At 42.0% G+C, this 260,677-nt stretch overlaps 1 protein-coding gene across 1 annotated transcript; it reads right to left on the reverse strand.

Moving 5' to 3' along the window:
• Positions 1-49,877: 49,877 nt before the first annotated feature.
• On the reverse strand, positions 49,878-193,654 carry shank3a (SH3 and multiple ankyrin repeat domains 3a). Its single transcript, XM_069685922.1, has 27 exons — positions 193,576-193,654; positions 163,813-164,016; positions 159,505-159,576; positions 137,165-137,273; positions 136,461-136,612; positions 135,818-135,985; positions 131,906-132,022; positions 123,672-123,749; positions 123,161-123,227; positions 121,486-121,715; positions 121,126-121,295; positions 110,234-110,415; positions 91,135-91,248; positions 70,072-70,147; positions 67,353-67,435; positions 64,890-65,014; positions 64,407-64,542; positions 60,955-61,035; positions 60,754-60,777; positions 60,240-60,367; positions 59,910-60,015; positions 58,800-59,326; positions 58,600-58,710; positions 57,379-58,515; positions 56,796-57,273; positions 56,606-56,735; positions 49,878-51,376 (listed from the first exon to the last, which is right to left on the reverse strand). Exons 1-27 carry the CDS (start codon positions 193,636-193,638, stop codon positions 50,806-50,808), a joined length of 5,439 nt encoding a protein of 1,812 aa, XP_069542023.1. The 5' UTR covers positions 193,639-193,654; the 3' UTR covers positions 49,878-50,805.
• Positions 193,655-260,677: the final 67,023 nt, after the last annotated feature.

Raw genomic sequence — 260,677 nt, forward strand, 5'->3', positions numbered from 1 at the left:
CATTATACGTGTTCTCCTGGTTGTCATCTTACTGTGTCATTATACCTGTCGCCCTGATGTGTCGTCTTACTGCGTCATTATACGTGTTGTCCTGGTTGTCATCTTACTGTGTCATTATAAGTGTTGTCCTGCTTGTCATCTCACTATGTCATTATACCTGTTGTCCTGGTTGTCATCTCACTACGTCATTATACCTGTTGTTCTGGTTGTCATCTTACTGTGTCATTATAAGTGTTGTCCTGGTTGTCATCTCACTGTGTCATTATACCTGTCGTCATGATGTGTCGTCTTACTGCGTCATTATATCTGTTGTCCTGGTTGTCATCACACTACGTCATTATACCTGTCGTCCTGGTTGTAATCTTACTGTGTCATTATACCTGTCGTCCTGAAGTGTCGTCTTACTGCGTCATTATACCTGTTGTCCTGGTTGTCATCTCACTACGTCATTATACGTGTTGTCCTGGTTGTCATCTCACTACGTCATTATACGTGTTGTCCTGGTTGTCATCTTACTGTGTCATTATACGTGTTGTCCTGGTTGTCATCTCACTGTGTCATTATACCTCTCATCCTGGTTGTCGTCTTACTGCGTCATTATACCTGTTGTCCTGGTTGTCATCTCACTACGGCATTATACGTGTTGTCCTGGTTGTCATCTCACTACGTCATTATACGTGTTGTCCTGTTTGTCATCTCACTACGTCATTATACGTGTTGTCCTGGTTGTCATCTCACTGTGTCATTATACCTGTCGTCATGATGTGTCGTCTGATTGCGTCATTATACCTATCGTCCTGGTTGTCATCTTGCTGTGTCATTATATCTGTCGTCCTGGTTGTCATCTCACTGTGTCATTATACCTGTCGTCATGATGTGTCGTCTTACTGCGTCATTATATCTGTTGTCCTGGTTGTCATCACACTACGTCATTATACCTGTCGTCCTGGTTGTAATCTTACTGTGTCATTATACCTGTCGTCCTGAAGTGTCGTCTTACTGCGTCATTATACCTGTTGTCCTGGTTGTCATCTCACTACGTCATTATACGTGTTGTCCTGGTTGTCATCTCACTACGTCATTATACGTGTTGTCCTGGTTGTCATCTTACTGTGTCATTATACGTGTTGTCCTGGTTGTCATCTCACTGTGTCATTATACCTCTCATCCTGGTTGTCGTCTTACTGCGTCATTATACCTGTTGTCCTGGTTGTCATCTCACTACGGCATTATACGTGTTGTCCTGGTTGTCATCTCACTACGTCATTATACGTGTTGTCCTGTTTGTCATCTCACTACGTCATTATACGTGTTGTCCTGGTTGTCATCTCACTGTGTCATTATACCTGTCGTCATGATGTGTCGTCTGATTGCGTCATTATACCTATCGTCCTGGTTGTCATCTTACTGTGTCATTATACCTGTCGTCCTGAAGTGTCCTCTTACTGCGTTATTATACCTATTGTCCTGGTTGTCATCTCACTACGTCATTATACGTGTTGTCCTGGTTGTCATCTTGCTGTGTCATTATACGTGTTGTCCTGGTTGTCATCTTACTGTGTCATTATACCTGTCGTCCTGATGTGTCGTCTTACTGTGTCATTATACCTGTGTTCCTAGTCGTCATCTTACTGTGTCATTATACCTGTTGACCTGTTTGTCATGTCACTACGTCATTATACGTGTTATCCTGGTTGTCATCTTACTGTGTCATTATACCTGTTGTCCTGGTTGTCATCTTACTGCGTCATTATACGTGTTGTCCTGGTTGTCATCTCACTACATCATTATACCTGTTGTCCTTATGTGTCGTCTTACTGCGTCATCATACCTGTTGTCCTGGTTGTCATCTTACTGCGTCATTATACCTGTTGTTCTGGTTGTCATCTTACTGTGTCATTATACCTGTCGTCCTGATGTGTCGTCTTGCTGCGTCATTATACCTGTCGCCCTGGTTGTCATATTACTGGGTCATTATGCCTGTCGTCCTGATGTGTCGTCTGACTGCGTCATCATACCTGTCGACCTGGTTGTCATCTTACTGTGTCATTATACCTGTCGTCCTGAAGTGTCGTCTTACTGCGTCATTATACCTGTTGTCCTGGTTGTCATCTCACTACGTCATTATACGTGTTGTCCTGGTTGTCATCTTACTGTGTCATTATACGTGTTGTCCTGGTTGTCATCTCACTGTGTCATTATACCTCTCATCCTTGTTGTCGTCTTACTGCGTCATTATACCTGTTGTCCTGGTTGTCATCTCACTACGGCATTATACGTGTTGTCCTGGTTGTCATCTCACTACGTCATTATACGTGTTGTCCTGTTTGTCATCTCACTACGTCATTATACGTGTTGTCCTGGTTGTCATCTTACTGTGTCAATATACCTGTGGTCCTATTGTATCGTCTAACTGCGTCATTATACCTGTGGTCCTGATGTGTCGTCTTACTGCGTCATTATACGTGTTGTCCTGGTTGTCATCTTACTGTGTCATTACACGTGTTGTCCTGGTTGTCATCTTACTGTGTCATTATACGTGTTGTCCTGGTTGTCATCTTACTGTGTCATTATACCTGTCGTCCTGATGTGTCGGCTTACTACGTCATTATACCTGTTGTCCTGGTTGTCATCTTACTGTGTCATTATAGCTGTTGTCCTGGTTGTCATCTCACTACGTCATTCTACGTGTTGTTCTGGTTGTCATCTTACTGTGTCAATATACCTGTTGTCCTGGTTGTCATCTTACTGTGTCATTATACCTGTTGTCCTGTTTGTCATCTCACTACGTCATTATACGTGTTCTCCTGGTTGTCATCTTACTGTGTCATTATACCTGTCGCCCTGATGTGTCGTCTTACTGCGTCATTATACGTGTTGTCCTGGTTGTCATCTTACTGTGTCATTATAAGTGTTGTCCTGCTTGTCATCTCACTATGTCATTATACCTGTTGTCCTGGTTGTCATCTCACTACGTCATTATACCTGTTGTTCTGGTTGTCATCTTACTGTGTCATTATAAGTGTTGTCCTGGTTGTCATCTCACTGTGTCATTATACCTGTCTTCATGATGTGTCGTCTTACTGCGTCATTATATCTGTTGTCCTGGTTGTCATCACACTACGTCATTATACCTGTCGTCCTGGTTGTAATCTTACTGTGTCATTATACCTGTCGTCCTGAAGTGTCGTCTTACTGCGTCATTATACCTGTTGTCCTGGTTGTCATCTCACTACGTCATTATACGTGTTGTCCTGGTTGTCATCTCACTACGTCATTATACGTGTTGTCCTGGTTGTCATCTTACTGTGTCATTATACGTGTTGTCCTGGTTGTCATCTCACTGTGTCATTATACCTCTCATCCTGGTTGTCGTCTTACTGCGTCATTATACCTGTTGTCCTGGTTGTCATCTCACTACGGCATTATACGTGTTGTCCTGGTTGTCATCTCACTACGTCATTATACGTGTTGTCCTGTTTGTCATCTCACTACGTCATTATACGTGTTGTCCTGGTTGTCATCTCACTGTGTCATTATACCTGTCGTCATGATGTGTCGTCTGATTGCGTCATTATACCTATCGTCCTGGTTGTCATCTTGCTGTGTCATTATATCTGTCGTCCTGGTTGTCATCTCACTGTGTCATTATACCTGTCGTCATGATGTGTCGTCTTACTGCGTCATTATATCTGTTGTCCTGGTTGTCATCACACTACGTCATTATACCTGTCGTCCTGGTTGTAATCTTACTGTGTCATTATACCTGTCGTCCTGAAGTGTCGTCTTACTGCGTCATTATACCTGTTGTCCTGGTTGTCATCTCACTACGTCATTATACGTGTTGTCCTGGTTGTCATCTCACTACGTCATTATACGTGTTGTCCTGGTTGTCATCTTACTGTGTCATTATACGTGTTGTCCTGGTTGTCATCTCACTGTGTCATTATACCTCTCATCCTGGTTGTCGTCTTACTGCGTCATTATACCTGTTGTCCTGGTTGTCATCTCACTACGGCATTATACGTGTTGTCCTGGTTGTCATCTCACTACGTCATTATACGTGTTGTCCTGTTTGTCATCTCACTACGTCATTATACGTGTTGTCCTGGTTGTCATCTCACTGTGTCATTATACCTGTCGTCATGATGTGTCGTCTGATTGCGTCATTATACCTATCGTCCTGGTTGTCATCTTACTGTGTCATTATACCTGTCGTCCTGAAGTGTCCTCTTACTGCGTTATTATACCTATTGTCCTGGTTGTCATCTCACTACGTCATTATACGTGTTGTCCTGGTTGTCATCTTGCTGTGTCATTATACGTGTTGTCCTGGTTGTCATCTTACTGTGTCATTATACCTGTCGTCCTGATGTGTCGTCTTACTGTGTCATTATACCTGTGTTCCTAGTCGTCATCTTACTGTGTCATTATACCTGTTGACCTGTTTGTCATGTCACTACGTCATTATACGTGTTGTCCTGGTTGTCATCTTACTGTGTCATTATACCTGTTGTCCTGGTTGTCATCTTACTGCGTCATTATACGTGTTGTCCTGGTTGTCATCTCACTACATCATTATACCTGTTGTCCTTATGTGTCGTCTTACTGCGTCATCATACCTGTTGTCCTGGTTGTCATCTTACTGCGTCATTATACCTGTTGTTCTGGTTGTCATCTTACTGTGTCATTATACCTGTCGTCCTGATGTGTCGTCTTGCTGCGTCATTATACCTGTCGCCCTGGTTGTCATATTACTGGGTCATTATGCCTGTCGTCCTGATGTGTCGTCTGACTGCGTCATCATACCTGTCGACCTGGTTGTCATCTTACTGTGTCATTATACCTGTCGTCCTGAAGTGTCGTCTTACTGCGTCATTATACCTGTTGTCCTGGTTGTCATCTCACTACGTCATTATACGTGTTGTCCTGGTTGTCATCTTACTGTGTCATTATACGTGTTGTCCTGGTTGTCATCTCACTGTGTCATTATACCTCTCATCCTTGTTGTCGTCTTACTGCGTCATTATACCTGTTGTCCTGGTTGTCATCTCACTACGGCATTATACGTGTTGTCCTGGTTGTCATCTCACTACGTCATTATACGTGTTGTCCTGTTTGTCATCTCACTACGTCATTATACGTGTTGTCCTGGTTGTCATCTTACTGTGTCAATATACCTGTGGTCCTATTGTATCGTCTAACTGCGTCATTATACCTGTGGTCCTGATGTGTCGTCTTACTGCGTCATTATACGTGTTGTCCTGGTTGTCATCTTACTGTGTCATTACACGTGTTGTCCTGGTTGTCATCTTACTGTGTCATTATACGTGTTGTCCTGGTTGTCATCTTACTGTGTCATTATACCTGTCGTCCTGATGTGTCGGCTTACTACGTCATTATACCTGTTGTCCTGGTTGTCATCTTACTGTGTCATTATAGCTGTTGTCCTGGTTGTCATCTCACTACGTCATTCTACGTGTTGTTCTGGTTGTCATCTTACTGTGTCAATATACCTGTTGTCCTGGTTGTCATCTTACTGTGTCATTATACCTGTTGTCCTGTTTGTCATCTCACTACGTCATTATACGTGTTGTCCTGCTTGTCATCTTGCTGTGTCATTATACCTGTCGCCCTGATGTGTCGTCTTACTGCGTCATTATACGTGTTGTCCTGCTTGTCATCTCACTATGTCATTATACCTGTTGTCCTGGTTGTCATCTCACTACGTCATTATACCTGTTGTCCTGGTTGTCATCTTACTGTGTCATTATAAGTGTTGTCCTGCTTGTCATCTTCCTGTGTCATTATATCTGTCGTCCTGGTTGTCATCTCACTGTGTCATTATACCTGTCGTCATGATGTGTCGTCTTACTGCGTCATTATATCTGTTGTCCTGGTTGTCATCACACTACGTCATTATACCTGTCGTCCTGGTTGTAATCTTACTGTGTCATTATACCTGTCGTCCTGAAGTGTCGTCTTACTGCGTCATTATACCTGTTGTCCTGGTTGTCATCTCACTACGTCATTATACGTGTTGTCCTGGTTGTCATCTCACTACGTCATTATACGTGTTGTCCTGGTTGTCATCTTACTGTGTCATTATACGTGTTGTCCTGGTTGTCATCTCACTGTGTCATTATACCTCTCATCCTGGTTGTCGTCTTACTGCGTCATTATACCTGTTGTCCTGGTTGTCATCTCACTACGGCATTATACGTGTTGTCCTGGTTGTCATCTCACTACGTCATTATACGTGTTGTCCTGGTTGTCATCTCACTGTGTCATTATACCTGTCGTCATGATGTGTCGTCTTACTGCGTCATGATACATGTTGTCCTGGTTGTCATCTTACTGTTTCATTATACCTGTCATCCTGATGTGTCGTCTTACTGCGTCATTATACCTGTTGTCCTGGTTGTCATCTCACTACGGCATTATACATGTTGTCCTGGTTGTCATCTCACTACTTCATCATACGTGTTGTCCTGGTTGTCATCTTACTGTGTCAATATATCTGTTGTGCTGGTTGTCATCTTACTGTGTCAATATACCTGTGGTCCTTTTGTATCGTCTTACTTCGTCATTATACCTGTTGTCCTGGTTGTCATCTTACTGCGTCATTATACCTGTTGTCCTGGTTGTCATCTCACTGTGTCAATATACCTGTTGTCCGTTTGTATCGTCTTACTGCGTCATTATACCTGTTGTCCTGGTTGTCATCTTACTGTGTCATTATACCTGTCGTCCTGATGCGTCGTCTGACTGCGTCATTATACCTGTCGACCTGGTTGTCATCTTACTGTGTCATTATACCTGTCGTCCTGATGCGTCGTCTGACTGCGTCATTATACCTGTCGACCTGATTGTCATCTTACTGTGTCATTATACCTGTCGTCCTGATGTGTCGTCTTACTGCGTCATTATACCTGTCGTCCTGCTTGTCATCTTGCTGTGTCATTATACCTGTCGTCCTGATGTGTCGTCTTACTGCTTCATTATACGTGTTGTCCTGGTTGTCATCTTACTGTGTCATTATAAGTGTTGTCCTGCTTGTCATCTCACTATGTCATTATACCTGTTGTCCTGGTTGTCATCTCACTACGTCATTATACCTGTTGTCCTGGTTGTCATCTTACTGTGTCATTATAAGTGTTGTCCTGCTTGTCATCTTGCTGTGTCATTATATCTGTCGTCCTGGTTGTCATCTCACTGTGTCATTATACCTGTCGTCATGATGTGTTGTCTTACTGCGTCATTATACCTGTTGTCCTGGTTGTCATCACACTACGTCATTATACCTGTCGTCCTGGTTGTCATCTTACTGTGTCATTATACCTGTCGTCCTGAAGTGTCGTCTTACTGCGTCATTATACCTGTTGTCCTGGTTGTCATCTTACTGTGTCATTATACGTGTTGTCCTGGTTGTCATCTGACTGCGTCATTATACCTGTTGTCCTGGCTGTCATCTTACTATGTCATACCTGTCATCCTGATGTGTCGTCTTACTGCGTCATTATATCTGTTGTCCTGGTTGTCATCTCACTACGTCATTATACCTGTCGTCCTGGTTGTCATCTTACTGTGTCATTATACCTGTCGTCCTGAAGTGTCGTCTTACTGCGTCATTATACCTGTTGTCCTGGTTGTCATCTCACTACGTCACTATACGTGTTGTCCTGGTTGTCATCTTACTGTGTCATTATACGTGTTGTCCTGGTTGTCATCTCACTGTGTCATTATACCTCTCATCCTGGTTGTCGTCTTTCTGCGTCATTATACCTGTTGTCCTGGTTGTCATCTCACTACGGCATTATACGTGTTGTCCTGGTTGTCATCTCACTACGTCATTATACGTGTTGTCCTGTTTGTCATCTCACTACGTCATTATACGTGTTGTCCTGGTTGTCATCTTACTGTGTCAATATACCTGTGGTCCTTTTGTATCGTCTTACTGCGTCATTATACCTGTGGTCCTGATGTGTCGTCTTACTGCGTCATTATACGCGTTGTCCTGGTTGTCATCTTACTGTGTCATTACACGTGTTGTCCTGGTTGTCATCTTACTGTGTCATTATACGTGTTGTCCTGGTTGTCATCTTACTGTGTCATTATACCTGTCGTCCTGATGTGTCGGCTTACTACGTCATTATACCTGTTGTCCTGGTTGTCATCTTACTGTGTCATTATAGCTGTTGTCCTGGTTGTCATCTCACTACGTCATTATACGTGTTGTCCTGGTTGTCATCTTACTGTGTCAATATACCTGTTGTCCTGTTTGTCATCTTACTTTGTCATCATACCTGTTGTCCTGTTTGTCATCTCACTACGTCATTATACGTGTTGTCCTGGTTGTCATCTTACTGTGTCAATATACCTCTGGTCCTTTTGTATCGTCTTACTTCGTCATTATACCTGTTGTCCTGGTTGTCATCTTACTGCGTCATTATACCTGTTGTCCTGGTTGTCATCTCACTGTGTCAATATACCTGTTGTCCGTTTGTATCGTCTTACTGCGTCATTATACCTGTCGTCCTGATGTGTCGTCTAACTGCGTCATTATACCTGTTGTCCTGATGTGTCGTCTTAATGCGTCATTATACCTGTTGTCCTAGTTGTCATCTTACTGTGTCAATATAACTGTTGTCCTTTTGTATCGTCTTACTGCGTCATTATACCTGTTGTCCTGGTTGTCATCTAACTGCGTCATTATACCTGTTGTCCTTTTGTATCGTCTTACTGTGTCATTATACCTGTCGTCCTGATGTGTCGTCTTACTGCGTCATTATACGTGTTGTCCTGGTTGTCATCTTACTGTGTCATTATACCTGTTGACCTGGTTGTCATCTTACTGTGTCATTATACCTGTTGTCCTGGTTGTCATCTTACTGTGTCATTATACCTGTTGACCTGGTTGTCATCTTACTGCGTCATTATACCTGTTGTCCTGGTTGTCATCTCACTACGTCATTATACATGTTGTCCTGGTTGTCATCTTACTGTGTCATTATACCTGTTGTCCTGTTTGTCATCTCATTACGTCATTATACGTGTTGTCCTGGTTGTCGTCTTACTGTGTCATTATACCTGTCGTCCTGATGTGTCGTCTTACTGCGTCATTATACGTGTTGTCCTGGTTGTCATCTTACTGTGCCATTATACCTGTCGTCCTGATGTGTCGTCTTACTGTGTCATTATACCTGTCGTCCTGATGTGTCGTCTTACTGCGTCATTATACCTGTTGTACTGGTTGTCATCTCACTACGGCATTATAGGTGTTGTCCTGGTTGTCATCTCACCACGTCATTATACGTGTTGTCCTGGTTGTCATCTTACTGTGTCATTATACGTGTTGTCCTGGTTGTCATCTTACTGTGTCATTATACCTGTTGTCCTATTTGTCATCTCATTACGTCATTATACGTGTTGTCCTGGTTGTCGTCTTACTGTGTCATTATACCTGTCGTCCTGATGTGTCGTCTTACTGAGTCATTATACGTGTTGTCCTGGTTGTCATTTTACTGTGTCATTATAAGTGTTGTCCTGCTTGTCATCTCACTATGTCATTATACCTGTTGTCCTGGTTGTCATCTCACTACGTCATTGTACCTGTTGTCCTGGTTGTCATCTTACTGTGTCATTATAAGTGTTGTCCTGGTTGACATCTTACTGTGTCATTATACCTGTTGTCCTGGTTGTCATCTGACTGTGTCAAAATACCTGTTGTCCTTTTGTATCGTCTTACTGCGTCATTATACCTGTCGTCCTGATGTGTCGTCTAACTGCGTCATTATACCTGTTGTCCTGGTTGTCATCTTACTGTGTCATTATAGCTGTTGTCCTGGTTGTCATCTCACTACGTCATTGTACCTGTTGTCCTGGTTGTCATCTTACTGCGTCATTATACCTGTTGTCCTGGTTGTCATCTAACTGCGTCATTATACCTGTTGTCCTTTTGTATCGTCTTACTACGTCATTATACCTGTTGTCCTGGTTGTCATCTTACTGTGTCATTATACCTGTCGTCCTGATGTGTCGTCTTACTGCGTCATTATACCTGTTGTCCTGGTTGTCATCTTACTGTGTCAATATACCTGTTGTCCTGGTTGTCATATTACTGTGTCATTATACCTGTTGTCCTTTTGTATCGTCTTACTGCGTCATTATACCTGTTGTCCTGGTTGTCATCTTACTGTGTCATTATACCTGTCGTCCTGATGTGTCGTCTTGCTGCGTCATTATACCTGTCGTCCTGGTTGTCATCTTACTGTGTCATTATGCCTGTCGTCCTGATGTGTCGTCTGACTGCGTCATCATACCTGTCGACCTGGTTGTCATCTTACTGTGTCATTATACCTGTCGTCCTGAAGTGTCCTCTTACTGCGTCATTATACCTGTTGTCCTGGTTGTCATCTCACTACGTCATTACACGTGTTGTCCTGGTTGTCATCTTACTGTGTCATTACACGTGTTGTCCTGGTTGTCATCTTACTGTGTCATTATACGTGTTGTCCTGGTTGTCATCTTACTGTGTCATTATACCTGTCGTCCTGATGTGTCGGCTTACTACGTCATTATACCTGTTGTCCTGGTTGTCATGTTACTGTGTCATTATAGCTGTTGTCCTGGTTGTCATCTCACTACGTCATTATACGTGTTGTTCTGGTTGTCATCTTACTGTGTCAATATACCTGTTGTCCTGGTTGTCATCTTATTGTGTCATTATACCTGTTGTCCTGTTTGTCATCTCACTACGTCATTATACGTGTTGTCCTGGTTGTCATCTTACTGTGTCATTATACCTGTCGTCCTGATGTGTCGTCTTACTGCGTCATTATACGTGTTGTCCTGGTTGTCATCTTACTGTGTCATTATAAGTGTTGTCCTGCTTGTCATCTCACTATGTCATTATACCTGTTGTCCTGGTTGTCATCTCACTACGGCATTATACGTGTTGTCCTGGTTGTCATCTCACCACGTCATTATACGTGTTGTCCTGGTTGTCATCTTACTGTGTCAATATACCTGTTGTCCTGGTTGTCATCTTACTGTGTCATTATACCTGTTGTCCTGGTTGTCATCTTACTGTGTCATTATAAGTGTTGTCCTGCTTGTCATCTCACTATGTCATTATACCTGTTGTCCTGGTTGTCATCTTACTACGTCATTATACCTGTTGTCCTGGTTGTCATCTTACTGTGTCATTATAAGTGTTGTCCTGGTTGACATCTTACTATGTCATTATACCTTTTGTCCTGGTTGTTATCTGACTGTGTCAATATACCTGTTGTCCTTTTGTATCGTCTTACTGTGTCATTATGCCTGTTGTCCTGGTTGTCATATTACTGTGTCATTATACCTGTTGTCCTTTTGTATCGTCTTACTGCGTCATTATACCTGTTGTCCTGGTTGTCATCTTACTGCGTCATTATACCTGTTGTCCTTTTGAATAGTCTTACTACATCATTATACCTGTTGTCCTGGTTGTCATCTTACTGTGTCATTATACCTGTCGTCCTGAAGTGTCGTCTTACTGCGTCATTATGTCTGTTTTCCTGGTTGTCACCTCACTATGTCATTATACCTGTTGTCCTGGTTGTCATCTCACTACGTCATTATACCTGTTGTCCTGGTTGTCATCTTACTGTGTCATTATAAGTGTTGTCCTGCTTGTCATCTTGCTGTGTTATTATACCTGTCGTCCTGATGTGTCGGATTACTACGTCATTATACCTGTCGTCCTGATGTGTCGTCTTACTGCGTCATTATACCTGTTGTCCTGGTTGTCATCTCACTACGTCATTATACGTGTTGTCCTGGTTGTCATCTTACTGTGTAAATATACCTGTTGTCCTGGTTGTCATCTTACTGTGTCATTATACCTGTTGTCCTGTTTGTCATTTCACTACGTCATTATACGTGTTGTCCTGGTTGTCATTTCACTACGTCATTATACGTGTTGTCCTGGTTGTCATCTTACTGTGCCATTATACGTGTTGTCCTGGTTGTCATCTCACTGTGTCATTATGCCTGTCGTCCTGATGTGTCGTCTGACTGCGTCATCATACCTGTCGACCTGGTTGTCATCTTACTGTGTCATTATACCTGTCGTCCTGAAGTGTCGTCTTACTGCGTCATTATACCTGTTGTCCTGGTTGTCATCTCACTACGTCATTATACGTGTTGTCCTGGTTGTCATCTTACTGTGTCATTATACGTGTTGTCCTGGTTGTCACCTCACTGTGTCATTATACCTCTCATCCTGGTTGTCGTCTTACTACGTCATTATACCTGTTGTCCTGGTGGTCATCTCACTACGGCATTATACGTGTTGTCCTGGTTGTCATCTCACTACGTCATTATACGTGTTGTCCTGTTTGTCATCTCACTACGTCATTATACGTGTTGTCCTGTTTGTCATCTTACTGTGTCAATATACCTGTGGTCCTTTTGTATCGTCTTACTGCGTCATTATACCTGTGGTCCTGATGTGTCGTCTTACTGCGTCATTATACGTGTTGTCCTGGTTGTCATCTTACTGTGTCATTACACGTGTTGTCCTGGTTGTCATCTTACTGTGTCATTGTACGTGTTGTCCTGGTTGTCATCTTACTGTGTCATTATACCTGTCGTCCTGATGTGTCGTCTTACTGCGTCATTATACGTGTTGTCCTGGTTGTCATCACACTATGTCATTATACCTGTTGTCCTGGTTGTCATCTCACTACGGCATTATACGTGTTGTCCTGGTTGTCATCTCACCACGTCATTATACGTGTTGTCCTGGTTGTCATCTTACTGTGTCAATATACCTGTTGTCCTGGTTGTCATCTTACTGTGTCATTATACCTGTTGTCCTGGTTGTCATCTTACTGTGTCATTATACCTGTCGTCCTGAAGTGTCGTCTTACTGCGTCATTATGTCTGTTGTCCTGGTTGTCACCTCACTATGTCATTATACCTGTTGTCCTGGTTGTCATCTCACTACGTCATTATACCTGTTGTCCTGGTTGTCATCTTACTGTGTCATTATAAGTGTTGTCCTGCTTGTCATCTTGCTGTGTTATTATACCTGTCGTCCTGATGTGTCGGATTACTACGTCATTATACCTGTCGTCCTGATGTGTCGTCTTACTGCGTCATTATACCTGTTGTCCTGGTTGTCATCTCACTACGTCATTATACGTGTTGTCCTGGTTGTCATCTTACTGTGTAAATATACCTGTTGTCCTGGTTGTCATCTTACTGTGTCATTATACCTGTTGTCCTGTTTGTCATCTCACTACGTCATTATACGTGTTGTCCTGGTTGTCATTTCACTACGTCATTATACGTGTTGTCCTGGTTGTCATCTTACTGTGTCATTATACGTGTTGTCCTGGTTGTCATCTCACTGTGTCATTATGCCTGTCGTCCTGATGTGTCGTCTGACTGCGTCATCATACCTGTCGACCTGGTTGTCATCTTACTGTGTCATTATACCTGTCATCCTGATGTGTCGTCTTCCTGCGTCATTATACCTGTTGTCCTGGTTGTCATCTTACTGTGTCATTATACCTGTCGTCCTGATGTGTCGTCTTGCTGCGTCATTATACCTGTTGTCCTGGTTGTCATATTACTGTGTCATTATGCCTGTCGCCCTGATGTGTCGTCTGACTGCGTCATTATACCTGTCGACCTGGTTGTCATCTTACTGTGTCATTATACCTGTCGTCCTGATGTGTCGTCTTCCTGCGTCATTATACCTGTTGTCCTGGTTGTCATCTTACTGTGTCATTATACCTGTCGTCCTGATGTGTCGTCTTACTGCGTCATTATTCGTGTTGTCCTGGTTGTCATCTGACTGCGTCATTATACCTGTTGTCCTGGCTGTCATCTTACTGTGTCATTATACCTGTCATCCTGATGTGTCGTCTTACTGCGTCATTATATCTGTTGTCCTGGTTGTCATCTCACTACGTCATTATACCTGTCGTCCTGGTTGTCATCTTACTGTGTCATTATACCTGTCGTCCTGAAGTGTCGTCTTACTGCGTCATTATACCTGTTGTCCTGGTTGTCATCTCACTACGTCATTATACGTGTTGTCCTGGTTGTCATCTTACTGTGTCATTATACGTGTTGTCCTGGTTGTCATCTCACTGTGTCATTATACCTTTCGTCCTGGTTGTCATCTTACTGTGTCATTATAGCTGTCGTCCTGATGTGTCGTCTTACTGCGTCATTATACGTGTTGTCCTGGTTGTCATCTCACTGTGTCATTATACCTCTCGTCCTGATGTGTTGTCTTACTGTGTCAATATACCTATTGTCCTTATGTGTCGTCTTACTGCGTCATTATACCTGTTGTCCTGTTTGTCATCTTTCTGTGTCATTATAAGTGTTGTCCTGGTTGACATCTTACTATGTCATTATACCTGTTGTCCTGGTTGTCATCTGACTGTGTCAATATACCTGTTGTCCTTTTGTATCGTCTTACTGTGTCATTATGCCTGTTGTCCTGGTTGTCATATTACTGTGTCATTATACCTGTTGTCCTTTTGTATCGTCTTACTGCGTCATTATACCTGTTGTCCTGGGTGTCATCTTACTGCGTCATTATACCTGTTGTCCTTTTGAATCGTCTTACTACATCATTATACCTGTTGTCCTGGTTGTCATCTTACTGTGTCATTATACCTGTCGTCCTGAAGTGTCGTCTTACTGCGTCATTATGTCTGTTGTCCTGGTTGTCACCTCACTATGTCATTATACCTGTTGTCCTGGTTGTCATCTCACTACGTCATTATACCTGTTGTCCTGGTTGTCATCTTACTGTGTCATTATAAGTGTTGTCCTGCTTGTCATCTTGCTGTGTTATTATACCTGTCGTCCTGATGTGTCGGATTACTACGTCATTATACCTGTCGTCCTGATGTGTCGTCTTACTGCGTCATTATACCTGTTGTCCTGGTTGTCATCTCACTACGTCATTATACGTGTTGTCCTGGTTGTCATCTTACTGTGTAAATATACCTATTGTCCTGGTTGTCATCTTGCTGTGTCATTATACCTGTTGTCCTGTTTGTCATCTCACTACGTCATTATACGTGTTGTCCTGGTTGTCATTTCACTACGTCATTATACGTGTTGTCCTGGTTGTCATCTTACTGTGTCATTATACGTGTTGTCCTGGTTGTCATCTCACTGTGTCATTATGCCGGTCGTCCTGATGTGTCGTCTGACTGCGTCATCATACCTGTCGACCTGGTTGTCATCTTACTGTGTCATTATACCTGTCATCCTGATGTGTCGTCTTCCTGCGTCATTATACCTGTTGTCCTGGTTGTCATCTTACTGTGTCATTATACCTGTCGTCCTGATGTGTCGTCTTGCTGCGTCATTATACCTGTTGTCCTGGTTGTCATATTACTGTGTCATTATGCCTGTCGCCCTGATGTGTCGTCTGACTGCGTCATTATACCTGTCGACCTGGTTGTCATCTTACTGTGTCATTATACCTGTCGTCCTGATGTGTCGTCTTCCTGCGTCATTATACCTGTTGTCCTGGTTGTCATCGTACTGTGTCATTATACCGGTCGTCCTGATGTGTCGTCTTACTGCGTCATTATTCGTGTTGTCCTGGTTGTCATCTGACTGCGTCATTATACCTGTTGTCCTGGCTGTCATCTTACTGTGTCATTATACGTGTTGTCCTGGTTGTCACCTCACTGTGTCATTATACCTCTCATCCTGGTTGTCGTCTTACTACGTCATTATACCTGTTGTCCTGGTGGTCATCTCACTACGGCATTATACGTGTTGTCCTGGTTGTCATCTCACTACGTCATTATACGTGTTGTCCTGTTTGTCATCTCACTACGTCATTATACGTGTTGTCCTGTTTGTCATCTTACTGTGTCAATATACCTGTGGTCCTTTTGTATCGTCTTACTGCGTCATTATACCTGTGGTCCTGATGTGTCGTCTTACTGCGTCATTATACGTGTTGTCCTGGTTGTCATCTTACTGTGTCATTACACGTGTTGTCCTGGTTGTCATCTTACTGTGTCATTATACGTGTTGTCCTGGTTGTCATCTTACTGTGTCATTATACCTGTCGTCCTGATGTGTCGGCTTACTACGTCATTATACCTGTTGTCCTGGTTGTCATCTTACTGTGTCATTATAGCTGTTGTCCTGGTTGTCATCTCACTACGTCATTATACGTGTTGTTCTGGTTGTCATCTTACTGTGTCAATATACCTGTTGTCCTGGTTGTCATCTTATTGTGTCATTATACCTGTTGTCCTGTTTGTCATCTCACTACGTCATTATACGTGTTGTCCTGGTTGTCATCTTACTGTGTCATTATACCTGTCGTCCTGATGTGTCGTCTTACTGCGTCATTATACGTGTTGTCCTGGTTGTCATCTTACTGTGTCATTATAAGTGTTGTCCTGCTTGTCATCTCACTATGTCATTATACCTGTTGTCCTGGTTGTCATCTCACTGTGTCATTATACCTGTCGTCATGATGTGTCGTCTTACTGCGTCATTATATCTGTTGTCCTGGTTGTCCTCACACTACGTCATTATACCTGTCGTCCTGGTTGTCATCTTACTGTGTCATTATACCTGTCGTCCTGAAGTGTCGTCTTACTGCGTCATTATACCTGTTGTCCTGGTTGTCATCTCACTACGTCATTATACGTGTTGTCCTGGTTGTCATCTCACTACGTCATTATACGTGTTGTCCTGGTTGTCATCTTACTGTGTCATTATACGTGTTGTCCTGGTTGTCATCTCACTGTGTCATTATACCTCTCATCCTGGTTGTCGTCTTACTGCGTCATTATACCTGTTGTCCTGGTTGTCATCTCACACGGCATTATACGTGTTGTCCTGGTTGTCATCTCACTACGTCATTATACGTGTTGTCCTGTTTGTCATCTCACTACGTCATTATACCTGTCGTCATGATGTGTCGTCTTACTGCGTCATGACACATGTTGTCCTGGTTGTCATCTTACTGTGTCATTATACCTGTCATCCTGATGTGTCGTCTTACTGCGTCAATATACCTGTTGTCCTTATGTGTCGTCTTACTGCGTCATTATACCTGTCGTCCTGGTTGTCATCTCACTACGTCATTATACCTGTCGTCCTGGTTGTCATCTTACTGTGTCATTATACCTGTCGTCCTGAAGTGTCGTCTTACTGCGTCATTATACCTGTTGTCCTGGTTGTCATCTCACTACGTCATTATACGTGTTGTCCTGGTTGTCATCTTACTGTGTCATTATACGTGTTGTCCTGGTTGTCATCTCACTGTGTCATTATACCTGTCGTCCTGAAGTGTCGTCTTACTGCGTCATTATGTCTGTTGTCCTGGTTGTCATCTCACTATGTCATTATACCTGTTGTCCTGGTTGTCATCTCACTACGTCATTATACCTGTTGTCCTGGTTGTCATCTTACTGTGTCATTATAAGTGTTGTCCTGCTTGTCATCTTGCTGTGTTATTATACCTGTCGTCCTGATGTGTCGGATTACTACGTCATTATACCTGTCGTCCTGATGTGTCGTCTTTCTGCGTCATTATACCTGTTGTCCTGGTTGTCATCTCACTACGTCATTATACGTGTTGTCCTGGTTGTCATCTTACTGTGTAAATATTCCTGTTGTCCTGGTTGTCATCTTACTGTGTCATTATACCTGTTGTCCTGTTTGTCATCTCACTACATCATTATACGTGTTGTCCTGGTTGTCATTTCACTACGTCATTATACGTGTTGTCCTGGATGTCATCTTACTGTGTCATTATACGTGTTGTCCTGGTTGTCATCCTACTGTGCCATTATACCTGTCGTCCTAATGTGTCGTCTTACTGCGTCATGATACCTGTTGTCCTGGTTGTCATCTCACTACGTCATTATACGTGTTGTCCTGGTTGTCATCTTACTGTGTCAATATACCTGTTGTCCTGGTTGTCATCTTACTGTGTCATCATACCTGTTGACGTAATTGTCATCTCACTACGTCATTATACGTGTTGTCCTGGTTGTCATCTTACTGTGTCATTATACCTGTTGACCTAATTGTCATCTCACTATGTCATTATACCTGTCGTCCTGATGTGTCGTCTTACTGCGTCATTATACCTGTCGTCCTGCTTGTCATAATGCTGTGTCATTATACCTGTCGCCCTGATGTGTCGTCTTACTGCGTCATTATACATGTTGTCCTGGTTGTCATCTTGCTGTGTCATTATACCTGTCGTCCTGATGTGTCGTCTTGCTGCGTCATTATACCTGTTGTCCTGGTTGTCATATTACTGTGTCATTATGCCTGTCGCCCTGATGTGTCGTCTGACTGCGTCATTATACCTGTCGACCTGGTTGTCATCTTACTGTGTCATTATACCTGTCGTCCTGATGTGTCGTCTTCCTGCGTCATTATACCTGTTGTCCTGGTTGTCATCTTACTGTGTCATTATACCTGTCGTCCTGATGTGTCGTCTTACTGCGTCATTATTCGTGTTGTCCTGGTTGTCATCTGACTGCGTCATTATACCTGTTGTCCTGGCTGTCATCTTACTGTGTCATTATACCTGTCATCCTGATGTGTCGTCTTACTGCGTCATTATATCTGTTGTCCTGGTTGTCATCTCACTACGTCATTATACCTGTCGTCCTGGTTGTCATCTTACTGTGTCATTATACCTGTCGTCCTGAAGTGTCGTCTTACTGCGTCATTATACCTGTTGTCCTGGTTGTCATCTCACTACGTCATTATACGTGTTGTCCTGGTTGTCATCTTACTGTGTCATTATACGTGTTGTCCTGGTTGTCATCTCACTGTGTCATTATACCTTTCGTCCTGGTTGTCATCTTACTGTGTCATTATAGCTGTCGTCCTGATGTGTCGTCTTACTGCGTCATTATACGTGTTGTCCTGGTTGTCATCTCGCTGTGTCATTATACCTCTCGTCCTGATGTGTTGTCTTACTGTGTCAATATACCTATTGTCCTTATGTGTCGTCTTACTGCGTCATTATACCTGTTGTCCTGTTTGTCATCTTTCTGTGTCATTATAAGTGTTGTCCTGGTTGACATCTTACTATGTCATTATACCTGTTGTCCTGGTTGTCATCTGACTGTGTCAATATACCTGTTGTCCTTTTGTATCGTCTTACTGTGTCATTATGCCTGTTGTCCTGGTTGTCATATTACTGTGTCATTATACCTGTTGTCCTTTTGTATCGTCTTACTGCGTCATTATACCTGTTGTCCTGGGTGTCATCTTACTGCGTCATTATACCTGTTGTCCTTTTGAATCGTCTTACTACATCATTATACCTGTTGTCCTGGTTGTCATCTTACTGTGTCATTATACCTGTCGTCCTGAAGTGTCGTCTTACTGCGTCATTATGTCTGTTGTCCTGGTTGTCACCTCACTATGTCATTATACCTGTTGTCCTGGTTGTCATCTCACTACGTCATTATACCTGTTGTCCTGGTTGTCATCTTACTGTGTCATTATAAGTGTTGTCCTGCTTGTCATCTTGCTGTGTTATTATACCTGTCGTCCTGATGTGTCGGATTACTACGTCATTATACCTGTCGTCCTGATGTGTCGTCTTACTGCGTCATTATACCTGTTGTCCTGGTTGTCATCTCACTACGTCATTATACGTGTTGTCCTGGTTGTCATCTTACTGTGTAAATATACCTATTGTCCTGGTTGTCATCTTGCTGTGTCATTATACCTGTTGTCCTGTTTGTCATCTCACTACGTCATTATACGTGTTGTCCTGGTTGTCATCTCACTACGTCATTTTACGTGTTGTCCTGGTTGTCATCTTACTGTGTCATTATACCTGTTGACCTAATTGTCATCTCACTATGTCATTATACCTGTCGTCCTGATGTGTCGTCTTACTGCGTCATTATACCTGTCGTCCTGCTTGTCATAATGCTGTGTCATTATACCTGTCGCCCTGATGTGTCGTCTTACTGCGTCATTATACATGTTGTCCTGGTTGTCATCTTGCTGTGTCATTATACCTGTCGTCCTGATGTGTCGGCTTACTACATCACGATACCTCTTATCCTCATGTGTCATCTTACTTTGTCATTATACCTGTCGTCGTCATGTGTCGGCTTACTACGTCATGATACCTGTTATCCTCATGTGTCATCTTACTGCGTCATTATACCGGTCATCCTGATGTGTTGTCTTACTGTGTCAAAATACCTGTTGTCCTTATGTGTCGTCTTACTGCGTCGTTATACCTGTCTGCCTGGTTGTCATCTTACTGCGTCATTATACCTGTTGTCCTGGTTGTCATCTTACTGTGTATATTATACCTGTTGTCCTGGTTGTCATCTCACTACGGCATTATACGTGTTGTCCTGTTTGTCATCTCACTACGTCATTATACGTGTTGTCCTGGTTGTCATCTTACTGTGTCAATATACCTGTTGTCCTGGTTGTCATCTTACTGTGTCATCATACCTGTTGTCCTGTTTGTCATGTCACTACGTCATTATACGTGTTGTGCTGATTGTCATCTTACTGTGTCATTATACGTGTTGTCCTGGTTGTCATCTTACTGTGTCATTATACCTGTCGTCCTGATGTGTCGTCTTACTGTGTCATTATACCTGTTGTCCTGGTTGTCATCTCACTGTGTCATTATACCTCTCGTCCTGGTTGTCATCTTACTGTGTCATTATAGCTGTCGTCCTGATGTGTCGTCTTACTGCGTCATTATACCTGTTGTCCTGGTTGTCATCTCACTACGGCATTATACGTGTTCTCCTGGTTGTCATCTCACTGTGTCATTATACGTGTTGTCCTGGTTGTCATCTTACTGTGTCATTATACCTGTCGTCCTGATGTGTCGGCTTACTACGTCATTATACCTGTTGTCCTGGTTGTCATCTTACTGTGTCATTATAGCTGTTGTCCTGGTTGTCATCTCTCTACGTCATTATACCTGTTGTCCTGGTTGTCATCTTACTGTGTCAATATACCTGTTGTCCTGGTTGTCATCTTACTGTGTCATTATACCTGTTGTCCTGTTTGTCATCCCACTACGTCATTATACGTGTTGTCCTGGTTGTCATCTTACTGTGTCATTATACATGTTGTCCTGGTTGTCATCTCACTGTGTCATTATACCTGTCGTCCTGAAGTGTCATCTTACTGCGTCATTATGTCTGTTGTCCTGGTTGTCATCTCACTATGTCATTATACCTGTTGTCCTGGTTGTCATCTCACTACGTCATTATACCTGTTGTCCTGGTTGTCATCTTACTGTGTCATTATAAGTGTTGTCCTGCTTGTCATCTTGCTGTGTTATTATACCTGTCGTCCTGATGTGTCGGATTACTACGTCATTATACCTGTCGTCCTGATGTGTCGTCTTACTGCGTCATTATACCTGTTGTCCTGGTTGTCATCTCACTACGTCATTATACGTGTTGTCCTGGTTGTCATCTTACTGTGTAAATATACCTGTTGTCCTGGTTGTCATCTCACTACGTCATTATACGTGTTGTACTGGTTGTCATCTTACTGTTTAAATATACCTGTTGTCCTGGTTGTCATCTTACTGTGTAAATATACCTGTTGACCTAATTGTCATCTCACTACGTCATTATACGTGTTGTCCTGTTTGTCATCTTACTGTGTCATTATACCTGTTGACCTAATTGTCATCTCACTATGTCATTATACCTGTCGTCCTGATGTGTCGTCTTACTGCGTCATTATACCTGTCGTCCTGCTTGTCATAATGCTGTGTCATTATACCTGTCGCCCTGATGTGTCGTCTTACTGCGTCATTATACATGTTGTCCTGGTTGTCATCTCACTACGTCATTATACGTGTTGTCCTGGTTGTCATCTCACTACGGCATTATACGTGTTGTCCTGGTTGTCATCTTACTGCGTCATTATAGCTGTTGTCCTGGTTGTCATCTTACTGTGTCATTATACCTGTTGTCCTCGTTGTCATCTCACTACATCATTATACCTGTCGTCCTGATGTGTCGTCTTACTGCGTCATTATACCTGTTGTCCTTATGTGTCGTCTTACTGCGTCATTATACCTGTCGTCCTGGTTGTCATCTGACTGCGTCATTATACCTGTTGTCCTGGCTGTCATCTTACTGTGTCATTATACCTGTCATCCTGATGTGTCGTCTTACTGCGTCATTATATCTGTTGTCCTGGTTGTCATCTCACTACGTCATTATACCTGTCGTCCTGGTTGTCATCTTACTGTGTCATTATACCTGTCGTCCTGAAGTGTCGTCTTACTGCGTCATTATACCTGTTGTCCTGGTTGTCATCTCACTACGTCATTATACGTGTTGTCCTGGTTGTCATCTTACTGTGTCATTATACGTGTTGTCCTGGTTGTCATCTCACTGTGTCATTATACCTGTCGTCCTGAAGTGTCATCTTACTGCGTCATTATGTCTGTTGTCCTGGTTGTCATCTCACTATGTCATTATACCTGTTGTCCTGGTTGTCATCTCACTACGTCATTATACCTGTTGTCCTGGTTGTCATCTTACTGTGTCATTATAAGTGTTGTCCTGCTTGTCATCTTGCTGTGTTATTATACCTGTCGTCCTGATGTGTCGGATTACTACGTCATTATACCTGTCGTCCTGATGTGTCGTCTTACTGCGTCATTATACCTGTTGTCCTGGTTGTCATCTCACTACGTCATTATACGTGTTGTCCTGGTTGTCATCTTACTGTGTAAATATACCTGTTGTCCTGGTTGTCATCTTACTGTGTCATTATACCTGTTGACCTAATTGTCATCTCACTACGTCATTATACGTGTTGTCCTGGTTGTCATCTTACTGTGTCATTATACCTGTTGACCTAATTGTCATCTCACTATGTCATTATACCTGTCGTCCTGATGTGTCGTCTTACTGCGTCATTATACCTGTCGTCCTGCTTGTCATAATGCTGTGTCATTATACCTGTCGCCCTGATGTGTCGTCTTACTGCGTCATTATACATGTTGTCCTGGTTGTCATCTCACTACGTCATTATACGTGTTGTCCTGGTTGTCATCTCACTACGGCATTATACGTGTTGTCCTGGTTGTCATCTTACTGCGTCATTATAGCTGTTGTCCTGGTTGTCATCTCTCTACGTCATTATACCTGTTGTCCTGGTTGTCATCTTACTGTGTCATTATACCTGTCGTCCTGATGTGTCGTCTTACTGTGTCATTATACCTGTGTTCCTGGTTGTCATCTTACTGTGTCATTATACCTGTTGTCCTCGTTGTCATCTCACTACATCATTATACCTGTCGTCCTGATGTGTCGTCTTACTGCGTCATTATACCTGTCGTCCTGATGTGTCGTCTTAAAGCGTCATTATACCTGTTGTCCTGGTTGTCATCTTACTGTGTCATTATACCTGTCGTCCTGATGTGTCGTCTTACTCCGTCATTATACCTGTTGTCCTGGATGTCATCTCACTGTGTCATTATATTTGTCGTCCTAATGTGTCGTCTTACTGCGTCATTATACCTCTTGTCCTGGTTGTCATCTTACTGTGTCATCATACCTGTCGTCCTGATGTGTCGTCTTACTGCGTCATTATACCTGTTGTCCTGGTTGTCATTTCACTACGTCATTATACGTGTTGTCCTGGTTGTCATCTTACTGTGTCATTATACGTGTTGTCCTGGTTGTCATCTTACTGTGCCATTATACCTGTCGTCCTGATGTGTCGTCTTACTGTGTCATTATACCTGTCGTCCTGATATGTCGTCTTACTGCGTCATTATACCTATTGTCCTGGTTGTCATCTCACTACGTCATTATACGTGTTGTCCTGGTTGTCATCTTACTGTGTCAATATACCTGTGGTCCTTTTGTATCGTCTTACTTCGTCATTATACCTGTTGTCCTGGTTGTCATCTCACTACGTCATTATACGTGTTGCCCTGGTTGTCATCTTACTGTGTCAATATACCTGTGGTCCTTTTGTATCGTCTTACTTCGTCATTATACCTGTCATCCTGATGTGTCGTTTTACTGCGTCATTACACCTGTTGTCCTGGTTGTCATCTCACTACAGCATTATACGTGTTGTCCTGGTTGTCATTTCACTACGTCATTATACGTGTTATCCTGGTTGTCATCTTACTGTGTCAATATACCTGTTGTCCTGGTTGTCATCTTACTGTGTCATTATACCTGTTGTTCTGTTTGTCATCTCACTACGTCATTATACGTGTTGTCCCGGTTGTCATCTTACTGTGTCAATATACCTGTTCTCCTGGTTGACATCTTACTGTGTCATTATACCTGTTGTCCTGGTAGTCATCTTACTGTGTCAATATACCTGTTGTCCTTTTGTATCGTCTTACTGCGTCATTATACCTGTTGTCCTGGTTGTCATCTTACTGTGTCATTATACCTGTCGTCCTCATGTGTCGTCTTACTCCGTCATTATACCTGTTGTCCTGGATGTCATCTCACTGTGTCATTATAGCTGTTGTCCTGGTTGTCATCTCTCTACGTCATTATACCTGTTGTCCTGGTTGTCATCTTACTGTGTCAATATACCTGTTGTCCTGGTTGTCATCTTACTGTGTCATTATACCTGTTGTCCTGTTTGTCATCTCACTACGTCATTATACGTGTTGTCCTGGTTGTCATCTTACTGTGTCAATATACCTGTTGTCCTGGTTGTCATCTTACTGTGTCATCATACCTGTTGTCCCGTTTGTCATGTCACTACGTCATTATACGTGTTGTGCTGGTTGTCATCTTACTGTGTCATTATACGTGTTGTCCTGGTTGTCATCTTACTGTGTCATTATACCTGTCGTCCTGATGTGTCGTCTTACTGTGTCATTATACCTGTTGTCCTGGTTGTCATCTCACTACATCATTATACCTGTCGTCCTGATGTGTCGTCTTACTGCGTCATTATACCTGTAGTCCTTATGTGTCGTCTTACTGCGTCATTATACCTGTTGTCCTGGTTGTCATCTAACTGCGTCATTATACCTGTTGTCCTTTTGTATCGTCTTACTGCGTCATTATACCTGTTGTCCTGGTTGTCATCTCACTACGGCATTATACGTGTTGTCCTGGTTGTCATCTCACTACATCATTATACCTGTCGTCCTGATGTGTCGTCTTACTGCGTCATTATACCTGTTGTCCTTATGTGTCGTCTTACTGCGTCATTATACCTGTTGTCCTGGTTGTCATCTAACTGTGTCATTATACCTGTTGTCCTTTTGTATCGTCTTACTGCGTCATTATACCTGTTGTCCTGGTTGTCATCTCACTACGGCATTATACGTGTTGTCCTGGTTGTCATCTTACTGTGTCATTATACGTGTTGTCCTGGTTGTCATCTTACTGTGTCATTATACCTGTCGTCCTGATGTGTCGTCTTACTGTGTCATTATACCTGTTGTCCTGGTTGTCATCTCACTACATCATTTTCCCTGTCGTCCTGATGTGTCGTCTTACTGCGTCATTATACCTGTTGTCCTTTTGTATCGTCTTACTGCATCATTATACCTGTTGTCCTGGTTGTCATCTAACTGCGTCATTATACCTGTTGTCCTTTTGTATCGTCTTACTGCGTCATTATACCTGTTGTCCTGGTTGTCATCTCACTACGGCATTATACGTGTTGTCCTGGTTGTCATCTTACTTTGTCATTATACCTGTTGTCCTGTTTGTCATCTCACTACGTCATTATACGTGTTGTCCTGGTTGTCATCTTACTGTGTCAATATACCTGTGGTCCTTTTGTATCGTCTTACTTCGTCATTATACCTGTTGTCCTGGTTGTCATCTCACTACGTCATTATACGTGTTGCCCTGGTTGTCATCTTACTGTGTCAATATACCTGTGGTCCTTTTGTATCGTCTTACTTCGTCATTATACCTGTCATCCTGATGTGTCGTTTTACTGCGTCATTATACCTGTTGTCCTGGTTGTCATCTCACTACAGCATTATACGTGTTGTCCTGGTTGTCATTTCACTACGTCATTATACGTGTTATCCTGGTTGTCATCTTACTGTGTCAATATACCTGTTGTCCTGGTTGTCATCTTACTGTGTCATTATACCTGTTGTTCTGTTTGTCATCTCACTACGTCATTATACGTGTTGTCCCGGTTGTCATCTTACTGTGTCAATATACCTGTTCTCCTGGTTGACATCTTACTGTGTCATTATACCTGTTGTCCTGGTAGTCATCTTACTGTGTCAATATACCTGTTGTCCTTTTGTATCGTCTTACTGCGTCATTATACCTGTTGTCCTGGTTGTCATCTTACTGTGTCATTATACCTGTCGTCCTCATGTGTCGTCTTACTCCGTCATTATACCTGTTGTCCTGGATGTCATCTCACTGTGTCATTATAGCTGTTGTCCTGGTTGTCATCTCTCTACGTCATTATACCTGTTGTCCTGGTTGTCATCTTACTGTGTCAATATACCTGTTGTCCTGGTTGTCATCTTACTGTGTCATTATACCTGTTGTCCTGTTTGTCATCTCACTACGTCATTATACGTGTTGTCCTGGTTGTCATCTTACTGTGTCAATATACCTGTTGTCCTGGTTGTCATCTTACTGTGTCATCATACCTGTTGTCCCGTTTGTCATGTCACTACGTCATTATACGTGTTGTGCTGGTTGTCATCTTACTGTGTCATTATATGTGTTGTCCTGGTTGTCATCTTACTGTGTCATTATACCTGTCGTCCTGATGTGTCGTCTTACTGTGTCATTATACCTGTTGTCCTGGTTGTCATCTCACTACATCATTATACCTGTCGTCCTGATGTGTCGTCTTACTGCGTCATTATACCTGTTGTCCTTATGTGTCGTCTTACTGCGTCATTATACCTGTCGTCCTGGTTGTCATCTGACTGCGTCATTATACCTGTTGTCCTGGCTGTCATCTTACTGTGTCATTATACCTGTCATCCTGATGTGTCGTCTTACTGCGTCATTATATCTGTTGTCCTGGTTGTCATCTCACTACGTCATTATACCTGTCGTCCTGGTTGTCATCTTACTGTGTCATTATACCTGTCGTCCTGAAGTGTCGTCTTACTGCGTCATTATACCTGTTGTCCTGGTTGTCATCTCACTACGTCATTATACGTGTTGTCCTGGTTGTCATCTTACTGTGTCATTATACGTGTTGTCCTGGTTGTCATCTCACTGTGTCATTATACCTGTCGTCCTGAAGTGTCATCTTACTGCGTCATTATGTCTGTTGTCCTGGTTGTCATCTCACTATGTCATTATACCTGTTGTCCTGGTTTTCATCTCACTACGTCATTATACCTGTTGTCCTGGTTGTCATCTTACTGTGTCATTATAAGTGTTGTCCTGCTTGTCATCTTGCTGTGTTATTATACCTGTCGTCCTGGTTGTCATCTCACTACGTCATTATACGTGTTGTCCTGGTTGTCATCTTACTGTGTCATTATACGTGTTGTCCTGGTTGTCATCTCACTGTGTCATTATACCTGTCGTCCTGAAGTGTCATCTTACTGCGTCATTATGTCTGTTGTCCTGGTTGTCATCTCACTATGTCATTATACCTGTTGTCCTGGTTTTCATCTCACTACGTCATTATACCTGTTGTCCTGGTTGTCATCTTACTGTGTCATTATAAGTGTTGTCCTGCTTGTCATCTTGCTGTGTTATTATACCTGTCGTCCTGATGTGTCGGATTACTACGTCATTATACCTGTCGTCCTGATGTGTCGTCTTACTGCGTCATTATACCTGTTGTCCTGGTTGTCATCTCACTACGTCATTATACGTGTTGTCCTGGTTGTCATCTTACTGTGTAAATATACCTGTTGTCCTGGTTGTCATCTTACTGTGTAAATATACCTGTTGTCCTGGTTGTCATCTTACTGTGTCATTATACCTGTTGACCTAATTGTCATCTCACTACGTCATTATACGTGTTGTCCTGGTTGTCATCTTACTGTGTCATTATACCTGTTGACCTAATTGTCATCTCACTATGTCATTATACCTGTCGTCCTGATGTGTCGTCTTACTGCGTCATTATACCTGTCGTCCTGCTTGTCATAATGCTGTGTCATTATACCTGTCGCCCTGATGTGTCGTCTTACTGTGTCATTATAAGTGTTGTCCTGCTTGTCATCTTGCTGTGTCATTATACCTGTCGTCCTGATGTGTCGGCTTACTACATCAGGATACCTCTTATCCTCATGTGTCATCTTACTTTGTCATTATACCTGTCGTCGTCATGTGTCGGCTTACTACGTCATGATAACTGTTATCCTCATGTGTCATCTTACTGCGTCATTATACCGGTCATCCTGATGTGTTGTCTTACTGTGTCAAAATACCTGTTGTCCTTATGTGTCGTCTTACTGCGTCGTTATACCTGTCTGCCTGGTTGTCATCTTACTGCGTCATTATACCTGTGTTCCTGGTTGTCATCTTACTGTGTCATTATACCTGTTGTCCTGGTTGTCATCTCACTACATCATTATACCTGTCGTCCTGATGTGTCGTCTTACTGCGTTGTTATACCTGTCTGCCTGGTTGTCATCTTACTGCGTCATTATACCTGTTGTCCTGGTTGTCATCTTACTGTGTATATTATACCTGTTGTCCTGGTTGTCATCTCACTACGGCATTATACGTGTTGTCCTGTTTGTCATCTCACTACGTCATTATACGTGTTGTCCTGGTTGTCATCTTACTGTGTCAATATACCTGTTGTCCTGGTTGTCATCTTACTGTGTCATCATACCTGTTGTCCTGTTTGTCATTTCACTACGTCATTATACGTGTTGTGCTGGTTGTCATCTTACTGTGTCATTATACGTGTTGTCCTGGTTGTCATCTTACTGTGTCATTATACCTGTCGTCCTGATGTGTCGTCTTACTGTGTCATTATACCTGTTGTCCTGGTTGTCATCTCACTACATCATTATACCTGTCGTCCTGATGTGTCGTCTTACTGCGTCATTATACCTGTGGTCCTGATGTGTCGTCTTACTGCGTCATTATACGTGTTGTCCTGGTTATCTTCTTACTGCGTCATTATAGCTGTTGTCCTGGTTGTCATCTCTCTACGTCATTATACCTGTTGTCCTGGTTGTCATCTTACTGAGTCATTATACCTGTCGTCCTGATGTGTCGTCTTACTGTGTCATTATACCTGTGTTCCTGGTTGTCATCTTACTGTGTCATTATACCTGTTGTCCTGGTTGTCATCTCACTACATCATTATACCTGTCGTCCTGATGTGTCGTCTTACTGCGTCATTATACCTGTCGTCCTGATGTGTCGTCTTAAAGCGTCATTATACCTGTTGTCCTGGTTGTCATCTTACTGTGTCATTATACCTGTCGTCCTGATGTGTCGTCTTACTCCGTCATTATACCTGTTGTCCTGGATGTCATCTCACTGTGTCATTATATTTGTCGTCCTAATGTGTCGTCTTACTGCGTCATTATACCTGTTGTCCTGGTTGTCATCTTACTGTGTCATCATACCTGTCGTCCTGATGTGTCGTCTTACTGCGTCATTATACCTGTTGTCCTGCTTGTCATTTCACTACGTCATTATACGTGTTGTCCTGGTTGTCATCTTACTGTGTCATTATACGTGTTGTCCTGGTTGTCATCTTACTGTGCCATTATACCTGTCGTCCTGATGTGTCGTCTTACTGTGTCATTATACCTGTCGTCCTGATGTGTCGTCTTACTGCGTCATTATACCTGTTGTCCTGGTTGTCATCTCACTACGGCATTATACCTGTTGTCCTGGTTGTCATCTTACTGTGTCACTATATCTGTCGACCTGATGTGTCGTCTGATTGCGTCATTATACCTATCGTCCTGATGTGTCATCTTACTGTGTCATTATACCTGTCGTCCTGAAGTCTCCTCTTACTGCGTTATTATACCTGTTGTCCTGGTTGTCATCTCACTACGTCATTATACGTGTTGTCCTGGTTGTCATCTTACTGTGTCATTATATGTGTTGTCCTGGTTGTCATCTCAATGTGTCATTATACCTGTCGTCCTGAAGTGTCCTCTCACTATGTCATTATACGTGTTGTCCAGGTAGTGATCTTACTGTGTAATTATACCTGTCTCCTGATGTGTTGTCTCATTGCGTCATTATATCTGTTGTCCTGGTTGTCATCTCACTGTGTCACTATACCTGTCGTCCTGATTTGTCATCTCACTGCGTCATTATACCTGTCGTCCTGATGTGTCGTCTTACTGCGTCATTATACCTGTCGTCCTGATGTGTCGTCTTACTGCGTCATTATACCTGTTGTCCTGGTTGTCATCTTACTGTGTCATTATACCTGTCGTCTTGATGTGTCGTCTTACTGCATCATTATACCTGTTGTCCTGGTTGTCATCTTACTGTGTCATTATACCTGTCGTCCTGAAGTGTCCTCTTACTGCATCATTATACGTGTTGTCCTGGTTGTCATCTCACTACGTCATTATACGTGTTGTCCTGGTTGTCATCTTACTGTGTCATTATCTCTGTCGTCCTGATGTGTCGTCTTACTGCGTCATTATACCTGTTGTCCTGGTTGTCATCTCACTACATCATTATACGTGTTGTCCTGGTTGTCATCTTACTGTGTCATTATACCTGTCGTCCTGATGTGTCGTCTTACTGCGTCATTATACGTGTTGTCCTGGTTGTCATCTTACTGGGTCATTATATCTTTCGTCCTGATGTGTCGTCTTACTGCGTCGTTATACCTGTCGACCTGGTTGTCATCTTACTGTGTCATTATACCTGTCGTCCTGGTTTTCATCTCACTACGTCCTTATAGGTGTTGTCCTGGTTGTCATCTCACTGTGTCATTATACGTGTTGTCCAGGTAGTGATCTTACTGTGTAATTATACCTGTCTCCTGATGTGTTGTCTCATTGCGTCATTATATCTGTTGTCCTGGTTGTCATCTCACTGTGTCATTATACCTGTCGTCCTGATGTGTCATCTCACTGCGTCATTATACCTGTCGTCCTGATGTGTCGTCTTACTGCGTCATTATACCTGTCGTCCTGATGTGTCGTCTTACTGCGTCTCTATACCTGTTGTCCTGGTTGTCATCTTACTGTGTCATTATACCTGTCGTCTTGATGTGTCGTCTTACTGCATCATTATACCTGTTGTCCTGGTTGTCATCTTACTGTGTCATTATACCTGTCGTCCTGAAGTGTCCTCTTACTGCATCATTATACGTGTTGTCCTGGTTGTCATCTCACTACGTCATTATACGTGTTGTCCTGGTTGTCATCTTACTGTGTCATTATCTCTGTCGTCCTGATGTGTCGTCTTACTGCGTCATTATACCTGTAGCCCCAGTTGTCATCTTACTGCGTCATTGTACCTGTTGTCCTGGTTGTCATCTCACTACGTTATTATACGTGCTGTCTTGGTTGTCATCTTACTGTGTCATTATACCTGTCGTCCTGAAGTGTCCTCTTACTGCGTCATTATACCTGTTGTCCTGGTTGTCATCTCACTACGTCATTATACGTGTTGTCCTGGTTGTCATCTTACTGTGTCATTATACGTGTTGTCCTGGTTGTCATCTCACTGTGTCATTATACCTGTCGTCCTGAAGTGTCCTCTTATTGCGTCATTATACCTGTTGTCCTGGTTGTCATCTCACTACGTCATTATACGTGTTGTCCTGGTTGTCATCTTACTGTCTCATTATACCTGTCGTCCTGATGCGTCGTCTTACTGCGTCATTATACCTGTCGTCCTGATGTGTCGTCTTACTGTGTAATTATACCTGTCATCCTGATGTGTCGTCTCACTGGGACATTATACCTGTTGTCCTGGTTGCCATCTTACTGTGTCATTATATCTGTCGACCTGGTGTGTCGTCTGATTGCGTCATCATACCTATCTTCCTGGTTGTCATCTTACTGTGTCATTATACCTGTCGTCCTGAAGTGTCCTCTTTCTGCGTCATTATACCTGTTGTCCTGGTTGTCATCTCACTACGTCATTACACGTGTTGTCCTGGTTGTCATCTTACTGTGTCATTATACGTGTTGTCCTGGTTGTCATGTCACTGTGTCATTATACCTGTCGTCCTGAAGTGTCCTCTTACTGCGTCATTATACCTGTTGTCCTGGTTGTCATCTCACTACGTCATTATACGTGTTGTCCTGGTTGTCATCTTACTGTGTCATTATACGTGTTGTCCTGGTTGTCATCTCACTGTGTCATTATACCTGTAGTCCTGATGTGTCGTCTGATTGCGTCATCATACCTATCGTCCTGGTTGTCATCTTACTGTGTCATTATACCTGTCGTCCTGAAGTGTCCTCTTACTGCGTCATTATACCTGTTGTCCTGGTTGTCATCTCACTACGTCATTACACGTGTTGTCCTGGTTGTCATCTTACTGTGTCATTATACGTGTTGTCCTGGTTGTCATCTTACTGTGTCATTATACGTGTTGTCCTGATTGTCATCTCACTGTGTCATTATACCTGTCGTCCTGAAGTGTCCTCTTACTGCGTCATTATAGCTGTTGTCCTGGTTGTCATCTCACTACGTCATTATACGTGTTGTCCTGATTGTCATCTTACTGTGTCATTATACGTGTTGTCCTGGTTGTCATCTCACTGTGTCATTATACCTGTCGTCCTGATGTGTCGTCTTACTGCGTCATTATACCTGTTGTCCTGGTTGTCATCTCACTACGTCATTACACGTGTTGTCCTGGTTGTCATCTTACTGTGTCATTATACGTGTTGTCCTGGTTGTCATCTCACTGTGTCATTATACCTGTCGTCCTGAAGTGTCCTCTTACTGCGTCATTATACCTGTTGTCCTGGTTGTCATCTCACTGTGTCATTATACCTGTAGTCCTGATGTGTCGTCTTACTGCGTCATTATACCTGTTGTCCTGGTTGTCATCTTACTGTGTCATTATACCTGTCGTCCTGATGTGTCGTCTTACTGCGTCATTATACCTGTTGTCCTGGTTGTAATCTCACTACGGCATTATACGTGTTGTCGTGGTTGTCATCTCACTACGTCATTATACGTGTTGTCCTGGTTGTCATCTCACTACGTCATTATACGTGTTGTCCTGGTTGTCATCTTACTGTGTCATTATACGTGTTGTCCTGGTTGTCATCTCACTGTGTCATTATACCTGTCGTCCTGAAGTGTCCTCTTACTGCGTCATTATACCTGTTGTCCTGGTTGTCATCTCACTACGTCATTATACGTGTTGTCCTGGTTGCCATCTTACTGTGTCATTATATCTGTCGACCTGGTGTGTCGTCTGATTGCGTCATCATACCTATCGTCCTGGTTGTCATCTTACTGTGTCATTATACCTGTCGTCCTGAAGTGTCCTCTTACTGCGTCATTATACCTGTTGTCCTGGTTGTCATCTCACTACGTCATTATACGTGTTGTCCTGGTTGTCATCTTACAGTGTCATTATACCTGTAATCCTGATGTGTCGTCATACTGCGTCATTATACCTGTTGTCCTGGTTGTCATCTTACTGGGTCATTATATCTCTCGTCCTGATGTGTCGTCTTACTGCGTCATTATACCTCTTGTCCTGGTTGTCATCTTACTGTGTCATTATACCTGTCGTCCTGATGTGTCATCTTACTGTGTCATTATATCTGTCGTCCTGATGTGTCGTCTTACTGCGTCATTATACCTGTTGTCCTGGTTGTCATCTCACTGTGTCATTATACCTGTCGTCCTGATGTGTCATCTTACTGTGTCTTTATATCTGTCGTCCTGATGTGTCGTCTTACTGCGTCATTATACCTGTTGTCCTGGTTGTCATCTTACTGTGTCATTATACCTGTCGTCCTGATGTGTCGTCTTACTGCGTCATTATACCTCTTGTCCTGGTTGTCATCTTACTGTGTCATTATACCTGTCGTACTGATGTGTCATCTTACTGTGTCATTATACCTGTCGTCCTGATGTGTCGTCTTACTGTGTCATTATACCTGTTGTCCAGGTTGTCATCATACCTGTCGCCTTTATGTGTCGTCCTGATGTGTCGTCTTCCTGCATCATTATACCTGTTGTTCTGGTTGTCATCTCACTATGTCATTATACCTGTCGTCCTGGTTGTCATCTCACTACGTCATTATACCTGTTGTCCTGGTTGTCATCTTACTGTGTCATTATAAGTGTTGTCCTGCTTGTCATCTTGCTGTGTCATTATATCTGTCGTCCTGGTTGTCATCTCACTGTGTCATTATACCTGTCGTCATGATGTGTCGTCTTACTGCGTCATTATATCTGTTGTCCTGGTTGTCATCACACTACGTCATTATACCTGTCGTCCTGGTTGTCATCTTACTGTGTCATTATACCTGTCGTCCTGAAGTGTGGTCTTACTGCGTCATTATACCTGTTGTCCTGGTTGTCATCTCACTACGGCATTATACATGTTGTCCTGGTTGTCATCTCACTACGTCATTATACGTGTTGTCCTGGTTGTCATCTCACTACGTCATTATACGTGTTGTCCTGTTTGTCATCTCACTACGTCATTATACGTGTTGTCCTGGTTGTCATCTCACTGTGTCATTATACCTGTCGTCATGATGTGTCGTCTTACTGCGTCATGATACATGTTGTCCTGGTTGTCATCTTACTGTGTCATTATACCTGTCATCCTGATGTGTCGTCTTTCTGCGTCATTATACCTGTTGTCCTGGTTGTCATCTCACTACGGCATTATACATGTTGTCCTGGTTGTCATCTCACTACGTCATTATACGTGTTGTCCTGGTTGTCATCTTACTGTGTCAATATACCTGTTGTCCTGGTTGTCATCTTACTGTGTCAATATACCTGTGGTCCTTTTGTATCGTCTTACTTCGTCATTATACCTGTTGTCCTGGTTGTCATCTTACTGCGTCATTATACCTGTTGTCCTGGTTGTCATCTCACTGTGTCAATATACCTGTTGTCCGTTTGTATCGTCTTACTGCGTCATTATACCTGTTGTCCTGGTTGTCATCTTACTGTGTCATTATACCTGTCGTCTTGATGCGTCGTCTGACTGCGTCATTATACCTGTCGACCTGGTTGTCATCTTACTGTGTCATTATACCTGTCGTCCTGATGTGTCGTCTTACTGCGTCATTATACCTGTTGTCCTGGTTGTCATCTTACTGTGTCATTATAAGTGTTGTCCTGCTTGTCATCTCACTATGTCATTATACCTGTTGTCCTGGTTGTCATCTCACTACGTCATTATACCTGTTGTCCTGGTTGTCATCTTACTGTGTCATTATAAGTGTTGTCCTGCTTGTCATCTTGCTGTGTCATTATATCTGTCGTCCTGGTTGTCATCTCACTGTGTCATTATACCTGTCGTCATGATGTGTCGTCTTACTGCGTCATCATATCTGTTGTCCTGGTTGTCATCACACTACGTCATTATACCTGTCGTCCTGGTTGTCATCTTACTGTGTCATTATACCTGTCGTCCTGAAGTGTCGTCTTACTGCGTCATTATACCTGTTGTCCTGGTTGTCATCTTACTGTGTCATTATACGTGTTGTCCTGGTTGTCATCTGACTGCGTCATTATACCTGTTGTCCTGGCTGTCATCTTACTATGTCATACCTGTCATCCTGATGTGTCGTCTTACTGCGTCATTATATCTGTTGTCCTGGTTGTCATCTCACTACGTCATTATACCTGTCGTCCTGGTTGTCATCTTACTGTGTCATTATACCTGTCGTCCTGAAGTGTCGTCTTACTGTGTCATTATACCTGTTGTCCTGGTTGTCATCTCACTACGTCACTATACGTGTTGTCCTGGTTGTCATCTTACTGTGTCATTATACGTGTTGTCCTGGTTGTCATCTCACTGTGTCATTATACCTCTCATCCTGGTTGTCGTCTTTCTGCGTCATTATACCTGTTGTCCTGGTTGTCATCTCACTACGGCATTATACGTGTTGTCCTGTTTGTCATCTCACTACGTCATTATACGTGTTGTCCTGGTTGTCATCTTACTGTGTCAATATACCTGTGGTCCTTTTGTATCGTCTTACTGCGTCATTATACCTGTGGTCCTGATGTGTCGTCTTACTGCGTCATTATACGTGTTGTCCTGGTTGTCATCTTACTGTGTCATTACACGTGTTGTCCTGGTTGTCATCTTACTGTGTCATTATACGTGTTGTCCTGGTTGTCATCTTACTGTGTCATTATACCTGTCGTCCTGATGTGTCGGCTTACTATGTCATTATACCTGTTGTCCTGGTTGTCATCTTACTGTGTCATTATAGCTGTTGTCCTGGTTGTCATCTCACTACGTCATTATACGTGTTGTCCTGGTTGTCATCTTACTGTGTCAATATACCTGTTGTCCTGGTTGTCATCTTACTGTGTCAATATACCTCTGGTCCTTTTGTATCGTCTTACTTCGTCATTATACCTGTTGTCCTGGTTGTCATCTTACTGCGTCATTATACCTGTTGTCCTGGTTGTCATCTCACTGTGTCAATATACCTGTTGTCCGTTTGTATCGTCTTACTGCGTCATTATACCTGTCGTCCTGATGTGTCGTCTAACTGCGTCATTATACCTGTTGTCCTGATGTGTCGTCTTAATGCGTCATTATACCTGTTGTCCTAGTTGTCATCTTACTGTGTCAATATAACTGTTGTCCTTTTGTATCGTCTTACTGCGTCATTATACCTGTTGTCCTGGTTGTCATCTAACTGCGTCATTATACCTGTTGTCCTTTTGTATCGTCTTACTGTGTCATTATACCTGTCGTCCTGATGTGTCGTCTTACTGCGTCATTATACCTGTTGTCCTGGTTGTCATCTCACTACGGCATTATACGTGTTGTCCTGGTTGTCATCTCACCACGTCATTATACATGTTGTCCTGGTTGTCATCCTACTGTGTCATTATACCTGTTGTCCTGTTTGTCATCTCATTACGTCATTATACGTGTTGTCCTGGTTGTCGTCTTACTGTGTCATTATACCTGTCGTCCTGATGTGTCGTCTTACTGCGTCATTATACGTGTTGTCCTGGTTGTCATCTTACTGTGCCATTATACCTGTCGTCCTGATGTGTCGTCTTACTGTGTCATTATACCTGTCGTCCTGATGTGTCGTCTTACTGCGTCATTATACCTGTTGTACTGGTTGTCATCTCACTACGGCATTATACGTGTTGTCCTGGTTGTCATCTCACCACGTCATTATACGTGTTGTCCTGGTTGTCATCTTACTGTGTCATTATACGTGTTGTCCTGGTTGTCATCTTACTGTGTCATTATACCTGTTGTCCTGTTTGTCATCTCATTACGTCATTATACGTGTTGTCCTGGTTGTCGTCTTACTGTGTCATTATACCTGTCGTCCTGATGTGTCGTCTTACTGCGTCATTATACGTGTTGTCCTGGTTGTCATTTTACTGTGTCATTATAAGTGTTGTCCTGCTTGTCATCTCACTATGTCATTATACCTGTTGTCCTGGTTGTCATCTCACTACGTCATTGTACCTGTTGTCCTGGTTGTCATCTTACTGTGTCATTATAAGTGTTGTCCTGGTTGACATCTTACTGTGTCATTATACCTGTTGTCCTGGTTGTCATCTGACTGTGTCAATATACCTGTTGTCCTTTTGTATCGTCTTACTGCGTCATTATACCTGTCGTCCTGATGTGTCGTCTAACTGCGTCATTATACCTGTTGTCCTGGTTGTCATCTTACTGTGTCATTATAGCTGTTGTCCTGGTTGTCATCTCACTACGTCATTGTACCTGTTGTCCTGGTTGTCATCTTACTGCGTGATTATACCTGTCGTCCTGGTTGTCATCTTACTGTGTCATTATACCTGTCGTCCTGATGTGTCCTCTCACTGCGTCATGATACCTGTTGTCCTGGTTGTCATTTCACTACGTCATTATACGTGTTGTCCTGGTTGTCATCTTACTATGTCATTATACGTGTTGTCCTGGTTGTCATCTTACTGTGTCATTATACCTGTCGTCCTGATGTGTCCTCTCACTGCGTCATGATACCTGTTGTCCTGGTTGTCATTTCACTACGTCATTATACGTGTTGTCCTGGTTGTCATCTTACTGTGTCATTATACGTGTTGTCTTGGTTGTCATCTTACTGTGTCACTATACCTGTCGCCCTGATGTGTTGTCCTGATGTGTTGTCTTACTGCGTCATTATACCCGTCATCCTGATGTGTCGTCTTACTGCGTCATTATACCTGTAGTCCTGGTTGTCATCTTACTGCGTCATTGTACCTGTTATCCTGGTTGTCATCTCACTACGTTATTATACGTGTTGTCCTGGTTGTCATCTTACTGTGTCATTATACGTGTTGTCCTGGTTGTCATCTTACTGTGTCATTATACCTGTCGTCTTGATGTGTCGTGTTCCTGCGTCATTATACCTACTGTGCTGGTTGTCGTCTTACTGCGTCATTATACCTGTCGTCCTGATGTGTCATCCTGATGTTTCGTTTTACTGCGTCATTTTACCTGTTATCCTGGTTGTCATCTTACTCCGTCATTATACCTGTTGTCCTGGATGTCATCTTACTGTGTCATTATACCTGTCGTCCTGGTTGTCATCTTACTGTGTCATTATACCTGTTGTCCAGGTTGTCATCATACCTGTCGCCTTTATGTGTCGTCCTGATGTGTCGTCTTCCTGCATCATTATACCTGTTGTTCTGGTTGTCATCTTACTGTGTCATTATACCTGTCGTCCTGACGTGTCGTCTTACTGCCTCATTATACCTGACGTCCTGGTTGTCATCTCACTGTGTCATTACACCTGTCGTCCTGATGTGTCGTCTTACTGCGTCATTATGCCTGTTGTCCTGATGTGTCGTCTTACTGCGTCATCATACCTGTTGTCCAGGTTGTCATCTCACTACGTCATTATACCTGTCGTCCTGGTTGTCATCTTACTGCGTCATTATAGCTGTCGTCCTGGTTGTCATCTTACTGTGTCATTATACCTGTCGTCCTGATGTGTCATCTTACTGTGTCATTATTTCTGTCGTCCTGATGTGTCCTCCTACTGCGTCATTATACCTGTTGTCCTGGTTGTCATTTCACTACGTCATTATACGTGTTGTCCTGGTTGTCATCTTACTGCGTCATTATACCTGTTGTCCTGGTTGTCATCTTACTGTGTCATTATACCTGTCGTCTTGATGTGTCGTCTTACTGCGTCATTATACCTACTGTGCTGGTTGTCATCTTACTGCGTCATTGTACCTGTCATCCTGGTTGTCATCTCACTACGTTATTATACGTGTTGTCCTGGTTGTCATCTTACTGTGTCATTATACGTGTTGTCCTGGTTGTCATCTTACTGTGTCATTATACCTGTCGTCTTGATGTGTCGTGTTACTGCGTCATTATACCTACTGTGCTGGTTGTCGTCTTACTGCGTCATTATACCTGTCGTCCTGATGTGTCGTCCTGATGTTTCGTTTTACTGCGTCATTATACCTGTCGTCCTGGATGTCATCCTACTGTGTCATTGCAAATTTCAAAATCCGCAATTTAATTCGAAAAGGATAGCATTTAACCAATCGCTGTGAAAATTTCAATATCCGCAATTAGTATTTCAACAAGGTAACATTTAACCAACCACTTTACAAATTGCACCATCCGCAATTTTATTCTTAAAGGTCCCTTATTATACTCCTTTTCAGCAAGTTCACATATGTCTCAGAGGTCCCAGAACAGTCAATTTTAAGTCTGTTGCCTAAAAACCCAATTTGTTCCTGGACTTCAGCCAGCCTGTAACTCCCTCTACTGAGCTCTACTGAGAATAAGCTGTTTCTGTGTCTGTCGCTTTAAATGATAATGAGCTGTGCCTGTCCACGCCCCTCCTGCTCCGGTACCATGCGCTAATTCGGTTGCTATTGGCCGGCTCTGCCTTCAGTCAAAGAGGGACAGGCACCTTCCTTCAACACTGACTCTGGTTGGCTATTGTAGGCTGAGAATCAGTAATGGAAGCTCCTATTGGTTCAAATGAGACCTCTATAGAAAGCTAAGAAGCTCGCCTCCACTTTGATACCGGAACGGAGCGGCAGTTCAAAGGGAATATGAAGTTATTATAGTAAATACACGGGGAAATGCGGCATTTCTGACGGCCGATTAGTAACAACGAACGGCAATCCGTGGATACTTATTGATGGAATAATGCTTTTGGACTAAATACTTTACTGGATTATATCATCTGGACCTTTAGCAATGTACCAGGAGTGAATTTATGAAAATAATCAGTGGAATACAGTGAGCCTTCATCGGTGAGTTACGTCAATTTTGTAAATGTTTGTTAATGTTCTGTTGCCATTGATTGCACCCGCTGTGGTGATTGGATCTTTTAATGGTTAATATCAATCGAATCTTGAGCTTGATCGTAGCTTTCCAACGATGTGACACATGAGTGGCAACATAAAGTTATCATCGTAGCTGCAGGGCAAATGTTGTAGTAATCGCGATGACGGCCCGCCAGCGGGCTGTAGAGTGGTAACGGGTTTTAACGTAGTATAAGGAAACTATGTTACCAACAGTAACTTATCTTAGCTGCTATGCTAAAACCACATTCAACATGCTATCACGCTCGGTAGGCCTATACAGTAAAGCAACATAACTTCAGACGAAGGAGGTAAAAATTGACTCCTGTGCTTGTTTGTGCAGCCAACAACAGAGCAACTGCCGTGCTTTGCCTGTACCTTTGCCATGTTTATTTTACCGGAGCAGCGTTTGCGAGAGGAATAAAATAGCACCCGCGAGGAATATTCAGGGGGCAGACCAAACATTTAACTGGGGCGGGGTCACCAACCTGGAGGAGGTGTTATTGCCCATCATGACGTCATGTAGGGAAAAGCTGCAATCGGGCTGTTTCAGCACACATTTTCTGAAAAGTGGAGCAAGCAAGAGAGGAGAGGATAGACTTTTCTCATTTCGGGGGGGTTTGTAGACAGGCTGGGGGTGCATATTATTGTTAGAAAACCATTCCAAAGTGAATTTTGCATAATATGGGACCTTTAAAGGATAGCAGTAACCAATTGCTGTGCAAATTTCAACATCCACAATGTTATTTGAAAAGGATAGCATTCAACCAATCGCTTTCACCATCCGCCATTTGTATTTCAACAGGGTAACATTTAACCAATCGCTGTGCAAATTTCAATAGCCGCAATTTTTTCCGAAATACATGACATTCATCCAGCCAGGGAAAAAAATTTGCCGAGGTACCTTAAGGACTTTGAATTAGATAGAAGGTATTCTCAAGTGACTGAGTGATCAACACGGGGCAGAATAATCCCCTCACTCAGCTGAAGGAATGGGTAGTCCACCCCACCTTCACAGTAAGGGTTAAAGAGTTACATCAAAATAGTTGTACAAGGTATTTTCAATGAAAACAGCAGACAGCATCACAAATCCAGCAGTGTTGCAAAGCGTGAGACTACCCGATGGACCTCCAGCAGGCAGCATCACAAATCCAGTAAGCACAGCTAGCAAAACAGAGTTCTAAAAAAATGCAGCATTCAAATAACGTCTGGTGTGTTTAGAAATATTTTTTTTCAATGCATTGTTTTGTGTGTTTATATAGCAAAATGATTTTGGTATATTAACCTACAAATTTTTTTAGCTTAGCTCATAGATCATAGGGATACGGGGCGTTGTAAGTGCAATACAATTAAAGTTAAAAATACTTCAAGAAATGACTTGACAATAAGCAAATAAGCAAAAATGTTAATATTTAAAAGCTCAAAAAGGTTCAAAGCTATCATTACAGTCACAACCCATCCGCCAAGGCAACAATATGCTGAGCCAGAAGGTACCATTTTTAAAAATGACTGCTACCTTCAAAACACATCTTACACAAAAAAAACACAATAAAAAGGATAAATGTAAGCTACATAGTGTAGTATAACAGTGCAGGACAGCAGCGATTGGGTTGTAAACAACGAAATAACCTCATTATAATATAAAAATGATGTGTCCTCAAAGCTTATGATAGCCTTCTGACTATGAGCCAAAGAGTGTTACGGTTTCAGTGGAAACAAGAAGGTTGAGGACCCAGATGCAGACTTGGATATGTATCTAGTTAAACAAAAAGGCAGAAGGCAAAACAAAAGACTTACTGATTGAGAGTCCAGGTAACAAAATAATCCAAAGGGAAAAAGCCAAAACACACGGGAACAACAAGGAAACAGGTAAATCCATCACGAGAAAGAGCGACAAAAGTCCACAGGAAACATGACAAAGACAATGAACCAGCGCAGAGACAAGGGAGCACAGAGACTAAATAAACTTAGGAGGTGAGGCTAATCAGACACAGGTGAGACAATCAAGGGGCAGGTGAAAACAATCAGGGCAGGCACATAATCAAACAAGCGGGAAACACAAAGGCAGGAAGTGGACCAACACGAGAGACAAGGTGACAAAGTAAAACAGGAAATGATCTAACCAAAGAGACACAAGTGAAATACTTAACTAAACAAGACTAAATACTGACAAGAACACAGAATAAACTAAATGCAAAAACTAAACGATGAGAACTCATGACAATAGACAAAGTGACAAGGTAAAACAAGAAATAATAACTGAACACCGAAATACAAGACAAAACCAGAACTAAACTAGAAACTCATGACTAAGAGATGCAGTAGTAAAACTCTGTGTTCATCATAATACATTATGTGGTCTACTCATTCACTTTTAATAATAATACTTTAGTTGTGCAGGTTTCTTACAGGGAGCCTTTAAGAAGACTTCATGTGATACGGTGTCTCTGTAGTTTATCATAATAATTCTGACTGACATTTTAATTCTTAATAATAGCATTAAAATAAATTCACTTGATCGGAGTGCAGCACGAGCAAATGAGAAAATGAGTTTAGGATTCAGCTAGTGTGGGTTTAAGTAGTTCTTCATTTTTTGTACTGTTTTCTTTTTCTTAGTTGTTGGAACCTGGGTTATACATTAGGCCAACCAACACAATTTTTTTTATCTTATACAAAAGAAGAAATGTTTAAAAAAAGAAAGCTAAACAGGTTAAAGCACTGTTAAAGTCAATTCAAAAGGGACCAGTGCCATTTAGTGCAGACAAAGATGAGGATCTCTGTCTTTCTGTACAATCCAAGTGCAGACTCACTTTTCTGTTTGACAAAGTTCAGAACAAAACAAACCTGTTACCTGTTACCTGTTGGTTCTGAGATCTGAGGTAGTTTATTACCATTATAATAACCATTAAAAACACTAACATACCAGGTTGACAACATACTGGGATATGTGGACCCATAAGCAGAAATAGCTGCTAACTATCAGTGTAAACCTAATACAGCCTTTATGCACACTATAGTCACTAATCTGCATCACCTGATAGCCCTCAAATAGGCCTCTATTATTTGCTGATAAATGTATAACTTGTAAAACAGATAAGTTAAAGTACTTGTTTCCACGACAGCAAACAGACACGGATTAGAAAACTCCAGGGGCAACCTAATGCCCCTGGAGGCCAAACCTAATGGAGAAGACTTTAGTAGTTTAACAGTGGGCTTTGTGAGGTGAATCCCTCTTTTACCTAATTCATCCAGTGTATCTCTGACAATCTGATGAACCCTGAACTTGATGTTTGACACATAGAGCTGCTAATACATGTTCAAAGGGAGGCAGATGACAAGGCTAAACAAATTCATGACTCCTGGTAGTTCCAAAATATTCCCATACCATGTTACAATGACGTTGTCTGGCAGTGCATTAATGCCACCTGAAACCTCGAATAATTTTTCCTTTAAACATTTAACATGATAGGCTTTCATTGCGTTTTCAAATACGACAACAGTCCAGATCATCTTTACTTTAGATAAATGTTCTCTGTTGAGAAAGATCCATACTGCTTATTATTCCCTTTATACTCTTTGGGAGTGTGAATGTCACTCCATGCTATCTAAGAGGGGACTTGTATCATTATGGACCAGCCAACAGTGGACCCCTGTCAGTCTGTTTTTTTATTCTACAAGTCCAGACTGCACACAGGTTTATAGAACAATTATGTGGCATCCATGGCTTGTGAAAACTGGTCAGTTGAGTATTTAAGAACTGAACTATTTTAATGTCTAGTAAATGTTTGCTAATTAATTTCATTTTGCTTTTAGTTTAAAAAAGGATAAGGACTGCCTGCTGAGCATAATATTAATATTTTTAACCTGGATGAAGTTTTTTTTTTCTGTTTTAGATTTTATTTTGTATTTTATTTTGTATTAGAGCCAAGATGGAAAATGGTCAAACCGTCTATTAAAGCTGAGCTTTTAAATTGTGTTTAAAAAAACACAATAACAAAATGTTTCAAGGATAATTATTGAATTATTAAGTTAAGATTAACACTTTTTAAAGTATGTAACTATTTTATGATTACCACAGGACTTCACACAGGTTTATAGAAAAATGAATTGACGGCTTGTGAAAACTCAGTTACGTATTAGGGAATGAACAATTACAGTATAAGATCTAGTAAAAGTCTGCTAATAAATCTGTTTTAGCTGTTAAATTAAACATTCAACAGGGGAGTGTGTTGAGCATTATATTAATCCTTTTAACCTAGTGATGTTTTTTTTCTGTTTAAGATTCTAAAGTACTTATTTCTCCCTTGCCCTCTGGGGAACTCTTCATCAAGTGTAAAGATAAAAAATGGTTAAGATATCCATGAAAGCTCAGCTTTTATATTTTCTTTAAAACATAATGACACAACAATTTAATAATCGAGTCAAAGCCTAGTGTTAAATCATTTTTTAGTTATTTAACTTTATTTAATTTAGTTATATAATTGAAAAGAACAGATCTTTGTGCTATCAATTAAATTCTTAACTTTATTACTGTTTCCTATTTTTCTTCCTTTTCAAATTCTGAAATACTTATTACTCTCTTCTTCTGGGTACTAGATATTTTTTTTATTTCAGTTATCAGTTTAAAGTTAAGACACCCACTAGTTCTGAGCCTTTATATTTTGTACTTATTTTTCATACAAAATATGAGCCTTTATATTTAATTTAAAAAGTAATATTAAATGTTATTCTAACAAATCCTGTGTTGAGAGACTGCTTTGTTTTCTTAGCACCCTGTGTAATAGCCACTCTCCAGCCTGAAAGACTGCCTGGGGCTGCAGGGCATTCGAACAATAGGTGTGGTAAGAAAACGACGTGTGTGAATCGGTCATTACAATTCCTGCTCCAGCCTGTAGAGACACTACCGAGCATGGTCTTAAACACTCACACCTTTTCAGGTCCCCTCTTGGCAAAAGTTGTAAAAATTAACCAGAGTGGTTTTGACATGATTTCAACTTTATTCAAAGCATGACCTAGAGGGGACCTAAAAAATGTCCCCTGTTGGAAGTTCAGTCTCCTCCAACGCCGAGGTCCACTATTGGATAGGTACGCGAGTGCAAACACACACACACACACACCACTGGAGGTTTACAGACATTCTTTAAGTCAAGTTTTAAGTCACTGCTATCCATCAGTTGAATGACATTGTCAGGGAATAAACCTGTTGAAAAACTAAAAATGTTTTGTTGTTAACTAAGTTTATTTCATACAATTTTGTAAAAAGGGCCAAAAGCATTTACTTCAAATGTAATAAGAATGTGAGTCATTGAAAACTCACACAGAGCAAAGAGAATGTGTGATTATGAACAGTATGTGCTGATCTTTTTGATGTTTGTGTATACTGGCGTGTGAAGAGCCAGCGGGGAGCTGCATCTGTTGGCTGCTTTTGTTGCATTAATTTAATGGTTTTCAGCATCCTTTAAATGAAAATTTAATGTACCATGTAACCAAATTATTATGTGTCTTTTCGACTTGCTGTGGTTCTGCAGTAGGCCCAAGAGCACAGTCAATTTCAGCATATTTTAAGATGCAGCTGCCAGTCGTGTATAAGCAAACATCAGCTGTATTGGACGCTCAACCAGCTGTGTCCTGAGTGATGGATTTAAGTTGGTATGTGCATGTATGTGTGTGCATTCATTCATAGTAGCAGGGAAGCTTAATGTAGTACAGTTTTCATCGAACATACAATTCAATTATTACTTTATAATCATTATGTTTTACACAGAAATTATGTATATATTTTGTCTTTATATTTGACTGTTTCATTTGGTATTTACTTACAATGAATTACACTGAAACATAAATTTACGACAGAAAAGTTCAGTTCAGTTCATGTTTTAATTATAAATTTATTACATAATATAACAAACATATATCTCTGTGGTGGACATATCCCGGGCAACGTCTCAGATCTTGCCTCAAACTTCATTATCACCCTTACTCTGTTTGCATGAAAAATACTAGGTAGCTTCTGGTTTCATGTTATTTTCACTTGGGGGTCATGTATTAAAAAGGAGGGAGGGGGGCTTCGCTTTGAGTGTCCAACTTTTGCTTTGAGAAAGTTGTAAATGATTTTCCTGGTTTATTGGAGGCTGAGAAGGGGAAGTTCACCTGTGAGACAAGACTGAGGCGTTGCAGTGATACATCCACCGTTCTAAACTTCACAGTGCAAACAAGGAGAAAACCAACAATGAAAGAAAAACCCCTTTGATGATAAGATCACTGGTTCTAGTGGGTGACCAGAGCCCAGTGGGTTTTTAAAAAGGTTACACTGCTCCCCCTACACTATGTAGATTGTGCTTTGTTGATTAGAAAATAAGACAAAGATAACCCTTCACTCAACTTATTTGACCTAATGGTGTGTAAGTCTGTTACACATTGCTCTTTAGCATCATTTTGCATCTGTATTTGTGGTAAACATACACAACCACCTGACCAGGTATTCACTACAGCAGTTTTTGTTCTAACCAGGCCAGCCTGTGTGATTCGAGACTGTACACATTCACCTCTAAAGTGTTTGTGTTTAGTGTATTTATCTGGGAACAGTAAGCCAAGCAGGATAATAACCTTCATCACAGTAAAATCAAGCAGTTGTGATACTTTGTCTCAAAATTTAAATAGAAATGTTAATGCAAAGCTCACAGGTAGTTAAACACAGGCTTTATATAATATATAGATATAAGAAATATTATATCTATGTATATATGCAATAGCCTGCTACTTCACAAAATAATAACAATGACTGCATTTCCACCTGTAGGAAATACAGTAGGATCTAACAAATGTCCGTAGTTCTCAAGATTTCCAGGAGATGGCACCATATTATTGAGTCTAACAGCTCATGAATGCTGTAACTAAGATAGTCCTAAAGCAAAGACAAATATACAGTTAAAAGTTAAGTTATTTTTTGGCACATTTTTCCTTTGTGTTGTTTGTTCCTCACTGGATCACCTCATATAGCATCTCAAAACTCAGAAACTGAAGGTCTGAAAAAGGAAAAAGGAGTGCTGCCAGACAGAGTGGAGGGTAAGGAGCGCAAATGCCATCTGGGAATGGGTGTACAAAACAGTGACACTGCATAAGCCGTACATACACAGTTACAAGGTGAGTTCTAATTTCGCAACATAACATGTTACAATGGTTTCATTCATTACTGTGTTAATCTCTCTCTCTCTGTCTCGGGCAGAGCAGTCCACTTCGTGAAGACGTCACTCAGTACAAAACAAGAAAGCAGAAAAAGGATCGATGTGGAATCGAAGATGACTGTATGTGTGCATTTTATGTTTGTGTATGTATGTTCTGTGTATGTGTGTGTGTGTGTTTGTGTGACACAGCCACTGCCGGGAATCTCTGATGGTAATACAGTAAGGCTATAGTGGACTAACTCCAAATATGTGTACCCTAACAATCAACCGTACACTCTCTCACTTTCTCTCAAACTAACACACAGAAAAAAGGAATAAACAAGCATTTACACACACACACACACATTCATACACACATGGTGAAGAGGAACGACCACACGGAGAGATCAGGGAATCCAGATGCACGCATGCGCTTGGACGTTGGGTGGCTTTTATGTTAGCACCTTGTCACCTTGTTTTGTGCAAATCATCCCCTAGTTCATAGTTCAGAGTTCAAAAGTTCAAGAGTTCATAGAAAGAATAAAATCTGCTCACCTTTTCCACAGGTGGTTAACTATGCATATATGCCAAACATTCATATATAGATCTATATACTTTTTTCAAAAATTTATATGAAATCTATCATATATACATTGCTTGTGATTTTAAAAAAAGCAAATATTTGTAGTTTGTTCATTTTTACAAGTGAAAGTACGCTTAGAATGGACAGAATATTTTTTTCATCTCTTTTCTGTCACTCTAAAATTCATGAGTGAAAGATTTAAGTATCATGTTCCACACGCTACAAAATCTACCCACAGTGTCCGAGGGTAACAAATCAACAGAGGAAACAAAATAAACAATTAACACAAAAAGTTCAAATGAGTCAGAGGACAAACTGTAACACTGGAGTCAGAAGAAAAATAATCAGTGAGGTCACAGTGAGGCAGTGAGTGCTATTCCTACAACCCAGATACAGCGTTATTTTCACCACCCGCTTTTACAAACTGCTCGCAAAAAAGAAAAAGGATGCACACGACTTGTCGCCAAGTGAAAGTGCCTTGGCGTACTGACTGGATCTGCTGATGTGCGGAGGTTTTTAGTAGTAATAGAGATTACCTGGCGGCCTTCTGTTAGAGAAAAGCTATGGATAAAATGCTATTTGTTGCGTGAATAAAACTCACTGTTTCTCACTGCCAGCAGAAGCTACTCATGAGTACAATTGTAGATTTTGTATTGTTAAAGGAAAATTCAGTTGTACGTTCTGTTGTTTTACAACCTGGGTCTTATTTTTACAGTTCTGGCTGCTTATGTTTATGATAATATTTTACTCACTTAGTAAACCGCAGAGATACAGAGAAGCAGCGATGTTGCAAGACACAGCCAGGTTGTAAAATACTGAATTTTCTTTAAGACCTTACAGAGGCTTTCCCATCCCCACGGCCTGATCGACTACAGACACATTTCCTGCCAAGGCATTTCAGAAGGGAACATGTTTTAAGTTTGGATCTTTTAGGCCACAAGGAGAACAAATATTTACTAAATTCAACATTGAATTGGGTTCTTAGTAGCTGTTTCCTTCTGCTGTGAAAATAAGATCTGAAAGTGATGACTGCTTTCTGGTTCTTTAACGATCATTTTCTCCTCTTCTGGTGATGAAAAATCTCACTCTTTCCTTGTTTTAACCTCCGTCTTTCGCTTTACCAGACCTCGTGCAGCCTGGTCTGAAAGCAGCATCAGGGGTCACAGGGATGGAAATTTTTTACTAGCTCTACCTCTAACATTTGTGGTGTTAAGTTGTTCTTACAGGCAAGAATAGAAATGGATAATATTAAAACAACAACATCTCCATGCTAGTGCCCCAAACTTCCATCCCTGAGTGATTAACAGGCAAAGATGAAGAGCCCTGTTTACCAAGTAGCTGTATCGGTAGGTGGTCCTTACTGTGTGTTTTTGAGGATAAAGCAGAGGCAGAACCACGTCAGGAAGATCTGTAGCTGGAGCAGTAGGGATGGGTGTCGTCTGGGGTCTCAGCCTCACATTACGGGATGCCCTTTAGTATGAAGGAAGACCGTAAGAAAATAAAAACAAACAACAAACTCTCTGTCCAAGACATGATGCAACTCTTCATGCTACGTTTCAAGAAAGGGTGACCATAAGGAAAGTTGTATACCTATGACAAAACTTTCATTTCCATATCTATATACTTTTTTCAAATTTCAAATATATATATTTTTATATATGTATATATATAATTGGTAGAAATGAGTAAACTATTGGTGGAATAAATTTAAAGATTTCTCTCTGCCTTCTATACTAAAAACCAAAAACAGGCGCAGATTAATTTATTACATTTCCTCTTTGCAACATTGTCTTTTCTTCTGAAAGCTATATTTCAATACATATATATCATATTATATAATACCTATATATAATATTCCCTTTGGAAAACCAAAAAATTGATTATGAAAAAAGCCACGAGTGTTGGTTAAACATTCTCCAAATATTATAGATAGCACAGTCTGGATACCAAGGCGGAGGGGTTTCTCCCATGGTTTACTTTGTGGAGCTCCACCTCTGGGCTCGAAAGTCTTCGGTTTAAAAACAACAGCAGGTATAGAGAAGACACACCTGTTCAGAGCTGTGTCAACACTATGTCCATAGTCCTGTGTTCATCATGATGTTCTCTGTATAAATATTTTGAAAGGCAACTGAGCTTTCTGTCTGGAAAGAAAAAAATTCATCCTCCTCCTCCTTTACTCGAACTGCAAAAGGCTTTCAGAGGCCTACGAGATGGAGGGATAGAGGTAGAGAGGAGAGGAGGGAGTAGTGAGAGAGAACGTGTGGGTGTTACTCTGGGAATAACTGAAGCTTTCACAAATCAAATGTTTTAATTGGAGCTCATGCGATTCTCCTCGGCGAGAAAAGACCAGAGCCCGTTTTGAGGTCTGATCCAATTGGCCGCAGGCAAGGAGGGGGCCAGACCCAAAGGGCCGAGTCGAGGGGGGCGAGTGGATTGACTCCTCCTCTTCAGTGCAGTGCCAAGTGCAGGGTATTAATGCAGAACAGGAACGTAAAGTGTGGCTGAGGACCACAGGTAAACATTTGTGATGCAGAACGTAAAAGCAGCCAGAGTAAAAGAGGAGTGGTCCCTAATGTTTCTCTTTCATATCTTGCAGGTCTTCATCTGTTGCTGTGCCTCAGGGCAGGGGTCAGCTCTCTAGCAGCATTTTTAGTGCTCGTTCAATGTTCATGCGGTGTCCGACGCGCGTCACTCCCAGCTCTGCAAAGTCATCCTTGGTCAGAGCTGGGAGGTGAGAGCCTTCGATCTCATGGTCCTGAAACCCTGCTCTGTGCTCCCCCAGATTGATGCTCTCCAGCCAGTCTCCCACGTCGTACTTATTCCAGAGGTGGAGGGGTTTCTGGTGGAAGGGTCGGAGGGCTAAAAGTGGGGACCCCAGCCCAGGGGAATGGGAAGGCGATGGGGATGGGGAGCGGGAGCGGGAACGGGCGCTGGAGCTCCTCATTACAAAGCGGACCTCTTTAGGCTCCTGGGGTAGGCTGAGGCTGGAGGATTTGAGGATGGTTTGTGGCGGTGTAGTCGGTGAGGTCGGTAGGCCGAAGCCTGAGAAACGTCCAAGAGGGTCGCCCCGGTCAGGGGAGCCTGAACCTGGGCTTGGGGCGCGTCGGGTGACGGGGTAGCGGCTACCAGGGCGGATGGTGAATGTGGTGCCATAACTTCTCTGAGAAATGGTGTGGAGCTCGCCTAGGCTGCTGAAAAGTCTGGTGGAGACAGACAGAGACAGAGAGGGGGTTAACAGAGGAGGTGAAGGTGAACTGAGTGAGAATATAGAAGACAGGAGACATGAATAAACCGCTGTAAGTTCTGCCGAAGTTTAAGTTAGTGAAGGCTCGAGGTTATGACTGTTAGACCAAGCTAGCTTGCTCACGTCACAGCAACATCAAAGCAGCAAGCTGCACTCAGTGGTTGAAAGATATTATAGAAAGAACAGATATAAATCTTTTAACTACTCAATAAGATGACATAAAGTAGGACTCACATCTATAGTTCAATTATTACATTTACTATATCAGGAGCTATGTGTTTGCATGTGAGAATACCATTTGATGGTAGTATTTCCCTTAATCCCCATCCTATACTTGTCCCAACTGACCATGACTAAAAGTCTTTTCTCCAATAATAAATTACATCAAAAGCCACTTCCTGCCAAGGCGTACACTACGCTTCCCTGAAATGAACCGCAAAAAGCAGGAATTACATTTAAATTACAGTATCAAACAGATAGTGTTTTACACTGAAACTGCATATCTGAAAGCACTCAATTTATATAGTAAAAACACGCACACACACTCATGCACAGGCAGCCACGCGCACGCACACGCACACGCACACGCACGCACACAATCACCTACATTCTTATGAGTAGAATTTTATATCTGGTTTTCAGCTATGCACTGCACATTGCTCTTCCAAAGCTCGGCTTCATTAATCAATTGAACAGTTAGTTACCTTTGAAGTGCAGCTAACATAATTCACTGCGGTAGGTTTACCATGTGGGGAATCTCAGTGAGCAACCGACCCAATCTTACCATCTGCAATATGAGGAAGAAGAACTGTACTAATAATTCAGATGCTCCAGTTTCTTAAATGCTCGTTTATTTACCTTTTCACATCTGACCCTCTTTTTAAAATTAAGGAAAACAACTTTGTGAAGAAGTTAAAAAGCGTCCGATTAGCTGATTAGTACACTACTAACACATGGAGGAAAGGATGGAGAGGAAAGAGAAGAGGGATGGATAAGAGATCAAGGCTGACACTAGCTTAGCGCAGGCTGGGAGAGATAGACAGAGAGAGAGAGAGAGGCCTAAATGTGGAAAGAGTTTGTGCAATGGTGTCTGATGTATTCATGCATGTTAGCGGGTGTCTGATGTACAGGTGTGGCACATTTTCTCCCTCTACTGCATGTGTTTGGAAACTTTGACATGGGACTAAAGAATATAATGGAAAAAGGGTAGCTATAGGCAGCGCACAGGCTGGAAAAATGATCAGACTACAGGGAGCCGACGGGTATGAGATGAGCTCCATGCGCACTTACACAGTCGTCCTGCCCTCCTGGGCGCACAGTCAGTTCTAGACCAATCAGATCAGAGCAGCAGGGCGGAGCATGCAAGGTGAGCAGAGAGAGAGCAATGGGAGAGAATGTTAGCATCACTCCATGAGACGCAGCCTGCCAACCAGCCTTAGAGTCCGCATCAGCCGACTCTGCTGTCTTTCCTTAGTGTATGTGTACAGTGTGTGTGTGTGTGTGTGTGTGAATGTGACAGCAAGTACATGTATGTGTCATTGTGTCTCTAGGTGACTTTAACATGACAGACAGCACAGTAGGCCTCAGCACTGAAGGTCTGACCAGTGGGCTACATGAGAGAAATGAGCACACTATTCACATATCAAACACTTCACGAGCTGGGTTGTAACACTGCACAAACAAAGAAAAACAAACAACAAACAAACCAAAAGGCGGGCACACTGGTCCTTGACTTTTGTGGTTATTTTTGTACTTATTCTGATATTTTGTGGACTAAAATAACTATTAATGTTGTTGTCAAACATACATTAATACAGGTTTTGTGCACGTAGTAGATGCGTTGCCCTGTATTCAAGGGATAGTTTGTGTTGTCCAATCAAAAAATACAAATAGCCCAATATTCTGTTCTGGCACGGTTTTAGGAACCTTCAGTGTCCACTGAGCATGACAGTCAGGGATCATGGCCATCCTCAACACAATCACTGAAAAACAAAACAAAGTTATGCAAATTACATGAACAGAGAAGAACAAAAAAACAAAACAAAGGGCACAACTGAAACAAAACGAGATGTCTAAACCACCCAAAGCTCTGATACACAGCATGTGAACATGGTGGAACAGGAGAGACAAATTACAGCAGCATGTGAGGATTTAAATGGGGCACACAGTGGATGGAAAAGTGATGCGATAACTAATTGAGGGTGCTGGGATGCCTATACAGTAGGTGAGGTGAAACAAATGCAGAGGCAGCAAGAGAGAGAAATAATGGTGTGCATGATCGTCTTCGTCACAGCCGAGGGCAATCAACTGTCAGGATGGATATGGTGGGGATGACTTTGATTGCATATTCTCTGAAGGTGATGAGCCCAATCAGAAGTGGGTGTTACATGAAATGTTGAACGTGATATCATGGTCACCTTTTTCATCAACAGATCATGTTGTTAATGAGGGACAGATCAATGTTGGAACAATGGATCGATGCTGAATTTAGCTCAATGTCTCGCGGTGACTTCATTTTTCCTTTCATGGTCACACAGGGAATGCAAAGTCTTAAATAATAATGAAAAATGAGCTCATAGCCCAAATTATTCTGGTAACAGACAGCTATTACTATTAATAGTACAATACTAATAAAGGATGGGACTGCAAAAAAATGCTTATGAGGCTTTTACAGTAAAGAAAAATCTATGCTTACAGAATTGTTTTCATTTTTAAAGCACTACATTTATGGAGGAGCTGGAGGTAAATCCTGCATCCAAGATGTCCAGAAGCAACATCAAGAAGTGGCAGCAGACTTCTGTTGACACAAAACTACACCGTCACTCCCATGAAGAGGACAACAGTTATGGTTAAAAAAAGCTCAAACGTTTTAGAAGGTAGTTTTGTAACTAATTTAGTTGACAGTTGGATGGAAACACAAAAATATGAGGCACTTAGGTCTATGTTGCGTGGAGTCGGTCGGCTGCTCTTGCTGACATTGATACGATGAGGGGGCCGTGAAAGAGTCTAAACACCTTCTAAAATTCAGCTTGTCCCTTCAAATTTTTCAGCTCCTCTTAATCAACAGTGAGCATGACAGAACATTCTTCCACCCTCCTTATTCACAGGAATAGAAATTAGGACAGGGAAGAGAGGAGACACTGCATCTGAAGAGCTCCTACGAACTCCTGTTCTCTTTGAAATACAGATTCTCATCTTAATTGATACTTTACTCTTTTCACCGACTCTCCCAAATAGTGAATTAAACAAACATCACTTAAAGTCATGTAAAACTACAAATGACAATCAAAACAGCAGCAATTTTCAGATGTCAACTTCCACCCAGCCAAACCATAAAAACACATCCAGCCTGAGGCTGTTTTAAGTACACATGAGGAAAAATACTCTGAGTAAATAAAACAAGACTGACTCCACCATTTATTTCACAGTTACTCCACCTCACACCTCCACCATGTGGCACCTCAACACCTTTGATACGGTAATCTCGTCATTAACATGACTGTTAATGCCAAGATCATGAGGGGATGGTTTTAACATGACACACCATTATAGCCGTTCATGTTCAAATATTTGTGAAAATACATCCTTAAGACCTTGAAGTTATCACTGATATTACAGCAGGATGGGCTAAGATGATAAGAAGGAAACTACAGTTTCTGGTCTTATCAACTTTATATCAGTGATGCCTGGAACAAGCAGTGGATGTATTATTGATTATTTGAACAAGGACTCAGGGAGAAGCTGAAGGAGAGGCTGTAGGGTGGCTACTAGCAGGGTCATAGGTGTGAACCCAACAGTGGGAGTGTGTGTTAGAGATGAGGAGAGGCTTTCAGGAAATGCATGCCTCCAAGCCCTGTTACCTTGTTTGCACCACTACACATATACACTTGTACTTCAAACCTAACCCTAACCCTAACAACTACATGCCTAACATGCCAGTGACTCTAATTTTAAAACCTCCATGTAACCATATTCTTTTAAACGTAACCGTCACTGAAAACTATTTTTCACCTGAACCTTAAAACCAAGTCTGAACCCTCAGACTGCGTGCAGTACGAGAGGAGCGGCCTAAATGACCTCACTTTCAAGGTCTAAAAATCTGATTGGTTCCCACAGCAATAGCTACAAACACACACATACAAACTGCACAACAATAACTCGTTGACTACTACTGTCTGCTGTTCGTACTTAGCATTACTTCACAGTAGGCCAAGGAGTACAGCTGTAACTATAGAAACAAGGAGCAGTTTAGACACCCAGACCAGAGGCATCACTTGTAGTACTGCTGCACATTTCCAAAATCAATAATCCTTCTTTAAAAATGGATCCTTCTTGAAATTAAAGTGAAGAAATCTGTTGATGCAAACAAGGTAACAAATTACAGTTAACATAAAATACATAAAACAAAATGCATAAAAGGGTTGTTCTCTAAAATGGCATTAGTTGATAGGCTTGTTAGGAAAAATATATTTAGAAAAAGCTTAAGTTTACCCTAGGAGCTATAACCTTAAGGTTTACTCTCTTCGGTGTCCTCACATCTGCAGAAATGATAAAGGACTTTATTGTACTGATGGTGTGAAAAAAAGAAACCCACAGAAAATAGACAAAAAAACAGCACTGTACATCAGATGCTTCAGATAACCCTGGTGTTGCTATGTGAGAGGCAATTTTGTCTTTTCTGGACTCATGTTGCAACAACAGTTGTTACACTAATATTGTCAGGGAAGCTAATGCTAGCAATGCTGGTTACCTCTAATCCCATTATCCCTGAGCATCACAGTAGACTGGCTTAAACATGGATTCATTTGCATAATTTAAAATGATAGTAAAACCACATAAGTTAATGTACAAAGCTGTCTTTTATTCAGCCTTAAAGGCTTGTTACTGCATGAACCATGAGGGATTGACCATTGTAAAGATGTAAATGTATGTAAATTAAGAGTAAGTTAAGATGCTGATAAACAAGAGAATAGAACGTATTGCCTGAAAAATATGCACAAAGTATGACTCTCCTCTCTGAGACTGGGCACTGGAATCCCTTTAGCTTGCCGACTCTGATGTCTCAGCCACCGTATGAGTAAAATATATGAATGAAGCTTGAAATCATTACTTTTAATGTGACCATCTGTTTTGTCACTTAGTGTTTCATGAAATTTTGGAGTACTCTTACTGGTTTTTCTCTTACCTTGCACCTGCCACCGGAGACTTCCTCCCAGGGTCAAGTGATGCTCCCAGCGGTTCCTCTCCCAATGACCTAGTGTCTTTATTTAGCTGCTGTAGTCGTGAACTGAGCTCCCCCATAACAGATGGTTTTGCTCCGTCGTCTGCACCCAGACCCAGTCCCAGTCCACCAAGATTGCCCAAACTCCCAATACCTAGCCCCACCCCTGGCCCGCGAGGCTCCACAGGGTCCCCCCAAAGCTTGGACCTCCGCTGGAAGAGGTAGCGCGGCTTGGTGGGAGCGAGTCCAGTCACTGAGGCTGAACCACCTGGGGGCAGCCCAGCTCCTCCGGCTGCAGCAGCCAGAGCAGCAGCCTGTTGCTGTGATAGCAGCTCGCTGTCAGAGCTCTGCTTCAGCAGAGGGTCCCTGAAGGTGACGGGGCCTTTACCTATCTGGGACTTGAGTCGAGGCTTAGGAGGCACTGGCGGCTTGTCGAGCACAAAAGTCTGCCCGTCGGCATAGGAGGTGTGCGTGGTGTGTGTGTCGGCAGGCTCGCCGCTTTCTGAGGACAATGTGGACATGCTGGAAACCGTGGAGACGGTGCTGGTGGTCTCGAGGTGGTGGTCTCGCTCTCTCTCACTGGAGCTGCGGGTGTCAGCCTCCTCCACCCCCGAGTCAGCTGCAGAGCCAGACTCGCCCACCTGTGGGGGCTCCAGTGGGTCAGAGGGCTTCCCTGAGACAGCTGCTGCACTGGGTGGAGGTGGGGGCTGGGGAGGCTGAGGCTGCGTAGGGGTCACGGTTGGGGTTGTTGGGGTTGAGGGAGTTTGGGGTGTTGGTGTTGTAGGGGTGGTGGGAGAGGAGGCAGGTTTAGGTGTGGACACTGGCGTCCCCTGTGCCTGTGCCAGCAGCCCGTTAGCAAACTCATCTGGTGGTGGAACAACTCCAATCTTGCGTAGCTCCTCTCTGGTTTCTTCATCACTGGAGGACAACATTGCAGGGGGCAGGGTCACTGTGTAGGGGTCCACATCCTCCTCTGAGCTTCCCTGAGCCAGACTCTTCTCCTGGGCTGGACTGGCAGGACGCTGAGTTTGAGGCTGGGCCTGGAGCTGGGCCTGGGAGACGGTAGGACTTGGGGATTTAGCTCGTGGACTTGGAGATTTGCTGGGCTCTGTGGACGTTGGGGCAGGTGCCTGTTCTAGTTCTGAACCCACCCCAACAGCCTGGCCATTACTGGTAGCATGGACCATGATTAGCCCCGCTGTCTTCTGCTGCGATGTATCCATAATACTAATCAACATACTTTTTTTATCCTCTAGTCTCTTCTCCTCCTTCCTCTCCTCTACTCTGGCCTCCATCTCCTGTCGGAATGATACAGAGGATGGTGATGAGGCCCACTGTGGTTTGGTGGGCTGGGGAACTAGAATTGATGCTGGGGAGGATCCAACTCCATACCCCACTGCCTTGGCGCTTTTAGGTGAGAAAGGGGGAGATGTTGAAGCCCCTTCCCCATGTGGAGACTCTTTGGTCTGAGGGTCAATGAACATAACGCTTTGGCCTGCCCGTTCCTGTTTAGTCCTAGGCTCTGGGCTACCAGTAGGGGACTGGCTCTGGGAGGTCAGTGCCCTCTCCCTTGCGGCCAGCGCAAGAGCCAGTGGAGAGTTTGGGTCCAAGGGCTTTCCTGTGAGCGGATGGATAAAGGTGGTCCCACTGGGCGAGGGGCTCAGGGCCAAGGCAGGGGGAGGCAGCTGTCCTAGCTCTCGAGTGAGCATCCGTTCATCGATGGAGTGAGACTGAGTTAGAGAGGGGGAATCTGAGCTGGTGGGAGACGCCCCCTCCATGGTCCCAACAGAAAGGAAGACAGTGGATTTCCTCCGTTCTTCTAAGCGACGCTCACGATCTTTCACTGCTCCAGCAATTGCAGCAGCGAAGGGGCCCTTAACATCCCTATGAAACATCATCTCTCCCTGGGCACGCAAACGCTCTCGCTCAGCCATCAGCTGCTGCTGGTAGTAGTCTGCACGGCTGGTGTGTGTGTGCCCATGGGCGTGTGGGTGTCGTCCTGAGGGTGAGCTCTCTCTGGAGTGGGCAGCGGCTAAGGCCAAACTAGCTTTTTCTTGTGCATCTTCCACCTGTAGTAAAACAAGAACAAAAATCAACCAAGCACGCTGTACTAAAGTGAAAAAATGGATAAAAAGAGCATCCCAATCATGCAACCTACCTGTAGTTGTTTCACCAGGGGACTTTTCTTCCTCTGGGGCTTGGTGGGGGTGTAAAGTCCAATGCTAAATTGACCCACATTAGCATAAGGGTTGTCAATAACCCGACCCTTCCTCTTGATTCGCTCAGGTGGAGTAGCAGCAGAAGGACGAGGAATTTCTGTGGGTTCTACAGGTAGATGGGAAGAGTCCTGGAGGATTATCATAGAGCGGGCTTTCTTCTGTCTCTCGATGTGTGTGGCCTGCCGCTGGGCGGCCTCGTAAGGCAGGTCCAAAGAGGAGGGCTTGAAACTGGAGCGTCCTCCAGGCTCATGACCCTGACTCTGGGTCCTAGATGGGGGAGGAGGGGGGCAGAAGGCTGGTGGAGGACCAGTGTCTAGGTAGTATGGAGGAGGAGGAGGTGCCATTTGTGGAGGGGGAGGGATGGGATGGGGCTGTGAGTGGTCTCTGAGGCTGTCTGTCATAGAGGAACTGCGGGGAAACCTGTGCTCGGCTGCAAGGGCGGACAGACGATCCTCCTCAGTGGCACCTGATCAGGGAGGGGAGAGCACAGATGACCTGGTGACGGGGAGTAAGCTCAAGCAGAAAGGATCATTTTAAACCAGCCTAGAAGGTCCACAGCTGCTTCATGAGAAACACACCTGCCATCTGTTAATCTGTGAACTCACACAGTTAATCATGTATCAGGTGTATCTCTAACTAGTATTGACTTACTCTAATTAGTTCAACATTCATTTAATACGTGTAGTTGAAAACAAGAAAACTGTTTAATAATCCAGGGAGCATCAATAATATATGTGTAAATCTACTTTTGAAATAGGCTGTGGCCTTGAACATCTGCTCTGAAAATCTGTTTTTGTGAATATCTAATAAGAACATCTAAGTCCTGATCTGTAACTTAAAATATGTTGATGGGGCTGCGGCTTCATCCTCAGTAGCTTCTACTTGTGAACCACTGTCTTTGTTGCTGCAGTGATGCAATTTACAATAAAAGAATGAAGCTTCCTTATCTTATATTGTACATGTCAATGTGTTACCTATAAGCATACTTTACATAAGATACACTATCATTCACCTGATTTGAAAATGTACAGGATGGGTGATTGTTTTACCAAAAGACTTGGTCCTGGACATCCCCTTTGGTACTGGTATGTGACCTCTCTCAATGCCTGGATGAAGAGCTCCATGTAGAGTCATCCCTTGTCTCTCAAACAGTGACTGCAGCAAAACAGAACCGAGAATATACCTTGTTATTAAACACTGTTTTAATGCCAGAATACCACAACAAAGTAGCAGTGCACAGGTATATGCGTGCTTGGGTTTGTGCAGCGCTGTGTATCCCAGGCCTTTGTGTATCTTTGTGTATGTCAGATTGAGTTTGACTGCATGCCAGCATAGTGGCATATGCTGTCTGCCAGCGTGCTTTGTGTAGGTGCACTCACACTGATCTCTGCTGGTGTTATTCTCCTGCTGGTAGGTCGTTGTTTGACAGTGGCTGCTCTGTAATCTGCCTCCAAGGGCTGAGAACGCAACATAGACTCTTGGGAAGCCAACATCTCGTCTAGTCTCTCTGTTGAAAAGGAAAAGAGCCAGAACTAAATGCTGGGGGCATAAGACCAAGGAAATGCTGTTGCTAACACAGTAGAGAATACAAATTGTGATTAAAAAGGCATCTCTAATATGAAGCTACAGACTACAATATGAGGTCATGGTACTATGGTACTGTACAAAATCACTGCACTATCTCAATACAAGTTCACTGTGTTTCCTTCCACTAGGTAGTGAGCACTAAGAGTTGACAGAGACAGACAGAGAGAAAAAAGACAAAAAGTGGAGAAAGATATATAGATATATTTTTCAAGTGTTCTGCTCTAATCAACTTCTGAAATTGACAGAGCAGTGATAAATCATCTTTATGATGTTCAGAGAGGTGTCAATTTCTTGCCTCAGACTCACCTCCTCTTCTCCTCCGAGCAGAAGCTTGGTGGGAAAAAGATTGAGTCAGCAGTGGAGGGAAAATGACAAGAACAAGCCAACAGATGTGACTACTCTAAAAGTTAGAGACAAACCAAGATTTAATGATAAAGGGAAAGCAGAAATATGACAGAAAGGAAGAGGGAGAGTGTGGAGTTTGCATGCCAGCTCTCTGGCACTCACCCAGTTCTTCGAGCTCAGCGGTCATGGACTTAGAGCGCAGAGTCAGGGTGGTGCTGGGAGCCCTCTTGGGTGGCGGGGGAGCTGTGGAGAAAAGGCAGGGTGTTGAGGAAACAACTGAGGGGGACGAAGATCCTTTGGCTTTGCGGCTCAGTGCTCTCCTGGCATCCCCCAGGCGACCAGCCCATCCCATCTTCGCTGCTTTGATCTGGTCAAGTTCATGCGAACTGGACGCCTCGCACTTACTCAGGACCTTGTTCAGGCTGCGGTTGGAGCCCAACTTCTTCATGCTTTGTTCTCTGTAGCACCGACTGCTTTTAAAGCACTTGTCAATCTCTCTCGCAGCCTCTCAGTTTTTTAGTCTTTGTGTTGCGAGAATTCCTCTCTGTTGAGGAGCCCAAAGGCAGTAAATGAACAGCGCAGTCCTTTCTGTAACATCCCTAGATTTCTGAATCCTACCATAACACACAGAGCAGAATTTATCCGCCAAAAAAGGCAGAATGAGTAAAATGAAGGTGGCAGGGAGAGGGAGAAAGTCGTCCATCTTACTTTTAATATGCCGTCTGTCTGGAATTTAGCAGGTATGCATCAGACAGACAGAAACACACACACACGCATATCCTCCCACATGAGGGACCACATGCAGATACACGGGGAAAACTCCCTGAGGGAGGACATAATGACATGTGGGCTGACAGATGAAGAGATGACAGTCGATTCAACAGCTAAGGAAAAAGAAGCGCTGCAGACTGTATCCCCACAATCCCATGGGAGCTTAACAATACTGCTATACAGACAAGGCAACTGGGCTGTTATGCTGTCACGAAAAGAGGTAATACACATTTACCAAATGTTAGCTCCGGATGCTAACTACAGAGTGATAAGTTTAAACAAAAGGCATTAAAGATTAGGTCTAAATAAACACTGTAAATAACCAAATTAAAAATAATGTCATGAAATGCCATGCAGTCTAAACACACATCCTAAAGCCACACAACAGCATTCCAACACGCTATAACAAGCTCAAGTTTTCTAACAAAACCCCCACGATACAACAGGATCAGCTCACTCTCGAGATCAGCGACTGACAGCCAATGCACCACTGTAGAGCGATAGATCTCTAAATCCCACACATGTCCATGTGGCTTACTAGAGCCTAACCATCCTGCTGTCATCAGCAGCTGCAGATCTAACGCTCACACGCGATTCTGGGTACAGTCCATATCAAACATCTTCATTTCCCAGCCAGCCTGCACATTCTGGTACAGTAGCAGGGAGCAGAGGAGATGGAGGAGGATGGGGGAAGAGAGAAACAGAGTCAGAGAGAGAGCGCGAGAGAGAGGGAGAGGGAGAGAGAGGGAGAGAGAGAGAGGGAGAGATGCTTTTGCTGTAATGTAATGCTTAATTCAAACATGCAGTGTAGTCACCATGGCAACGGTGGCAGTAGTGAGGCCCCGCATGGTGCAGAGAGTGTGTGTGTTTTGGATGTGTTTGCTTGCAAGTCTCTAAGTGTGAGCGCATGCGTCTGTGCAAAGGTGCGGCAAAACATGAGGGGTATATCCCACTGGAGGAGCAGCTGGGCGGTGGGGAGGGCGGGGGGGTGTACAACACAGCTTAGGATGTAAAAATAAGACATTAAGGTTCGTGTTAAACAGGAGGGAGAAATCCTGTTCTCTCTTATCTCTGAAAAACTGAACATACTCCATCTTGTCCACAGCTGTGCACTGTGTTTTAGCTGATTTGAAAATGTTTTCACAGGACGGACGGACCAAACACAGACAGTAAAAACTGTATCTGTTCCCTAAAATATATTTGTATATAGGTGGCTTGGTCTACACCAGGGGTCTACTAGTAGCTCGCAGCGTGGATTTTTTTAGCTCACCAAGAGGTTCACAGACTCTGTACAAAAAATCCGACAACAGTAAACGCACCTTAAAAGCCTCTTCCCACTTCAATTCAATCCCCCACTCCCTCCAATACAAAATAATAGGATAGGCCGATCAGCTGTCAATAAAAAACAGTGATGCTCCTGGCAAGTTTGTCAACGTCTGAACCTAACCAATCACAGCAATGTTGCAGCAACAGCATCGACAGGTCGGGTCAGTTATGCTGTACGCTAGTTGAGGTGAGGAGTTTGGTGCTATTAGCAAGCCTGTAATGCAAGTAGCTCTTGGCCACTTTCATTTTTTCAAAGTAGCTCTCATATGAAAAAAGGTTGACCCCTGGTCTACCCAGATGCTACTAAATGATGGTAGATTTTTACAGTGTAACTCTACAGTCTCTATGATCCTCTCGCTCTTCTGCAACTACACCGTGCTACTTGACACTACTCTAGAGAGTGTAGCCAAAATGTAAAATAGTACTGAGTATTTAGTGTTTATAGTTATCATACTAGATCCCATGTGAAACTGACAGAAGGTGGTACTGAGAGAAAAAGGCACAAATCTGCATGCTACTTTAGCACAAAGGACAACACTTTGGATTTATCAACACACAGCACAGGTGGGCCTCTGATATTTCAGTGCCATGACGGGGCCATAGATTGCCCTCCTCCCTCCTCAAATCGCCCACTGGCTCAAGAATTTTTCTGCCCAGCTTTTTGTTCTAAATGTTTCAAACCACAATGCAGGAATCTTCCCAATTACAGTCTTGTATTTCTACCTGACTCTTTCAACCATCGTCTGCATATCTGTGATCTCAGTAGCTCAGACAAAGGCAGTGACAGGCAAGCTTTGAAGAGGAAAACAAGACAATGGCTTTGAGAACAAAAGCACAAATCCAATTCTGCCTGCATATTATACAGTATTTCATATAATGCCAATATGTCTGCACAAATGTCCTAATACTCTGAAATCAAGCAATAAACTCCATGATTGAAAAACAAAGTACATTTTTAAATGCTGACATTATCCATATCAAGTAAAGATAAAACTCGAAGAACTACTTGAAAAATAACGGGCGATGTTCAGAGACTTATTATAAAGGGTGACATAAGAAAAGATACAGAGATAAAAGGGGGAGCAAGAGAGATTAGGAGACCATACGGCCCTGAGTAGCTTGACTATTTGAGACAGTGCCGTCCCAATGAAACTGGGTCAAAATCATTTATCACTGTCTCTACATCTCAATAATCGCAAGGGAGGTGCACACACCACTCTACCACACACACTCACACACAGTTGAAGTGTACACAGTCCTGAGGTCAGAGTGCCAGGACTGTGTGGGAGCCGAGTAATGGCGAGCTGTGGTTGACATGGAAACTACATGAATTTACAGCAGAGAAACGTGGTAGAAATAGACAACGGAAACACACACATTTTCCCAAATCCTCGTCCATGCCTGAATTACATTGCATGTTCTTTAAGCCATTACTATATAACTAGTGAAACATGTTTTCAAGTTATTGTTCAAACATTTCCAGTGATTTCACTAACTGTACGTAGAGAAACCTTTACCTTTCTTACGGACGACTTCCTCAGTCTCAGGTTTCCTCGAGACAGACACCACCTTCATCAGCAGCCTGTTGCCCCCTTGCCGGATCAAGGACACCACCTGCTTATGGCCGACCTTCACTACATTCACGCCATTAACCTAAGAAGAAGTACACAAAGACGGAATAAGAGGTGGATGTTGTTTTTCCCATCCCGAGCACCATATTTACCTTGTTGTGGTAAAGCAGGATGGGATACTTAACATGATCAAACTTCATACTCAGATTATTTTGTGCAAATTATGTCTATTCGTTATCAATCTTCTCTGTCAATCTATCTCATTATTTCAAGAAAATAGATTATTCTTATAACTTCATATAATACTGCAAGGATGAACAACTTTCATTTTGCATCATACCCATGTTGCAGTATCCAAGTGTCTTCAGTAATGAGACAGATACAGGTGAACAACAAGCAACAACAGGTGACAGGCTGTCCTTAACTCACCTCAATGAGGAAGTCTCCCGTCCTCAGACCGGCCCTCCAGGCCACTCCCTCCACATCCACAGACTCCAGGTATTGCAGGGCAGGGAACGCTGGGGTGGGGGTGAACTCTTCAATGGGCGTCTCAGCTGAAAAAGAAACAGAGAAAACCCGTCCAGTACAGAAATGTGAAAATTAAAGCTTCCTTTGATTCATTTTTCTCTTTATCTATTTGGATCAGAACACTACAACAAAACCACAAACAGAATATAAATTACTTATTGTTGGCTGATGGTTTAAATCAGTTCTATTTTATTTTAGAACAACTCCCACTTTCTACATCAGTATCTTCTTTTAAAACACATTTGAAGATTTATTTTTATCGAAAGTGCTTCTTGTAATTTTGTAGTTTTATGTATTTATTGTTTCTTTTAGTCAACCGTTGTTTGAAGTTGTTATTTTGTACGTCTTCCTGTTCTATTCCTACATTGTTGTGTATTTTATTGTTGAGCTTTAAAGTTTTGCAAAGCACTTTGTAACGCTGGTTTTAAGAAGTGCTATTTAGATAAACTACAGTTATTATTATTATTGTTATATTGTGTTGATTTTTCTTTGTTGACTGAACAAATATATAAGAGTATGTAAGCGAGGACCACAAGTAACCCACTAGTTGATGTACTGCTGTTGTGCTTTGCTTAAACAATATAATTGATACCATAGACCAGGGGTCTCCAACCCTCCTCCTGGAGAGCTACCTTCCTGCATGTTTTAGGTTTCTTCATACGCAGACCCCTGCCATAGGCTGTATAAAAAGATGGACGACATGACAGCTCCCCAAAAGTGAAGTCAAAACATTTGGAGTGCCCCCTGCTGACTGGCTGCAGTATAGGTCATAAAGCCCGCCTCCTCCATGTTAACAGATGGGACATGAGTCAAACTATAAAATCACAAGACATGGCAAATACTTTCTGTCATTATAGTCAGTTTGGTAACACATGAACTCATGAACATGAATGAGTCCTTATGAATATTCTATTAGATCTTATCATGCTGATTTACGTCCAAGTGCTAATTAAAAAGTTTATTTTTAATTAGTTACTTGATGCTATAAAAAGGATGATTGACAGCTCTGTTGACAAATACGGCTCCTGCAGCCGATCTGTTCCGGATTAGCAGAGTGGAGGAGGAACGGCGAGAGGAGACGTAACTAAAACAATCACTACGGTCATTGAAGTTTCCATAAACGTGAATAATATCTTCATGCTTCAGACCAACACAAGAAGCTGTTCTTCTGTTGGATACACAGACATGAGGGGTCTTTTTTTCCCGGTAAGGTGAACGTGTGTTTTGGGTAGTGGAAAGGGCGGGACGGCAATACTGCTGGCTCCACCAGCTTGATCCATACTGCGCAGACTCTGGCTCCAAATGCGCAAGATGCCTGCGCCCACTTCTGGGGGTATTGTGGCTTCAGTTTTTTTCAATGAGAGGAGATGGAGATGCGTCGTCCATCTTTATACACAGTGATTGATTGATAAATATATTTGCATACAGTCACATGCTAGCACTCTTCACAAAATACACACACACACATTTTATTAGGTGTGAGTGCTACCGGAAACTCCATTGAATCTTGGAGCGAATCCAACTAAATCAGTGACACATGAGACGTCTCAGCGGACCACTGACTGATCTGCAGTGTGTGTGTGTGTGTGTGTGTGTGTGTGTGTGTGTGTGTGTGTGTGTGTGTGTGTGTTTAAGGGTACCGGGGAGTAAAAGACAGAGTGAGTAAAAGAGAGCGGGGTGAGCCAGGATCCATGGTAGTGAGTGATGAGGCAGTAAAGCACATTCAGACTCCCGGCAAGGTGCCTGAGAAGGGTTGCCATGGTAACCAGCCTGAGCAGGGAGCTGGCACGTGCAGGAGTAAAATGAATCTGTGGCGGTGGAGATGAGCGGGGAGGGCGATTTTTGCTGAAATTCGGAAGGTATGAAAGTGATTGCGTATAAATATTAGGAAGGGAGAATGTATTAGAAGGAAGGATGTGGAGGAGGTGAAGGAGAGAAGAGAGGAGGCGAGGAGGAGCAAAGATGAGAGGAACAAGAAAAGGAGGGGAGAGAGGAGCGCGTCTCGACTGAAGCTGAACGCCATGTGTGGAGAACAGATGGGACAGCTAGCCGACAGCTCAGCCAAGGATGACGCCACCAAAGGGGCTGCGCGTGTTCAAACACACACACACACACACACACTCTCACACTCACTCACACACACACACGGACGCAGAAGCCTGAGTGCATCTGAGTATACAAGCGGAGTGTTGACCAAAGCAGGTCGTGTTGTTGACTCACACAGTAGCAATACAGACTGAGCCGTACTCTGACTCAGATCAACAAACTACTCCTCATTTCAAAACTATCACACGCTGAAAACACGTAGGTAGTGAGTGTGAATGACTTGGCAAAGGTGTGTGTATGTGTGTGTTTGTGTCTCACCTTTGGCTCCCCGCAGGACAAAGCCAAACCCCTCGTTCTCTTTCTTCTGTAAAACAGCATTCTTCTCCTCTATGATATAGTCACTGTCAAGGAGAGAGCAGAGGGAGAGCAGGTATGAATCAAACACCATCATCACTGAAAGAGAGAGAGGGGTCAGAGGGGGAGGGGGTCGACAGGTGGGAGGAGATGCACACACACACACACCTGTACCGCACTTCTTTTCCTGTAAACCGATCGAGTTCAAAGCCACACAAGCGACAAAAGCTCAGGATGCTGTACTAGTATTTTAAGATAAAATAGAACTTTATTAATCCTGATTCTAGCACCTGATTTCTGGCACAAAATAAGTGATACAAAAACACAACTCAAATATAAGTGAAATATAAAATATAGAGTGTATATGGGTTAAATGCAAAGAGACTAATAGGACAACAATAGTACTATAAGATATTTACAAAAGTAAGCTGGGTAGAAAGTCGTGATGGCAGTTACATTGACAGTCGTATTGGCAGTGATATAAGAAGTAATAAAATACTTATATTGCAATTTTGAGGGAGAGAAGGAGAACAGAGTGAGAGCGAAAGAAAGAGACAGAGAGTCCTTGTGATTGAAGTGTCGTTGGGATAAGAGAGAAACAATTTTCTGCCTGATCCCTGTGATGAGGCTTCAGCTGGCGAGGGAGTGGAGCACCTCTGTTAAAAAAGCCCTGACAGAGACGGCTCAGATTTAATTTCATCTACTGACTAATAAAAGAGAAGAAATATGAGGCAAGTGAGTAAGTAAGTGAGCGCTTCTTACGCAAGTGTCGTAAAGGTTTCGGCTGTTAGTGGTGTTAACCTGTGCTTATAGTCTGCACACATTTCAAGCCACACATCCATGTCAAAAGCTCGTTAGCCTCACAAAAAGCAGGGTTAGTAACGCAGTCTTGCATTGCAGGCTGGATGTGTGTGTAAAGAATATGCAGCCCACCTGTCCTGTCATCAAACTGACTGGGAAAGTTCAGTATCTGTAACGGTTTCTATCTGAATATATGCTCGGGAAAGATGTGGACAAAGGGAAGGGATAAATGCAGGAGAGTCAATTACTTTTTAAAAAATATAAAGATGGCTTGAATATGCTGCAACTTAAATATAAACTATAACCCAATTTGATAAGTGTTACTTGTATCCTCCATTGTTTTCACTCTGCACTGTGACTGAGGGGACTGCTGCCAGGTTACAGCCTGAGCACCTTGACAAAAGTTCTGAATTCATTTGTGATTTAAGCATTATCATCCGGCCTCCCAGCAGGCGGCTGATGTAGAGGGCTGGCGTTCAGGCTGTGGGTGGCTGCGGTCTACATTAGCTTAGTTACACTCCACTATCTCAGACTTACCAGGGGAACACAGAGCTCCTGCTGCTGGAGCCAGGAGAGCCAAAACAAACCTTTCTGCAGGAGGGAGGTCAAAGGTTTGCTTTCAGAAAAAGCTATCTATCCACTTTTGCAATTATTATGCACAAAAACAAACCAGTGTGGTTTAAGAGTCGCTAAGATGTTTCGTTTCAGTCCCAACCCTTTTATCCACTACGCTTTCATCTCTGCTTTGCGCCCAAATATGCTCCATTAAGGCATTAAGCTGACTGTCCTTGTTCAGAATTTCAAGACATTTCTCTGAAGAAAGACTCAGAAATTAAAACGGTGTTTCCTGAAAATAAACCACTCCTTTGACTATAAAAAGTCTAGTGTTCCTCAGGCTGCAGCTCAGATATCAGATCACGTACATTTGCAATGAACTCAATATATTTCTGCTCAAATGAGGCTTTTGCTGGCATGTGCATGTGGTATTTAACACAGACATTCAGGTATTGCATCAGGCCCTTAAAATGTCACTCTAATATCTGTAACTACACAGCGAACATTTTACTGCAGTACCCCAGGAAAGCAAGAAAAACACTCTTTATTCAAGTAAAGGTCTGAACTTAACTGTTAAAGGTAATACTACCTCTCAGTTCAAAAATCAAACATAAACATACCACGTAATGTATTTAGAGTATCACAGGCTGTGAAAATGCTTTTAGAAACCAGAAGCTCTGGTAACAAAGGAAACATTTATTCCAACTAAAACCGAGAATAAAAGAATCTAACATTTTATAAAAGGCTGAGAAAGTGGGTGGAAACAATACTCTCTCAGAATAGGCCTGTGTCTCAATCTGACTACATTTGCATTATAACAAAACCACACGGAGCCTGCTACTCCACTCTCAGCTTACAAATCTGATTTAGAAGAAATGGAAAACAACATTTTAAATACTAGCTTGACACAGGGATGGAAAAAAGAAAGAAGGAAATGGACTAAGAGTCAAAAAATGAAACAGAAAGCAGCCTGAACGAGGAAATCCTGGAAGAAAATCAAAAAACACAATGAATGTGCCTAGTCATTCATGGAGAGTACATGTGCATGTAGACTGCACGGTGCACTGATTCACATACAGACCCATAAAAAAGCCTGTAAAAAATGTTATGTAATACAATTTTACACACGTTTTACACTGTGAACTGAGCGCACTGGCAGCCTTAAGCCTTTAGATGGCAGCAGCTGCACAAAACTCCACATGAACCTGAGTACTCCTGTTCTGGTAAGACAGCAGTGATATGACTTACATCGAGCAGTGCTGTTTACACTAATAGACCTGGCATCCATATAGCCCAAGCATGCTTAGAATGAGAAAGAGGCTGGTACCTGTATGAGGTGAAGTTGTCGTAGGATCCCACAGTGTAGTGTCTGAACAATCTCTTAGTGCGGTCCTCTCGAGTCTCTGTAACACAGATCAAATGTCTTTTCAGTTAATCAGGCCACCAGACAATATAGTACTTCAGAGCTCTGCACTTATATCCTCTCATTATATTATATGCATCAAAGGTGGAAAGCATCTGGAAGGCTAAAAAAAATGATAAATGCTTTCACATTCGGTTGAAATTAAGCATTTGAGTTTAAATTCAGTTCATCTGCATTTTTTTGTTTGCATAAGTACACCTGATTTTAAAGACAAGCTGGATAAACTGTGGACACCTGTTTGGGTTTACCTATAACAAGGTCTTAAACATTTTGACTAATCATTATATTATTACCATATTATCATATTATACATTATTAATGTTCTGATTTCATATTAAATGCTCTCTCTCTATTATGCACACACATGCAGTGCAGTAGTGTCCTGAAAGCAAGGTCAGCCACAGTGTGTGCTGTTCCTGCTGCATTTTGTCCCAGAATTGAGTAAATTGAGTAAATGAGCTGAGTCTAGAAAGTTTGCAGAAAAACACTGTTTGAATCTGACTCTGGAAGAACAAAGTTATTGAATTAGATTCAGTTTTGCTTGTGAATGTTTAAAAATGGACGGAAATAGAAAAAGCAGTTTCCCCTCCAGCTCTGAACACGTTAATGTAAATATGTCAGCAAAAGATCTCATTCAGTTAGCAGAGTGACGGACTGATTAAGCTGCCTCAGAGACGTAATTATCATTAAAATGCTTTAATTATCATAATGCACATAATGAGTATTCATACATTCCTTCAACCTTTATCTCAGTCTCAAAGAGTCATTGAGGGCATGCACGTATTATTAATGCCAAGAAAACTTTAAAAACAGAATAAAAATGCACACAAGAAATAAAATAATAAAGTAAATGAATAAGCAGAAAAAAACAGTTACTTGCTGGAATGAGTCAGATGACCATTGGTCTAGTTTGATAAGGAAGTGAATTATGATGGTAAGTTTCCAGTAAGGGCTTATATAAATGAATAACAACCAATGTCTGTCACATCTTACTGTAAGTGATGCTTCATCAACTTTGCATACAAGAGGCAATGAGTAATACCTTTTAAAGCTAATAAACCTCAGGGCAGAGTGATGCACTGAAACTAGTGGTTTAAGATTGGAGGCAGAAAACATCCATATAATGCAGAGCAGACAAAGAGCTTCAGAGTAGCTCTGTTTCTGTAAAAATATCTTTTTTTTTGTCTTTGTCTTTTTTTATGTGAAATCTAAAAGCTCCATTTTTGATCCAGCCAATAAGAAAATCATAACAGCAAAATACTTCTTTTAACGTTTATCTTTTAAAGAGGACAAATGCACAAGGTTTGGACCCAGTGTGCACATTATGTGTGTGTGTGGTTCCCGTCAGCATGTGGGTGGATTTATCCTATGGGAGTGCTGATAGAGATCGATGCCCTCTCCCCATCCCAATAATACACTGCACCTTCACTAAAGAGCAATCTGCTGACTGCACACCCCAAACGCCTTTCAGGACACACAGAAACTCTTAATTGGGCAAAGCTGCGAGAACGAGGGCCGTCCTGCTGCTGATGTGACACACACGGCAGGAAGCCACAAGCCTGTCTTCATGTCACTTCTTACTGTCGGCGAACTAATCAGGATATAGGTGAAGCTGTTTGAGAAATCCTGTATATGTGTGTATGAGAGTGGAAGAGTGGGAAAAGGGAAAGAGATCAAAGTAAGCGAGCAGACTTCAAGTGGCTGAAATCCTCAGATCCACTTCAGCCTGTCCATCTGCCTGTCTGTGTGACTGACAGCCTGTCAGCCGAAAACAACTTGAAGCTCTGATAACTACATCCACTGACAATTGGTGACACACCAAAAGAGCAAAATGAAAATGTTAAAAAGGATTAAGCAGTCCAATCCACATTCTCAATTATATGCTTAACTCTGAACCTTCATCCTCTGCTCTTCCTCGCTCACCTGCCTATTTGAACAGTGTTTGTTTTTTCAGTTTTCATTCTACAAGAATCTCAATCGCCCTGATTCGGACACATTCATTTGTTTTAGCAGCATGCTAAAACAAATTAATGTTTTCTCTTCCCTTGCTACACATGGCTCACTCTAACAAGCTCCATCTCTTCCCACAGCAGGAACCTCCATCAGCTGGTCAGTGAGTTACTTCCTGGTCACCGGCTGTGATGAGATGTAAAATTAAAAAAAATACTTTTCATGATCCAACCCCCGTCTTTGGCGTCAAATCCCTGTCAAGTCCCACAAGCACACATGAGATACTCGCGTGAGGATGTAGAAGAGCCGCGCATGCGAACCAGTCACGCACACATATTATATTTTGCGCGCTCTTTTGCAGCATGAGTGCAATATTGCAGCCTGTGAGGAGGAAACTGTTTTGAGCATGCGCAGAATCGGATCGCGTGCGACTGTCTTCCCAGAGCTCAGTGCTGTCCTGCTTGCAAAAACTTTTACCTGTGCACCTGCTTGCGCGTGAGTAGTTTTTCATTATTGGCAGTGAGTGGGCAGGGGTTAAGTGGTGACGGAGCACCTCAGCATTAAACTGTTTCCGGGTCCAAGCTGCTACCACTTCTCCTATTTACAACATGACAGTGCTGTTTGCCTCCCTGTTTTAACCGTTCTAAGTCTAAAAAACACCCTCAGTTTTATACGTCTTTATACGTGTAAACTTAGTTAAAAACAGTTTTCTCCTCACAGGCTGCAAATCGGCACTCGTGAGCAGAGAAATGTTGCACGCGAGAGCCCTTGCGAAAATAACATGCGCCCACGACCCCTTTAGATCCCTCGCTCGTGCAATTTGGCAGGGATTTGACACCATACCTGTCTGTTTAATGTTGCATTCTGGTTATTTCTAAGGATTAATATCCACAAAGTGCCATGCCAACTGTCATGTGCCGATATTTACAGCACAGCCATTAAAGTGTTGGACAAGTTGTTTCAGTTTTCAGTCCATCAGGAGAGGAATTGTGATCCTTTCTAGAGTCATGCCTTTGGTGCAGTGTTTAATCATACAGGGGGAAATTCAGCTTGACAAAGCAAAAGAGGCATTCGTTTCTCAGCATCTGCATTCAACGTACGCATGTCTTATATTTTCTATTCTCAAACATCTCTCACTGTCTTGCTCATACTTTGCTATCAATTACTGCTCCCTCCACCTACACACAAATGACGAGCAGCTGCTGTTATTGGAGCCGGATCTCTGAAGGGTGAACAAAAGCAATTCTGGGAAATTCACTGAACTTCACAGTGTGGAAATAAAAACCTTAAGTTGTTTATCTGAATTGTTATTTTTTTTCTGAGGAAATCCCTGTGGAGATAAATTCCCCCTTCAAGTGGATGAGGATTTAGTTAAGAACACCAACGCAGACTGTGAATGAGATGTGTGATTAAGAATAAAGCTGAATGGATGTTTCTGAGACGTTAGCGTTGATCAGGGGAGGTAAGGGGGCAAACAGAGGTGATGGGTTTGTATTTAGGGTGGGTAAGAGAGTTACTCTGTGTCTGCTTTAAGTGAAGGAAGATGTGTTAGCACTAGTTGTCAAAGGGAAGTAGTGATGAAGGAAGAGGAAATTTACAAGAAGAACGTTGTAGATGAGTCAGCACACATGCGCTCATTCAGCCTCACTCATCATTAAAAAGCCCTCACTTCAAAAAAGGACAAAAGAAAATCAGCCAAATGCTGGATAACTTCTGCAGCTGATGAGCATGAATGAGTACCACACAGTATTTCGTGTCTGAGTTAGTATACGCATGTGTGCATGTGCGGTATGTGTGCACCTGTGTGCCCACCATGTGATACCAGATGCGGTCTAAGAGTGTGAAATGCAGCTCATTCATCACAGCTGTCATCTATTTTGTACAGCCCAGGAGCATCTAAAGGCAGGGCTCTGATAGCACAGATAACCTAAACTCCACTTCCATCTATCACACACACACACACACACACACACACGCTTACACAGAGGCAGGGAACGAGAGACATGGCAAAGAGGGTCCACTGTAAGTTAATGCTGTTGTTTCAGAGAATGTACATTAGGAGGGTTTTGTATTTTGGTTTGTTTTTGGGGGGGTTGTCGTTCTTGTACAGGGGGCTGTTGTTCAGCACCAGATGGGAATAACACAATGAGAGATATCTTCCAATCTGCACCACAGCTAAAACAGCTGGGCTGTCAGGGAGGAAGATAAGCACACGAAGATTCGAGAGAAAAACGACAAGGCTGAATGTTACACAGTGAACTATTTGTAATGCAGTCATCTTACAATCAAGCATATAAAAAGACCTATTTTGAGCACTGTGGCCAAAGTGGTATTTTTATTGTCCTTCTTCAGCATACAGTAAATTAAATAAAATAATATTGAGCTGTATTATTTGTCAGACAATAAAAAAGTACAACAGCAGAGTATTTTGTGATCACACAAAGGGACAAAGCAAGAGAGGAAGGGAGGATGTAAATTTCCCTCTGAGAACATTGTGAGGGAGGATTGTGTGAGTGCACATCAGGACGCAGCCTGATGTGCACTCAGAGTCTGGTGAGAATGGCATTTTCATTAGACTGTGGATGATGCATCTGGTGATGGAAAAACAGATGGCGGTAGTGGTGTAATTAGAAAAACAATGTGTCGCACATGAAAAGAAGAATGGAAAAATTTAGTCACAGCTTTGAGCTTTCAAGGAAAATAACTCTGTATTGCCCACAAACCTCAATTGACAAGGGATTTCAGGGAATCGCAGTGCTCAAACACCTTGTAGGAAGCAGTTAGGACAACTGATTTAGCTAAAGTAGGTAGTTTTAGCAGACTGAAAGGATTTTTCATAGTGAATTATAAAAGCTCACAATTTTTGCCTTACAGAAACAGCTGTTTCTTTTGCCACCAACAAGAACCACATGACTATAAATCCATCCATCCATTATCTATATCATTTATCCTGTTCAGGGTCATGGAGGTGCTGGAGGCAGGGTTATACCTGGACTGATCACCAGTCAATCACAGATCTGACCTTTCACCCTCACAACTACGGGCAATTTTAGAGTAAACAATGGACCTAACGAGCATGTCTGTTGGAGGAAGCCGGAGTACCAGGAGGGAACCCACGCATGCACGGGGAGAACATGCAAACTCCACACAGAAAGACCCCCTAAAGCCGAACCGGGATTTGAAACAGGAGCCTTGCAGCTGTGAAGCGACAGTGCAAACCACTTAATCCTCTTTTTGTTTTCATTGTTTCTACACACTCATCTGTTTTATTAGAAAACAAAAGAGTTAAAACTATAGGTTAAAGGTATAATAAATAAAATATAGCCTTTTACAAATATAATATAAATCATCACTTATGGGCCTCTATACATCTATAATGGTTTCCTGAGCCAATCACAGCGTATAGGTGAGTAAGAGTTCTGGTTCAGATTAGCAACTGGGCCCCATTCAGACCGGCGAACATGGCTAAAGAGCGAGGCAGAGTTGGCCTTCTTTCTGTTGGACAGGTAGGTGCCTCAAACCGGGTAGGACAAGCTAATCGGCGGTTAGCGTGCTAGCGCAAAGGTAACCGTGATGCAGTCGGTGTTAGCTTGGCGGGGTGCGCGTGTTCTCGCACAAGATAGTGAGGGTGAGCTTATGGTGAATGTCATGTTGACAAAGTGCAAGGAAAAATCCTACGTATTATACCTTTAACTAAACTAAACTTGTTCGCTTCATAATTTCCTCGCAGCTCTGATACGTTTCACTAACTTATCTAAATTCAAAATATGGCATTGATTTAAAGCTTCTTCTTCTGTGGTATAAATGGTAACTCATCCATAAAATGTGAAATAAGCTGTTTATTCTTGGAGGTGATAGCTGTGAACTGCGCATTATATTGGGGATGAAAGCACATTCAGCACATCAGGCTCTGTGTCATGCTGTAACATTGCTGCTCTTTCTGCCACTCTGTTAAACCCGCTTCATCTCTGAGTTCAGCTGTAACAAATGTGTCTTAGCCCCCAGTTGCCTCTCCATTCTGGAAAGATTGTAACACCTTCTCTGTCCTTGTCTGAAGGACGCAAGACCCACATCACACATACACTGATGCACGGAAACAAAAGCCAACTCAGACACACACACACATAGCGTCTCTGAGCCCTCCTGATTGAGAATTAACCTATGCTGTTTACCACTGATAAGAGCTGCAGACAAACATGCACACACTCTCACGCAAACACACACTTATCAAGTGAGCCTCATTGACTTTTTAATTCTTTCCTTCCACACATCCTTTCTTCTCTTTTCTTCTTCTCTCTCTTTTTCGGCTCCTTTATGTTGTTCACGTTAACCTCTTAAACCAGGTGTAAAGAATATTAAGCAGGGGGCGTAGCAAACTCTGAGGGCTCCGAGCAGCTTGAATACAAAAACTTTAAATTAATGAAAACGATGCCAGACTCTGCTTCCTATGAACTCAACGGCCTGTGACGAGATGCTTGTGGCAAAAGAAAAATAAACATAAAATCGTCGTCTTTTTCTTTTGCTTTTGTGCTGCTTGTCATTCCTCGAATGCAGCAGGGAATTACCGGACCATACAGGTGCATACAAGGTTAACCCACTTCCACACAGCAGAGAGGACAGAGCTTAGTCAATGCAGAGAAAGAGTGTTGTAGAGGACAGACAGATTAAAAGAAAGACTCTGCATAAACCAGAGGGAGGGCGGAGGATGACAACACACAGTAAAAATATCTCTAAGAGTTAATAAGTCAGTCGGTGGAAAAGCTTCGAAACTCCCTCAACTATTTCTGTCACTCTTAATTTGCACTACTGAGTACTACGGGAAAGCCAACTCTGAGAAAGTGTCTGAAAATGTGAGCTCCCTTTTTAGACCATTATTGTGTCCTGTTGGCTTTTAACTCCGCCTTCGAGTGTGGGGAACAGCTATTGTCACTTTGATCTAGAAAAGGTTCGACAACAAATTGTGTATGATGAACTAGTTCTTTTCAATCATAACGTAACCTAAATGCAGCCTTCAAACAACGCTTCATATTAAAAGTGTTAAATCAGTGAATTATGAAGCAGCCACAGAAAACAGAACACACAGAATGTATCTTTTACAAATATGCTTATACATAACAAGTAATAATCTTCTGCATTTCCTGAAGTTGTTTGGTTTAAAACATTGCAGGGAGTCAGAAAAAGAAGGAGCAGCGACTGTGAGCCTGTAGGTGAACAGAAACAGGCAACAAACTGCACACCTATAACTCCTCATGCTATCAAACATTTCTGTGATCTGCTGCTGCTGTGTTTAAAGCTACTTATGACTAGAAAAGCATGAAAGCAGAGAGCCTGTTTACACCTGGTATTTACATGCGTCCTGGGTGATCTGATCGCAAGTGGACAGCCCTGAGTATGTCTGTTTACACCTGGTATTAACATGCGTCTTCAGTGACTACTTGTGATTGGATCTCACTTCACTGATCTAATCTCGTCTGACATTGATTTGTGGACACTGGGTCACATGACACGGAAGCTATTAAAAAATACATTAATTTTTCCATCAGGATATTAATATAAAATATTAGCAGCAATGACATTCAATGTAATGAGTTGTGTCTTATTTTTACAAGTAGGTATTAATATCTGACATTGATTTGTGGACAATAAGTCACATGACATGGGGAAAAAAAACAAATTTTGTTATGTAAAACTTTTTATATAAAACATTTGCAGCAATAAAACCCAATAAAAAAGGTGTGTCTTATTAGTCCAAGTGAGTATTTACATCTGACATTGATTTGAGGACACTGGGTCACATGACATGTGACATTATAACATGACCATCAGCCATCAACTGATAAAAAACTGTGATTACAGCAGAGAGAGAGGGGGGGGGGGGGAAGAGGGCAAGCACACCTGTACTGAATTTGAGGCTGTCACAATCACATTGGATCATTCAGGGAACATGTTTTTATTTATTATTTGTATTTATCCTTTATGTGAATACCTATTGTTAAAGGCCCACATTGTAGTTGTAAATATTCTTGACTGATTACTTTATTAAAGCAGTTTTTCAGCTGAAGCTGATCAGGGAGATTTTCCTGCCCTCAGAATTAAAGACCCTGCGTGTTAAACCATACAGTATGTGCTGTTACTGTGCGAATCTTGAGTGGCAGGTAGATGTGCTTAGTGACTTGCCACAGTGGCCCATGAGAAACACAGCTACTGGAGAACAGCAGTACTTATTTACATAATCCAAAGGGGTCATGTGTTGTAAACATAAGCTACTTTATGCTGTCATTTTCCTTGTTCGGACAGTCTGATCCTGCCCCAGCTGATTAAAGTTTTCTCTGTTGAGACTTACAAACACCTGTGTGGAAGCCAAAAAGGATTAGAAAGAGAAAGGGAGTATAGGAGGGCAGACAATGTTTTTAAATATAAATTCAACATGAAGCCTTGATCAGGGTACAGACTTGACATGAGGTGAGATCTAATAATGCCAGAGGAAAATGAAAATGTGAGAGCTGGACATTGTTTTGCCAAGGCTCAAGCCAGATCCGTCCTCTCATATGACATTAAGACAAATTAAATGTTCCCTGATTAGCGGCATATATATTTGATAATCATGACAAGTCAGAGTGGGGCTGAGGTAAGAGGAGGCAAAGGATAGCAAGAAAAAAGTGGACGAATGAGGACCTCAAGTCATTATCGACGTGGACATTGAGAGTATTTAGAGAGTCAATATGACACGCTTTCAAACACTGTAGAAATGGAAAAGGTGTACACTTGCAGTTACACTCCACTGTATAAAGTTACGCTGAGTCATACTAAGTTTCAAACACTTAAAGAGAGGAGTTATTTTTAGGTACTTATACAAGATACCATTTTAACATGCCCTGCAGTATAACAAGCTGTGAGCCATATGTTTGCTTTCTGGGTGCATGAGAACAGTACAAAGGTTCAGTCACTTACCCCAGTACAGTCTATGACATGTGGAGTTTGGTTGCTCTGCCTTCACGACTGTTACCACCCCGTCTATCCTGCTACACATCACAGGCAGATCTGACACCATGACTGGACAACAGTCCATTATATTTCACTCTTTCTTTAAATCTTCCTCCTTAAGACTTCAAGGAGGTGGTCCCTCCATCCTGCCAGCTGCCAGCGTGAATCGCTAAAAAGAGCCATGTCTTCCCTTCTTCACATCGTTGCCTGTAGACGGTTAGAAGAACTCCTTAAACTTCCAGACGGGCATTTACATTTCTTAAAACCCTTTTCTTGTAAAGAACTCCAAGTTTTCTTCAGTTTGTGAGTAAATCAGGACTTCCTGGATGAGAAGCATTGAAAATTGTGCGTCCCATTCTGTTTTGAGCCTCCAGCAAAACAACTCCAGCATATAATTCACATCTGTGGTTCTCTGCGGTCTTTCTCTCTCCTCCTCTCTCCCGCAGAACGGGTTGGTTTGTTGAAGAGCCTTCAGAGAGCTCGTTGTTACCGTGAAAGTGTCGGAGGCAGAGACCAACTGCTAAAAATACCTCTGCTCTGTCAAAGTGCATGCCTTGAATAATTCAGTCAAATTCAGACAACAAGAAGCGACTACTGTACAAGCCCTTCAAACAGTATGACAGCTCGTCACTACACGCCTTTGAGTCAAGGTCGAGATAGAGATGCAGACAAACATGATCTAGGAAAGGGAAGCAGGAAAGTAGGAGGGTTAGATAAATAAACAGATATACCTTTAACACCAAATCTTTAAGTTCAACTGAGTCGACTGAATCGATGACGTTACAGAAGGAATCAGTGCATCCGAACTTTCCTCATCGTCTGTGTGATGCACAGAGTTTTACTTTCTGTTTAAAAGCTCACTGAAAGAGGGTGAAAGTGAGCTATTCGGTGGGTCAAGTGGTTCGTACCATGCCTCCTCTCTGTCACTTCATTTCCCGTAACCTCTCTTCTGTGATGAAATGAGGGCAAGATGGGAGTAACAGAAGCAATCACCCTAAGAGCTATTATATGTAACATTAAACGTGGCTTCTTTATTAAAGAAAGAAATGTGGTTTATACAGACCAAATATTAGGCTGAGCGGAAGACAACAGAAACAAAAATGAACAAACCAACAGCCAGTGTTTCTCCAACATACAGAATTAACTAATTTTAACTAATTATTAATTATTTTTCTGCCTCCGTCTCCAGTAGAGGTGGGAATCACAGGGTAACTCACGATATGATACATGATATGTGGCCCACAATAACGATAATATCACGATACAGCGATGCTGCGATAATCGATATATAACAAGACAATCATATAATGATACATCACGATAACTGAACAACTTCTTCAGCCAATTAATATCAGTTCACGCAACCCTCTTTCCTGTCATAGGCACCATCGCGAAGAGTCATGAAGTAGCGATGCGGTGAGTCAAAATCGCAACCAAATCTGTTTAGAGCGTCCATTCAAAAGTTAGACCTTTGCCACGATTGGCTGACAGTATTTAGAGTGACTGTGTAGCCCCTCCCCCACATGTGCGATCCCACATGGGGGAGCAGCCGCACTGCACTGTCACTCCAAAGTTGTAGAAAACATGGCTGCTATAGGATCGGTTATTCAGCCTTATACGTAAGAGCCAGAATCGCCAGGAGGTATCGGGATGGTAAGTTAAAATCTTGACAACGACTTGACTACAAGCTAGTGCAAGAAGGCAGCCTGAGGTGAATGACGGTGAATGACGGTGAATGGCTGATTTCAGCAAAAGCAAGGTTCTACGTAGAAACCGGCAGCTGTTCTGAACGGCCCATTTCAGAGGCGACCTTTTTAAAAATGTCATCCTGGAAAAACACGGAATTATGCAGATTTCACTTTATCACTGTGAACGATAAACACCCCAAAAATGTGAAACCCATCAAAATATGAGAATATCCATTCAAAAATACGGCCCCTTTAACAGGCGTTGTTACTGGTGGTTTTCGTTATTTAAAACTTCTGATTGTGCTGATATTGTGGCGCTGTATCGTAATCAGCACAGTGTGCTAAGAAGCCAAAACAGCCAAAGAGGAAAAAACTGCTGGAATTTACCTCGCTTGTTTTTTCCCTGCAGCAGAAATGTGTCAGCTGCACTCCTTATTTTTTGTGGCTGTTTAAAAGGTTTTTTTCCCCCCGTATGAATCCAACTTAAGCAAAACACTACAGACATCAGCTGATTATTACAGAAGGTTAATGATATAATTCAGCTACTGATGAGATACAGTAAATTTGTCAGGTCTAAAAGTAATGCACGCCCCTGAGAAGACAAGGTGTGATAGAGAGGATCTGAGTCGGAGTGCAGGACAGGACGAGGAGAAAATGAGAGGGTATTCCTGATTCAAAGTTACCAAGTCATTAGGAGTGTAAGCTCAAATGTTTTTGTGATTTAAGCCTAACTTTTTTTTTATAATTCAGATTTTCTGAAACAAAGAGGCAGTGGTTTTGATTTGCAATGGCGTCCAAAAGAAATTACAGGCTGGATACTGTAAAACACCATACATTAAGTGCAAGAAGAAAATGAGAAATGCATCATAGAAAGTAGCACTTTTACAAAATCTTTACTTTATAAGTTACAAAAAACAAATTTGAAATAGTTAATGGACCAAAGAAATGCCTCAAGCATAAGTTGCTGCACCACCCACACCAGCTATGAGCCCATTGTTTGCTTATGCAAGCAATTGGTTCAATTGTTCATTTTGATGATTCAAATGTAAATACTCCAGCTTTTTAATTACAGAAAAGTAAATTTAACATCTTTACATAATTACTGTCACGTAGGCCAACCCAATTAATGTCTCTATGCCTTGGTCATTACAAACATCGCACATTGAATGTGAAGGAAAACCTGGGACCCTGGATGGACCAGGTCCGACAATAGGCCAGTGAGATCTGTCACTTACTCTGAATTGTTGATCTGAACTGAGCAAAATGAGTCAAATCAAACAAAGATAGACCTTACAACTCCACAGTGCAGGAGTGATGCTGTGAGAGACGGAGGAAGGAGGAGAGTAAAAGAGGGGGAAAGAAAAAAAGGAAAGTCCTTGTGTAGGGGTAGGCGTGAGATTAGTCATGCCCAGTCAGAGGGATGCTTTACAACTCAGCCAGGGCTGTTGGTGTGTGTTGCTACATTTTTGTGAAGCCCAGTAGTTTCCAAGTCATTGCAGGGAAAGAACAAAATGTTTCAACCCACTGCGTCCCCAGATTACATGAAAGAATGACTTCTACGGGTGAATATGGTGTGTAAGTGCAGCCATTACACTGTATCAGGCCCCTGTGTGTATGTGCTTGTTTATTTGTGTGTGTGTGTGTGTGCGTGCAGGTGACCTGCTGTCATCCAATGCGGCCCTTGTCAGATGTGATATGTCTCTGCTCCACTGTGAGACCTGCTTCAGCTTTGATTCATTGTTCAAATAGTGTTGCCATCTATTATGATTTGATATGAATCCGTCCTCCAGAGAGAGAGAGAGAGAGATGGCTCAACACACTCCACTGCCTTCTGATGAAAAGTACAGATAGTGGCCATCACTCTGCTGCCAACAAACAAACACACACACGCACACGCACGCACACACACCTTGAGATGTGTGACACTTTATGTGGATTTTTTTTTTTTTTACAGGCATAAACGGCTGGACTCCTCTTGAACTGCCCGTCTAGAACACTGACTCAGCTAAACCTTAATACCAAAGACATGTCTTCCAACCTGTGGTTTATACTCGCTCTCTCTTCTAATAAGATGGATTAGTTGGCTATGCTAATCTATCTGCTGACTCCACACAGCATAAAGACAATAACTTAAGTGTGTGTGTGTGCATAAGCATTAAATAAGCGTGTGCATATGTATGCACGTGCACACATACACTGCTCTGTGGTGTCAGCATTTGCATACGCACTCTGCATTTTACACGTCGCCGCTACAGAGGTAAAGACTGAACTCACTATGTACGTCATTTGCGATCCGGGCAGGTACTTACAAATTTATTGCACCATGACAGAACGTAACTAAGAGTAGGTTGAGAGAATACTTAAAAACTACAGACTTAATAAATCTGAACAATAAGACATACAATGTATAATTTATATATATTTTATTCAACAGCTAGTTCTGACTGAGTAATCTACAGTAATTAGTAAGAAGCATTCCATGAGTGGCGATGCTGTGTCTCAAGTCAGGGCTGCATCCTTCGAATGGAGGCGGTCCACGGAGGATGCTCCAATCATAGCCTGCATAGACCGCTAAGGCCGAACTGAAATGAGACGGTCTTGTCTATGAAGGATTTCCTGTTAGCGTCACCAGCTGTTCCCGCCCTTACCATTGCGTCACCAAACGCGGCTCCTGCCGCCTAGCAACAGGTAGCTAGTGGGCTAACTAGCTAGCTACCTGTTATAACTAACATTTGAACTTAAACTATTATTTTAAAGGTAATTTGTTTCAAGGGCCCTTTTGTTTTTTATACATGTGTAACACCAGCTATTCGATTGAGTTGAAACCAAAAACTTTTCCTTTTAAAAGTGTATTCCTCTGCTGTGAGTCCGCCATCACGTTTGAATTGCCGCACAATGAATCTTGGCATATGTTGGGCCGCGAAGGATGCACCCGATGGATTCCCAGGAAAAGGAGAACGCATTTGTCGGCCGCATCTGAAGGAGCGTTCAAAATGGGACAGTCTTCATCGCGCAGTCGGCCTTCAAATATGCCCTTCGAATGATGCAGCCGCTGAATTGGGACACAGCTAAAAAGCACAACATCACTGGGACTTTTTACTCAGAGTATCACTCCGCCTCAGCCAGGTGTTCTGAATACTGTTAATTAACATTACAGCACACTGTGTATGTTTACATTGATCAAGCTGGTACCTCTGAATTACGCAGCAGACTCTTATGACATGATAAAAACAGCTGATCTGTGGTAACCTGTAGACACAGAGTGCAGGAGGATGTTTGTGTTGCTTGGCAACAAAAGCCCAGTTTCAGTGAAGTTGAGGAGCAAGTTGAGTTAGTGGAGTAAAAAGTTATCTGCTGTTGATTGTTACAGTTTACTACTATTTGCCGCTTGTATAACTGTTGTATAAAAGCAATATCACACAGCCGTGATGATATTCAGTACAACATCACATCCTCAAGTGTGATATTGCTTTAAGAAATCATGGTCACAGCTAGAAGTGTTTTCATTTTGCAGCTATCACAGATCCGGTCTTGAGCTTTCTGGTTTTCATGATTTTGGATCAGACTTTACTGAATCAAACAGCGAGATGTATCAATTTAGTAAGCTTCCTTTTCAATAAAATAGATCCTCTTGAAAACATAGTTATTAAAAAAAAACATACTATTGGGAGCCATTCAGTTTTGTCTCACTCAACAGCTTTTGGTGAGGTGACATTGAGCAATTCTCTTCAGTCTAAAGATGCATGGTTTCTAAGATGATACTAAATAATAAGGGAGAAATAATCACAGTTTCCTGTCTCGCCCACAGCAGGCAGAGAGATGCTGGTGTTATCAACGTGTCTTCAGTGTGACTGACCCTGTTAACACGCAAAAGCATTCATATTCACAGTGTAAGTGTAACATAACAGGTGTGAAGGTTAAGGAGTGAAGAGCTGTCCTTGAAATGCTGATATCTTGACAAACTGAAAAAAAACAAGGAGAAATACAAAGACGACAGAGGAGAAAAGGAACGTGGGAGAGGACGGCATACAGGAAAGGTTGACGGGCAAAAGAGAGAGGGTTCAGTTTGCCAGGTTCCTGTCAAGTAGGCAAGAGCCCTTTTAGCAGACTAATATGTAGCTTTAATTAACCTTGAAACGAAGGCGTGCGTCTAGGTATACTTTGCATTTTTTGCCTTGTACAGCTGCATGTGATACTAACAACACTTAAAAAAGACTATTTAATAGTACATCAAGTATTCCCCTCTTTACAAGAAATGAAGCTGAAGGACAGCACAATCATTGTGGAATTATGTCAAAACATTACATGAAACAGGCTTGGATGATTACTAAAATCTATCACTGAAGCAGCCGTAACTATTAACCTTGCACCTTATTCATGAAAGGGGAAGAAACAAGCTACAAATGGCCCCCACAGACCCACTGCAGTTGGGGAAATTGCAGGTAGTTCCACAGTTTTGAGTCGAGGACTTCCAGTATGATCCCTAACCAATCCATTGCACCATCTCTCTATCCCCTCTTACCTCACCCCTCCACTCTACCCTCCTACTTGCTCTGCCCATGTCAGTCTCAGCTGCCGCAGCAACGCTGATGTTTAAGCATTCTAGGGGAGTGCAGACACACTCCAAAACTTCTTAATGGGCAGGCTAAAAATAGCTCGCGCTGGATCTGACTGGGCTGATTCATGCTGCTGTGAGTCATTCAACTGTGCCGTGGTGTGAGGAGAGCAAGGGAACAGAGGAGAGAGCACAAAGGAGGAAGAAATAAAAGTTTGCGCGCTCCTTAAGCTATCGAACCATTGAGAAAATCAAGCTTATTACATCCCGGAGAAAAATCTGCACTATTACAGTGCGAGTGTGCACGTGTAGAGGTCCTTAAGGGCATCTGAGGCTGCAGGGCGACCCAAGAAAAATGAAGGCTGATATAATGGAAATTGGGGCTGTTTGATTTACCAATTGGCTGTAGCATGTCAATCTCTTATTGGGGGCAGGATGGGGGAGGGGTCCCTCAGCTGGAGGCCTGTAAGATCCCAACAGATTGTAGCCAACAGATTAACAGTGCAACTGCAGAAATGTGTGGCCCCCGGCAATTTGGTAGCATCATTAGAAAGGGAAGAGCAGTTCATACTCACATCATTATCCCCTCCATTACCACGGGTAAACATCTACCATTAACCTCTGCATACAGGCCAGCAGCATGTGTGCTGTGTGAGCAGGATGGGAGGAGATATTCAGATTTAACAGCTCATCGTTTTAAAAATATCCTGGACAGTGCTTCTGTTTTTTACCTTTAATGTTATAATGATTTATAATCACACATGGACACTATTTGCTCAGAGCTAGCAGCGTTTCACCACTGCATCACTCATTGTACTCTTAATGAATTCAATCAATAGCCTTGGCTTTTCTGCCCTCATTTTCTTCATCACTTGCTCATGCCCTCCTCTTTCCTTTTTTTTTTTTATGTTGACTTCTACACTCCCTCTTTGTCTTTCCTCCCTGCTCTGTCCCCTCGAGCGCCGGTTGAAGATGAACTGTTGGCTGCAGTTAGCCCCGGCCATGCTGCGATAGAGACGAGCAGTGTGGAGAAGATAACAGAAAGAGAGTCAGTGATGGTTTAAACTGCCTCTTTTTCACACGGTCACCTGCCTTCTTTCACTCTCTTTCGCTTGATAGCTGCAGGGGATGGGCCCTTCTTGTTCTCTAAAACTGAAAAAAGCCTTTTCTATCATGTAATTTTTCTGTCTCTCCCGCGTCTCCATCATTGCACTTTTAAACCAAACCTGGCCAAGAGGAGAGAAAAGAGATGGAGGCAGAAATGGATAAAGAGGGATAGCAGTTTTAGAGTCATGACTTTTGGATAATGTACAGAGGCAGAGAGAGAGAGGCAAAGAGAGAGAGAGAGAGAGAGAGCAATAGTATTTGGGTTACTTAATTGTAGACAGGTCTGTTCTTCCTGCTTCACTAGGCTGAGACATATTGCCCTAACTGTCAGTGATGCCTCAATGGTTGCCTTCAGATAAAAACCTCTGTGTGTTTGGTGTGTCCCAGTGTGTGTGTTACTGTGTCATCCTTTGTTATTCTGCTGTTGTATCACTGTTGATGAATCAAGGAGTGAGAGTGAGATTAGCTGTGAAACGCCTCAGCAGATTCAGAAATGTAAATGTTATTAAATCACTCATTAATTATATTAGACTGTTTAATATACTTTCCACTTTCTCTGTAAGTAATAGAACGTGTCGAATTTCAGGCAGCTTGAAAGTTCTCAATTACTCTTAAAGATACAATCTCGAAGATTTCAATTTTTGTGCTCTTGAGCACTTCTCACTGGCGATAATCGGTAATTATGAGAACACTCTTCCCAATTTAACCAGACGTCTACAGCTGGCTCCCTTTGTCACGGTTATAACTCTTGATTTTCCTCGCTTTCCTTTTTAGACTTTGTTTGCCTTCATCTCAGCGTCAAATTTGTTTCTTTTTCTTTGGATTTTCACTTATTTTTGAAGTTGTATCTGTAGTCATCGATCTTTTGTTTGTTCAGCCATGGTAGATTACTGTTTACTCGCAACACTTGCAGAGACCGGAAAAGCAGCCACTTTTAGGTCCGCCAACCCTCTCTGACAGACCAACCACTGCTGGGTGATTGAAAACACGTCACTAACTGGGCGCCGCTTGTGATTTTTTCTGCGAATGTCACCACAGACACCCAGTCCATAATAATACTATATACTGCAAATGCAAAGGCTTTCATCAGTGGGCCATAGGCTCAATCACCACTGTGTTACCTCATTCAGCAATAGATAGTGACTTCACTTCACTTAGTGAACGGACATTTATTTAAATGAAAAAGTTCGAGATTGGTCCTTTAAGCACAGATAATATATAAGGGAAATATTTCATAAGAAAGCAAGCATGTTCTTCTTGGTTCCACTGCTCCACATCTGTTTCTTCATAGTGCCTAAAGAGTCCTTCTCTGACCCAGCTCGTTGAGAGCATGCACATGCGAGACATTGTCTGGCTGACTTTGTTTCTGACGCCATGCACTTAAAAACAGCAGGAAAATAATCTAATAACACAGCTCTTCTAGACTTCCCAAACATTATTGGACCAGATTATTTAAAGAGCAAGTTTGGTGGTACTTGTGACATGAAATGCATTCATGGTGCTGATTGTGAATGGGAAAAAGGCTTTTGTAGAATACAGTGTGGGGCCAACAGGCTGGCAAGGGGTTTGGTTTTAAGTGATTGTGAAGCAGCAGCACTTTATTTTTAAGTAATTTTTTTGATCGAATTGTTTAATTGCACATTGTTGAGCAAAAGCACAGTGATACCTTGCTGTTAAGAAACACCAGACTTTAGAGGAGTGCTGGCCTCCACCAACATCTCCCTCAACCATGAAAGAAGATCATAAGGGGGGCGATGAGATAAAAATGTGTCCATTAGACCTCAAAAACATTAGTTGGAAATGTAAACAGCATTTTTGCTCGTTGATATCGAAACACATAATTCTCCTTTATAATATTTATAGCCCAAAGATCAATGAACCATCAAATCAAAATGTAACGCTTCCAAGGAATGAATGCACATGAACTTGTATTTGGCTCAAAACAAAAGGTAATGGAAAAACTAACAGAGTGACCGACCTTCCATTTAAAGGTGCATGATGTATTGGTGAACCATGAGCCTTTTCAACAGCAACAACTATTGTAAACTGGTGATTACAAACTAACACTGGTTAAGTATTAAAGAATAATAACAATCCATTGCATCAGAGAGGAAGGACAGTGGAGGAAGAGGACACGTTTAATCCATGAGAAATGGGTATCCGGGGGTTCTAAGTTTTCCACGATTTATGAGTAAGTGGGGCACAATATCAGGCCCATCTCCCTCCCTCCCTCTCCCCATTTTTTCTCTCTACCTCTCTGAAAGACACGCTCTGCCATCTCCACTTTGCTGTCCTTTAGAGTATGCTCCACCATCCGTCTCCCCCACTATCTGGCCCTTTCTTCCCCACCTTTCCCTATCTTTTCTCACAATGCATTTAAATGGGGTATTTAGAGATCCTGGCCTTTCTCATATCTTCACACCTACTCTGAGGTAACCTCAATCCCTCAACAACCCTTTGAAAAGGGAGAAAGCCCCAATCGCTCCAGAAATAGGTCCCAGGAGATGCATGATAAACACAAGGAGTAGGGAGAGATTCATGACAAACTTGTCCCATTTGCAATATATGTAGTTTCTGCAGAATCATGCCAAAGTTTTTCACACAATGAACAGATGTTTTTCATGTTGTTGCCCTTGCGAGTACCCCTAATTAAATGTGCCACCTGCTAATCAAATCACAGTCTAAACAGGGTGTGGTTATGTTCTAAGTTTGGTTCCAATCTGTCAAACATGGATGGCCGACTTATGGTCATATATGTTATATACAGTATGTGTTAATTCACACAAAACAAAAAATTCAGACCGTAAAGCAGTTCTACTTCATTCTTTCTAACTGTCTGGATATGCTTTGCATGCATGTGCAAGAGATAGAGACATAATACCAGCACAGACACACACATTGCAAGCCCCTTTATCAGTTTGCTTGCAACAACCATGTCAAGAGTGTGAACCTTTGTTGGTATTACGTCTTGATCTTGTGCACAAGTGGAGGGTGAATATCCAGTTTGATTGGTCACATAAGGTATTCTAAGGTCTGGTGTTTTTGTAAAGCAGACTGCTGCTATAAAGAACAGACTGTTGTGAGCTAAATTGGAGAAGTAAACACTAAGTGGTAGCTGGTATGTGGCAGTGTTTAAAGGCTGGTTGATAGAAAAGAAAATGTGACAGTTGCAGGGCAGAGAACCTCAATCAGTTGATGCTGTGATTCATTCTGTCCCTTTTACCTTGTCTCACTTCCCCATCATTGGAAATATTCATTTTAATGTCGATTACAAAAGCTAAATAGACTGATTTTAAGAAGCTTATTGAGGAAACTGGTGCTGTACAGGCTACGTTCAAGACGTAGAATACAAGGAACTATTTCTTTAGCAGAAAAAAATAAAAATAAAATAATTTTAAATGTGAATCCAAATCAATATTTGTTCAAATGATTGATTTGTTTAGTTAGTAGCCACAGGATAATGTTCAACGAGTGGGTGGTCATAACAGAAAGAAACACAAACATGTTGATGCAGATCTTGTCTCACCCTAAGGGGCAGTATCTCTTGTGTTACATAACTTCTCTGGCAGTCCTCCAGTCATCATAGAACCTTAGTTACATCTGTAACTCTCAATTGTTATCATCGCTCTATAAAACAGGGATTGATCCTAAATTGTGGTTAGTTTTTGTCAGCCTGATGATTTGGTCTAAAGATTAAAAAAAGTCTAAGTAATTACTGAAATGATCGATGAATTCAGGCCAAAATTTAGTATAATGAAGTATGATGTATTTTGTGTCATTTTGAGCATGTACTATCACTCTCTGTGTGTGGTCTGGCAGATAAAAATAGCGCTAATTCGCCCAGACTTTCTTCAGCTACATGAAACATCTGAAAGGTTATTCAGGGAATTCTCAGGTGGCTGTTGACAGACATTGTGGGAAATAAAAAACTAATGTTAAGCTGAAGAGGAAAGGAAGGGGCTTCAAAAAAATTAATTAACATGTCACAGTAATTTCTGGAACATACTCAACATATATCAATAATACCATGAAGAAAGCTTGGTTGGATTTAACGATAGCATTTTGTTCCAAACTTTCATTTTAACAAGGAAGAGGTAAACGTGTCGCCGTTTAACATCAACATTTACTGTACTGAGCTTGCCATCTGTACTGAAGTGTGTGTGTGTGAGAGAGCTTTTAACACCTGATGCTGTATTATGCTACAGGTTTTAAATCACAATGCAATAATTAATGTATTAATACTATACATTTTTAAGAAAAGCATTAATAAAATAAGAACAAACATGTAACGAGTGTGAGAATAATCAAATGTCACGTTACAAGAAATTCACTGGTACTCTTCTGCTGTAAATGTCCCTTAACTTGCAACTGATGCTGGCCCTGTCCACACACACACAGGGTCAACTGGTTGACCCTTTCAGTGCACCTGTGATTAATTAAACACTAATTAAGTGTCCCTAAAAGCTTGATATTCCTTTTTGGGAAACTCAAGAGTCGACGTTTGTGGCTTAACAAATACATAAGCAGATGCTCTGACACTATGGGACTAACTTTGATTTCAGCACCATGGACAGAGCTACACCAGTACAACACACTACAGCAAGATCCAAAACTTGTTTGTGAGAGTGAGAGTGTACCGTATGTACATGTATCTGTATGTTTGTGTGCATGTAGACGTCTTACCTAGTCGTGGGTCAAACTGCCTCATCTGAACTTCTTCCACGTAGTCTGCCGGGAACCAGCCAGTCCTCCCTTTGACCGTCCCTTCCCAGAAACCTCCTTCGCCTATACTCAGCACTGACAGGGAGAGAAAGAATATGGTCTGAATCAGTTAAATATAATCATAAAAAACACCCAGTTGTCATAACGTGAAGCCTGTAGAGCCTTTGATGGCAGACAAAAAGGACAAAGGGCCATGTAGAAGAGTCAGGTATTCAGATTTTATGTTGTAGGTTCATAAATCATAATGGAGTCTGCATAGAAGGAGGAGGACAAGAGAGGGAGTGAACAGAACAGATAAAACACACTGATACAAGACAAGAGACACTGAAACATGAGAACACTGATCCATGACTAACACATAACTAACACTGAGATGCTTGGGTAACATTGGGTTTATCCTCTTTCATGCCACTGAGGATTTTTAAAAAAGAAAAATAGAGAAAAGGGCAAAAGGAGATTTTAAAGTAAAGGGAAAGAGTGAAGAGACAAGACAGAGAGAGCTCTAAAGAGAGGCAGTGAAAGTCAGCAACAGGGCGGACAAAGAGAGAGATCCCTTCTACGTTCCGCTGTGGTAATTAGAGATGAATGTATAGTTGATATTGATCTTCGCTGCAGGACTGAGCCAGCACGCTCATTTCTACAACACTCATCCATTACCCCAGCAAGCTAACAGACACACACAAACACACACACACACACACACACACACACACACACTCCTCAGAGATCACCAGCTGGAACTGAAGCTTTGCCTGAGCGAGCCCTTCTAAACTGGTTGCTAGGATACGGCAGTATGATGTTGCAGCCAGCAGACAGCCCGCTAAATGATGTAGTCTACTTCCTGCAAACTATATTCTTCCCTGGCATGAGGACATGTCACGGTGATGTAACCCGGGGCACCATGAGAGGCGGACAACTGACTTCATCTTCGGTGACACGGCGGTGAAAGTTGAGATATCAGCCATTCGTAGGATTCCTGGCTGCATCTTGAAACAAAAACATTATTTACCCACTGAACTGTTACTGCTGAACTGTGCCCGCATTGAAATTCAAGTCCAGCCACATCTTGTTCAGAGACACACATGTAGAAACAAATGGGAGCAGAGGAGTGTTATTCATTAGACTGCGTGATCAGCAATGTTAACATCAACCCATCAAAACATGTCCAGTAGAAATTAGAATAATTCCTCTCAGGGCTATCGTAGGTAAATAAGCTCATCATCCTGCACTGCTGCTGAAACAAAACAATTAATTTCCATTGCTAAAAATACAAGTCAGCCTAAGTACATGCTCATTATCCTTGAATCTTTCAAACCAAATAGCTCCTCCATGGCTCCTTACCTCTGCCAGGCTAAACTTACACTAGCTAGGAGGGCAGTGGCCTGCGGGAGGGGAGAACGGCTGTTTATCGACTTCCTGCTGTAAAAAAACATAACACTCAGCACACAGAGGATACATGGACTGATCCCCCTCTCTGATCTAAGCTTAACACAACTTTACCCGGCCTGTCTCCTGAGAGCAGACCCCCCTTGTGTCTCTTTTTTTCATGTTTAAACCCTTAATTCTCTCGCTCCCTCTCTACTTTACACTACACTTCTTCTCTGCCTGACCCCTTTCGCTGTGTTTCTGAATGATTTCCCGGTTATCATACTCCATCCCCATCTTTGTCTCTGTCTGTACTGTGACGGTTTCTCTGCAGGAAACAGGTACCGGCTGTATTCTCTGTTCCACATTGACTCTAATGAAAGAAAAGGTGAGACCCCTGATTGATCTTCTAGGGTGCCCCTGCACACTTCCATCACTCTCTTCCCCTACTACGGATCAATTTCGTGTCCCTGACATCAACATCTGGCAATAAAGGCTGAATCTACCACTGAGTGTAAAAGTAAGCAAAATCTGCCTTTTATGCATCTTATGTGTCTCTGCACACCTAAATATATATATATGTTTAATGCGCTTCCTCTTCAACACAACCCAGGCACTCTAAAGGCTGTAATCAAGCCAATTCATTGCAAATGCAGTCAAGAGAAAGCCAGTAAAATATGCACGCACACACACACAGATGCATAAAAACTAACAAAGAGGTATTTTAATAGAAAAGCAGCTTAATAATCTCACAATGCCCTGAGTGTTTGATGGCAGAGAGTCTGCATAAACACACAGAGAAAAATAAACACTTTGAACCAAATCTCACTGCCGCTAACTCTCTTAATAAGTCTTTAATCAAAACAGCTAGGGTTATTATTTTGGCTAATTTACAGTCTTTACAGTTACTGCATATATTCTTATATCTGGTGTAAAAAGACACAATAACCACATGCACATACAGTAAATGTCCACACAGCACGAAGTATGCATGTGTAGTATATACAGTACATGCCCTCACATGTACTTACACATGTCCCTGCTGTGTGTGTATCCTCTACCTTACCCTGCCACTCTGTTTTGGTGCTTGCCAATGCTGTGTTGGCATGACAACTGTGAATCAGATGTGGTCTCACAGGAGCCAAGTGGCAGGAAGGAACTCAAACAGTGCATGTCTGTGCAGGAGGATGTGCGATATGTGTGCCGTGTTGATGTTTTCTACAACCAGACCGCTTTGGGACCACGGCCAGGAGGAGAGCTGCAGTTGGAGATAGTAGTGGGGAAAAGGTCTGCCAATTAAGTGATTTTTTTTTATATTACTAGTCTCAATATGAGACAATGTTACCACAATAACCTGGGCTGCTTGTTGTGCTATAAAGTATTTCCAGCGACGTGGTGGAAAGATCACTTTGCATGGAGAATTAACTTTGCAAAGAGAAGTTCCAATAAGCCAACCTGAGAACGATTTATGACCCAACTTTAGACATCTAATTAGGGGCTCTAAGACGTTTATGAAGGATGCTGACAGGGTGATAGAAACATTTTGTTTTTACAGCTGTCATGTAAAAAAGTCTAAACTCAAACACTGTTACAGCTTAGTATTCTGTCTGTTCAAGTCATAGATTCAGCACACATTAATCTCACAGGCAGACTGTTTTGTGTAGGTTATGGGTGTTCTATGGCCAAAGAAGGAACCAAGAATGATTGAATGCAGAAGGACAGTTATGGGCAATACAGAATGGCTTGCAGGAACCTGATGTTCAGACTGAATGGTAATTTTCTTTTTAACTTCATTTTAAAGTTTGGTCCTGGGTCAAAACGAAGAACACAATTATTCTAAATGGACATCTGCAGGACATATTATGAAATTATATCCTACTAACCTATGAGTGACAGCCGAGCTCAGGCAGAAAAAGAAATACGCTTAGATACGGCAAGTGGGACTCAACTCTGTGTTTTCATGGGTGAACTGTCTGAGAGAAAAGCTGCTTCTAAGCAAAAATGACAAATTGCATTTGTTTTTCCTCTGTTCTTCTCTCTGTGGAGGTGTACTGGGGCACAACTAAACAACAGTTCACTATGAAAGGCAATCAACACCTCAGCTGGACAACAGCTTTTCCTTCTCCAGCACAACAGAGGTCAGCCTATCTGGACTGTATCACAAGGAGCAGTGACCTGTCACGCTGATTTATAAACACCTCCAAAGGAAAGCAGGGAGCAAGGACACAGCATATGTCGACATGCATTCATTTACGTGGGCATACATGGACACACGTGCCACTGCACACATGGTGATAGACTATCATCAAAACAGAGTGCAGATTTTTTTAGCATCAGCATGTTTTCCTCAACAATAAGCCAACAGGACTTTGTCAACAGGTTTTGTGTTATGGCAGAAACATAGCAAACACAGTTTACGATACTTGCACATTTTGATCCGCAGAATAATCTTCCACTAAGAACCACATCTATGCTTATTGAATTGAAAATGAGGTGATAAGCTAGAGTCTGCTAAAGCTAAAAAAAAACTACACCATAGTCACGAACCTATAACCTACCAACTTGTCAATGTTTCGGCTTGATGGTGTTAAATTACCCGAAAAGGGGCTGTGGTTTAGCTCAGTCTGTAGAGCAGGTGCCACATACTTTATGCTGAGGCAAAGCCCTTGTTGCATCGGCTGTGGGATCAACTCCGACTCGCGTCCCTTTGGTGCTTGTCATCCCCACTCTCTCCTCCCCACACTTCCTGTATTTCCACTGTCATATCAGAAACCCATTCACTTTGAGAGAAGGTCATTTCCCTGTTTTAGGACCGATTCATGCAGCACACTTATTATGCAATGTGTTAGGCAGTTGCAAAGTCATGCTGAAACCTGCCCCCTCCATCCATAAGATGCTTAGTAGGGTGGAGGTCCTGACGCTGTGTGTGCTAAAGAAACATCAGAAGCTACTGTTGTGATTCTCAACCATTTGACGGCATCATGAACCTCGTGACCTGTGCAGCGTTGTGCTGGTCGTGCGGACAAACTGCAGCCATGAGGACTTACTAACGGGGTCATAAACAGTGTAAAAAAAAGGTACGCTGTGTTGTTCAGCCATCCTTCAGCGGGCTTTAGTAACGCTAGGCAGCTAATGTGCACCAGAATGTTTTCCCTGACACCATCACACTGCCACAACCAGCCTGTGATGTTTACACCTCACAGGACGGCTCCAAGGATTCCTGCTGCTTGTGCCAAATCCTGATTTTTTTGTCAGCATAATGCAAAAGAGTGCTGAGTATTCCTCAATGCACCAATTTAGATTCTTTCTTAAGAATTCACTATTTTAAATATTACAAACGATACGGAGGAAAAGCATTTTATGACTGAACAATGTACAAAGGGACATTAAAACATTGCAACTGCCCATGTGTGCTTTGCAGTAAGACCTTATAGTGAGCAGATTGTACAGCATCTCCCTGGGCCTTAATGGAAAAATGAACTTACATAAGAAAAAAACACAAAGCAGGAAATGTGACCAGAAAGGAGAGCAGCATAATAGAAGAGCCCCCGAGAATGAAACAAAGGGAAAGGATCTGACTGAAAGAGGCTGCATTCAGCGATGACAAAGAGAGATGAGAGCCATCTAAAGACAGACACAAGCTGACAAAGGGAAAGAGCTGTGTTTCGACAGTCGCCCAGTTATTCATGACAGTCCAAGAAGTCTGCTGTCTGCTGAAAAGTCTGGTATAGTATTATTCTGTGCGTGTGTGTGTGTGTGTGTGTGTTGCTCCTCAGCTTTGCCCTTGGTTAAGTCAGCCCCAGCTCGAGGTTTAAAAATAGCATCGGTGAGGATGCAGATCTATTTATACTCTTCACACACACTGCTAGCATGCTTCAATGCATCCCTGGTCGAGTTTGTGTGTCTGTCTGTGTGTGTGTGTGTGCGTGTTTGTGACGACTGATCGAGCTCATTTTAATTCTTGCTTTGCTCCGCTCTATTGCTTTGTGCTGAGTCATTCATTTTTTCCTCCCTCTTTCATCGTCTTTGTTTCTCTGAATACCAAGCAACCACACACACACGCGCACACACATACCGAGTCTGGGCAACCGTCAACTGCTGAGGGAAAGAGCAGACACGCACACAAACACATTTTTCACAGGTAACAGTGGGTGCGTCAAACTCTTGTTTTTGCCTGCAGGAATGGACAATAAAAGAGGCAGCTGTGTGGAAGGAGGAGGCTGATGGCTCGCTGCCACTGATGCACTCACACTGATTCAGACAGGGATGCCTGAAGACCTGCCAAAGCCAAAATACTGCTTTATTCCAATATAATACCAAAACAGGATTGCCTTTAGAAACAAAGGGAACGTCTGCATCACTCGTGTCAATGCTCACAAAGCGAGGGGAAATATGGGGATGTAGCAAGTTAAAGAAGGATAATTATACATCAGGGCAAGTTTGTGCAGCTATTCACTGAATGAGAGTAGATTTGCTGCTACATGGCACCATGGAGGACAACCTGCCCTTTCTAATTTGTCTCTCTGGCTGCTGCCCATTATGCTCAGAAATTATCTGTCAGCAGCTATTTCATTTTTCCAGTCTACTCCTTTTAACTTTGGTCTCCAACAGACATCAGTGCAGTTATACATCCTTAAAAATACGATTTAAAGTGATAGACTGTACGTTTTCTGTAGTCTTATTCTGTTGCATAATGCAGACATGACACAGACAGTCAGAGGCTGTGTTCGAAATGCCGTACTATATACTACATGCTATATACTGCATACTGCATACTGCGTTTGGTGCTAATATGTAGTATGGAGGAGATTTTCATATATTTATTTAGCAGTATGCTACGCCAGGCAGGTAAACAATAACCGCTGCCCCCTTCTGCTGGAATGCTGTCCGTCATTTCAAGTGCCGCTGTGACGTTCCAGCGCTTTGCATTGTGGGATACAGTAGGCGAGGTAGACTGGTCCGATGCATCCTGGAGATTTTCTCAGAATCAGGGTATTTCTGGCATACTGCACATTTTTCTTTTGTTTGCACAGTGCATACTACATTTGGGCCGTATCAGTAGGTACTACTGGTGCAGTATGGCATTTCGAACACAGCAATTGTGAAGAGATGACATCTATTGGAAAGCTTACTGGTAAATACACTAGGTATGTGCACTTTAACTGTTGTATATACCTCATACTTTTATTTTTATTTATCTACCTTTTCTTATTTTTATACTGTACTTACTTACATGCTATTTTGTCTTTGTACTGCTGCAACACCCAAATAATTATCTTATGTTGTCTTATCTTTAACCAGATAACCGGTAACCAACCATTAAGAACTTTAACCTGTTAATATTACCAGTTAAACGGTTAAATAAAATGTTGTCTTTTTTTACATATACATATGCATACTGTATATTTGGGAAACACATGTTTTGTTGTTAGCTGAGCTGAGAGGAGAGCAAGAAGCTATTTCACCCAAGACAGTGAAAGTGTCTGCATGGGTCCCAGACTTTTTAGCCAATCCAAAAAGTACATTTTAATCTTGTCGGTTAACCGGTTATTAACCGTTAAGAGAAAATTCTAAATGCACATCCCTTACATACACCTGTTAGTTAGCATTCACTTACACACACATGTAAATAGCTGTAACAAGGAGCTGTCTGATGTACTGCAGGCTAATGATATCTATTCACAATTCTGTTGCTGCTCCCTGCTGTTCACTTCAGGCCCACAGCTTTGCTGCTCGTCTTTAGCTTTGTGTGTACAGAACATTCGGCCCACTAGTGTTTAGAGGTTTCAGCATGTGAGACTCACACAGACAAAACATAACCTCAAGTTTGAGTGAATTTAAATGCAGTTTAAAAAATAAAGTCAGGCTTAAAACCACAAAGAATACTTTAAACTCTTCAGAGTATTTACAAAACTTCTCATGACAATATATCAAACTGTTAATGAGTTAGTTCCCCATGTAGGGATCCCTCTAGTCTCTATTAAACAACTGTGTAATGATGCTCTCCTGAAAAAATTGCAGCACTATTGTGTGTGTGTGTGTGTGTGTGTGTAATATAATGTTAAAGAGGGACTTGCTGAGTAAGGCTTTCCTGAATGAAGGGTTAAAGATATGTTTCAGTCTACATTGCTGCGTGTGTATGTGTGTGTGGGTTTTTGTCACATAGTGTGTGACGGTGAGTGTGGAGAGCATTCCAATAACCAGAGTGGAGCTGTTATTAGATTTGGATCCCTGCACTCTTTATTAAACCTCAGTTCAATTCAGTTTAATAGAGAGAGAGCAGAGTTGCATCTTTATGAAACGAGGGGGACACAACCAGAGACATGCAAACACATGCCTACACAAACCAGACACACACACACACACACACACACACACAGGTAGAGGTAGACATGGAATAGGAGATGTGGAGGCGGCTGGCAATTAAACAGGTGATGTGGAAAAGGGCGAGTGGACCCCAGAGTGGATGCAAGACTAAATGAAGTAGAGTGCCGATAAATAAGAGGGAAGGGGGACGGTCACACTGCTCTGAGTCAAATGTGCGCAACGTGTTTGCCCTCAAAGGACTTCACTTGCTTAGAAGAGGGCGAGGGAGTGGTGCAGTCTCCGGCTCATCAGTATTCAACAGAGACGGAGCGTGTCGGAGGGGGAGGGAAAGAGAGGGGGAGTCAGAGAGAAATAAAGACTTGACAAGATTAAAAAAAATAAAATAAAATAAAATATGGAAACAATGAGAAATTGCTTTTTTTGTGAATGACAGCAGAGACAGAAGGAAGAGTGGTTCAAAGGAACAAGGCTACTGACAAAGAAAGGGAAAGCGAGGAGGGCGGAAGTGTTGTAAATTATAGTGGGATGAAGAGGAGGAAGAGAGGAGGGCGGAGGGAGGAAAACTCCACGGCTGACTCGGAGGGATCCCTCTTCTCTTCTCATCTCCTCCCTCCCTCCCAGGCTTCAGGGGAGCTGCACGACATTGCTCTTCTTTCATTCTCCCTTTCTTTTTATTCCATTTCTCATTCTTCCTCTCCTTCTGTATCAACCCTCAGGAGTAGACAAATATAGAACAGGCTACCTAATAGTTACCCTCCGTCTTTTTTTATGTGACATGAAAGCCTTGCTCTGATGGCACGACACAGGAACAAGCTATGACTAGCAGAGAACAAAAACATGGTGGAGTATGCAGGATGGATTAGCTGTAGACCGACCATGGATTGTCTGTTGATCGTTAATAGATCAGTGATAGATTGTTTGTTGTTGAGTCGTTAATCACACGGCTGATCGTTTGATTGACCAGTCAGGGTGTATAAATGATGGTGCTTATGCCGTGATAAATGAACATGCTCTAATGAGCTGACCAGCACTAATGCTCCAGCCTCTGCTACATATTATTACATGACAAAAATGCCTGTTGGTGGCTGAAATTGCTTTTGGCTGCTTGGGTGAGTGGGCTTGGTGAGTGGTCATGGAGCTGAACACAAGGACATTAATAACAAGGGTCGTCTCAGAGGAGACGGACTCCATTCTTGTTTGATTGTTTTTAATTTCAGGGAGATTGTGGGTGCATTTGGAGAGTGGCTTCAACAAGACATGACAAGTTGTTTTCTTTAATTTGTTATAAGCTGCTCTCCCTGACATCACCAGGAAATGACACGACCTTTTGAAGCGCCTTTTCAACCCATGACAGCAAGGTAGGTTGTCACTGTGCTCGACAGAAGATGCTTGTTGCTTACAGCAGGGTTCTCAAAATTTTTGGGGCCAGTGATCCTTTAGAGCAGTGGTTCCCAACCTGGGGTCCAGGCCCCCCTTAGTGGGGTTCCAAAGATCGCTGGGGGGCTCAAGGCTTTGTCCGCACTGAGACTGTCGAGATTAGACGTTACAACGCTAAATAAAATGATTCAAAAAGCACTTATTTGATAATCAAAAGTCTGTTCAACTATTAAAAAATTATTTTTTGTTGGTCCTCATTCAAACATAGTAGCTACAATACTAGGCCACACCTCTATAGCCACTATACATACTGAATATACCAATCAGCCACTATAGGCTGACTGGTGTTTTTTTGGATTTGGATTGAATCACTTTATAGTTTTGGTGTACGTGTGTGCGGGCTAGGGGGGCTCAGCCTTTCTTAGATACAAGCAGGGGGGGCTCCATGGAAAAAAGGTTTGGAACCACTGCTGTAGAGGGGAGAACATTTTACAAGGACCCCCTCATAATCGTAACACCGATTAAGCACATGCTTACTACCATTTGCACTCTTAAATGCCAGTGGAAATATTTGTATTGTAAAACGTATCATTCTAAATACTTCTAAATTCATTGTGATGAACAGAAAAACATTTCCATTTGAATCATGTTCAGACCACTGACAGACTTTAAAACAGGCTCATTTTAGTGCTTGTGGACTCAACTTGACAACACTTATACATTTCAAGTAATTGATCTTAAAAGCTTTCAGATAAGCAACAGTTCGTTGAGACCTGAGTTAGTTGAGTGATTCATGACAGATTGAGGTGATGCGTCACAATCATGTCAGTTTCTATTGGTCCAAAGCTAACGTGGGTGGTGGGAGTAATGGACACAAAATGCTTGTTTCATTGGCACAAATGGTCCTCATCTTTAGACATGCAGTTTTAATGATACAGCACAATTTTACAATTAATTATAAATTTATTATAATTATTTCGCGGACCCCCAGGCTATGATTCGTGGACCCCCCGGGATCCTTGGACCCCACTTTGAGAACCACTGGCTTACACCCATCAGGAGTCCCACTGTCAGTTCAGCCTCGCCGTCGCAGTGCCCGATTCAAACAGCGTGTGCCACTTTGAACATAATGGAGTTACTGAAAATCCAAAGCATATCAGTGTTTCTGTTGAATGTCATCAATCAGTCAAAGGCTCCTGTTTATGCAGCAGGTTTCCTGTTCATGTATATCAATCTATTGATTAACTCTGTGACTGCTTCTAATGAGCTTTTTCTGTGAGGCTGCACCTCATGTATGTTAGGTAAGCATGGGGTTAAATATCAGTGAGATAGTAAGTGTAGAGTGATCCTGAGAGCTACAGTGCACACTCTGGTTATGTTTGGAATACTGTTATAAAAAACAGAAAGATGAGAGTGTAATAGGAGGACAGGTGGCCGGTTCAGCAGGGAGCAGGTAGGTGTGTGGGCGGGACTATGCACCCCGCTGCTACTCTGATTGGACAGCTCGAGGGTTAGCTGTGACATCAACGTCCTTGCCTTAGGCTTGTGACCCTGTCCGCTATCAATTACACAAACACACACACACACACGCACCACATGAACATTATAAACAACCAACAAGTAAAATCTGTTAATAAACTGAGGAGCCACAGGTCCATGAAAACATTCATTTGTCCTGGAGGACATGCGACACACACTGTAAACCCCTCATGCCACTGTTTCCTTTTATGCCCCCATGCAGACTACACTCTGCTATCAAACATCTTTGGGGTCTCTTATATTTAACAAGGTTGGACTGCCAACAGGAAGTAATATGTTTGAAATGTATTTAAATGTAATTATTCGCCTCACAGGCTGTAGCTAGCATGTGTAGGAATCATTTGTAATCAATGAATGAGAAATACAAATTAGGCACTTTGGAACAAGCTCAGAAATGTAGAACATGTTTAAAAAGGGTTGTATCTTTGTTTTAGCCTAAAGGAACAGTGCACACGCCAACCTAAGAGGAGGGAGGGGAGAATATATGAGTTACCAGCAGCTAAACTTGCTCTAGGGTTTTTCTCACGTGCATATCAGTGAAAAAACGTACTAGTACTTCTGACAGATTCTGCCTATTTCTACATGTAACAAGGTCAAACTAGGTCAAAACCTCGTATGTGGCTGACCGCATCAATGTGCGATTTTGTGGGCAATATGTTACAAGGACTGTCCTTATGAGGCCGATGACAACGTGTTTGAAAGCAGTAGGTGACGTAGGTGGGGACAATGGACGAGCAGCGGACGAGCAGCCCCGTCTACTCCCTGAACAAAGTATCCAGAGCCGTACAGACAGAGAGTCGCGTCACTGTGGGTCTGATATGCTCCTTGGTCCACCATTACGATGTCGCAACTCTCTTTATCTACGGCTCTGAAAGTACCGTCACTCACTCAGTCAGTCACATACAGACCCGTGTGTAGGGCCGACCCCAGCGGTCAGCCAAAATGTCACACATGTTGACAGGTCAACAGGGCTTCCCTTTAGACACATGCATGCATTATAAAAAGAGATAGTTGCTACATCTCTAAGTGCAGTCATACTTGAACTTTAAATGCCCTGAATACATTGGTAGCTCAAAGTTTGCATAAGTGATGCAAGTTCGGTCTCACATTGTGCAATTTAAGTGCAAATATACATGTGGAAGATACATAGAAAGTATAACAGCAAAGTGTAAATCGTCCATGCATACAAGGTCAGAAAGTCAGAGGGCAGAGAAGGAGACAGACAGAGCGATCGAGGGCAGAGAAAGACGCAGAGAGAGAGAGAGAGAGAGAGAGAGAGACAGTTCTTCCATATGTGCCTCGGATATCAGGACAGCTGGTTGCTGAATACTTGAAGGATGCTGTTTATCCAACTTGTGGGAGGCAATTACTTACACTATGCTGCACAAAGACAAACACAAACACAGGCACTCACCACACACACATACACGTTTCATGATACAGACAACAATGGAGAGATGCTCATACTTACACATACACAGAAATACCTGCACGTACACACAAACGGTTCACTTCACACTTCTAACAGTTGGAGAGGAATCCTAATTAATTTAACCCTAAGCTCACTGTGGGAAGCTAACAATGATACTTAGTCTGAATTCAACCCTGAGCTCACAGGCTCTCATCCAAGCTGATTTGTAGGAATCAGATAAAGAAAATTGAGGAGTACTTCTTCTGATGAAAGAAAATTATACGCAGGTCATAAGAATATTGTTGTTCAGAGCCAAAAGGATTATTTTAAAAGTCTCTAAAGGCATAATTTTACCGTTTTTATTTCAGTCTCAAAATGACACGTCAGAGCTGTTATGCACTTAGTACCTGTTGCTTGGTAACGGATAGATGCATATGCATTTTAGTCTGAACAATTGCACGCTGTTTGGTCAAAAACATTATGCACTCTGCCTCATTTGCAGAGAATAATCGCTGTTGGACTTATGCAGGACACACATACATACACATACACAGCAATGTACATATGTGTGTAGCCATTGCTAGACAAAGCTAAGAGGATAGGATGAGAAGCATACATTCAGACAAAAGGTTCAACAGAAAGCTTTAGCAGCTCTGTGACAGGTGATCACTATGCCAGCATTAGTAAATGGCGGGGCTATTGTGTGTTCTCAGAGATCATGACAGCAGTAATAGCTGCTTTCTGGACCTGTGTGACGCTACTGTACACCTGGAACAATCCATTAAAAACAGTATGTGTGTGTGTGTGTCTGTGCGTGTTTGTAGTTATAACTGGTCCAGGTATCCTCCACTGCCCATAGCTGTGTTAATATTCTGTACACACTGGGTGCGGCCAAACCCCATTAATCATGTTTGTGAATGTCTAATCTCAACGTTACTTGCGCTGGTTTCATTTTCATGGCTGTCTGCAAGATTTATAATGGCGTTTGGAGAAGGTGAATGTGCTGTGTGTGTGTGTGCGTGTGTGTAAGTGTGAGATGTAATACATTGTTACGGAAGCATGCTCTTAAATGTGTCACCTTGTTGAGGAGAAGGATGTCCTGAGTGTGCAGTTCAAAGCTCCCGGTAAGGGACCAGCATGTTGATTCACACGTCGGTTCTTTTGAATGTGTTTCTGCGTGTCGCCTTTGTGACTCGACTTTATGGAAGTGTGTACATGTGTATGACTAGGAGTATGTATGTGCACTGGAGCACATGTATACAAAGAGCTCGACCAGGTTACAGTGGCATGTGTCCCTGTTTGTTACCATGGGGACAGTAAGTGGCCTTTCAAGAGATGTCCATCCGATTGATGAGATCAGATTACATAAATGAATGGACAGAGCAGAAAACAAACACAGGGGTGAGCACGGGAATGAGTGCAGAGAGGGGATTCATGAGGGTGGGGGATGGGCCTGGCCAACCTGTTAATGGAGCGTACCAATGGCATCACGCAAACACAAGCCAGATACACACATGTTCATAACCAGACCACACAATCCGATAACCTTGGAAGCATCCATTTCTATGAACCCCCATCACTGACCTAAGCACACGTGCACGCACACACACACACCGTCAAACACCCCATGATACCAGGTGCATGCTAGTTTTGTGGTCCAGTGTCGGTCAGCGAGTAAGGAAGGACAAACAGATCTCATTACCTGCAACTAACAGTCTGCCTGGAGAGCTGGACGTGGATGACCCTGATAAAAGGTGGACAGTGGGGCTGTTTGTCTAGACAAAAGCTGTCTAGAGACATTGATCTCAGACAGCAGACAGACACTGACAACCACTGAGTGAAGACTGACTCTTTTTACGAGCAGTTCTTCAAAATGGATAAAACGAGGGGACTCGAAAATAAGCACGAATTCAAGGAGCATCTACTGTTGTTAATGGGGGTTATATAGGCATCTATCAGTGCTAGTCTAAGTGATAATGAAGGATGAAAATGTGGAATCATGCGCCACTTTTAAGCGCCATAAAACTCTTCCTTTCACTTACATATTATTTCAAATATTCCTTTTTTTAATCCGCTCACACTTTAGATCAAGAGAACTTGAAAAGAAGTCTGTCAGTCCCACAAAGGACACGAACCTGTACACTTACTGTGTATTTGTGGGAGCTGAATTGTAACTGAATGTGTCTCTACAGTAATTTACAGTTTGAACCACTTTGTCATCCTTCTTTTAAAATTAATAAGAAACATATACATTTTACCTTCATGTTCATCATCATCATCATCATGTTCATCATCATCATCATCATTGTTAATGTCACTGGCATAACTGGCATTGTCTTCAGTATTCGGGATGTCAGCTATAAGACATCACATGATCAATACATCATTATTACAGTGTTAACACTTAATGTCACAGGTAACTAAACTAGTAAAACCACAATACTTAAACATCAACATACGTATTTGCTGTTTGCAGGTGAGAAACTAGCACGATTACACCACAACTACGTATGAGACACAAGATTTAGTAGAGCACAAAATGAATCAGGGCTCTACGCAGTCTGCAAGTGAACTGTGTGAGCGCACAAGCATGCAGTTGTGAGGCCAGAACTAAATTTAAAGATGACTAAGGATGACTAAACGATTAAGGATGACTAAATCTTGATCAGATGATTTGAGCAGGCAAGTGGAATTGTATAACTACGTTCGAGCCAGCAATAAGCATCCTGATGCTCCTAATGTTCAAAGCTGCTCCCAACCTCTTGTGGCAGTATGAATGAACTCGGCTCAAACCTAAATTGTAGTCTGAACGTCAACTGTTCTATTTGATTTTGAAGTGAAGGGTCATCCTCACAGACTTCCTTTTGCTGTTTAAATAAAACCTGTGACAGTGGCAATTTCAACCACCAGACGCAGGCAAAGATGAAAATGAAAATGTTAATGCTTTAAATTAACAATCACAAACCCAGTCACTGTCTATCGCCGAATGAGGTAACACAATGGTAATTGAGCCTATGGCCCACTGATGAAAGCCTTTGCATTTGCAGTATATAACATGGACTGGGTGTCTGTGGCAACATTCGCAGATAAATCACAAGCGGTGCCCAGTTAGTGATGCATTTTCCATCATCCAGCAGTGGTTGATCTGTCAGAGAGGGTAGGCGGAGCTAAGCAGCTGCACTTCCGGTTTCTGTAAGCATTGCGAGGAAACAGTAATCTGAACAAACAAAGAAAAGATTGATGACTACAGATACTTTAAAAATAAGTGAAAATCCAAAGAAAAAGAAACACTCAGATTAATTCAAACAGTCTACAAATGAAAACGAAAATCAAGAGTTAGAACCATGACAAAGGAAGCCAGTCGTAGACGTCTGGTTAAGTTGGGAAGAGTGCTCTAGTGATTACTGATTATTGCCAGTGTGAGGCGCTCAAGAGCACACAAACTGAAATCTTCGGGATTGTATCTTTAACAATAAATGTATCAAATCGCCTTGAATTGTTGATAAATTACAGTGTTTTAAATCCATAATGGAAGAGTAATTTTGAGAGTCAAGTAAAAGGAAGTAAAGAAACTTGAAAGCTTCCTTCTTCCTTGACAGGACTTATAAAACGGCATGACCCCGAGGCCTGCAGTCGTGTCTTGCTGCAGCTTGCGATTCAAAAGTGTTTTGGAAGTGACCTCTGTGATCTCGAGTGCTCAGAGGCTGCCACAAAAGCTGGAGAAAATTAAGAGAGCAGATTTAGAAATGAGCGTGAGCATGATGGGGATTGCGTGATTAGATCGTATTTGACTCTTACAAGTTCATGCCTGTGCGCTCCCACATTTCACTTGCAGTCTGAGTCGTGCTCGGATAATTCTTTGCACTCTTTCAAATCATTGTTGTCATTAGACTCCTTTACTGCAACAGCTTGGATTTCATACTGTACATTTCCGCTAACGTTTATGGGGAATCTTAACAAGAGATATGTGATGTGGGTGTTACATAGAACTGGTGCTATGGGAAGTGTTTGCTATAACTCTGCTGTATTTACCATCTTCATCCAGATCCATCATGACTTAAACAGTAGAAATCAAATCAGAACACAATCAATGGTCTTCATTAAACCAAACAGTATGACACATCCTTCACTACACAGCATATAATACTCCCCGTCTCAACAGGCCACCAATCTAACCTATTAACAGGTGAGCTAATAGCTCAGAGCTAGTTATGCTAATAAAGCTAGCACACGACACACACAGACAAACCCAAACAGACAAATCATTACAGCTTGGATTTCATAGAGTACATTTCTGCTAATGTTTATGGGGAATCTTAACAAGAGATACAATTTAGTTGTTCTTCAGTTTACATTAAAAAAAGGGGTAAGCAGCTGGTTAACCTGCTTGCTTTCATTTAAGATTAAAACTTGGTCCACTCAATGTGGCATGAATAACTTGCAGTGAGAAAAAAACAACTCATAATCAAAATATCAAGGCTTTTATGTGGAGACAACTGTCCTCCCTAAGTCACATGACACAGTCTAAAACAACTAAGTTCAGATGTGGGTGTTACATAAAACTGGTGCTATGGGAAGCGTTTGCTAAAACTGCTTTATTTACCATCTTCGTCCAGATCCTTCACGACTAAAACAGTAGAAATCAAATCAGAACAAAATCAATAGTCTTCATTATACCACGCAGTATGACACATCATTCACTACACAGCATATAATACTCCCCATCTCAACAGGCCACCAATCTAACCTACTAACAGGTGAGCTAATAGCTCAGAGCTAGTTATGCTAATGAAGCTAGCACACGACACACACAGACAAACCCAAACAGACAAATCATTCAGAGAGAATTACCCAGTGTGATCTCATCATAAAGATGCTCCTCTGGTATGGCTGGTGATGAACAAGGGTGTGAGGATATTAACAGAGATGAGTGTACAAGTGACTGTGTGGGGGCGGGGTTAACAGGGTAAAGAGGCTATTTAACTACAACTGAATCATCAACATGTTTGTTGCCTGAGCAGTATCAGCTTCTGGTACAAACAATGCTGTGGTAATTTACTTGTTCATACATGCACGCTCACACAAGCACACATGGCTTGTTCTGGGTCAGCTCAGGGTCCTTGAAGGTGGACAGGAAGGACAGGAAGAGATGAAGAAATACAGCCTTGTCTCTATTTCACTTGCCTTACCTCCTCTTGTCCTCCATTGCAAATGAACGCTATCACTATTAGCAACTCATCCATTTATGAATGCAGATGAGATGAAATACATTATGTATCCAACCAGGGGTCATCTATCCCTATAAAAAATGGCTTCCCAGGCCTTGTGTATCGGCGCACCAGGAGGGCCGGTCATTCCCTGCTGATCACTGCACTACACAGAGTTTTGTTCCTAAAACAAACAAACTTTCAGAGCTTTGAGATACTCAACAACCCGTTGACATTGATGATGCATTTCTCAGTTTTTATCCCAGGACAACAGATTCATAGTGGATGCCACACAGTACTGGTTACGATGGTCAGTGTTGCGTAACAGAGCCAGATGGTTTACTTGGCTGGGCCGTGGTTCTGGCAGCCGTGCCACCGTAAGCTTGTTTCCTGCATGGCCAACATGAAAGAACGGCAAAACCCTGTGTGTTCACATTTGTTGCAGGGTTATGGATTCGGCTGCACCGACGGAAAAACCAGTGACAGCAGATCCATTCAGGAGATGGAGGCACACTAGCTGCTGTTGAGTCATCACATTTCCGATAACGTTTGTGTCAACATCAGTATGCATCACGGTTCCCCACAATTCTGTATCATTTGGCTTTGTTCAGCGGAAACAACAGTCTGAAACGTTGAATCTGAATTTGTCATCTGTTAAAGTCATTCCTGTAAAATGAAAGCAGTGTTCCAGTGAAGTACACACAATACTGTACAGAGGAGGCATCAAAGGATACAGGAGGAGGTAGAGGTTTTTAATGATAGAGAGGCAGGAAGGGAGAAAGCATCTTGGAAGGTAACAAAACTTCAGTATGTGTCAGTGGTTTCAGACTAGTCTGTGTTATGGTTGTTTACACCAGATCCAAATTGGAATTCCAAATTGACCCTTAATCTGTACTTCCTGTGCCTCCGTAGATCTGAAAGGAACATGAGAGGTCTCAGCATGAGTGTGGCCGCTCTCTCTCCGGCCTCTCTGAGGACATGAGGGAACTGTTTCCATTAAGCTAATGAGGGTTTGATCCATGGTGATGTATGTGGAGTGGCAGGATGTAGGGTGTGGGGTCAACGCAGAGCTCAGTGTCTGTGGACAGGTGATAAGAGGAGGGAGAAAGGCAGGTGTACGTTCAGGGGGAAGCACTATCGGAAAGGAGGAAGGACACAGTGTGAATCTGAATACCAACAACCAAGAGCACACGGGACCTGTTTGAATTTGCATGCCCTCTCCTTGAAGTAATCACAGATTACTACTGAGATCGTACACATGGTTCAAGTGGATTCAAACAGGGCCAGGAACTAACAGCTACACCGTGGTGGTAGGGTTGACACACGGAGGTGTATAGGAGAGATACAGGGTGAGAAGAATATTATGGAGTTTACCTTCTACGTCATTACAGTCATAGTCTGGAGTGAAGCATGGATGGAGACAAAAGCACACACACAAACACATAAAAGCGAAGCCACTGCACCTCTGTGTAAAGCAGAGAGAAGCATATTTACAAACTGAGTGAAATGATACCCCACAATGTCAAGCTCAAATGACACTGAAATGACTTCCAGGTTGAAAGATTACATAACGGCTTTGCAGCCAGAAACAAAGTGAAGTAATGGTGTGCTCTGTATCTGAGAAATGTGGCAGCACATGAAATTCTGCTCCCTAATTCTGCCACAAAACAAGCTCTGACATTCATGAAAGCCACACGTAGCCATGGACTTTACAGGAGATCATACATGTCATTAGTGGTGACAGAGAGTTACTGACATGATCATCAAAAAGTAGTAGTGACACAGTGGTGGGATGAGTAAGTGATGTAGTAACAAATAATAGTTGACAACCTACCTTTGACTCTCTCTCCACGGTTGAGCTGGATCTCTCCCTCCCCCTGTGGCGTGTAGGGCTTGACCACGATGAAGGTACGTCCTGGGACAGCACTGTAGAGTTTCCGTTTGGGCCCACGGGGGCCCGTCAGTGCTGGAGGGGTGTGATGAGGGGGGCTTGGGTCCCGCTGGACAGAGCCCGGGCTGTAAACAAACACATATGTTACTGTGGTGATTCCAGGGAGCTGGTAACTGAAGCCTGTGGTCACCGACATGGTCGTCAGCGGGACAGCAACCTGGTGACACCCCCTGGTTGTAACGTTGGCCAGGGAGGGATTCATAAACAGGTTCCAGTGCCGGCCATTCAACAGTCAATAGTCAGTGTTCCATGAGAGAGTCATGAGAGGGAGGTACACTCCTCCCAACCACTCTCCCCCTCCTCCTCTTCTTACTCCCTCTCTTTCTTCCTTAATAGCACAGACAATATCCTTCTTGCTCCCTTTTACCCTCCCCTTCTATCTCTCCCCTCTTCCCCGCATCCTGACCGAGGTAGAAGCAGAAATGTGAAACGGTAAGAGGGACTGCCCTGTTTCCTTCTCTGTGCAGGTCTTTCAGATCTGCCTGGAAGCCCCCTTAGTCAAACACATCCTGAGTTGGGGCTCCAGCAGAAGCCTCCTCCAGAGAGGGACTGAGATCCCCCCGTGTGTCCCCAGTTCCAGCTGCTCCAGGCTGGGCTACAGATCCTGCCTCGTCCTTGGGTCCTGGTTCACCTGCTGTGGAGGAGAGAGGCTGGGTCTGCTCCCCGACTCCCGCTCCTTCTCCAGGGAGTCCCGCCGCGTCTGCCTCTCCTCTCCCCTCCACCCCTCACACACACACGCTCTCTCACACACTCTCACACACTCTCGGGCAAAGCTGCTGCTACTGCTGCTGCTGCTACTGCTACTGCTGCTGCCGCTGCGCTCCGTGGCTCCCCTCCCCTTTGACGGCTCGCTCACACTCACACACCACAAGCCCTCTGTGTGCATTCTAGCCGTGCGCACAGGCACATACACAGACAGCCCCCTCCGCTCCTGCTAACATTGCACCTCCGCTAGCATGGCATACGCCACCACCAGCATGTCGCTAACACATCGCTGACACTCGCATACACACACTGGTCCCACAGCGCGATTGATCTCCTCCTGCCTGTCTGCCTGCGAGCGTGCATGCGCCATGGCTCCCTGAGGCAGGCTGTGAGAGAATGTGCATGAGTGTGTGTGTGTATGCGTGTGTTTGTGTGTGTGTGTGTGTGTGTGTGTGCTTGTGTGCAGTGGGGCGGGGGGCAAAAGCTTCAGACCATTTGGTTTAATTGTTGCTCCTCCCTCTTTCCCTTCGCCTTGAATCCCCTCCTTCCCTCCTCACTTCCATTTCACCCTCTTATCGTCTCCTTCTCAACATTTCTTCGCATTGCATCTTCACTCTCTCTCCCTCTCTCTCTCTCCCTCTCCCTCTCTCTCTCTGGTGGTGAATTCTAATACACCAGCAGCAGAGCTCCGCCTAGTCTTCATTCATCACTTCTCTGCCTTCACTGTGTAGGTTGTATTCAGTATTATTGTTCTGCTACCTGTGTTGTCAATGCTTTCTCTCAGGCATATTTTGGCAATACGTTAAAATATGTTGTCACACACATTTAATAAAATGAGATGCTGAGCTTGTCTGGGATTTGCTTAAAGGTGGGTTTGTATTATAAAAAGACAAATTAGCCTTTCATTCACTGTAACAGGAGGTTTGATTATGTCCTGAACTGAGACTTTGAATCTATTATTCGCAACATTTCCTTGAGGAACAAGAAATCTCTGAACCCCTTCGTCCCCGTCTGCCCACCTTTCAACCTCTTTCAGTCTTTGCCATGTCTCCCCCAGCATATTGTTTGAGTCACTTTATACCCTTCATTTTTTCATTCACCTGATTCTAACCCTCCTGTGCCCTTTCCCCTTCTTTCCCTCTCCATCTGTCTACCTCTTTCCTTATTTCAAGCCTTGTTTGTCTCCCTTTCTCCCCAACTCTCTAATGCTTTTCATTGCTCTCCCCATCGCACAGGCCTCTCTTTCTCCGTCCCCCCCCCCTCTCCGTCGAAACAACGGCTCGCTGACGGCTTTCCAATTACCGCAGGGACTGAGGGGCCGGGATGGCTGCCGCATGTTAATGTCTGAACCCCGGCACTGAACATCAGCGGCACACACAGCCGAGAAGAGGAGGAGCAGGGATATAGGGCTATGTCAAAGTAACACAGGGAGAAAAAAAATAGATCTACCTGCCTCCTCCTCTCAAACACCTCTGCCATGCCATACACCTGCTGAGAGGTTTTGTACACAGCTTGACCCCGGCTGCCCCCTGCAGTTGAGCTGACGATGGTTGGGTCTACACATGTAAGCTGGGTGTCAGAAAGAAGGGATGGGGTGGGAGAGTGTTTCTGGTATCTACTCATCTTTAATGACCTGTTCGTCTTTGATGGTGTGAGGCTAAATTGGCAAAAGCATTAACATATTCATTGTCATAATACTGAGCTACATTTCAATGACCATAGATCAGATATCACCACACCTTTGTAAGCATTATTATCATGGTCCACCCATGACTCCGCTTTGGTAATATCTAATATTCCACTCCTACGTGATTTGATTGCCTCTCAGACTCTAATACAGCTTATCGGCCCACCTGAAAACTGGGCAAGAGGAAAGCGCAGACTCCTCTTTGTTCTAATAGTGATCAGGAAGTTTTAAAAAAATGTTTAAGGACTTTTTAGCACTAATTTATTCCTCATCTGCTCTCCAGAGGAAGGTGACAGATACTCACCAGCCTTTCTCCTGAGCTGTATGAAAATGTTTTATGCCTCATTAGCTCATGTGTTACTGTTAGATAGTTGCTTTAAATAGTTTTCTCTGGTATATTTCACTCCTATTTTGCCTATGCAATAAATGACCATCATGCATAAGATGCCTAAATCTCATGCCTGACGTTTAGACTGGAAGCACGCCACTTGTTTGATGAATTTCGCACGGTGACGTGCTTCAAAGTCCTTATACGCAGACTTGAGCTGCATGACAACTTTTTTCCCTCATTTATTTATATTCTTTGTTTCTTCTTCTCTTTTACTGTGCCTCATTATAAGAGGCTCCGACGAGATATAGATGTAGGATCCTTTACATGCGCACACGCAGAGTGTATACACACAGTTCTAATGCGGTCTACTACAAAAGCTCCGTCGTTTCTTTGCACACCAGGCCTGCCTCTGTAACGATGGCAACTGTCAATAAAAGGAAAGAAAATATATATATAACATTCTGATAAGTTAGAAATCTAAATATAGATCTCTATAACTGTTGATTTATCATAAATAATTTGCTTCAAAGTACATGGATTTTGATCTTAATTAACTATATCTCTCTATATTCATCACAAATGCTGGTACAATACAGTGAGCTACAGCTAATGAATGAGGTACTACAAAGATCATAGTGACCTTGACTCCCAATATAGCTTTATGTAAATGAGGTGAAAACATGAAAACATGTTATTCTAATAATTGTTCAGTATGTACGGGCTCAAACCTTTTGAAAAGTGATATAGTGGCATGATTTCTTGATTTGGTTTCATTAAAAACAATGAGTCAGAATGGAATCAACATACATTTAACTGTTCTTGAATATTTTTCTAATTTCTCATTTCTAATTTCAAGCTGTATATTTCCCTCTTTGACACCTGTGGAGTAGATTAGCATAATCTACAGTTAAAACAACTCACACTGGTGCTCTGTGCAGGCTCTCATACAGCCTCTGTCTGAAACAGCTCTGTCCCTTTAAGAAACCCCGCCCCTCCGAGCCTGCTTTCTTCTGATTGGCCAGCCTCAAAGTGCAGCGTGTAGAAAAAACAGTGTGAAATCTGGCGTTCACAGCAGCCTGCAGACTGAGCTTGGAATTACTCCAACATACTTTTACCTACAGATTTGAAACTTCACCCACGTTTAGTCTGGAAGTCCAACATTATATATATGAAAAATGTGAAACAGCATAGTACCCCCTCTTTAAATAAAGCAATCCAGAGCTTAGAGATGTATATTTAAGAAGGAGCAGAGGTGGATGATGTTTTGAAGTGGATTTTGTGGAAAAGATTCAGAGGACAGACTTTTGTCCTCTTTATAAGGTGCCTTTCACCTCTTCATCTGTGCTTGAGATTGGACCAAACTTAGAATTAAAGATAAGAAGCGGTTATCAGAAGTCTTAAAGCCATTAATTTGGGCTTGCCAGCTATCAGATGCTAGATTAGAATCAATGAGCCCACTAAAGACAGGTTAACATTTGAACGGCGCGGTAATGAGTCTAGCTTCCTCAGTTTGTGAGTCAAAATCCATGAACTGCCTCCATACGTCTAAAGATTCAAAGGAAAATGTCATTTAGTGCCATTTACACAGATGCCATCCTGCTAAGCCGCTTGAGTGTAGCATTTTCTCACATGACTGCCTTGACTTCTCAGGTAAATGGCTTTTTCCTCAAATAGCACAGCTCTCGAAGGTGAGATGAGCGCATTATAAACATCGGCATAATCAGCATCACACTTTGCATCCCAATGATCATCAGTCTGTCCTTGCTTTACTGCACTTGAATGAGTATATGATCTCTCATTCTTCCTTTCAAAAGTGGGAGTCTTTACGGCTATCAGGGTGGAGGAAGAGTGGATTCATTGCTCAGTGTTGAGAGGGTAGCACATTTAAATGTCATGAGCAACAGATCTTTTTGTACATGGACAGCTTATACTTAGCAGAGACTTTACCATGAGATAAAATTAGAGGAAATGGTCAATTGGTGTGATCAACACATGACCCTAATCTGCAGCTGGATTCAAGAAACCAGGGGCAGATTGGATAAACTAACTAAGCCTTGGCATCTTTTTCAGAGTGCTATTTCTGTACTAGGGGAGAGCTAAAAATTATATCACATATTTCACAAAATTTTGCGATAACGACAGTCATGACGATATGGAAAAACAAAACTTCTATCACATTAACTTCTAGGGCTGGGCGACTGGCTGTAAAGCCTAAATTTGGTCGCTTCTGGCACATTTTAGGCTCTAAAGAGGTAAATCATTGATTTGTTGATTCATTAAGCCCATAAACGTCTGCGTGGCGTATTTGGAATTTGGAATTACTGTGCAGGCGTCACGCCGCTGCCACCGGTGTTTTCAGTGGTTTTCTGAAGCAGCACGTCATGACGATGGCCGCTCTCTGTGCAGTCTTCAGTTCTTTTGCTAATATCTATCAAACTCTCAAGTTTGCTCTCCACCTAATGCGCTCTCTGCTCTCAGCTGAGCGCCCCCGCCTCTCCACACTCACACACATGCAGGGGCAGGGTTTACACGGACACACAGGCATCTCTCATGCTTGTATTGATTTAAAGCGAAGGCGAGCGCTTCTATAATGAACAGGAAAAGCAATTCGCAACTTGTTAGCCGTAATAATTTTCTTGCAAATTTAAATTTTTGATATTGTGATACAAGACTTCCTTATACCATAAAAAAGTGTGCCGTTCTTAAACTTAAAATGCTCGCATTAAGGACTTGAAGAAGGATTCTGACAAAGTCTGGGTGTGTTCTGTGGTTGGACTGAGGGAATACAGTGATCCAGGGCCTTGCTATGAGCCATCTAGCCCTTAAATACAGTACTATGAGGGTTAAAATCAACTGACTTCCAACCAAAGTTAAGTTATTAAAGTATCTTGTGGTCTCGTTCACAAGTGAGAGTAAGAAAGAATCTGAATGTGACAGGTGTTTCATGTGTGTGTGCTGAGCCTGAAGGCGAGGAGGCTCTCAGTTTATCTACTCTCACCTATGGTCATGAGCTCTGGGTACTCACAGAAAGAAGGAGATCATGGATACAAGAAAGCAAAATTAGTTTCCCCAGCAGGGTCTGTGGGATCCCCCTCAGCGACAAGGTGAAGGACTTTGATATGCAGAAGGGGCTCGGAGTAATGCCTCATGGATACATTGAATATGGGAACATCACAGGGCAGACACAGAGCACGCTGAAGGGGTTACATATCCAATCTGGCCTCAGGACACCTTAAATTTCTCCAGGAATAGCTCTTGGATGCGACACCTACACCACCGTTGTTATGCTGTCGCTCCGACCACCCGGACAGAAATGTGTGGCAGAAGACGCTGAAGAGAAGCTGATTGGGTCTTATCAGTCACTATGTCTCTCCTTGATTCGTTATGCACATATCTTTTCTAGAAGAAAATAAATCAGCCTTGAGGAGTGAAAGTGCTTAAATGCTTGTCTAGAAGGAGATGGTTACTGACTTAAAACTGTGTTTTAAAATGAAGATGTATGAGGGTGGAGGTAGCCTTAGTACCAGTTGCTAAGATTGTATAATACTTGTACACTGATAAAGCATCCTTTACTGCATGACTTGACTGTATTGATGACTTATTGATTATTGTGTCAAGGCCAGTGTCAGCATCAATGTTTCCAACAAAGCAAAGAATAAAAAAAACAGCATCACTCTCTAACACAAATGTTTACATGCACAGAGGAAAACTATTTTGCCCTCCTTTGATGTCAGTTCTCCACAGGTGAAGCAGAAGAAGCTTAACTCCTCATCTCCTCCTACTCTTCCTCCCTATTCCTGTCCTCTTTCCTCTCTGAGCACCTCAGCCCTTTGGCTGGGTTAAGACACCATGGGTAATCTCCACAGCAGCAGCCACTGCTGTGACTAAAGCAGAGAAAAGGGGGAAGATACGGAGTGAAAAAGGGGTGAGGAAAACAACAAAGAAAGGATTAAAAGGTGAAGGGAACGGGACATCCCCATGTTCTGCTTGTTACCATTTAACATCACATGAGGGGTTGCACTCTTTTCTTGCTCACTGACCCCACCAGCTAACACAAAATGTTTTAGGCAACGTTGTGTGATTTGAAATGAAGATTTGGTGTTTCCATACTTTTTAGATAAAGGGCAGCAAGATCTTTACATCATTCATTTTGTCCAACCCATAGTCTTGGTAGGTGTTTTAAAAGGAGGGTCTTATGTTAATTTCAAGCTTCATATTTTAATCTGTAATACCTGTGGAGTAGCTTAGCATAATTTACAGTTAAAGAAACTCATCATTTTTCTCACACTGGTGCTCTATGCAGGCCCTCACACAGCCTCCGCCTGAAACGACTCAGTGAGCTCTGTCCCTTTAAGAAACCCCACCCCTACAAGCCCGCTGTCTTCTGATTGGCCAGCTCTCAGCGTGTAGAAAAAACTGTGTGAAACCTGCCGTTCACAGTAGACTGAGCTGAGAAGCCTGGGGATTACTGCAACATACTTTTACCTTTACAGATTCGAAACTTCACCCACATTTAGTCTGGACACTGTAACATTATATAAGTCTTAAAATGTGAAACTGCATAATACCCTGTCTTTACTAGAACCTGTAAGCTGGTGGTGCTTTAATAAACTAGAAGGAAACTTACAATAAGCATCTCTGAACCAAACGATTCAGAAGTACTGTACATTTGTAACATAGTGACTTCTATCTGGCAGCTAAGGAGCTTTTCTGTCAAACCCAGACTGATAACTTGGTCCTAAGGTTCAAAGCTAAATATCACTTATTCTGACACTGACACTGACAGGACAGTGTCCTCTAGCTCTCTTTGTATTGGCAGCACTTTGTGGTAAAGAGCCAATTAACCTTTAATGACACATGCAAATTTGTTTTGTCCTAAATAAAATGCTGCCATGTTATCATATCATCACCCACTGTCATGTCCTATTACATCGTCAACCACGTCAGCTGGATTGATGTCTATACGCACACTTTTCTGCTTTAATCTGTGCTGTTGGGCTTTGTTTGTGTTTATTTTGTGATCTAGTCTAAATAAACCACTCTGACCTTTCTGTATCCTCTCTGTCGTCCCCATCTAAACTTTCTGCTGAAGCCCGGCCAAGCTATTGAACCCTGGCAGCACTGCACACGTGCGACGAGGAGGAGGTGATGGCGGGTTCCACAGGAACTTGCTAGAGTCTGCCGTGAGGCGGGTTGTTGACCGGCCAAGCTAATTTCACACTCCCCTGGTACCCATATTGCCTCTAGAGTTACCATGGGCATAAACAGAAGGTCAGAGAGAGAAACAGAGAGAGGGAGGGAGAAATATTAGAGGGAAAATATTCAAGGACAGCATCAGTCTCACTTGGGTGCAGGTTCTGGCCATGGAGACCAGCTGCTCGTTTTGGGCTTTTTATATATTCACCTCGCTGAAATGTACGCTGAAGAACAAGGTCTCAATACCCTTTGAACAGAGGGACATTTAGGCCAGGACACAGGACTTCTTCTTTTTCACTTTTACCTTATCTTTTTCTTTGCACTCTTCCTCGCAAAGCTACACACTTTTAACACAGGCACAGAGTACAACATGTGTTTCTGCGTCAGTGGACATTAATGGCAATTAAGTGCCAAATATAGTAACATAATTTGTTACCATTTGAGGGCCCAAAATATGTCTGAGAGAAAGAGAGGGGGGTTATTACACAGTGTTTTTTATATCCATCCATCCATTAATTATCTACTCTGCTTATCCTGTTCAGGGTCACGGAGGGGTGGGGGGGCTAGAGCCAATCCCAGCTGTCATTGGGCGAGAGGTGGGGTAAACCCTGGACTGATTGCCAGTCAACCACAGGGCTGACTCAAATACTCTTTTCCCACCAAAATTAGCGCGTTGACGCGGGTTGTTCAGACCTTATAAATGCCGATTGTCTCTTTTCCCATTGCCAGTGGAGTATTCTCCTGTTGGTCTCTTTTCTGCTGCGTCACCGTCTGACACGGCTAAACAGGGTGAGTAAACAGTGAAGATGTTAAGTTGGTTAGGTCTTTATTGTATCTATTACTCATTCAGTCTGTGTATCAAACTCGGCACCGACAAATTTGGAACGATGTTCGAGCGCTGCTCGGATGAAGACGGGTGGAATTTGCAGTAAAGAAAACGGAGCATAGCATCGTGCCGGAAAGGGGTAGGAGATTAGCGTGTCGACACGGGTTTTGTGTTCCCATCAATGCCGATTGGAGCCGAGGAAATAATCACCCGGGTCTACTGCAGAGTCATTGGACCCGGGTCTGAATGCCGATTGTAACCTTTCCCACTAAGCAAAAAGGCCAGATGTCAGCGGGTGTTAGCGGGTTTTTTGACCAGGGGGAAAGTGGCTATCGAGACAGACAACCTTTCACGCTCACACCCACACCTAAGGGCAACTTGGACTCACCTAACGAGCATGTCTTTGGACTGTGGGAGGGAGCCGGAGTACCTGGAGGGAGCCCACGCATCCACGGGGAGAACATGCAAACTCCACACAGGCAGGCCCACTTCGTTCGAACCAGGATTCGAACTAGTAACCTTCTATTTGAATTCAAGATTGTGGAAAATGCCGACATAATTTAGTGTTGCTATGCTGAGTGATGCACTGTACATGTTCTTAAAAAAGATGGTTGCTGTAGATTAATGGCACTGTGTGTACATGTTTGTGTGTGCATGCATGACAGAATGAGAGCTACAGAGAGAGAGAGAGAGAGAAAGAGAGAGAGAGAGAGAGAGTCTTTGATGGATGGAGTAAAGTGACAGGAGAGTATTAGAGTGAGAGGGGAGTGCGGCTGGAGCTGTGTCTGTAATGCAATTCCCCTGTCAGACATCAGACTGCTCCACACAAACACACACACACACACACGCAGTGAGTGGCATCCAGGAATCACATTAGGTGTGTGCTGTGCGTAGGTAATCTTGCCCTGACATATGATCATAATAAAAAGCTTAACAAAACAAGTGTCAGACAACGACTTAAATCTATGGCTCCAGCATGCGATCAGAGCCGCAGTTCACTGTGCAGTTTGTCTAATGGTTCATCTTACAAGGGAGGGGATTTGTTCCAGCAGCACAACTACATCTGTAGATTTATGTATCAATCGAGTGACAAGCTGTTTTGAACTGAGTGGCCCGTCCAATGACATTACTCACAGCTCTAATTTTGGAGTGGATTCTCCGTCTCTCAGTCTCTCTCTCTCTCACACAAACATACATACACACATTCACAGCTCGGCAGCCGTCAATTGGTCCCCATGGTGATCATTATTAGCCTCTTTCTATCTGTATTTCACTGAAATGTACAAACACCCATGCTCTTGGGCCTGTGCAAGTGCTTATACTGTACATACACGTTCATGCATATAATCACACACAGATTTGAGGTATGTTATTTGCCCTCTGTCCTCCCAGCAGGACGAAGGCTGCACTTCCGCCTTGCTTGTTTTATAAATAGAGTTGCTGTCTTTGCCAGAAACACACCTTTCCACCGAACACTACCCCCATACTCTGATAGGAGCACAGGTCACACAACAACTACACCAAATGCAATTATAACAAACCTCACACTGATCAGTGTTTCAATCAGCCAATAAACATCAGGTACCCCATTCAATCCCCAGTTTATCCTTCCTACAGATAACGTTTCCGGGAGGTTGCAGGCACAGTTCTGACAGGGAAACGACTTTTATATGTGCCTGTGGGATTAATGCTTGAATAAATAAAAAAAAGATTTGGCACTGATTGATGTTATGTCATGTTTATCACCAGTAGCAGGCTGTAGCAGATGGAAAGAGGATGCAGAATGTGGCCTGGTGACTAACAAGTGATTCAGACTCATCACATGGGGCTGTTTGCTTTTTGAGATCTTGTTTAAATATCAAAGTGCTTAATAACAAGGCCAATCACAGATCATCTATTTAGAGGGAAAAGCTGCCAAGACTGAATGTGTGACTACGAGACATGAGTTAGGAACAGGGAGAAAGAGATTGCTCTGTAACAGATAGTCATCACTAGAAATAATTTAAGAGGTCGAGGCTAATCTTACAGACCTGAGTCTGCCACGATGGCTGTGTCCATGAGGGTAGCCATAGCTGTGGGACCGCCTGGGAACCGGCTTGTCGTCTTCATGCAGGTGATGTAGTGATGGTGAGCGGGAGTGGGAGGATCTGGAGCTGCCCGTACTCTGGAGACTGCTGTCATGGATTTCTCCGTGACGACTCTGGCAAAGAGCAGGAAAAGAGACAGGTATCATGTGCGCGTGTAAAAAATTGTATGGACAAGCCAGAAAAAAAGAGACTATATGAATAGTGTTACGTCAATTTTTTTCTTCACCTGTGCCTTGTTTATAGTTTCCATGCACGCAATAACAACTCAAACACCTTTTTGAAGAACCACTAGCTCCATCTTACCTCTCCGAGGCTGCTGTGCTGCTGCCCGAAAGCTGGCAGACTGCGCAGTGAGGGGACAGGCGAGTGACCCTGACGTCCACGAGTTTCTCTGGGGGTCTGACCGTGGATGTGATCGTGGTCCCCGTTCAGGTTGTTGTCACTCGCAGAGCGGAGCAGGGAGCGCGGTGAGGGCAGGGGGCCAGTCATCACACGTCGACGGTTGGTATAGGAGGGGGTCTCCCTGAAAGGCACTGAGAGGAGACAGAGACACACGCTGTCCAAGAGCACCTCTGAAATGACTCAGTTTAAAATAAGAAGCTACTGTAGTAAGCAGAGGGAGCTGTGAAGGGAAATAACTGACTCAAGGTCATTTTAATGACTTGGACTCGAGTCGACTCGAGTCACTGTTTTGATGACTTTAAAATAAATTACTTGAGACTGGACTTGGACTTGAAGCATGAAGACTCGGATGACTTGTATGCATTCACAAGTTTGAATGTTAGCTGTTAAATATAAAATTATATAATTCAATGTTGTCATGTTTCTGTCTAACTATCAAATCTGTACACAGCGCAAACTGGTAATCATGATTGGACGACTCAAAAAGCTCCCTGGTATGTGATTTTCATGATTGGATGACTGGCTGTCAGTCAAACTCCTCGCTATGGCAACACACAACATACATACACAACACAAGCTACCTGATATTTTTTCCCCAAAGAGAAGCCTCATCAGTCGTTCTCATTACTACACAATACTGTCTCAGATCAGACCATCATCATGGCTGCGTCAAGATAATACAGATACAATTCAATGTCATACTTTTTGAACAGGTTCTATACATTGGCCAATAATATCATTACTAGACGGGCTACTAATACCTTGTCTTTTCTCTTTATAAAGACCGGATACTACAGGTGAGAGTGCTGGATCTTGGGTGGAAAAAAAGGGACTTGACTCGGGACTTAACTTGCCTTAACTAAGGACTTGACTCAACTTGACTTGACATAACCTGTGACTTGATTTGACTTGACTTGCCAGTGAAAAAATGACTTGAGACTTACTTGGGACTTGTCACAACACTGGTTACTAGGTTGCACTAATCTGATCAGTATGTAGTTATTTCACTACATTTGCTATGTGTTTACCCAGGCTACAGAACAAGTAAAGCTGTTTAGGATTATTAGCATTACTGGATTTTACTCTTATAATGTAAAAAAAAAAAAAAGATGCATTTTACCACAGCACAATCACTGGGTAAAGTGTAGCTATAGTTCAATCATGAAGTGGCAAATCTTTCACATGGATTGAATAAACAAATGTCTACAAACATCCAACACTTATTTTGACCTGTTAATTATTAAAAGGGGTTAAATATTTGCTGGTGTACAAACGGCTGTTAAATTCTGTCCACACTAGATGGCAGAGTTTCCCTGTATTTTCCTGTCACAGAGAAACTGCTCAACTCAGCAGGGATGCAATCGAATCCTGAAACCTTCTCCACATGCACACTCACATTTACATCTCCTCTTTCCTCACACCTGTAGATAACCTGTATTCACACTCCTTGAGCTCCTCCACTATCCAGTGTGCTTGCCTGACCTCTGCATGATAATACATTCAAGTCTATAATACATTTCAATCTATGATATAATAAAAGCAGCCTGGTGATGAGCAACCGTTGCTGTCAGCTTACCAACATCTGATGCTTTGTGGACCTTTATGATTTCAGCCAGATCAAAGTTTCCTGCTATTATAGCCACCTGGAGAAATGGAAGAGGTATGTGGAGAGTGAAGGGAAACAGAAAAAAGGTGATTAAGGGGCTCATAAAACACATGAATTTAAATAGAACTGTTTTTCTTTACTCCATAAGCCTCCCAATAAATAGTCGGAGCAGTGGCAGGTGTGCACAATCTGTATTTATGACAATGTTCTGGGAACTGTGTGGACGAGCCTGCCTTTTGTGCAAACAAATTAACTTAGATCTAAACAGGAAGTGTGTGACAGTGTTGATTTCACACAGACTCCATCAACCAGAAAGGCTGGAACTTAAACAGTGAGGCTGGAGGCTGCTGTTTAAATCTCAATCTACATATTCAGTGAAGCAGCATTAGGCCGGGTAAGACAGGTAGTTTAATCCATCCAGCTTTGACATGTCAGAGAGGAAAGCTATGACAGTGCAGTAGTTCTTGGACACCACATATACCTGAAAGGCGGTCTGGCTGTTGTAGTTCTTTATCTCTTTATTGGCCCCCCGGAACAGCAGCACTCGCGCACAGCTATCCTGGATATTAGCAGAGAGATATATGTTTGTGGCAAGGACTTTTAAATGTCATGGTGTTTGATTTTTACCAAATGAAACAACATATATTTACACAAACAAACACACACACGCATACACACAATGATGGATGTAGCTCCTGTGGGTGCCAAGTTTATAATTGGTCTCTCTATTATAGGGTGGTGGTATACAGAGTGTAAGTCAGGTGTCATGGAATGGATCGGCTGTGGTGTTTGTATCAGAGGAGAGCAGATTTTAAATGTCACATGAGATAAAGTGCATCTGAAGTATCAAACTAGTGCGGATGCTAATAAAAACATGAGCGGAAATCACACTGCTTCAGAGGCAGGATGAAATTACTCCAAAATTAATACAAGAACAAAACTTTGTACAATTTGGACATGATTTGGTTTTTCAGAAGCAGAATATTAAGTGTAATGCAATTATCAACGGGCGGTGCAGTGTGACAGATGTTGCCGGAGGCTGCATTACAAGCAACCTCTTTGATCAAGTCAAAAAGAAACATGCCTCTAAGTATGAGGGCTGAGTGAGAATGACTCTGACAGAGGCAGCTCCGGCGCATGTGCACTGCATGCGGTTGTCTTAACAACCCGTCTTACATAAAATCAAGTAAGTTTCCGTTGCAATGAAGAGAGAAATAACTGAATGACTTGGAACAAGGACCTTAGTTCAATACTTTTTTACACAACCTCTTTCTCCTACTGTCAAAGTGATTTTACTCATTTATTTTTATTCATTTATTTAGCACATATTAATAAAATAAAAAAAACAAAAAAACAACATTTTAAGAAAAGGAGACGTGCAGGGGAAACCCCGAAACCCTCAAGGGGCTTGACAAGTGAGATTCCCTATTAAATGATACATACATTCTGTTACCATCAATCAAAAACAATAATAAAGGTGTTTATACAAAAAGAGAAAAAAGATGAGTACAGAGTTGTGTTGTGATGTTGACATGGGAGTGTATAAGCTACACAACTAACCACAGACCAGGTGAACAGTTGCGTATTCTGCTTAAAATATTGGCAAGAGTACAAACGAAAATGCAGTGAGAGGTCACGATGAGGCGGGTTGTGACATTTCTGAGCAGGTTTAAAAGTAGTGCAGAAAGGATATACAAGAGCCACGAGGAAGTTTGTGTTTGAGAGAGGAAACCTGAATGAACCTTTTATTTAAAAACTATCATAGAAGGTGACGGAAAATGAGCTCATTGCAAATGGTCTTTGGTGCAATAATGTTGAAAGCATAACTTAACTGATGCAAGTAAAACAAAATGAGAAAAAGAAGAATTAAAAGTCCTCTGTGTGATTGTGAAAGCAAGCAGAGAGGTATGTGTTGAATTGCAACTTAATATCAAAGTAATATCACTAACAACAAAAATATGACTGCAGGCTACAGCTGAACTCTGAACTCATAATTTTCACTTCATTTACCGCAGCTCCATCAGATATATCAACACATACCAGCTCTGCCTGCTGCACTCACAGCTGCTTCTTCTCCTCCCTCTCTCTCTCTCTCTCTGTCTGCAGGTTAAGGTGGTTTGTGTACATTTTGTGTCCTTAATGCTTCTTAATATGTCACTTCATCTCAGTTTCATTTCCCATGAAGCTCCTTTCATCCATCTTACCACACTAATGATATCATTCTGTATGTGTGTGTCCACTGCCTGTATCCTCCCAGGCCCAGCTCCAGTTTCACTCGACACTGCTCTTATCTCGTCTTAAAACTCGTTTCCAAGGTGACTGAAGCGTATCAAGTTATTGGCAGTAAAACACACATGCATTCATCGAAGGAAAGTATATGAATGCTCCTGCAAAAAACTTCCATCACGCAATTTTAAGATTCTCCAATGGCTTTAAAGCTACATGAGGCGGGTGTGACAATTAGTCAGCCCGTTTGTGTACGAAGTCGTGGGAAGATGCTTGCCTCGGCTTCAAAAGATTCTTCCTTGGCAGCAAAAAATATTATTGTCTATTGACACAGCTGGTCCCCTCTCTTGCAAAAGCAGTTTCCAGCCAGTTCAATGAGTCGATTCTAAAATTACAACCTAGACATCTTTGCCTGAGTCACATACTACTCAACACTGACCTAATTTAATAATAGCTGGTGTTTGAAGCACATTTTACCAGCTGCATGTGTTTCTACATAAAGACATGATTTCATACTAGAAGCAAAGGCCTTTGAAGCGCTGATAAAACCAATGGATTCACAGTACATAACAGCAGTCTGCACACATTTCAACAAAAGCACAGTAACCCTGAAGTTGTATATAACAGCTGAGCTACAGGAGAGAGCAGAACCATCACACAGATGACCAACACACACACAACGTCCACTCTGCAGAAAAAAGCTCTCATTTCAAACATGTATGAACTCATGTATCAGTTATACCGAGGTAGCTAAGTCCCAGCAAAGTCTTAGTCGAGTACTGCATTCAAATAACAATTTAAACGAAACAAAAAGACGCAATCATGCAGTGTAGTAACATAATCTTGGAATACAAGGTGACTGTAGTAAGACGATGTTTATTATAAAAGACATTCAATGTAGGATCTGTTAGCAAAGCAACTCTTAATATATGATCAGACTTTATTAAAAAGGTTCTGTTCACACATTCTACCATACAATCCCCCTCAAGTGTGTCAGACTATTGCCATATTTCTGTGTGTTTAAATGGGCACAGGCCCCTCTGGCAAAGTTCCAATCTGAGATTGATAGACATGGTAATGTGGCTGTGCGCTGGCTGACTGGGGGTCGATATGTAATTTAACACAGAGCAGAATTAACAGGACTGGCCCTGCTGTACAACCAGCACAGTCACTCGGGTGACTCCTGTCACCACTTTCAGGCACATGCACACGAAGGTCCATCGAACTTGTAGCTCAGTTAATAATGTTCATGTGATTTTACTCATCAAGCTGGATAAACCTGGTGAACCTCTCTGGTGTTACAATGCAATACTGAGCTAACACTGATGCAATGGAGCACCCTCTTCTGGTTAGACACACAGATGGGAGCTATGTGGGTGCTGTGCCTGACTCTGCCCTGCCCTGAACTGAGCACGCTCACTGTGGTGTCAAGTGGTGCGCAAAAAACGTACATTAAGCTGCCAAGTTCATGTAAACATGGATGGAGTCATGGGGCTTTTTGTTAATGGGGCAGGTGTTATGAATAATGCATGATAACTCCTGCTTCTAATAGCAGCAGGAATACAACCACTCAGTCTGAAACATCTAAAAACCTACATAGATAAACGCCTACAGCTGTTAGCTTAGCTAATTGCTAACCAGCCATACATTATGCAATTTTATGCACAGTGCACACACACATGCAGACACACACACACCAGTTTCAATGATCTCCATTTGCAAAGTAATTGAAACTAAAAGTGAGGACCTTACTGTTTATGAGGTATTACATTATATTTCGACAGATCTGTTGGTGACAGAATATGTTTATTTATTGTGTGCACAGCAACGGTGGAACAATAGGACCGTGAAGCATCCCACAGTGCCACTAAACTCACTTTGAGAACCACTGGTCTAACACACACAAGGTTAAATCAGTCCATTTACATGTAAGTCTTATTTTGACAGTGAATGCACGGTGTACATGTTAACAGGAGTTAACTGCTAAAATGCTGGTTTGGGCACCTAAACAGCTACGTCTTTGATTTTGTGCCTCTCCGATTCATTCTACACTCCTTTACACTGATGAATAGCGTGAACAGACATGCATGCAGACACGCCGAGGCCAATTACAGTTGGAGCATCTGTCTTGCTCTTCCCTCCGCTGCTTCCTGTAGGAATTCATTAAGAAAGCCATTCCAGTCGTCCTCACCGCGGTTTGCTAGATGTGATTACATTAGCTACATAGGAACACATGCAGTAGTAAGCTAAGTCGAGTGCCTGACAGTAATAAAGCGGGTCAGTCATGTGTAAAGAGTGTGACAGATGGTAACTCTCAGTGTTCGTTCTCTCATTAGAGATGAAGGAACAGATTCATCATCCTAAACTGAATGTGGAGCTTGTTTTTACTTTGGATTGTGACTAACATGTAAAGCACAAAAGACACATGATTAAATGCTGAGACACTTTAAATAATAGCGTATTTTTTCTTCCATATTGTGCGCAACAACAGCACAATACAATTACTGTAGCATAGAACACAGGCAAACTTCCTCTGTGCAGCTTATTTAAGAGTTTTCTCAAGGTGGTTCTGTGTGTGTCTTACACCTCCTGTCTTTGATTTCACTCATCAGTGTTGTCCCCACTTGGTATCTCCTACTGTGTCCCTTCTCAATCATTCATCCAGGCACCTCCCATGGATCTGTCTGCAGGTAAAAGACCCCTGCCATGCCTTCATTGCTGCTGACCACATCTGCCGAGCTAAAAGCCCACTAAGTAAATATTAATGGCTAGCAACACGCCAGAAATGAGACATTCAGACCATTGATCAAGCTTATTCTGAAGCTGGTTATGTTATTTTCTCATTCATCCACTCTCTCCCTCCTTTATCTATCTGTCCCTCTTTCTGACACTCTCTCTTTTCTCTCTCCATATGGATAAATTGATCATTGCAACTGGACTACTAGTTTCCCAGTCAATTCCACCAGCCCATTTCTCTCTGTAATGGCACATAATCATCCCGGCCCGGCCTGTTTGGAGCCTGCTGGAACCCTGCTAAGCGACACAGTTTCTGGGATCAATCAGCTTAACGTGGTGTTCGGCCCCAAGCTGCAGAATAACAGCCATCCTTAGCAGTGGGAGCACACACAAGCTTGTGCACGTCCATTAGCAGACTCTACACTTACAAGAAGTAGCACAAGTAACTGTAAATTAAACTATTCATGTATTCTACTCTTGATTACATCCCCTCTTACTCCACAGACACACACACCCTCTCCCTGCCTCCACTGAGAAGTGGAACATGTAACAACTTGAGTCACGTGGGTATGTTAGGAACAGCTTGTTTTAAGTTTTGATGTTGTGCTTCCCAAACCCATGCTGACACACACACACACACGCGCGTGCGCACGTGCACGCACACTCTCCCCTCTGTCTCCTGAGACTTGGGTGTTCCAGCCCACTTGAAGCAGGTCATTCCTCATGACTGGAATTAGCAGAGCCGTTCACTGTTACAATTACAACACGCAAACACACACATACATGCATGCACACATTTTTAACTTGTTTGTATGCAAAAGAGAGAGAAAGAAGAACAGAGAGGAAGGAGTAAAGTGCTCATTTAATGTTCATGAACTGAGCACTTCTTTTTTTCCCCCGCAGAAAAGCCTCGTCCATATCGCCCAGTTACATGTTTCTCTTTGAGCAGCCTGGTTTTCACTGCCTTCATCCCCCAATGTCGTCATGCACCTCTCCTGATATAGAACACAGTCATTCATATTTAAAATAGAAACTCTCTATGTCCTTCTCTTTTATCGCAACCTCATAAGAGCATAAAAGTATATTACTACTTTATAAGCTGCTCCTATCATTTAATCTTTCAGGTATCACATACAGTGTGATGCAAATAACACCAACCCGACAATCATCTCAGACTCAGTAAGGGACAGCAATGGTTGGCACATAGACTGTTTAAAAAGATGGACGACATGACAGCTCCCTAAAAGTGAAGCCAACATCTCTCTATCGCCCCCTGCTGACTGGCTGCAGTATAGGTCATAAAGCCCGCCTACTCCATGTTAACAGATGGGACATGAGTCAAACTATGAAATCAAAATACACGACAAATAAATGTTTCTCAAGCATGGTGTCTGTCATTATAGTTAGTTCTTATCATGCTGATTTATGTCCAAGTGTTCATTTTTCTGACATGTTTAGTTTTAATTAGTTATTTGATGCTGTAAAAAGGATGATTGACAGCTCTGTTGACAAATACGGCTCCTGCAGCCGATCTGTTCTGGATTAGCAGAGCAGAGGAGGATCGGCGAGAGGAGACGTAACGAAAACAATCACTACAGTCATTGAAGTTTCCATATCTGTGAACGTCTGCTTCAGACCAACACAAGAAGCTGTTCTGATGTTAAATACGCCAACATTGCTGTTTTTTTCCGTAAGTAAAGTGTTGTTGGCGGAAGTGGCTACGGCGGCTTCAACTGCAACTCTGGCTCCAGATGATGTCACTAGCGCAAGATGTCAGTTGATCGGTGATCTTTTGAAAAATCCAAAAGAGACTTAAAGATAAGGTTTAACATGTTATATCTTTATCTTATTGTCCACAAAACCTATATAGTGTAGCCAAAGCCTGATATAGTGTGTTTATATAACATAACTATTTGTAGTTTAATTTTTTTTTTTTTTGCATTATTGCCAAATAACATCTTTCTGCTGCTGTAAATTCTCAGTAGAGCACAAGAATTGTGAAAATGAGCAGCTGAATTTAGCCCCTCAATATGCACTATTAAACCCCTGGTTGAGTAACATCAGCTTGAAACTAAAGCTGTTTACAAAATGCTGTCCTATTTTAGAATAAAAATACATATCTGAACCCCCCTTTTTAAGATGTACATCTTCAGTATGCGCTAAACCGGGTCGGGCCCGGGGAGGGTAGAGGGCGTATTAAGTGTAATGTAAGTAAATGTAAGAACATTTATAAGTATAAGTATAAACAGATTGTTTTTGTCATTTTTTATGGGATGTTGTGGCAAACTGAGAAATACAAAACAAGTCAGTTATCCTTAAAGACATGCTGTGCAAAAAGAAAATACTTAATAGAGTCCAGTGTAAGCTCCTTTAGTGTGTACTGAATGAAAGCTTGTCACCAGTACAAAGAATCAAAGCTGATCATTGGTCCTAATGAGGACAACTTGATAATAACATAGTACAACTGCATGGGGTCCCAGTCGGGCACTGCCAGGCTCTAAAGTATCAGTTACGTGTTAATACAAAGCACCTAAACAGAATTAACTCCAGAAAAAAACTGTTTTCTCTTTCCATCTGAATGGCAGCTGACAAAGCGTGTTAATGTGCAGTGATGGCAGCCCACATGAGACAAATATTCCTGATCTCTGGCCATATCGGTGCCGCACTCCCACTTGGACCGCTTCTCTTCAATCTCGCCTTTCAGTCCATTATCTCAACAGGCAATAACAGCAGGGATAATGATCAGGTAAAGGATACCTCTGCTTCGGACTGTCACTCAAGTACACACAAGTGTGAATGTTCAAGCACACACACACACACACACACACACACACACAAATACAGACAAAGAAGCAATGCAGGGTATTAATGCTATCCTGCAAATCAGAGGAAACTATGTTAAGCTTTCTTTATGTTGCACTTTTTAATGCTTCACACATTTTCTGGAAGCTGTGAAATTGAATTTTGGAAAAGTGTTTGGGCTGAAACAAAACGATCAGCTTTCGATTTGCAATTGGAGAAGTGGACGGATAAAAAGCAGTGACTGTAGCATCTGAGTGATATCGAATAGAAACGGGGTATGAGGCGATCAGAACTGTTACTAGAAGCGCAGGTCATGCAGTGTCTTACATAAAATCAATAGGATCTTGTAGTATATATTCAGGAGGCCCTAGAGTTATGGAAAGTCTGTGCATTACATAACTGCGTGCTTGAGGAAAAAACTGAAGCCTTGCAGGTTCAATGCTACAGCAGAGTACAGGGCCGCTTCTTCAACTCTTGGAGGACAGGCAACCAGAAAGACTTTAACAGAACATAGCACCAACACGTTACCATTCACATGTACAGATACACAAACCCAACGAACCCACACAACAGACAGAACATTGAGACTGAATGATTTTTCAGGACAGCTTCAATTACAAACGCTTGTGAAAGTCCACAGCAGGGTCGATGTGTGGCAACTCCAGTCTGAGGGAGGCACCGTTAAGTTCAGGTAACTAAAACCATTCGGTTCAGTTTAAGGAAAGTCTATGGTCATGATTAATTATTCAACAGATCCAGCAGACCAGACATTTTCCTCCCTTAGCTCCAACATGTCGCCCTGCTATGTGAATATGATCCCCCCCTTTGGCTTGAGACCTGCTATGTGAACACAACCCCCCCTTTTGCATTGGCACTGCATATTGGCAGTGAATCATGTCTGCATCAACACCCCGCACACAAGCTCTAATACATGTCTCTAATAAGACATACCTGGTTGTAGAGGGCACACACATGCAGGGCAGTGTTTCCAGATGCATTCTGGGCGCTCATGTCGGCTCCGTAGAACAGCAGATGCTCCAGGTGCTGCACATGGCCATAACGGCACGCCTGAAACGAAAACAACCCATGTTTATAAGCATGCACATGAGCAGGACGGCATTATTTACAGTCATATTTGTTGACCTGAAGAGAAATGAGGTGTGAAAAAGGATTTTAACCAGGGATGTAACCAGATGAGTAAACAGCACATGGTGTTTTTGTGAGCTGAACAATCGCAATGAAAAGGGCTGAAAATTGATGCCACAACACATAATTTGAGAGTTTGGCTGCAGCCCCCCTCTGGCTCTTCCTGTGGGTCGAAAACCAGCCCCTTTTTATTCGACCTACCTCTTTTTTTTGGCACAAATACAATTTGAGCAGTGATTTTACTTGATTAGCTTGAATATGCTCAAACACAAAGGTCTGCCTAAATACATTCTGCACACTTAAAGGGTAAATCTTTATTAAATTAAACCATTTAAACCTCAGAATTAAAAACTAATACATTTGTTCCTTGTGTTTTTTCCTGGGTTCGTTCTCCTCTCTCAGGCTGTTTTTAGTCCATATAAAGAAGCTCTTGTTTGTATCAACTGGGGCTTAATCTAGTTAATTTAATTATTCTGACAACAGTGACAATTTTTCTCAGATTCTGTGTTTCACATTACTTGGAGAAAAACACATTTCATCTTTTAATCTCTTTCTGTCTCCACTCCTTTCTCCCTCCTGCTCCGGAGCTTTGTCTTGTATCATTGACAAAAAAGCACACCAACTCTCCCCAGCAATTGTTTCCTCCTCCTGCGTTCTGTCTCGCTAAGAGTGTGTGACAGCACGGAGACAGCGCATAAATAATGCTGGGATTGTTGTTGGTTATCAGACGTTCCGCAGTGTATCCTTTTGTATACGATATACAGCAGTACAATAACAATGCTGAGAGGACAAGAAAAGGCTTAGAGGAGACGAGGAGGTGAAAGAAATTAAATGGGGAGAAAATATGCAGGGCTGAATGATGACTCAATGTACTGTAGCAAATCATGATCTGATTGTGAGTTGAGCTACCACTCCCTTTATTTTCTGTATCTGCACACTGAAAAGACTTATGTCTTCATTACTCCCTGCAGCAGTACCTGAACAAACCAGGATATGATGGGTGATGGAAACAGCATCAGTGTGCTGAGAAGCCCACAGACAGGACACCAGAAACAAACATGGGGCCTCGTACAAGAACATGTATTTTTATCAAAAAATTCATCTCGGATTCACCAAACTCTCTCATGAATATCGCCCGTTCAAGACGGTGGGAACGTTTATGAGATTTGATCATCGGCATAATCAAGGTTGCTACAACATGTTTTCACATTGGCAGGGTTTGTGATGTCACAAACCCAAGGAGCCAATCTCGTTAATGGACATGGTGACGCTATGCATATCATTATCTGCAACCTATGGTAACCACTTCAGTGACGTGCGAGCCAGCTGTAACCGTCATCGTAATTTTTGCAAACTCACTACTGACTACTAACGTGAACATTACTACTACTAATTAGTACATTTCAAGCTAGCTAAGTTTCAATAAGTTGCCACTAAACGATGGCAGAGACGTGTTTTGTTTTCAGCTGTAATTTTACGAAAGGAGAAATGTAGTACATAGTGAGTGGGGACTATGCAGGTTGGGAATTTTGAATGAGGGAGAAGGAAGAGGTGCCTTGGGAGGATTTTTCAAGGTAATTAAACATATTTTGCGATTTGTGATTTACTGCCCGCTGCCTTTGTTTACATTTTCCAGGGCAAAACATTTAAGTGAGTGATACATATGACTGTTAAAGAATGCAGGAGGAGATTATTTGTTAAAAAACACCACTTGAGCACGCACAGGACAAAATCAGCAAAGAGATAAGAGGTATGGCTTTGTCCACAGGGGGCGCCAAACTGAAAGTTCCTCACAGGGGCTTTAAATTACAAATTCATCCAGATTAGACCACTGTAATTTGTAAATCAAACAAGTGTTTTTTCCCTGTGAAGAAAGGATGAGTTTTTGACAGTGGCTCCACAAATTCTCTATAATTGCTTATATGTGCCTAAAATCTAAGCATATGACTGGTTATTGCATGAGGTCAATTTAAAGCAGTGTGCCACCTGCTGCATTTCCATTGGATCTTACCAATAGTTACCCTATTTCACTTATAAATGATATAATTCAAACTTTTGGTTAATTTTATTTTTTAATGCCAGACTACCGAGTTCATTTCTGCTTGTCCAAGGGAAAAACCATTTCATAACTTTGTGAGCTTTTCATCTTGCCCATAATTACTTCACAACAACAATAACAAGACCTTGGGATGAACTACACCAGGCTGATCATGTAGCTGAGTCGCTATGAAAGAGAGAAAAAACAGCTAAAGGGGGAAGTTAATGGGAACATGTAAGTAATAAAAGGTTAATGCACTGATACTGTAAAACATGGTGCCTCTTTTTGCAGTTTTATTTGCTGAGTTGGGTTTTCTCTGCTACTCACACCAATTATTTATAATATCTACAGTGGCTTTAAATAGTTGGGTGTCATCTTTTATGATAAAAATCAATTTTTTCCAGAGAAGCCTGAAGAAAGTTTGCATATTAATACTCCAAATCCGTGAGTTTATTTAACATTAGCCGTCATTACAGCAAAAATGTTGCTATTCAACATTTGCCCTGCACTTACTCACATTCAGTATCAACAGCAGAAGTAGCGAGTCCCACAGCTGTCTGTTTTATTCCATTTACAGTAAAAGAACCTTCAGACCTCCGGTGTCTTCCTGTCACTGCTGCAGTATAAGCTAAAAAACCCTGACACAAACAGAAACAGCATGTAGGCACCAGCCTCCATTATGTTTACCGAGCAGGGCAGGCCTTCAGGCAGTTTGTCTGTAGAATGCCCACAATGTGCCATGTTGGCTTTTTGCTTGTCAGAAGACTATTTCCACAATTAAAACAGACAGTTATACCAGTGGGAAGACAATGACAATGTTTCATTGAACTCCGAAGTCCAGGTAAGTTGCGATGCACGATATTGTATTTCTTCCTGATATCCGATATGCCGATATTTTCCAACCCTTTTTGCTGATTTTGATACCGATATATTAGACACATTTTTTTCCACCCAATTGCAGAGAACATCATGTCTCTCCTGAAGCGGAATTGATATCATGTCTACTCTTATTGTAGTGGCCTCAAACTGCAGACATCTTGCACCCTTCTTCATACTTGACGGAAGAGGAGTTGTATAAAAGGTCACGTGTCTGATCACTCATGTTTCTGAGTGCACCTGAATGCAGCATCTCCTCCGAAACACAGCAGTGATTGCTGACGGACTCTTTTTATCGTGTGTGCGTCCATGAATATGTACGTTAGTTTTGCACTGATGTTTATGTTACACTCTGTTAGCGTCGGCATTGTGCAAGTGTTCTGCATATCTCTCTCTAAATTCAGAATGTATATGTACATGTATAGTAGGTCTGGACAATGCCATTTGTCAGATGAAAAAGTTTTTCAAATATTTGCATTTATTTCTCCTGTATGGAAATGCAGTAAAAGTGCAGATCAATAAAAATAAATCTGCCAAATTGGTGAAGGCGTCTCTTTAGACTGGAAAAAAAAATACACCCTTTAAACGCAGTAGGTCCCACAAGCACATGACCCTCCTGAATGGATTCAGACTCCCACAAAAGAAATTCTCAAACAAAGAAAAACACACACACAAAAAAAATCAATTCAGTGAAACTCTGAAAACCAGACAAGACCTGCTACCCTGCACCTGCATTTTTATTCTGCACACAGCCCATCACAGTTCTGTCTGTGTGTGCTTTTGTTTGTGTGTCTGTGTATTACCTGGTGTATCTCCTGCCAGCCGTTCTCATCCACGCAGCCGACCTGTGCATGGTCGTGCAGCAGCAGCTCACAGCAGTAGGGGTCTCCTCCCACCATGGAGCTGTGGTAGAGAGGAGTCAGCCCCCTGCTGTCTTTATAATCAGGTGATGCACCCAAGTCCAACAGCGTCTGGTGGGCAAAGATGAAGGTTGGATGGGATCATGCTTAAATGACCTGTACAGTCCTTTTGGATGAGTATGACATTTCAAGACTTATTTTACTAACAGCTTTTTGCATGTTGCATGGCCCAGTGGCATTAAATATAGACAGTGCCATAATATGCGGAAAACCAATTTCAATCTCAACAGTTCTTGCTCAACAGGAAATTAATTATATGACTCATTTCATTAAGGTTACAAGCCTCCTCAAACCAGACACATGCAAGGCCATTCAGAGAACATGCCGGCTCATTCATAGAGGGCATGTTAAGCCTCACTTATTGAGTAACTGCTCAAGCACCCTCTGCCAGAGATTGTCTGCCTGCAAACTCTGCCTCCCAGAGGGAAAGTTTACAAGCAGCCAATTGGTGTAGAAAAAGGAATCAAAGAGATGAGTCAGCTTTCTTGTATGAGTGTGTGTGCCTGTGCGTGTGTGCTAGACTCACAATAAGTGCTGTATGGTTCTTGCTGCGCACGGCCTTGTGTAGGGAGGTAATGCCATCCTTTGTTCTGAAGTCCAGATGCGCCCCTCCACTCTTGAGCACCTTGATGAGCTCTGCACATCCCTCCAGCTGTGCTGCCAGCGTTAGAGGACATTCTGTAGAATCCAAGGATGAGCAGGCAAACAATATCAGAAATCGACGTATTTGCAGTGAAATGTTTAAGCATTCTTCTTAGAGAGTGAACATCCACCAACTGAAGCTGTCACTATTTGATGGGAAAATTGCCAACTACAGTAATTAAAACTGTCGGTTCACATTTTCAGTGAATCTGGATTTGGAAGGCGGCTTGGATATTGTGATTGTTGCCCCCGCTTTGTCTAAGTGGCTGCTTCCTGTTGGTGTTAAACCAACCTACTCTCATGTCCCCCCTCGCTTCACAGCTCCCCGTCAGACAACAGGTCACCCAACAGAGAAATCTCCTTTATGGCTGGACAAACATTTGCATAAACATGAGGAGATTAGCAAAGAAAGTAATCCAGCTTTGCCCAGCATGCAGGAGGCTTATTTCAGAAAATCCATAGATGGTCATTTTTTGGGGAGGAAAGAGAGAGACAGACAGAGAGAGAGAGAGAGAGAGAGAGAGAGAATACAGTTCATTAACTAGAGCAAGGTAAGGATGGGGTACTTCTTCGCACAGATTTCCTCACCTCCTGTGTCTGGATCGTGGAAGTTGGGGTCCAGGCCTTTTTCCAGGAACCTTGAGACCTTTTCAATGTTCCTCGTCTGTACATACTCCATAAACTTCTTCAGGTTTGCCTAATGGAGGGAGACAAGGGAATGGGAAGCAGAGGAAGAGACATCTGTGATTGGGTGATGTCAGACTCATGTGGATGGGGATGTTTAATAATGCAAGTCAGAGATGAAAGCTAAAGTCGCTGCACTCTGTGCTCTCCGTGTGTTTGAAGGGTTTATTTCTGCTCTGTCATGCCAAGCTAATGGACCATGAGCAGAAGATACACAAGCTCTAACAGGATTGACTAAAAAAAGACAGGAACAGGGCTATGAAGTAACATTAAAATGAAGCCCTCTCCTTTGGAGATTAATGTCAAGAAAATGAGTACCTGAGGCCAACTTCACATCGGAGTTCAAACGAACCACTCACAATACTGTGAAAAGTCTAAACCGTCATACAGGCGTACACAAACCTACAAGCAAACCCTAATACACACATACTGCTCACACACACTAATACACCTTATTTCCTCGTTGACTTCTGATTAAAAATATTCATCACCTCTGATAGGTGTTAGCCTGTGGAGTACTGAGTGAAAAATGAAGCTATGAGCAAGGTACCAGCACTAACAATTCATAATAGATTACTATAGCCGGAGGAATCGGGGCTTCAATCTATCTTGTGAATGTTACTGAGAGAAAAAACATTACAGCACAGACTGTATCTGTAGTCTTCCAAAAGAAATGAAGTGAAGCATACATTATTAACACGAATGAATTACAACATTGGACATACAAACTATCAAAGAAAACATGGATGAAAGCCTTGTATGTGTCTTGAAGATGTAATTACATACACAGTATCTGTAGCATCCCAAGTGAGCCTCACAGAGAACTTTCATTACTAGTGCATTCTCCCAAGGTTCCTCAGCCTCAGACATTATGTAACATCCACATGTGCAAAAGCCCCCAGACACACAAACATTATTTTAAGCAACTTAATTACCGCATTCAACACAACAAACTTAAAAAGATACATATAAACATGCAAAATCCGGAGCAGGAATACTAACGGTTTGACACTCACCATGTGTGGAAGCATATACTGTAAATCCCTCGTTCTGAGAAGTCACTCTCTACAACACCTCCCGAATCTCACATCACAGACCCTCTTCCTGTCACACTGAGTCCCCTGCAACCCGCTTGCATCTACAAGCCTGCCTCTGGTTCACACACACAACGACACGCTGCGAGGAGCTGCCGACCGCTACTCTCACCATCTCCAAGTCAATCTGAGTGAAAGAAATTCACTCCAGCTTTTTCCTTTTTTTTTTTTGTACAAGCTCTGTGAGGCAGTTGTTATGGTGATAGGATACAAAGACAGCTCCGGCAGCCAATGTACACGAGTGGGGAGAGCACTGAGGTGGTGTTTGTGAGCATGTGAGTACGTGCGTACATGAGTGTGTGTTTGTGTGTCCTGCATCATGCCTTGAAGAGGCTCTGGGATGATTTGCCGGTGATCAGCTGGATGTGATGTGTGTTTTATTGCCTGTTGAACAGAAGGCTGATAAAAAGGCTTTGTTTTATCTGCTCAGCTGAGGGTCTTAATAAACTCCATATTTTCTCTCCTCTGTTATCTCTCTCTCTGTCACACACACATACATTCACACACACACATGCAAAGACGCACATTATTTCCAAGTCACCATGACAGGCTGAGGATCTTCTAAATATTATGAACAATCAAAAGAAGGACAGTCTGTCAAACATTAGATTTGAGAGTCAAAGCTGAGCAGAGCTGCTGGAGTGACAAAACACAATCTGCTCATTGTTATATTTGCAAGACCCACCGTTAGCCATGAAAATGATGCAAGAACAAAGACTTTAATTTATGTTTCACTGTCTTTCAATTACAATGAAAAAGACTAAAGATTATATTTCAAGTTCTAAAATATTAAAAAAATTCTGATGATTGATGATCTGATTTTATCCTTAAAGGGCCAGTAGGCTGATTTTCAACCTCAGTCCTATCATGCTATTATGGAGAGCGAAGCTCCTTTCCTTGGCTCCGTCGAGGTGTCCTTGAGCAAGACACCGAATCCCCCACTGCTCGGGGCGTGTGTCCATGTGCAGCCCCCTCACTCTGACATCTCTCCATTAGTGCATGTCCATGGAGTCCTGTTTGAGCATGTGTTTATTTTTAAGGCCTGTGTGTGTAGCATGTTAGTGAAAAAATGAATTTCCTCTCTAGGATTAATAAAGTATCTCTTCTCTTCTTAATGCCATTATGGAAGGAAAAAAATGCAATGTCGCTCTGTGCCTTTGGAGGACGCTATTGGCTTCTCCAATGGGCCCCGGAAAACCTTCCGGGGGCCAGGGAGCTTACTAAACTACACTTCCTCAATCTTGGATGCCTGCCTCCGATGTCATGTCTCGTTCAAAATCGTCAGGTTTGAAATGTAGACTGCAGAGCTGGAGATTTTTAGACGATCCACAGGTATATTCTCATCATATTTCGGATTCTGTACCGCTCTGAGCCGTTGTCTGCAGCGATCAATGTCCTTGACTGGAAAACGGTAGTATTTCACTCCAGCGCCTCTCGTTGGGACGTTTCTTTCAGAGGGAGGGGCGCAATGCATGCTGGGTGTTTTAGGAATGTAGAATGGGTGAAACCACGAGCTGTTTGTACAACTTTCTCCACAGCTATGGCGCCAATTTCAAATATTATTGCTTCTATCGATTACAGAGAACACCAGCTTCGACCGCCAGTGCCTTCCTCCAGGGGAGAATTGATCCTATAAGTATTTAATAAAAATCACCCCAACTTTAATCCCAGCAGCTGTTGTGCTTTAGATAACGCAAATTCCCTGTTTTTTTTCTGACTCCCTCTCATTTTCACAGCTTAAACAAGATAATGTGGAAAGCTGGTACCCAGAGATGAGTGTGGATCATTTTATCTAAACCATCTGTCCTCCCATTACTGTTTACTTTTAGCAGCATAAAGGAGCTGGGTCTGTCTTTGCATCATCCAGGCTTATGAATGCACACGCAGCAGGGCCTGGTGGTGATTGGAAGTGAAATATTTTAAAAGCAGCTGACAAAATGAGTAGTATCTCAATCTGTTCAGATTTCATTTACATATTTGCCGAGTTTCATTCACAAATGAATTCGGCTACTGTCCCTCACAGGCTTTCATACTGTAGGTCGGATATTCTTTCTGTTGTTCGCTGGGAAGAGAATTACTTATCACAACCTCCCAGTAGATGAAAATATTGCTCCAGTACAAAACCATCAGCAAAAATGAAACATTACATTAAAAATATACAACAGCTGAAGAGTGGATAGTAAACTGGTTAGCAACAAAGACAAGGTCTATAGAACTATAAGATGAGTGATATAACCCTTGGACGTGTTGGACTTTATAGAGCAATGCAATATTTCTAAGAAAAACTAAATAAGGAGCATTACAGAGGTCCTGAAAGGAGATCTAATCATCACACAAATAGGTGATGTTTGGGGGCTGGCTTGGTATGTGTATGTGTACAGCTGCAGCCGGATTGTAGGTAACTATTTCCACATAAAAGCACAATTGGTGCTTAGAGGAAGTGTGCACTGTGCAATATATGCCCCTCATTTTTTCAAGTACAAATCCATTTTTTTTAATTATCTGCCTCAAACTTTCCGGATCGCCGTTGTAGCCCGGGTGCTAGCTGCAATTGGCCAAAGGGGGCAAATATCTGATCCAGCATGTACTTCATTTAAAAACAAAACCCCCAGCAGCTTCAGTAACATCGCCTCCAACAGATGAGGCTTTGCTTCACCTACGTACACATTCTTACAGCTCTACATGTCAATTCAATTATTTTATGTGTGGCCGCCTGTTTTAGTTAGCATGTGAGCTCACTTGTAAAATACAATCACGTACACACGCAATTCTTTTCCGTGGAGAAGCTGCAACCCTGCGAAACACGTTTGTATCTGTGTATGCATGCGTACACACATTGACGTACAAAGAGGTAACTCTGCATCACCATGCCCTGAGTGCTGATGGGCGCTGGATACAAGCAAGCACAGAATAAATCTACAGTCTTCAAAAAGAAGTGATTCATCACGAAATGAAAAAGCTCCTCAGCCAAGACAAACACATTTCCTTCAGAGATAAAGATTGTGCTGTTAGTTATTCCTGAGTGTCACGCTGTTGGCAGATGAAGAAGCAGAACAATTCCTCTTTTCAGTAGCCATTTAATAATGACTAATAATACAGCTGGAAAGTCTCACAGAGCTAATACACATCCCTCGCTTTCAAACAAAAGTAACACTGAACAAGCTAACAAGCCCGGTATGATGGCACAGACACCAACACCTGCTGTTTAGTTCAAACATATCAATTAATTAATTCTGGGATTTCACTCCACAAAAACACTGAAGCTTAGACTTCTTGAAAAGCAAGCCATGTTAATTATTAGAAATAATTCTCCAAGAGGCTCCACCACAAACACGGCAGACGTCACGGCTAGTAGCTTGAATTAACGGAGGAATAGAGCGGACATCCGGTGGCACCCACCTGCACTTCATTGCAAACAGTGCTAGTTAAATACACAACATTTTTAAACAGCCAATCAATACTCTATAACCTGCAACAGGCCAACAATGTCACATTATTGTTTCCTCCGAGCGTTTGAGTCTCATTTCATGCATCTTCCACCTGCCATGATTAATCAGTTTGAGGCTAATCTTTCACAAGTCATGAGTGTATTCTTCTGTATCACGGCCATCACGCAGCTTGCAGGCTTTACCATCGGACGAATCATAAATAGTTCACAAATTTATAGACAGAGACATTTACTCATCATCAGTGATCGAGCCCAAACTTTGACGAACAGTCTGACTGGTGGTGTCTGTATGAGGACGGGTAACCCTGCTGTGCTGGGTCATGAAAAAAACAGATGGAAGACAAACAGAGAAAAGAGGAACAGAAGAGAGAAGGGATGGGAGAAAATGAAAGATGGTGTTTCATCTCGGTGCAGCAGAGCAAGAAACAGCAGCAATAATCAACTCCTAGAATCTATGGCATCTTACCAAGTCTTTAAACCAAGAAAACAGCCTGCAGAATCAGGCTGATTCTCTGCACGAGGTGTCCTCGCCTGCTCTCCATATGATTAGAAATCACTGTTCAGCTACACCATTTGATGTTAGCTGTTCTGGATGTGAATATTATTTCTGTCTCTGCACACTCTACGGCTAAAAACGTCTTCTACTGGAAATGTATTTAACTTGATGCTAAGATCTAAAGATTGGGAATAAAGATCTGAAAAATTCTAATCAAAATCATCTTAAATTTGGAATCTAATATATTGTTGACATTCAGTAACGAGTCAAACACCCTTAAACATAAAACTACAGTGTAGCAGCAGCTGCGGCTTAGGGACCCTCCTGATATTGAGGGGCAGCAACTCACTGCATTTAAGAGCTCGGATATAATAAAATGACAATTCAGTGGACCTCAGACTTCATCCTGACTAATTCAAGATTATGCCCTCCCCTACAGACTTTGTGTGAATACCGCCACATTTGGATATGTGTCCTGAATAATGTGAAGCACTTTGTAAAGGATCTGTGATCAGAGGCAGGAAATGACAGGAGGAGCTACTCCAGCTAGCAGGAGGAAGAGGATAAAGGTTCCTTCTTTTAATTCAGTGCCCTGAGGAGGCTCTTGTCTCCACCACCACTAAGGGGGGATTATCTGGCACTACCTGATAAAAGAGTGGGTTGAAGGCCGAAAATTACAGAGATTTCTCCTGCCTCCCCTGTCTCTTCCACTAACAGTGATCTGCAGCTATCCTCCCTTGATTTCGCCCTCCTTTTATATAAAGTGTTTTTGTCCCGTTCAGTAGCTCGTGGGCATCCATGTGTGATCCATGTAGCATGTACGTTTGTGTGTCAGACGCTATCACTGCCCTATATTCACACTCATTACCACATGGCCACATAGCCCCTGGTCCCTCACAGCTGGGCTGCAGCACGCTGTGCCATGGGTGAGTAGTAATTACAATGCTCAGCATCATGATGCCTATTCACAGGGATCATATATCGGCCTAATGCGAGCTGGCCTGTAAAATACACACATGCTCTAAAGCGTCACAACTGCTTAGGCAAAAAGCACAGTGAGCCAGCACAGTGGGTCATGGGAATGCTCTGTGGACCGTCAGGCAGCAGGATGATATGAGCACAGCCTAAACAGTTAGGAAGGAGCAGAGGCCTCAAGCAGATGTGAAAGTCGAGCTTTACCCCGTCAATACACAGTTTTGCTTTCCTGTGAAGTCAAGCATATGGTTACAGATTTGTCTTTCCAGATTCTAATCAAGGCCTATTGCCTATACATGACACACAGCCATGTGTGTATAGTCGATGACAAGGAGGTCAAACCTCTGCGTGGTGCTCTGAAGTTAGCAGTTTGGGAGCCTAAATATAGCTGGCAACAAAGTAGATGGATTCAAATTGTCACTGATGTTAAAGTGGCTGCGCCTGACTTGCATGATGCACTTCCACTCATCAGGTATACCCTGTCTGCATTGAGCTGTCATATTTGAGTTGCTAAGCCTCTTCAGATGCCAGGTGCCTCGTCTATTCAGCCTGTCTGACAGTGATGCGGAAAACGGTCGTGACATTAACTGATGGTCTGATAAACCAGACCCAACAGTGTCAATGATGAGCAGAACGGTGCAACTGTTGTGGTCAACTTGATTATATTAATTAGTTGTAAGAACTCAGTTCATAAGTAAATATCGGTACTTGTACGCAGTACTTCTGTGATATCACACATTACAATCATGATGAAGGGGGCAGAGATTCAGGAGGTGTCAATGAATGTGTTCCTACCAAAAGCATCAGCTGACTGTGGTCTATATATGTATGTTTAAAAGGAGGAGCTCGCACTACAAATATGGTCACACATAGTTAGCAGAGATGGTGATATCAAATAATTCAAATTATAGCTGTGGGACAATGTTGTAAAATGAGGCCTCAGTCGATCATAGTACCGTGAAAGTTTCTTCTAACACGGGTAAAACGTCAACATTGTGACATAACTTTGTGACGAGTTTGTTACTGAAAAGGGCGCCATTATCCTAGTTGTGGGAGCATCTGTCCCCCAAGGACACATCAACCTGCTGTAGTTTGTCTTTTGCAATGACGCAGTTGCCTGACTTCTTTATTCGAGCACACAGCTGAGTAAGACAAGTGTTTCAAATTGAAGTTGCACTTGACAGCTTAAAAACACCTGTAAAAAGGAATGACATTACCATTAGCAGAATCATTTTCCCATTGGGTCCAATATGAGAGGGAAGGGGTCCTGATGGAAATATGTTGCAGACAGTTGCAGTGTTATGTTGTGATGCCAGTAAACAGGGGTACCTGAAGGATTATATTCCAGTCTGCTCAAGAACCTTCTGCCCACATGTAGGATGAATGCATTGATTATCCTACGGCAGGCATTTCACATACTTCTTAGGGATGCACGATATTGGATTTTTTGCTGATATGCCGATATTTTCCAACCCTTTTTGATGATATGTTAGGCACATGTTTTTTTCCACCTAATGACAGAGAACATCAAGTGTCCCCTGTAGTGGAATTGATATCATGCCTACTCTTATTGTAGTGGCCAAAAACTGCTATAAAGCAGACATCTTGCACCCTTCGTCACACTTGACGGAAGAGGCGTTGTATGAAAGGTCACGTGGCTGATCACTCACGTTTCTGAGCGCACCTGAATGCAGCATCCCCCCAAAACACGGCAGTGAGGGAGACATGCCCGGACTTGTTTACTGCACCTGCTACAGAAGCGTCAGTGATCGCAGACGGGCTGCTTTTATCGTGTGTGCGTCCATGAACACTGATGTTTATGTTACTCTCTGTTAGCGTAGGCTTTGGCCGCGAGTGCATTTTCGGCGGGTTTGATGTTGTTAGGTCCGGTAAAATGAGAATGTGAGCTAACTGTTCGCTAGTTAAGAGTGGTGAAAGCTGTTTAAGGGAATCATCGAGCATTTTGGCTTAATTAAAGCGTTAAAGAATAATTTTCAACCCATAATTTATTACCATTATATTTATTTTTAGGTGAAATCACCCAGCTGTAGTAAGAGATTAGAGGAGACAACTACCTGTCCTGTGTGTAGCCACGTCAGCAAACACAAACACTTATGTGGTACAGAGTGTTCTTCATTCACAGTCTGTCTGTGCTTTGTCGACAGTCACTTATATAAGAGCCGGGGCCAGAGTGGAATGGCCTTGACCTCCATCTCCCAGATGCTTTGTAGAGAGGCCACCCTGCTGCAGGGGCATTGCATTTTAATTAGCCACACAAATCCCGTTTAGATACATACAAAATGTGTCTGTTTTCATACCCCCACTCACACAACAGCTTCAACAGCAGTGAGCCATTTATACCTTTGTTCAGTAATGCACTACTGAACACCAGCATTTGTCATACAGTGTGTTTGTTTTGTGCCATATTTCTAAAGTGTTTTATGGAAATTAAACATCTGTCTCGAGTGACATCAAATTGCAGCGTGTCAGTAAGAAAATGGATTTAAATGAATGTGTTGTTAAAACAAAATATAAAAACAACTGACAGTAAGTGAAGGGAAGATATGATGGGTAAGATAAACCCAAGCTGAATAAGATGAAAGTGAAAGGCAGCATGAAGGCATACTAAGATGTTCTTCAAACAGAGACAGTATAGAGCGTATAGTGCAGCTGTCACTGGTCTGCTGCATCTTCCATTCGACTCAAGGTTCACTATCCAGCTGAGGCTCCTCTTTCTAAACCTCCCCTCATAAGACGGAAAAAAAAACAGGCAAATGGCTTAGCTAGTTTTATTTGTCAGTTTATTCTATAATTCATGGATTTATTTCAGAGTATGAAGGTCTAGAAGCATGTTCCCATAAAATATGCAACACACTGACGTGGTGTGGAAGAAACACAAGCAAATGGGGTCACGTGAGGGGAGGGGAAGGAGGACAGTAGTGCAAAGATATGACAGAAGAAAGGAAAAGGGGGGTGGGGATAATAAATGAGAGCAATGTAAAACAGAAATCTACTGTCAGCTGTGGTATTTCTTATCCAGTCAGATATCTGTGTCTCCTAAAACTTTAAGCAAATAAAAGACAGAGCAGCACCTCAGACAGAAACATCCCACTAATACTCTGTAAGAGTGGCTGTGTAATACTGAATTTACTACTGAAGATATGACACAATTTTAAACTTTAAAACGGTCAAAAGTAAATCTATTTTGATATAAATGCTGTCGTCAGATGAATTGTGGGCTCAGGAAAGGGCTTCAGAGTTCTGTTACAGTACATGTGGTTTGGTCTTTGCCTGTTTCCAGACCTTGTAATTGCTCGTCAGTGTACGTTCCTATCAGACTGAATCTTATCGTAGCAAACTTTGGTTCTAACTGGCTGTCATTTACAAAGGCTGAGCACAAAGATCTAACAATTGAAGTTCTGTGGTTCTTAATCTATTATAAACAAGTAAACCATAAGTTCACATTATACAGTATGTGTGTGTCTGAGGGAGTCTCAATGCTTTGCATTCCATCAGAGTTTTTAAAATGACTTCTTATTATCAACATTTTGTTAATTGAAAGTGTTGTACATAATCTAACAGTCATCAAAATCAGAAAAAAACAGCTTGCAGAAAAATACAGCTTAACAGCATCTGGCAAAATGTTACTGTTAAACACACTGAATCAGCAGCATCTAATAATGATCAACTAAATTACTACAATATAAAATCTCTTTAGTTTGCACACGTCAGCCAAAACCTGCAGCTACTCAGGTTCTTTCTTTTAATCCTTTCAATTTATACAGATGCTAGTTTGTTTAAAAGAAACTTTTTGTAGAAATATTCTGCATCCAGAAAATAGCAAAGTTAAGTATAGTAGTAGTGTTAGCACTGTATCTGTTAGTATCTGTTAGCATATCAACTGAAGCTGTGCATATTTCCCTTGTTTTGAGTCTGTGGTGCAACATAATAAGGGTAACCTGATGTGTTAATATGTTTAATATCCACCTATTATTTGCAATGTTAAGAAAACGTAGATAATACACACATACGCCCAAGTATGAATACTACCTTAGTGAAGGTCACAACATCAATCTATTTGGAGTTAATTTCACTTTCTTATTTTCATTAGTGTTGTAGCTGACTGTAGCAAAGAGCTGAATCATCATTTCTCTGTCATTATTAAAAAATTATAATAAAAAAACCTGAAGCTTCTTTAGGTTTATTCTGTATTTCGTCCGTGGCTTCTCTACTGGTTTGTATTAGACAGCTTAACCAAAGCTCTACATACTGTGTGCTGTGTTGAGGTGAAAATGTATATCGTGGCATCATTGGTATCAATGGACAGCGTGATGATGTGCAGTCGTTAGCTCTGTGACCAGGTTTGCCTACATAACTCAAGATTTCACCATCCAACATTTCAACATCTCATCATCAGTGTCTTATTTCTTGGAGGTTTTGCAATTCACATACAGTAAACAAAGATTCACGAATCTGTCACATGCTGAGCAGTGTTGCAGGTAAGACGTTAAATCAGTGAAACTTTTGTCACGCTTCAGAACAAGAGTGATTGATACTGAAAACAAAGGTTGTCGGTGGACTGTTTCTTTAAAGAGATAATAATGTTTTCCTCAAAGAGTGTTAATGAATGTTTTTTATGTCTGCCACATACACACATGTACACACAAACAGTGCATCTTGCTGGTGGATTTAGTAAAGCTGCACAATAAAAGAACATATTAATTAACCTTCTTTTTTAAGCGTGGGTGTTTAAATCCCCCTAAATGACACAGAGCTGCTGCGTGCCACTTCACGCCTGTTAGAACAGATTGGTGTTTCTTTGTGTTTTAGTTGTGCGTGTCAATGAACAATTGTGCCTCTGTGTCTGTTTGGACCTCAGCCTACAGTACATTTTGTCTGAGTAAGCCAGAGCTTAGTAATCTTCAATATCCATACCTAACAGGCTTAGAGTGTAATGCTGTCAGCTACAGAAAACCGATATACAGTATGACAGAGTATGGACTTGATCCCAAGGAATGGGATTTTCTTTGAGGGGAATCTCAACCTTTACTGTACAGCAGCAATATAAATCTTTAAGTCATTTGATACACTCTAAAGCTTAAGGGGGGGCGGGGGCTAACACCACATGAAAAAGCAGTGAGGCTTGAGCATCCACACACTCGCTGATTCATAATTTAACACACTAAACACACACATTTCATTCATGATGCATGAGTACAGGGGAAAAAAAACATTCCCCGACACTCAAAAGACAGTGTTACTATAGCAACAGCACCTAACACATCATTGACAATAAATGTTTCTGAGTAACGTGCTTTTCAATTTAACACCTCTGTGGTGAAGATTTAAAAAGAAACCCAATGTTACAGCCTGCTCGGTTCACATGAGACGCAGTCATTATCATAATAATTGAATACCAGTTCTAAATAACTTGCTCCCTCCAGTGTCCCCTGTGTTTATCAGAGACTTCTGACAGTCCTTTCACTGAGATCTGCTTGTGTTTGTCCTGTCTGTGTGAGGGTTCCTGATGTTTTTTAATGATGTTTTTGAAGAGTACTGGAAAGCAGATAAAGGGCAACAAGAAAATGTGACAAAGAAACAGAAACAAAAATGCCTCTCTGCATTCTCGCCTGAAGCCAGGCTTTACCTGGACCCACGCCATCTGCTGACTGAGCAGGCACATACCAGTATGGTTACACTATCATCTCTGTTTTTACACCACATGCAGCATATGAGACACGATGAGACAAACAAATGTATCTGATGTAATCCATCTAACATGGACAATGTGAAAGAGCTCATCCATAGTCATCAGTCATTTACTGTTGATATAATTCATTATTCAAGCTTAAAATCATAAATAAATCAGCATTGGCTGTCAAATGTCTGTCTGAACTGAGCTTTGTGTTAAATGACACAACTGAAAACTAGGAAAAACAATAACAATTTGGAAAATCTCAACTTAAATGCAGAGTCACAGCCTTTGAAAAGGAAGTCCAGTTTAGAGCTGCCACACAGCTCTTTCTCCATGGGTATCTACAGCAAATAAGAACAGTGACAGCTCTCTTCCTGTATAGCCCCACCGTGCCAGTTACCTGCATGTACTCTTGATCTTATGAGTCATTTTAGCAGCAGTGTGTTGTGTCTAACCTCTGCGGCCCGACTCCTGGTGTTTCTCTCTGAGCGTAGCAGCATGGTGCCTCCTCAGTAATCCTTCTCAGAAGCACTGGAATAATGTGTTTTAGCTCCGTATAATATCTAGTATTCCTCCTGATCAACTACAGTTTGGGCAGGCGGGACAGTGTGAGATAGCTCTGAAAGGGCTGGCTGAGGGCCGGAACAAAGCACAGCAAAGCCACGGCCTCTTTCCAACTCACCAACACACTCACAAACATGCAGAGCATGGGCTCATTGTCTGTGGACCACCAAACACACTGCTGCATGCTCAATCAATTCCAGCCACCACATTGGCAGCATGGCTTTGTCCACCATTGTCTCTTCTATCAGTACATTAGGTTCTTGCTTACTTGCCAACCCATTAATGCAACAAAAAAAGGCATATGCATAAACATGATAACACAAATATGGATGTGCAGATCTGTGGTAATGACTAAACAGAAACACACACAGAGGAGAGAGTGCTATGAAAGGCAGACCATCCATTGATGTTGTTACAGAGATACTACACTAATATGGGCTCTATTTCTGTGTTTGTGCGGGGTAAGGAACAATGTCACATCGGAAAACTGCTATTTTACCTGGGAAGAGCTGATTTCCTGTACTGCGCTGATTTGGTATGCAGGTGACTCAGTGTGCGCCCCAATGGGAGGAAAGGTGGGGTAGTGGGTATGGCGATGCTAATGAATAGTGGCCTGCAATTATGATGCCAAAAAGGAAGACCCTTCAGAGCAAACCCAGAGCTGGGTGCATTAATGTTACCACATAAACCTTATAATCTGTAAAATCACACATCTTCTTCATGTTTTTTAAACACACCATTATTTAATTACACACAAAGAAGGTTTTATTTAAATAATGCCATTAGTGCCAACCTTACATAAAGGAATGGTAAATGGACTGTGCTTTAATAGTGCTTTTCTAGTCTTGCAACCACTCAAAGCGCTTTTACACTTCATGTCACATTCACCCATTCACACACTGATGGCATTTCCAATCAGGATCCATGCATTCATACACGATGGCTATGCCACTGGGAGCAGTGTCTTGCCCCAGGACACTTTGACATGTGAATGTAGCAGTCAGGGATCGAACCCCAACCTTCTGATTGAGAGACGACCGACTCTACCACTGAGCCGCTGCCGATAATGGACAGAAAATAAATGAATACAATGATTCTCACATCTGTAATCCACGAACAGCAGCAGGTACGTGCTACATCTGCAGCCTGTAACAGGAGTAGTGTTACACACTGTCAAGCCACCATTGCATATTACATTTTGAGTTAAGGATCAAGCTGCCCCCTTCTTGTTTCTTAGACGACTTCAGGACTGAGTTGGAAAGTTGTTTTGATTCTTCAAAGCTTAATCTAAAAGGCAACTGGACTTTGGTTCTTGAAGATGTTTCACCTCTCATCCTAAAGGCTTCTTCATTTCTTCTCAAGTCCAGTTGCTTTTTGGATTAAGCTTCGACTTACCATGACCTGATGACTAAAACCTTCACAGACATGTTGTCTTGATTATGTATGTTTGGAACATGCTGAGCATAAAGATGGATGATGAACAGGTTGATTATATCACAAGACGTTTCTCTGGATATTAACCTTTTTTCTAGTGTCACTATCAAAAATCGTTTTGTTACCGCCATGAATAAAAACAAAGTTCATAGTTCATAACCACATTTTACAGAGATAGATTTTACAGTCTCTAAATTGAGTGTCATAAAAAGTGTCAACAGACCTCCGTTGTTGTTTCTATGCATGACTAGGTGTTTTTGTGCGCTTGCGTTTGTAAGCAGGGTGGTCAGAGAGGACGAAGGGAATGCATGCTGTCATCAGAATCATAGAGTCCACAGAAAGAAAGAGCTGAATCAGGGCCAGTCATGTGCTTTTAGGCAGACACACAAAGTGACACCAGGACACACAGCCAGGCAGACATTACGGGGACAGAGCCAGAGGATAAAACACAAACAGAATAAATATGGATTAGAGCTCAGCCTAGTAAAATTGAACAGACCTAAAATATATAGAGCTGAAAACATAGTAAAAAATGATCTTCCCATATATTTGAACCCTAGCTTCAAACAGGCCTACAGGCTACAGAGAGAGAACAGAAGAGGGCAGCCAGCGAGCTCCAGGCTGAGACAGGGGCTATGTGGGTGGTGTATTTATTCAGCCAGATGATTATTAGAACTCTATTGTATTTTATGCCTCAGGCATCCTATTCTACAGTCATCTATTCATACCGCCTGACCTAGAATGATTGACTCCACCGTTAGTGGGATGTTGAGCTGTATGGAGCTATACAGTGTCTTGTTTTTCTTATTGTGAAATGAACTTGTGCAATGAGGTGGAACATCGTCAAGACCAAACAGCAAGTCCAGCTCAATCTCGGGACAAGGGATGGATGGAAAATGCATTATACCTACACTTTTCATCGACAAATACTTCAGACAAAAGCACAAACAACATGCCAGATTAGAAAATAATAGGATATATACACACAGTTATAGAAAAATAGACTAACAGTGTAGGAAAGCAGCTGAGCCACAATGCACGAGTATAGGAGGTAACTATATCCTAAATACTTTGATAGTTAAAAAAAGGGAAAATTTCTGGCTTCAACCAAATTATTTTTGCAACTACACAATCTCTTATATAACAATATATCTTCAGAGACTCCAGCAACACATTTAACCAAATTTCTTATCTACTTCCTGACTGAACCTATTAATAAATCTCAGTCTAGGACTTGGTAATTACTAGATTCATAACCATCTTCTACTTCAGTAAAAATGACGCTTATCTTGAATCACAAAAACAGAGCCCAAAGAATGAACATTAGCTGAGACCCAAATAGAGCGTACAGGGGTGTATTATGAAAAGCCTGGGGCCACACTTTCTACATGGCCTGGTTTCAGAGCATACTGCACACAACAGAATCAATGCTTTCTTTCTAATCCGTCGAATCATTGTCCCTCATATGAACACGCACACTAAGTTTCGCAGTTTATGTTTAATATTAAGAGCTTGGAAGACACTCTGTGGCGTGGTGAAGACTCTATAGAGTACAGCGCTGCAGTCGAACTTACACACGAGGCAGACATGCTAGAAAAGCAGCAGCACACATGGGACACCGACAGATGATGATGGAGCCGGGGGGCAACAATCAAACTAACAATAATTACATTTAAACCTAATGTGTGGTTTTAAAGGTTGTTTCTTACACTAGCTGAATCTTCAAATAAAAAGCAAAGTTATAAAGGGTCAGACATATATATATACCCCATTGATTTCACACATTCTGTTTGATCTAATGACCTAGCAGAAGCTTCTGCAGGATATATTTTGTAAATGAGGTCAGGCTGCTCATTTGTGCAGCAGCCCAGGTCGAGCTGTTTGCAGGGTGTGCCGCTGACAGCTGCCACCTGCTGAGCCCTCACTCACTGACACTGAGAGCTCTGAGACTCTCAGCAGAGATTCACAATAAAACACTGCATTGTCCCGATTCACTCTCTCGCCAACAACTTCAAAGCCGGTCTGAGATTTTTCTCTTGTCCAGCCTTTGCTCTGGAAAACTCTCCAGCCTCTTCACCTGTGCCATGGAGTTTGCCTTTGGGTACTTCTGCCGCCATCCTAGCTGAAGGCTGGACATTAAGTTGCATGGGGCAACACAAACGCAGAGTGAGTTGGTGTCACACAGAGGGCATCAAGAAGAGACCACAATTTGCAGATCTTAACACATTTTCATTACCATGTGCACCTGCATACATGAATGTTTCCACATGCAGACACACACACATACACAAATATGTTTGGTTCACTCACTAAGAGGTCCAAAAAAACAAAAAGAGCCACTCACTCCGGCCACAGCTAGACACAAACCTCCACACATCCTCTGACTTACAGGCGCACACACACACACACACACACACACACACACACACACACAAACACTAACAAACAAACACACAATGATGCAAGTCCATGGTTAGTAACTGAACCAGTGCGGGGAGAAACATTAGCATTCTGCCAGGGTTTCAAACAACACTGCACCAGCTCTTCACACAGCCAACATGCAGCAGAGCATAACGACAGAACGAAAGCCAGAGAGGGAAACAGGGAGAGCGCAGACAGGTAGACGGGGACGGGGAGGGGAGTGTTTGTGAATAACTGGAGATAGAAGGTAGGAGAATCAGAGACAGAGGAAGAGAAAGGCGTGTTTATACTAGAGATAATGAATAAATTAAAGAGATGATGAGAACAATTGGGGTACCTTACTATTGAGTCTGGCCTTCCTGGCTTCTTTAGCTTTTCTTTCCCTTCTCTCGGCTGCTTGCCTTCTGCCCAGAGCGGATCCCATCTCACACACACACGGACACACTCCCCGTCACACACGCGCTCTCCCGTAGGTCAGCTACAATCCCAATGCCAAAACATCATCCACATGGCCATGTCCAGATCCCCTCCTCCTCCTCGTCTCCTCTCCTCCTGTTGTCTCTCTCCTTCTCCTTCACTACGTCTCGTCTTGTCACAGGAGCACATGCACACTCACATGGTCACTCACTAAAACACACACACACACACACACCCAGAGCAACGGCGCGCACACACACCGACTCCTGTACATGCACAAACAGACGGAGAGATGGTAAGGGGTGATTTTTTGCAGGATGCTGGAGAGAACAGAGAGGAGGGTGGGGAAAGAGAGAGCGAGAGAAGAGGGAGGGAAAATAGAGGGAGGGGAGAAGGGAAAAGATGGAGGGAGGGAAAACTGAAAGAGAGAAGAAGAGGGGGAGTGGGTGGGGGGAAGAAGTGAGGGAGGCTATAGAGATGCAAAGAGAGAGGAATAAAAGAAAAGGGAAGGACAAAGAAGGGGGAATCCCTAATACACATAAAAACACTGAGGGGCACTGGTGCAATCTCCAATGTGCTAAACCAAGTGTAGCACGACAGTGGGAGCATTATGACTATTGACTATTGCTCATGTTTTGTCTCTTATTGTTAACAGATAAATACACACATCATTTTTTACAAATAAGCCCTGCTTGCACCCTTCCACAGATGTGTATGTGTGTCACACATCAACACAAAAAGACATACAGTATCTCAAACAAGAAATAGCACATTTTCAGCTGAGCCCATGTCTGTATTTGTCTGTGTGGGCGCATTCAAAGGTGAGCAAGTGTTCTTGTTTTTACCCAGATATGTCTCTACTTTGTTCCAAGTACTGAATTCCTCTTCCTTTTAGGGGATTATCCAGAAGGGGACCTTTGTGTGTGAGGGATTCCCCGTTGGAAATATCCTCTCATCCTGTGCCACACAGCTGTGTGTGTGTGTGTGTTTATGTATGCATGTGTGTGTGTGTGTGTGTTATGCAGAAATCACACATCAAATTTCATGGCTCCAGTTGCAATTACAGAGCTCTGACAAGAGGGTTTAGGCTCAGTGGAATCGAGCATTTCTGAACAATATTGCACTACAATGGGCGACATTCTCTGTGTAGTTTTATTGAAAACAGAAAATAATGCAGGAATCCTCATTCATAAATACAATAAGCTGCTAACAACAATAGAAAACTTCAGTGTAGGAGGAATGGCATTACGCTGCGGTTGTTAATAACACTTTCCCACACGAGTACAACACAAAAGTTTGGCATAATATGAGCATTCGTTCAGCTTGTGAATCACACTGGGTACGAATCACTTTATCCAAATAGTCAGCACATTTATATTTTCATACTGTGTGCGATTTCTCAGCTGGTTGATGATATCAGCACATATGAAATGGCCTCGCTCTGGCAGTGTGCTCTGTTACGCCCGTGACCACATTACCAAATAGTGCGTTACTAAATGCCCTCAACCACATTATATGTCTCTTCAGTTTTGCCAAACCAACCCCCCCCTCCCGAGCCATCTCTATGGCGACGCTGCCCAGGGCTTTCTTCATGATTATATTTACAGCATACCTATCTTTCAACACATCCAACCAATTGATAGTGCATGCCTACTGACTAAGTATCTTATTAAAATATCTAATAAACTTGAAACAGCAGGAGATCTGTTCTTCCTCACAAGATGGCATAAGTCTGCACTGATGAATCCACAGGGTAAGCAAACGCATAAGCACTCCAATCCTAATAAACAAGACAGCAAGAAGGAGATGATCGTGGGAGGAACAGTTCAGTCATTTGTAGGATATTGTAATTCAGTGAAGACAAATTCATTTCTCTCTAAACCTATGCAAAAAAGTTCTCGATGTTCCACAGTCACTGAGGACTGTGGATATTTAATAAGGGGTTTAACAATTTCTCTCATAATGGAAGCTCTTTGTCACACGACAAGAAAGACACCCATTCTGCAGCCCTGTCTATCACATGACAAACCTCCTACACCTAACACCCACACACATGCTCTCTTTTTTTCCTTAAAGTATACTATTTAAATTTCCACCCAGCCACCCTGCATGGTTAACCGATGCAGTTCCAGGGTGAGGAGGTCTGTTAGGGCTGGGCGAGGAGAGAGAAAAAAAGGATGTGAAAATCCTATCAATTATGACCTCATTTTAAACTTTAGCCTGCGGCTAATGAGCTCCACACCAGCAAAGTAGGCTAATGTCTGACCTCTGCCTAACAGGGCAGCTCGCTGCAGGATGAATAGCAAACATTGTGACTGCCAAGGCTGCAAGAGTCACCGATAACAGGATTTCCTTCTTTACAGATGCATTATGCAACAAAAGCAAATTTGCCATTGAGAAAACTAGGCAGAGGGGCAAACGTCAATGTTCCATTACTTTGTGACATCACTTGCTCAAAGCTAATCTGTGCTAATGCAGGCACAAGAGACTATTTTGTTTTTATTACTAGAGACCTGTAAAAGGACTTTAACACTCAAGACTGAATAATTACCATACTATTACTTTTGCTACGAATAATTAACATACCACGTACTTACAGAAAGACATTTAAAGAGTGTTCTACAAAGAAAAATATTCATACATATGCATACATTCAGCACGTCCGTTCTCCTAAAGTACAGCAAGAAAATGGTTAAGGCAGAGCCAACGACTTTCTAACTTAGTGCAAGTAATGTTGATGAATACTCGATATCAAGGTCATACCTGAGGAAGCAGAGGATGCCGTAGCTTATACAGCGCCCAGGTTGTATAGTTTTTATAATTAGACTACTCCAGTCATAAAGTGTAAATCTGTTTCACAAAACACAAAAATGCACCAGTCTTTTATTAATAAACGTATTGTGACAGATTCTTGACCTGATATTAACTAAAACGACTGCTGCCTTTGTGTGCAGGTGTCTCTGTTTTCAAGCAGATTTACAACAGAGCAAACCACAGAAGGAGCCAAATTGCCACCCTCATTCTCTCTCACAACACTGCTGTCCTGGATTACTCTAAAAAATATGCAGCTCAAACAACACAATGGCTTTCACAGCACATTCACACCTTGATAGTGTAAGTGGCTGGGAGATTTCAAACCATTTTTTCCATTTGAGATTTTTACCAGTTCCACTTCTTGGGGCCTGAAAGGCGGGTCAATGGTAACAACAAAATCTCTCTTTAGAGCTGATTTATTGTGTGAAATTACCTCCTAAAATGCACCTAGGCAGAAACAGATCTCGGCTGAACACCACTCATTTTCTCCGTCATATCGATGTAGCACAGTAGCAGACGGCAGCACCTCACACAGAATGGGCTGACATAAAACAATATTTGAGAGCATGACTCATCCTACTCATCACTGCTCTTCTGCATCTCCCTCATTCACTGTCTCACAGGCTCTTTCTCACAACAGAGACGCTCACTGCCTATGAATATACAGTAGAAAGTAAACTCAACAAAAGGCCTTCTCTTTCTCAAATATAATTTTCAATGACTTTTAAAAAATCCAGGTTACCACCTTGAATTTGAAAATCCCTCTGGATAAATGTTAATAGGCCGCCTGTATTTTCCTAATAATTAACTCAAAGCTGAAAGTCTCTCATGAGGAACAGGACCCTGAAGAGAAAAAACTGTTATTGGGGGGGCATTCATTAGTTTTGTACCACACAATATTTGCACTGCACTGGGTTTAGTTACTCATGCCATGATGGCGAGGATTAACAATATAATCATGGAATGAGGAGCTCTCTGCAAAGCTTAAACAGCAATAAGCCATTAAACTGTTCTCAGCAGCATTAGTACATTAAGTACAAGAAAAGCACATCTAAGAACATTAGTCACACATAAGGGGTGATCGCGGCTTTTTTCAGGGTCTTGTTCAATGGTATGTTATACATCAGAGTATTATGTGGTGCTTCAACAATGTTTGATGACTCATTTGTTCGGTGGAAAAGGTAGAAAAAAACTGACTAGTGCACACGTGAATAAAAAAGCAGTGACATGATATGGAAGACAAAAACACACAGCAGACACAATTATTTCTCTCCAGCTTAAACTTCCTGTTAGGACTGTCACAAGGTCAAACGAATTCAACGTGATATGGAGTTAATTCAAATTACAGTATATCAAACACTAGGGGGTACATAGTGGTACATACAGCACTTCTAAGGTGCGTTGGTGTTGGGATGATCAGTTCTGTGGCACGGTCTTAGTGTCGGGGACCGGAGCAGCGGAAGAGCAGAGAAAAGAGTGATCGGTAGCTGTATAAACAACAGAACCAATGTACCGTTTAGGCTGTGTTTGTGCATAATAAAGCCTACGACTCTTCAAGACTCAAGCCTTGCTGCTTGCGTATTAAACTGATGGGAGTTAGCCCCAAAGCTAGCTACAGCTTCAGCCCTGTTGCAGAACAACAATAAGTCTCCACTGTGCTTTCTGACTACGGTCGGGATGCTGAAGCAGGAAAGGTTAACAACGGCTCGGCTCGTTAGTTTCCTCCATTGGTTTGTAGCAGGCAGCGTGTTATCGCCGTCTGTTGGAATATAAGGCTTTAACTGTGAGAGCACTCTGGGACTCTGGAAAGCAGATTACTAATTTGTTCGTGGGCAAGCGCTTTCTGTTGTGCCTGATCAAATCATTACACTTAACTATTAATATTTCACCAGGTTTGAACGTTATATAGCATTTCGATTGAAAAGTGACAGCCCTACTTCCAAATGCAAATTCATTTAATTCACTGTGCTGTCTGTTCCACTCATTACACCAACATAGTATCGTCACAAACACATACAAACAAGCAGACAAAAGTAACACGAGCAATCATCACCTTATCAATATCTCCTCCTACGTCAGACCTGCAATTATTCAACCGTCCACCAGTTGTCCCAGCTGAGTCACATCTTACACACCTGTTCTCCATTACTTCACCAGTCAGAGTATACACAGTAGTGCGTAGTGCCAAGCAAAAAAATAATTCAGGCCAGATTGTCTAGGTTGCACTATAGCCTAACCATTCCAGCCTCTGCCCTGTTCTGCCACTCTGGTTCTGTGTCTGTGAGCACTTACACGGCCTTGACCACCCTCTGTCAGTGTGCATCTGTGTTGCTGTGTGCCAGTTTGGACTGCCTTTTGTTGCTGTCTATACGACTCGATCTTACTTCAAGTGGCTTTCCTTCTGCATCCTTTCATAGCCAGTCAGTAATACACAAACTAGTAGTAGACACATTCTCAGGTTGCATTAAAAATCCCACATGTCCATACATTTGAATTTCAATTGAGCTGTTGCTTACAGTAAATGTCAGGTATGTCTTATTTTCACAAAGGAACATTATGCTCTTGCTTCTCAACAAGGGAAAAACATGATGACCTGAATCTCTACCTGCTCGTTTTAACAATGCTTATCCAGTTTATGTCTGTTTCACACCTACCACGCTGCCTTGTGTTCAAGCACACATTGTGCAAAGCTCTTAGGGTACATAGCCAAGCTGCTGCTGAGGTCCTCTTTTCAAGCACATCAGAGACTCAACCAGAGAGAGCCTCCCGTCACTTGTTGTAGTGACATGGCCACCATGCTATCTGAGCTATGAGCGACACAAGTTGAATGTATTGCTTATGAGTCATTCAGTCAGTTTACAAAGGTATGCAGCTGGTTGGTCTTACCTTGGTGTGGAGCTTAGACAGCTGCTTTTCATCCAGGTAAGTCTGGGTGTAGACACGTCTTTTATAGCGGAACTGAAACATGAGACAAGAAGAACAAACATAAGAGGCTTAATTATTACACTTTTTAGTTAGTTTCTTAGCTGTTAACACATACTACAATGTACTGACCCAGCTAGCAGGAAACGTTCCCATAACATCGGCTAACATTACCTACAAGTTCTAATTACGTTTGAAAGAAAATGTTTGAATCTAATATTCAAAGAACGTTTTAAGGATGTTTAAAGTTCTTGTAAAGTTAAAACAAAAACTAAGACAAAACATTTTAACTGCAACAGTCTCAAGATATTTTCAGAGGTGTTGAGGACTGAGATGTCGGTGGTCATAAATGAGCAATTAGAAGTAAACCCCAGGTAAGTCCACGTTGACTTCTGCTGTGCTGCTGAGTAGGACTGTGCCATATCATATCGTTCAGATTATACCAGTATCTTTTTTTTACGTGATAAGGAAGTGTCGTATCACAATATCAAAAATGTAAATTTGCAAGACAATTGTTACGGCTAACAAGCTGCGTATTGCTTTTCCTGTTCATTATAGAAGCTCTCGCCTCCCCTTTAAATCAATACGAGCATGACAGATGCCTGTCTGTCTGTGTAAACCCCGCCCCTGCATGCTCGGAGTGTGTGAGTGTGGAGAGGCGGGGGCGCTCAGCTGGGAGCAGAGAGAGCATTAGGCGGACGGCAGACTTCAGTGTTTGATAGATATTAGCAAAAGAATTGAACAGTTGCATTTTACTGGACAGAGAGCGGTCATCGTCATGACGTGCTGCTTCAGAAGACAGCTGAAAACATCGGTGACAGCGACGTGACGCCTGTACAGTACGCATTAAAAAGTTTTCCCAATACGCCACGCAGACGTTTATGGGCTTAATGAATGAAGAAATCAGTGAATGACTTATTGACCTTATTAGCCTGATATTCGCGTTTTCTCTTTATTTCTCTTGCAGATTACCATCTAGGCTAATTGACATTTACAGCATATCCAATAAATAATAATAAAGCGGGCAGCTTCGATATTTACTCATTTAAAAATAAACATACAGGAACGGTTGATGCAGTGGTAGATCAAAAACCTGGCAAGAGAGTCTAAGCATATCACGGCTTAGAGTAGCAGCTACGTCAAAGAATATCGTTAGCGCAAAATTTTGCGAAATATCATGATATAATTTCTAGGCCATATTGGCCACCCCTACTGCTGAGTTTTGGAAAGTGAAAAAGTTGTTTTGGAAAAGTGAACAATAAAAAAAAGGTGACATAACAATTTAAAATAGAATCCTGTAAATATAGGTGTAGGAGAATGTTAAAAAAATCGTGCATTTTTAGAACAGTATGTATGTGTCAAACAGACACAGAGGTTTGTGTCAATCAAGTGAAATCAAAGTGAAAGACACTTTCCACATATGTGTGGACTTCTGTGAAGAGTGCAATAACTCACAAACTCATTATTGAGAAATGTGAGTAACCAATTGTAAAAAAATATATATTATTAGGGTTAATTATTTAAGTCCAAATAAATGTATCACACAGTATCCGCTCCTAAGTCCAAGCTATGTCAAATACTGTTTAATTAAATATGTGCTTTTCCTAATAGAGAGAGAGTGAGGGAGCAGTGGGACAGAACATTTTGGCTATTACATAATCAGTAAATATCTTCCTATATACGGCTTTCATTTTTTTCCAGCACTCCTGCTTGTCTTCCATTTCACAAATTGCATCTTTACTGAAAATGTATCTCCTCCTCCTTTAAAGCTTAAAGGTATAATGAGTAGGATTTTCCTAGAAAAATATAATTTAGACTTTTATAAATATAATGTAAATCATCACTTACGGGCCTCTATACATGTGTGTTGGTGAGTGTGTGTGCAGACCCTTGTGAGACCCTTCCCTCTGCATCTATTCTGTTGTTTTGCTTTGCACGGGATGTTTTCAGGAGGGGCGCTGTTGTGATTCCCTGAGCCAATCACAGCGTATAGGTGAGTGTGGGAGTGGTTCAAATTAGCAACTGGGCCCCATTCAGACTGGTGAACATGGCGAAAGAGCGATGCAGAGTTGGCTTTCTTTCTGTTGGACAGGTAGGTGCCTCAAACCGGATAGGACAAGCTAACCAGCAGTTAGCATGCTAGCGCAAAGCTAACCGGCGGTTAGCATGCTTGTGCAACGGTAACCGGCAACTAGCATGCTAGCGTAAAGGTAACCTTGATGCTGTCTGTGTTAGCTTTGTGGGGTGGGCGTGTTCTCGCATGAGAGAGTGAGAGTGAGCTTCTGGTGACGAAGAGCCCAGGAGGAGGGGCCCAGTTTGAATTTGTTGTTGACAAAATGCAAGGAAAAATCCTACTTATCATACCTTTAGGTCTATACTATAGAAACAATAAAAGTGCGACTGAATGATTGCACAAATTAAAACAGACATGGGATTTATGTAATAACCAGAAAGTGAAACTTTGTGAAATTTCTTTCTAAAAAAAATCTATTCAGTGTCAAAGTGTCAGTGTAAGTCATAAGAAAAAAAACCTCAGACATTAATTTGATTATAACTAATCCTGACAACACAATATACCGGGAAGGAAAAGGAGAAGTTAAAAGGTGATGAGACGGTAGCAAGAAAGCTTATTTGTTGGTGTGCGCACGTCTTTTTCACCACCAATGTGTGGAGTTTGTCAACAGGCTAAATCCAAGACAGAGCCGAGGGGCTTTGAGCTGCTGATCCAAACCTGTCAATCATCTCTACACACCACAGACCTCAGGGGACAACTGCTCATCTGTGACACATGCAGTGCTCCAACAGAGTTGTGGTAGACACTCCAACATACACACACACACACAATATGTAGAGTTTTTACATTTGTGTATTCACATGTATTTTATGTTATCATTTTATTTCTAGTGTAGTTTTAATTCAACGGTGAACAAAGCAAGGGATATTGGGGAATTGAGCCCATCTGATGTCGGACTCCAAAGTAGGCGACAGTGTAAATGACTGATGTTTATATTCTGATTCACTCACTGGACACTTACTCAAGCCTTTTGTGATATATCAAATCGTATCTTAAAAGCTTTACGAAAGGCAAGTTGTCAATTTCACATCTCTGAAGTCTGTATTAGCATTTGTTAAAAAAAATCTCTCTGATTCTCTGACAAATAATAAAAGGGGAATGAAATCCTCAAAAGAACCTCCGACCTTAACGTTTTTAAAGGTCTACTTTTGATGACTGCAGGAAATGAAATCTGAAATAAAACAATGCCATGATAAGTAGGTTAGGGAGAAAGAATAGTGATGCACAGAAGAGAATAGACGACCAAAGACTAAAGAGAAGAATACTAATCAGCCTACCTTGAGCACACATTATACCTATACATTTCTTCATTGTTGATGTTGCCAAAAAAAACACAAGCAACATGGGAAAAAAAATGTTTTTCTATTAAAGAGATGTTTAACAACTCCCAAAGCAAGCTGGGGCTACCTCGAGTAAAAAACATAATATCAGTATTCCCATCAGGGATTGACATTAAAGTGAGGCTCAAGGGGGAGAGTAAATCTTTATTATACTCTCCAGATTTTGACACATCATAAAATAGTGAGCATGAAGATGGCCAGTCGGAAAAAATCCTGACATCTTTACAACGCTATCTGTGCAGCAACACAAATTTATATGCCTCGCAGATCAGAAACAGTGATTGACAAGCACAACAATTATCTCTGAGAGATGACAGTCGCTGCAGACAACGGGCTGTCATTGAGCGTGGTGTTATTGCTGCTAGGTTTGAATGACAGATCGGGACAGAACAAACACACCCGTACCAACACCCATCGTGTGAGCCTGCATGTGTGTGCATGATGTATACACATATATTGCAAACACTACAGCTTATACCCCTTAATAACAACAGCTTATTAGAGGATTGAAAACCGAGACAGGTACAGCGCGTTACATGCCCAAGCTGGTTAACAGCCCAGGGTTTTGCTAACATCAGCCTCTTGTTATTAACGCCCTTAATATGGTGCAAATGCTTCAACAGAACCTTGCAATGATTTTAGTAAAAAAGGGAAATTAATTCAGAACTGTGAAAGGATAGTCATTCATGTGTGAACAGATTTTCCCCCACAGGTATAATCATTATTTGGAGGAGGATAGGTCACGTACGGAGAGATTATATATTTTGTGTGTCGGCAAGTAACCCCTAACTTTCCATCACTTGCTCTCTCCCTCTAACCCTCCTTGAAGCCTCATACATACACATGATCCATACCTACCTCCAGGTAAGGTACAGGAGCGATGGAGGGGAAGGGGTACTCCCTAAGCTGTCTCTCCTCATCTAGAAACTTGCCAGCCTTGCCGTTGTAAGCCGGCTGGAACAGGCCATAGTTGAGCACATCCTTCAGGCTCTGGTTGAGAGTGCACAGGATCCGCTGCTTGGACAGCCAGATAGGAGCATCCACATTGAATTTCATACATTTCTGCAGAGATAAGAGCAAAAGAGGGGAAAAGGTTAAGGAGAAGTCAGTTTTCTAAATATCGCATATTTCAATTAATATAGGTCAAACTAATATATTGAAGAGTGTTCTTTATAACATTTAGGAGCTGAAAAATCTGTGCTGGAATATTAAACAGGACCTCTTTCATCAGAGAGGCGTTTATTAAACTTCTAATGTCGTGCTCTGGGGAAAAGTCAGGCCTTTTATTATATTAAGCAATCCACAAAGGTATGGCAGCATTTCACCATCATCCATTACTTCTCACAAAGGTCATCTGAAAAGCCGTTCTAGTTACCACACTCAAGTCAACACAACCATAATAAAGCTAAAAGGTTGTGAAAAATCAATCTTTTCTCAGCAACATAAACTGGAGTCTACATGTGAGTGTGCATTAAGCTGGGGAATATCTAACACGCACACCAATAGCTGCAGTCACGCTGTCTCCAGTCATAAATTAAACAGTTCACAGGTACAGATGCCCTTGGGAAAAATCGAGGAAAAATAGAATCTACTCTGTTAACTTCCTCGCTCTAATAAACAACTGTAGGTGTAATTTATAGACTGTAGCCTCCCTCTCAGTGGTACTTTCTCTTTTCCTGTAATTACTGATATTAGGAAATGGGATAAAGGTTGGTTACCTGTTAACTGCACTCACAAACTGGGTATATTATGCTAAATTTACACTTAAAATAAATAACTATGGTCTGTTCAGAGAATAAAACACTAACGTTATTGTAGCTTAGCAGAGCACTTCCCTGTAGTTACCACATTGTGGAGCCTGAGCTACAGACAGAAGAGGGAGAGTGGGTGAGAGGGAGTGTGTGTAACCCACAAGTAATAAATCAATGAATGGCGGCTGCAATATCGATTCAAACCACACAACTACTCTGTTCAGCACTACTATGTGTCTGACACCCGGACACGACGCATCTTCTCACAACAATATGGTTAAAGCTGTGTAATGATGACACACAGATGCCCAGACGCAAATGCAAACACGCAGCTCTGAGTGAAATAGTCCTGCAGCCATCTAAAAATCTGGTGAAACATTTTTAAGTGCAAAACAAATAGAATTCTGAAAGAATCGCTGAGATTATAAACAGAAAAGAACACGACTAAACTAACATCTTTTGATGCTGTTTCAAGCTTAAACATGAATTAAACTCTGGACACACTTAGAAAGACAGAAAGTTAGGGTGAGCGGAAAGGAGTGGCTGTGTTTCATGGACAAGTTGTTAGTTTGTGTTGCGCTTCTCGTCTTCTTGTCAGTGTAAAATATTGTAGTATATCCAGTCTTACAGTACACAAGCAACTTTCTAAAGCAATCAGGTGACTGACCTCATTATATTTCCATTCAATGATGCATATAAAAAAAAAAGATGTTGCTTTGGCAAAAATATGTCCCCACAACAATTACAATGAAAACAGAAGGGTTCAGGAAATGATCCTTGCGGTACACCACATCTGATGGTAGCAGTTGATGAAGTTAAACCAATCACAAAAAAAGAAATGCAATGTCCTGTTCGTTGGATATGTGGGACACCAGTTCAGGGAAGTCTACTTTCTCAGCCTGTTGAAGTCAGAATCACATGCTCAGTAGTGTTCAACACAGCTCAACCATAAGCAGGGCAGAAGATGATGATTAGTATGAAGTAATATTGCAATTGAGTGTTCCTTAAGTTGCTGTTACACTTATTTCATGAGACTATTTTGAAATGAAAGTGAGTTTAAAAATAAGTCATGGGTTCAAGCACTTGAACACAGGAAATGTTAAAACGACTGGTCCACAACACAAAGGTCAGGTTTCATTGCAGATTAGAGTGCAGGTTAGTGCCAACAGACCACATTTCTTCTTGCAAATCTTAAAGTAATAATGTCAAGAGGACTACTTGAACAAGTTTTGTTAGCATGGTAGATCATAAAGTGGTATCAGCACAAACAGTTCATAGCAAAAAATAGCAGTGCTACTAACATAATCAATCCTATTAATAAAAACATTGACAGCTTCTTCCTTATCGTTCTGTTGGCAGGCCTTTTTCTGAGTTGGTTTGGTTGCTGTGGAAAACTGCAAACAGCTGCAGCACTGTTGCTGCCCATAGCTACTAGTTTTAGGAAGGGAAAAAGTTTGTGACAAGCAGTTCAATATTATAACCCTTTCAGCCACATATATTTCCTCCTACCATTTTGGCAAGTCAAATCAATCTCAAACTAAGTCGTGCTTAGACCTTAGAGGAACAGACATGCTGTATGTAACGCCAGGCTTCTGATCATACTAGGTTTGTTTGTTATATATTTAGACAGATTCCTTGTGTCACTTTTTGTGCCTTTTAATATAAAAGCCTGTGGCGTGCCTTTTGATATTAAAATTTCAGTTATCGTTAGAGAATGTTTACGTTGATGGTAGCTATAACTTCACATCTTAGTGGTGGGATCAATTCATCAAATCCACCTTCAGGATAATGCACAAAAATAGTGGGGATTAAATTTGTGTCGGAAAATCTCCAGCACATCTCCCTTTACGCTGACTGATTTTAACGTGCTGTCACTGTCTGTCTTGAAAGCCCGGGGAACACAAGAGATGGGAGGATGTTTTTGTCTCCAATGTAACGAAAACCAACATCAAACAGAGCTTTGAAAAGCTACGTCTTCACTTTGAGATTGGTTGTCCTTTTCATTACACTGAGAAAAGATGGACTTTCGGAGAGACTGAACGCTTAGGAATAAGAAGGCCTCTTGGGATGGTCTTGTTGAAACGGGGAGATCTTACCGACTACACACAGCCACACAGCAGTGGAGCAAAGGCACACTTATGCAAACACACATCTCTCTATTGCACATGGGCACCCACTTCTTACTGTGATGATGTGGTTTAGCTATGATCAACCTTTTCGACAAATATTCACTCACTACGGGGGTTAGATGTTTATAAAACAATTCATTGCTTCCATCTTTCAGCAGGGGTCATGTCTCACGACTTTCCCTACAGGCACAACGTCAGAGGTCACACCTTCAAAAGTTCACCTCAAAAGCAGAAGCCGTGATAATTTCCATAAACATGAGTGAGTGTGTTTGTCCTTGTATGTTATTAGGCTCGTCAAGGACTTAAAAATTAAACTCAATCAAAACAGTCAGAGCTCGCAAAGTGACTTTTAAGAGGCACTTAGTAATTACAGGAAGCGAAAACTGGCACATACTACACATACAAAAATAATAGGGTGCTTACTTGTCACAGCTTACTCTGCACAGATCAAAAGAAAAGCTGCCTGAGGTGGACATTATCTCCCCTTTAATACTGGCTTTGAAGAAAACTCTTTACCTCAAGGATTTGTGCAGAGTCTGTGCACTGAGCACAAGGTAAAGTATCTGAGGAGACAGCACATGCTATAGGGCACGACATCGGGTCCGGGAGACACGCTTTTCAAAAGCAAAATCTGATCACATTTATATAAATAACAGATTTCCTTTGCCATTTTGCTTGGCACGATGGGGCTCTGAGGTTACGTCAAGCAATAACAAATAAGCTGGGTTAGACTTTCAAAATGTAGCAGTTAACTCTAGAACTGACAAGCACTTTTTCGGTCCTACTTTGGCCAGCTTTGGCGCTCAAAGAGTGTGCTTTGTTCCGGTTAAGGGCCGATGACGTCTCACTTTACATCTCTATAGGTGCTCTAAAGGACTCCATGCGACCCAGCCCCCACAGACAAAGCCAAATAGATGCTCGAATAACAGGTTGAACCTGGGATGCTATAAGAACTGTAAAATGTGTTATTTTCACTCGCTAATGTCTAAGAAATAATAAAAAAAGATGGCGCAAATGGTCACGTTTGTCTAACAAAAGAACGACACTAAGCACTGCCCCTGCTGTCTTTTTTTACGCACAGAACTCAAGTCTCTCCATCCCTCATCATCAATTTCAGCATTTGTATTTGGGTAAATAAAATAATAAGAAATTAAAGCGAAAATAATCACGCTTTTTGTCACGACTATAAAAGTTGTGTAATTAGTAAAGTGCACTGTCCCCAGTGCTCTCTCTCTCTCCTCGCTCTCACACACGCTCAGTCGCTCTGTCTTTCTCTCTCAGTGAGGTTCAGAGGCAATAAGTAATATCCAAACTGATGACAATAATTACTTTGGGATTGCTTGCCATGCTTATTTACCATGTATAGCTTTTACTAAATAAATAGACCGCTAACCGCTGTTTTGAGTGCGTCTCAGTGAGAACCGTGCGCAGGTAGCCTAACTGCACTGTGCGCACTGTTGGTGCCATCTCGCGCCCTCCCGTTACCCGTTCTCTTCAAAAGAGAAAAGAAACCTGTGCGTCTTGGTGTTTGTGATTATAAGTGCTTGTGTGCATAATTAGTTTCGATGTCCGAGCCATTGTCTCAGTGCGCTTATCAGGCCATTATGCAAGCATCTATTCACCTCCCGTGGATGAAAATACCAACAGTCAAGACTTAGACTTAGACTTAGACTTAGACTCAACTTTATTGATCCCTTTGGGATGACTCCCTCTGGGAAATTCAGTCTCCAGCAGCTTATACAGTACAATACAATAGGAAAGAATCAGCACACAGAGGGTAAAAAATAAAGATCAAAATATATATATCTATCGATATATATATATATATATAAAAAAGTACAAAATTAGATAACAAAATATATAAAATATACACTCTTAGAAAATGTACAAGTAAACAGTGGGTAATAGTTCAATTAAACTAAATTAGGTTATTGCACTGTGGTATTAGGTTATTGCACTGTGGTGAGAGATTATTGCACATTGACAGATTTTTATTGCACATATGACCCTTTGAGAAATAAATAAATATTACTATTGAATAAAAGAAGTTAACTACTATTAACTTTGTGAGCTGAATTAGTGGCTACCGCTTGTGAGAGAGTCTGTCCCTGTTACCTCCTCCCCCTAAGTGAGGAGTTGTACAGCCTGATGGCATGAGGGACAAAGGAGTTCTTCAGTCGGTAACAACGTCAACGTCAACAACGTCACCTGGCGGCTATTGGGGGTCGTTGAGGGTGAAAAACACGACAAAAGGCATCTTTCTGTTTGTCTAAATGTAATAACATCATTGTAACAATGCAGGCATGTGCAGGATAGGTATTTAGGAAGTCAGGGCAGGAGGGAAACTTATCCCACATAATGACAACATAATTACATTTTTTCTACCACAACGCCAAATGAGGTCGTTGCTGGCAGTCCTAGTGTTTAGTAAGCCATAATAACACACCAACATCTGTAAAGATTTTTTTTAGCAAAGGGACAGTAGCATTCACTGCTCAAATGATCCTTGATTCTGTTTTTATAATCTTTCAAGCTAATAAATCGCTTGAGTTTAAGGTGACCCTGTAGTCAGGACCAAGGTGAGAGGGCAAAAACATTAAAAGCACTTTTACCAAAGACAGATCAAGAGCGAGGAACGTGTCCATGTGACCGGAGGCTGCAGCCACTGAAAGTCAGTGGACAACATAAAAGAAGGCAGTTCATGATGTATCACCTTGTAAAGAAATATGTACCAATGTTCCATCCTACGGTTGTGTAACAAACCAACTTTCTCATATAAGATGCAGTGATGTTTGTGAAAACCCAAACCAGAGACAAATTGCAACGTCGCACACTGAGTCCAATATGTTCAGTGAGGATGAGGGAGCATGCCTATAGAGAAAATCACCAAAGTCAAGAACTGATAAAAATGTTTGAATTAGTTTTTTTCTTGCAACAAAAGAAAAACAGCGTTTGCTTCTATAGAAGAACCTTAATTTCATGCTCACTGGACATCTACACTAGTTCGAGTTGCATAACAGTTACAGTTTTTTGTGTTTAGGGCACACAAACTTCTTGTCTTCATTTAGGAACAAAAACTACTAGGTTAGGTTTAACAAAAATGATTATGGTTTGGGTTTAAATTAACGCTAACATAAGCACCCTAGTACTAATACGTACCTTGGATAACTTAGGTACATAACTTAAAAAGAGTCAACTTCTTAAAAGCAGTCAACACAGTCTATTAGCTTCACATGGGAATCAATCAATCTCCTGAATAAAAGTCCACAGCGCCAGACGGTCATCCAGAACACACTGATTACAGTGTTAAATCAAAACAGCTAGCAAGAGGATCACGTCCAGGAGAGACACTAGAGGATACACGTTTGGCCAATGACAAATTGACCCAAGATGTATTTGGCGACTTGGGAGAACTGGCTGATCTTAAAAAGTAACACGTCTTAGCCATTTGATGGTGAACAGCAACAATATGCATGAATTGGTATATTTTTGCAACTTGGGGACTACCTACAGTTTTAGACTGCATTTTCCTCTCCCAGAGATTTACTCTTGTCTCACTCTTTTACTCTTTTTAGCTTCCTCTGTCAACATCCTCTCAGGCGTCTCTGCTGCTGGCACTGCATCCACACTGATACAGAACTAAGGCACCTAAAGGGAGAAGTTTGCCTTCAGATGTTTCTTCCAGAAAGCGAGCCGTAACAGACTATAATTTTAAAGTAAAAAGGTAACATAAGATCGTTTTAAGCGAAGAGATCAAAGAACATTTTAGAGATTGTGAAGGGTTTTTTGATTGTGAATCACTTTGTGAAGGGTAAAGTCAAGATAAAAGAAAACACAAGTGTTGTGCCACTGCCATCATGTCAGCCTGGCACAGTCATCATCATGCAGCCTTGACAAATGGCAGGGTAATGCTAATTGCTAGCTAGCTGTCCATCACCTATCAGTGTAGAGGATGACTTAAAAGAAGGCAGGGATGTCAAAGAGCTCTTTATAGCAAAGAAAAGAGACCTGAATTATGTAATCTGGCCATGTGAGACAAACATCCTCCTGTTATTCATGTATGTACATATTCATCTTTTTATTCTTTTTGTTTGTTTGCTCAATTCCCTCTACTTTAGTATATGTTCTGGGTAATCTGTCATCTTTCAATGCCAATACATCATACAAGAAAGTGCGTGTTTGGTTTCATTTCTCATTGTACACATGACGTGTTCACAGCATTTTCAAAGCAATTCAAGCATCTTATAACACATTTGTAGCTCCTCTGTTGCAAAACATAATTGCTTTTACTTCTCAAGGTGGCAGGACGAGATGTACGTTTATATAACGTGGATCCTTGGGTCGACACGTATTGCTTTCCTTGCTAATCTATGTTTTACTGTCTCCTCGAAAGTTGTCTGCAAGTTAAGTTTGTTTTAAACCACTTCAAAAAACATGTCATGTTATATAACACCATATTGTTTTAAGGTGCAAGGGCAGTGACTAATAAAGTTAATGGTTCAAAGTTCCATCACAGATTCATCAGTTTATTTGATTTGATCTGATCAATCAAGATTACTATTTGCTTGTAAAGCTGGGATGGAACAACATTTTACTTAATTACAGTATATAAAGTATAAACTAGCCCCAAAGGCCACAGAAAGGCCCCTAACTTAAGTGTCACTAGATGTTTTCCCAGCCCTTAGCGTTTTGGGGCTCTTGCACCTTTACTACCCCTTACTGATTTAATCTGAGCATGCACACGGTGCCAATAGTGTCAAAAAGCATCATTGTCTGTATTTTTAATGTTTTTCACAATAGCTCTGAAAATTAAAATAAATTGTTTTGCATGTGTTAAGGGAGCAGTGAGGAACATTCAGTGGAATCTAGCAGTGAGGTTTTTATTGCACCAACTGATAACAGTTCCCATCATCCTCCACTCCCAAGTGTGTAGGAGAAGCTATGGTTGCAGAGCTCACAGAAATCGCAGAAGGCCTGCTCTAGAGACAGTTTGTGGTTTGTCTGTTCAGGGCCACTGTACAAACATGGCACTACAACTTGGCGAACTCAGACACACCAGACTTGCTCCCTCTGCAGATATAATGACCTCATTCTAAGGTAACAAGACCAGGTCAAAACTTAGTATGTGGCCGACCGCATCAGGTCAATGTGCGCTTTTGTGGGCAATGTGTTACACGGACTGTCCTTATGAGGCCGATGACAACGTGTTTGGAAGCAGGTGCACGCTGCGGACGTAGGTGAGGACAGCGGAGGAGCAGCGGAGAAGCAGCTCTGCCTACTCCCCGAACAAAGTATCCAGAGCCGCATAGACAGAGAGTCGCGTCAGTGGAGGTCCAATATGCTCCATGGTCCACCATTGAGTCGTGACTCTCTCTGTCTCTGTGAAAGTACCGTCACTCAGTCTCTCAGTCTCTCAGTCTCTCAGTCAGTCAGTTACTCAGTCAGTCACATACAGACCCATGTGTAGGGCTGACCCCGGCGGTCAGCCAAAAATGAAAATAGCTACCAAAAGATGCCCCTATCTTACACACTGGACCTTTATGTGTATTTAAAGATTAACACTAAATGACTTCAAGCTAAAAAATAAAACCTCCACCTGAACAGACGTCCACTGTTCAAGTCAAAAGTTAGAAGTTAGAAAGATTTAAAGGCATTTAGGATAAATACTTACAACATGTAACAACACATAAGGGTTGAAGGTCACACAAGCAAATGAATGGCAAGAATTCACAAATCAACTCAAAACATCTCTTGGAGCTGGATGGAGTTACCTATACTCCCACCTCCAATAGAAAATAGAGGATAGAATGCTGACATTAATATGTCTCCATATGTTTCTTCTGCACCCTCAGCACCCAAACACAAGCTCTGTGACTACTTAATGTTGATCACATGGTTGTTTTCTATATTTGTCAGTGTCAAATGAGTCAAAACCTTTATAATTTGCAAATTGTCTTTGACTGGCATGAATGTACCTAATTTGTTAATGGTCCAATGAAACCCTGATTAACACCACAGTAGATTTAATGGTGATTGCTATGGAGAGTGTTCTTAATAAACAGAAAAATCAGCTCAACTGATCAACAACAGGTACCTCAAGTGTCTCTCTAATAAACAGGTCCAAATCTCCCTCTCTGTTGTCTCTGCTCTGCTTGTCTCTTTAGTTTCTATTGTCCTTTATTTGTCTTCTGAGTTACACACACACATGTGCAACATGCACACATATATACACACACTTCATTTTACTGCTTTGCCATGGTTCCTTGGTGCCATTGAAAACAGAGGTCTTCACTTAAACTCTCCCAGAGGTCCAAATAAATAACAATATAATTTATCTTAGGGCTATGAATGAATAACTCCCCTCCCTCTCTCTCCAGTAGCGCCTTCAAACTGCAATGCAGAGCTGGCCAGAATGGATGTGACATTTAAAGCATGAGAGAAAAGGAGAGAGTGTGAGCCCAGTAGAAAGTAAAAAAAACAATTGAGTGACCGACTCGAAGAGAGAGAGAAAGCAGGATAGTGAAAAAGTAGACGTAGGCGTCAGTAGAGTTCATGTGCGCGCCTGGGTGATACAAAGCTAGACAGGACAACTTTAGTTTGGCAAATATTTGTGTTTAACAAATGTGAGTGAACACAAATGATACTGTTAAACTCTAATGACAGTCGCAAGGTGAAAATCTGCTTCCCATTCGGTCTGAACACAGTTTTGTAACTGTGTTGGCTTTTAGAGACTGTTGACTGACAGGATAAGTGTGTAGGATTTAGTAGGGCTGCTCGATTACAGCAAATACCATAATCATATAAAAATAATTTTGGGCAATAACTGAGATCACGATTATTGAAAACGGTTACTCATTGATTTTGGAACGTATAACTTTTTTCTTTTAAAAAAAGGGTCTTTCACAGTGTGTTTTCTTGAACTTCAAACATCATTCAACTGAAAAACTTGAAAATAATAAATCAATAATAAAATGAATTATATAATGTATGAATGAAAACTAAAATTAAGGTAAGTTACTTTGTGGTGCAGACACCACCGTGTAACAAATCTTGCACAGTATTTGTTGCTGCTCCTTGTTGAAGTGTTTCCAAACAACGGAATTACTTTTTTACCTTTCTTGTTGACCAAAGGCTCTCTCTCTCCGTCATCTTGGCTCGGACTGAACTTCATGCCACTACAGCCTGGCCAGTGAGTGTGGGCGGGGAAAAGGTCACTGCTGAGGGGTGCGCTGGATTTATATCCCAGGACAAAACAAGAACGTCATTGCGAAACAGAGTGCGGCAAAATAATCGTTTTAACTAGATTTTTTTTCAAATTGTTGGAAGCCAAAATCGTAATTGAGATTAAAGTTCGATTCATTGAGCAGCCCTGGGATTTAGTGCTATTTAGGGGTGAGGTGTCACTGCAGTAGCCGCTCTTCAGAGCCAGAATATGGTTCTTATTATGTTGGTCTGCTGCAGCGAAACATGACGGTGCATGAGTGCAGGCTAATGAGAGATGAAAATGTTTCTGTGTAGGAGAAGAAAGCTGATTCTAAGGTATGGAAGACACAGAAATTCTTATTTTCAAGTAACTAATAATCTAAAAGATGGAGTAGAAAAGTTTCTAGATGCTCATTGTTCAATAGAAACAACAAAATGACAAGAAAGTTGAGGACAATACCAACGCATCGGAAAACTGCACTGTACAGTCAGTATAGAGTTTATATGTAACTGCTAAAAAGTTTGTGTAAGTTAAGTTAGAGTGCTCTTAGATACACTTACTGCCTACATTGTTTCCAATGTAAGCAAGCTGACAGATGAGGTAGGCGTTCAGAGAGGTGTCAGGAAAGGAGGGAGCAGATGCTGCTCTTACTTTTTCAGCTGACTGCTGTGAGTCGTCATGTAAGCACAGCAATCTCTGAAAATACACTCAGGAAAACAAAGCAGGAACTAATAGACCCTCTCCGCTGCAGACATTTAGACATGTCAAAGCAGGAAAAGCACAGGTGTAAATAATAGCTTAAAGATAGCTCCATTCAATTAGGCGTCTGAGTAAGCCATAGTGAGTGAGCATGCACTATACCAGAGTACTGAAAGTTGCTCAGCTAAATGGACTGCAGCCCTCATTCATGTTATTAATTCAGTCAGAATATCCATCAGAAGGGTCTACTTTTTCTGGCACACCTGAATGTATGCAACATATAACAGAACAATTCTTGGTGACAGATGCAGCTGTAGTAGTTTGATGCCTGAAAACACATCGAGTGCATGTGAGTAAATACACGTGCATGTCTGTCACACTGTGTAAATCCCCAATGCAATGGCCAGTGAGTGATATCCGTTCTAGCATGCCATGTTCAACCATGTGTAACTACATTCTCCTACTATGAAGGCCGGATCTTGACCCTGTGTTTACAGAGCGTAACAATGCCACAACCAGCCCCGAGCAAAAAAAAGGGAAAGCTGCCACAACAAGAGAATCGAGTAAATGTTGAGATGTAACCGCTGCTTCTAATTTCCAATGCTGTCGTGCATTATTCTTTTATGTTATTACAGTGTGTAGAGATAACAGACAGTTTCTTCAGAGGTTGCAGCTCTGCAGATGTGAGGAATAGTTTGTCTTTGTCCAATCCAATCAAACCAAGAGGACAGCTCACAGGGATGCAGCTGACACTCTGCATCTAGCAGACAAATGTTACACTTATATACACTTATTGACTTACATATACAGTATATACCATCTTGTCTTATAGATGTTTTTAATAGCATTGTTGATGCTCTTTATGTGTAGTCTGACTGTTTGCTTCAGTCCCACAGAAAGTTGCATCATTTATTCTGTTAGTTTCGCACTGGAGGCAAAGAAAGCACAATTTTGTTCCTCCAGAGAGGAATATAAATACTGTATTTCACTACATACAGATTGATCACATTAAAGTCATCATCATATTTCTTATCTCTTAAATATGAGTGTTAATTTCTTTTTAGGTTTTGGACTGTTGGTCTGAGAAAGCAGAACATTTGAAGAAATTATCTTTGGTTCTGTGAAAACGATAGGGACGTACATTTTCACTGCTTTTGACCTTTAATTAATCGCTTATGAAAATTGTGGCTGGGCTTCATCTAGAAACTTCTAAAGACGAGGAAAAGTCATTGAAGTGCTGCACTACACTGCAGAGACTTGGCTGGTCACGACACGGAAGCTGCAGTTTTTCTTAAGAAATGAAAAATGGCATTCTTCTGCGGTTTGTTTACATGTGCAGTTAGTGCCTCTTGATCAATGTCCTTCCATGTCAAACTCATTCACACTCTGGTTAAGATCAGACACTCCGGGGTATGTCGCTCTTCTCTTCAGCTTCCCTCTTGCCTTCACACTATTTCATCAAAGGCCAGGCCTTGATCTTTTGTCTGCTTAAATTTGTGAAATAAATGAAGGTTGATTGGACAGAGAGTAGGAACTCTAGGGATGAGAGGAGAGACTGTAGGTCACACTTGTATCACATGGTGGAATAATAAACAGAGGTAGCATGAAGGAAGGCAGAGAGGGCAGTGAGTTGTCAATCAATCACTATATAAGATGGCTTAAAAGTGTTAGATTCTCTTTATGCATCGAGATAACGTCAAAATGACATCAACCACTCTGAAACAACAATTTTGCAGAAGATTTGCAACAAGCAATTAAGACCACAAACTCATGAGGGGAAAGTTTACTGAGGTGATAAATCAAGCGAGAAGTTGGGTCAGTTTTTCATAGACTTCTATCTGCCTCTGCAGTCTATGCATATATTTGGTGAAATTAATAAAAAGCTGCTGTATAAGTGAGGGCCAGTCGTGCCTATCTACCCAGACTTCACAGGTATGCATGTAGAGATGAGAGGCGAGGAACTACACTAATATTTTAAAGAATATAAAGAACAAAATAAGTTCTTGACGAGCTATACAAACTAATTAAGTCTGGCCAGCACTTCTGCATGCATGTTAATGAACACAATTAGCACGTTATCTTCTGTTTTGTAATAACACAGAAATTATGCACAACACATTACACTCACTCAGAGAGAATTTCAAACAAGTAAGGTTTACAGGTTAGGGGGTTGTGTACACAGGCCCGTGTGAACACAAGTTCAATTAGGTTTAAACAGGTCAACTAAGTTGAAACAAACAGGAACACACATTACATCATTCCACATCTGAATTCAAAACATGGCCCAAAAGTGCCGGACTAATTAACATGCATTGTTTGTGTGCAGTTGTTCGTGATTATGCAATCAAGGATGATGCATGGAGCGCGGAGCAGGACATGACTATCGTATCTCTGAAGGCACAGATGGCATCCAGTCACAATAGAAGGAGACAGGACATTGTTGTTGCCTTTTGGCAAATAGTGATGCATCGACAGAGAAGAGAAAGGAGAGTGAAGCATAGTGGTGAAGTGAAGTGAAAGAAGAGAGAGGTGCTGAGATGATGGAGTGTAATGACTCTCACACAGCCCTGTCTCCATCTCCCAAGACCTCTGGCTGTCGCTGCCCAGATGACATATGCACTAATTAACAGTGCAGAGCCTCCTACTGGATTTGGGAAGAGCTAAGAGGCCTAACCAATGCCCCAAAGGCATAATACAGATCACTAGTAGAGCTAACGTGTGTTTGTTTTCTTGCTTCCTGAATCACACAGAGGATGAGTAAATCAGAGAGTAAAGCTGCCACACTCTGCTGTACGTTACTCATGCACCTACGCATTTTCAAGGTGCGTGCAATTACATAGGAATGAGTTTGGTTTTGAGTGACAGACAGATTAAACGAACTGCCCCAGCCTTCTCCTCGTTTCCTCCCCTGGCTCTCTGCTCTTTGGATCCGTTTGGCCAGAGTCCAAGACGATAACAGGTGCATATGTTTCTCTTCCTCAATCTGAGGATCCTGCAGGAGCTGCAGCAGCAGCAGACTCAGCAACAGCGATACAAACTAATACTGTTTCATCTCTCACTCTTCCATATTTTATAACACAGTTGAAGCAGCAATTAAAAATAGATGAGCAGCAAAAGGTAGCACATGTTAGTGCCTGACGTGTGAATGACTCGCTCTCTCTGTCTTCATACTGCCTACTTACCGAGTCTGTTTATCTCTGTCGTTTTCTGTCTACAATATGTTTATGTCAATATTCTGCAAACAAATATGTTAAACCTAATTTTCCAGAGAAGCATTCAGATTTAACTCTTTCTAACTCCAACCATGGCCTGTTTCTATCTACACTGCCTGATCAACAGCTTCAAATAAGTGAACAAATGCTCAATCTGCCTTTTTTGGATCTAAGAAAAACAACAACACGTCAGCCTCAAGAGGTACAAATTCAGGTACCAATCAACAAAACAATATTCCAGAAACTTTAAGCCAGGGAGAGCTTATCTTACACCCTTGTCAGATAAGTACCAGAGTGTAACGGAGGACAAACAGCATGACCTTGCATGCAGTTTAAACAACAGAAAGAGACACAAAAAAAAAGCTTATTCATTAGCAACTACGTAATCAATGCTCAAGATCCTTCTCCTTTTTAGGGCATATTTTCCGCTGTGACTAAACCTCTAATGAACAAACTGAATAGCTTTTATTTCATGACTGCCAAGAGTTTCAGCTGAATCCTGCTGAAGTGGATAATAGTATATGATAGGAGTATTTAAGAGGAATGAACCTGGCTTTCAGTTCATGTTGCCGATAATAACTTCCTCAACTCTGAGGTCGTGATGATCACAAGTGGGGGAAAAAAAGTCACTGTCTCACAAGTTCCTTATATGCAGTGACAAATTAGGATGGAGAAGCACACTGCCACAGACATGTTTTCATCGGTGTGCAGACAACACGGTCACTTGAGTGTGGTTTGCCAATAATTTACAAGTCCTTTCCTCTCGGATTAGCCTCGTTAGCTATATGCTAACGAGCGGAGCAATGGATCTCTGCCAAATCTTTTAATCTAAGTATTTAAAGCAAGTGCTGAAAAGGCAGTTTGGCAGCTGGCCTGTATATCTTTTTCTTATTTCTTTCATTTATGTTTCATCTTTCCTTTTTAGGGGCTCTTTTTTAGGTGTTTCTGGGACAAGACCAAATTAAAACTGCAAATGCCTGGCCTTTACTGAGCTGCACTGACTTTGAAATAAATAAAAAATTAATAACACATTTAATTCAGCATATTAAAACCAGCTTATCAACTTTGAATTAAATGCCCCAGTAAGCATCCATCTTGCAAAAGTGAAATATAATCAGACACCTGTGCTGCAAACAAACAACTCTCTCACCATCTCTCTCTCATCCTCCCGTCAGTGCGTGGGAAGAGTCGACCATGAAACTTTGCTGGTAGAAGTGAACAGGTCATGAGGTCACACCTGGCTATGGACAAACTAATATAAACTATCGCCTTATGTTTGTATGCCTCAGCACACTAGTCAAGTTGAAGTAACATTTCTGTCTGTGTAGACTCTAGAGTTTGGAGTCAAAATGTATTTAGTGTATGTTTTGGCGAAACGGAAGTTAATACTATAGCGACATGTATGATTCCAGTGAATAGTTTCCAGTGAGAAATATGCTGCCCTCACCTAGAGACTATGTTTCCACAGGAGGAGAGAGTACTGATAAAGAGCTTTGACACATGATGCAATTATCATCACCTTAAGTTCAATATTAGCAAGATCAAAGAACGTGTTGTGGATTACCAGAGGAACAGGAGGCCCTCTGTCCTGGTTGTCACCCAGTGAGTGAAAAGGGTGGGTTCATACAAGTACCTTGGGGACTAAATCTATAAGAATTGATTTGGAGTGACAATGTGAAGCATTATGCTGTCACAGTAAAGTTGACCTTTCATCTTTTGGGTATAAAATGTCATCACTTCATCATTTTAACCTATTAGAAATGTGTGTGATATGTTGTCATAATTAGTCTATGAATTCTTGAGTCATGGCCACAAAAATGTTTTGTGAGGTCACGGTGACGACCTATGACCTTTGACCACCAAAATCTACTCAGTTCATCCTTGACTACAAGTAGACGTTTGTGCCAAATTTAAAGAAATTCCTTCAAGGCATTCCTGAGATATCATGTTCCCAAGAATGGGATGGACGTAAGATCACAGTGACCTTGACCTTTGACTACCAAAGTCTAATCTGATCATTCCAAAAAAGGACGTTTGTGCCAACTTTTATCATAATTAGCGTAGGAATTCTGGAGTTATAACCACAAACGTGTTTTTGGAGATCACAGTGACCTTGACCTTTGACCTTTGACCATCAAAATCAGTTAATTCTTGACTTCAAATGAACAGTTGTGCAAAATATGAAGAAATTCCCTCCAGCCGTTCCTAAGATATTGCGTTCACAAGAATAGAATGGACATGAGGTCAACAGTGACCTTTGACCTTTGACCTTTGACCGCCAAATCTAATCAGTTCATCCTTGACTCCAAGGGGACAATTGTGCCAAATTTGAAGAAATTCCTTCAAGGCGCTTCTGAGATATCGTGTTCGCAAGAATGGGACGTACGTACGACGGACACCGCCACACGCCAGCGCGGAGGCATAACAAAGCATCACTCCACTGTGTCCATAACAGTCAGACTGAATGAATAAGACAGTCCGACCATGTTTGGTAATCACAACCTACAGCGCAGCTCACTCTTAGCAGTTAACACGCTATCTCTTTGATAGAGGGTATTACCATTTAAATACCATGAACACGTCTCTCTTTAATCTTAAGCCTTACTGTCTACAGGAAACTAACTGTGGCTCTATATACACACCGTAGACTTTGTAGTCAATCTCCAAATCCCATAGCATAAAATGAACATAACACCCAAGGGTGTACATCTGAACTATAACCGTCTAACCCCCCTGAGACAGGGAGGGAAAAACGGCATTGATTCAATTAACTCGGATTAATGGGCTACCATCAAGATTCAGACACCTTGAAAGGCACGGCGCGGACACACTCTACACACTTTCCGCACAGAAAATGCTGAGGCAGGACTTTCTCTAATTATGGACAATGGTGCGTGATTCATGCTGATCATTTGATACGAATAGTTGAGCTTAATTTGTGTTGAAGGGGCATGTTGTTAAGGAAAGTGCATAGGAAGTGTGTAGGGGTAATCTGCTGAGTGATGTAGCAGTAGCACAACATGAATCTCAATCCTACAAAGGGACGATTTTGGCCCTTACATCATAAAGCACAATGACCAAAAAATACAAAAAAGACGGGTAAACTGCTGTTATTCCTCAAAAGCATAAGACCAGTGTAACCCTAACAACTTCTTGGCTGCTGACACCAGACATAGGAAATTATCGTACATTCTGTGTGCCAAATATCATGACTGACACGTGAGTCAGGATGTTCTACGAGACTTCAAGGTCTTAACAGTTTAACAAGTGTATTCCTTATGAGTCATGGCACCACAGCAGTGCAGGCCTGTAGATATCTACAGAATGATGCCAGAGTTAGTTACAGACTGGAATATACAGTTTATACAGTATATTTTCTTCATGCCAATTTGAAATGTTCCTGTTACTGCAGTACAGATTAAAGGAAAGAAAGACTTTTATGGGCCTTCTCTTGCATCACTTGCAAACAGCTGTTTGAGGAAGAGAGGAAAGCAAAGAGAGAGATAGTGAGAAAGAGGTTGTACTGTAAAGAGGGCTGATGTATATTTGTATAATTGACCACAAAAGGAAAAAGAGGGAGTGTATTAGTGCGCCTATAAGCCAGACAAAGGGGTAGAGATTATAGATGTGCAGTTCTAACAGCTTGAAATTGAGCAGCTTTAAATGGTGAGACTCAAAGGAACCGTATCTTTCATCTGCAGAGAACCCTGGACCTGAATCTGTAAAGAGCTAGCAGGCTGTAATCACTGGTCAGTGGCCACTGGCAGCATTGGGCCTCGTTTGTCCTGCAAACTGTGCGTCAGTGGCACTGGGTGACTGCAAAAGTTTCTTGAACTCTCCTCTCTAAACTCCTGTGTATCTCAGGTGGTTAAAGTGGCAGATGGGAATACAGTGTTAACAATACTAAAGTAATAACTGTCTCTTACAACTAAAGATGGAACTTAAAGGTTTCCAGTTCATGCAGCAGAGAAAGTCACTATCCCTAACTGGAAACTGTTCAGAAATAAAAAAATTTATACCATCACACACACATGATGCTCGGGGCACGACACACACACAACAGATGTACAGTACTTAGGAACAGGTGTTGCTACCTATGCATTCTTCAGCAGCCTTCTCTGCGACTATCTCTATGCCAAACTCTGTCTGCCTCAGTCCCTCTTACACACGCTGCATTTTAAATGTACACTTTGTTTGTCTGCAACAATTCGTGTAGGACCACAGCAGCACGACACAGAGGACTACCCTGCATCTTAACAACCTCATCAGAGAGGTGCAGCACGACGTCTGCAGTCAGCAAGCACACTGTAAACCTACATGCAGGACACATTTTAGACAGATTTCATAGAAGGAAATGTTTTTGTTTCCCAGCGCGCATTTATCCTGCCTCTCAGCCTCTTCTTTTTTCACTTTAGCTTCTGTTTCCTTGAATTTGCATATCATCAGCCAGTTACTCTCAGGGTGTGCCAAGGAGCAGTGCACCCTTGCTGGTTGCCAAGGAAACTTGCTGAAAATTTCAAACTGGCCAATACGGCCTGATGGTTAAAAGTTTTTTGAGCATATAAATTCCCTCCAACCAGAGCTGTGTGTGATGACATGCTTCTCACTACACATGTATCCTCCCAGGTGGGTAGCAATGCCTCAGTTTGTTGGATCAATTCCACTGCAAAAGGCAGATTAATCACTTATTCAAACTCTCATTGTCCAAGAAAAACATTTATATAATACAGAAGCTATTTGCTGAATCAAACATGCCAAATGTTTTCCGATATACCACATAAACAGTAGTAGAATATAAATAAATATGCTACCGAATAACTGTTTCAAAAATGCAGTATTCAGTGTTTCCCCTAAAGGCATAAAGGGTTTTTAAACGGTCTTGGATAACTGGAGGCAAACTCAAATGACCAAATGAGGTGCTGTCACTGAGCAGAAAATGGTCAGAGGGTTTTTATTACCTGTCCACATAGCCAAGAGTCATCTGACAGAGCTCGGGAATGACAGGATCAGAAAGAGCTGAAGGCTCTTTTGTGCCATGGCTGGATTGTTCTCTCAAGTGTGTCTGCTGGAGGCATGTCTGAACCCATGTCACGATACTCACACATCACCTGCCAATATCCCTTGTGTGCTTTTCATCCGATGTAACCCCCTTTTTTCTTGTCACTGTCAACCTGCCTTTCTCACATGTCAGGGGCAGCGCTGTGGTGATGTCCGGCTTTGGAGCCCCCGTCAGATGGTTTTGGGGTTGTCATGGCGATCCATTCCACCAGTATTTGCTTCAAATCGTCCTTCACTTCTAAAATATTTCAACTTACACTTTTCTGTTTTGAACAGATGATAAAACTATTGGATTGAATGTTGTTTGTTAAAGTCTGCAATCATAAAAGGTGTCACAAGGAGCTAGCTATGATTAGCATTTATGAAAATCACTTATCACTTATTGTCCTTTACCCTCTGTCCCTGTCTAGGCAACACACAGTTCTAAACAAATGTATCAGGTATAGTAACGGGCAGGTTTCACTCTTTGTTGGGTTAACAAGGTGGATATAAATTATATGAAAAGGTGTGTGAACACAACACGGAGACGTCGATGTTTCCAGCCATCATTAGACAGTAGAGTCAGTCACTGATGTAGTTATAATGTATGAAATGTAATGATGAAACGACAGTGAAAGAGTCAAAAGGCAAACTAAACACATTTTAAATTCTATTGGTGTTAAAATAAGATGATTTTATAAAATGCAATGGTTCCAAATTTTAGTGACCTCTCACCTCAACACTTCTCCACATACACAATAAACAGTTAATGCAGAACGGGCTTTGACTCATTTTAAATACAGGATTAATGCACATCAGAAAACTTGAATACCCATGATACTCCTTAAAATTACATCTGTACAATCAATATGTACAACTGAATGTACTGTACATCTTAACATAAGCTTGTAATATGGGCGGCTGTGGCTCAGTGGTAGAGTTGGTCATCTCTCAGTTGGAAGGTTGGATGTTCGATCCCTGACTGCTACAGTCACATGTCGAAGTGTCCTCGGGCAAGACACTGAACCCCACATTGCCTGTGGCATAGCCATCAGGTATGAATGGGCATAGATCTGATTGGAGATTGGCACTTAGGCCTTTGCCATCAGTGTGTTAATGAGCGTGTGAATGGGTGAAGGTGACATGTAGTGTAACAGCAGCTTTGAGTGGTGGCAAGACAAGAGAAGCGCTATATAAGTACAGTTAATTTAGCATTTAATATCTTGTGTATTTTTCGTACAGCTAAAACTAATACATACCAATGAAGCAGCCCTGTAATAAATCCTTTATTCATATTTAGGCTTAATACTTGCAACTTATCACACAACAGCAAAACAAACTAGAGTCTTGAATATTATGATGAAAAATAAACATTATACCTTTACAAAGAAAGGACTTATTGCAGGGCTGTTGTATCAGACAGCATCATTTTCAGCAAGATGTAACAATAAACAGGAACCAGTGCGGCACAAAGTCCTGACACATGCAAACATATCACACACAGGTCTGATTGCTCCACCGTTACAGCACACTGGCCACAGGAGCCACTTGACTATCCAATCTTGTCCGTGATTACGGAATAAGTGCAAACACGTTCTGCATGCAGATGCAGAGGACAAAACCAGAGTGGAGTCCACTAGAATTACAGGGGAGGTACTGAGTGACAAACCTCTCTCCTGCTGCTTCTGAAGATTACCTTAAGATTGAGAGCGACTCCAGTTGTGAGTAAGACTCACAAAAAAGACTAGGACACATGTGTCGAACATGACCTGAATGCACTAATGTGTGCACAAAGTGAACCATTAACATATATGAACTGATGGAAGTCAAGGGCAAGTTCTCCTTTTCCAGCCTTCTTCTTCCCATTGGGCTCTCTCACTATGTGTTTTATGCATACATAAACAGCCAAAGACACACAGTGGCATTCACAACAAATATCAACTAAAGTCCACTTCTCCATTACTGTTGACAGTCGGGACTGAATATGCCAACAAGATCTACAGTTCACGTCAGTCACCAAGGAGATATGAGACACAGACACACAAACTTAGACACATATCAGTTATATTGATTTAACTTGACTTGAGTCAACTTCTCAGCAATTACATGAGTTTATCTTGTATCGCACACTGACAATTACAGATATTTAAAAATAGGTCATTAAAAGGTGTAAAATTCCATAATAAATAACATCAAAAAATATTTGTAAATTTTCCCTGAAAGTCCCAGCGAGGCTTATCAAGCCTTTTCCATAACGCATGACTAATTACAACCTCTGAGTGCACAATGTGCATCCATGTGACCAAATCAAGTTAAGATTGAGGAGCAGGCAGCTCCAGTGGGAATGAAAACATTATGTACATCATCTCTGAAAAATTATAGCACTGTGCTTAAACAGCACGCAGAGAGTCTGCACATCAACATGTTTAAGATCCTAAATGTGGATCACTATAATTTCAAACCAAATGATGACTAACAGATATAATTAGCTTCTTTGCAGAGCTTGCTGTAGGGTTTTAGCTTCAACCAAAAGCAATTAAGATGTGTTTATTTGTATGTTTGACTCAGTAGAGAGCCAACCACGATAAGGCAGCACGAGTGGAAACCGATACATTCTTACCTTTGAGCTCTGCTAAGACACACTCATTTCACTGAGGTTATAATAGTAGACACTGATCTCCCCTGCTGTTAAGGGGAATGTAACAGAGCACTATTATAGTGCAGCTTATTGGAAGTGTGTAAATTGCCAGAGGGTCTCCTTTTCCCATTGGCAGCGGTAAGAGAGTGCAGTGCTACTGTATTGACTGCCAGGATCGTGTTCAAAGGCTCTTTGAGGGCTCTTGCCACTGTACATACCATTTCAGTTCAGCTGCATAGTCAGAGAGCTTGTCTCATGAAATTTCACTGAATTGGGTGATTCCTTCTGTTGGTTAAGGAAACAACAGCCTTCCATTTCTTAAAAAAAGACAGATATCAAAATGTTGTGGCCTCTCCTCTCTGGTTACAGAGATAATATTACAATGTTGAAAGGTGTCTACCACCCCCTGCACAAACACAAAGAATATCAAGCCCAGACCTGTAGCAGAGGCTCAGTGTGATTCAGCTCATATTAACGTCTCCATCTATTCCCAGGCTTCTCTTAGACTAGACTTAGAGAGCGAAAAGGTAGGAGGAAACAGCGACAGAAAATTAACGGAGAAGAAAAGGACAGGGAAAGGGAAAGACTAAAAAAAAAAGACGCTATATAATAGAGTTAACACAAAGGGGGAGCAGATCAATAAACCAATCACAAGGTTGAAAATTGGCTATCCCCGAGTGAACGTTAATTGTTCTATGATCCAATTTATTATGCAGCGTCCCCAAAACAACATTTATTCTCCTGTTACATCACAATCACACTCCTTTTCGCCCCCTTTTCTGCACTGGGGGTAGCTCTACTAAAGGAAGAGCTAGCTTGTACCAGCATATGTGCTTTAGCAATTTAGATGGTAGTTTAAGAGACGACTGGGTGTCTAACTGGTGTGTATTGATTCAGACTGGTGCTGGATCATGTGTGGAGTAGTTATGGTTTGGCTTATTGCCCTCCTTCCTCTTAGATATGCCAGAAAATTACACTACTCTTTTTCTACCCTTTTCCAGCTCTGGGCTTTATCTCTCTTTGGGCAGGACCTGATGGACAGACGGAGGGGAAGCTAGGGAGGGAGGTAACACTGGGTCAAATCTCTCTCAAACTCACTCCCTTGATAGATGTTAAGGGGAAATGGAGGTAGAAGTATGCTACCCACGTCTTGTGTCCCTGCTGCCACTGTGAATGAAGCTAAGAATAGCCACGTGGGGATGTGTGAGACTTTCCAGATGCCCCCAAATCACTGATACAACGTTGCATATGTCGCTCTGCGTGTGCGAATGTGAGTGGATTCGGAGGAACTGTCAAACCACTGTCGCGTGCAAGACTTGAGTCAGATGCCGAGAGAAAGACATGAAGTGTGGATTACAGCCGAAGGACAGGGAGGCAAAAGAGAGAAAAGGCAGAGAGAAGGGGACGGAAAGAAAGAGATGGAGAGAAAATAATTTAGGTTAGATATAAAGGGACATGAAATGAAGGGAAACACCACACTACAGCGTGCATACATAAAATTAATGGCTGGCTGGATACACTCCTCTGAGACAGCACACTGAACATCTTTGGGTTGGAGACAAAACAAGCCATTTGAGGACGTGAGCTTGGGCTTGGGCTTGGGCAAACACTCATCACCATGTTTTACTGTTTTCTAAAACTTAATTGACCGAATAACTAAACCATTAAAGAGAGTAGTTTAGTCCCAGCTCTTGGTAACAGACAGATAGACAGACACAAATACACAAGGTCCACGGACAGACATAAAGAAGCACAAAGGTCCAAATCAGATTTTAGAAAACAGGTCTGATATAAAGAGTTATAAAAAGATGTTAAAAATGAGAGCTGGGAAACAATACTACTGTACTGAGGAGATGTAACAAATGACCACTACCACTATACTCAAACAAAAAACAAGTCCTTGCTACTGAAGAAATGGACTATGGGATGTATGGGATGTCCATAACTGAGGCCCTTGAGACTGCTAAGCAAAGGTTCACAATGCTGGCAGCCAGGCTAAGGAATGAAACGGGAGAAGCACAGGCCGAAGCGATAAATGACTGTTTCTAGAGAAACTATCAATACCAGCTGCAGTGCAGAAATATAGCAAGAGTAGACCCACCAGGAGCTGAAACTACTGGAAGAGCATATGGGAGAAATAATTATCACATACCACCGATGTTCAGTTGATTACAGATGAGAAAGCGGACCACTATCCCAGAGCAGGAACCACTCACCATCACAGCTGCATATATTCACTAACAGGGACATGAAAAATTGAAGAGAGTCGATTTAAAACTTTCTTAATGTAACTAACAGCATTGGACTGTGCCTAATATCTAGGGCTTTCCACAGTGGACGACAACTTTATAAATGAATCTGCTTAAACGAATATTGATAAAGCTATGCAATAAAAAGCCAAAGCAATACTTTCATTTCTTCCTTGGACCACCAATTTACAGTGCTGACAATTCTATTTAAAGATATCATCTCGAAGATCTCAGTTTTAGCACGCTTCCCAGATATACAGACAGTGTCGCATGTGAGACGTCCACAGTTGTAACAATAGTAACTCTTGATTTTCTTCGCTGGCTTCCTCCTTTTTAGACTGTTTGCTTCATCTGAGCGTCCAATTTGTTTCTTTTTCTTTGGATTTTCACTTATTTTTCAAGTTGTATCTGTAGTCATCGATCTTTTCTTTGTTTGTTCAGCCATAGTAGATTACTGTTTACTCGCAACACTTGCAGAGACCGGAAAAGCAGCCGCTTAGCTCCGCCTACCCTCTCTGGCAGACCAACCACTGCTGGGTGATGGAAAACGCGTCACTAACTGGGCGCCGCTTTTCCTGCGAATGTCGCCACAGACAGCCGGTCCGTAATTCTGCAAATGGAAAGGCTTTCATCAGTGGGCCATAAGCTCAATCAGCATTGTGTTACCTCATTCAGCGTTAGATAGTGACTTAACAGACTTTTGTTTACATGGAAATCTTATTACTTTAAGATCCACAGTGTCTATATGACATAATTACTTTTTTCCAACAGGATGGCTACAAGAACCTGAAATTCCACAAGCCATATCAGTACCTCTACTGGTAAGTAAGACATGAACTCTGTCAACTCAGTGTGAGAGCAAGGCCCAAGGCCATCACATAAGCCCTACCTGTGATGAGATGTGCACTTGGCGAGTTGGCCAACAGAGGATCCGGAAGCTGATAATATCAGCTGGGGATGAAAATTTGTCACCAACTAGCTTGAATCACAAGTGCCTTCCTTCACCACACTCTATGGCTTGGTTACTTCACAATGCCTACTTGTGTGGTCGAAGGGAAAAGTCTGCAAATTTAAACTCTCTAGCAAAATGAGTCCTAAATTAAGCTAAGTTTATCTTCTCTGGCCTGCAGGCTCTTTCACACTCTCGCTCTTAGTAAGACTAGCTGGATATTAAATTACATAAAGGTCATTTAAACATAGTACAGAGACTTATCATTATACATTCAATTTGATCTGAATTCCAGCACGCACAGACTGCATGCTATAGAGGAAAGGGCTTAGTGAAAGTCAAGGCCAGTGTGAAAGAAACATGAGGCATCTAGGAGGATAGTGTAAAATGGCTCCTGAAAATAAACTGCTTTCTCTAACTTTCAAAAATGAGGAAAGATGGCCAAGAAGGTCGTGTAGAGCCGATCCCCGACATGGAAAGATAAGCAGACAGTAGAGATGGCAGATAACCAAAAACCCTACGAATGGGTAAATAGGATCAGACTAAAGGACGGCACCGGGACACAAGTCATAGCAGCACAAGAGCAGAGATCCAACATCAAGAGTAGAGATCCAACATCAGGTCAACAGAAGCAACACCAACCAGCGTAGGTGCAGGATGTGCCAACGTGAGGTTTAGAAAGTTCAGCACATAGTTAAGGGGTGTTAAATGCAAGCATGTAGAACTTGCCAAAACCAGGCATGTGAGATGTGTGCACAGGAAAACACCTCCTCAATAAGAGACATTCAAAAATGGACGCTCACGATGATGGAGCTGAGATCCGGCACTTTGACAACCAGACAAGCAAATGGTTCTCTAAACAGTAAACATACTGTGCACAGCCCCCTCACTAATTGGTCTATGGTAGAGTGTCCTGACTTGACAGGGACACATGGGGAAAAACAGGGGATGTTTTTCTTTTCAGCCTCTGTGAATAAAATAAGAGAGAATGCACTAAAAGAGACAACAAGGGAAGCAGATGGAGAATAAGAATGGATGCAGGTAAAGAGCAGTGGGAGAGACTATTTATGTCAGTGTGTCCCTGTCCTCTGTTGGAAGATGAATGACATCCATTATCTGTATTGGGAAGCTGTCTCTATTTGCTCCAATCATAGAAATGGAGTTTTGGTAGAGTTGGATTTGATGAATGACAAATGATACCCATGATCTGAAAAAAAATCTTTGCAAATAATGTCCCTGACAGTCTGACAGAAAAAGGGGGGACTGCCAGCTAATGTAACCTTACTGTCCTACTGCCGAGACACAGTACTTATAGTTACACACTTTCATGTAATAATGGACTTGACTTAGTCTATATCAGAACCTTTGTCAGGTGTCTTGATGTGATACCTGACTCTGGCCCTAAACTAGACCTTCATGTTAAAAAGGTCCAGTTCTGTTCAAAAAACAAGACAAAACTTAGTATGTGGCTGACTGCATCAGGTCAATGTGCGGCAATGTGTTTCAAGGACTGTCCTTATGAGGCCGATGACAACATGTTTGAAATCAGGTGCACGCTGCAGACGTAGGTGAGGACAGCAGACGAGCAGTGGACGAGCAGCCCCGCCTACTCCCCGAACAAAGTATAGACAGAGAGTCGCGTCAGTGGAGGTCCAACATGCTCCATGGTCCACCATTGCGATGTCGCAACTCTCTCTCTCTCTCTCTCTAAGGCTCTGAAAGTACCGTCACTCACTAAGTCAGTCGGACAGTCAATCAGTCAGTCAGTTACTCAGTCAGTCTGTCAGTCAGTCACAGACATACCAGTGTGTAGGGCTGACCCCGGCGGTCAGCCAAAAACAAGGAATGTCTCCAAAATCAAATAATGTCGGTCATTCACTGATCTTGAGGAGGTTGTTCACTCATGACTATCACATCACTGTTTACACAGATATTTCCACAAGTCTCTCCATTGACTCCAATGCTACAACCCAGCTTTTCAATGGGTGCAAAACATGTGGTCATATTATGTCTTTTCTTAATCTTTACATCGAGTGAAACATTTCTAATTCTTTTCGGGGCCTGTCTGGTTTTGCAACTCCAAGCTGCTTTCCCCTTATGACCAAAAGTGCTGCCTCACATCCTCCGCCAAAGCTCTGTTATCCTTTCTTAAGTCACGGCTAAAAACCTCAGGTTACTGTGCATTTCCTGTTAGAGCCTCCAGACTTTGGAGTGACCTGCCTGAGCAGATAAGGCGTGCTGAATCCAATGCTTTTGTCTTTGCTTTATTTGAGTCTTTTGCTGTTCTCATTACTTGGTCTCTTTTCTTTTTTTATTTTGTAAATAAAGTTTAAGTCTAGCTCTTCCTCCCCATCAAATATCTCACAGTGAATAAAGAGCTTGACTTCAATAGTCAAAACCTTTCATGAGCCAAGTCCAGCTTTTAGCAATACTTGATATTGTATCCAACACTGTTCATTCCTCTTCAGCGCCTCACCACTTCTCCTACAGTTCGAAGACTTCAACACAGACTGGGTTGCATCTTTGAGTTATCCGTTAAGTTAGCTAACTATTAGCTGGCATTAGCACAGCAGGCCAGCTGAAAGAGAGGTGTGAGGATTAGGCTTTCCCAGAGTTGACGTTTCCGTCCTTCCGTGAGAGGCCTTGCCTCGTCCCTTCTCTCCTGCTGAAAAGTAAGAGTGTTGCCTGGTGTGATCTTTGCATGGTGCTTCATTCTCCTGATCCGGGCTTGAAACGCGGCAGGAGGTGTGTAATCCTTCTTCAGGCAGACTATTCTAGTGTAATCTCCTGCTCACTCAGAGTACACACAAGTCACTTTTGACTGCTCCATAAAAGATTCAAACTGTCAGAGTCTGGCCATCTGTCATCTGCCTCTGTGTTTGTCTGTCAGATTTTCAGATTTCTCTCTGTTTGTCTTTCCGTCTATCATTATGTCACACTGTTTGTGTTCTCGCCTGTTTGTTGGTACACTGGACTAAATGTGACTCCTTGAAAATAAAACTAATGATCTGCTGAGCATCTTTAAACTACATAAGCACATTAAGGGAAGTCCCTTGGCAATGGGATTAGGATTTGTGGGCATGTGTGCATATTTGTGAGTGAGAGTGCACACAAGTCAGAGTGTGTTTATGTGAACCTCTGTGCATGCACACACTTCATCTTTTTGGGTGTCTATAAGATATGCATGCTTGAGTGTGTGTGAGTGTCTGAGCTCAGTTCACAAAAGGCGATTCTGCAGCACCTTAGGGGAATACTCAGCTTTCTTTTCAACTGTTCTCCTTCATTTCCTGTCTTTATTCCGAGCATGCAGTGCTGGAGCTTTGCTAAAATACAATGGGTCATTTCAGCCAAGTAGCCAACAACAATGAGGCAATCAACAATAACAAACAGCCTCCTTCCTCTGCCATCAATGCCTTGACAAAGTATCAAAAGGTAAAGCAACCTACAGAAAGCCAACGACCTACCTGAGCACACATGTGCAGTGAGCAGAGGATGTCTACAGTGGAAATGTGAGAGCAAAAGTGGAGGGAGGAGTACAGAAATGTTGATAGAGAGGTAATAAACATAGGAGATGTCATGCTGTATCTCTCTAAGAGTGAGATCTTGAGTATGTCTCTCACGGGGAGAGAAAGTGTGGTGATAAATGGGAGATCCGTTCAATTGATAGCACTTCATTTCATCCTGCAGCCAACCAAAGGTAAAATCTTTCTTCTTCTCTGCGTATATTTGCAGTTTCAGGCAATTCCTTTCAGTTCAAAATCATTTTGATCTGTGACGTGTAAAGGACACTTTAATGGAATGACTGCCCGTACTTTACAATAAAGAATAAAGGCCTTACTTTACAACATCTAAAGAAGCATAACTAAAGGAATTCATTAAGAAAGGCTGTGAAGTTCTGCATTAACAATGACTCAAACACAACACGATTGATGTTACTGACTCCATGTGAATTCAAATCATAGAGCATGAAAAATGGATTAAATCCACTTATCTAGGATCTGCCCGGTTATATGCCACCTTCTGCAGCAAACACCCATTCAGTGTGATAGCAGTGATTTTGTGAAGGGGGTGACAGTGCAGGGTGTATGTTGAAAAGTGGTTTAAGGATCAATATCACAGTTTAATGGTCTGCTTTTTTTCAGGGGCTTGGACACAGGCTACATCTTCATGGAAACTCCAGGGAAAGGATTTCATTAAGAGGAATGCAGGATTGGATCTCTTCTTCCATCTGGGCACAAAGCGACAACAGACAGAGGGAGACAGAGGTGGAGGTAAAGTTTCACGGTTCAGGTAGAACTATCTCAATTCCCTACTTTGTGTCTTCCTCTGGATTTAAAAAGCCTCTTATAGCCTTATTTATCCCTGATGCCTTTTCTCTCCCCCCCCCCTCCCCTCTCTGCCTCCCTCTCCCACTCTCACCCTAAGTGGCCAGTTGTCAAAGTCAGCTGAAGCCCAGTTAATGAAGAGGTAGATTTATTAGCGAGACATCGGTGGGATGGGCGGGGGGTTAGCGGAACCCCAGAAGCCAGCAAGTAAATAGAGCCACTGAGTGTGCATACCCAAAAAAAAAGAAAGAGAGGAACGGGATAAAGAAAGGGGAAAAGGCAGTTTTCTGAAGACATTGAAAGAAATGCAGAGAAATCGGTGAAGCTGATAAGAGAGGTAGAAAGCACACAGTCAGATATGAAGGGGGAGAGGCAGCTTCCCTCTCTTTTATCCCCTCTCCAGCAGCAGCTACAGCACAAGCTCTTACCGTCTGTTGGAGGTCTGGGATTCCAATGCGGATGACCACGGTGTTGCCTGTAGGCTCCTCCATGGGTGCTCTTGCACTACAGCTCCACTCCGCACCGGGACGGAAAGCCGGAACACCAACGGGAATGGGAACGCCGCTGTCCTCTTCCTGGGAGCTGCCGCTGTCAGTGCTGCCCCCCTGGCTGCCGTTTGCTGCGTGTGTGTAAGAGTGTGTGAGTGTGTGTGAGTGTGTGTGTGTGCGCTGCTGCTGCTGGTCCTGCCGTGGAGGGCTGGGTGGCTCATGTTTGCCGGCTGCCGAACGCAGAGGCATGCTCCGTGTTAGGGGCTCAGTCTGTGTGTCTCTCTCTCTCTCTCTATCGCTCTCTCTCTCCAGACACACACACACGAGCACACGCGCTCACACCGATGGCTCTCGCTCACACTACACGCACACACGGCTTAAAGCGTGCATCATTCGCCTGGGAGAGAAAAAGAGGGAGGGAGACAGAGAGGGAGGGTGGTAGAGGGGGGAATGGGCAAAAAAGAGGGGGAGATTACAGGGAGATGAAGGGGAAAAAACAAAGACAGGGTAAGTGCCAGGGGAACTTCCAAGTAGAACTGAGAAAGATGCAAAGATAAAGCAAGATTAGATGATTAACATTTATAGATCGGTGTGAAATTGATGATGATTTGCACATGAGATAACCCTAATACAATTAGTCAGAAAATAGTAACATTTAGTCTTTAAATAGAACATAATTGTTCGACAAAAAGCACAATAGAGGGAGGATTACTCAACATTTGCCTACGATTATGAACAGTGTTTAACAGTGCTCAACAGCAGCACGATTACCTAATTAATGTGACTGCTGATACAAAAGATTTTCACTTTACTTTCTTCATACAAATTCTGTTAAATTCATCAAATGTAAAAGAAACGTCACAGCTCCAGTGCGTTATAAAAATGGACCGTGCACATGGTGATGTTACAACGCTCATACTGTGTGACTGTAGCTGTCACACACTGTTGCTTTTGCTACAGTGTGCTGACACTGTGGTGACATCAGGACAGCACAGGGGAGGATTGTTTGTTCAGATCAATGCTGGGCAGGATTTGGCCTTCATGCTTCATTTTATCTATCTGTGGGGGGTGTTGCTGATCAAATGGCTCCCTGGTAAACATGGTGACACACCAACAGAGCACGCTGCCATAAAAGAAGGAGGGGGTATCATGGGAACTCTTCTTGTTGAGGGTCATTCTCATAGGTGCTGCTGCTCTCATTGACTTTCATAATGCAGGCCCTGTGAAGACTGTGATTAAGGGCTGAAACAAATGTCTGATCTGACCTTCATGTCTATCTAAGTTTCAGGACAGGCATCCCAAAGCAATTTCATTTTCTGTGACTGTCATTGTTTTCATGTTGACCAACTAAAATGCTCAAGGTATTGGCCTATTCAGTTCATGCTGTCATTCTCAATTGAACTCAGAACTCATGACACCAGTTGAAATGCTTTTCAGAGGCGACTGCTACATGACCTCTGTGCGGTGTGGAAGACAAATACTCTAGGGCCTGAGTAGTGCCAGCTTCAAAACCTGCTATTTTAACAAGTGGGCTTGTCATGCAAGGAGAATGTGCCATTAAACATTTGTGGAAGGTCCCTAAATTATTAATTGTGATCTTAAGTCAGTGCTATGCTCCATTGTGTTCTCAGTGCCATCACTGTTCGAGCTGACCCGACAGCCCCAAGACAGCAGTTTCTCATTGCGTGGAATTTAAAGCGACCACTTCAGGGGGAATACAAGTGATGAAAGCTCTTGAGCTGCTGTTACAAAAGATTATGTGGGCAGTGGGCACTAACAAACTCACACACACACACACACACTGCACACACACTTGTGCAGGCTGCAAGAATATTTACACACCTTAAATCAGACAAACATTCTCCTGCCCATAGCCCCCACACAGGTGGTCTATGAAGACCCCATTGCTGACACAGTGCACATGCATAAGTTTTTTAACTTCAGGTAAATGTCTCCTGCCACTTTAATGAACAGAGCAAGTCCATCATCGCACATGCCCTACCAATCATCAGACATCAGAGTAAAGGCATGGAGGCTCCTTCTGCCAAACGAGCGAATACAAAGGAAAGGTTCAGGCTACATGTTATGAGTTAACAAATGGTATGACTGTGTGATTGAAGAGAGGGGAGAGTGAGACGGACAAGGGAGGGGGCAGACTGCCAGTGGTTCTTCCTCTCGTAAAGTTTCAGCAAGTCTCGCCGGATTTCCTCTGATGATAGTTTTAGCCCAAATATCACCTCATTATATCAGAAAAGCCTCCGATTCCTGCAGAGAGCTTGTCAAAGAAAAGGGTTTAAAAGCAAATCCTGCTGCTATCCTATATGCTCAATGACCTTATGGAAAGGCTTAACTGACAGGAGAGTTGCAGAGAACACAAATGGGCTAATTTGAAGGCAAGTAAACAAACAAAAAAGTAATTATTAATAAATATATTTGGTCCAATCTATTAACCCCATCATGGTTTGTTTTTTTGTAAGATGATTTTCTTGGGCTGTTTGCCTTTAATTGATAGGACAGCTGAAGATAGACAGGAAACGTTGGGAAGAGAGAGTGGGGGACGACATGCACCAAATGATCGGCAGACCGGGAGTGGAACCCGCGATCAGTGCAACGAGGACTGTAGCCTCTGTACATGGGGCGCCTGCTCTACCAACTGAGCCAAACCAGCGCCCCTAACCCCATCATGGTTAAGAGAAAATGTGATATAATTGAGATATTATTTAGTTGTCATTGATAGCTGTTGGCAACGTGTTGTATTAACCCAGAGGAAAGTGAACTCAGTGTATTACCCTGCATCAAAGAAGCGTGCATGCAAGTGCTATGCCACTGCTGGGCACTCTACAGTATGTAATCCCATTAGCATTGGGGAAAGAGCATGGCAGGAAGCCCTAATACATTAGAGGATTTAGCAGATCACTCTACCTGTACGGGACGTCAGCCTGCCAGGTCTTCAGGGCCAGAGAGAATTGATAATTATTACCAAGACCTTGTAGTGTAGCTCAATATTCACTTTTTATAAAGCCATTCTGTGCCCCTACAGTACGGCTTGCATGTACTATAACACTGAAGGAATGGATTACCAACATCTCCAGAAAACCATTCCAACACATTTTGTCATTTTAAACAAAGTATTAATATATTTCTAATTCCATCTGAGTACATGAACTGCATAATAAATAACAATGAATCACACAATTAGAAGGATTACATTCTGGGAAATGGGCAATGGGACCTCAGATGGCTTACCAATAGCAATAATGACTCCCCTAGATAGCTGGGGCAGGGCCAATGAGGGATTTCACCGCACTTGCATCATATGAGGATAAGCTGTGTGGGCATCAGCACTTGAAGAGATCTACATACAGCGAACAAGTTATGTGGTTCAACAAATGGAGAGAGAAAAAGAGGCAGGCAGATCTGGGGTTAATATGCAGAAGCCTTTTTTTATTCAGCTTGGTTAAACCTCTTTGTGCCTAAATGTTTCAGCATTGCAGTCTACAGGCTTTTACAGTCTATCCTGTTAGATTGCAAGTTTTTCAGATCAAGGATATTGCTGTGTGTAATGGGAGTGTGATTCTGCAACTACAGTTGAAATGCTTGCTCATCTGCAATGATTAGTGTACTCCAACAATTTTGATTATCATTCAACTTCAAGCAAAACAGCAAAAATACAGTGCTTCCAGATCTTATAATGTAAGGACTTGGATTGGATTTGAGAAGCATCATCTTTGGCTTTAAAAAATGGTTCTGACTTATTTTCACCATTTACTTAATCAATCAATAGATTAATAATAATGAGCAGGACTGTAAACTGCACCCTCCCTACTATTTTACATTTAAAACAGTGTATTGTGTTGGTCATTTTTACAAACACCAAATATCAAATGTAAAGTCCGTGCTATACCACTGAAAACATCAGACAATGAATAAATGATCAGTACTTGGCAGTGATTTGCAGTGTCGGGGTCAAATCATCTTTGCTCAAGTCCCAAGCAAGTCTCGAGTCATTTTTTCTTGGGCAAGTCAAGTCAAAGGTTATGTCAAGTCAAGTCGAGTCCTTAGTTAAGTCAAGTCAAGTCCCGAGTCAAATCTTTTTTTTTCTACCCAAGTTACAGCACTCTTATCTTTGTTATCCGGTCTTTATAAAGAGAAAAGACAAGGTGTTAGTGGCTCGTCTAATAATGATATTATAAGCCAATTTATATAACCTGTTCAAAAAGTATGACAATAAATTGTATCTGTATTATCTTGGCACAGACGCAGCCATGATGGTCTGGTCTGAGACCGTATTGAGTAGTAATGAGTACGACTGATGAGGCTTCTCTTTGGGGAAAAAACATCAGGTAGCGGGGGCCTTTGATGTTGCGTGTTGCCATCGCGAGGAATTTGACTGACAGCCAGTCAAACATGACAATGACAATCATGACAATCACATACCGGGGAGCTTTCCCAGTTTGCACTGCGTACATACTTGATAGTTAAACAGAAACTTTGAATTACAACATTTAATTACAACAACCAACATTCAAACTTATGAACACACTCAAGTCATCCGAGTCATTAACTTGCAAGTCCAAGTCGAGTCTCAAGTCATTTACTTTTTGTCAAGTCAAGTCAAAAGTAATCAAAACAGTGACGAGTCGACTCGAGTCCAAGTCACCAAGTCCACATCTCTGGTGATTCGGCCGCTTGATAAAAAAGAAATGGACCTTTATTATGGCCTGAAAATTGGACAATAAATCAATACCATAATGAATCAACTAATCATCTAAACATGTAATTAACAAACTGTATTCTACTGATATCTTATACCTGTTAGAGACTTGGCTGGCAAGAGAGCCTCTAAAAAACATTTGGGAGCTACGAGAGAACCTATAGGTTACACTGCAGTACAGATGCTCCGTCTAACTCCAATTGCTTGGGAACATTAAGAGAGTGGACTAGAATTATAAGGAGGCAAGCTCCCATGCCTCAGCTTACAGCAACTGCCTCTTCTCTCTTCTGCTCAGATCTCTTTCACCCCATCCCTTCTCATCCCATCTCTCATGCTGCAGCCCAGTGAAAACAAAGTGAATAATTCATGACCATACAGAGCCGCGCGTGCATGGATCCAGAGCAATGTATGCATGTATCTGAAACATCCGCTGGGCTTTAAAAATACTCGCCATAGAGCTGTACATGAGGACATTAACAAACACAACTGGAATCCACTGCTGGCCATCAGCCAGAACTACCTGCTCCACTCTAATACTTCTTCACTGGAAAAAAAAACATAAGGAGGCTGGGGCAGAGGGAAGGAGAAAGATAAAGGTAAGAAGCCGGCTGAGGTAGCGTGAAGCAGAGAGGGTCGGAGAGGATGTGGCTGAGACAGTCAGTGGGCCAGGAAAAAAGTATGAAGAAAGGGAGCGTGGAAGAAAAGGGGAGGTTGGCAGAGTGACGACAGAAAAGGAAGGTGGGAGAGCCAGCAGGAGGAAGAGCATTACGTACAGTCAGCTTTGACAAACCAGCCACATAGCCCGTGGCCTGGAGTAAATGTGATAACTGTTCACACACCCCATCAGAGTTTGCTTCACGCTCCTCTACACCTGGTAAAGCAAATGTCATGGCCACTCACAAACTGAAGTCACCTGGGGCCACATTTATTCACAAACACACACACACACGCAGAGAGGGAAACACACTGTACCTCTTTGTTCATTTTCTCTTGTTTGAATTAAAGTAATTCACTGGTAAGGCTGAGAAGCATCAAACCACAATTAGGCAGTCTAAGGTATAGTACCTGAATGTTAGATGGGACTTTTTCTGGCGACCAGGTGTAATAGGCAGATTCGTCTTAAATAGAGCTGACCTTTGAAGAGAGAGGACATCCATTTTTCACTTTAAATAAAGATAAGTGTGATGAATATCAATTTTCAGAGGCTTCATCCTAGACTTAAAGCTGGAGTGCGGGTCTTTTACATATAAATGAATGTCTGTTACACTCAAGCACTTGCCAAATGAGTTCACACGTTGCTGATTAAGCCTATCACCACAAAGTAATCTCTTTGCATTTGGCAGTATATAGGAGCTCTAAATCGGGTGTCTGTTGCCACATTCCCAAACTGTTGAGTCGGCAGTAAAGCATTTTTGTCAATCACCAATAAGTGGTCAGCCAGAACATAAGGGGGCAGCAACTGTAGCCATTTAGGATGCAACGGCACCTAGAAGTATGGCAGAACCTATGGAGAGAAAACGCAAGAAGCATCTACGAAAAGTTTCCGATCATCCTGATATTAAAAACTGCAAGAAGTTAGATAAGGTAATAGTTTTGCAACGCGGGTTTACATTAGTTTAAGAAATGTGATAATACTAGGTGAGAATAAGTGTTAATATTTGTGTCCGTACGGTGTCTCTCTCTCCTCTCTTACAATTTCTGGAAGGGCATGCAAGAGAAGTTGTACCATCTCCCTGCATAAGGAGAAGTCTTGGAGACGACAGGATCATGTCTTTCTTAAGTGCTACCAGGGACCAAGCAGGCTGGAACAAAAATTGGGTCGTAAGGGGAAGCCATTGTAGTCTGGGACTCTGAGGAGGGTCCCCTACCACAATAACTGATTGCCCTCCTACAGGAGATTAGGGACCATTTAGGGCACACTGAGTTGAGTAAGATGTCTCTTTAGGAACCAGAAGGGAGAGGTTGAGGCATTAGAAGCAAGATTGTCAAAATGCAGGTGGCAACTCTCTGAGCTCTAATTTTAAGGCAGTGCCTTTGGCATCATTTAGCCATGCTTATGACTCTTATCAGACTTCTAGTAGATACTGACAGAACTGGTGGATTTGCTTTGGTCTGACTGAACCCTGAAGCTCGCCTTTCTCAATCCAGGTTGAGGTTGGTTGGCAAGAAAAGAGTCAAGGCAGCTTCATGTTTAACAGGAGTAACACCTCCTACAGAAGACTAAGGCGCTCACTCTCAAGAGCATAATGCTTGTATGTATGGAAGACATCTCTGTTCCTAAATCAAATGAGGAAATGTTTTGATACACTAAAGGCAGCTGTAACACTCTCCTCTCCTCTAATATAAGGTGAAACCTCCAAACACTTGATAAACAGCCTTGATTGAACAGAGGTCATCCTCTACTCCAAACCACACTGTAAACATGGCGCACAGTGCAGGAAAAGTGTCAGTTATTTACCAAACAGTGCAGTTGTCTTCTTATCAAAGCACGAGCCTCTGCTTTTTAGACACACAGAGATGAGCAACAGCTCTCCTAACTTACACCACCTGATATACAGTCTAATGGAATTGTTGATGGGACACAGGACTGGGCGACGACCAGCAGACACACAGTTAAAAGGTATATTATTATGGGTCACAAACAATCCTGCCCACAAACATTAATACCAACTATCCAGTTTCCATTACCCATAGAGTAGAGAAAGTAGCCATTTGATGCAGCAGCAAAAATACATTAATAAAGATCAATGACCTACCTTTCTTTATGATAAGCACAAGGAACGTTAGCCTGGTGCATAAATGCACACAGTGTCTCTCTTAATGTAGAGACAGACCTGTAATTTCTGCTGCAGCAGTTACAACTTTTTACAGTCTTTACCATATGTCATACATTATGTATTGCATGTCGTATATGGGCACAGTAGAAGGAGTGAAATTAAGTAAACCTGGGTTTGACCCAAGCCTAGTTTATTTAAAAAAAACAGAAGGCTAAAATCCACTCTATCAAAAGCAATGCGCCAGGTAAAGGGCCGGCTGGCTTTTAAAGGTAATCAGAGATCACACTGATTGGTTTGACAAGAACACACCTATTGATAATTAAGAGACTCCCTTTACTCCCTTTACTTTGCAACCAGATCATGCGCCATTTAGCTAGCAAAAGGAGCCATGCACTTTAGGGCCCTCTGTGTTTTTAGCATTTCTGAAACAATTCTCTCTATTAATAACACTCAAGTCCAAGTCAAGTGTTCTACATGAGGCATACAGAAGTGCAACTATAGTTCAGTGTGTATCTGTTTGTCCGTGTATGTATTAGAGTTGTGAGGTGCCTCCTTCAAAACCAAAGTGTCAACAGTCACATACACATCTCCCTTTCTATTTTACACATTTTAGACAAACACACATTCACAGCTAGCTCACAGATTAACCACTCAGTGTAAACAAAACACTGCCTGACCCATCCAGAGCCCCGGGGCCACACACAGAGACCCCATATGGAAAATTAGCCATGCGCTAAAAGCTTTTGGAATCAATACACTACAGTCGCTGCATCGCATCCCAAAGCCACTGTCTCCATCCACTTCGCATGGGCTGACACAGCAAGCAGATGTGCCCCTCCTTTTCCTCTCACACAGACCCACACAGCTGACATACATGAAACAACAGTATTCCTCGGCTCACAGTAGGGTAATCATCATTTTATGCCGCTTATGAGTTATAATATCAATATTTGTTTTGATTTGGTTGGCAGGCTACAAATCCTGCTTGGCAAGCTTTTTTACTATAGCTTTTCAATTCATCACGCCAGCAGACAGAACTGGAAATGTGACAAAATGACGGAGGGAGACATTTTAATGTTATGGAAAACCCTTTGCATTTCTTTTTTGCCTATACTGCAAAGAGTACATTTGAGGACACGCCGATTTCTACGCTCTGTCAAAGAGATTTGGTATGGAGTCTGAGCGATGCCTCACTGGGGCTGATGGGACATTTTTAACACTGGTCTGGGACAACATTTTTTTACAGACAATAACATAGACACAACATAGAGTCCAAAGCAGGAAAATACTAATGGGAATATGGCAGCTGTTAGGTAACTAATGCTGCCCTGGATATTTATGACTTCTGACAAAAAGCTATCAGAGCGAATCCAAGATAAACAGGTTTCTAAATCAAGTTGTGAGTAAGGTGGGTATACGGGATGCAGAGGAAAACAGACCTATCTAAGTGTACCAAAGTCTTTTTCCACATGGCATCCTCAATGATTTTCTCCTCTTATCTTCACTGCTATTGCTTCCCTTGTTTTCACACAATTCTTTCTTTCGCTATCTGTCTCCCTGTTCATAAATTCCCTCTCTACAACCACAAAAAGTTGTGGATGTACAGTATGTGTTGATCTCTGTGTTTCCTGGGTTTCTGCTGGAGTGGCAGTTGGCTCTTTGATGCATCCTGCCTATTAATAATCAATGGGGCTCCCCAGAGAGAACTTCATAAAGCCTACCAGCCAATTAAGACCTGGTTCATACCATGCACTGCATTATCTCCCCACAAACCACAGCTCTTAAAAAGCCGGCTGGGGATGCTGGGGAGGTCAAGGATGTCACAGTGCCAGGCTCAACATAATGCTATCAAATATATGCTACACTGGGGAATCAGTGGCTGCGCCTGTTAGCACACAACACTGCCACAGCACCTAATACAGTTTTAACAGATTCTCATTTCTAGGTGTTGCTTTTTTCTCTTTGGACAAGTACAAAAGAGTGACTAAAATGTGGATTTATTCTGGATCATAAAGCAGAACGTTGAAGATGGGACGTGCGATTCAAATACACCTTCTCAAGGTCTCCTAGCTGTTTGTACACAGCCCTGACTATGTGAATGGGCAACAAAATATCTCTCAGAGTGAGGCACACAATAGTTGCTCACAGACATACACTCACTTTCTAGATTGTCAAGACATGCTGCTGTTGTTGTGATGTTAGAGAGTAGCTGGAGAGTTGTGACTATCGCCATCTGGAGATTATCATGATATATTTTATATCATGGTAGTTGTGCAAACAATGTTTTCAGAGGCTTTTACAGTCGCTATCTTATCAACAATCTTTCTTCAGAATTGAATACCCCACGTTTAAGGCATGTTTATGTGTGTATTCACGTCTAACACATATTGCATCACTTGGATAAAAATGTACAAAAGAAATGTTCAATCCATACGACAAATGTTCATTACCAGACATTAGTGACATTAAGTGAAGACACACACAGGTATTTTGTTACCAAAGTGTAATCAGAAAGCCCATTCAGAGACATGAAAAGTTGAGGGAAAAATTCAGTAAACTGAGTGGACAAACTGGGATTGTAATTGGGAGGATTATCTCGAACAGGGCTCTTGGAAGCTGAACATTGAGACATCTGCACATTTCCCAATCAAACATCTCAGATGGGCGAACACCGAGACATTTGTTCCCTCAGTAGAAGCTGTCATGCAGCAGCCTCCTGCTAGGTTTACCAATAGCTGCCAAAGACAAAAACACTTTATCACATTACTAATAAGGCTGTGTAACAAAGTTGAACATGCTTGGAAGGATAACTTGTACAGAGTTGCTGCAGCAATTAGTGATTCAATGATAATTCACTTTCAGTCAGATAACTATGCTGAAAACCAACCTGGATGCTTTACCCTGTAGATATTTATATTGTAGATTTCAAAGTAATGCAAAATTACACACCAGTGACAAGGCACCATTTACCATAAGCCATATAGTTATTGCCCCAGTTCCAAATGTTATTCTTCCATATCACAAGGGATATTACCAGATTTTTATAGCGCAGAGCATATTAAAAATCCAAGTTACACCCAAGAAATGTTGAGGTCAGCAGAGACCCACAGACTGCACTGCTTGTTTGCTTTAGCTGACCAGTGGTCCCGAGACAGGGGCACATAAGGAATCAGGCCACAGCAGCATAGCAGCATCATCATTTCTATCAGTTTTTGGGACCATTACATCCGGCCAACAGCTTTAACCTTACTTTTAGCCTGCATCCACAGATGCACACAGTATGCTTCCAAGTAGTGAAAAACAAGATGTTATGACTATAAACACAAGCAGAGAGATCTAATCCCTACAATATGCTAACTGTCTAAAGTGTCATCTTAGGGTCAAAATACAGCGATCATTAGAGAAAGAGACACACCCTACTTAATCACATGCTCATTATACATTCGCAATCATACAAGTGTCACAGGTGTTTATCCATATGATGCATATTCAAACAATATTCCGGATGGATCAGGGAGGATTAACAAGTACTTAATCACACTGAGCTATCAAAGGTAGATGCCTCCTGGCTAATTACATGACTCTCCTGCTGCTCATGACGTGTTACACAGCGGTGGCACCATGCTCACAAACTGTTCTGCTCCTTTGTACAACAGCAATCAGTGATAAATTCAAAGTAACTTTGGGCCTTGGGAAGGAAGCTCTTTATTGTCATGTACGCAGCAATTGCAGTGAAGCAGTTGTTGGCACGAAATTCCTCGATCTCAAGATCCCTCTTACAGTGCTTATACACTTATATAAATAAATATGTACAAGGAGAAATAAATCACACCATTACAGCTTAATCCAGTAAATCTAGACAAATAGTTGAGCAGCAAAAAATCTAGGAAGAAAATATGGCAAAGCCTGGTTAGAAGAATAAAATGTCAACAGTTTGTAGGCGGAAGTAAGTAATACTGTGATGGAGACAATGTACAGTGACCGATTAAAGTCTATGAACAGGTAAATAAATACAGCCTGTGATGTGTGCTGACACAGACAGGAAAAACAGTACATTATAAGTAGGATTATAGGGTACGGAAGTGTAAAGACATATCTATGTACATTGCAGTGCAAGTAATACAAGACAGTTCCAGAGTCATGAGCTGAAAAGTTTAACAGTCTTATGGCCTGTGGGATTAAGCTGTCTCAGAGGACTCCAGGACTGGAGGCTTAGGTACTGTCTGCTGGACAGCAGCAGACAACAGTTTGTGGTCGGGGTCACAGATGATCCTTTTGGCCTTCTCTTCCAACAAGCCTGGGTGTAGAGGTCGTGCATTGATTGAAGCTTCGTCCTGGTGATGTGCTGAGCGGTTTTCAACACCCATACCAGGCTTAATTGTGGGGCTATATAGGTTGCAGAGTCCATGTCGAGCCTTCTCAGCCAGTGGAGGAAGAAAAGTTGCTGTCTTGAGTTGCTGTCCTTATGATAGTGTGGGGTAAGTCTAGGTCAGGTCCTAAATGATATAAAAACCAGAGGAACTTGAAGCTGTTGACTCTCCACTGAAGCTCCATTGATGCTCTGAGGGCATGGCTTCCTCCCTGTCTCTTCCTGTAGTCCACGATTAGCTCCTTTGTTTTGCTGTAACTGAGATGTACGTTGTCGTCATGGCACCGACATGTCAGGGCTCTGACCTCTTCTCTGTAGGCCCCTCATCGTCACATGTAATCAGGCCAATGAGTTGTCAGTGGCCATGTACTCATGCATGAACAGGGAGTACACGAGAGGACTGCTCACACAGCCCTGAGGGGCACCGGTGTGGAGAGTCAGGGTAGAGGATGGGGTGGGGCATATTTGCACAGCCTTGGGTCTGCCTGTCAGGAAGCTCAGGGTCCAGTCACACCGTGCAGTGTTGAGCTCAAAGTCCCTGAGCTTAAGGCCAAATTAAAGAATTCTGTAAGGTACATACTAAATAGTGTAGATAAAATTTCCATTTCCAGAGAAAGTGCAATATATCCTTCTGGGTAAAAAGCAATACCAAAGCTCTTTTAATCTAAAAGTTAATGTAGGTACTGCAGGTAGAAAGGGGAGAAACTCCAAACCAGTACATTTCATCCAAGCAATCTCTCCCAAAGCCTGTCTTCTGTTATTTTCATATACACCCTGTCAGAGAATGAAGCTGCTGATTCAACAGCAGAGTTGTGGACTAATCCCAATGAATCCCTGAAGGGTTGTAGTGGTCATATAGATTAAAAAAATTATATATTTAAATAATAAACACATAAGTAATCATTGAAACTGCACTCCCCTGAGCTCGAAAATAATTACATATCTGAAGCGCGATACATCTTGTGACCCAACAGAATACACAACAAGTAAATAACCCAGTGCACAATGAATGTACTGTATCTTTGACATGTGAAACAGTGCTGAAGCAGCAGGAATCATGATTGAGCGACAAAGGAAAGGTGTAAGTAGGGATGTGTCTTTTGCAACTCATAACATTTGCCTCCAACTAAAATGTGGTGCTATGGCCTGGCCCTCCATACAGTCATAAATATTTCACACTGTTTACTCCATAGCTGCCCTTAAGCCCCACAGCAGTCTATCTTTGTGGGCTTGTATGCATGCTTATTCATGCAAAATTGAGAAAGAAATTGCAGGCTTTATAATTACAAATTAGCACTGAGAAGGACAGAAACAAGGAAAGTGTTTCTCATCATTTATTTGCACATGAAGGAAATAAAGAAGGAGGAACACACTGGAGGGAAGCCACTTGTCATTAGCTTATAGAGATCAACCCATTTGATCCATCTCAAACGGGGATATATGCCATTACTAAGCCATGTATTCCTGAGCTTTTATGACTATTGATCTGCATCTGTCATCTGGGAGAGAAACACACTGTATCTGGGTCACAATCCAGTCCAGTGGCAGTTTGAAACATCACACTGGAGCTGTGATCTGGGACGTCACACAAAAAAACATCACTCAGAAAATCTGAAAGTGGTGTGAGTGTGTGTGTGTGTGTGTGTGTGTGTGTGTATGCAACACTAAACCTGGACAAGGATTAGGGACTATGAAAAAATACAAGTAATACGCAACCAAAATGAATAATTCCACCACAACACACAGTTTTTTTTAGTCTTGGTAAATTCAGAGAATTACACACTTTGATTTATGCATCGCTAGGCAACCCTCCAACATTATCTGGGACTGTATTAAACACTTAAAATAAATAGTTGCTAAATTATTCTACAATTTAAATGAAATAAAGAAGATTAGAAAAGCTGATGGACAGATGTGAAGTTGAACTTCAGGTGAGCCGTGGCTCTGCACTGATACCTGAAAGAGCTGGCTCATGTCCATCCGCATCATTTTAACCCAAGTACAAATGTGTCCAGTGCACTGCTTACTGGGTGCATTCCAGCTTTAACTTTGAGCAAAATTTGAGCCTAAAATTTATGGATGTGGCTATTTACAAAAAAAAAAGCATACATGTTTCATTAAAGAGGTCTTTGCTGCAAGGTTCTCAAGTAGTTTCAGAAAGTCTCTTCAGGTGCATTATTCAGTCCTTGCAGCAGCCCCCGTCATCTTCACTGCTATAAAAAAAGGATAAAGGTGGGGAGGAAACTGTGTTTCAGCTCCAACCTCTCCCCATCAATGTGTAATGTGTAAGAGAAGGAAACAGGCTAGACCATAACAGTTACACATCACTAAAGGGCAGTTGCTAACCAGATAACCAGATATAGCTGCTTGCTATAAAAAGTCTTAACCTTGTGTCAAGAATTAAAGAACCACATTTCATTTGTTCATTTTATCACATGCGTGAATAATACAATAATGATTTGCTGGATTGTATTGTGCTATTGCGAGAAGATATAGATAGAAACAACTATTACATAGTTATGTTGGAACAAATGAAACTATATAGACGTAAAAGTAGGGATGCACGATATTATCGGCACGTCATCAGTATCTGCAGATAATGGTTTGAAAATTACATATCGGCATTGGCAGATGTCATTTTTCTGCCGATATTTTCCGCCGATAAAACACTTTAATTCTGCCTAAATGCTCGATGATTCCCCAAAAAAGCTTGACATAATGCTACAACATTAACTTGGCACGAGTGTGCGCACGCACTGCCTGCGCAAAGTCAACAACAATATACAAAAAGTCACAGAAACTCCAGCCAATGATTAGAAGTTTAACAACTTTCAGCACTCTTCACTAGCTCACATTCTCGTCATTGTACCGGACTTAACAACATCAAACACGCCAAAATTACACTCACAGCCAAGGCTAGTGGGCCATCAGTGCAAAACTAACTTACATATTCATGGACGCACACACGATAAAAAGAGTCCGTCGGCGATCACTGATGTTTCCATAGCAGGTGCAGTAAACAAGTCCGGGCATGTCTCCCACACTGCCGTGTTTCGGGGGGATGCTGCATTCAGGTGCACTCAGAAACGTGAGTGATCAGACACGTGACCTGTTGTACAACACCTCTTCCGTCAAGCGTGAAGTAGGGTTCAAGATGTCTGCGGTATGGCAGTTTTTGACCACTACAACAAGAGTAGACATGACATCAATTCCACTACAGGGGAGACTTGATGTTCTCTGCAAGTAGGTGGAAAAAAACATGTGCCAAACATATCGGTATCAAAATGGGCACTCTGCAAAAAGGGTTGGAAAATATCGGCATATTGGCAAAAAATACAATATCGTGCATCCCTACTTAAAAGCGCAATATCCTAACATGGTGTCATTTTAGCACAGAAATGTCATGCAGCCTCATTGTGATGGATCTGTGTTTAAATTCAACTGTTCTGCCTGATGTACGAGTATCATTTAGATCTTTATGTGAGCGTGGCGCACCGATGCCTTACATGCTGCTATTTTGTGTGTGGCATCTCCATAAAGTCTTTCTGCCTCTGGATCTTAGGGTGGTAAATGCACAACTAGAGTGATGAATATGATCAACTTCACATTCAGAACCTGACGTGCCTGAAACTCTGCAACGTTTCCGGCGCTTCCATCAGTCGCCTGATGTAACACAATTAATTTGCATACAAATAGATGCGAGTGACATCAAAAGAGGTGAAAGGAGAGAGTGAATTACACTGTGCAATGCTGTGTTGATTGGAGTGTGAAAAAATGGGAAAGTATCTAATGTGAGCTACTTCACAGTTATGCAAACAAGATGTGGCATTTATGCGCTCAAGATTTTAAGGCATCATTAAAGGAGATGGCAAAACAATGGCGCACAGATGGTATCAAGACATCATTTCAAAGTGACAGCCCTTCAGTGAATCCGGAGTGTGTTCATGGAAAGGGCTTCAATCTCTCTTTAATTGTGTGACTTTCTGTGTCAAAGACTTGCCACTATAAATACGACTTGATATGCCAGATTGCTGCTATTATATATTTTGCCAGATGACATAATACAGGATTCAACTGACTTACATCAAAAAGGGTAATGGTACTAGCCTTAAAAAGCATGATGAAGCCTTTTTGCATTTAGACTATCTGCGACCACAAATGTTGTTAATGTTTTCTTCATTCTTAACCAACAGGACATGTTGCTGTCACTGATTCTAATCCTCGGCTTTACACTTGCTGTCCAAAGCTCTGAACAGAGAGATACAAGCCAAACAGACTTTGACGAGAATGTTCCTGTTCAGTGTTCTTTGTAGGATGAAATGCTTTCCAATGATTTCAACCTCACACAGAAAAGTACAAGAGCCCTTATTCTATTAACTTTTGGCTTGCAAGTGGTTAAGTAGATGACTTATTGCAACTTTTTATCACCAACAGTTGCATTTTCTTTTTCATGAAATAATCATTTTCAGTGTGTTTTGTCGTTGTTGTATTGTATGTTATACAAGGATTTCAACAGCTTTCAGCTTTCAGCTTTTGACTTCAAAATCAATATTTTTTATTAATTTGAAACATATAATGTCAAGGTTTATAGATTTTTGCCACTTTGTTTAGTTTTCCATCCTTGACCTCCTCTTTGGCTTGGTCAGAGTCTTTATCCTTTTCAGCTTCATCAAGCGTTAAGAAAATATGCATTACCAAAACTCATTTCTGAGATGCGTCATCGACTCTGAAAAGCCATTTCCCTCCTCTGCCGCTGAACAGCAACATAACCTAAAGCAGAGAGTTTATTAAACGGCGTGACTGGAGTGAACTCACAGAGCCTTTTCTCATCCGTTAGCTCCCTGGTGCCGCTCCTTTCCTTTCATATTAGATCTTTATTGGGCTCTCAGGTGTCCACAATGATTTTGTTCCATTTTACTTCTTTCTCATCAAAATGTTGCACGCTTACTCTGATATTCATAAACAATACTCCGAGCCAGGACTGTTTATTACCCAAGAATACAGCTAAAACATTCAAATGAAACGCAATGAAAATAAGGCCTACATCACAGATCATGCTACTCTAGCCCCACTGTTTAATAGGTCCAACATAATATGGTAGAGAAGAGGAGGTTACTGCTGTTTAATGATATATAATAGAATGTAATATTGCTAAAACAATTTGTTTTTTTCTATCCATTGAACCATCTGACAGGACACTAACTTGATAATAGAGTAAAAGTTGAACCTCACAGGTAACAACACAGTGTTACTTATGTGAAGCACCCGGTTTACTCATAATCTTGTGAGTGCGTGCTGTCGACTCATCAATGTAACAAAAGCGTGCAGGTTTGGGTTAAATATCCGGATGTTTGAAAACAATTATTTCAGATGAGGTCATGAAAATACATCCTTGTGCAAACATGGAAGCTATGCTGTGTAGCATGTAGCTGCAGTATGTGCCGCCTGTGTTTGCAACATTCATAGCAGTTATAAACCTCTCTCTCCTCTCCCTCCAAAGTCATAAAAGGACAGGTATACAGTATGTATAAAAGAGGTATATGTAATTATGAAGACTTACAAGTGACGTTTAAGCTTTGTGGTCAGTTCTAATCTTTTTACACAAAGTCAGAAAAAACTAAATCTTTCCCATGCAGAGCGGCACTGTGAACTACAGACTCGTGTTAAAATCACAGTAATCAGCAATCAGCTGTCAGAGCAACCCTCTGCAAATCTAATCAGCACAGAGATCCCATGTACACGGCCTCACGACATGCTAGTTTACCACCACAACAACAACTAGCCCGTCACCACGGATTTGATTTCAACAATTAAGGATAGGAACTTTGTAATGGCTAATGAACTTGCGTTTCCGCCACTCATGCTGTGTTCACTCATGTCGATGATGTTGTACCATCTTTTCTTATGCTCAGACGACGTCCGCGTATATATTCCATTATCAGCAAGATCCCACATGTTATACTCACAACTATTCATTGGATGATTTATTGGGGTGCTATTTATGTTGCTACAGAAACACTGTTTTATTTTATTTTGTATATCTTTCAAATGTGACAGTTGTATTTTTAATTAACTTTTCAGATTTTGAATTTTATTTTCAGATACATTTAGAACAGACGTGAATATATCTATTAATTCTACCATATCAGACAATACCGACGCCAAACTTGAGTTTAACATGACATTTTTTCAAATAAACAAAAAATGTATTGGGGACCCATCAAATTTCCCAGGGACCCACTCAAATCACCACCCGTGGGATCCGGGGACTCACTACATTGAAAACCTCACTGATGAATCAACATCACTGAAGTGCTCTTCTGTCTTAGTGCACCCCAGCATCTCAGATCACAGCAGGGCAGGTTGTAACGCAAAGTGCCACTGTCCAGACATACAGACAACATACAAGCATAAACATACATACAGTATATCAACATTAACTTTTAATCTTTCTCTAACATTTTTCTCAGAACACCAATCCAAACCCCTACAGCTCTGTTTTCTTTTGCTTATACCCTTCCAGCGCCCAAATTCTTCAGTTGTCGATATGTCGTGACTCTTTGCCAAGTGCAGTAATTACAGTACCGCAGTAGGAGCTGAGCAGTGGAGAGAGAAGCAGCTTATCAAACATGACTGCAAAGGGAAACGGGTGTAAAACTCATTCTTAGAACTACAGGCTGCCGCACACAACAGAGCACCAGACCAACAACTATTACAGTCTTCATTTCTCCTTATGTTATTTAGAAATGTAACACTTTCATTGAAACTGGTTTAAAAACATAATGTGTAGAGTATAAAATGAGTCACAGGTTTGATCTCTGACTAGGCCACTTGCACACTTTTCACAGCACACATCTATTGAGTTTATTCCATTGATAAAAAGATGAGCACTGTGATTCTTGACTCCTACATGCTCATTTTCCCTAAAAATGCTTGGATTTCACACACTGACTCACACAAACATGCACACACACACACACACTTGTTGATGTATTGCCTATTACACTGCAATGACAGTACTGGCAGTGGGCCCAGAGCAGTGGATAGTTTATGATGTTGGGAATAATAGGCATGGTTAAAAATAACTTTATTATCAAATGCACCTCAGAGACAATAGTGACGGAGGCAAAGGGGGCAGACTCTCTGACTGGAGAGGAAGGAGAGCACACGCTGCTCAGACAGCGTGGGCTGGTGTGGGAGGGCTTACAACATAAAGCACAGTCGCACAGTTGCCAGACATTTAACTGTAACGGTCGCTAAAAATACGGAGGAAACAGAGCAGACAATAAAGATGTCATCCAGAAAACTGAGAGGAGGACATTCTTTATTGTTACGCAGTGACCACAGGGTGCTTTTGCAGCATCAGGATATATAAGAAAAACTGTGTAAAGCAAGCTTATGGTTTTGTGTAATACCTGTATTTCATTTGTAACATTTTTCTTTTCCAAATGATACTTAAGACTTAAATAGTGAATAACTAGGAAGTGTGGTTATTTATTAGCTATCCTCATTGTCGTTCACTAACCAATTGTAATTTATATTGACTACGTAGCACCAAAGAGAGTTGTAGGAAGGGGATAGCAAAACGAGTTAATCCAGTTACAATTAGGGCAAAAACACACCTTTAAGAAACACTGAGGATGATGCAACATGAGCATGTTGTTAAGGTTTTATTTTGTTCATGGCCATTATTTTATCATGCACACCAACCATAAATCTTTTAACTTCTAAACAGGTAAGCAGCCAGACTGTCCTGTTTCCAAGCTAAAAATCAAGGCCAGGCAGGTGCAACAAAAATATGGAGTCTGGGTAAACACGACTGCATGTAACTCATATTCCTATTCTTTATTCATATCACAAATGACATTTCCTTTAAGATGCAATATACTGTGAAACTAGAAAACACACACAAGCCAACACACAAATTTTCAGCAGGGAGTCTAATCAATACCCTCTGGAGAGGGGTTAGAGATGAAGTGTTCATTTCTCTAAAGCTACAATAATGACCTAATAACTCCACTTCTAAGTCCACAGGGATCTGAGTGCTCGTGTGTGTGTTTATATACGCACACACATGTGTTTGTGAGTGAACTATATGTCTGTATCTGTATGTGTGTGTGTCTGTCTGTGTGTTGAAGTGCATGTGCATTTGCTTGCATGTGAAATTGCAGTCCTTCAACATAATAGCCAGCAGAGAAAAATGATTCCCCTCTTTCTCAGGGGCGAATTTAGAGGTGTTCTATGACTTTCTCTGCTTCACAAAGCACACCCACCACTCAGCACAGGAAACAAATTTGGAAAGGTAGGATTGTATATAAAAAGTAAATGTGTAATGCAAGCAAAAGCAAAGCAAAGCCTGTAGAAGTTTTACACCCAAACAGGTAGGATGAAGGCTGCATGAAGACTCTGACCTCACTATGTAGTTGACCTGCCTCTGAACCAGATGTTTATCCCATAAATGTCTGAGCGTCTTCAGGGGTGATATCATGAAGGACGTAGTGTGTGTATGTGTGTGCAACACAGAGAATCAGTTTGGTGCCACAAATGTGCTTAGATAAACATAGATATTGGGAAAAGAGACATATCAGAGAAAACATGGAATTAGTGTGAATGCCTGTTTGGAAGACAGTTTCTTGTTACACCTGGTGTACACTGTTGCATTCAATCGATATCAGACGTCATAATCAATAACATTTTTTACAGTTCTGCTGACGTGTAAGTTTATTGTGCGGGCTTCGATAAAAACATCTTCAAGTAACCAATAAATCCCAGTTGTTGTTTTTTTTATCCCAGACCAGTAATAAATAATCAGCTTGGAGAGGGATTATCTGTCATTGCCCAAGAAACCTGCACAGCATCCTACTAAAGTATTTATAATAATTATATCATAATTATAACTAATAACTATTGACTATGTTAATTTAAAAGTGGATGAGGGGAAAATGCTCTCTATTAAAACTGAGCAGGAAAACAAGTTAGTTTTACACACGGGAAAGTGAATTTAATCACTTCAAATGCACACAAATACTATTTTTCAGTGTGATCATATGACTTGTTTGTGCACTAAATTAACTGCCATATCTTTGCATATAATCCCACTAAACGTGCACAGGATGATGGGGCAGTTCCCCCACTTCCATTTTTCATCCAATGCATTGTCATTTTTTTGGAGCAGCATCATTGCCCAATGCCCCTCCTTCCAACACATACGCCCTGACATCTGCATAACTCTCGCCTCCGTTTCTTGACCTTATCTGACTCGCATCTGCTTACACACACCATTTAGTCGACTTTTATTCAGCTTAGATTATTTGGAATGAATGTGCAAGTCAGAGGGGTTGTTATGGAAACCTATCCCCATGAGAGGTCAAAAGCTTGTGTTTAACAGTTGGGCTTTACTCCACTATTATCTCATGTGGTTGATGGACATGGAGAGAAAGAGTGGCCTTGTCAGTCTTTAGTTCAACCTTATATAAATCGTAATGTGTGCAGGTTCGATATATTTCCCAGGATAATTAACAGACCTCCTTTGGCTCTGAGAAGAGTAGTTGAAAAAGAAATGATCATGGACAGACAGATGGATCCAAAATGATTAAATGATGGAGACTAGTAATGCATCAAGAACTTCAGTTCCAGTGAACTAAGACAGCTCATAACTCTGCCTGTTACCAGTGATGCAACAGAGTGCTGATTCATACAAGAGTTGGCCCTGAGGCTAAAAAAACAAGACTAGGTCAAAACCTAGTATGTGGCTGCCGCATCAGGTCAGTGTGCGGCAATGTTGGTAATGTGTTACAAGCACTGTCCTTATGAGGCCGATCACAACGTGTTTGAAAGCAGGTGCCCTCTGCGGACGTAGGTGAGGACAGCGGACGAGCAGCGGACGAGCAGCCCCACCTACTCCTCGAACCCTGAAAGTATCCAGAGCCGTATAGACAGAGAGTCGCATCAGTGGAGGTCCAATGTTCTCCAGGTTCGCCATTGCGATGTCGCAACTCTTTCTCTCTTCGGCTGTGAAAGTACCATCACTCACACACTCAGTCAGTCGGTCAGACAGTTACTCAGTCAGTCACATACAGACCTGTGTGTAGGGCTGACCCGGCAGTCAGCCAAAAACATACCCAGTAAACAAAAGAAGACACATTTACAGAGTATTGGAGTAATTTAGTTGAAAAGAAGCTATTTTTGGTTTACTGTATAGTGAAGCTGCACCCACAGCTTGCTAAAGGCTTCTAAAGAAGCCTCTCTGCCAGACAAAGGCAGCTGCATAGCTTTTGGTTTGGCACTAGGAGGCATAAAACAGAGTCATATCTGCCACTCAAACAAATGCATATTCTGAACTCAAATAGACATGTGCCATGTAAATCACACTAAACCCACACACAGCTCCCATAGGTGTATGGGGAAAAGTAATTAGTAGGAATAATTCAGTGGAGCATCTTCTCTCATCTCGCCCTCGGAGGTGTCAGTGCCCTCAGTCGATGTTAATTACCTGTCGCTCTCTTAAACTTGAGAGGACATTCACTGTGTTCTTGTGTGTAAATAATTGTGTGTATGTGCATACAGACCTTTAATAATAGTTTTTTTCCCTTTTACTCACAAAAGAGACCAGAAGCTAGCTCTCTTCACTCCAAGTCATCACTCTCTAAACTGCTCAGCTGAATGCAGCAGGAGCCAGAAATGTCCTACTGATAAGGAAAGGTGGTCAAGATTTGTTCCCTGCTTGATATCCACATATTGCTTTCTATTTTTATTCTCTTGGCTTTGTGGGCATTCTTTGGGATATGAATATTTAACCATGCACCTAATTAAAATCCATATAAGCTAGAAAGGAAAGAATAAAATATCTTCGACAATGCTAACTCACATTTACATACGAGGAAGAGTCCCAGATTGAGGCGGCAGATTTTGTGTAAAAATGTTCTTTAGTGGAATTACTTCCAAGCCAACAAAGGCTTAGAGGATGAAAAGACTGAGAGAAAAAGCGAGAGGAGGAGGTGGATCAGGGATTTACCCACTGTAATGTGAAGTGTGGTTTTAAAATACATTGCTTTATGATAATAAGCTTTAATTATGTAAACACCATTAATGAATTTAGTTTCAGCATAAGATGTGTTGACCATATAACACAAACAGAGAACAGACTGCTATGACCTCATGATGAGTGTTACTTATTACCAGTCACACCATTAATTGCATTACAGTATACAAGTCCTTTCAGATGGTTCAGGTTTAATAGTTAAAGATCAGGTTAGTGCTAGGCAGGGCTGTTATGGAAAGTAATGCGTCTGGTAAATTGTGTGCTAGTGTAATCCTCAAGCCCCTTTGGGACAACAAAGACCCCCGCTGACACACAAATACACAGACTAAGTGTTGAGGCATTTGTTAATCTTGTAAACATCCTTTCACTGATCTCGCATTAATTCAGCCCAGAGGATGACAGGAAGGGAGGGAGATAAAGAAAGAGTGTGAGATAGAGAGAGGCATGCATTTAAAATTAAGTCAATTAACCGCCAGTGTAGAGGTAGTGCTTTCCTCTCTTTTACCAATATGCTAATGCAAATCATGCTAATCTCTTTTCTCAAAGGATGCCGTTTGAACCACTTACAAGGCCTCATATTTAAATGACAATTACATAATGTTACTTAGAAAACTGTGTGCATCCATGTGTTTGTGACCCACAGTCCTCTGATAATCAAGGATTTTTAATTTACTTTCAGAATATTTTTAGATTAGAACACAGATATAAAATGATCGGAAAGCTGAAGCAACCAACAATCGCAACTGTCGACTTAATGAGGGGCCTTATGGAGCTTCCATTGTTGGGCACACCTCATCAACGATTTCCTCCAACAGGCCCGACAAATTTCTATGTTATATCTATTATGGTTGGAGTTATCATTACTATAGTGTTATCAATGCAAAGACAATAACTAAGGTCGGACTCAGACTACAGGAGTTTTAAAATCCCAGCAAGTTGAAAGTGAGGTTGACACAATGAAAGTAAAGGAACATCACTCACTACAAGACGTTATTAAGAGCATTGTGTGCTCCATATGGAGCAACGAACCTCCTCATGTGAACTCGCATGTGATTAACTGGTACAGGCAACGGGGTGCAAGGCTGAACTCATGGACGTACATCTGCACGCCGGTCTGGCAGAGAGACCACTCAAATCAGAGCAGACACTGAGACAGATGGTGATTTTACCGCAGCATGGGAAAAAGAAATGGCTCTTTAACATCAAACCTCAGCACATTACTTTGAAACCAGCTGGCCAGACAAAAAGGGATTGTGAGTCTGGGGAAACATCCAGACCCCTGAGCAGAGGTGCCGGAGAAATGGCGAACCAGGCAAGATGGAAAGCAGCCCTTCCATATTACTTTCTGAGATGTCTGCATAGCAATGATTCACTTTGCATGTTTTTAAAGATCCTGACTTAGGCAAATGATAAAAGGCAGGGAGACAGAAGGAGTGAAATAATTGGACAAAAAAAATTACCCAAAAATTCTGAATTAAGATTAATCAGTTTAATTAATTTGAAGAGAATTTAAACCAACAAAGGGAATATCTGGTTAACACTCCATTAACTAAACAACTAACTTGTTCAGCCGCCTAAAAAACAAAAACACCACAAAGTGCAGTTTGATGAGTGTATGAAGGCCAAGAGGAGTAACGTCACTGCTCCCCGTCCTTGTCCAGCGTCAAGTCAGACATCCATAAGAGCAACACTGTACAGCACGACATCCTATCCACTCAACATCCAAAGACAAACTGCGTTCAGCAGCACCTCCAGTCATCAGTCTGTCAAGCTCCTAAAGTTCGCGGACGACACAATTCTCATTGGACTCATCTCTGGTGGGGATGAGTCCGCCCACAAGTGGGAGATTGACCATCTGGTGACCTGGTGTAGTGAGAACAACCTAGAGCTTAATGCTCTTAAGACTCTTGGAGATGGTTGTGGATTTTAGGAAGGAAGCAGCCACACCACCTCTGTCAAGGACAAGGGCAGGCTGCAGCGTATCATCCGTTCTGCAGAGAGGGTGATTGGCTGCAATCTGCCATCTCTCAAGGACCTGTACACCTCCAGGACCCTGAGGCGTGCAGGTAAGATTGAGGCCGACCCCTCTCAGACACAGTCTCTTTGAGACCCTCCCCTCTGGCAAGAGGCTGCAGTCCATCAGGACCAAAACCTCCCAACACAGAAACAGTTTCTTCCCCTCTGCTGCCAGCCTCATCAACAAGCCTGTTGCTGTTCGGTGTTAATTGTTCTGCACCAAAACCACCAAAACAAATTATTTGTATCTGTAAACCTACTTAGCAATAAACCCTGTTTCTGATTCTGTTCTGAAATGACCGCCGCAATCGCATTCCATTTGGCCGAAGATATGTGTCCTATATAATACTGTGGGTAATGAGGGCTTCTAGAAATTGGTGAACACATCGGACAAAAGATATGCCATTCTGTCACACAATTATTTCTCCAAAGTGACATAACCTACGCACAGGGAGAAGATGCACCAAATTATTTTAGGTGCTTAGTTTGACACAAACTGATTTGTACATGCACATGCATGAACGTAGCTGTTGTTGCTTTGTTTATTTAAATGTGAATGTCCAATTAAAAATGTGTCCCTAAAATAAGGTAATAAATCGTGATCTCAATATTGATCAAAATAATCATGATTATTATGATTATTTTAAGTATTTAATGAGGTGTATAAATCTAAACACATTTCACGATAACATCTCTAAAGAATATCTGATTTCATACTTTTTCCATCTTTCTACGGGAAAGCATATTATGAGAATATTTGATATACTCAGTATATTTGATAAACTCATGATAGATAAACAGCCATAACTTAAGGGGAAAGAAGAATGTATGTCCCAATGTTAATTACTGTCATTCTCAAAAGCCACTAAATGTTACCATGGATGTACGATTCCATAACTGTGGTTAAGTAGGTTCACTTGAGCACAACTGATGGAAATGCACTTACTGTGTGTTTGATTCATAACATTTCAAATACCTGGTTAAAAGTTATTGTGTGTTCATTATAATTTCCCATGGCAGTGCAGATTAATGCACTCTAAGTGTGCCTTAAATCAGTGAAATGCATCTCTCCTCTCAAGGTCTGAGTGATATTCAGCTGTGTTAATGACCCACCTTGCTTCACTTTCATCATTTTATCTGCCATGGGAGGAGGTAAGTGGTGTTGCCTCAGGTAAAGCACCTCATCAACAAGCAGATATTCAGCTTTTACATCTGTTCTCTATAAAGCCTACATTGAATACTCTGGCATGTGGCTGATAACTACAAAAAAAAAAAGATATGCCAGAGCTAAGACATCTGTCGGTTCTTGTTAAGCTATAGCTTAGCAACAACACACTTTGAGTCTAAAAAAGCACTTTACAATGAAGTTTGTTACTATTACGAAGGATTGTGCCAAAGTCAAATCAGTGGGTCATGAAACAAACTTCCCTTTTAAATAATAAATAATCAGGCCACAAATACATTTTCATGCTGATTTAAATGAACACGTCTTGGCAGAGAGTGGGCTCCAAATTGCCCCTAAAGACATTCAGTAACAGCACGTCACCATCGCTGAATTACTGTTGTCACGGATGACTATCAAGTGTACGTCTGTTGATGTGAACTTTCAAGATCAAAGTGACAAAAAGTTATGTGTTTGTGCAAACAGAGCTCTCACTAGATTTAGTGAGAAAGGAACAGCACTTCCTTTTCTTCGGAAAAACAGCCTTAAACATACTTGAGGAAAGAAGAAATCAAATCCTCATGAATATTCAACAGGGAGACATCTCAAACATGTAGCATCCTGATGACAATCTCTGACGATGTGGAGCCGGCCATTAAACAACTACAATTATATGTTTTCATCTTTCTTCATTATTAGTAGCGGAGTGTTATTTGATTCAACATACATGCGTAGTGTAAAAACAAAAGGGGGAGCTCACCACAGTATTTGTCGAGCATTACAGAGCCAGTAGCTGTAGCTGTAGCTGTAGCAGTACACGGTACTTTACTAAAGCAAATAAGTATCTTTTTAAAAGGAAGGAGCTGATTTACCTTCACTTCAGCTTTGCAGAAATACTCATTTAGATAACAGGATTTAACCAATGACTGTATATATAGATGGATAACGCGTCTCCATCTGCTCCCATTGCGCAAAATTGATGCCAAAATAGCCCCTGTGATAGGTGCTGCCATCTTGCGATGGCGACGTCATATGGAGCCAGAGACTGCGCAGTAGAGATTGGTGAGTGAAGCGGCCGTAGCCACTTCTGCTAACCCAAACACACACTTAACTTTTGTCAACAGAGCTGTCAATCATTTTTACAGCATCAAATAATTTATTAAAAATAAACTTGTCAGAAAAATGAACACTTGGACGTGAATCAGCATGATAAGAACTAACTATAATGACAGAAACCATGTTTAAGAAAAATGTATTTGGCGTGTATTTTGATTTTATAATTTGACTCATGTCCCATCTGTTAACATGGAGGAGGCGGGATTTATGACCTATACTGCAGCCAGTCAGCAGGGGGCGCCCCAAATGTTTTGGCTTCACTTTTAGGGAGCTGTCATGTCGTCCATCTTTTTATACAGTCTATTGATTTAACCCACAGTAAAATCACCTTGGGGGGGTCACAAAAAAGGAAAAAGTATCCAATAACCAACTGAGGGTTTTTTGATAGCTGTATAGTGACAATAATCTATTTTAGGCTTTATGGTTATAGACCAGTGATATATACAAAAGGCTTTTCATCTTGTTTTTCCTAATTACTTTTTTTTCACCGAAATGGTAAGTCATTCAATCTCAAAGAAGAGCCAAGTTACTGGTAAACTGAACAGTTGTATGTGGAGGCAGGATCACCAAACTGATATTTGTACCGTAGTTAATAAAATATCCATAGCAAGTGACATACTAGATATAATAATAATATTGTTTATGTTTCATTATCAATTATCCATAATCCAATTCTTCATCAGAGCCATTGTGGATTTATGGTTAAAAAAAAAACGTGTGGAGCTGGTGGGGTTGACAAGACTCCTCAAATCACAAGCGACCAAGAAACGGGGAGGATGTAATTTAAGACGAATTGGTCACATGCTGCGGGCTGGCAACTTTACAAGAAGGGAGTAAAAGCTGTTTCATGGCTGTCGCAGCCATTTTCAATCGAGCAACCAGCCCTACGTCTGAAACATGAACAAACTGCACGTGAGTCAGCCACTGTGATAAACAGCCAATCACTGATTAGCACTGTGACCCAACCTTCTTCCCCCTACAATGAAAATTATTCTTAGATTGCCATTATGATCCGTAGGTTTCTTCATCATTGGCTCAATCATCTGGCTTTCATAACAAATACTTTCAACTTCATCTTTTAGTTTTTTAGATCTGTATACATATACAAATAATTCATGTTGTCATGGATACTCAAATACACTTGACTTTGTAAAACTTGCAAGAGCATACTTTTGCCCCATTGCACTAAACAGCCCCACAGCACAGACAACAATGCACTGATACAAGCATCTACTTAGAACACTTCAGATCAACAGAGACACATACCAAGAGCCGTGCTCAGTCCTGCTCTCTGAACGGATAGGCAGGGAACTCTCAGGTCTGCTCAGAGTTAATGAACAGAAGAACAAAGCCTGTCCAAGTGAACTGTCTACTGAGGGATCTCGAAGCAGACATGCAACAGTGAGAGGTAACAGAGGTAATAGGATCATGGCTGTCCATCTGGCCTTTTCCCAACACACGCCAATGGCTATAAATAACACCTCAGTAGCTAATACTGTTGATTAAGTAAACCGGCTCTAATAAGAAACTATTTGGTGCACTCTTGCAACCAAAAGAAGACAATGGTTAGGAGTTGTTTTAAAGCTAGCGTAGGTAATATTATTTTATTTTGTGTGAATATTTTTTTTTAAATCTCAATAGTTATCAATACATAAATTGCTCTGCTTGTTGTTAACATACTGAATCAGTTGCAGTTTAATTTAGGCACTAATACTGCTTGGTTAAGGAAAAGATCATGGTTTGTGATGTAACAAGAGTCTCCCTCCTGGGGATGCACCGATCGATCAGACACCGATCCAAATCGGCCGATACCTGATCTAATTAGTAGATCTGTGATCACCTTCCAAAGTGCCGATCACTCCAGCCGATCGTGTGACGTAAAAATTATGAGCCACTTCCGTGCACCACACCAAGCAGATTAGAAGTCAGGCAACATTTATCCCAGGGAAGGGATCAGAAGTTAGCAGGATTCACTCAACGGATGCAAGCACTCGCTTTACAAGGAGCAAATCCTGCAGCATGCGCTCCTCCTGCTCCAGAGATGCAACGTCACCGCTCTGTGACCTGCAGTGATCACAGACACAGACGTGCTCCAAAGACGGCAGTCCGTTTAACACATTATCAAAAATAAATAGTTAATACTCACACTCTCAACCAACAGGACAGATGTGTGATGACTTTAAATTAATAGATCGCACTCAGTTTTCTAATTTATCAAACCAAAGGACTAAATATTTTTCCATAGTTAATGATAAAGTACAATTAGACGAGATCACACACTTGAAGGTCTACCAAGATGTGGCAGGCCTGATTGAATATTGCTTTTTGTTAAACTGTTTACAGAGAATGGGTTCATTTGTTCTTAAAACTAGTCGTTTTTTAACTGGATGAACACAGATTTTCACCGTTGTCATGTTTTACGCGTTTGGGTTTCATTATTAATTTCGATTTTTTTGCAATTTGGAAATCGGTAATAGGTATCAGCCCTAAAACTCCTGATCAGTGCATCACTAAGAGAGCCCTAAGGGTTCAGAAAGATATAGAGCATCTAGAGAGGGCAAACTTGCCCTGTGCTGTCCTCTTGTTTATTCATGTTCCTTTAGTAGATCTGAATTATTGGAAATGTTAAAAAAATTGAGCCTACTGTCTCGGGTGCTACCCTAACTTTAAGCTTGCTGGTACTTTGTTTTTAACAAGTATGCTGCAGGTACAGAAGTCATAAGAAAAAACCCTTGAAAAAAACACTAACATTGCATTGTATTGCAAAGCAATTTAACCACAGAGCGCAAGATCCTGCTGAAAGCTCCAGGAAAAGCTATTAAGAAGGTAATTTATATTTGACTTCATTTACCTGACATTTTCACTCTGATTACTTTTGTAGTCATTGCTGTCTACTCTGTGAAACTGACTTCTGTTGCTCTATTTTCTGTAGAAATCAGTATGCTTTCAGAGACATGTTCTGCTCATGAACACAACATCTGTCATTGCAGATGTTATGGAAGTGTCCATACAAATGAGAAAAACCTCAAATGTCAAAACGCTCTGCTTTTACCAGCCACATGCACGCCTCACTTCATCATCTCCAATACCTCACACAGACAGACCTGATTCAGATCAAATTAAGGCTTAAGCCAGTGACACCCCCCTGATCCCTTAGGTACATCACCTGTTTGAGGACTATGAGAGAGACAAGACGGGATGGAGACACAATGAAACAGAGAGAGAGAGTTCTGCTGTGTGAGGCAGTTGATCTGCAATGCTGCCAGAGTCTTTGGTGTCTGCATGTCAAATGCCAGTGCACTCCATAGGAATACGATAACGAGGGCTGCACACACAGGGAATGCCAAATGAGATATCAAACACAGAGGAGAGCTCAGAAACACAGAGCACAGCACTGAGCCGTTTAATAAGACATAAATTGAAAGACTGCATGCCTCTATTGAACTTCAACACTCTTAATGTCCAGGGTTGTGACACCACAGAAGCTGGCACAGAACTAGGGCTGTGACGGTAACCTCATGACCGCAATACTGCGGTTATTTGACGCCAACTGAGGGGTGTACCTTTTTTTTTGTATATCATAGACCTATAGCTTGCCTACTTAAAAACCCAGATTCAATAAATTATCTGAAACTGGAATAAAATGTGAAAACGTAATGAAAATAAAAAGGTCCAAAATTAGCTGTAAAGCACCATTTTTTTCCTTTCACTCAAACGCCACACGTCACATTTACAGGTCACTGTGGCAGCACGGAGGAAACAATGGGACCTGAATGCTGTCAAGTTTCAAGTTTGCAGAACAAAAATCAGTAGTTGCTCCAAGCGTTAGTGTTTCATCACGGTTAGAAAAATCAGCAGTGTCACAGGACAAAACATCTTAACCTTACATGTAATTCTCAGGGGATTGTGCTTGGCCAAAAATCCCATGGAATCTCCCTAAAGCTGAGATTATATATACACTCCCTGATATGTTATAGTGATTGATAGTGCCATCAAGTTCTCTCCCAGCACACATACATCTTATGTCTCGAAACTAAACAGTGAACTAGGTGCAATGTATTAATACTTTACAATGATAATACTTTGCTTTATGAGGCAATATACATGTAAAAAAAAAAAAAAAAACCTGCACTCTATTTTTCCATCTTCGTGTGCTGTATGCGCTGTATTTTTATGCACTGTGCGAACCGTGTGTGCTTTCTGTCATTTCTTTGCTGCTGTTAACACTTTAAATGTCCCAGATGTGGGATCAATAAAGGTTTATCTTGTCTTAACTTATAAACTGAAAACTGTTGAAAGTACTCACTCTTAGATGGACTCTGGGTGATGGAAAGAAATGTGGTGGTTGTAAAACCCCAACAGGCTTCCTGATGTCTGCAGCTGATCTGAAATCTTGCATCCTGAGCTGAATGTGATGTTAAACACCTGCACAAATCTTGACCCTGTATCATGCGAAGAGAAGAGGTAGGTCAAAAGCAGATGCAATTATGTCTAAGGCTAATAATATGTCAATTTAACACTAACTGAAGCAAAAGATTTTTTTAACATTAGCCTACGTTTTTACCTGATATACCTACAACATCGTCATATAGCAGAAGAACTTTGTTTTCCCTTACTTTAACATGTCATAGCAAAGAAGGCACAGGTGTAACTAATCACACTAATTATGGTGCTCTGCTCTATTAGGCTGCCAGTAAGCTGTGCCAGTGAGCCAGCATGCATATACAAGAACCACTGCGGCGCTACACCATAATGCAGCAATCACTGTTGTAAATTAGCTACACCTGCGCATGTGTATATGGCTGCTGAAAAGGTCTGGGGTTGATACTGGAGCACAACACTGCTGAACTAGCTAACAAAATCATTAAAGCCAATTTCACATGCAATGTCAGATAATGCAATTATCAGCAAGTTAAATATCGATAGTTTTATACAGAATGAGACAAGTTAGCTAGTTAGTACTTTTTTTCTATTAGAAAGTCTATACATGTGATAGGTTAAACGAGGTTAACGCAACAGTTTGTAGTTAGGTCTCGTTGGCTTCAATTAGTCAAGTTTTGACCATGCTTACCTACTGGTGCGCTGCAGTAAATTAACTGCCCTGTGAAGGATAAAATTAACAGACTTTTTTTTTTAACTCATTCCAACACTTACGTTAATAAGGTAACGTTACCCTATCCATTCCATTTGCTAAAAGACAACAGCTTCACCTGAAGAAGTGTCTGTAACGGTGAACCGTGGGCGGTCATCGGACAAAACTGACGCCTGAAGATGGACAAGACTATCTAGGCTACAAGTGCTTGACCACAGACTGACTTCAAAATAAAAGCATATCCAGGTAATTTTCATTTAAACTATTATTGAAGATCGATGAGCACTTTAATTTTGAAAACCCACTGCTCTGCGGCTCTATAATACAGTATATTGTAAAATTATATAATTGAACCAGAATTGTTATTACCATATCTCACGTTTTTAGACAACTTTTGTACCGGGTTCTATAATCACAGGGGTTGGGTCCTTTAGTTCCCATAGATAAATATTGGTAGCTATATAATATAGTATTATACTACGGAAGCCCTTAGCAGACATGCATCCATACATTTTATGTACCCCGTTTTCCCGTGATAACGAGTTATTTCTGGTCGTTTTCTCGAGATCTCGACTGATTTATCTCGTTATCACGGGAAAACAAAGCTTGTTTTCTCGTGGTAACGAGATAATTTTACTGCAGTCTAGAAAACAAACCAACAGGCTGGTCACTGTGATATTACAGACCATAACTATATACCATAATAAAGAACTCATTATCACGGAAAAATTGGGTAAATATAATGTATGGATGTATGTCCGCTAAGGGCTTATGTATGATACAACATAACGTTACAATAACATTTTAAACAATAGTGTTCCTCCAACTATATGGCAAAACTTGGAATAAGGCCCCTCTGCCTTATACACAAATTGAGTGAGTGAAAGTGAGTGAATGCTGTTTTGTAAGGTTTTTGAAACATACTATTTGATGTTTCTTCACCACCATTCCCAACAAATGGTGCAGAAAAGTAACAATACAACAAATATCTCCTTAATCAGTAGGCTACAACTTCTTATGCTGATGTTATGTGCCTTTTATATGGTATGAAAACATTTTATTATAGCAGCATGGATGAGTTTGATATTAAAAATAGAGTAAAGAAATGTATTTCTGCATTTAGTATCATCTTGTTTGTATGTTGTCTGTTTTCCCTGGTTGAGGGTAACTCGCTGTATGTTATTTATTAATATGACCTTCACCTTAAGAAGTGAAATGACTGTCTATGTACAGAGCAACCAACAGGTTAACACATGTATCTCCTCCTCCTTTAACCCTCAGTCTTAAAAAGCTCAGTCTTAGATTATTTATAGATGCATTGTAATGTAAGTGTGTGTGTTTGTTTTAAAAGTTTGTGTGTGTGGGGGGGGGGGGGGGGGATAAACAGACTAGAAGAAAAGAACACATGCTGGGCAGACGATGCAACTTTGCATTTTAAGTTGATGCCAAAGTCAGCAAGTCCCAGATGTCACCTGTGTATAGTTTTGGTATCCATGCCTTTTTAAAAGACATCTCAAAAACAAGGAAGAGGGCACTCTAACGATGGTAACAGCAACCATTTGTTCTGTACACATGTTTTCAATGTCAGAGTTACACACAACATCAGATTTGAAGTAGCCAGGAATGATGTCATACCTTAAAATCCATATGCGACAACATTTTCTACAATAACAAGTTATTTCTGTGCCATCAAAGCCCACCCATCACATACTGGCACAATGAACTCACACGCAGAGACTATGTATGTTATTAATATCATCAACAGTACCACCCTGTACCAAACAATGCACCCAGGCCTACACACCCTGAGGGAAAGGCCGATGCCTTACATCCTGCCTGCCAGAGCAGAACAATGAGCATGACTGACCTTGACTAAGACGATATGGACGTAGGGTTATTGGAGGGTCACATATAAAGGATGGGCTAGATTCTACCTTTGATTATACTTCTCCTTGGGTCTGAAGGCAGCCTGTAATGAGGCGGGCTACGAGGGAATATGATGCCGTTTAAACGCCATAATGACTGGACGCACAATGCCCTCTCAAATGGCTCATAGCTATTGAAATGATTGAAATGCACTCTGTGTCATATATTACAGTATCAGGCCTTTTAAACTCTGGCTCCATAAGGCGGTAGAGGGGAGAGGTTGGCTCTTTGAGTGGTTAGCTGCTAACCAGTGGGTCAGTATATGGAGACAGATGGCTGTGTGGACCCACTGTTAGCCTTGGCAACAGAGCTTCACAATAGATCTGTGATGTGGCAAACTGGTCCGCAGCTGACTGCTAAGACACATGGGACTACTAACACAAACACGGATAGGCCGCAAACATTCCTCTGTGCAGCCTTGGCAGGAGAAACCCTCTGGGCAGGCCCACAGTCCACCTCCACCCCTGTGCTTCCTTTTCTCTCTTCCCTGTCCGCTCTGCCTACATCTCTTAGGATCTCCACTGGACCGATGCCCAGCAAGCGTTGGAAAAGCCCTTTTATAGCAAAAGACATAAAAGTAGCGGCGGCAGTGTGAGGAGGAGGTGAGGTGTCTGCAGTCCTAAAAAGGGATTTGTCGTAATAGACTAAAAACACACCAGACTGACCATATTCACATTGCGGCCATTTTCCTCTGACATCATAGTCAGGGTGGGAAGCTAGGTGGGAATCATACTTCTGTGTTCCCGGACGTAGGTCATAAAAATGTTGGAAATCTGATTAATTCTTGTCATTCAACGCTTTGTGATTAATCAGACACTGAAAAGACTGTGGAAATTGAAAGTCCAGAGGGACATTAGCCTTTATTTAAGTAATAACAACATATTTAATAACCAATTACCTACTTTCAGACAACAGCTAACGTTAGCATTCAACCACTCCCTTGCTAATGTTACTGTTATCTAGGAGTTTGTGCCTTTTTATCACATTATACAACCCCATCAATAGATAATGTTTATTCAACCACTTCCTAGCTAACGGTAATGTAAGCTAGCAAGTGGCTGAATGTTAGCGTTAGCTGTTGTTTGATGCTAGCTAAGGGTTATCAAAGAAGTTGTTTAGCCCGTTGGTCCCTCTATTTTCATTAGCCATTGTCTTCTCAGTGACTTATCAACAAACAAATGATCAGTCAGATTCCCTAAACCTAACCTAAAGCCTCGATATAACCTGGACTTAATGTCAGAGGACAATGGCTGCCATGTGAACATGGTGAATAGGACATTGAGACGGGACTAAATCAAAACACTAAATAAATGAATTATCCTTTCATATCACGCTACACTTTGCTAGACATTATTAGTTGAGTCAAAAAAGCAGCTGCTGTTATTAATTGCCTGCATCTTCCAATTATGTTAGTCATTTTCTGTGACGTTAATTACGGCTTGAAATGAAGCTAATGACAAACAAAGTCTGCTAAGATATATTCATTGTTGGTTTTAGGCCAAGTTTAACAGAATAATGAACCTGTAGCAGGTTTTACTGAGTTAGATAAAAGCCTAAGAGATCTTTTTTACATTACTCCATTTTTCAGATTTGAGAGAATCAGGTTTTACTCAGGAAAAAATAGTCCAGGTAATTTAGCACACATGATTTTTAGGACAGGTCCCTTCGGTTGCAGTTACATACACAGGATGAATAACTCTTACTTACAGACAATCAGGTGAATCATGAGCGGTAGCCTACATTTGAAGTGTAATAAAAGTTTATTTCATTACCATTCATATTATAGAAAGTTAAGCATAGTTTTAAGAACAAGCTGTAATGTTCATTTATAGCAGATGTACATCTGGGATAAAGAGGACTACTATCTCTGAGTTTTTTTGTGAATGGGCTCTCAGTGTAAACGAAGTGAGATCATTATATTGATCTGCGAGCACATGCACACTGAGAGGGATGCAGTTAGTGATGTGTGAGTGTCTATACTAAGGATATTGATCAGCTGTTGCTAGTCTTGAAAGAAACCAACATAACAAGGCACACTGATCACAGTAAACGGGGGGAAATAATACAGCGCAGGACATCCTCCCTGTGAAGTTTATATTCCAAACACAGCAGCTGAAGAGACAAACAGAGAGAAAGAATTAATGAAAAGAGAAGGAGACCGAGAGCTTAAAGACAGAGCAGCATGCAGATGAGCGAGAGAAAGAGATAGAGAGAGATAGATGACTTACACCTGGCAGGAGGAGAGATTGATTAATTGTTTGTGAAGAAGGAGAAAAAAGAGAGCAGATAATGGAAGAGAAACAGGAATAAGAAGGCAGGTAAAATGATCACCGCGCTGATAGGACTCCGGATATGTGTGGATGTTGAAAACAGTTGATAAATAAGTGTTACATAAAGGTTGGAGGAAGGAGCGTAAACGAATGAGAGAGGGAGAGCAGGAAGCATAACGAACCCAAATCACAGAGTTCATCTTCTGGCTTTAAACCAATCCTGGTGTCTTCCTCTGTTAATCCATCATCAACTGTTCCCACATCCCGGCTGCCAGGCTGATGCCGGGCCTTGTGTAGTCCTGGGTGAATAAACAACCTGATAAATGAAGGTCACTACTGGACAAAGTGGCCACTCAGAACTGTTGCTGCGGTCCCACAGGTAAACCATTTACTGACCTGCAGTTTGGGGTGTCAGTCAATGTTTAACAGCCACATTTTGTCCCATCTGTGGTGTCAGTTTAGTTCATATTTATGTGTCAAGTGTTGGAATTAATTAATGTGAAAGAGAACCCATATTGCGTCCACCTTGTCTCAGACGCACTGCAGTGCTTATGATAGCCAGTTTTGATGGGTGTGAACAGCTGGTGGTGTAAATAAATTGGACTCTACTTTGTCTCACTCTGTGTGTCGGTGTGTAAGTGTGTGTGCGTGTTGTGCAGAAAGATAGATAACCAGCGCTGCTATGCGGCTCAGCGTTCAGCCATGCAGAACACAGAAACAGTAATCAAACAGAAAGGCAAAAAAAACAAACCACCACGACTACAACCTGGAACACCTGCTATCACACATTTGACTCGGCTTCAGTCTCTAGCCTCGCATCAAGGATTTGCTATGCAAATATCCGTCGCAACCTGGGAATGTGTTTAGCCATTAGTGAAGGACACCCATTAAAGAGGGGGTTTTGCAGATACGACAGAGCTACCCAACAGGAAGAGACTTTTAACAATTCTGGGCTTTATTACAGACAGGACAGATAATATTAATGTGTGTTTCTCTTTCTGCTTTAGTTAATTAAAAATGTAGGGAAAAGTGAGATCCCCCACTTCCCACAAGAAATGCAATCACTCCATTGTTTCAGCATTTGTCACTTTCTGAAGGCAAACTAATTCTGCTTCATTGAACCATTCCCAATTCAATTACATTACTTGTCCCTTTGTTCAAAACAAAAAGCAACTCCATTATTAGAACGAAAAGGTGACACGGTGAAACTTTAAATTCACAACTAACAATCTCCGGTGTTGAATCTTAATTTCTCCTCCTGATGAGCACGGCAAATATTCTTTATGCACAGCTTAGATGCAAATGATAGGTTTAAAGGGCAAAATGGAAATTAAGAAAGCCCTCTAAATGCAGATAAAGATGAGCACAAACCCCTCTGAGTCTGACTTGAATTGAATTTTGATTTGGGTTAGGACAGCTGGGGATAATTATACGTTACGGTCTGAGTTAAACTCCTTTAGAAGGAACTAACAGCTCTCACTGGAGAAGGAGAGTAGCAGCACTGTGTTTCTCAACATAACCCACCGCCACAGGAAGCGCTGCACCGATCCGACTCTGACTCGGCTATCACTAAAGCCAAATAAATGAGGCTAACATGCATGCTAACGCAAACTGAAGAACGTACTCCATTACAAATGCACACATACGGGCACGGACAGGCTCTCCCTCTCGCAGTAATAATTGCTGATTAGCCTTATCAGCTTCATCAACCTTCAGCACATCACTATGGGGTAGATTACACAGACAACCATACCCATGATGATGATAATGGAAATGGAGTGTGCTCATCATCAGCCATGAAACACACTCTGATTACAGTCATTATTAGTTACGCTGACTTGGACTGATTGGAAATTTAAATAATCAAGTTGATAGGTGTAACTAGGTGCAGAACAGTGCGTATTAAATGTACCTTCTTTGGCTGGAAATGCTTCCTTTATAACATGTTAGAGGTTTTACAATATGTCCATTGTCAGTGTAAAGTTTTAATATCTTTTCAGACAATCATAGAAACTACAAATATGACCAACTTTTCGATTCAGTATTTGATAAGAGACCAATATGTGTGTCTTTGTGTGTGTGTGTGTGCATGCAGTGTGTTAAGCTCCTCCACTGACAGATTGTTAAACTAGCAGAGCTTAATGAGGTGCTATCTCATTAGCCTCATTAAGCTGAACCCTTGTTTCGTTAATTGACATAAAAACAAACACTTGCTCCTGGAAGAGAAGCTGCCAATTATCTACTGTCCCCTCCCCCTGTTTTCCTTGTCTTACTGTATATGTGTGTGCGTGAGTGTGCGTGTGTTTGCGTGTGTGAGTCAGGGCCAACAGACGGATGAGTCATGCTGTGTATGGATCCTTTATTCATGCTAAATCATCCCATGACCTGTTGATGACTTGTGTTTTCTTCCTTGCACTTACAGCAGGGAGTTTTGTCAGATGTAATTTTCATCTATGATTTCTTCTACACAAAAAGGCATTTCCTTTAAATTTTAAGAAATAATCTGTCATTATTAGAGTTGTTGTTGCTAATATCAGACATATTTCTACTATTACTTTCTATTGTAGTTTTTTGTTGCTGTGTTTATGTCTCCTGTCTCTCTGTCTGTCCATTGCCAATCTCAGAACGCATCGGCTATCGTCTGATGACAATATATGCCTCTGGTAATGATGGCCAACTTCCCTGTATTTTCCTGTAGCCAGTGGTTCTCACACAGTGAGTCTCAGTGTCACTGTAAATAGTTAGACTGCACTCTGGTTTACTTCAGAGGTATAAACCCGAAAAAGAAACAATTTTTCTTGTGCTTTACTTTAATTAAAGGGTCTTACCTTTGCCAAAATTACAACTAGATAGTTGGCTTCACTTGCATGCAGATATCTGTTTATAGAGATAAATAAAAAGCTAATACGAGCCGATATTGCATTATTATTTTTCCCGCATACACCAAAGCCTAATGATATGTTATTGGTCAATACTTCTTGGACTACCAACATACTACAAACGTAAACCACAGCACTTCCTGTACTAAAATCCGGTTGTGTGCAGAATCTGTAAATCGAGATTAGTCAGTCCCTTTCGTCCTCTCCCTCTCTGCGACTTTCTCGCCCCTTCCAGTCAGATTGCTGCTCACCAATGAGCCTTGTTGTGCTCGAGGTTTCAGCCTGTTAGAAGGAAGTTTTTATTGCCACTGTTGCCAAATGTTTGCTTATGGTGGATTCATGTTGGGTCCTAAGTACAGTGTAAATTCTCCTAAGCTAACTTGGTGAATTGGTGCTATATGAATAAAAATGCAACTATTGAATTAAGCAATATGACACTCGAGGTTGTGATGTTATACTGAATATCATCACGGCTGTGATTCGGTCATAGGCACAAGGCCGCAGGCCGCAGATAATCATAGCCGAGGTACCAGCTTGATCAATGTAAACATACACAGTCCGCTGTAATGTTAATTAACAGTGTTCAGAACACCTGAGGCGGAGTGATACACAGAGTGAAAAGTCCCAGGGATGTTGTGCTCTATATCGCCTCTCGTGGAATGCCTCATGACCAATCAGATTACTTGATCCAAACTAACTGTTGTATAATTGAAAATAATACTTGATAAAGATACTTGGCTGGATGAGACTCCCGGATGAGCATGACAGAGAAACACTGAATGCTAAAGTTCTGTTATAATGTTACAGTAAAAAGAGGTAAAGGGTAGTGAACAAAAAAAGCATTCCAAGCATTGTAAAAAAGAAAAACAGCTACTGTTATATATGTTATAGGTCAGTATATCAGTCTTTTTCAATCTCGTTTTACTAAACGTAAGGGAGAGAAGCATGCTTGCTAGTAACCATGGAGACCGCACGGCATTTCTGAGAGCAGAAGAAGACAGCTTTTGTCACTGATTTCAAAAACTGTGCAAACGACCCGCTGCTTTCTCAGGTACTCGCATGGAAAGGAACAATTGATACGCAAGGAGATAAACTATCAGTAAAACATCAAATTGATCAGCGACATGTGGAACACTTTCAGTATACTCACACACCAGCTCTCAACACCTCTGTCAGCCTAACACTGCACACACACACACACACACACACACACACGTGCTGGATACTCTCCCTGGGACGTCTGTCAGCCGTGTTTGTGTTGTTGGGATGGTGACAAATGCAAATGAAACGAGCGGCGGAAAGAAATGAGATTTTAGTGGGATTCTTTCACACATGGTGCCAGATGACACTGCACAAACACACACACACACATGCACACACGCACACACACACACACACACACACAAAGCTCAGAAATGGGTGAGAACAGGAAGCGAACAGAGGCAATCTCTCCAAATGGGGTAGACTATGTGGTGATTGAACATGGAATGATTTATTACCCATCAACCTTTGCTTTGGTAAAACAAAAAAAAAAGGTGACTCCATGTTCAAATATGTGACGTAGCGAGTCGCACTGTACTAACTACAATTTGAGTGACATTTCTTAAGCCTCTCCAGAACATACAAACAAAGCAACCCTTCAGCAATGTCGACCAAGACACACAGACACACACACACACAACCAGAGACACACATGCAAACACACACAGCACACACACATAAATCCTGGGTGATAAGAAGAGTGAGGGGCTGGCCAAGGAATGTCTTTGCTTGACATTTGTAGGGGATTCAGAGAGAGAGAGAGAGAGAGATGGAGAGCAGGAATGAGTCTGGACAACCAGGATTAAAAAAAGGAGATCACTGAGCGCTGTTTGTCTATCAGTGCCCAAACAAGGTGTTGACAAATGACATTACTTAGAGTTTCTTACAGGCTAATCTGCCCACAATCTGCCTCTGCAAAAGATGCTAAAGGAAGATCAAACTAGGAAAAAAGCTCTGTGGGAAAAACTACAAAGCTACATTTCTTTAAATGTTGCAATTATCCTCGGCTACATTTATGCGACAGCTACAGTTATCAATTGCCTCAGCACAATTGTTCCGGAGCGTACAGTAAAATTGTGAAACATAATTTAAAGTTATAATCTCAAAGTTCTCAGTTTCGTTCTATTTGGCAGCCCTGAAGGCGATAAAGGGCAATTGCAGGCGCATACGTCCCAGATAACCAGACGTCTGCGGTTGGCTCCCTTTGTTAAGGTTGTAACTCTTAATTTTCCTCGCTGACAGTCGCTTTCCTTTTTAGACTGTTTGCCTTCATCTGAGCGTCCAATTTGTTTCTTTTTCTTTGGATTTTCACTTATTGTTGAAGTTGTATCTGTAGTCATCGACCTTTTCTTTGTTTGTTCAGCCATAGTAGATTACTGTTTACTCGCAACACGTGCAGAGACCGGAAAAGCAGCCGCTTAGCTCCGCCTACCCTCTCTGGCAGACCAACCACTGCTGGGTGATGGAAAACACGTCACTAACTGGGCGCTGCTTTTCCGCTAATGTCGCCACAGACACCCAGTCTATAATAATACTATATACTGCAAATGCAAAGGCTTTCATCAGTGGGCCGTCGGCTCAATCACCATTGTGTTACCTCATTCAGCGATAGATAGTGACTTAACAAACATTTATTTACATGAAAGTCTTTGAGATTATATCTTTAAGGATTGAACTCCCAAACAGGATTAGCTCTGCATTGATCAGCTGCAAAATTACATGTTTCAAATTAGTCAAATTATAAATGCAATGACATTGCAACGGACTATTTTTAAGTAGTTGCAGCATTTCTCTTTTGCACGTGTTTCTGAGTTTGTGTTTTGACTTTGCATCGTTTCTATATTTGCAGCGCGTTTGATGTTAATGCATTTGTTTCGCTTTCTGCAGCATGTTCTTTCATTTGCAGCGCGTTGCATGTGTTTTTGGACTTTTGCATGTGTTTTTGAATTTTGTAGCCTGTTTCTTAGAATGGAAATCATTTTGGACCGTTGCAGCACAAATGTCCTTGCCGGCCACCATAGCTTCCTCTACTTTTTCATGAATATATTAATACTTCTTCCATCACTAGAAAATGAAGCATGGCACCAGAATTTCTGGTAAGGAACCAGAAGTAATGAAAGAAGTAAATAAATAATAAGACATCAGACATCATTCAAATATATGATTTGGTGGTCTGTCTAATAGAGGTGACCCACACCTGGTGGCCTTGTCGTTAAGATGCATACCGTAGACCCTGGTTGCATTTCAATCATAGATAATAAAAAATAAATGCCAAAAGATGTAGAGGTTAAAAAAAGGCAAAGTAATACTTCCTCTTATCTGACTGACCTACTCTGTGGACAGGTTTGGTACCTGCCCAGTGAAACATAATGCAGCACGCAGGCAAAGATGAAAAGAGGAACAACACGAGGAAGGCTTTAATACGATAAGAGTTAGGGTGTTGCTGCCGCAGCTTTTGTTATCTTGTCATGCCAAGTGTCCATGTTTTCTTGTTTCTTCTTGGAGATGGATATCAAAGCACAGAATAGTCCCAGCATGCCCTGTTCAACAGACAGATAAACCAATCCTCTGACACCTTACCTGAGCACCTGTGCTTGTTTGTGTTTGTGCTGACAAAACTATATAGTGTTATATCCTCTTACAGCTGACATGTATTTGCATTACTCTGTGCATTCATGCAAGGAGACGCGTTCATTTATCCCCTTGGTCGTATAGGAGCCCTATCTGAATCTCAACGCCGGTGAAATAGCTTATTAAAGTCAGCGGTCTCAGCAGTCCAACGCATCAAAGACAACCAATTACCATCCACATTACAAAGAGCGTACTGATGTAAATGGATGTGTGGTTCTGCTTCATATCCTTTCAGACTGTGGCGCTGTGCACTGAGGAGCCTAACAGGGCTTTGATTAACCTGATAATAATGAAGGAGGCAAAGTATAATGGCAGAAACTGACTGTTAAGATAACCCGACTGTTAAGATAAACACTACATGGATTCTATCAATAAGCATTCAATAATGATAAAGCGGATTGTGTAGTTGTATTTATACGCAGCCATGTTCAAAATACTGCTATGAAAGACCAAACTGTGAGACACAATACATCAAGGTCTGCTCCCTTTCTCTCTTTCTCTCTCGCCCCGTACTTGCTGCAGAGCTTTCACTAGGTCGCTATGGTAACTTAGCTTTCCTGCCAAGATCACTTCCAATGCACCAGATTTGACATTTTTCCCTTTTTCCATTTCCTCCTTTTCCTCCTTGCTCTCCTCTCCTCTGCTGTCCGTCAGTCTGTCTCCCCTTCCTGCCGGCGCCTCTCTTTGCCTCACCTGTTCGTCAGGGAGCAAGAAGCGTGTCAGTAATGCAGCTTAAACTCCAGCTGACATCACATGAGCTCACAGCTCGCTTGCATTGGATTTGCGATATTTTCAATAAATATGACATTTTCTGCAGCATCTTGCACGCTATAAAAACACATACTTTTCAAAACAAACTTCTTATAATTAACTTCATCGGTAGAAAAGCCCGCTTATATACAGAGAGATTTATTTCACTCAAGTTCTTCTCACACTTTACACAAGGAGCGCATGTGTGTGTGTGCTTTTCAGAGTTTAATTACCTGAGGTAATCGCTGTAATTGTGTCAGATGTTTGGGGATTAGAGCTTCAGTCAAAGTGTGATTATTGCAGCGTCTCTCTTCACTGCCTTTTCAGGGTGAACAACTCCAAAATGTCGGCACATCAACAGGGAAATCAAACTCCTGGTGCCAAACCTCCCTGGAAACCGAGCAACCTTTATGTCACAGACTATGTCGGGACAAAGTACAATGATCTGAGTGTTTGCCATGTATTGTGTCGGTGTCTGTTTGGCTCCAACAGTGGCAAAGTACATGAGTATGCATTATATATCTTTGCAGCTGCTGTTGTTAATCTGTATCCACTAGAGATAAACTGTTTTAGTAAATTGAGGTATGAAACGAGAGTAAACACAATCCAGCTAAAATTGCTGCCACTGTTTGTTTTTTACTTTCTGTTGTCTTCAAATCAATTTGGCTTTGTTGACACTCTGCTACCAGGACTGTAATCATCTGGTTTTTGTGGAAACTGTTTCAAATGACATTGAAAAATCACTTTAAAAATAGCCTTTCTGTAAGCTTTACATTATTTAACTCTGTTGTTGGTGAAGGGGCGTTCATAAATCAGCTTAGAGGTATTTTATAACCTTCTCCAGAAGGACAATTTTACCATTTTTTGAAATATAAACTGTGTCCCAATCCAGGGGCCGCAGCCTTCAAAGGACGAGGTCTCCGGAGGATTCACCATTCATAGCCTGCGATGACCGTTAAAGCCGAACTGAGACGAGACGGTCTGGTCTACGGAAGATTTCCTGTTTGCGTCACCAGCTGTTCCTGGCCTTAACCTTGCGTCACCAAACGCCGCTCCTGTCGCCTAGCAACAGGTAGCTAGCATAACTAACGTCACCTAACTTAACCTATTATTTTAAAGATAATTTGTTTAAGTTTGTTTAAGTTTGTTTGATAATTTGAGTCCAACATCTTGTTTGAATTGGCGCTTAATGAATCTCGGGATACGTTAGGCCGCGAAGGATGCACCCGATGGATCCTCAGTGGCCCAGGAAAAGGATGTCGGCCGCATCTGAAGGAGCTTTCGAGTTGGGGCAGCCTTTGACATGCCACTGTGATGCAATCGGCCTTCTAATACGGCCTTCGAAGGCTGCAGCCCCTGGATTGGGACACAGCTACAAAGACAAAAAAAGAAAAGCACAAGAAACTGTGCACCAACTTTCACTGATACAGGTTCAGCAGGGAGCCTCAATCCTTACCAAAGTGGTGCTGGTTATTTGTGTTGGTGTTTTTACTTAAGAAATGAACACATTTCCATGGGATTAAAAGCACCAAAGATCTCTGCAACCCTCACATTACCAAGTATAATTAGCCCTATAGGACTGTATTCAGTAAGTTTGCAGTGGCTGTTGTGCTCTGACCTTACTGTTCAGCGCTGTCACTTAGCAACAAATGCTGTACAGGACACTCAGAGGACAGAAACAGACTGAGGATTGCACTTAATAAAAGACACAGCGAGCGCTGACCTATACACGCAGCAAAAGTTTTTTCGGAGCATCTGTTCCGATAGCAAACCACACATCGAGGTCAACATAAAGACAGACTCACTGAGCACACACACACGTGCACAAAAGAGGGTCCCATTCATATAGATTCCTCGCTCTCTCAGCAGCTATCATGATTGCATGTGTCACCTACACCCTTACAGACACCCCGGCCTGAATCCTGATTCGGTACCTTTCTCTCATGGGAAACCCTTTTGCTAATAAGGTCTTGCAAACCAACCTCACACGCAATTACTTTTCCTGGTTTTGTATTGTAGAGGGGGAGCGGTGACTCCACAAGGACGAACCCCCTCTCTTTTTTTCCCTCGGTTTGTCCTTCTGTCTTTCTCACTTCAGTATCTCACTTCCCCTTCTTCTTCTTCTTCTTCTTCTTCTTCCCTCACACATACACGCACACTTACACACACAAAGAATCCCACTTAAGTGATGTACCAAGGACTAATTAGTCCCCCTATCTGCCTGCCTCTCAGCTTCCTCTTCGCACTCATCGAGCTATTGGCTTATAGTTTGGCGGTGTTGACCCACTGAGAGTTAGAAAAAGAGACAACAGAGATGTGCGGCCTCTACAGGGAGGGTCTGGATTCATGCCCGGCTATGAGATGAGAGACTGTGAGACCTCAGCCTGGCTATGTCTGTCCAGTGGCCACTTCTGGCGGGGGCACAGACAGACAATGAGGACACAACTTGGGCCCAGATCTGATAAAGAGAATACAACTGAGAGATGAAACAGATTAGTCAGAGTGATAGGAGTGTGTTGGCCTTGCTCTGATATGGATGTTACGCGATAAAGCACAATTTGCATGCATGCATCAGCATTTGCTGGCTTCCAGAAGTGAAAACTTTGGGATGAAATATATTTACATACACACCTATACATATCTGGGCTGTCCCTACGTCAGACTGATGAGGTCTTGTTGCCCTACGAGACACACATGCCGCGTTTATTTCTGGAATGTTTTGCAGGCTTCCCCATGAAAAAATAAATCCAACTGGAAGGCCTGAAGCGCAGTAATGAGTTTCTCTCTCGTCTTTGTTTTTGGCCAACAGCTGAATGCGATCAGAGCGAGTGTGCTACCAAGACACAGAGCGGGCAGCGGGAACTGCTCCACGGACGAGACGCATTTTTCTAGCTGTATGCAGAGGGCACGGCTTCAAAGACGAACCCTCAGAACTCGGCTTCAACACTGTTAATTAGCTTAGGCCAGTTTGTATGAAAACAAAAGACAATAATTCAATCAGGAATTTAATGTCTCTCAAAGAGACTGCAATCACCAAATTTATATTATTACAGCCATTTTCCTCCATTTGAAACGGCTGAGCATTGTTGATATTGCTGATAATGAACATGTAACAGCCGTATTGTTTTATATTCTCCCCTGTGGTTCTCTGTAATTGCATTTACTTCACTCAGTGTGTGATTGGCTGCACATTTGTGCATGTGCTGCTGCTCTCCTATCTGTTTCTACGTGCACCTGGCTGTCTATCCTCCCCATCCAGCAGATCTGATTCTGCCCGTTTACTAATGCCTGTGTCTGCTCTGCAGCCTGGCAGACTAACACTGGGGCAAAACCACAGAAGCTGTAAGATTCAGAGAGACCTTGTTCTCCATCTCTGCAGCATGTAAATTGCAGCTCCTCAATCAATGTCCAACTGTGCCTTTTTTCCATCTCTGAGCGCAGCCACACAGAGGCCAGCGAGTTCTTTCTGCATGTAAACAGCAGGTTAGAGCTGTGACAGAGCCCTCCATCAGCCTCATGATCGCTCAGGCTGCCGTTCCAGCTCTCACTGATTATAATGGAGCTGCTTAATTGAGTTAACCACTGCTGAGAGCTTGGGGCTGCTAATAAGTGTGCAATGGATGGATTAAAAAGTTAACCATCTGAAAACAAGAGTGGTTGGAAATTGTAGCCTAAGTTTTGTGAGTGGCGGTGAGGTGCTTTGTGTAAAGCCCTGTTGGAAAGCTGAGTCAGAAAACCTCAGTCACAGTACACCTTAGTGTAGTGGGTCACTAAGTCCAGCCTGACAGGGTGCCATTTATGTGAGATGCTATCACGAAATCCTCTCCCAGCCACAGCTCTGTAAGCAATAAATAATAAACACAGCCTGTCATGGATAGATTAATCATCCAGGTGGAACAGCGTCAAGTCAAAATGAAATCATCCACTAAACTGAAGCTGCAAAGGTGACACAAAACCAAGAGCCCTCCTTAAAGCTGAACTGAAGAGGCCGTGGTGAGTGGATAATTTCATTTGGACCTGACAAACCAGTCAGGGACAAACAGCCGCTCCCTCATATCTTCTGCAGGCCAACAGCAGCTCGCAGCATGCCTCTCACAGAGCAGATATCCCCGTGCTAACTACGGACCTTGAGAAGGAATCAGACACTTAAAGCAAACAGGTGAATGCAATGGCTGTCAATTGTGTTTTAGCTCTACAAAATTTGCTGCACAGATATTCCCCTGAACAAACTGCAGTTGCTTTTCTACATAGCCAGAGGAACGACCTTGTGCTGCATCACGGCAGGGAGTGCAGGCATCTTAATTCAACTCTCTTGAGACCATTAGAGGGTAAAACCTGCATGAAATAAAGTTAAGCTGTATCATTTTCACTTTAGCTACACCAGCAGAGGTGGCACCCTGTTGCTTGGCTGCTCCTGGACTCACATTGACACCAGGTCATATTATGACAGCCCTCAGGTCCGATCTGACCGGCTCCACAGGGGTCAGAGAGTGCTTTGTTAACATAACAGCTAGTAAGCTTAATCAGGTTAGGTCAATCATATTCATTGAAGCAAAATTTTCAAAACAAAAGCTTTTATTTTGACATTTGTTAGTCATACTTACAGACACTTCCTGTTAGCCATTTGAGTAAGCTAGCTGAATGTAACCATATGGCTTTTTTGTCTTGACTGCAACCTACACTGTGAGCACCACAGAGGCATTGACACGAGTAAGAGAATAAACAAGCGCTCAGTGTAACAGTTTAGAGCAAGAGCTAAGTGTTGCTTCCGTTAGTGGTTAGCTGGCTCTGCCCGTTGTTAGGGCTTTGAGCACAGGGGTGTGTCAATGTTCACTCCTCAAACTAGCGCAGGAGCTTGGGACCGCTGGGATTTAGGAGTTGTCAGGCACGATTCAGGAGGGTTGGGACTCACTGGGGAATGATGGTGGAGTTTGACAACAGGGAGTGGCATTAACATCAAAGTAGCCAGGATATTTACAGTGAGGCTAGCCTGGATCTGACACCTAGGGTGATTAAGACACGGTCGGATGGAAGATGAGTGAGAGGGATGTTGACCATCAGTTTGTTCCCATGTCTGGAGGCCTGAGGGAGGTTTTGGTAGGAAGAGCCTGGGGCTGCCAGGAGCCAAACCCAGCAAGAAACTCACCTCTGTCTTCCCTGTTGTCAAACTGAGCTCTGTTGGTCTCAGGGACTGCATTGGTAGCCCGGCTGTGTCTTCCCCTGTGGGCCAGATAACTCAGAACTCCCAAAAGCCCCTGTGCTAGCTGCAGGAGTTAACACCAACCCATCTGCTCAGTCATCTAAAAGTACTGCTAGCTGCACGGCTAACTAAGATCAGTAGCTAACAGAAGCTAGCTAACTTAGAGCTACACTTTTAGTCATGAGCCATTTCTCTACAAAAGTCTTGTGGTTTTTTTGCTCATGTTGCACAGTTCAGTCAGTGGCACATGGACAACAGAGATCTGTTCTATCGAGCGCCCTCACAGGCCTGAAGAGTGTTTTTCTTTTGCAGTTTTGCATGTGTTTTTGAATTTGCATAATTTCTGAATTTACAGCCTGTTTCTAATTGAAATCAATCGGGCCCTTGCAGTGTGACTGCCCTTGCTGGCCACCGTAGCAAAGAGCCACCTCGAACAGTAAGTAAAGCCTACAAGTCATCTTTTTGCAAACAAGAGTTTAGCCAGCTGGATAGCCACAGCTCCCACACTGTAGTGATAACAACATCCCCCTCCTTTTAAGGTTTTATTAAACCTTAAGGGTGGAAGCTCTTTAATTTGTTTTTATACTCATGCACATGTAAACACAGAAATCTGCTCCAGCAAACAACACGATTCATGCAACAGTTCTCTACTTCAGAACATTGTGTTCAATTACAGTTTGAGTGTTTGCCATGACAACAGCCTTGAGTTATCCATTAACAATGTTTGATTGCAATGCACTTCCTCTGTGATGATGTGAGTGAGAATTACATTACCAAGAAAATCCATAACTTTATTAAACGTCCTGTTCTATTGATCTACATGCACAATAATTAGACGTTAGCAAATTCTCATCAACAGGAAGTTATGTTCACCAGACTACAATGTGAAGTTTAGTATGAGTCAACAGTACTAGTGCAAACACATCTCACACATACAGACTTTGTCCATTGGAGAAGCTTTAAAAGAAAGATGGAGGCAGAGGAGGGGAAAGACACATGACGCAGAGAAATCAGAGAAAGACGATAAAACATGAGGTAGCAGCGTGGTTTACTTGAGTGATTTTCGAGGTCAAACTAATGTTAAACATCACAATAATCCTTGAAGATGGAGGGATGGAGGGCAGAAACATAAAGTAAGAGAAAGAGATGAAGAGACAAACTGACAGTGAAAATGAGAGAGACAGCGACGCCTGCGGCAAAGTCAGCACTGTCATTACAGTGACGATTAGATCAGCAGGAGGGGAACCAGGGAGCAGAGACACTTAACTCCTCCTGCACAGCTGAGCGGCTCTGACATCACCTTTAGGGGTTAACATACTGACGTGACCCTGAAAAGGTGACACATAACCCCATAACTTAAGGATCGGAGTTACAGGTGTGAATAAGAGGGTAACAGTGCTATACCATAATGACAGTGAGCAGTGGGATCCAGATGCTGTTGATTCTGCATTGTGCTATTTATTGCCTGACAACTCAAGAAGGTAACTATCCTCAAGTTTAACCTTAATTTATGTACTGAAGTTTTATTGACAATTGAGGTTAAACTGTATTATCACAAACTGCTTGCTAACATTTCTGTACTTTTGCATGAGGGACGGTGTTGAAAGCAGAACTTGTACTCATTGCCAGTTGTCTTAATATTGCTGGGTTGCTACTTTAAACAAGGGCTTGAATGAGGCGCCGATGTAACTCAGTGGTTAAATTGAGCGTCTCATGTGCAGAGGCTCAGTCCTCAGTCCTAGGCGGCCCTAGGTTCAACTCCCACCCTCGGCCCTTTGCCTCATGTCGTCCCCACTCTCCCTGTTTCCGACACTATCCACTGTCCTCTCTCTCAATAGAGGCATAAAGGCCAAAAAAATTAAAAACATGATGACACTGTACAGATAATACAGATAATAAGAGACCATATCAAGACGGCCTGCTGTTTCAATAAACTGTCCCGTCTTTAATCTGCCTGATAAATGATTTAAATGATTTAATCAAACACTGAACTCTAAACCTTATAAGCTTCTGTGGGGAAGGAGGAGATCATACCCCAGTGTGATACAACAGTGGGTGGTTAAATGTAAACTCTCTTTGCGAATACAACATGACAAAGTATGAGGTTAAAGTCTTCCAGTGGCCAAATGTATAAACCATGTGTGCACATGAAAAAGCATGTTTTTTGTATGTGTTTTGTATGTTTAAATATCAAAGGCTGTATAAAATGTACCTAATGGTAGAAGTCTTACAGCGCTACTTTCGATAACGTTTCCGAATCCACGGTCGGTGATCTTGGGTAAATGTTATTATTTTGTACTGGAATTTTCTGTGATTGACTGGCGATCAGTCCAGGGTGTACCCCGCCTCTCGCACAGTGACAGCTGGAATAGGCTCCAGCCCCCCTGCAATCCCCCTCAACAGGATAAGCACTAATAATGGATAGATGGATGGAATTGCACACACTTTCTAGACTCAGGTCATAATGGATATGCACCGAAGCTGGGCTACATTCACAACACTCAAAAGCACACATGAAATCCACTCTAATGTGGTTCTCAGATGCACGTGCTTTGGTAGAGTTTTGCATCGGGCCTTAAAAATGTAGATGGTAATGGCTTGGATGGCACAGATGGTGGTGTGCTCTGTGTTGGGAACGCTGTCCCCTTCCCAACTGTACATGTCCGACCTGATGCTGAACATCAGCCAGCTGCAGCAGCAGTCAGACTGCGTCTGCAGCGACTCAAAGAAAGGTTTAAATCAGGTAAACATTGTCACTGCTTCAGTTTCTCTCTGCCATTCAAGTTGCTTCATTTTGAAGGTTATGCCAGAGCTCGGGCATCCAAATACGTAACGTCTTAAGTCAATTTGATCAAACATTATTTCAAGTTCACAGTAGGTATACATTTGATCTTGTTTTTTAATTGCCAATTATCCTCAAACCGAAACTAAATGCTGGCCCTTTAATATGCAAACTAGGCAAATGTGGGTGCGTTGAAGCCCTTTTATAGTAAAATGTAGGCACGCTAAAAATGCACATCATTTCTGGATGATTCAGTTGTATGAGGAAAATAATCGCAGAAAAAAGACGTGCATGAGGTTATGAATCTGAAAAAAAGACAATGATTGCATGCTTCCTGTCTTCTGTGTGCAAAGATTTCTACACCTAAGCACAGAGTTTTACACGCTTGGCGCCTGGTCGTCTACGTGCACACTCAGCTCTTATGAAAGTAATGAATATTCAAATACAACTCTGACAAGTGCTTGTTTGAAAGGGACTAGCATGCTCGCTCACATCGCTCTCTAACAAAACAATATGCTTCAATCAAAGAGCACTTACAGTTTGCTTTCAGATGTAATACCAGCGCAGCACGACTCCTGTATTACTGTGATGTTCTATTTCCAACAACACCTCACATCATTGTTTCTGCAGCTGCAGTTAAAAAAATCCAGGTGAGGAGAAGTGTTTAACCCACCGCAGCGACTGCCCATTAGTTCATTGACCTCACTTTGGGTGTTTTTGCAGTTGCCAACCCCATGTTTGTGAAGTCACATCAGCAGTGAGTGACTGTAGGAGAGAGAGGGGGGGGAGGGGATCTGAAAGTGACGGATGAGTCTGACTCTCGCCCCACAGTGCTCGTCTCATCCTGGATGGGGGGTTAAAGACAAACAATCATTCCTTGCAGAGGCTCCCCTTACAGGCATCGCTCGACCAAGGAGAGGCCTATAGCTTCAGAATCCACCTCGAGCTACAGAGTGAAACACCATACGAGGCGCAGGGAGACATTTTTCTTTGAGAAGTGTGAATGCTTATTAAAAAAACAGATGGAAAAACTGGGGAGATATTAGATAGTTTTAGATGTTTTCTTTATGAGGCTTAAATCTTCTCCAGAGAGGAGAGGAAGGGGTTTGTAATATTGTTCAGCCATGCAATCGTTTTTTTGTTTTTTTTTCATTTGTATGAGTTCTCTCTTTTGTTTTTGTTTTTGATTATGTAACGGCTTTGCAGGCAGGAATAATAAGGCCGGTGTGAAGCGCACAAAGTGTCAAGAAGGCAGATTGAAGTAAACATAAGTCAAAGGGATTTTTACACCTTTGAAAAGCAGCTTTGTTAATAATGTCTCTGTTCTGCACTGTAACCTCTGATGATTGCAGTTTCAGTTAGTGTGTGTGTGTGTTTGTAAATACTCTGTTAGGTGTGTGTGTGTGTGTGTGCACATGCATCTCTGAGTATCTGTATCACTGGGGCATGATAATTTCCTTAATCAGGGAAAGATTCTCAGAGGAGGAGACTGTAATAAAGCCAATTACTCTGCCTTCCACCATTAACGATGACAGATATTAGTTTTAGAGGTAACACAAGTATGAAGGATATAATGCAGAAAGCAGAGCACACTGCAGAATGCCTGTTGTTATTTTTATACTTTAAAGGAAGAGTTTGACATTTTGGGAAATATGCTTCTTGCCTCTTGCTGAGAGTGAGATGAGGACACTGATAGCGCTCTGAAGTCTGCACCCTGAATGTGAAGCTAAAGCATCTTATCATCGCTTACAGACTGGACACCAGGCTACCAGCAGAGACTGCAGAAACACCTTGCTCCTGGACAAGAAACAGTCTCGCATGTTCATCTTGTAACCTCACAACTTTTCATATAAACATGTTGGTTTTTGAACAAATAAAAAATGAAAAATATTAAGTTAATATTGAGCTTTTGAGCCTGATGTTTTTACCTTAGGACAGAGCCTAATCTGTAGGCAGGGACATGGATTTCCGGTTAGGCAAGTGTTCTGGTTTCCGTTTGTAGTACGCTTGTAGTCCGAGTAATATTGACCAATCACGTATCAGCAGGCTGCTGCAGGAAAAACAGTCAGTGAGGAGAGCAAAAGAGGCGGACAAAATCTGCTGTAATGACATCCCGGGTCCCATCAGCGCCATCTGACGACGATTTAGCTTCTTATTAATCTTTATAAACAGACATCTGCATGCTAACAGCTAACAATCTGTTCTAGATCTAAAATACAACTTGAGATGAATTCCCTTGACGCTGTGTCACGAAAGCCACTCAGCGTTCACATTTCCCGACGTCCTCGAATCCATGAGATTGCCCCGACCTCCGTTCAACAAACAAGCATTTTAAAAGTTTTCTTCTCCTCTTGAGGACAGACCTGACAAAGCTTCGTTCTTACTTTTTACTAATCTGGTAAAGGTAAGAGGGGTTAATGAAAGTAAATCACAAGAAAAGGGTTTCTCTTTCTGTAACAATGCAGCACGCTGAAAAGGAAGTTGATTATCGCTTACCGCCCGGAACGTTCACCGGTGTCCCCAGAGGCTATATCGTCTCAGACTATAGCCGATGGGATCCGAGATTGAACAGAGCCAGACCAGAATCTTTCCCCCCTAATTCCAGTGTTTAAGCTAGGCTAAGCTAACTGCTTCAAAATTCATTGTCAACCATTCAACCATAAAGGCTGGGATGCACCGCACACCTGAGCAGAGCATGAAGGCTGTTGCAGTGTCCACACAGACAGCGTGTCATTTGCAGACATATTCTACAGATATAGAGACTTTAACTGACTTGTAATATTATATATTATTACATATTATGTAAACTTAGCTATTCACATACCATTTTTAAAGTCTAATTTTGCCAAGAACCACACACAACTTGCACCAAAAATAGCAGAGGCTCCTATTATCTCGTTGTGAGGTGCTGCAGCGGCTCAGTTGCAGCTCGGGCTGTGTGTGTGGTTCTTTTGACCTGATAACACGTGGTTGAAAAGTAGTTCCTTGACGTACACGTGCTGCTTTGGCATTTAGTGTTGACCAAGAGTAAGAGTTGCATTGATGTTCCCATCTAATTCTCCGTAGTAGTAGCTCTTGCCTTTATTACATGGGATAGCTGAAGAGAGACAGGAAATGTGGGGTGTAGGAAGTAGGGGGAAGACATGCACCAAATGATCTGCAGACCGGGAGTCGAGCCTGCGATCAGTGCGACGAGGACTGTAGCCTCTGTACACCGGGCGTCTGCTCTACTAACTGAGCAAAACCAGCATCCCGTGTTGAACAGTTTCTATATTAACTACAAAAAAAGACTTCACTACAGATGAAACAAAGTCCTTGGTTGAAATACAACTCTGCCAGGTGTTTCAGTGGAAACCCTCACTCTGGAGACCCCTGTAAAACTTTTAAATCTTCATCATAGGCCCTGTTAATTGCACATATGCTACTAATTGCGAGACATTTTCTGTGTGTAGTTGCCTCCAAACATTCTGAATAACATCTTGTTAGTCTGCTGTGAGATTTAACAAGCGTTCTGCGGGCCTGTGAGTGACCAGAGAGAGATAGAGAGTCATTAGTGTTTCTCTCTCTATATCTCCTCAGTGCTTTAGGGAGCACGTCATTAGCATCTCTCCCTGCGTCTGACAGGGAGTCAAAAGAGCATCTGCCTCTGTGCTGCGTTATCACATCCTCTATCACTCATCCCTTCAGGCCTTCAATAGCGCCGTGCCAGTCGCTGACCTGACTGCCATCGGTTAGGCCAAGCACAAACGTAGAGGTCCTCTGTTTTATTTCAGCGGCGGAGCAAGTGGGTCAAAGAGAGCCCTTTGTTGGTAGGGGGCTGCAACACTTGCAGTATTTGTAGGACACGCAGATGTGCACATCTAAAGGCTTTTGATCACCTTCGTGACCACGTTGCCAGCAGCCCGGGAGCCTTTCGCCGAGAACAGAGAGATGGATTCAGGCCTGAAACGAGTGGCTGGCAGACATCTGGACCTGTGCGCGCAATTATAGAGCCTCTCGGAGTTTAAATTTGGCCCTAAGTTTGACAAATTTATGAAAGCGATGCCAATTTCTACTGTTCAAAAGACCTTGTATAAATTATATATGTCAAAATTTCTCTGAACTCTCGTGGATAGAGAGCTCAAAAAGCCTCATAAGCCTCAAAAGCTCGAGCTGCGACACGACTGTAACCTCTGGGAAAAAAAAAACCTTTGAAGCGAGAAAGGAGGTTTTTGTTTTACTTTATGACAGCAACCATGAGATGCAACTTCTCTGTTGTTGACCTGCCAAAGGTGGCTAACACAGTTTCTACTGAGTTTTGAAAGACAAAATGTGTTCACTTTAAACTGCTTTTCATATTGATGGATGAAATGTGTAAGGGGTTACTTGTAGAAATGGACCCTTAGAGAATAACCTCCCAACTCTCATGTCCCATAGAGCCTGTTAGCATACTGCAGATGCTAGGTCAGCGATGTAGCTCGTTTGGCTTCTCCCAGCTAGCCAAATAAAGCAGTCATGAAGGTTTAAGATAACTCGACTGTTAAACTAAATATATGAACAATGTGTCCTTCTAACAAATTAGATTTGTAAAATGTTTCACAGTTACTAATTGTCAAGTTTTAAAATGTTTTTGAGTTAAGTCAAGGTGTTAGAGGTGATATATACAACGTAACTTTGCTTCATCTTTGTAACAAAGGCTGATCATCCATTGCAACTTTGTTCTACGATAAGCCTCTGGGGCAGCAGATTTGGCATGTTACCTAAATATTATCTCATCATTAAAATTATACAGTCAGTCCCTCCAGGAAGTTGCGATGCCCCTTGCTTGAAAGGCCTCTATCCAATCCTACGTTAGCAACCATAACTGGGTGGGGGAGGCCTGTCAAGCTTTCAGAACAACAAGAAATGCCGAAACGGTGTACACATGGAATCTGAAAGTCCGACAGCAGATATACTCAAGAGGAGAGATGCCGGACATTGATTAAAAAGTGTGGAAGACCTCAGTCGCTGCTTAATCCATCGAAAATCAACAAAAACAAAACCTTTGTTTGCTCCACTGTAAGATGCTAACTAACTTGGCTAGGCTAGCATGTTAGCAAACCAAGACAGTTGAATATTAATTATGAGTTACTTATGTTTTTATAATTGAGTTTTGCCAGCAATGGGCTTAAACATATTAGATCATGAAAGTTATTGGGAGTCACTAAACATTAGCTTAAAATAAAACAATATATTGACTTACCCTGCTGTGCAGGAACATTGTTGTTCCTGTAAATGACTGTCCTTAACATGAATTGTCAAGACGTGGGCTGTCTGACGCTTTATGTCCTCTTCTTTCTCAACACTCCGCTGACTAATTTTATTCTGGATGTAGCTTTCAAATGTGTATTGTCGTCCCTTCTGTCGACTTCTCTCTGGTATTTGGGAACTATTTTTCCAGAAATTTGCTGTTATTTCCTTTGGAACATCTCGCGCTGTTACAGCTGAAAACGCCATCATATTTACATGCCGGTGTGAAAGCTTGGCAGGCGTAGCAACAGTAACCAAGGGGAGCGGGACTTAGCGAAGGGTCTATCAGTGCAACTTTTTCTTGACCTTGCAGTTTTGGCCAATTGCTGCAACTTTTCTGCAAAATGCCCAATGAGATCACATTATCTCCTTTTCTGTGTTCATTTTGACTAAAAAGTGTTCTAAGTGTAACAATTATACAGACGTCTTAGAGAAGGAATTTTTTCCAAGTCTGTATCTTAATCTGAGCGAACATTTAAACATGATTCTGACAGAAACAGATGCTCTGTGTCCTCCCAGAATTCAGCTGCAGCCAGTAACTCACACTGCTGTGGTTCAACGTATTCTGCAGCACCGTCCCTCCTTATAAATGCACTTAATTTGTACAAAGTCTGACAGAGTAGGCCTACGTAGCAGATGTCCTCATTATTGCACGAGATACAAATGCACCAAATTAAGCGCTTTGTTCAGATACATTGTAGCTATGTATTAACACAGGGGAACAAACAGATGCACATGTTGCAGAGCAAGACAAGGTTTACTCACTGACCAGTAAAGACTCTTATCAGGCTAAAACACACACACACAGTTAGCAAAGGGGCGGAGGAGAAAAGTAGGGGGTGTTTGTGGTTGTATTCTCGTGTCTGTATCTCTGATTGCCACCGGCTGCCTGTCAAATAGTCCCTGCATCCCTCAAATGCTCTCAACAGCTCCCTTATAGCAACGCCAGTGTGGTACTCTCATCTGTGACAGTGTACCCCCTAACAGGCTCAGAGTGACTCCTGTTTGTCAGCACTGTGCTATACTGTGGGTGCACCTGCAGCTCTGTGCGCGCATGTGTGTGTGTGTGTGCGTGTGTGTGATCGACCTCTGTGCTCCACCCTGCACTCTGGCTAATTGAAACAGATGGAGGGGTTGAGGAGGTTGAGGAGGAGCCCTGGGGGCAGCGGCGATGAAAGGAGAAAAGAGGTGCAGAGCATGTCGAGGCCATCAGGAGAGGACGCAGAGAGGACCCACTTACTTTCTCAGAGCAGGTAAACAAACACTTTTTACCAGCCGAGGTTTCTTAATGAGCAATCCTCAAGTCATGACCCAAATAACGCAGAGGAACACTTGTTGAAAGCTCATCATTAATATCATCACTACTGCGCAAACATTTTTTTTTTTAACTTTAATTTGCTAAATTTTTTCCCCTGGTGATAAAAGCTAATATCAGATAAAGCGGAAGAGATTAGCAGCAGCTGAAGGTTAAATATAATCAGGCTAGTGCTAACAAAGCGCAAAGTTCAAGTCCTCTGAGAAGCTTCAGGAAATGATGGCGGGAAAATCAAACTTCTTCCTCCCTTGTAGATTTCTAATCCTTCGCACTTTCTGTTATTGACCGAACAAAATGAACCTCAGTTCTTACTCGGTTCCTCACACTTTTGAAGTCCTTGATTTGATAGTGACACTTGGATATTGCAGTCTTATGTGGGGAATGTATGTTCCACTGCTTCCTTACAGTGATAATAAAAGATTTTCATTTAAATAAATTTCTGTTAAGTCTCTATCTATCGCCGAATGAGGTAACATAATGCTGATTGAGCCTATGGCTCACTGATGAAAGCCTTTGCATTTGCATTATATAGTATTATTACAGACTGGGTGTCTGGTGCAACTTTCGCAGAAAAAAATCCCAAGCGGCGCCCAGTTAGTGACGCGTTTTCTATCACCCAGCAGTGATTGGTCTGTATTTCCGTTCTCTGCAAGTGTTGCGAGTAAACAGTAATCTACTACGGCTGATGAAGGCAAACAGTCCAAGAAGGAAAGCGACCGAAAATCAGGAGTTACAACCAGAGCCAACCGTGGACGTCACACATGCAGCACTGTCTGGATATCTGGGAAGTGTGTTCCCACACTGTTTGTCGCCATAGTTGCCGCCAAAGAGAGCAAAACTAAACTTGGGTAAAGATAGACACATCTCCTGCTCTCTTTACATGCTTGTTTTGGCACTCTCAGTCCTTCATATTTGAGGAGGTTTTAAGGATGCTTCAATATAGGAAACCATCGACTATTGCCTTTTCAAGATTTCCAGAGTTCCTGGTGCATTTTAATAAACGATAAAGAATATCCAAACCAAGACTTTCTTTCCTTATCCTTAGTATATACTCAAACTCAGTGTCTGTGTCTCAAACAGAAACCGGAATAGAAAAATGTTGCTTTCTGCATTTATGCAGATATCCATTTGTAGAGATCAGGGGTGTTCCAAAAATTGGGGCGCATTGTTTCAAACTTCTGGATGAAAATACATACACGTCACATTCAATGGGTTCGCCCTTCAGTCAAAGGGCTTCAGGCCTAAACAGTGAGTTTTGACTCACTTTAAGCTTTCTAAATAAGAAAAGGAAAACTGCCCCCCAAAAAATGAGGAAATAAATTTAATTCACTTCAAGAGAGGAAACTCAAAAAGAGATGGAAGTACTGGAGTTACATTTAGTGGAATGTAAAGTTTAACAGTGGGGCTTCAACCGAACTGTAGGGCCTTAATTGGTCCAAGGTAGTTATTACAGCTCGATCCGGTGGGGGTGAGTGCCAACCCCGGACAGGGCACCTCACCCTGGCTCTGCCTTCCCCGTCTTCTTTCTAACACACCTCTCTCTACAAACTCTTCTCTCTATATTTTTCTATTTTGTGTCTAATTCAAAAACACTATTGTAGCATCGGCGTTGTCAGTACCTGGAGTTTGCATGGCGGAGCCTGGGTCTGTTGAAGGTGGCAATGCTGCCCGGGTTGCGGTGACCACTCAGGGCCATGTGGTAGGTTAAGGTTAAGTATTGGGACGAGGGCACAAGGGAGGGGTTTCTTCACTGAGCGCTTATCCTTATCATAAGTATCTTGTGTTTAATTCAAATATAAATACATCCAAGTTAACCCATTGTATCTACCAATACTACTCACATCCTTTAAGAATATTTAATCAAGGTTTAATCCAAAGAACCATCCATTTGTGAACTTCCTCATTCATTCATCATGTGCTCGGTCCTACCTGAGGAGATGGAGCCCACTCAGCATCAGGAGAGGAAAACACTGCTGAGTCCCACCAACAAATTAACTTCAGAAGTTCACAGGAACAGAAGTACAGAAGGACTCCGTCATGAAAAAGCAGGAAACTCCAGCCACCATGAAGGAAGACGCTGCATCTGCTGCTCTGGAAGTCTGCAAAGATCTTGATTCCCCCTGAAGCTTCTTTGGCAGACGCCTGGGAAAAATGTGGCTGCTGCTCTCAGGACCCGACTCTGTCTGTTGCTCTGCGCGCGTGTGAGTGTGTGTCTGCGTGTGTGTGTGCAAGGAGAGTATGGTGGCCTCTCTTTGTTGTCCATTGTAAGAGGATCCCGGCTGGTGAAACAATACCTGGCCTTTCAAACGGAGATGAACAGACTTCACTGAGTCACGCTGAGGCTCGGACAGACCAGACAGAGGAGAGGAGGGGGGGCTGAATACCTCCTCTGTGAGGAAAGGAAGGAGGCAAACCTTTCAGCAACTGGCCGGTCATCAGCTATCAATGTGTGTTTGTGTGTGCGTGCTTCGTGCAGGGGCCGGCTCGAAGGTGCTCCTGGGGAGTGAGAGGGGATGATACGGCTGAGGGGGTCTGATGGAGATGAAAGTGGGAACAGGAAATGAGGGGAGATAGAGTGAAGCGGATCACTTTTTACCTGTGTACCTCCTAAACTCTCCCTCTCTCCTGAGGTAATCCACACCTGCATTAATAATTGAGGAATGCTGCATGTGTGTGTGTGTGTGTGTTTTTAAGAAGAATCCAGCCATTGTTTATCCGTTCTGTGCAGTAAATATCTGCACCCTGGATTTTTTTCCGCATTGAAAGTCAGCAAAATTCAGTTACTCTCTCTGGCAATTTCCCAAATCTGAATTAAGCGGGATAAGGATTTACTCCTGTTAATTACCCCTCTCAAGCTGTGGCGTGACATCTTTATCAGTACACTTATATTTCACGCATACACACTCGCATATGCTCGCTCAGCTGTCCTAATATTCCTCTCACTCTCCTACCTGAGAAGGGCAGCGCCTGTCACTCATGTCAATGAGATTTGGGGGTATTTAACAGTCCAGGAGTCAATCCTCCTCAGCATCAAATTGATCTCATCTCAAATGGAGCCAAAAAAGACAATTTACATATTCATGGAGAAACTGGAACAATGCTGACTAAATGTGATGAGGGTGACCTTCAAGGAAAGACGCAGCTGATTTCAGCTGATCAGTGTCAAGTGCTGTCCATATAGACAGAGGAGGGCGAGGGAGGAACACTTAATGGGATGTCAATTCACAAGCAGCAACAAAAAAAAGCAGTGTTATCTGCTCCCTCAGCAGTGACACACTCAAAATGTGGTGCTAATGGAAAAGCTAATGCAATGTGCAAGATTCCTTCAATTATTACTGAAACATCTAATTTAATGTTTAGTCCCCCTCTTTTTGTCTTGAATTCACTTTAAACCATTGAACCACTTACCTCGCCGCTCTCGCTGGACCTCTTTGAATGTGTTTCTCCTCTGTGCGACTTTTATACCGTCACGACTTTATCCCCATGTGCAACGGTTTCCTTTTGTTAACAATCCTATTTTGTCTGACAGTCGTATTTTGTTGACTGCCAGGACCTGAAGCACATTTCCTTCTGTTACACCGGGGACCACGTAGGGCTTTGTTGACAGCAAAGGAGATGCTGCTCTATCATCAAGGAGAACATGGCTCGAGCTACTGTACGGAGAGGAAGATGTCTGTGTGTGTGTTGGGCTACAGTAGTGTCTGCTGATGACAGCTATTGATCATAGTTGTTTGAAACTGTTTAGTGGATTAAAAAAGGCAAGTTTTTGTAGATAAGAAGATTTATTTCAAGCGTAGAGCAGAAACAAAAGGGCATCTTCAGACTCTGTGAAAATGGGTTATGAGTTGTTGAGTGAACATTTAAGGTAATGTAGTAATGGAGTTAGATTTTCTTATTATTAGGTGGCGTATTACACTTATTTCAATCATACCCCGTGGAGTAGCTTAGCATCATTTACAGTTTAAAAAAAGCTCTGTGCAGGCCCTCATACAGCCTCGGCATTAAACACCTCAGTCAGCTCTGTCCGTTTAAGAAACCCCACCCTTGGCCAGGTCTTCGAAGCTTGCTGAGGCTGCACTTTGTGACGTCACAAAGAGCAGCGTGTAGAAAAAACAGTGTGAAACCTGGCGTTCACAGCAGCCTGCAGACTGAGCTGAGAAGCCTGGGGATTACTCCAACATACTTTTACCTACAGATTTGAAACTTCACCCACGTTTGGTCTGGACATCAAACATTGTAACATTATATATACGTCTTAAAATGTGGAACAGCATAATACCCCCTCTTTAAGGTGTGAATGAGGCCTCTAACCCCACCTGGCCCTTCTAAGCTTCCAATGCTGAGTGTCCAAAATGAAATTAAATCTGACAAAAGTTGTGGGTGATGTATTGGCCGATACTGTGTGAATTCCTTGCAGTCATTGGTAGAGTTTTCTCTGCAGAGTGAAAAAAAAAGTTGATCTCAGTCTTAAGATGTGACGGGTTTAAGTCACGACTTAAAAAAAATGACAGTCAAACCTGCGGGAGGAGTTTTATTCCTGCTGGAGCTCTGAGTCACTTCACAAAATGTGAAATAGCCAGCGCTTTAAAGATCAGATGAGACAAATGAGAAGCAGCTCGGGCGCTCAGAGACAGACAGCGTAGAAAGACAGGGAATAGCTTTTATCGAGCGTGACACAGAGAAATGGGATCTGGGTTTGTAGGCACTGGAGGGGTAATTGATTCAAGGATCTAGATCTGCTCGCAGGCTAACCCCAGGAACAATGTTGTATGGGAGCTGATATGCAGTTTGATAGCTTAAATACCCATTTAGTAGAGAGCCGGTTTCAGCTCTGTAAAGAGTCACTCCTCAAGCTGATGTGGCTAATAGCGTGCCATGCTAATTCAGAATCAAAACTGTAATTAGACTCTTTGTATTGCTATTCGCGTTAATTCATTTACAGCGCTTCCCTGCTTCCTCACTCAATGAATTCAGTGTGATTAAAGCGATCCGGCACTGGAAACGGATGATGAGCTGTACTGAACTGCACTGAAGTCAACACACAGACACTGAGCCTCATTAGGAAGTTGAGAAACACTGTTATCAAAATGGAACCACTTAATTTTAACCTCACTGATTAGCAATTATGAGAAGTGTATATGCAACAAATATACAGTTTATGACGCACAATAATGGATATAGAAGTAGAGACATTTTTCATACAGCTATCAATAAATACAACTCCTGTGATGTGTGAGTGGTGTCTAAACAGATTGTGCATGATTGCAGATGTAAAATAAAGTTCTTACAAAAAATTAAAAAATCGGATGCAACTTGTTTGAGCCATTTTTTTTGCAAAACTAGTTGCAACTGATGTGATTGTTCTTTTTACATTGTGACTTCCTGGAGTGACTGATCATATGTGCATGCACATAAATTGTACAGTATGTTGTGATTGATAATATCTAAGTGTATCAATATTTTAGTTGAAATCTTCAGATAAACTTTTGCTCCCCGGTTGAATACATTCTTCTCTGGAGCGTGCGCCAACAGGTGCCCACACGGCACTTTTACTACAATTAGCTGCGCTTTACGACAGCAGGATCAATGTGTGACAGCAGGACAAATTTAGGGAGAACATATATATATTATTCTGCTAGAAAAACACAAATTATATAGATATGAGAAAAAGATCAAATTATTAAAGGATACTACGGAAGCCCTTAGCGGACATGCATCCATACATTATATTTACTCGTTTTCCCGTGATAACGAGTTATTTCTTGTCATTTTCTCGCTGCACCACCATAACGTCACATGATCATTACTCATATCCCCGGACTTGTAAAAGCACAAAACAAAATATCAGTGATCAGCCTGCTGTTTTGTTTTCTAGATCGCCTGAAAATGATCCCGTTATCAGGAGAAGACAAGCTTTGTTATCTCAATATAATGGACCAAATTAATCCGTTATAATGGGAAAACCAGCTTTGTTTTCTTGAGATAACGAGAAAAGGATGTCGAGATCTCCAGAAAACAACTGAAATTAACTCGTTATCATAGGAAAACCAGCTTTGTTAGCCCAAGATCGAAATAAGTCGAGATCTCGATCATTGGAAAACAGAGTAAATAAAATGTATGGATGCATGTCAGCTAAGGGCTTCCGTAGGAAGTATAGACTACAGAACTTAGAACTACACAATTATTCAAATTAATTTTCTCTATGGCTCTCACAATTATAATTGCATATGATCATGGCAATGTTAAACAGTGTCATAACCCCTAATCAATGTTTATAAACCAGTCACTATATGTCATTGAAACATTTTAAATAAGCACTAAAGATGTTAATATGTTGCCTCTGCTACATAAAGGCTGCTGAAACAAGCGTCTTACCTGCAGAGACGAGCTGCAGAGGGAGCCAAGTCTACCAACAGCTGATCAAGATAAACTCTCAAAGGGGAAATAATCATTAAGTCACCTCATGCGTTTTGCCTTCATTACTGTTTGTGGCTCCAGAGTCATTAGCAGTGATCTGGTCGCATGCTGTAACTGAGCAGAGCAGTGAAGCTGCAAAGAAGGATCTAACAATCTTGTTTACATCCTGTGCTGTGAAATATATTCTGTTTGCATTTATCAGTGTTTGCCTTCAGTGTGTTCTGTTTGATGAATCCTATAAGAGAAAACATTAAAATCCTCCCTGACAACCAACTAAGAAAGACTGAGTCAGAATGTATGAAGTCCAAACTGTGCTCCGTGTTATTTTTTTTTAATCAATCACAAGGCGCTGGGGGGAAGAGGCTGGTGCATCTTCGTGAGTTTGCCACGTCTGTTCCAATTACAAATGATGACAATGCAAAATTCAAAAGCAAAATGAAAGAAATTAGCATTTACTTGCAAAAGCAGCATTTGCATGAATATGTAAATGCGGACGTGGGGGACTGGTCTTTGTGATTATACACTCGTGGCAGCTGATAATAAATTCAAACAGACTTGTTTACAATCAAAGCAGAGAGTTTTCTGTCCCCGAGGACAAGCTCAGCCTCAGCGCATCTCAAGGTGAGCCGAGCAGCAGATGAAGGAGCCGGAATGATAAATCTCAACACCCGTGCACGCATTTGGCATTTATCTCATGTAACACTCATCTGAATATTTTTAGCTTAGCTCTTAGCAAACATCAGTTATCTCACAGCCCGCCAAATGCAGCAGAAAGTCAATTTTGAGTGCATGTCATCTTACTCTGTGCAGGCCCGGTGCTCTGGAGTTATCGTTGTGTATCTCACAGGCCCGGCTGTGTGCATGACGAGAGCAAAGGGGGGGATGCAGGAGTCAGCCTGAAAAAGAGGAAATCACTGGTGGAAGCAGCTTTGCACTGGTAGCAGACGACAGCAGGAGGGTAGTAGTTGGAGTATGGCATCTTTCTGAATGTTGCCATGCATTTGTGGAGGACAAGATCACGGTGTTCTTTCCACCAGAAGTCCATCATCAGAAACATGTGTGTCTGTGTGAGTGGAGACAAAACGTCAGTAACATTTTGACTGTAATGTCTTTTCAGTGTTTTTTGCACAGGTGACGTATAGTTCAGAGAACATTCGCTCTAAGTTTAGTACAATGAGAGCTCAAGTATGTGAGCCGAGAACGTCGACAAAAGTGCATATTACCCCAGCAGGTCCTCAAACATTTATGAGTTCTTCAGCTCGTGTTGCTCCGCAGAGGCCTGTTAGATTTCATTGCATGATTCTGTGCTCTGTTCCAGCCTCTATTGTTGCCAATGAACCTCTGTTTATTTGCCAGGATGTTTTCTATCACGGCTCCCTCAGCTCACAAGCCGGAATAACAATGACTTTTCATCATCGAAAGGGCTGCTTGATCCCTGCGCATGCAGCAGATTGTTGCAAAATGTGCTCACACAACTGCCTTAAGCAAACACCTCGGGCTGTCCTTGTAGTATCTTCTACGTAATCATGCTATTAAAACTACATTCAACTGTGATTTTCTGATGTCATACTTTGTGTAAACTGCAATGAATAACCGAAATGAAGCGTAGTTTGTCCATGACGTCTCTGGTGAAAACAAAAGACGTGACACACTTTTGGTTTTATTTATGATTTCCCCATATGTATAACTCCACTTTGTCTTAGCAGCAACTTGAAAGATGTTGCTGTGTTGCTCAACATGCATTTGCATGACGACAAGATAATAGCAGGCACGGTCATTAAGAGACGTTCTGGTGTCAGGGCAGAGCTAAATCAAAGTATTAAGAGCTGTCCACGGTTCTGAATTATCCACTGATTTATCCTCATGCCTCTCTCTCTATCTATCTATCTATCTATCTATCTATCTATCTATCTACACCCTCCATCAGCTCTTTCCTTCTATAACAGCCTTCTTTAAGCAATTTGCAAGTTTCCACAAGAGTGAGAGAGCAGAAGATGAGTTTTTTATCACCAAGAGAAATGGCGGGCGTGAGGACACTACATGAAAAAAAAAACAGCTTTACCATGCATAGAAATGTCAGAAAGCTAAACTGCAATTTTATCATGCACTTCAGATGCATATCAATGGCCTTCTTGCTGCTCAGTGTATTGTGTATCCTGGGAGATCAGATTGTCTTGTCTTGTGGATCCTAATGGTAAACATCTGACTGAATAGAGGTTCTTTTCCCTTCACATACACTGTTAATATCAATATACATGCAAGGAGTCGAGGGTAAC

This window comes from Semicossyphus pulcher, unplaced genomic scaffold (genome assembly GCF_022749685.1).
Source record: "Semicossyphus pulcher isolate SPU_LCO1_2020_fin unplaced genomic scaffold, fSemPul1.0.p SCAF_8, whole genome shotgun sequence".
NCBI classification, from domain to species: Eukaryota; Metazoa; Chordata; class Actinopteri; order Labriformes; family Labridae; genus Semicossyphus; species Semicossyphus pulcher.

Bases quoted from the DNA above. Each gene is read 5' to 3' on its own strand.
- shank3a (XM_069685922.1), bottom strand. From the start codon at position 193,638: ATGGAGGAGCCTACAGGCAACACCGTGGTCATCCGCATTGGAATCCCA. The intron at 110,416-121,125 runs GTCTGTAAGATT...GTTTGTTTACAG, and splicing joins AGCCATCGTGGCAGACTCAG to CCCGGGCTCTGTCCAGCGGG. The intron at 57,274-57,378 runs GTGACCCCTACG...CAGGTGGGCGAG, and splicing joins CAACCCCAACAACCCCAACC to TCTGGCTCTGCAGCTGACTC.